The sequence below is a fragment of the Aulostomus chinensis genome, chromosome 1 (genome assembly GCF_037954235.1).
Source record: "Aulostomus chinensis isolate RoL2024-O1b breed Wild chromosome 1, RoL_Achi_v1.0, whole genome shotgun sequence".
Taxonomy (NCBI): domain Eukaryota; kingdom Metazoa; phylum Chordata; class Actinopteri; order Syngnathiformes; family Aulostomidae; genus Aulostomus; species Aulostomus chinensis.
In genome coordinates this window covers 33,193,637-33,481,994 of record NC_141320.1, presented here as the reverse complement: position 1 = coordinate 33,481,994, position 288,358 = coordinate 33,193,637, and the positions used below count along the sequence as shown (strand labels likewise).

At 40.4% G+C, this 288,358-nt stretch overlaps 1 protein-coding gene and 10 non-coding genes across 11 annotated transcripts; 5 read left to right on the top strand and 6 right to left on the bottom strand.

Annotated features, from left to right (window-relative positions):
• Window positions 1-19,062: 19,062 nt before the first annotated feature.
• trnal-cag (transfer RNA leucine (anticodon CAG)) lies at window positions 19,063-19,145 on the top strand. Its single transcript has one exon. It is a non-coding gene; the product is annotated as a tRNA-Leu (tRNA).
• A 6,463-nt stretch (window positions 19,146-25,608) lies between these two features.
• Window positions 25,609-25,680, top strand: trnaq-uug (transfer RNA glutamine (anticodon UUG)). Its single transcript has one exon. It is a non-coding gene; the product is annotated as a tRNA-Gln (tRNA).
• A 17,216-nt stretch (window positions 25,681-42,896) lies between these two features.
• On the bottom strand, window positions 42,897-42,979 carry trnal-caa (transfer RNA leucine (anticodon CAA)). Its single transcript has one exon. It is a non-coding gene; the product is annotated as a tRNA-Leu (tRNA).
• Window positions 42,980-47,336: 4,357 nt separating this feature from the next.
• trnaq-uug (transfer RNA glutamine (anticodon UUG)) lies at window positions 47,337-47,408 on the top strand. The gene has a single exon. It is a non-coding gene; the product is annotated as a tRNA-Gln (tRNA).
• Window positions 47,409-53,149: 5,741 nt separating this feature from the next.
• Window positions 53,150-53,222, top strand: trnar-acg (transfer RNA arginine (anticodon ACG)). Its single transcript has one exon. It is a non-coding gene; the product is annotated as a tRNA-Arg (tRNA).
• A 4,307-nt stretch (window positions 53,223-57,529) lies between these two features.
• On the bottom strand, window positions 57,530-252,539 carry LOC147271364 (protein CFDP2-like). Its single transcript, XM_086205859.1, has 3 exons — window positions 252,529-252,539; window positions 238,599-239,715; window positions 57,530-57,544 (listed from the first exon to the last, which is right to left on the bottom strand). Exons 2-3 carry the CDS (start codon window positions 239,649-239,651, stop codon window positions 57,530-57,532), a joined length of 1,068 nt encoding a protein of 355 aa, XP_086061985.1. The 5' UTR covers window positions 239,652-239,715; window positions 252,529-252,539.
• On the bottom strand, window positions 64,489-64,561 carry trnak-cuu (transfer RNA lysine (anticodon CUU)). The gene has a single exon. It is a non-coding gene; the product is annotated as a tRNA-Lys (tRNA).
• trnal-cag (transfer RNA leucine (anticodon CAG)) lies at window positions 65,089-65,171 on the bottom strand. Its single transcript has one exon. It is a non-coding gene; the product is annotated as a tRNA-Leu (tRNA).
• Window positions 252,540-272,349: 19,810 nt separating the features above from the next.
• On the bottom strand, window positions 272,350-272,421 carry trnaa-ugc (transfer RNA alanine (anticodon UGC)). The gene has a single exon. It is a non-coding gene; the product is annotated as a tRNA-Ala (tRNA).
• A 1,632-nt stretch (window positions 272,422-274,053) lies between these two features.
• Window positions 274,054-274,125, top strand: trnae-cuc (transfer RNA glutamic acid (anticodon CUC)). The gene has a single exon. It is a non-coding gene; the product is annotated as a tRNA-Glu (tRNA).
• A 3,454-nt stretch (window positions 274,126-277,579) lies between these two features.
• Window positions 277,580-277,652, bottom strand: trnak-cuu (transfer RNA lysine (anticodon CUU)). The gene has a single exon. It is a non-coding gene; the product is annotated as a tRNA-Lys (tRNA).
• Between the last annotated feature and the right edge of the window lie 10,706 nt (window positions 277,653-288,358).

Genomic DNA, 288,358 nt, shown 5'->3' with positions numbered 1-288,358 from the left:
TGTCCGCATCACTTTGAGGTTATTCGAAAGTTTCACTCCATTACTGTTAGCATCATCTTGAGTTCATTAGCAATTCTTCCGACATCACTGTCGGAATATTTTAAGGTTCGTAGCAACTCTTACTACATTACTGTCAGCATCACTTTGAGTTTATTAGCAGCAATCACTACATTACTGTTAGCATCATTTTGAGTTGTTGAGCAATTCTCACGACATAACTGTAGCATTGAACTGAGTTCATTAGCAACTCTTACTAAATGACTGTCAGCATAAATTTGAGGTTGTTGGAAACTCTTCCTACATTACTGTAAGCATCACTGAGTTTCTTAGCAACTATCACTACATGACTGTTGGCATCATCTTGAATTCATTAGCAATTCTTCCGACATCACTGTCGCATTATTTTGAGGTCCGTAGCAACTCTTAGTACATGACTGTCAGCATCACTTTGAGGTTATTCGAAACGTTCACTCCATTACTGTTAGCATCATTTTGAGTTCATTAGCAATTCTTACTAAATCACTGTCGCATCATTTTGAGATCATTAGCAATTCTTCTGACATCACTGTAACATTATTTTGAGGTTCGTAGGCACTCTTACTACATTATTGTTGCATTATTTTAAGGTTCGTAGCAACTTTTACTACATTATTGTCGCATTATTTTGAGGTTCGTAGCAACACTTACTACATGACTGTCAGCATCACTTTGAGGTTATTCGAAAGTTTCACTCCATTACTGTTAGCATCATCTTGAGTTCATTAGCAATTCTTCCGACATCACTGTCGCAATATTTTGAGGTTCGTAGCAACTTTTACTACATTACTGTCGCATTATTTTGAGATTCGTAGCAACTCTTAGTACATGACTGTCAGCATCACTTTGAGGTTGTTCGAAACACTTACTACATTACTGTAAGCATCACTGACTTGATTAGCAATTACCACTAAATTACTGTTAGCATCATTTTGAGTTCACATTATCAATTCTTCCGACATCACTGTCGCAATATTTTGAGGTTTGTAGCAACTTTTACTACATTACTCTCGCATTATTTTGAGGTTTGTAGCAACACTTAATACATGACTGTCAGCATCACTTTGAGGTTATTCGAAAGTTTCACTCCATTACTGTTAGCATCATTTTGAGTTCATTAGCAATTCTTATTACATCACTGTCGCATCATTTTGAGATCATTAGCAATTCTTCCGACATCACTGTCGCATTATTTTGAGGTTCGTAGCAACTCTTACTACATGACTGTCACCATCAATTTGAGGTAATTCGAAACACTTACTACATTACTGTAAGCATCACTGAGTTGATGAGCAACTATCACTACATTACTGTTAGCATCATTTTGAGTTCATTAGCAATTCTTCCGACATCACTGTCGCAATATTTTGAGGTTCGTAGCAACTTTTACTACATTACTGTCGCATTATTTTGAGGTCCGTAGCAACTCTTAGTACATGACTGTCAGCATCACTTTGAGGTTATTCGAAACGTTCACTCCATTACTGTTAGCATCATTTTGAGTTCATTAGCAATTCTTACTAAATCACTGTCGCATCATTTTGAGATCATTAGCAATTCTTCTGACATCACTGTAACATTATTTTGAGGTTCGTAGGGACTCTTACTACATTATTGTCGCATTATTTTAAGGTTCGTAGCAACTGTCACTACATTACTGTTAGCATCATTTTGAGTTCATGAGCAATTCTCACGACATCACTGTAGCATTGAATTGAGTTCATTAGCAACTCTTACTAAATGACTGTCAGCATCACTTTGAGGTTGTTCGAAACTCTTACTACATTACTGTAAGCATCACTGAGTTTCTTAGCAACTATCACTACATTACTGTTAGCATCATCTTGAGTTCATTAGCAATTCTTCCGACATCACTGTCGCAATATTTTGAGGTTCGTAGCAACTTTTACTACATTACTGTTGCATTATTTTGAGATTCGTAGCAACTCTTAGTACATGACTGTCAGCATCACTTTGAGGTTATTGGAAACGTCCTCCATTGCTGTTAGCATCATCTTGAGTTCATTAGCAATTCTTCCGACATCACTGTCGCAATATTTTGAGGTTCGTAGCAACTTTTACTACATTACTGTCGCATTATTTTGAGATTCGTAGCAACTCTTAGTACATGACTGTCAGCATCACTTTGAGGTTGTTCGAAACTCTTACTACAATACTGTAAGCATCACTGATTTGATTAGCAACTACCACTACATTACTGTTAGCATCATTTTTAGTTCATTAGCAATTCTTCCGACATCAGTGTCGCAATATTTTGAGGTTCGTAGCAACTTTTACTACATTACTGTCGCATTATTTTGAGGTTTGTAGCAACACTTAATACATGACTGTCAGCATCACTTTGAGGTTATTCGAAAGTTTCACTCCATTACTGTTAGCATCATTTTGAGTTCATTAGCAATTCTTACTAAATCACTGTCGCATCATTTTTAGATCTTTAGCAATTCTTCTGACATCACTGTCGCATTATTTTGAGGTTCGTAGCAACTCTTACTACATGACTGTCACCATCAATTTGAGGTAATTCGAAACACTTACTACATTACTGTAAGCATCACTGAGTTGATGAGCAACTATCACTGCATTACTGTTAGCATCATTTTGAGTTCATTAGCAATTCTTCCGACATCACTGTCGCAATATTTTGAGGTTCGTAGCAACTTTTACTACATTACTGTCGCATTATTTTGAGGTCCGTAGCAACTCTTAGTACATGACTGTCAGCATCACTTTGAGGTTATTCGAAACGTTCACTCCATTACTGTTAGCATCATTTTGAGTTCATTAGCAATTCTTACTAAATCACTGTCGCATCATTTTGAGATCATTAGCAATTCTTCTGACATCACTGTAACATTATTTTGAGGTTCGTAGGGACTCTTACTACATTATTGTTGCATTATTTTAAGGTTCGTAGCAACTGTCACTACATTACTGTTAGCATCATTTTGAGTTCATGAGCAATTCTCACGACATCACTGTAGCATTGAATTGAGTTCATTAGCAACTCTTACTAAATGACTGTCAGCATCACTTTGAGGTTGTTCGAAACTCTTACTACATTACTGTAAGCATCACTGAGTTTCTTAGCAACTATCACTACATTACTGTTAGCATCATCTTGAGTTCATTAGCAATTCTTCCGACATCACTGTCGCAATATTTTGAGGTTCGTAGCAACTTTTACTACATTACTGTCGCATTATTTTGAGATTCTTGGCAACTCTTAGTACATGACTGTCAGCATCACTTTGAGGTTGTTCGAAACTCTTACTACAATACTGTAAGCATCACTGACTTGATTAGCAACTACCACTAAATTACTGTTAGCATCATTTTTAGTTCATTAGCAATTCTTCCGACATCAGTGTCGCAATATTTTGAGGTTCGTAGCAACTTTTACTACATTACTGTCGCATTATTTTGAGGTTTGTAGCAACACTTAATACATGACTGTCAGCATCACTTTGAGGTTATTCGAAAGTTTCACTCCATTACTGTTAGCATCATTTTGAGTTCATTAGCAATTCTTACTAAATCACTGTCGCATCATTTTTAGATCTTTAGCAATTCTTCTGACATCACTGTCGCATTATTTTGAGGTTCGTAGCAACACTTACTACATGACTGTCAGCATCACTTTGAGGTTATTCGAAACACTTACTACATTACTGTAAGCATCACTGAGTTGATTAGCAACTATCACTACATTACTGTTAGCATCATTTTGAGTTCATTAGCAATTCTTCTGACATCACTGTCGCAATATTTTGAGGTTCGTAGGGACTCTTACTACATTATTGTTGCATTATTTTAAGGTTCGAAGCAACTGTCACTACATTACTGTTAGCATCATTTTGAGTTCATGAGCAATTCTCACGACATCACTGTAGCATTGAATTGAGTTCATTAGCAACTCTTACGAAATGACTGTCAGCATCACTTTGAGGTTGTTCGAAACTCTTACTACATTACTGTAAGCATCACTGAGTTTCTTAGCAACTATCACTACATTACTGTTAGCATCATCTTGAGTGCATTGGCAATTCTTCCGACATCACTGTTGCAATATTTTGAGGTTCGTAGCATCTTTTACTACATTACTGTCGCATTATATTGAAGTTCGTAGCAACACTTACTACATGACTGTCAGCATCACTTTGAGGTTATTCGAAAGTTTCACTCCATTACTGTCAGCATCACTTTGAGGTTATTGGAAACGTTCACTCCATTACTGTTTGCATCATCTTGAGTTCATTACCAATTCTTCTGACATCACTGTCGCATCATTTTGAGATCTTTAGCAATTCTTCCAACATCACTGTCGCATTATTTTAAGGTTCGCAGCAACTCTTACAACATGACTGTCAGCATCACTTTGAGGTTGTTCGAAACACTTACTACATTACTGTAAGCATCACTGACTTGATTAGCAACTACAACTACATAACTGTTAGCATCATTTTAAGTTCATTAGCAATTCTTCCGACATCACTGTCGCAATATTTTGAGGTTCCTAGCAACTTTTTCTACATTACTGTCGCATTATTTTGAGGTTCGTAGCAACACTTACTACATGACTGTCAGCATCACTTTGAGGTTATTCGAAAGTTTCACTCCATTACTGTTAGCATCATCTTGAGTTCATTAGCAATTCTTCCGACATCACTGTCGCAATATTTTGAGGTTCGTAGCAACTTTTACTACATTACTGTCGCATTATTTTGAGATTCGTAGCAACTCTTAGTACATGACTGTCAGCATCACTTTGAGGTTGTTCGAAACACTTACTACATTACTGTAAGCATCACTGACTTGATTAGCAATTACCACTAAATTACTGTTAGCATCATTTTGAGTTCACATTATCAATTCTTCCGACATCACTGTCGCAATATTTTGAGGTTCGTAGCAACTCTTACTACATTACTGTTGCATTATTTTGAGGTTCGTAGCAACTCTTAGTACATGACTTTCAGCATCACTTTGAGGTTATTCGAAACGTTCACTCCATTACTGTTAGCATCATTTTGAGTTCTTGAGCAATTCTCACGACATCACTGTAGCATTAAATTGAGTTCATTAGCAACTCTTACTAAATGACTGTCAGCATCACTTTGAGGTTGTTCGAAACTCTTACTACATTACTGTAAGCATCACTGAGTTTCTTAGCAACTATCACTACATTACTGTTAGCATCATCTTGAGTTCATTAGCAATTCTTCCGACATCACTGTCGCAATATTTTGAGGTTCGTAGCAACTCTTACTACATGACTGTCAGCATCACTTTGACGTTATTCGAAACACTTACGACATTACTGTAAGCATGACTGAGTTGATTAGCAACTATCACTACATTACTGTGAGCATCATTTTGAGTTCATTAGCAATTCTTACTAAATCACTGTCGCATCATTTTAAGATCTTTAGCAATTCTTCCGACATCACTGTCGCAATATTTTGAGGTTCGTAGCAACTTTTACTACATTACTGTCGCAATATTTTGAGGTTCGTAGCAACATTTACTACATTACTGTCGCATTATTTTGAGGTTCGTAGCAACTCTTAGTACATGACTGTCAGCATGAGTTTGAGGTTATTCGAAACGTTCACTCCATTACTGTTAGCATCATTTTGAGATCATTCCCAATTCTTCTGAACTCACTGTCGCATCATTTTGAGATCTTTAGCAATTCTTCCGACATCACTGTCGCATTATTTTGAGGTTCGTAGCAACTCTTAGTACAAGACTGTCAGCATCACTTTGAGGTTATTCGAAACGTTCACTCCATTACTGTTAGCATCATTTTGAGTTCATGAGAAATTCTTACGACATCACTGTCGCATCATTTTGAGTTCGTGAGAAATTCTTACGACATCACTGTCGCATTATTTTGAGGTCCGTAGCAACTCTTAGTACATGACTGTCAGCATCACTTTGAGGTTATTCGAAACGTTCACTCCATTACTGTTAGCATCATTTTGAGTTCATTAGCAATTCTTACTAAATCACTGTCGCATCATTTTGAGATCATTAGCAATTCTTCTGACATCACGGTAACATTATTTTGAGGTTCGTAGGCACTCTTACTACATTATTGTTGCATTATTTTAAGGTTCGTAGCAACTGTCACTACATTACTGTCAGCATCATTTTGAGTTCATGAGCAATTCTCACGACATCACTGTAGCATTGAATTGAGTTCATTAGCAACTCTTACTAAATGACTGTCAGCATCACTTGAGGTTATTCGAAAGTTTCACTCCATTACTGTTAGCATCATTTTGAGTTCATTAGCAATTCTTATTACATCACTGTCGCATCATTTTGAGATCATTAGCAATTCTTCCGACATCACTGTCGCATTATTTTGAGGTTCGTAGCAACTCTTACTACATGACTGTCACCATCAATTTGAGGTAATTCGAAACACTTACTACATTACTGTAAGCATCACTGAGTTGATGAGCAACTATCACTACATTACTGTTAGCATCATTTTGAGTTCATTAGCAATTCTTCCGACATCACTGTCGCAATATTTTGAGGTTCGTAGCAACTTTTACTACATTACTGTCGCATTATTTTGAGGTCCGTAGCAACTCTTAGTACATGACTGTCAGCATCACTTTGAGGTTATTCGAAACGTTCACTCCATTACTGTTAGCATCATTTTGAGTTCATTAGCAATTCTTACTAAATCACTGTCGCATCATTTTGAGATCATTAGCAATTCTTCTGACATCACTGTAACATTATTTTGAGGTTCGTAGGGACTCTTACTACATTATTGTCGCATTATTTTAAGGTTCGTAGCAACTGTCACTACATTACTGTTAGCATCATTTTGAGTTCATGAGCAATTCTCACGACATCACTGTAGCATTGAATTGAGTTCATTAGCAACTCTTACTAAATGACTGTCAGCATCACTTTGAGGTTGTTCGAAACTCTTACTACATTACTGTAAGCATCACTGAGTTTCTTAGCAACTATCACTACATTACTGTTAGCATCATCTTGAGTTCCTTAGCAATCCTTCCGACATCACTGTCGCAATATTTTGAGGTTCGTAGCAACTTTTACTACATTACTGTCGCATTATTTTGAGATTCGTAGCAACTCTTAGTACATGACTGTCAGCATCACTTTGAGGTTGTTCGAAACTCTTACTACAATACTGTAAGCATCACTGACTTGATTAGCAACTACCACTACATTACTGTTAGCATCATTTTTAGTTCATTAGCAATTCTTCCGACATCAGTGTCGCAATATTTTGAGGTTCGTAGCAACTTTTACTACATTACTGTCGCATTATTTTGAGGTTTGTAGCAACACTTAATACATGACTGTCAGCATCACTTTGAGGTTATTCGAAAGTTTCACTCCATTACTGTTAGCATCATTTTGAGTTCATTAGCAATTCTTACTAAATCACTGTCGCATCATTTTTAGATCTTTAGCAATTCTTCTGACATCACTGTCGCATTATTTTGAGGTTCGTAGCAACACTTACTACATGACTGTCAGCATCACTTTGAGGTTATTCGAAACACTTACTACATTACTGTAAGCATCACTGAGTTGATTAGCAACTATCACTACATTACTGTTAGCATCATTTTGAGTTCATTAGCAATTCTTCTGACATCACTGTCGCAATATTTTGAGGTTCGTAGGGACTCTTACTACATTATTGTTGCATTATTTTAAGGTTCGTAGCAACTGTCACTACATTACTGTCAGCATCATTTTGAGTTCATGAGCAATTCTCACGACATCACTGTAGCATTGAATTGAGTTCATTAGCAACTCTTACGAAATGACTGTCAGCATCACTTTGAGGTTGTTCGAAACTCGTACTACATTACTGTAAGCATCACTGAGTTTCTTAGCAACTATCACTACATTACTGTTAGCATCATCTTGAGTGCATTGGCAATTCTTCCGACATCACTGTTGCAATATTTTGAGGTTCGTAGCATCTTTTACTACATTACTGTCGCATTATATTGAAGTTCGTAGCAACACTTACTACATGACTGTCAGCATCACTTTGAGGTTATTCGAAAGTTTCACTCCATTACTGTCAGCATCACTTTGAGGTTATTGGAAACGTTCACTCCATTACTGTTTGCATCATCTTGAGTTCATTACCAATTCTTCTGACATCACTGTCGCATCATTTTGAGATCTTTAGCAATTCTTCCAACATCACTGTCGCATTATTTTAAGGTTCGCAGCAACTCTTACGACATGACTGTCAGCATCACTTTGAGGTTGTTCGAAACACTTACTACATTACTGTAAGCATCACTGAGTTGATTAGCAACTACAACTACATAACTGTTAGCATCATTTTAAGTTCATTAGCAATTCTTCCGACATCACTGTCGCAATATTTTGAGGTTCCTAGCAACTTTTTCTACATTACTGTCGCATTATTTTGAGGTTCGTAGCAACACTTACTACATGACTGTCAGCATCACTTTGAGGTTATTCGAAAGTTTCACTCCATTACTGTTAGCATCATCTTGAGTTCATTAGCAATTCTTCCGACATCACTGTCGCAATATTTTGAGGTTCGTAGCAACTTTTACTACATTACTGTCGCATTATTTTGAGATTCGTAGCAACTCTTAGTACATGACTGTCAGCATCACTTTGAGGTTGTTCGAAACACTTACTACATTACTGTAAGCATCACTGACTTGATTAGCAATTACCACTAAATTACTGTTAGCATCATTTTGAGTTCACATTATCAATTCTTCCGACATCACTGTCGCAATATTTTGAGGTTCGTAGCAACTCTTACTACATTACTGTTGCATTATTTTGAGGTTCGTAGCAACTCTTAGTACATGACTTTCAGCATCACTTTGAGGTTATTCGAAACGTTCACTCCATTACTGTTAGCATCATTTTGAGTTGTTGAGCAATTCTCACGACATCACTGTAGCATTAAATTGAGTTCATTAGCAACTCTTACTAAATGACTGTCAGCATCACTTTGAGGTTGTTCGAAACTCTTACTACATTACTGTAAGCATCACTGAGTTTCTTAGCAACTATCACTACATTACTGTTAGCATCATCTTGAGTTCATTAGCAATTCTTCCGACATCACTGTCGCAATATTTTGAGGTTCGTAGCAACTCTTACTACATGACTGTCAGCATCACTTTGACGTTATTCGAAACACTTACGACATTACTGTAAGCATGACTGAGTTGATTAGCAACTATCACTACATTACTGTGAGCATCATTTTGAGTTCATTAGCAATTCTTACTAAATCACTGTCGCATCATTTTAAGATCTTTAGCAATTCTTCCGACATCACTGTCGCAATATTTTGAGGTTCGTAGCAACTTTTACTACATTACTGTCGCAATATTTTGAGGTTCGTAGCAACTTTTACTACATTACTGTCGCATTATTTTGAGGTTCGTAGCAACTCTTAGTACATGACTGTCAGCATGAGTTTGAGGTTATTCGAAACGTTCACTCCATTACTGTTAGCATCATTTTGAGATCATTCCCAATTCTTCTGAACTCACTGTCGCATCATTTTGAGATCTTTAGCAATTCTTCCGACATCACTGTCGCATTATTTTGAGGTTCGTAGCAACTCTTAGTACAAGACTGTCAGCATCACTTTGAGGTTATTCGAAACGTTCACTCCATTACTGTTAGCATCATTTTGAGTTCATGAGAAATTCTTACGACATCACTGTCGCATCATTTTGAGTTCATGAGAAATTCTTACGACATCACTGTCGCATTATTTTGAGGTTCGTAGCAACTCTTACTACAAGACTGTCCGCATCACTTTGAGGTTATTCGAAAGTTTCACTCCATTACTGTTAGCATCATCTTGAGTTCATTAGCAATTCTTCCGACATCACTGTCGGAATATTTTAAGGTTCGTAGCAACTCTTACTACATTACTGTCAGCATCACTTTGAGTTTATTAGCAGCAATCACTACATTACTGTTAGCATCATTTTGAGTTGTTGAGCAATTCTCACGACATAACTGTAGCATTGAACTGAGTTCATTAGCAACTCTTACTAAATGACTGTCAGCATAAATTTGAGGTTGTTGGAAACTCTTCCTACATTACTGTAAGCATCACTGAGTTTCTTAGCAACTATCACTACATGACTGTTAGCATCATCTTGAATTCATTAGCAATTCTTCCGACATCACTGTCGCATTATTTTGAGGTCCGTAGCAACTCTTAGTACATGACTGTCAGCATCACTTTGAGGTTATTCGAAACGTTCACTCCATTACTGTTAGCATCATTTTGAGTTCATTAGCAATTCTTACTAAATCACTGTCGCATCATTTTGAGATCATTAGCAATTCTTCTGACATCACTGTAACATTATTTTGAGGTTCGTAGGCACTCTTACTACATTATTGTTGCATTATTTTAAGGTTCGTAGCAACTGTCACTACATTACTGTCAGCATCATTTTGAGTTCATGAGCAATTCTCACGACATCACTGTAGCATTGAATTGAGTTCATTAGCAACTCTTACTAAATGACTGTCAGCATCACTTTGAGGTTGTTCGAAACTCTTACTACATTACTGTAAGCATCACTGAGTTTCTTAGCAACTATCACTACATTAGTGTTAGCATCATCTTGAGTTCATTAGCAATTCTTCCGACATCACTGTTGCAATATTTTGAGATCATTAGCAATTCTTCCGACATCACTGTCGCATTATTTTGAGGTTCGTAGCAACTCTTACTACATGACTGTCAGCATCACTTTGACGTTATTCGAAACACTTACGACATTACTGTAAGCATGACTGAGTTGATTGGCAACTATCACTACATTACTGTGAGCATCATTTTGAGTTCATTAGCAATTCTTACTAAATCACTGTCGCATCATTTTAAGATCTTTAGCAATTCTTCCGACATCACTGTCGCAATATTTTGAGGTTCGTAGCAACTTTTACTACATTACTGTCGCAATATTTTGAGGTTCGTAGCAACTTTTACTACATTACTGTCGCATTATTTTGAGGTTCGTAGCAACTCTTAGTACATGACTGTCAGCATGAGTTTGAGGTTATTCGAAACGTTCACTCCATTACTGTTAGCATCATTTTGAGATCATTCCCAATTCTTCTGAACTCACTGTCGCATCATTTTGAGATCTTTAGCAATTCTTCCGACATCACTGTCGCATTATTTTGAGGTTCGTAGCAACTCTTAGTACAAGACTGTCAGCATCACTTTGAGGTTATTCGAAACGTTCACTCCATTACTGTTAGCATCATTTTGAGTTCATGAGAAATTCTTACGACATCACTGTCGCATCATTTTGAGTTCATGAGAAATTCTTACGACATCACTGTCGCATTATTTTGAGGTTCGTAGCAACTCTTACTACAAGACTGTCCGCATCACTTTGAGGTTATTCGAAAGTTTCACTCCATTACTGTTAGCATCATCTTGAGTTCATTAGCAATTCTTCCGACATCACTGTCGGAATATTTTAAGGTTCGTAGCAACTCTTACTACATTACTGTCAGCATCACTTTGAGTTTATTAGCAGCAATCACTACATTACTGTTAGCATCATTTTGAGTTGTTGAGCAATTCTCACGACATAACTGTAGCATTGAACTGAGTTCATTAGCAACTCTTACTAAATGACTGTCAGCATAAATTTGAGGTTGTTGGAAACTCTTCCTACATCACTGTAAGCATCACTGAGTTTCTTAGCAACTATCACGACATGACTGTTAGCATCATCTTGAATTCATTAGCAATTCTTCCGACATCACTGTCGCATTATTTTGAGGTCCGTAGCAACTCTTAGTACATGACTGTCAGCATCACTTTGAGGTTATTCGAAACGTTCACTCCATTACTGTTAGCATCATTTTGAGTTCATTAGCAATTCTTACTAAATCACTGTCGCATCATTTTGAGATCATTAGCAATTCTTCTGACATCACTGTAACATTATTTTGAGGTTCGTAGGCACTCTTACTACATTATTGTTGCATTATTTTAAGGTTCGTAGCAACTGTCACTACATTACTGTCAGCATCATTTTGAGTTCATGAGCAATTCTCACGACATCACTGTAGCATTGAATTGAGTTTATTAGCAACTCTTACTAAATGACTGTCAGCATCACTTTGAGGTTGTTCGAAACTCTTACTACATTACTGTAAGCATCACTGAGTTTCTTAGCAACTATCACTACATTACTGTTAGCATCATCTTGAGTTCATTAGCAATTCTTCCGACATCACTGTTGCAATATTTTGAGGTTCGTAGCAACTTTTACTACATTACTGTCGCATTATTTTGAGATTCGTAGCAACTCTTAGTACATGACTGTCAGCATCACTTTGAGGTTGTTCGAAACTCTTACTACAATACTGTAAGCATCACTGACTTGATGAGCAACTACCACTACATTACTGTTAGCATCATTTTTAGTTCATTAGCAATTCTTCCGACATCAGTGTCGCAATATTTTGAGGTTCGTAGCAACTTTTACTACATTACTGTCGCATTATTTTGAGGTTTGTAGCAACACTTAATACATGACTGTCAGCATCACTTTGAGGTTATTCGAAAGTTTCACTCCATTACTGTTAGCATCACTTTGAGGTTATTGGAAACGTTCACTCCATTACTGTTTGCATCATTTTGAGATCATTACCAATTCTTCTGACATCACTGTCGCATCATTTTGAGATCTTTAGCAATTCTTCCAACATCACTGTCGCATTATTTTAAGGTTCGCAGCAACTCTTACGACATGACTGTCAGCATCACTTTGAGGTTGTTCGAAACACTTACTACATTACTGTAAGCATCACTGACTTGATTAGCAACTACAACTACATAACTGTTAGCATCATTTTAAGTTCATTAGCAATTCTTCCGACATCACTGTCGCAATATTTTGAGGTTCCTAGCAACTTTTTCTACATTACTGTCGCATTATTTTGAGGTTCGTAGCAACACTTACTACATGACTGTCAGCATCACTTTGAGGTTATTCGAAAGTTTCACTCCATTACTGTTAGCATCATCTTGAGTTCATTAGCAATTCTTCCGACATCACTGTCGCAATATTTTGAGGTTCGTAGCAACTTTTACTACATTACTGTCGCATTATTTTGAGATTCGTAGCAACTCTTAGTACATGACTGTCAGCATCACTTTGAGGTTGTTCGAAACACTTACTACATTACTGTAAGCATCACTGACTTGATTAGCAATTACCACTAAATTACTGTTAGCATCATTTTGAGTTCACATTATCAATTCTTCCGACATCACTGTCGCAATATTTTGAGGTTCGTAGCAACTCTTACTACATTACTGTTGCATTATTTTGAGGTTCGTAGCAACTCTTAGTACATGACTTTCAGCATCACTTTGAGGTTATTCGAAACGTTCACTCCATTACTGTTAGCATCATTTTGAGTTGTTGAGCAATTCTCACGACATCACTGTAGCATTAAATTGAGTTCATTAGCAACTCTTACTAAATGACTGTCAGCATCACTTTGAGGTTGTTCGAAACTCTTACTACATTACTGTAAGCTTCACTGAGTTTCTTAGCAACTATCACTACATTACTGTTAGCATCATCTTGAGTTCATTAGCAATTCTTCCGACATCACTGTCGCAATATTTTGAGGTTCGTAGCAACTCTTACTACATGACTGTCAGCATCACTTTGACGTTATTCGAAACACTTACGACATTACTGTAAGCATGACTGAGTTGATTAGCAACTATCACTACATTACTGTGAGCATCATTTTGAGTTCATTAGCAATTCTTACTAAATCACTGTCGCATCATTTTAAGATCTTTAGCAATTCTTCCGACATCACTGTCGCAATATTTTGAGGTTCGTAGCAACTCTTACTACATTACTGTCGCATTGTTTTGAGGTTCGTAGCAACACTTATTACATGACTGTCAGCATCACTTTGAGGTTATTCGAAAGTTTCACTCCATTACAGTTACCATCATTTTGAGTTCATTAGCAATTCTTACTAAATCACTGTCGCATCATTTTGAGATCTTTAGCAATTCTTCCGACATCACTGTCGCATTATTTTGAGGTTCGTAGCAACTCTTACTACATGATTGTCAGCATCACTTTGAGGTTATTCGAAACGTTCAATCCATTACTGTTAGCATCATTTTGACTTCATTAGCAATTCTTACTAAATCACTTACGCATCATTTTGAGATCTTTAGAAATTCTTCTAACATCACTGTCGCATTATTTGAGGTTCGTAGCAACTCTTACTACATTACTGTCGCATTATTTAAAGGTTCGTAGCAACTCTTACTACATTACTGTTAGCATCACTTTGAGTTCATTCGCAACTATCACTACATTACTTTTAGCATCATTTTGAGTTTATTCGCAATTCTTACGACATCACTGTTGCATTAAATTGAGGTTAGTAGCAACTCTTACTTCATGACTGTCAGCATCACTTTGAGGTTGTTCGAAACTCTTACTACATTACTGTAAGCATCACTGAGTTTATGAGCAACTATCACTACATTACTGTTAGCATCATTTTGATTTCATTAGCAATTCTTCCGACATCACTGTCGCATCATTTTGAGATCATTAGCAATTCTTCTGACATCACTGTCGCATTATTTTGACGTTCTAGCAACTCTTACTACATTACTGTTGCATTATTTAAATGTTCGTAGCAACTCTTACTACATTACTGTAAGCATCACTGAGTTTATTAGCAACCATCACTACATTACTGTTAGCATCATTTTGAGTTCATTAGCAATTCTTAGGACATCACTTTCCCATCAGTTTGAGATCATTAGCAATTCTTCTGACATCACTGTCGCATTATTTTGAGGTTCGTAGCAACTCTTACTACATGATTGTCAGCATCACTTTGAGGTTATTCGAAACGTTCACTCCATTACTGTTAGCATCATTTTGAGTTCATTAGCAATTCTTACTAAATCACTGTCGCATCATTTTGAGATCATTAGCAATTCTTCCGACATCACTGTCGCAATATTTTGAGGTTCGTAGCAACTTTTATTACATAACTGTCGCATTATTTTGAGGTTCGTAGCAACTCTTAGTACATGACTGTCAGCATCACTTTGAGGTTGTTCGAAACACTTACTACATTACTGTAAGCATCACTGAGTTTATTAGCAACTATCACTACATTACTGTTAGCATCATTTTGAGGTTAGAAGCAACTGTTACTACATGACTGTCAGCATCACTTTGAGGTTGTTCGAAACACTTACTACATGACTGCAAGCATCACTGAGTTAATTAGCAACTATCACTACATTACTGTTAGCATCATTTTGAGTTCATTAGCAATTCTTCTGACATCACTGTCGCAATGTTTTGAGGTTCGTAGCAACTTTTACTACATTACCGTCGCATTATTTTGAAGTTCATAGCAACACTTACTACATCACTGTCAGCATCACTTTGAGGTTATTCGAAACTTTCACTCCATTTCTGTTCGCATCATTTTGAGTTCATTAGTAATTCTTACTAAATCACTGTCGCATCATTTTGAGATCTTTAGCAATTCTTCTGACATCACTGTTGCATTATTTTGAGGTTCGTAGCAACTCTTACTACATGACTGTCAGCATCACTTTGAGGTTGTTCGAATCTTTCACGACATTACTGTTAGCATCATTTTGAGTTCATTAGCAATTCTTCCGACATCACTTTAGTATTGTTTTGTGGCAAGTAGCAACTCTTACTACATGACTGTCAGCATCACTTTGAGGTTGTTCGAAACATTTACTACATTTCTTTAAACATCACTGAGTTTATTAGCAACTATCACTCCATCACTGTCGCATTATTTTGAGGTTCGTAGCAACTCTTAGTACATGACTGTCAACATCACTTTGAGTTTATTCGCAACTATCACTACATTACTGTTAGCATCATTTTGAGTTTATTAGCAATTCTTACTACATCACTGTCGCATCATTTTGAGATCATGAGCAATTCTTCCGACATCACTGTAGCATTATTTTGAGGTTTTGAGGTACCTTTGTTTGTAACCGATCTGCTGACCAGCGAGACGCCACCACGCACGGCTGTCGGCTCCGTAAAGGAGGGAGAGGAATTTGAAAGGACGGAGAAGGGTCGGACCAGGTCTTCTTCTAGGTGACCACTCACTATCGTCTGCCACACTGCCCCTCATGGTGGGGAGTGTAGCGCCATCCTGCCACAGTACATTTGTTTCATTCTTTTGCTCTTGCACTTTCATTAAAATGGACTTGACTTGAGAATGTTTTGTTTCAAAATATAGAAGAATTCCCAGATTTATAGGTAGCATGAGTATGAAATTGCACTTGCACCCGGTGGGAAAATGTCCTCTGCATTTGACTCTAACTATGTAGGAGCAGTGTTAGCAGTGTCAGCCTGGGGGCTTGGTCAAGATCAATGACAGGAGTAGCAGACAGGTAATATCCATAGCATGCTTGTTGTTTTAGAGGAGTAAGGGTACACTGTTGGTCTCTCACCTGATGCGCTGTCATCAGCACAAATGATCTGTTCCTAAACATCAAAATCTACCATCCCCCCTGATTGTTTTTTACAACTGGAGTACTGGTTAACACTTTAGAAAGCCTTCATTCAGAGCTGTGAAGAACCTTGAACCTGATATCCCAGACATCAAAGTGGGCCACTAACTGGCCAGATGAAGCTATGCTAGGCTGCTGTATTCTGAAGAGGTAAAGTAGCAGCTTCTGAGAGGGATGCTAACCTGGATGTGTTCATCTCCTACTTTAATATCAGCGGCCCAACTTGGAGCTCTGACAGCCTCCAGCTTGTTGTTCCTGTTTCTGCTTCAGTCAACAGGGAACTCCAACCTGCAGTCGAATCTTCAACAACAATGGAATAGAAAAGTGAGGAAGAAAAACTAGAATAAACTTACAAAGCTGAGAAATGTTCATGAAGAAGAAAGGCACACGTTATGATTGAGGCCAGAAACTAAAACTCCACACCAAATGTACTTTGACTTGTAGGATAATGAACTTGAATGTGTTGAAACAGCAGATCAATGAATCCACTACCACACAACAAGATGATGACCCCCTACCACAAGATGGCGTCACAGATCCTGACGCTCTGAGCAGGAAACACCGAGCAAAACATTACAACAAAGCTCCTGTTGTTCCCTACAGGAAAAACTGTGGCTCTGATGAGAAGAAGGATCCCAGCCTCCTCTGAGGATCCATGGCCGCACCATTGGGTAGAAGGACGATGGGGTCGGCACCAGGAGGAACCCTGGTGTCTCCGATGCAGGGAAGATGGAGCAGTGAAGAGGCCACATTGTTGCGTCCTAAAGAGGACATTTGGTGGAGCCTGAGACAGCAAACATCACGCCCCCTTCATCAGAAGAACCACAGCACCAGAAGAAAGAATCCTGGCAGTGACGACAGGGAGGATCAGGGTGACCTCCTCACCTCCACCTTTGAACCTTCAAATGAACTTTAAAAAGCTTTAGAGTGGAGAAGGATTTTAAAACCTTTTATTGTTTTTTCCTTTCATTCTCATTTGTGCGATTGTCTGATTTATTAGAAATAAACACTGTCTGCTGGGTTTCCATGGACTGTGATTCTCTTTTTGCATGCAAGTTGAAAGTTCTGCCAATAAAAACCACGAGTATTTGAAGACCAAAGGAAGAACCCCCAAAGTCAGGACCCTGAGATCAAAGTGAGCGCTCTGATCTCAGAGGTCTGGGATATTTCCCATCCCATGGCCCTTCAAATAAGAGCCCTGTGTCTCTGTCTCAAAGTTTTCAACCATATTTGTTTGTTAAATTAAAACCAGACGACCACTGTGGTCCTTTTTACATGGTAAGTAAAGCACAGATGCCCTGGTGGACCTGTTGGCACCCTGGACTTTGAATCCAGTGACCTGAGTCCAAGTCTCAGTTCCAGCAGGTTTCCTGCAGCCTTCAGTAGAGCTGCCATGTTTCTCTGTAGAGAACTAAGTGATGCTCTCAGCAGGTTGAGGGCACCACCAACAAGTGAGGGATGAACCTCTGACTTCCTTCTTGTCAAACAGGAAACTCCTAATACGTCATTTGAGTAAAGTACCTCATATTCCTGACATCCAAGTAGTAGTGAAGTGGAGGAAGAAGGGAGGAGATCTCCAACAGGATCCTTCTTCCCTCTGTCCTCCTTGATCTCATGGATCACCACAGTCAAGTGGAGACCCAAGCTCCCGGATGGATCTGGCACTCAGGAACTGCTGAGTTTTCCAGTGGACTTTGTTCCATCCATGGTTCAGGAACAGGACTCCTCCTGGTTAACCTGGTATCTTTCCACCCAACTGTGGGTTCTTGGAGAATTTTTCATGTCATGTCAAGAAATCAGGCTGGTGGGTTTTTCAATGAGAGAAATTCTGGTAACTTAATTAAGTGGCATGTTTGTTGAAGCAGTAATTAACTGATAAATTAAGGAAGGCCTGGCCAGTCTTTGCTCCCAGGTCATACGATGGAGTTAGAAAGTCCTGAATCAATCTGGAGTTCCATGATTTCCTTGTGGTTCATGATCCTTTTGCCAATGTAGTCTGGAACAAGAGCAAGATGAACCTCCAAATATCAACAGGTTGATTGCAGGTGATGTCAAGTTGTATTTAGAGGAACCTCCTCCTTGTGTTTGGTTCCAGGGTGGAAGGGTGAGAACTCTGGATCCAGTGATCCCATTTCAAGTCTCAGAAGGACCTTCCTGTCTGGAATGTGTCCCATGTACCAAACTGATCAAGAGATGTTACGTGGTTCAAATGTTCTGGTTCATTTCTTACTGCCATGAACACAGACTGTGTGTTTAATGTTAACAATAAATGTAACGACTAAGGAGCCAGTAGCTCCTGTGGAAAAAATTCTACTTTGTCAGTGAATGAATTCATTTGATATTGAAGTCTGCAACTTTCAGTGTCAGTCAGGATGGCCGAGCGGTCTAAGGCGCTGCGTTCAGGTCGCAGTCTCTCCTGGAGGCGTGGGTTCGAATCCCACTTCTGACAAAGGACATTTTCTCCACATTCCTATGCATCCACAATGGTACATTCCAAACCCAGTTGAAGCTGCTCTCCACTGATGGGAGTGAGTGGTTGAACTGGCAGCAAAGGAGCTTCCCTGTGACGGTCCAACATCGCCTGGTTTCCTCCAACATGGAGCAGCCACCAAACTCTTAACTTCAATGTTGGATCAAAGTCTGCTGAAGAAATGTGTTTTCTCTCAATTCACATTTTGTCCAGTAACTTCATAATCAGAGTCGCCATCTCATCACATGACTAAAGTCTGGGTTCTGGATTGGTGGTAAAATATCCTTCCATGCCCCTCACTAGTTTGCACACAGAAAAGCATATTTTACTGGTTTCAGATCTCTTAGCTTGTTCTCTCTCTTAAACCAGCTGAGGCAGCTTTCATTGTGTGATTTATTTTAAAATATAAATATGGAACAGAACCATTGGAATCAGATGTCAGGACATTTGAAGGAATGTCAATCTCCTGTTGAAATGTTGCAGTGTGCAGCTGAGGCTCTCTGGCAGTGGCACCAGGAGCCCCAATGGCAGAACCTGGACCCTCCTGGAGGAGAACCACAGGTGAGGGCCTTCTTGGCTCCAGATTGATGGAAATCAAGTGTCTGAGGCTGTTAGCAGCCATGAAGTTGATCTGGTTGGCACTGGTATTTGTTCTTGCTGCAGCTCAGGAGTGATTCAGGAGAAGAGTTTCAGAACAGCCCAGGTTGGGGACTGGAATTCTAAAATTTCCCCTGGAACCAAACAACCTTGGAGGGTAAAAGCTCCAATCATAGCCACTCAGATGCAGCAGCAGAAGAAGCTGTCATCCACCCTGACAGTCAGAGCATCAAGTCAAGAAAACATCACCATCTTGTAGTTCCAAACCTCCACCTGTCAGATTCAGCTACTTCTTATTGTGGGACTTTAAACTTGAACACAATGGAATTTGGACAAGGAGTTTTCCTTCCAGTCCAAACATCATCGTCCAGCCTCCAACCAGAGGTCCATCAGTTATCATGGAGCCACAGGTGGAGTCTGGATTCTTTTCTATAATGTGATGGCAATGACAGTCCTGCCAAGTGACATCACTGACATGACTGGATGACTTCAGTCATGTGACTGGATGACTTCAGTCATGTGACTGGATGGCAGTGCAGATTCCAATGTAGAGGTTGGGGAAATAGTCTCTGAGAATCCAGCTTGAACCCATGCCCTCCTTGTTCTTCAAAAACCCAAACAGCGACCATCAGTCTCCCACCAATCCTGTACTTGGTTCAATGTTGCTGTTCCATTTTGCAGCATTCATCCCCTCATTCTGGAGGCTTTAACATGAAAATGAAAATGCTGACAGACACAAATGCAAATCAGGGTATTTGACCAGAGGTGACATATCTTTTAATGCCTTTCTTGTTATATTTGATATATATGTTCTGTATGGTTATATTTGTTATGGTTGTTATGGAGTTGATGGTTATTATCTCTGTTTCTTGTGTCTTTGTCTTTGTCGTCCTCCCCTTCGTCCGTCCTGGATTTTTGACCTTGGTTTCAGGAAGCGTGTGACCTCAAGTCCTTTTTCTGTGTTGCTGAACGTAGAGCCTTGCTTCATTGTGCTCGCTAAAGTGTGATCCTCCCTGCTAATTCCTTATTTCCTTGACTAATTACCCACCAAAAATTAATACCTAACTGCTTTATTTGGCTGAAGTTTAAAAGACCATCATTCTGGTAGCAACAGTCTTTCTGCCTGATAAATTCTCCACTCCAAGCTAACGATGGCTTCTCCCTCTTGTCCTCCTCTCTCCTGCTCAGAGTGCCACATGTTTTCTTCCTCCTCTGCCTCCTTTAGTGATACTGATAAGTGTGTTAAATGTAGTTTTCTTGTTGTGTTGGAGGTGAGGCTTAGCGATGTTGAATTGGACCTGCAGCAGCTCTGCACCAAAAGCTGCGAGAGCTAGCCAGCCCTCACTAGCTGGTGTAGACCAACTTAGCTTAGCTCCTAGCTTAGGCCTAACTAGCGCTTCCCCAGCAGCTCCCAAGCATCTGGGAGAGTGCCAAGAAAAGTTGGGCCTAAGCTAGGATGTGCTTGCTCATGAAGAATTGTTGGGTGTAAATTCATTTAAGGAGTGTTGAACTGGACCTGTTCTACTTGTAAAGTGTAACTTTTGTTATTTGGTGCTTTATAGGGTGATGACTTGACTTCATTGCAGCTTTGACCTGAGCAGGTGTTCATCCTCATCTCAGTAACAGGGGACACTTTATCACAGCAGTGGACAAACATCAGCATTCATCACCCAGCAGCTCCTCTGATCAACAGAACAAGTTAAAGTATTCTGGAGAATGAGGGCATGGATCCCTCTACCTCTCACATGCTAAGCTAGCACTCTACCATTTGAGCTAATTCCTCTGTTAAGGAGCACAGCAGATGATGGAGGTTGACCTTTAGGCTGCTGAGAATTCAACAACTGAAACATTTTAGGAATTCCCTCATCTTGTTGGAAATAATTTGATAGAAGAAAACCTTGAAACATGATGTTGTTATTATTTATGTCTTTAATGCACCCAAACCTTTATTTTTCTGGGGTTTTGAGAGGTTCTGGGTCATGAATCAAAATTTAAAATGGACAAAAATGTCCTGCAGGGTCACTGGGGCCGCACGTTTCATGTTCTCAACAGATTAGAACTGTAGAGTGTGTGTGGTGTGTTTGTCAGGAGCTGTCAAGACCAAAGTTGTTGACACACAAAAGAAAGAAACATGTCAAAGTTTGTTCATTCTTGTGAGTTCAACTGAAAATTAGTTGCAGAGTGACGACAAAAATGGAGAAATCCTCACTATCCTATCCTCTTCACTACTCCATCAAAACCACTGACACACACACACACACACAAATAGTTTGTGTTTGTGAGAAGATAAAAAACCTACTATGCTTCAATAAATATAAATTGTTGAGTATCAATCCTCTACTCATGTGTGTGAGTGTAGTTGTTGTGGCCGAGTGGTGAAGGCGATGGACTAGAAATCCATTGGGGTCTCCCTGCTCAGGTTCCAGTCCTGCCAACAACGTTAAACTGCTGTTCCAGAGGAGACAACACCTGCTCCTACTGTAGGTCCATGTGTCAAAGGTTTTCTTTCAAGGGCTGCAGCAGCTGATGATGAGGGAGAGAGAGAGGATTGGTCGCATGTTGTCTTGTCTCCACCATTCTGGTGTTGACCAGATACTCCAGTGGTGGTGAAGCTGATGGGAAGGTTCCATGTTCTACCAGTCTCATCTAGAACTGAGGTGGAGCTTAGGGTTAAGTAGGAATTGGTTTGGTTTAGTCCCTGGGAATGTCAGTTGGTGTGTGTGTGTGTGTGTGTGTGTGTGTGTGTGTGTTACATGCATTTCTTGTCTTATCTGTTTTTCTATTGGAGACCATTTCTCTATAGAACGTGATCAGGACTCCTCATCCTCACAGGGACCAAAGACAAAGTAATTTGTCTTTTAGAGTTTAGGTCTGAGTAGAGTTTAGGTTCAGATTAGGGATTAGACATCCTTTGGTGAGGATTAGGATTAAGGTGAAACTGTACATGAAATGGAAATTAATGTCCGAACTAGGATAGCTGTGCAAACCTGTGTGTGTGCGTGTGTGTGTGTGTGTGCGTGTGTGTGTGTGTGTGTGTGTGTGTGAGTCTGTGTGTGTGTGTGTGTGTGTGTGTGTGTGTGTGTACATGCAGACTTTCCCTTGTGACAGCTGATTTGGTTTGGAATCCATCTTAGTCAGGAAATTTGGAGAAAATTCTATCATTTAATTGCAATTATTTTGATTTACAACACTGCAAAAATAAGTAAAATCATCTCCCCTCCAAAAACCCTCCTCTTCAACTTTGTACTCAAGTTGTCTCCTCATCAGGCACCACAGGATCCAGCAGGTTCAGTTAAAACGGTCATTAGAGATTGAAAAAATGTCCATCAAACACAAAATAAGGCTTCAAATAGGTTTACAATTTTATTTGATGTTGACACATTTTGTCCATTTGACATCAGGACTGCTCCCAGATCAGCTCCATGACCTCATCCCTGCACCAGATCAGCTCCATGACCTCATCCCTGCACCAGAGTACCGCCCAAGTTCATCAAGGACAGCAAACATGAGCAGATCTAGATTCACCTCCATCTTTAGAGGCTGTTGAATTTCCTCCTGAGGACCGTCAGGCTGTTTCCTTACTTTGCTGTGACCCAACAGCAGACAGCAACAAGGACTGCTGCAGTGCACTTGGTAAAATCACCATCTGGAGTCTGGACCAAGATGCTGATGTGATCCTTTGATGAGTTTAGAATCAGTCAGAGATCAAAGACTGAAGCAGGAGATCAATGTACAGAATTCAGAGATCAAAGACTGAAGCAGGAGATCAATGTACAGAATTCAGAGATCAAAGACTGAAGCAGGAGATCAATGCACAGAATTCAGAGATCAAAGACTGAAGCAGGAGATCAATGCACAGAATTCAGAGATCAAAGACTGAAGCAGGAGATCAATGCACAGAATTCAGAGATCAAAGACTCCTGGAGCTTTGCCTTCTCTTGTCTTTGGGCCTGGATGTTCCTGAATGTTTTACTCCACCAGTAACTTGTTCATCCTCCTTTTTCTGCCTCGTGTCTCTGAATCAGCTCATCGTTTGTTGTGTCCACGTCTCCGTGTCACCACCTCAAGTCAGTTATCAACCTGTGGGAACAATAAATGCTGCCTACTTCAGAACTTTGCAGCTCAGTTGAATGTGTGGCTCCTACATTTTCTACTTGCACTCCAAAAAATTAATTCCCAAAAGGAACATTATTATTATCATGTTTTATGTAACATGAATGACACATCAATATCCAAATATATACATGACATCAATTATCTCTTGATAGGGATAAACATCAATAACAAGTGAGAGAAGTCATGTGGTTCTCCGACCTCTCTAAGCTGCATAGCAGTGCTGGAGGAGTGCTGACATCATCATTCTGGTTCCTTGCTGGATGGAGGCCTAAACTCTGCAGTGAAACCTACTGCCTTGAACTCCCTCTTCATTCTGGCTCAGGCTTTTCCTGCCAACAAGGCAGCGTCAACAGAAGCAGTCAGCTGATGTCCACAGCTCAACATGAAAAGGACACTTTTCTTTGAAGACAAAACTTTCAAGGAGTTTTTGCTGCCAATACAGGACAACACCCACTCACAAACCAGTGTTGGGCAAGTTACTGAACAGCTGTAATGTGTTATTTATTACTTGTTACTGTCATTTTAAAATAATTGGTTACATTAGGATTGTGTCTGCCAGGGCCATCTTTCTGTGTGGAGTCTCCATGTTCTCCCCATGCCTGCGTGGGTTCTCTCTGGTACTCCAGCTTCCTCCCACCGTCCAAAGACATGCAATTTGGGGACGAGGCTGATTGGACACTCTAAATTGACCGTAGGTGTGAATGGTTGTTCGTCTCTGTATATTGGCCCTGCGATGGACTTGCGACCTGTCCAGGGTGTACCCCACCTCTCTCCCGTAGACGCTGGGATAGGCTCCACCCCCCCTGCGACCCTTACCAGTAAGGAATAAGCGGAAGACGACGATGGATGGATGGATAATGAACTTGAATGTGTTGAAACAGCAGATCAATGAATCCACTACCACACAATAAGATGATGACCCCCTACCACAAGATGGCGTCACAGATCCTGACGCTCTGAGCAGGAAACACCGAGCAAAACATTACAACAAAGCTCCTGTTGTTCCCTCCAGGAAAAACTGTGGCTCTGATGAGAAGAAGGATCCCAGCGTATTCTGAGGATCCATGGCCGCACCATTGGGTAGAAGGACGATGGGGTCGGCACCAGGAGGAACCCTGGTGTCTCCGATGCAGGGAAGATGGAGCAGTGAAGAGGCCACATTGTGGCGTCCTAAAGAGGACATTTGGTGGAGCCTGAGACGGCAAACATCACGCCCCCTTCATCAGAAGAACCACAGCACCAGAAGAAAGAATCCTGGCAGTGACGACAGGGAGGATCAGGGTGACCTCCTCACCACCACCTTTGAACCTTCAAATGAACTTTAAAAAGCTTTAGAGTGGAGAAGGTTTTTAAAACATTTTATTGTTTTTTCCTTTCATTCTCATTTGTGCGATTGTCTGATTCATTAGAAATAAACACTGTCTGCTGGGTTAAAATTGACTGTGATTCTCTTTTTGCATGCAAGTTGAAAGTTCTGCCAATAAAAACCACAAGTATTTGAAGACCAAAGGAAGGACCCCCAAAGTCAGGACCCTGAGATCAAAGTGAGCGCTCTGATCTCAGAGGTCTGGGATATTTCCCATCCCATGGTCCTTCAAATAAGAGCTCTGTGTCACTGTCTCAAAGTTTTCAACCGTATTTGTTTGTGAAAATTAAAACCAGATGACCACTGTAGTCCCTCCTACATGATTAGTGCCATATTTCGTCTCAATCACATCTTCTTTGGACAGGTTCCATGGTGTAACGGTTAGCACTCTGGACTTTGAATCCAGCAATCCGAGTTCAAATCTCGGTGGAGCCTCCAGCACGTCTCTGACAGGCTTTGAAAGTGGAGTTGTGTTTGTCCGTGGCCAACTCCTGCTCCTTGGCTGCGGTGGACGGGAGGAGGCTCAGGTCCTAACAATGCTGCCTCCAGCTTTAATTAAGACCTCAGTTTTGTCCTGGTTGAGCTGGAGAAAGTTCTCTGTCACCATGACAGGTAAATGGACATCAACTGGTCCTGAGTCATCAGGAGACACGGCCATGTGAAAAGAAGAGAATGGCTGCTAGCTTGACGAAGAACTGCACAAACCAGGTTCAAGCTGGACTTTGGACCCTGGTATCTGCAACGACTCCATCAACTCCTAATCTAGCAGCTCTGCTGGGTCCAACTATTTTACAGAACATTTGACAGACCTGTGGAGCAGTGAGGACACACATGAGTTGATCACATGATCCACTGAAGCACCATTTTACCTGCCACTGAGGTCACCAGCATGAACTGGAGTTGGGAATCTTGAATTGAACCTGGTATCACAGCGACACCTACTGCTGCAAAATGGAACAGCAACATTGAACCCAGTACAAGATTGGAGGGAGACTGATGGTCGCTGTTTGGGTTTTTGAAAAACAAGGGGGGCGTTGGTTCAAGCTGGATTCTCAGAGACTATTTCCCCAACCTCTACATTGGAATCTACACTGTCATCCAGTCATGTGACTGAAGTCATCCAGTCACGTGACTGAAGTCATCCAGTCATGACTGAAGTCATCCAGTCATGTGACTGAAGTCATCAATTCATGTCAGTGATGTCACTCTGCAGGACTGTCATTGCCGTCTCATTCTAGAAAAGAACCCAGACTCCACCTGTGGCTCCATGATAACTGATGGACCTCTGGTTGGAGGCTGGACGATGATGTTTGGACTGGAAGGAAAACTCCTTGTCCAAATTCCATTGTGTTCAAATTTAAAGTCCCACAATAAGAAGTAGCTGAATCTGACAGGTGGAGGTTTGGAACTACAAGATGGTGATGTTTCCTTGACTTGATGCTCTGACTGTCAGGGTGGATGACAGCTTCTTCTGCTGCTGCATCTGAGTGGCTATGATTGGAGCTTTTACCCTCCAAGGTTGTTTGGTTCCAGGTGAAACTTGTGAAACACACACAGTGACCCCGCATGTCGTTTTTGTCCAACTTAAATTTTCATTCATTACCCAGAACCTCTCAAAAGCCCTGAAGAAAAATTGAATATTTGGTGTTTGAAAGCCATAAATCACATCCATATCATCTCGTCCATCTCAGTCTGACCTCATCTTTGTTTGTTGTTTTTAAAGAGGGACAAATTGGTACTTGGTTAAAAAAGCACTCTGGGAAAATGATCCTGCTTTCAGGGAGGTCTTTGGTGAGTTTGCTAACAATGCAGAGAACCATGACGGAACCAAGCACAAGGCTGCTGCCCTCCGCATCACAGCTACACTTTGGAGTCTGTTTGAACTGAATGTGAAGGGTCTGACATCATCACACCAGTACGACAACAAGTGACCGTGAACCAAAGAAAACCTTCACTGATGAGTCCATGGATCTAATTGATCTGTGCCATTTCCTGATCTTCAGGTTCGTTCTTTGATTTCTTTCTTTGATCTCTAAATTCTGTGCTTTGGTTTCCTTGGTCAGTCCTTGAATTCTGGTTCATAATAAAAAAGAACTCCCAGCATATTTCTGCAGACCATAGATAGGGATTTTACCAACTGCACCATAGCAACCCTCTTGCTGTCTGCTGCTGTGCCATTGAAAAGTAAGACAGCCTGGCAGTCAACAAACTGGGCTCAACAGAAAAATGTCAACTAAAGATGGATTAAAGACCAGGAGGAAATGTAACCAACCTACAAAGATGGAGGAGAATTGAGACCCACATGTTTGCCATCCTTGATGAACTGTCCACTGGTGCAGGGGATGAGGTCATGGCGATGATCTGGGAGCCAGTCCTGGATGTTAAATGCCCTGATGATGGACAGTGCAGTGGCAAAATGTCCGGTCCACTGACTGAACTCTGCCACAAATGAGGAACAACAGTCAGCAAGGAGTAGAAACGAAGAGGAGAAATGGAGAGAACAGAAAGAATGAGAGATCATGGAGGAAAGAGGCTGATATTTGCAAGTGTTCTGACTACAACACAGCAATCTAGAGAAACCATGACCTGGATTACTGAGGACCTCCACTGGCAGTTCATTTCTGTTGATCATAGGGCCATGCTGGGTGAAGCAGGACTGAATCCTGGGACTGAGGTTGTGGAGCAATGGTCACCTTTCCTGCTGAAACTGTCAATTCTTCTGCTTGGTTCTCTCCACAAAACCAGTCCCTTAACGGAGCTCAAACCCCAGTTACAGCTGTGAGAGCCCAGAATCGGACACACTGGACCATCAGGAACAGCTTTGTGCTTTCAAACAACAGAGACGACACTCAAGGACTCAGGGAATGCAGGAATCTCTGGCCTCAGCTGACATGTTGAATTTCAGCAACACTTCATGATGCTGAGTTTAGCAAACCAATGAGAAGATGAAGGAGGCCGTCAACTCCTTCAAGCTCAACATCTCCACTGCTTTACCTCAGGAGGTCAGAGGTCAAAGCAGAACCTGCACCCCCCACCTCTGATGTTTACTCCACACAGAGATGAGGGGTCGGTTCAGAAGAGTGAGCTGGAGTCTGGGCAAGTCTTTTCATTCAGTCCCTGGTTTAAACAATTGTCTCCACCAACTTCAGTATGGGTCTGGACCTGCACAGGTTCCAATTCCTGTCTTGGTCCCAAGGGTTTGTTGAACCAGAGAAGCTCCAACTGGTGACGCTCATCCAACCATGCATGAAGGTCAACCTGCATTATCTGCTGTGCTCATTAGCAGGGACTTAGCTCCAATGGTAGAGTGCTAGCTTAGCATGTGAGAGGGAGAGGGATCCATACCCTCGTTCTCCAGAATACTTTAACTTGTTCTGTTTATCAGAGGAGCTGCTGGGCGATGAATGCTGATGTTTGTCCACTGCTGTGACAAAGTGTCCCCTGTTACTGAGATGAGGATGAACACCTGCTCAGGTCAAAGCTGCAATCAAACCAGGGACTTTGAACCACACAGGTAGTGAAGGAGTTTGTCACCAGGCTTTAAACTTCCCACCATCTCCTGAATGTGGAGCAACTTGTCCTGCCAAAACTGTCCCCTCTTCCATCCTTAATAACACCTGTCCTGACAGCCGCTCAGGCTGCAGCAGTGAAAGCGCTGAATGCAGCCAGGATACACAATGACTCAACACAGGAATCTGTTGACTCAGCTGGAGAAGCAGAGGGTCCACCAAGACCAGCAGACACCTTCATTCTTGATTCTTGATTTCAAGGGCAGCCCCTTGAGATGCACCATCTCATTTTGGAGGGGGTCCTGACAAATAATGACCAACAATACAACAATAATAAAAGTAGATTCTATTTTCAACACAAGGACACACACATCATACACCCAGGTACAGGCCAACAATGTTCCCCAAAGCCCCCCCCCCCCCCCCCATCCAGTATTATACAAAGTATGATCAGAGATCCCACTACAGAATAAGAGTGGGCCTGTGTTCACATACTCATACATTTAAACACCCATCTAAATAAATACTGCTTCCATGCACCATTAAAGTACACAATGCATATTCATACACAAATATCCACATATTTACAGTACAGAGAACAAACAAGAACAAGTAGAGAGTGAATCCTGGAGAGAAAAGGGGAAGTGCATCAGAAACGAGAGCAGATGTTTGAAAATGCTTGATGATTTGAAGATGAGAAAGGAAGAGAGAGACCCAAGTGAGGAGGAAAGGTTGTTCCAATCTGATGGAGCTTTAAATACAACCGGTCAAAGCAGGAGGCCGTCCCCACTGATCCTGGATCTGCTCGACCTTCCTGCCTGTTAAAAGGAAGGTTTTCATCACCACTGTTGCAGGATGTCCTGCTGGTGGAGAACTGTTGGGTGGAGGTTCATTGAAGCAGTTTGGTGCTGGACCTGCTCTACTAGTAAAGAGTCATGAGAGAACTTTGTTGTGATTTGGTTCTAACAAATAAAAATGACTTGACTTGATTTGGTGCCTCATGAGGAGAAAATTTGGGCACAAAAGTTGGACAAGAGTGTTTGTGGAGGTTGTGGATCAAAGTTCTATTGATATACAACACAGAAAATCAAACAATGTGAAGCAGGCTAATGAACAATAAATCAAATATAAAAATGCTTTATTTGAAGATCTAGAATATCTTGTGAATATCTGGAGCTTCATTCCAGCAGCAGACCTCCTCAGGTGATGACTTCATATTTGACATGTTTACCATTCAATGAGACTCATTGTCAGTCCATTGAAATCTACTGGTGTTCCTGGTGAGTTGATTTAACAACATGAGCTGACAGAATCTACGTTCAGGTAGGAACCACCACATCCAGGGGTCTGGACCTTTGAGCAGGCAGAGCCATCAAAGTAGCAGACTAAGCTAGCAGACATGAGCATTGAGAAGAAACTGATACCTGAGTCTACTTTTGGGTCTGGACCTTTGAGCAGGCAGAGCCATCAAAGTAGCAGACTAAGTTTATGTAAATTAGAGGCACACACACATGTTAATGGTGAGGTTTATTGAATCAGCAAACAAGTGAAACATTTTCTATGCCATGTGTTCTGGGGAGGGACCTGGGAAGCACAGGGGGGCCGGCCATCCTGCCTGTGGAAAATGAAGACCCCAGTGTCAGTCAGTGGTAATCAGTGTGCAAGGCCTGGTATTTAGTGTTGATCTAGTTTGTCTCATGTAAATGTGGCAGTTTCAGTCGTCACGTCAGTCCTCACCTCTTCCTGGTGGTTTCCTTAAAGGGGGTGGAGCCAAAAGGGGAGAGTGGCCCAAGGAAGCTCCTTAAGAGCTGTAGGTGCAAACCTTTGCTCCCAGATGGGGGAGGGGGTACAATCACAGGCGAGGTTCATTGAATGATTATGCATGTGGATGTATGATTGAGTTGGTGTAGTAGTCTGGAATCATGTATATATTTAGTCAGATTCAGTTGTTGAGATGGTGCTGGTTTGATGTAAATATTGATTGTAGAGCATGGTTGTGGTCTCACCTCCACTCTGTGGGCCATCCATCATCATCTTCTGCTTATTCCTTACTAGTAAGGGTCGCGGGGGGGCTGGAGCCTATCCCAGCATCTACGGGCGAGAGGCGGGGTTCACCCTGGACAGGTCGCCAGTCCATCGCAGGGCCAACACATAGAGACGAACAAACATTCACACTCACAGTCACACCTACAGTAAATTTAGAGTATCAATCAGCCTAGTCCCCTAATGTCCATGTCTTTGGACAGTGGGAGGAAGCCGGAGTACCTGGAGAGAACCCACGCAGGCCCGGGGAGAACATGGAGACTCCACACAGAAAGATCCCACGCCCGAGCCGGGACTCGAACCCGGGACCTTCTTGCTATGAGGACACAGTGCTGACCACTGCACCACCGTGCAGCCCCGCTATGGGCTGGTCTGTCTAATTTCCTGCAGCCAGGAGGGAATTAAAGGCAGTCAGGGGTTTTTAATTTAAGTTGATGGTGTCTCATGCAATCTCTTTCAATACTCCAGTGGTGGTTTAAGTGAAGAAAAACATGGGTTAGTCAGTAGGACTCTGTGTGTTTGTGTGTGTGAGAAGTGGACTGTTGTTAACTCTCACAATGGTTGGTGATTGTGGAGGAAGAAAAAATCCTTATGAACCTCTTTTTAACAGACACACATTTCTAAAGACACTGGTTCATTTTATTTTTCTTCTTCTAGCAGAGGATGGTTTTGATCCATCGACCTCTGGGTTATGGGCCCAGCACGCTTCCTCTGCGCCACTCTGCTCTACCATCAACTGAACAGTCCTTGTTGTAGAAGAGCATTCTCTGTGTTTGTCTCTGCCCTGCTCTCCTGCTCTCTTTCCCCTCATTTAGTCCTTGACATGATACATGCTCTACAGCTCTGCGGGTGGAATGAAGACCTGCGTCTGCTCTGCTCGTGCCGTCCTTCGTCTCAACCTAAATTGTTTGACCCACCTTTATAATGATCGGACTCGCTCCCGCTGAGCGCGCCAGGCGCTGCAGACAACACAACCAAACTGGCCCCGATCAGGATTTGACAGGCCGAACTCGCGCCGAAATCTTTACAAAAAATCCATTTTTGTCACCCACGTGAAGATGGGTGGGAACATGCCCTAAAAACACCAAGAATAATATCCACCACCTTCTGAACGGGGCCTGGCCCGTCTCCTGCATCAGGGGCCGCCGCAGTCGCGCATCAGCTGTTCAACAGCTGTTCGCCGCAACACTCAATGAGACAAAGACATAGAAGCTCAAGCTGCTGTTGAGGAGGCCCTGATCCTAGAGTGGTCAGTACTCTGTGTTGTGACCGCAGCAACCCGGTTCGAATCCGGGTCACGGCAGCATGAGATAAATTTCTTTGTGTGTATTGATGGACACAAGCCAAGCAGAAATTTCCCACGATGCAATAGGGCAGTGTTTGGTCAGTGTTGAGCAGGCGTCAGTCTGACAATGATGTCATATTATTGTGTCATCACCTGACCAGACCCAAAAGTAGGCTCAGGTATCAGTTTCTTCTCAATGCTAATGTCTGCTAGCTTAGTCTGCTACTTTGATGGCTCTGCCTGCTCAAAGGTCCAGACCCCTGGATGTGGTGGTTCCTACCTGAACGTAGATTCTGTCAGCTCATGTTGTTAAATCAACTCACCAGGAACACCAGTAGATTTCAATGGACTGACAATGAGTCTCATTGAATGGTAAACATGTCAAATATGAAGTCATCACCTGAGGAGGTCTGCTGCTGGAATGAAGCTCCAGATATTCACAAGATATTCTAGATCTTCAAATAAAGCATTTTTATATTTGATTTATTGTTCATTAGCCTGCTTCACATTGTTTGATTTTATGTGTTGTATATAAATAGAACTTTGATCCACAACCTCCACAAACACTCCAACTTTTGTGCCCAAATTTTCTCATCCTGAGGCACCAAATCAAGTCAAGTCATTTTATTTGTTAGAACCAAATCACAACAAAAGTTCTCTCATGACTCTTTACTAGTAGAGCAGGTCCAGCACCAAACTGCTTCAATGAACCTCCACCCAACAGTTCTCCACCAGCAGGACATCCTGCAACAGTGGTGATGAAAACCTTCCTTTTAACAGGCAGGAAGGTCGAGCAGATCCAGGATCAGTGGGGACGGCCTCCTGCTTTGACCGGTTGTATTTAAAGCTCCATCAGATTGGAACAACCTTTCCTCCTCACTTGGGTCTCTCTCTTCCTTTCTCATCTTCAAATCATCAAGCATTTTCAAACATCTGCTCTTGTTTCTGATGCACTTCCCCTTTTCTCTCCAGGATTCACTCTCTACTTGTTCTTGTTTGTTCTCTGTACTGTAAATATGTGGATATTTGTGTATGAATATGCATTGTGTACTTTAATGGTGCATGGAAGCAGTATTTATTTAGATGGGTGTTTAAATGTATGCGTATGTGAACACAGGCCCACTCCTTTTCTGTAGTGGGATCTCTGATCATACTTTGTATAATACTGGATGGGGGGGGGGGGGGGCTTTGGGGAACATTGTTGGCCTGTACCTGGGTGTATGATGTGTGTGTCCTTGTGTTGAAAATAGAATCTACTTTTATTATTGTTGTATTGTTGGTCATTATTTGTCAGGACCCCCTCCAAAATGAGATGGTGCATCTCAAGGGGCTGCCCTTGAAATCAAGAATCAAGAATGAAGGTGTCTGCTGGTCTTGGTGGACCCTCTGCTTCTCCAGCTGAGTCAACAGATTCCTGTGTTGCTTGAGTCATTGTGTATCCTGGCTGCATTCAGCGCTTTCACCGCTGCAGCCCAGCGTGATTGCCAGTCAGGACAGGTGTTATTAACAATGGAAGAGGGGACAGTTTTGGCAGGACAAGTTGCTCCACATTCAGGAGATGGTGGGAAGTTTCAAAGCTGCCATAAATCTTGATAACAAACTCCTTCACTGTGTGTGGTTCAGAGTCCCTGGTTTGATTGCAGCTTTGACCTGAGCAGGTGTTCATCCACATCTCAGTAACAGGGGACACTTTGTCACACCAGTGGACAAACATCAGCATTCATCACCCAGCAGCTCCTCTGATCAACAGAACAAGTTAAAGTATTCTGGAGAATGAGGGCATTGATCCCTCTACCTCTCACATGCTAAGCGAGCGCTCTACCATTTGAGCTAATTCCCCTGTTCAGGAGCACAGCAGATAATGGAGGTTGACCTTCATGCATGGTTGAATGAGCGTCACCAGTTGAAGCTTCTCTGGTTGACCAATGTAATGGAGACCAAGGGTTCCATGACATAAATGATTAATTGAAGGTAGCATTTGTCTTGGTATTAACAGTTTATGTAAATTAGAGGCACACACACATGTTAATGGTCAGGTTTATTGAATCAGCAAACATGTGAAACATTTTCTATGCCATGTGTTCCAGGGAGGGACCTGGGAAGCACAGGGGGACCGGCCATCCTGCCTGTGGAAAATGAAGACCCCAGTGTCAGTCAGTGGTAATCAGTGTGCAAGGCCTGGTATTTAGTGTTGATCTAGTTTGTCTCATGTAAATGTGGCAGTTTCAGTCGTCACGTCAGTCCTCACCTCTTCCTGGTGGTTTCCTTAAAGGGGGTGGAGCCAAAAGGGGAGAGTGGCCCAAGGAAGCTCCTTAAGAGCTGTAGGTGCAAACCTTCGCTCCCAGATTGGGGGGGGGGGGGTAGTGATTGTAGAGCCTGGTTGTGGTTCATTTTATTTGTTCTTTTAGCAGAGCATGGTTTCAATCCATTGACCTCTGGGTTCTGGGCCCAGCTCTCTTCTGCTGAGCCACTCTGCTGGAGCAGGAAAAGAAGAAGGGATCTGAATTTCAAATGTTTCACATTGATAGGCTCCAGCCCACCCCCCACCCCACCCCCCTCACCCCTCCCACCCCTCCCACACACACAACCCTAAACAGGATAAGTGGAAGAAAATGGATGGATGGATGTTTCCCAGTTTGGTCATGACATTCCCTTTTTTTAACCTGTCCTGTTCAGGAAATGGAAATGGAAATTTAGCTGCTATGTTGAATCAGAAAAACCTTTTGAAGTCTACTTTTGCTTCAGTCAGAAAGTGGACTGTTGTTAACTCTCACAATGGTTGGTGATTGTGGAGGAAGACAAAATCCTTATGAACCTCTTTTTAACAGACACACATTTCTAAAGATGTAGGTTCATTTTATTTTTCTTCTTCTAGCAGAGGATGGTTTGATCCATCAACCTCTGGGTTATGGGCCCAGCACGCTTCCTCTGCTCCACTCTGCTCTACCATTGACTGAACAGTCCTTGTTTTAGGACAGCATTCTCTGTCTTTGTCTCTGCCCTGCTCTTCTGTTCTCTTTCCCCCCAACCAGTCAAAGCAGACGTCCGTCCCCACTGATCCTGGATCTGCTCGACGTTCCTGCCTGTTAAAAGGAAGGTTTTCATCACCACTGTTGCAGGATGTGCTGCTGGTGGAGAATTGTTGGGTGTAGGTTCATTGAAGCAGTTTGGTGCTGGACCTGCTCTGCTTGGAAAGAGTCATGAGAGAACTTTGTTGAGACTTGACTTGACACACACACACACACACACACACACAATCCTAAACAGGATAAGTGGAAGAAAATGGATGGATGGGTGTTTCCCAATGTGGCTCTGCAGCAGGAGGTCTTGTAGAAACAGGGACTGACCTGACACCAGCTCCCTCTGGAACAATGGTTCATTCATTCATCGGTGCCAGGAGGCCTAAAAACACAAAACACCAATTCAATCCAGGACCTTGGAGCCTAAACTGAAGCTCCATCACACGGTGGCTCTGCTGGGGCTCCCACAGGTGAGTGAGGCTGAGCTCCAGTCTGCTCTGAGGAGGCAGCAGACATCTGCACCACTCAGAGGTTTGGTTGGTGTCTTTGACAAAATCCCAACAAACTCAAATCCTGTTGAAGCAGGAAGTTCTAGTTGAACTCTCATCCACGTCACATGACCAAGAAAACCTCCTCTTTCATTCAGACCAGAACAGACAAACATAGAAACATTGACACGACAGGTGGGCACCGTCAACTTAAAGCACTTTAAAATGGCAAAATATGAGGCCATGCATGCATTTATTATGCAAAATATTTGATACTTTATTGATAATAAGGATTTCAAGAAACATTCTGAAACCAGGCCGACCTGTGCCGTGTGCTAGCCTATGGAAACAAACAGACCCAGAATCAGATATAGAGGTTCAGGTTCTGGATGGTTCTGGTTGGTTCCTGCAGTAATTGAAGCAGTTAAAGGCATATATATCCAAGTGTGTGTGTGTGTGTGTGTGTGTGTGTGTGTGTGTGTGTGTGTGTGTGTGTGTGTGTGTCAAAAACTGACCCACTTCTTTTGCCAACATGAGCCCACAGTGGTGGTGTCTCTAAAGAGGTGGAGCTCTGTCCTTCACCTGCTAGGTTCCAGCAGGCAGCTCAGGTCTAGTTTTCTTCACTGAGCCTCCATGATGAGTTTCCTCTGAGAAGTTCTTGTCCAAGGTCCCAGCTGGTAAAACCATTTTCACCAGTGATACTGGGACCCTGCAGTCCAGTGGTCTTATCAGGACCACACTGGACCTGCCGTCTTTGTTTGTTGTGTTGTTGTGCAATGTGAGAGAACGTGACAGACCATTTTATACCAAAGAAAGGCTGTGTGTGTGTGTGTGTGTGTGTGTGTGTGTGTGTAACCATGTTAAACTCTTTAAATAAATGTTTCAACCTGCTATTATTTGGATGCTGTATGATTCCTGCAACCCCAGACTAACTCAGGTGTTCGTACTGCAACCTAAAGTATGGTGATGAGGAGAATGATGAACAATCCACAAGGTGATCAGAAAATAAGAAATGGATTCAGGAACAACAAACCCATCTCTGAACATGTGATTGAAACATGTGAGTGGGACTGTCAGAACCTGGCTTTACCTCAAAGTGTCTCATCCAGAGATCTGTGACAGGCGTCTGCTGTGGAGGGTCAGTCTGTCCGTCCACATTCAGATCATCGATGCAGCCACTCTGCTAGGATCAAACTACTCAGGATGAAACAGACCAATGTTGACATCAAGTAGCAACTCAGCAGCTGATCAACAGAGTCCTCAGCACCAGTAGAGCCTGGTCCTGGTCCCTGGGGGGCTCCAACCACCAGCCTCTCTGTTAACAGCCGAGCGCCACAGAGACTCTGAGTCTCCTGCTGTTCATGAAGAGTTTTCAGGCTAAATTCAGTGTGTGAGGTCCACACTGCACATTTGAGGGACCATCAAGGACAGAGGAGAGTCTGACTGTCATGGTGAAAGCCTTCAGCACTAGAACTGAAACAGCCCCCACCATCTTAACCCCCCCAGTCCAAACATCATCGTCCAGCCTCCAACCAGAGGTCCCTCAGTTATCATGGAGCCACAGGTGGAGTCTGGATTCTTTTCTAGAATGAGACGGCAATGACAGTCCTGCAGAGTGACATCACTGACATGAATGGATGACTTCAGTCACGTGACTGGATGACTTCAGTCACCTGACTTCAGTGCCAAACAGTGCACACTGGTGCCTACCAGTCAAAACCACCTCAGACTGTATCATTCTATATGCTTGGCTGTAGTGTGTGTGTGTGTGTGTGTGTGTGTGTGTGTGTGTGTGTGTTTTTAAAAAGGCAAAAAAGTATTTTTTTCAGCAATAGAACTTTAATACAAACACAAAATGAAAAGCAGAACAAGCCAGAACCCAAAATATGGATTTACAGAGGAAGCGTGCTGGGCCCAGAACCCAGAGGTGGATGGATCAAAACCATCCTCTGCTAAAAGAAGGGAACAAAATAAACCTGGTTGTTTTGAAATGTGAATCTGTTGAAGAGGGTGGAAATGGTGAGGGAGTCAGTTGTTCCTTTTGTTTTATGACAGAGACCTCATTGTTAACTAAATCATTTTAATTCTTTACTTGAAGATTCACGCTTTTTCGCTCAAAATGTTTGACAACTTCCTCCATGCTGGTGCCCCATCACACACAACAGGTGCACTTGTCCACTTTTCACCTCTGACCCTCAAACATTCACAGTCTTCCAGTGAACGTCCAATTGTCCTCTGAAATAAGAGATGAATCTTTCCCTGCTGAGACTCCTGATCTCTGACTGTCACTAGCATGTGCTAGCAGAATACAGCACTCCTTCTTCATGATCTGTCTTTGTCTCTGACCAGCTCTCCTGCTCTCTTTCCTCCTACCAGTCAAAGCAGACATCTTCACCTACTGATCTTGGATCTGCTGCCCGTTCCTGCCTGGTAAAAGAAGGAACCAGCACCTGGTTCTCCAGGCTGAATTAACTCCAGGACGTTGCCCCAGCTGGCACCAGGCGCTGACCCAGGTCCTGCATGGGAGATACTGTCAGTTCTGTTCTGCCGTGCTCTCAACCACAGGCTGGTGTTGAGGCCTGCAGCAACCAGGGCCCCAGTCACCAAGAGTATAAAGGCTGGTCATTGTGGCAGTGGGAGGAGTCAAAATGAAGACAGACCAATGTGAGCAGGACGTTCCTGGAGAAGTCAGAAGAACTTGACCATGTTTCCTACAGTACCCAGGAGGCCTGGTAGTTGTTGAAGGAAGCTCCAAAAGCAAAGAGCAGACAGCAGGACATCAAAAGAAAAGATCCAGACACTAAAACTACAAGTAGAAACAAGAAGAAATACTAAAAGCTTTGGAAAGATACTACAAGGTTGGATATACATTATTATATACACTACTATTCTCACTGACTCCTAAAGAGGGACAGGAAACATTAGAATGTGGATCAGATCAGCTGATTTCAGTGTTGAGTCCATCCCTCCATCCACTTTCTGTTCTTATCCTTTAAGGGTCATGGAGGGGGGGGGGGGCGATCCCAGGTGACGTTGTTCAAGAGGCAGGGTTCACCCTGGACAGGTCACCAGTCCATCAGGAGAAATGAGGTGGACGGTATCATGCAACCTGAACTTAAACATTAGTCAGATCAAATTCAGATTAAAGCAAGAGTCTCCAGATCAAAGTCAGAATTCCTGATGATGTCATCAGGGCTTTGACAGTAGCTAGAATTCTGTCTTTGATCTCAGGAGGACATGAAAGAAACACAATTTAGAAAAGTATATGAGACCACGGCAGCATGATGGTGCAGTGGTGAGCACTGTGGCCTCACAGCAAGAAGGTTCTGGATTTGAGTCCAGGCTCGGGTGCAGAATCTGCATGTTCTCCCCGTGCATGCGTGGGTTCTCTCTGGGTACTCCGGCTTCTTCCCACCGTCCAAAGACATGTAATTTGGGATGAGGCTGATTGGACACTCTAAATTGACTGTAGATGTGAGTGTGAATGGTTTTGGCGACCTGTCCAGGGTGAACCCCGCCTCTGGCCTGTAGATGCTGGGATAGGCTCCACCCCCTCAACCATCAATGTAGGTCTTTTGTTAATTGCATGCCACATGAAATTATTATTGGTCACTTTCCTAGCAACAGTCTCACAGTGGCAAGACAAGAACACTTCTACTTTTGATGATGACAGTTTGTTCAACACTAAACTTCATCCAGTACCATGTTGTCAAACACTGGAACCTCCACAGCACCTGAACAGGGACTTGAACCCTGGACCCTCAGATTAAAAGTCTGATGCTCTACCCTCTGAGCTCCTCAGGCTCTTTCTACAGCATTGAGACAGGAACAGAAACACCCGTGAAGGTCAAACTGATGCTTTCTTGACTTGTTCAGTCCTCCATGTTAAAGTCCTCCATGCTTTTGATTGGCTCTGATTCTCTGTGGCAAAATCCAACAAGAGGCTCCAAAAATGTCCTGAATGTCACAAGAATGCACAGGACAAGATGTTAGTTTCCTTCATGTCTGCAGTTCCTCCACTGGAAAGTAAAGTCAATGCTGCTCTTCTGCTGAAACCTGGGATCGGACCAGGGACCTTTAGATCTTCAGTCTAACACTCTCCCAACTGAGCTGGTTCAGTTCTGAGCGAGGGCCCTGCTTCTCTCATTTATAATCTCTTCCACCCTCACTAGAATTTAGAGAGGATTGGAGCTTCTGAAGTCCTGACACAAATCAAACCAGGGACTTTGAACTACACAGTGAAGGAGTTGGTCATCAAGGTCGATGGCAGCTTCTTAAGTTCTAGCTTTGATCAAATATAAGAAATGTAAATGAATTCAACATTGATTGCATTTCCCTCCTTTCTTTGGTGCAAGGAACCGAGGACCAGAGCTCTAAGTTTTCCAGTTCCTACATCAGTGAATGGACTTTCTGTGCTGCAAGGAGCCAAAGCTACTAAGGAGGATTACAGTTTGTCCTTGCAGGAGTCAGTGACTTAATAGAGTCTAACTAAGGGTTGAACCTGAATGAGACAGTCACCCTTCAACATGGGGCCATGGCAGAGTGAACCAAGAACACTACAATGGGGGTGAGAGTGGAGCCATGATGGACTCACAGTTCATCACCTCCACCATCATGTGGACCACCTGATCACCTCTCCCTCAACCTCTAAATAACTCATTCCCTGACCGGGAATCAAACCCGGGCCGCGGCGGTGAGAGCGCCGAATCCTAGCCACTTGACCATCAGGGACCACACTGAGCTCTCCAACAACAGAGACTATAGACAATGACTCAAGAACACAGGACTCTGTGGTCTCAGCTTGAGATACAGAGGGTCCACCAAGACCACCAGACACCTCAGCCCCCTAAAGACAGTCCACCCCCAGGATCAGCTTCTATCACTCAGTGGTCCAGAACCATTATGGAGCCTGATCAGGAATGTGAGCAAAGCTCTTGGAACAGGCCTGCTGCCACCACAACTAAGATCCTGCAGGTCACTAGAAACTCCAGTTTCCAGCTGACAAGTGGACTTTCCTCTGATCTGTGGTGGTGCTGAGTTTAGCAAACACCTCCAACAAGAAGATGAAGGAGGCCATCAACTCCTCCAAGCTCAACATCTATACTGGCTTTACTGGGAGATCAGGAGGTCAAAGCAGATCTCCACCCTCCACCTCAGATGGCTTCTACTCACAGAGATGAGGGACCAGTTCAAACCAGCTCCCTGGAGCTCCCTTAAGCCATTGTCCCCCTCAGCTAACATCTGGATCTGGACCTGCACCGGTGCTGACTTGTGTCTTGAGTCCCCAGAGTTTGTTGAACCAGAGAAGCTTCAACTGGTGACGGTCGTACAACCAAGCGTGAAGGTGAGCCTGCATTGTCTGATCTGGAGCTAACAGGAATTAGCAAGTTAGCAACTGTTCTAGAGTTGCTGCTGAGTTGAATTTGAATTTATTTGTTGAAAGGTTCCAGTTTCTATGAGGTCAGGGAAGATTGGTGTGGATCTAAAGGTCCCTGGTTGGATTCCCACCTCTCACAGAGGACCTGATGCTTCACGTGAGCTGTGGGATTGGTCTTCACTGCTGAGACAGAAAGAATCCTCCCACATTGGCTTCTTTTAACTGTCAACATTGGTTTGGCTCATTGGAACATTTTCAAACCCTCGTTGCTCAGATTTTACATTAATTTGATCATGACTTTAGACAAATGTTCTGTTTATTAATTAAATAATCACTTGAGTTATGAATTTAGTGAGTCAACCAGACTTGGTCAATGATAAAAGTTAGTCTGGTTATTATTCAGTTTCCAGTCAGTAGGGACACACACACACACACACACACACACACACACACACACACACACACACACACACACACACACACACACACGCACAGCCTGTCTTCAGTATAAAATGGTCTGTCACGTTCTCTCACGTTGGAAGATTTCTCTGACTCCATTGTGAATACAGAGATTCTTCATCTGCCACCTGAGTCTTGATCCACTGATTCCTCTGATCCACCTCTTTCTGCTCCAACAAGGCTGACATGGATCAGGTGGGTCCATGTCATCCAATCAGGAGGTTTCTCCTCTCAGTTAATTTTCTTCATCCCAGTTTAGATTGATTCTCCTCAGCCTGATGAAGGAGCATCTGATCAGGTGTTTGGCTGCTTGTTGGTTGTAATTCCATAGATTTTAATCTCAGATGTTATAGAATTAAGAATGCAATGGCAGTCCTGCCAAGTGACATCACTGACATGACAGGATGACCCAGTCATGTGACTGAAGGAGCTGAGAGCTAAACATCATTGTTGATGGTGTCTTCCACTGTAGTCAGCAGCCACAACTCCTCTATCAACACCTGTCAGAGACCTGCTGGAGGCTCCACTGAGGATCACTGGATTCAGAGTCTAGAGTGCTCACCATTCCACCATGGAACCATCAAAGATGAAACAAGTGAGACAAACTATGGCACTAAGCATGTACGAGGGACTACAGTGGTTTTCTGGATCTAATTTCCACAAACAAATGATGATTTGGGGAAAGGTCTGACAAAGTCTGAAAAACCTACCCTGATTTTTTCACAAACAAATGATAATTTTTAGACAGTGAGACAGTGCTCTTATTTTGGAGGGCCATCAGGATGTGAAATATCCCAGACCTCTGAGATCAGAGTGTTCACTTTGATCTCAGGGTCCTGAATTTGGAGGTTCTTCCTTTGGTCTCCAAGTTCTAACTCCCATCTTACTGAATCATTTTATTAATGAACTCCTCAGACCCTGATGATGTCAGGAAGAAATCCAGACATTCAGTTCTCATCTCAGCTGTTCTGACTGAGACGTCAAGCAGTCAGGAAAAAAGTGTTACGACCCAAAGTGGGACCTTTACAGGAACTAACAAAGTGTCTTTTTTCCTAAACTACTTGAGGAACTGGTTAAACCAGTAAAATATGCATTTCTGTGTGCAGACCAGTGAGGAGCCTGGGTGAGTGGAAGGATGTTTACCACCAACACAGAACCCAGACTTTAGTCATGTGATGAGATGGAGACTCTGATGATGAAGTTAATGGACAAAATGTGAATTGAAGGATGAACACAAATGGGTTTTTGAACCAAACACATTCCTTCAGTAGACTTTGATCCAACATTGAAGTTAGAGTTTGGTGGCTGCTCCATGTTGGAGGAAACCAGGCGATGTTGGACCGTCACAGGGAAGCTCCTTTGCCTCCTCTGCTGCCAGTTCAACCACTCACTCCCCTCAGTGGAGAGCAGCTTCAACTGGGTTTGAAATTTACCACTGTGGATGCATAGGAATGTGGAGAAAATGTCCTTTGTCAGAAGTGGGATTTGAACCCACGCCTCCAGGAGAGACTGCGACTTGAACGCAGCGCCTTAGACCGCTCAGCCATCCTGACAGACACTGAAATTTGCAGACTTCAATATCAAATGAATTCATTCACTGACAAAGTAGAATTTTTGTTAACATTAAACACACAGTCTGTGTTCATGGCAGGAAGAAATGAATGTGTGTGTGTGTGTGTGTGTGTGTGTGTGTGTGTGTGTGTGTGTGTGTGTGTGTCAAGTCACAACAAAAGTTCTCTCCTGACTCTTTACTAGTAGAGCAGGTCCAGCACCAAACTCCTTCAATAAAACTCCACCCAACAATTCTCCATCAGCGGCACATCCTGCAACAGTGGTGATGAAAACCTTCCTTTTAACAGGCAGGAACGTCGAGCAGATCCAGGATCAGTGGGGACGGCCTTCTGCTTTGACTGGTTGTGGGGAAAGAGAGCAGGAAAGCAGGGCAGAGACAAAGACAGAGAATGCTGTCCTAAAACAAGGCCTGTTCAGTCAATGGTAGAGCAGAGTGGTGCAGAGGAAGCGTGCTGGGCCCAGAACCCAGAGGTCGATGGATCGAAACCATCCTCTGCTAAAAGAAGAAAAATAAAATAAACCAGTGTCTGTAGAAATGTGTGTCTGTTAAAAAGAGGTTCATAAGCATTTTGTCTTCCTCCAGAATCACCAACCATTGTGAGAGTTAACAACAGTCCACTTTCTGACTGAAGCAAAAGTAGACTTCAAAAGGTTTTTCTGATTCAACATAGCAGCTAAATTTCCATTTCCATTTCCTGAACAGGACAGGTTAAAAAAAGGGAATGTCATGACTTCCTCTGTATGTTAGAATATGAACGACTAAAAATGTTCATGCCCAGTTTTAAGTTAGAATTGAATTGAAAATACAAAAATCTCAGTGTTGTAAACTGTTTCAAACAAATTCTACTGTTGAACAGTTCAAGTGTTTCTAATTCAGATTCAGATTCAGATTCAGATGTCTTTATTTATCCCCGAGGGGCAATTAAAGTACGGTACAACTGAGCAGCATGACATTAAAAAACAATAGAAAAAAAGAGGGACATGACAGTGGGAATAAATAAGAGAATAAAAATAAGATTAAAGATAAAATACAATAAATATACTACATACAGTATGTACACAATGTAAAATGAAGAGTAAGGTGACTGGAGTGAGTGAATAAAGTGCAGACAATGTAAACAGTATAAACAGTGTAACAGTGAATGAAGCTGAATGTGCTCTCTTATACTTTCCTCTATTGGGTTTCTTTCATGTCCTCCTGAGATCAAAGACAGAATTCTAGGTATTCTAGGAGTTGCAACCTGGAAGGTTCACTCTCCTTCAGTGAGGCTGAATCCCTGTGGTCAGTGAGGATAAGGGACCCCACAGGTATCACTAAAGTGCTTTAGACTGCAAAGCACTCAGCTAATCAAGCTGGGATCAACTGCTGTGGTGATCAAGGTATCATCATATATAACAAACAAAGAAAACAAAGTTGAGGAAAAGCACACAAAGAAAAAACTATGAACATAAACAGAGCATCTTCTACACCAGATGTCACACGGCTCAGTAGACCTCTGGTCTGACCCGCAGCAGGTCCAGTCTCCAGGGTGCCCCCATCATTCTGCTCTTCAGTCACAGGACATGCAGCAGAATCCCATCGCTCCTCTGCAGAAGAACATATGAGAGCGTCTGCTTGCTCTTCTCTGGCAGGACATAGGGGAGAGTCTGCTTGCTCTTCTCTGGCTGGACGTAGGGGAGAGTCTGCTTGCTCTTCTCTGGCAGGACGTAGGGGAGAGTCTGCTTGCTCTTCTCTGGCTGGACATAGGGGAGAGTCTGTTTGCTCTTCTCTGGCTGGACATAGGGGAGAGTCTGTTTGCTCTTCTCTTGCTGGACGTAGGGGAGAGTCTGTTTGCTCTTCTCTGGCTGGACGTAGGGGAGAGTCTGCTTGCTCTTCTCTGGCTGGACGTAGGGGAGAGTCTGCTTGCTCTTCAGAAGTTTGCTGGACCTTCGCTTGAAGGCCTTGATTTTCCTCTTTCAAACAGCTTTTTAAATCATGAAGATTTCCCAGGATTTCCCCCTGAGCACTGCTCCTTTTCTTCTTTTGTGTTCTCACTGCACATAGAAGACTCTGAACTTCACCGTTCAGACTGTCACTCTTTGTGGGGTCCTGGTCCTTCCTTGATTCAAGGTGGGCCAACTCAGCAGTGAAGGTCTCTGTCTCCTGAGATGCAGTAGAAACTCGTCTCCTCAAACATCCATTTTCTGCCTCTCTCTCCTCACTCTCACCCACTCACTCAGCTGTTCAAGAGTCGTCTTCTTCTCAGTGAGTTCTTCTCTCATTTTGTTCTTCTCTGCCTGGATGGAGTTGAGCTCACACTTGAGGTCACATTTCTCCTTGTAAACCATCTTCACCTCAAGCTGAAGATTGTGGACTTGTGTGTTCAGGTCTCTGATCTGAGTCTGGTTCTCCTCCCTCACAGATTCAAGGTTGCCCACCATGGCAGACATGTTCTCTACCAGCTGATATGCAATAATCTTCTCTTGTCCAAGACTAGAAACCTGTCCCCACAAATTCTGGTTTTCTGTCCATCTCTTGTCACACAGAGACTGAAGCTGATCAAGAGCACTTTTCTTCTCAGTCAGGTCTTCCTCAAGACATTTCATCTCCACCTGTTCTCTCTCCCTCAGAGACTGAACGTGGGTCAGCTCTTTTCTGAGCTCATTGTTCTCCCCATCAACCTTCCTCCCCTCACACTGAAGACTGTGGACTGTTGCGTTCAGATCTTCTATCTGAGTCTGGTTCTTGTCCTGGACTGTTTGGAGGTTGGCCACCACAGCAGTGAGGTTCTGGAGCTCCTGGATTGCTCTTTTATTCTCACGTTCAAGAGTAGAAACTTGTTCCCTCAAATTCTGGTTTTCTGCCTGTGTGTTGTCACACAGAGACTGAAGCTGCTCAAGGGCAGCTTTCTTCTCAGTCAGGTCCTCCTGCTCTGTCAGCCTTAGAGATGGAGGAGCAGGATCACATTGACCAGGATCATTCAGTGGATAAATACAGCTCCTACTGAGATCCACCAGATCTCTGAATGCTCCAACGATACAATCCCATGGAGTCATTGCCTTCTGTCCTGGGTTGATCTGAAGATCTTGAGCCAGACTAAATCTCCTGGAACTGTCAAGTGTTTAAAGACCAAAACTGCCCCAGAAATGTGGAGTCTGGATTCTTTTCTAGAATGAGACGGCAATGACAGTCCTGCAGAGTGACATCACTGACATGACTGATGACTTCAGTCACATGACTGATGACTTCAGTAACGTGACTGGATGACTTCAGTCACATGACTGGATGACAGTGTAGATTCCAATGTAGAGGTTGGGGAAATAGTCTCTGAGAATCCAGCTTGAACCCATGCCCTCCTTGTTCTTCAAAAACCCAAACAGCGACCATCAGTCTCCCTCCAATCCTGTACTTGGTTCAATGTTGCTGTTCCATTTTGCAGCAGCAGGTGTCGCTGTGATACCAGGTTCAGTTCAAGATTCCCATCTCCAGCTCATGTTGGTGACCTCAGTGGCAGGTAAAATGGCGCTTCAGTGGATCATGTGATCAACTCATGTGTGTCCTCAGTGCTCCACAGGTCTGTCAAATGTTCTGTAAAATAGTTGGACCCAGCAGAGCTGCTAGATCAGGAGTTGATGGAGTCGTTGCAGATACCAGGGTCCAAAGTCCAGCTTGAACCTGGTTTGTGCTGTTCTTTGTCAAGCTAGCAGCCATTCTTGTCACTGCCAAGCTAAAGTGACTTCTGTCAACAAAGGTCAACATACAAAAGGATATTTCTACTGGCAGTTCAAGATTTTGATCAAACTCCTTTTTCAGAGCTGGAACCTTCCTCTTGTGTCAGCTTTCTGTTCCCATCTCTATGGTAACGGTCAGTTTTGACCCACGTCTTCAATCAGCTGTCAAATAAACTAAAAACAATTTTCTCACAGCAAGAAGGTTCCAGGTTTGAGCCCAGGCTCTGGCACAGGATCTTTCTGTGTGGAGTTTGCATGTTCTCCCCGTGCCTGTGTGGGTTCTCCCCAGGTACTCTGGCCTCTTCCCACCATCCAAAGACATGCAATTGGGGACTAGGCTAATTGGATGCTCTAAATTGACCGTAGGTATGAATGTGAGTGTGAATGGTTGTTTGTCTCAAGGTGTTGGCCCTGAGATGAACTGGTGACCTTTCCGGGGTGTACCTCTCGCCAGTTGACACTGGGCTGGGCTCCAGCCCCACTGCAACCATTAACAGGAATGAGCGGAAGACAATGGATAAATGCATGGATGGGTGTTTGTGAAAATTAAAACCAGACAACCACTGTACTCCCGCCTACATGATAAGCGCCATAATTTTTCTCACTCATGTCTTTTTTTTTTGGACTGGTTCCATGGTGTAATGGTTAGCACTCTGGACTTTGAATCCAGTGATCCGAGTTCAAATCTTGGTGGAGCCTCCAGCAGGTCTCTGACGGACTCTGAAAGAGGAATTGCTTTTTTCTATGGCCAACTCCTGCTCCTTGGCTGTGGCTGGTTGGGAGGAGGCTCAGGCCCTAACAACGCTGCCACCACCTTCAATTAAGACCTCAGTTTTGTCCTGTTTGAGCTGGAGAAAGTTCTCTGTCACCATGACAGATAAATGGACATCAACTGGTCCTGAGTCATCAGGAGACAGCGATGTGAAAAGAAAAGAATTGCTGCTAGCTTGACAAAGAACTGCACAAACTTGGTCCAAGCTGGACTTTGGACCCTGGTATCTGCAACAACTCCCATCAACTCCTAATCTAGCATCTCTGCTGAGGGTCCAACTATTTCACAGAACATTTGAGCATCACAACACTTAGCAGGACCGTCAAGTTGGATTCTCAGAGACTATTTCCCCAATCACTACATTGGCATCTACACTGCCCAGATAGCAGGAGTCTTTGGGCCAGATCCGTTTGAAAGCTTCCTGATCCGCCTGTGGTGCACACATGACAGTTGTGGCCCACAAATGAAATACAGGTTTTAACGAAAGCTCTAAAATCCAAGGTGAAATGAAAATGTGTGGAACTAACCGGATTCGGTCCGAACATCCGAAGGTGCCAAATACTGAAGTAAAATCAGAACTGGACCAATCCTGGGTCTGGTGTGGTGCTGATCTGCAATTGGGATGCGGGCCGTTTTTGGGCCATCGTGCGTCTAGACACTGTTTGTGTTCAAATTTAAAGTCCCACAATAAGAAGTAGCTGAATCTGACAGGTGAAGGTTTGGAACTACAAGATGGTGATGTTTCCTTGACTTGATGCTCTGACTGTCAGGGTAGATGACAGCTTCTTCTGCTGCTGCATCTGAGTGGCTATGATTGGAGGTTTTACCCTCCAAGGTTGTTTGGTTCCAGGTGAAACTTTAAAATTCCAGTCCCCAACCTTGGCTGTTCTGAAACTCTTCTCCTGAATCACTCCTGAGCTGCAGCAAGAACAAATACCAGTGCCAACCAGATCAACTTCATGGCTGCTAACAGCCTCAGACACTTGATTTCCATCAATCTGGAGCCAAGAAGGCCCTCACCTGTGGTTCTCCTCCAGGAGGGTCCAGGTTCTGCCATTGGGGCTCCTGGTGCCACTGCCAGAGAGCCTCAGCTGCACACTGCAACATTTCAACAGGAGATTGACATTCCTTCAAATGTCCTGACATCTGATTACAATGGTTCTGTTCCATATTTATATTTTAAAATAAATCACATGATGAAAGCTGCCACAGCTGCTTTAAGAGAGAGAACACGCTAAGAGATTAAGATTAATGCCCAACATGGGGCTTCAACCCACCACCCTGAGATTAAGAGTCTCCTGCTCTACTGACTGAGGTCGTCAGGCCAGGGCGTCCATGTTCTACAGCATGAAGTCATCAGAGGGAGAGACGTTTGCTGCTCACAAGCTCTTCATCAGACTGAGGAAGAAAAGAACAGCGCCATCTTAAAAACAAGAGATCATTCTAGTCAGACACATTGACTCTGATGCTGCTGAGCCTGAAGGGAGGATGAAGAAAGGAGTGTCTGAGAGAGCTTCACCAGACAAACTGTCCAGTTTACCAATGTTGTGCGCTGATGAGCGCATTGGTCAAAATTAATGATAATCGATAATTATGGATATAATTATTGATAATTAAATAAGTTACTAATTATATTTAATATTCATTATTCGGGGCATATAAAATGGATGTCTTTTGTTGGGGTGCACATGTCCAGGTTTGGAATGAGACAGAGCGTTGGGTCGTCATCATGGTATGCGAGTGTGGGTGGTGTCTTAAGTTGTACACGAGTGTTGCCTCTCCAAAATCCAACATTTAGGACCGTTTTCAGCCTATAAATGTTTTGTTGCTCTGTGATGGGTACACTGAGCATGAATCCTATTTCTAGATTCTGGGGATCTACAAAAATAGGGATTGCGCTGCCAAGACTATACGCCAGGTGGAGTTGGGAGGATTGCACCACAGTCGTCGTAGCGGACTGGAGAATCTCTTCTACCAGTTCTGAGGAGACCAGATACGAGGGGATCATGCCACCGCTCAGGCTATTAACCGAGGAGCTAACTTCTCTGAGAAGATCCTGCATTAAGTCTCTGACTATTCGCACAGAGGTGATGTCCTCCTTGACGACCTGCAATAACGTCGATAAGGCACGCAACATGTTATTTAGGAGTATCGAGTGCAAATTCACGGTGACTATAGTACCCTGCAGGGTTTTGCCAATTCCCTGAAGTTGTTGTTGTTGCTGGGGAAGCCTCTGTTGAATCTCTGGCATCTCTCCATCAAGTTCATCCATGTGTTTCTGTAATGAGCGAATGCTAACGGTATTGGCTGCGGATAACCCGACAGAAAACAGCGATCTGATAGCTGATGAGGCAGTGAGCAGCCCACCCAGAAATTGTTTTGGTCGTTTCTGGCCACCCAGGTCTCTCTGTAACCAGAAACTTTTGCAACTGCTCGAGCTTGTAAATAGTGGTGTGCCTAGTAAATTCGATTGCGTCTTGGGTCTGTGTACGGCTCAGTCTTCCTTCGGTTAGCCGTGGAGGGAGGTGGTTGTGCTTACGGTACACGCCCCAAGGGTCTAAGTGAACGTAGATTCTCTGGGTGTACGGGTTACAGTGGGTGATAAGGAGTCCCGGTGTCTCCTGTAGGACGATGACGGAGGGAAGTCCAGTTTGGATTACCTCGTCGTTTCTGATAACTTGGACGTAGAGGAGGATGCCGGAGATCCAGCGGAGGTTCCTGGGGTCAGACCAGAGTCCACGAACCATTGCAGATAATCAGTATAGAAATGAAAATTTATCTGCTATGTTGAATCACAAAAAAATCTTATGAAGTCAACTTTTGCTTCCATCAGTTCACTTTCAATTCCACCCCTTTGTATCAGAAAAAAACCTCATTATATTTAATAATCAGGCTATTTTTTGTTCTTTTCATTTAGCAGAGGATGGTTTTGATCCATAAACCTCTGGGTTATGGGCCCAGCACGCTTCCTCTGCTCTACCATTTGTTGAACAGGCCTTGATTTAGGAGAGCAGGATTGTGACAAGAACAGGATTTTGAGTTTCAAATGTTTCCCAATGTGGCTCTGCAGCAGGAGGTCTTGTAGAAACAGGGACTGACCTGACACCAGCTCCCTCTGGAACAATGGTTCATTCATTCATCGGTGCCAGGAGGCCTAAAAACACACAAAACACCAATTCAATCCAGGACCTTGGATCCTAAAATGAAACTCCATCCCACGGTGGCTCTGCTGGGGCTCCCACAGGTGAGTGAGGCTGAGCTCCAGTCTGCTCTGAGGAGGCAGCAGACATCTGCACCACTCAGAGGTTTGGTTGGTGTCTTTGACAAAATCCCAACAAACTCAAATCCTGTTGAATCAGGAAGTTCTAGTTGAACGCTCATCCACGTCACATGACCAAGAAAACCTCCTCTTTCATTCAGACCAGAACAGACAAACATAGAAACATTGTTTCAGCTTCTGATCAAACAATAACATGTTCTTGTTTGTTTGCCATGTTCTATTAATCAGACTGATGATCTCTGGATGTTCTAGGAGGTGGGTATGTTTCTGATGAAGCCTGTTTGGTCTGGGGGGGTTAAGATGGTGGGGCTGTTTCAGTTCTAGTGCTGAAGGCTTTCACCATGACAGTCAGACTCTCCTCTGTCCTTCATGGTCCCTCAAATGTGCAGTGTGGACCTCACACACTGAATTTAGCCTGAAAACTCTTCATGAAAAGCAGGAGACTCAGAGTTTCTGTGGCGCAATCGGTCAGCGCGCTCGGCTGTTAACAGAGAGGCTGGTGGTTCGAGCCCACCCAGGGACGATGAACAGGCTCTACTGGTGCTTAGGAGTCGCTGTGTTAATGATCTGAATTTGGACGGACAGATTGACCCTCCACAGCAGACACATGTGACAGATCTCTGGATGAGACACTTCAGTGTTAAATTTAGTCGTCGTGTGTCATGCAGTGTTGAGGAGACCTGCTGGCTGTGGGTAAAGTGGGGGCTCAGAGTTTGTGGAGTCGGCTCTGGAATGAATGGGGTCACTGTTTGGTTCTCAGATGCTCCAGCTCAGGTTAGCGAGGTGGTGGAGAAACCAGTGAGAGCTCTGCCAGCTGGAGCCTCTTGGGTCCCAGGAGGCTTCACTCCTGGAGGTGGAAATGATGAGGAGTTTTAAAATCTGCTCCTCTTTCACGCTGACTTGTTTTCTTGGGTTCCCTCTTTCATTCATGTGTGATTTTAGTCTCAGCTCTCTAAACCTGAACGGAGCCAGAACCCATTTTAAAAGAGCTGCTCTTTTAAACTCCTGGAGATCAAGAGGATCCCTGCCATGTTTGTCCAGGAGACCCACAACACAACAGTCAGTGAATGGGGATGCAGGCAGACTTTTAATGGGGGTCATTTGAAGTCCCAAGTCCAGTTGGAGCAGAGGGTGGAGTTTGATTCTCCAGGAGGTTTTTGTTGTTGTTTTTTTTACCAGTTTCTTTTGGTTTGGAAGGAAATCATTCCAGGTGTTTGAAAGACGGTGACAGCAGCTTTGGAAAATGTTCAACTGGTGTTTTTAAATGTCTTTGCACCAACAAATGGTGGACAGGACAGCTTTTGAGACATTTTAATGCCACCGTTCAACAGTGAATCTGCTGGTTTCCTGTTTTTAGGAGCTGATGGGAGCTGCACCGAGAAGCTCTTTGAGACAGGAACCGGGTTTGAGTGATCACTCTTCAGTCTCCTGTTCTGTTTTATTAAAATATTCATTTAAAAGCTCCTGAGAGAGAGAGGGGGGGGGGGACAGAGAGGGGGGGGGAGAGGGGGGGAGACAGAGAGAGAGAGGGAGGAGACAGAGAGGATCAAACTGATCTCAAACTTGACTTCAAAATTCTCTGATTATAATCATTTGTACTCCTTGATAGATTCATCACTACAGTGTCATTGAGGGTCCATTACTATTGCAGTATATTAAAGAATATAAGAACGAGGTTACCATTCATGGAAATATAATATTTAATGTATTGCAGTATATTTTCAAAGATATAACACTTTAATTTTTTTAATAAGAGAGACTTTAATGTGAGACTTTAATGTCTGTCTTTGATCTCTAACTCTGACTCTGATGTCATTGGTGGTGACTGAATTCTACCACCTGACAGACTGGGAAGGCTCCTATTGGTGATGTCATCATAAATATATGAAGGTCTTGTTTCAATGGTATAACATTAAAGCTCATCTTAGTAAAACAATCAAGTTACCTGAACTATGTTCTTTAAAAAAAAAGACTGTCACTGACTTAAATGAATCAAATCTACTTCAAAGTTCCTTCTGTGGTCATAAGTCAGCCATTTTAAGTGTACTTGTAGTTCCAGAACATTCCAAGAGGAGATGATATGAATCATTTTGTTAGATGAACTCTGTTCCTCTGCTTTGATGTTGGTGGACTGAGGGGAGTTTGCCTGAACCTGCTTGGACCTGCTGGCTCCTGCTCAGTCCCTCACTCAGCCTCACTCAGCCTCAGCAGCACCGCTCCACTGAGGCCTGATTCAGGTTCCTAGCAACCAAATAGGAGGAGAGCTGAACCTTCTTGCTGGGAGGCCACAGTGCTGACCACTGCACCATTGTGTCCCCTGAAAATGCCACCACCTTGTTGGGATTTTCTGTAACAGCAAGTACACATGAACATAGCAGCTTCTTCACAGGGCTGGTGGCGCAATGGATAACGCGTCTGACTACGGATCAGAAGATTCTAGGTTCAACTCCTGGCCAGCTCGCTTTAAACTTTATACTGAGAAGATGAAGTGAGAACCAGTGATCAAAGTCACTGAAGTCCTCCCAGGTTTCCTCCTTGTCTGCTGGAAACATGAACACATGAATGATCCTGCTGCCTCTCATGTTAAGCTGCACTTGACAGTGACAGCAGGAGAACAAAAATCCCAGTGTGTCATCAACATTTCCTGTCAATCAATGATAGAAGCTGTTGAATTTCTGGATCAGAACAAGGAGAAAGGAGCCCCAATGAAAGAGTGATGGTTCTTGATTCTGATTTTGTTCTTCACTCCTACACCAGAGAGTGAAAGTGTGGGCTGGCTGGGAGCAACTGCCTGCTTCAGAGTGGGAGGAGCCTCAGGACTTTCCAGTGAGAGCTGCAAACTTCCACCAGCGCCCAGTGCCAGCAAGTCTTCATGATGGAGCTGAGAAGAACACAACAACACCAGAGCACTGGAGAGGAGCACAACACTTCTTTGCTTCCTGGCCACTCTCATGTCTGTCTGTCCATCTGGAGCTGGGGGGAGGAGCTTCACATGTTTGTTTGTTTTTTTAAAAAGGGAATGACATCACTTCCTCTTTATGTTAGAATATGAACTACTAAAAATGTTCATCCACAGTTTTAAGTTAGAATTAAACTGAAAATACAAAACTCTCCCCTCTTCAATCCTGTCACTCAGTGTTGTAAACTGTTTCAAACAAATTCTACTGTTCAACAGTTCAAGTGTTTCTAATGAAGCTGAATGTGCTCTCTTCTACTTTCCTCAATTGGGTTTCTTTCATGTCCTCCTGAGATCAAAGAAAGAATTCTAGCTACTGTCAAAGCCCTGATGACATCATCAGGAATTCTGACTTTGATCTGGAGACTCTTGCTTTAATCTGAATTTGACCTGACTAATGTTTTAGTTTAGGTTGCATGATACCGACCACCTCATTTCTCCTGATGGACTGGTGACCTGTCCAGGGTGAACCCTGCCTCTTGAACAATGTCACCTGGGATCGCCCCCCCCCCCCCCCCTCCGTGACCCTTAAAGGATAAGAACAGAAAGTGGATGGAGGGATGGACTCAACACTGAAATCAGCTGATCTGATCCACATTCTAATGTTTCCTGTCCCTCTTTAGGAGTCAATGAGAATAGTAGTGTATATAATAATGTATATCCAACCTTGTAGTATCTTTCCAAAGCTTTTAGTATTTCTTCTTGTTTCTACTTGTAGTTTTAGTGTCTGGATCTTTTCTTTTGATATCCTGCTGTCTGCTCTTTGCTTTTGGAGCTTCCTTCAACAACTACCAGGCCTCCTGGGTACTGTAGGAAACATGGTCAAGTTCTTCTGACTTCTCCAGGAACGTCCTGCTCACATTGGTCTGTCTTCATTTTGACTCCTCCCACTGCTACAATGACCAGCCTTTATACTCTTGGTGACTGGGGCCCTGGTTGCTGCAGGCCTCAACACCAGCCTGTGGTTGAGAGCAGGGCAGAACAGAACTGACAGTATCTCCCATGCAGGACCTGGGTCAGCGCCTGGTGCCAGCTTGGGCACCGCTTTAACCTGGACCCCTAGAAGATCTTCTCCAGGAACTCGCCTTTTTCAATCGAAACAGCGTGAAACTTCAAGTAAAGAATTAAAATTATTTAATTCACAATGAAGCCTCTGTCATAAAACAAAATGAACAACTGACTACCTCCCCATGACTTCACACTGATACACAGGAGGTAACCTGGTAGTCAGAGCAGCGATGCTCAGGTCTGTGGACTCAGAGGAGGGTTCTTCTTTTGGTCACAGGTTTGAAGTGGAAGAGAGAGGAGAGACTGTGAGAGACCTGCCACACCTCTCCAGTGACCTGAGACATGATGGCAGTGGTGGGATTTGAACCCACGCCTCTTCAGAGACTGGAACCTTAATCCAGCACCTTAGACCGCTCGGCTACACTACCTCACTGCGCTGTTCTGTGAGTTGGTCTGCTAAAGGCATGTTGAACAGGAAGTAACATAATGATATCAAACTTATTCTGAAGGGGGACCCCTTTCCTCCCACGGTCACAGGAAGTGACGACAGCGCCGCTAGAGGCAGGAAAGAAATGGTAAAAGGACTCAGTTTGTACAGAGCCTTTCTACCTCAGCAGCACTCAAGGAGCTGAACAATGTCCTCTCATTCACACACACTCACACACTGATGCTGAAGGCTGCCATGCAAGGAGCCAACCTACTCATCAGAAGTATTTAGGGGTTCAGTGTCTTACTCAAGGACACTTTGACATGGTCACTGGAGAAAGTGAGGATCAAACCAGCCACCCTTTGGTTGCCAGACGGCCACGCTACTCCTGAGTCATGTGACCTGGATAAGATGGTGAACTACAGCTGATCGCCATTCTAGCAAACCCTCTTTTGTTTGGTTTGGTTGTTGTTTAGTGACTGTGGATGAATACACAGAAGAAGTTGAGCATAAATTTGTGTTCCCTGTTCACTTGAATATATGCAGGAGTGTGAGGTGGAAATAACACTTGGAGGAGAATGAGAGTTCAGTCTCAGCGCTATGACCTGTGCTGACACTAAAACATGTCAGCCCACAGAACAAAGATGGCAGTCCTCTGGGAAAGCAGGTACACCACACATACATGAAGAAACCCTACAGGAAACAAATATGTTGCCAGAGACTTTTACTCTGTTTTTGTTGTTTACCCAAGAACAGGATTGGAGGGAGACAGATGGTCGCTGTTTGGGTTTTTGGAAAACAAGGAGGCTGTGGGTTCAAGCTGGATTCTCAGAGACTATTTCCCCAACCTCTACATTGGCATCTACACTGTCATCCAGTCACGTGACTGAAGTCATCCAGTCACGTGACTGAAGTCATCCAGTCACGTGACTGAAGTCATCCAGTCACGTGACTGAAGTCATCCAGTCACGTGACTGAAGTCATCCAGTCACGTGACTGAAGTCATCCAGTCACGTGACTGAAGTCATCCAGTCACGTGACTGAAGCCATCCATTCATGTCAGTGATGTCACTTGGCAGGACTCTCATTGCCGTCTCATTCTAGAAAAGAATCCAGACTCCACCTGTGGCTCCATGATAACTGATGGACCTCTGGTTGGAGGCTGGACGATGATGTTTGGACTGGAAGGAAAACTCCTTGTCCAAATTCCATTGTGTTCAAGTTTAAAGTCCCACAATAAGAAGTAGCTGAATCTGACAGGTGGAGGTTTGGAACTACAAGATGGTGATGTTTTCTTGACTTGATGCTCTGACTGTCAGGGTGGATGACAGCTTCTTCTGCTGCTGCATCTGAGTGGCTATGATTGGAGGTTTTACCTCCCAAGGTTGTCTGGTTCCAGGGGAAATTCTAAAATTCCAGTCCCCAACCTTGGCTGTTCTGAAACTCTTCTCCTGAATCACTCCTGAGCTGCAGCAAGAACAAATACCAGTGCCAACCAGATCAACTTCATGGCTGCTAACAGAACTTAGACACTTGATTTCCATCAATCTGGTCCCGGCTCGGGCGCAGTACCTTTCTGTGTGAGTCTCCATGTTCTCCCTGTTCCTGTGTGGGTTCTCTCTGGTACTCCAGCTTCCTCCCACCGTCCGAAGACATGCAATTTGGGGACGAGGCTGATTGATACTCTAAATTGACCGTAGGTATGAATGTGAGTGTGAATGGTTGTTCGTCTCTGTGTGTTGGCCCTGCGATGGACTGGCGACCTGTCCAGGTTGAACCCCACCTCTCGCCCGTAGATGCTGGGATAGGCTCCAGCCCCCCCGCGACCCTTACTAGTAAGGAATAAGTGGAAGACGATGACAACGATCACACAATGAAAGCTGCCACAGCTGGTTTAAGAGAGAGAACAAGCTAAGAGATCTGAAACCAGTAAAATATGCTTTTCTGTGTGCAAACTAGTGAGGGGCATGGAAGGATATTTTACCACCAATACAGAACCCAGACTTTAGTCATGTGATGAGATGGTGACTCTGATTATGAAGTTCATGGACAAAATGTGACTTGAAAGAAAATACATTAAAAAATACTAACTAAACTAAATAAATAAATAAAGAAGCAGCACAAACAACGTTTTCTTCTGCACAAATTTACTGGTATTAGACTGTATTTTTGGTCAATGAGTAGATGAAAGAGTGTCAGATATATATTATATACATGTGATACATGCACGTGGCTTTGGACAAAAGCTCAGTGAAACTGTAGGATTGTAGAATTATTTAAACGTTCCAAGTGGACTATTTCAGGTTTCTAGAAGACACTTCAGCTCTCATCCAAGAGGTGTCTTCAGTTTTCTTCACTGATGGGAGAATTTGTGGCTCTAAGGGGGCGGGACCTTCTCCAGAGGTGATTGACACATGCGAGCTCTGGGTGTCAGAGTTGTTTTGGTCAGGATGTGAAAGGGAAGTTGACTCAACTGGTATCTGTGTCAGTTAAAAGCCTCACAGTCATTCCGTAATCTAGGAGCAGAAACCAAAGTCTCCTACGACGAGGATGGGATTGGAACCCACGCCTGCAGAGCTCAATGGATCAGCAGTCCATCACCTTAACCACTCGGCCACCTCGTCTCCTGACCACCATGATGTGCTGCTTTCTCTGAGCCTTTTAAACAGCTGAACTCTTTGGAGCCCATTTGTCAGAAATGGACCCAGCAGGAGCCACTGAACACAACTCTGACATCATCAGGCTTCTTCCCAGCAGCTTGGTGCTCCAGAAGGAAGAATCCAGACCATCGCTACATCATCAGAGTGAACACCAGCTGATGTTGACCAGTTTAACAAGCCTTTGACTGCTAAATGACATCCAAGCTCAGATTCTCTTGTCCTGGTAGAACAAGTCAATGTTGAAGAAGACGAGAGCACCAGTCTCTTTCATCAAGGAAACAAGCCTCCTATCACTGTCCTATGCAGATTTTCTTTAAAAAAAGTGAGACAACCTCAAGATTTTCTGTTTCCTCTTGTTGGATTTTGCCACAGAGAATCAGAGACAATCAAAACTTGTTGGACTTTAACGTTGGAGGACTGAACAAGTCATGACATCATCAGTTTTACCTTCACAGGTGCTTCATTTACTTTACTTTCAATTTTACAGAGGTAGAAGCTGAAATCAAAGCTGTCTGTCCAAAGAAGTGAAAGCTTCCCAGGTTGTGATGTTCTGGTCTACAGACTCTGTCTTGTATGGAGCTTCAGTCTTTAATGAAAAGACTCCTCCATTAATAACATCGCTGTGCCTCTGCAGTGAATCAGTCACTCCATCCATTTTCTGTACCACTGATTTGTTAAAGGTTATGGGGGGGGGGGTGACATTTGGTGAGAGCAGGGTTCACTCTGAACAGGTCACCAGTCCTCAGGTCCACTGAACAGGTCCCCCATGTGGGATGATGGCGTTGAAGGCAGAGGAGAAGTCCAGGAAGAGAAGGTGGACATAGGAGTTCCTGCTCTCCAGATGGGTGAGGGCTGTGTGGACCACTGGTGAAATGGCGTCATCAGTGGAGCGGTGTTGCCTGTAGGCGTACTGGTGGGGGTCCACAGAGACGTCGATGGAGGTCTCTATGTGGGCCTTGACCAGCCTCTCAAAGTACTTCATGACTACTGGGGTGAGTGCAATGGGTCGGTAGTCATTTAGGCCTGTCACTCTGGAGCACTTGGGGACAGGGACAATAGTGGCAGTCTTTAGGCAGGTGGGGACAGATGGCAGCGCCAGTGAGGTGTTGAAGATGTCCACCAGCACCTCGGACAGCTGTTGTGCACAGTCCTTCAGTCCTCACCCTGGGATGTTGTCTGGCAAGGCAAGGCAAGGCAATTTTCTTTGTAGAGCCCGTTTTCACCAACAGTTTGTCTCAAAGGGCTTCACATGGCATCATAACAACATCCTCTGCCCTTAGACCCTCACATCGACTGAGGAAAAACTCCATAGAAACCCTTTTAACAGGGAAAAATCTGAGAAACCTCAGGGTGAGCAACAGAGGAGGATCCCTCACCCAGGACGGACAGACGTGCAGGAGATGTTGTTACAGACAAGAAAACAGTTTACAATACAAAATGTGAGAAACATGGAAATGTTAATGACAGTTGAAGAAGGAAGCTTCTGGTAGGGGAGGCAGGGAGAGTAAGCCAGCTTGATGGGGGACTGGATGGTAGACTGGATGGTAGACTGGTTCATGGAAGGGGAGGCAGGGAGAGCAAGCCAGCTTGATGGGGGACTGGATGGCAGACTGGTTCATGGAAGGGGAGCGATGGCCAGTGTGACAGTAGGGAATAAGAGGGGGGGGGGCGATGCAGGCGGCGGTTGGGGCTCTGGTGGATCTGTGGAAACACAGAGAGACTGCGAGACACCAAGGCCAAACTACAAAGTGCAACAAGTCGTGGTAGTGACAGTTCCAAAAATGTGCAGGGAGGAGAGGAGGAGAGAGGGGGAGAGGAGAGGAGAGGAGAGGAGGGGAGGGGAGAGGAGAGGAGAGGAGGGCTCCATGTAACCTGATGTGTCCCCCAGCAGTCTAAGCCTGTAGCAGCATAGCTATCAATGGTTCATAGCTACCTGAACCAGTCCTAACTGAAGGCTCTGTCATAGAGGAAGGTCTTAAGCCTGGACTTAAACGTAGTTAAAGTGTCTGCCTCTCTGACCCATGGAGAGATGCTGGTTCCACAGTAGAGGAGCCCGGTAACTAAAGGCTCTACCTCCCAGTCTGTTTTTATTGATACTGGGAATCACTAAAAGACCTGCATTCTGGGAGCGGAGTGCTCTGGTGGGACAGTAGGGACTAATGAGCTCTTTCAAATAGGATGGAGCTTTATCATTGAGAGCCTTAGAAGTTAGCAGAAGGACTTTGAAGTGGATTCTAGATCCTACTGGAAGCCAGTGGAGAGAAGCTAAAGTGGAGAGATGTGTTCTCTCTTCTTAACTCCAGTCAAAACCCTCGCTGCAGCGTTCTGGACCAGCTGGAGACTGTTTAGAGAGTATTTAGGACATCCTGACAAGAGAGAGTTGCAGTAGTCTGGGCCTGCAGCTTTGCGAGGGTTGATTCCCTGAAAGGTCTTCTTCATGTCTGCTGTGGTCACACTGAGGGGCGTGTCGTCAGGTGGTGGTGTGAGTCTGGTGCTGGGGGGGGGGGGGTGTCAGGGTCCTCGAAGCGGAGAAGAAACTCATTGAAGGAGTGAGGCGCTGGACCTGCTCTACTTGTGAAGTGTCATGAGATAACATTTGTTGTGATTTGGCGCTTTACAAATAAAACTTACGACTTAAATGGAAACTGTCTGGGGGGGGGGGTGTAGCCTCCATCAGGGATGTGTTTGATGTCTGAATTCTGTCTTTGATGTCTGAATTCTGTTCATTGATCTCCTGCTTCAGTCTTTGATCTCTGACTGATCCTAAACTCATCAAAGGATCACATCACCTTCACAATCTGTAAAGAACCTGGGTGTCATTTTGGACTCTGAGCTGAATTTCATTCCACATGTCAAGAACATAACTAAGAGAGGTTTTTATCATCTTAAGAACAGAGCCAGAGTCGCCCGTTCCTCTCAGGCCAACACGGAGGTGCTGATGCATGCTTTTATTTCCAGTCGTTCAGATTCTTGTGGTACCCTGCTGCTCTCTGGTCTCCCCAAAACAACCATCTACAATCTACAATGACTCCAGAATTCTGCAGCACGTGTGCTGACGAGGACCAGAGGGCGGGAGCTCATTACACCGGTTTTAAAGTCGCTGCATCGGCTCCCCGTGTGCTTCAGGATCAATTTTTAGGTTCTTTTAGTAGTTTTTAAGTGTCTTAATGGTCTTGGCCCACCTTATTTATCTGAACTGCTTTTATCATATCAACCTTCGCGGACCCTGAGGTCCTCTGGCACCGGCCTTTTTGTCGTTCCAAGAGTCAGAACTAAAACCCACGGGGAGGCTGCATCCAGCCATTATGGCCCAAAGTTCTGGAACAGCCTGCCAGAGAACATGAGGACCGCGAGACTGTTGATGTTTTTAAAAGGAGGCTCAAGACTCCCCTTTTTAGCTTAGCTTTTAACTGACTTAGTCTCTCTTGTCCTTTCATTTTATCACGATATCTTATTGTTACTTTAGTCTTTTAATTATGTTATTCTACTTTTTTATTAGCTCTTAAAACTTTTAGATTTTATTTATATTTTATGTCATTCTGATATTTTAATATCATTGTAATTTCTGTTCTTTCCTATTCTACCTTCTTTTAGTCTTTTAGTTTTTAGTCTTTTAGTTTTTAGCTCCAGTGTGTCCTGGTGGGGGCCCTCCACACTGGGAGGTGTGTCTGGTCAGGGGCACAGGGGCATCGTCCTTGGGATTGTCCAGGCCCGGAGAGCTGGGGGGCTCTGCATTATATGTGGAGTGTACCTGGTCTGTCCTGGTCGGGGGGTCTCGGTGGCGGCGCTCCCTGTGGTTGTGGGCTGTGGCACCTCCTGGTGAGGATGGCCCCCCATAGGTGGTCTTTCCTCACTAGGATTTTCAGTGCCCTGCCATGTTCCTACTGACAGTCAGTGTGTGGTTGTGTGTATGCGTGTGTGTGTGTGGGGAGGGGGGGGTGGTGGTGTGTGCATGTATGTGGTCATGTGGGTTGGGAAGGCCGGGTTCTTAACATGTATTTAATGTATTGTTTTATATTTTATTAAACGTTTTCTCTTAGTTCTGTGAAGCACTTTGTGTTGCAGTCTCTGGATGAAAAGTGCTGTACAAATATAAATAAACTAAACTAAACTATTATTGCTGCTGTTGTTGGTTGTGTGTCTGTCTTCCATCCCCCTGTCCCTCTGTCTTTCTCTCTGCTTGTCTTTCACCCTCATCTTGTTCCCATCTTTTTGTCATTCTCTCCCTCCTTTCTCTCTGTCTTTTGTCTTTCCTTCTCTATATTTGTCTTCTGCTGTTTGTCCTGTCCTGCTCTCTTTCAACAACCAACCAGTCAAAGCAGACGTCCGGTTAAAAAAATATGATAAAAGAACTCTTGGTTTGATTTGGCTTGAGACATGAAGAAGATAGGATTGTTTTCCTTTCATTTTAGAAGCTTTTCCAGATTCATGAAAAGATCATCAATCAGTGCAGTATTTCAGACAGACTTCTGGTCCGTGAGGACGAGGAATCCAGCACAGATCCACAGAACTCCAACTGCCATCTTTGATGGTTCCTTTACAGTCTGTAGGGTGGAGAGATCCTCCTGAGTCTGGCTTGGAATGTTTGTCTGTGGATGTGTTGGCCCTGTGATGGACTGGTGACCTGTCCAGGGTGAACACGGCCTGTCGCCCAAAAGCTGCTGGGATAGGCTCCACCCCCTCATGACCCTGAACAGGATAAGCAGAAGACAATGGACAGAAGTCCTGACACATTGAACAGTTCTCCAGGACCATTTTTGATGAAGGTCTGGATCACACCAGCCTTTTTTGTTTGTCTTCTTCCAGTGTCCTCAACATTGTGTGAGCCAATAATTCCACATCTGTACCAGACACACCTCTGGTTGGTGGGTTGATGGATCTTTCTGTTCTGACAGTGTCTTTTATCTTGCTTTTATCTTTTCTTTGTATCTGCATTCTGTGGTGCACGGTGGCTCTGGAAGAGCGCTCGATCTAACTATTGTCACTGTACCCCCCCCCCACAACGAAAATAAAAGATTCTGATTCCGATTCTGACACACACACACACACACACACACACACACACACACACACACACACGCGTGTATCAACATGATGTTCCGAATGTTTCACTGTCTGTGGTTGTCCAGCTCTCCTTGTCTCTTCACTGTCATTGTCAGAACTCGGAGCAGTCTTCCTCTCCAGGTGATGTCTCTGAGTGATGATGATTGCCGTCTGTTCAACCAGCTTCATTTGTTGATATCTGAGAAGGACTGAAGACAGCAAAGTGTGCTGATTGGCCAACAACCCCTCACAGGTCAAAGGTCACTGCTCTGAGGCGGACCAGTTTACTGTAACAGTGGTGGCACCATCCACTGCTGGCGCTCTCTTCAGTGCTTCTTGTTTCTGCCCTTTGTGTGTGAGCTCCTAGAGCAGCTGGTCCGGCTCCCCCCCCCTTTTCTTTTCTATTCCACAAATTTATTTTTTTGATTTTCTGTTTTTGTAATTCATCATCGATCTCGGCTCACGGTCGCTACACTCTTGACCTCCTGTGAGCCTTGAAGAGAGAGAAGCCACCTTTGTGTCGGAGAAGAGCAGCTTAGTCCAGGCAGCCAGCAGCCTGAGACCAGAGGGTAGCCCATCAACGCGCTTCCCTTCTTCATCGAGCGAATCTCAGCGGGAGCCACGGTCGACGAGGTGGAGGCTTTGGAGGCCGTCCTCCCACCAGTTCGTTGGAGAGGCGTCGTACATCGATGGGAGAATCCAGCTGAGAACGTAAGCCGGTTACGTTGGTTTTCACCGATTCAGGCCTGGACTCCTGTCTCGCTGCCAAACTCCGCCTGACTCCGTAGAGCTGGTCAGCCTCCACTCAGTCCTCTTCATTTGGTTGGAGGTCACCATCGTTCATCCTACACACCTTTCCACCTGCCTCTTAGCCGTCTACTTGAAGCTCAGATAAATCCAGGCTAATTCATACCTGCTACTCAATATGGGCCTTAATTACTCTGCTGGAATTATCTCTCTGTCTTAAGGGTTTTCTTAATTGTATTAAATCCTCTTTAATTTCCAAGAAGTCTTCCAACTCATTCATTCATGCAAGCCACTGATCCACAAGACCTCATTGATGAGCTTCAACCTGAGACTGAGTGTTTCTCGTTGGACGAGACACCCATTAAATGAGACTCATTGTCAGTCCATTGAAATCTACTGGTGTTCCTGGTGAGTTGATTTAACAACATGAGCTGACAGAATCTACATTCAGGTAGGAACCACCACATCCAGGGGTCTGGACCTTTGAGCAGGCAGAGCCATCAAAGTAGCAGGCTAAGCTAGCAGACATTAGCATTGAGAAGAAACTGATACCTGAGCCTACTTTTGGGTCTGGTCAGGTGATGACACAATAATATGACATCATTGTCAGACTGATGCCTGCTCAACACTGACCAAACGCCGCCCTATTGCATTGTGGGAAATTTCTGCTTGGCTCGCGTCCATCAAAACACACAAAGAAATTTCTCCAGAATCAGGATTGACAGTGGATACAATTGAGTCCACACTGGTTTTACATTCTGAGTCGGGTGCAGGTGTGGAACTTCAGACACAGTCTGTGTTTGTGTTGTTCATTCAGTGATTTTTCTTTCAATTCCCAATCACTGCTGCAGAAAGTGAGAGGACAAGCAGGGATGTTCAAGATGAACGCCCAACGTGGGGCTTGAACCCACGACCCTGAGATTAAGAGTCTCATGCTCTACCGACTGAGCTAGTCAGGCTACACCTGAGTAGCTTCAATAGCCTGAAGTGATCAGAGTGAGAGACGCTACAAGCTCTTCATCAGACTCACAGTCACATGAGCCATCACATGATTGATGAATGACCACAAACACCTTCATCTTTGACAAAGAAGTAAAATAAAAGATGAACCACAGATGAGACACCAGTGGTAAAAACACTAAAGTGCTGTCAAGGAGAAACAGGATACGAGCAAACACACACACAAGTTACAGAGAGAGAACTCTCCCAGAGGGAACCACTCAAAGGAGAACCTAGAGATCATCAGGCTGGATGACCTCATCAACATGAGACAGGTGGATCAGTAGACTTTGATCCAACATTTGAAGATCAGTTTTGGTGGCTGCTCCATGTTGGAGGAAACCAGGCGATGTTGGGACGTCACAGGGAAGCTCCTTTGCCTCCTCTGCTGCCAGTTCAACCACTCACTCCCATCAGTGGAGAGCAGCTTCAACTGGGTTTGGAATGTACCATTGTGGATGCATAGGAATGTGGAGAAAATGTCCTTTGTCAGAAGTGGGATTTGAACCCACGCCTCCAGGAGAGACTGCGACCTGAACGCAGCGCCTTAGACCGCTCGGCCATCCTGACAGAAACTTGGATGCAGACTGAATTAATTCATTGACAAAGTAGAATTTTTTCCACAGGAGCTACTGGCTCCTTAGTTGGTTTATTTATTGTTAACATTAAACACACAGTCTGAGTTCATGGCAGTAAGAAATGATTTTCATTTTTCTAAAGGACAAGAAATGAACCAGAACATTAGAACCACATTGCATCTCTTGATCAGTTTGTTACATGGGACACATTCCAGACAGGAAGGTCCTTCTGAGACTTGAACTGGGATCACTGGATCCAGAGTTCTCACCCTTCCACCATGGAACCAAACACAAGGAGGAGGTTCCTCTAAATACCACTTGACATCACCTGCAATCAACCTGTTGATATTTGGAGGTTCATCTTGCTCTTGTTCCAGACTACATTGGCAAAAGGATCATGAACCACAAGGAAATCATGGAACTCCAGATTGATTCAGGACTTTCTAACTCCATCGTATGACCTGGGAGCAAAGACTGGCCAGGCCTTCCTTAATTTATCAGTTAATTACTGCTTCAACAAACATGCCACTTAATTAAGTTACCAGAATTTCTCTCATTGAAAAACCCACCAGCCTGATTTCTTGACACGACATGAAAAATTCTCCAAGAACCCACAGTTGGGTGGAAAGATACCAGGTTAACCAGGAGGAGTCCTGTTCCTGAACCATGGATGGAACAAAGTCCACTGGAAAACTCAGCAGTTCCTGAGTGCCAGATCCATCCAGGAGCTTGGGTCTCCCCTTGACTGTGGTGATCCATGAGATCAAGGAGGACAGAGGAAAGAAGGATCCTGTTGGAGATCTCCTCCCTTCTTCCTCCACTTCACTACTACTTGGATGTCAGGAATATGAGGTACTTTACTCAAATGAGGTATTAGGAGTTTCCTGTTTGACAAGAAGGAAGTCAGAGGTTCATCCCTCACTTGTTGGTGGTGCCCTCAACCTGCTGAGAGCATCACTTAGTTCTCTACAGAGAAACATGGCAGCTCTGCTGAAGGCTGCAGGAAACCTGCTGGAACTGAGACTTGGACTCAGGTCACTGGATTCAAAGTCCAGGGTGCCAACAGGTCCACCAGGGCATCTGTGCTTTACTTACCGTGTAAAAAGGACCACAGTGGTCGTCTGGTTTTAATTTAACAAACAAATACGGTTGAAAACTTTGAGACAGAGACACAGGGCTCTTATTTGAAGGGCCATGGGATGGGAAATATCCCAGACCTCTGAGATCAGAGCGCTCACTTTGATCTCAGGGTCCTGACTTTGGGGGTTCTTCCTTTGGTCTTCAAATACTTGTGGTTTTTATTGGCAGAACTTTCAACTTGCATGCAAAAAGAGAATCACAGTCAATGTAAACCCAGCAGACAGTGTTTATTTCTAATAAATCAGACAATCACACAAATGAGAATGAAAGGAAAAAAAAATAAAATGTTTAAAATCTTTCTCCACTCTAAAGCTTTTTAAAGTTCATTTGAAGGTTCAAAGGTGGAGGTGAGGAGGTCACCCTGATCTTCCCTGTCGTCACTGCCGGGATTCTTTCTTCTGGTGCTGTGGTTCTTCTGATGAAGGGGGCGTGATGTTTGCTGTCTCAGGCTCCACCAAATATCCTCTTTAGGACGCCACAATGTGGCCTCTTCACTGCTCCATCTTCCCTGCATCGGAGACACCAGGGTTCCTCCTGGTGCCGACCCCATCGTCCTGCTACCCAATGGTGCGGCCATGGATCCTCAGAAGAGGCTGGGATCCTTCTTCTCATCAGAACCACAGTTTTTCCTGGAGGGAACAACAGGAGCTTTGTTGTAATGTTTTGCTCTGTGTTTCCTGCTCAGAGCGTCAGGATCTGTGACGCCATCTTGTGGTAGGGGGTCATCATCTTGTTGTGTGGTAGTGGATTCATTGATCTGCTGTTTCAACACATTCAAGTTCATTATCCTACAAGTCAAAGTACATTTGGTGTGGAGTTTTAGTTTCTGGCCTCAATCATAACGTGTGCCTTTCTTCTTCATGAACATTTCTCAGCTTTGTAAGTTTATTCTAGTTTTTCTTCCTCACTTTTCTATTCCATTGTTGTTGAAGATTCTACTGCAGGTTGGAGTTCCCTGTTGACTGAAGCAGAAACAGGAACAACAAGCTTGAGGCTGTCAGAGCTCCAAGTTGGGGGCTGATATTAAAGTAGGAGATGAACACATCCAGGTTAGCATCCCTCTCAGAAGCTGCTACTTTAGCTCTTCAGGATACAGCAGCCTAGCATAGCTTCATCTGGCCAGTTAGTGGCCCACTTTGATGTCTGGGATATCAGGTTCAAGGTTCTTCACAGCTCTGAATGAAGGCTTTCTAAAGTGTTAACCAGTACTCCAGTTGTAAAAAACAATCAGGGGGATGGTAGATTTTGATGTTTAGGAACAGATCATTTGTGCTGATGACAGCGCATCAGGTGAGAGATCAACAGTGTACCCTTACTCCTCTAAAACAACAAGCATGCTATGGATATTACCTGTCTGCTACTCCTGTCATTGATCTTGACCAAGCCCCCAGGCTGACACTGCTAACACTGCTCCTACATAGTTAGAGTCAAATGCAGAGGACATTTTCCCACCGGGTGCAAGTGCAACTTCATACTCATGCTACCTATACATCTGGGAATTCTTCTATATTTTGAAACAAAACGTTCTCAAGTCAAGTCCATTTTAATGAAAGTGCAAGAGCAAAAGAATGAAACAAATGTACTGTGGCAGGATGGCGCTACACTCCCCACCATGAGGGACAGTGTGGCAGACGATAGTGAGTGGTCACCTAGAAATAGACCTGGTCCGACCCTTCTCCGTCCTTTCCACTTCCTCTCCCTCCTTTACGGAGCCGACAGCCGTGCGTGGTGGCGTCTCGCTGGTCAGCAGATCGGTTACAAACAAAGGTACCTCAAAACCTCAAAATAATGCTACAGTGATGTCGGAAGAATTGCTAATGAACTCAAAATGATGCTAACAGTAATGGAGGAAGAGTTGCTAATAACCTCAAAATAATGCTACAATGATGTTGTAAAAATTACTAATGATCTCAAAATGATGCGACAGTGATGTCGTAAGAATTGCTAATGAACTCAAAATTATGCTAACAGTAATGTAGTGATAGTTGCTAATAAACTCAGTGATGCTAACAGTAATGTAGTAAGAGTTGCTACAAACCACAAAATGATGCGACAGTGATGTCAGAAGAATTGCTAATGAACTCAAAATGATGCTAACAGTAATGGAGTGAAAGTTTCGAATAACCTCAAAGTAATGCTGAAAGTGATGTAGTAAGAGTTGCTTCGAACCTCAAAATAATGCGACAGTGATGTTGGAAACATTGCCAGTGATCTCAAAATGATGCGACAGTGATGGAGTGATAGTTGCTATAAACTCAGTGATGCTTTCAATAATGAAGTGAAAGTTTAGAACAACCTCAAAGTGATGCTGACAGTCATGTACTAAGAGTTGCTACTAACCTCAAAACAATGCAACAGTAATGTAGTAAGAGTTGCTACGAACCTCCAAATAATGCGAAAGTGATGTCGGAAGAATTGCTAATGATCTCAAAATGATGTGACAGTGATGTCGTAAGAATTACTAATGAACACAAAATAATGCTAAAAGTAATGTAGTGATAGTTGCTAATAAACTCAGTGAGGCTTACAGTAATGTAGTAAGTGTTTCGAACAATTTTAAATGATGCTGAAAGTCATGTAGTAAGAGTTGCTACTACCCTCAAAATAATGCTACAGTGATGTCGGAAGAATCGCTAAAGATCTCAAAATGATGCGAGAGTGATGTCGTAAGAATTGCTAATGAACTCAAAATGATACTAACAGTAATGTAGTGATAGTTGCGAATGATCTCAAAGTGATGCTGACAGTAATGTATTAAGTGTTTCGAACAACCTCAAAGTGATGCTAACAGTCGTGTAGTAAGAGTTGCTACTTACCAAAAAATAATACTACAGTGATGTCGGAAGACTTGCTAATGAACTCAAAATGATGCTAACAGTAATGTAGTGAAAGTTTCGAATAACCTCAAAGTGATGCTGACAGTCATGTAGTAAGTGTTGCTACAAACCTCAAAATAATGCGAAAGTAATGCAGTAAAAGTTGCTACGAACCTCAAAATATTGCGACAGTGATGTCGGAGGAATTGCTAATGAACTCAAAATGATGCTAACAGTAATGTAGTGATAGTTGCTAATAAACTCAAAGTGATGCTGACAGTCATGTAGTAAGAGTTGCTACTTACCTGAAAATAATGCAACAATAATGTCGTAAGAGTTCCTGCGAACCTCAAAATATTGCGACAGTGATGTCGGAAGAATTGGTCATGAACTCAAGATGATGCTAACAGTAATGGAGTGAAACTTTCGAATAACCTCAAAATGATGCTAACAGTAATGTAGTGATAGTTGCTAATAAACTCAAAATGATGCGACAGTGATGTCGGAAGAATTGCGAATGAACTGAAAATGATGCTTACAGCAATGTAGTGATAGTTGCTAATAAACTCAGTCATGCTTACAGTAATGTAGTAAGAGTTTCGAACAACCTCAAAGTGATGCTGACAGTCATGAAGTAAGAGTTGCTAATGAACTCAATTTAATGCTACAGTGATGTCGTAAGAATTGCGAATAAACTCAAAATGATGCTAACAGTAATGTAGTGATAGTTGCGAATGAACTCAAAGTGATGCTAACAGTAATGTAGTAAGAGTTGCTACGAACCTTTAAATAATGCAACAGTAATGTAGTAAGAGTTGCTACGAACCTCAAAATAATGCGACAGTGATGTCGGAAGAATTGCTCATGATATCAAAATGATGCGACAGTGATGTAGTAAGAATTGCTAATGAAGTCAAAATGACGCTAACAGTGATGTACTTAAAGTTGCTAATCAACTCAGTGATGCCTACAGTAATGCAGTACGTGTTTCGAACAACCTCAAAGTGATGCTGACAGTCATGTAGTAAGAGTTGCTAAGAACCTCAAATAATGCGACAGTGATGTCAGAAAAATTTCTAAAGATCTCAAAATGATGCGACAGTGATGTAGTAAGAATTGCTAATGAACTCAAAATGATGCTAACAGTAATGGAGTGAACGCTTCGAATAACCTCAAAGTGATGCTGACAATCATGTAGTAAAAGTTGCTACGAACCTCAAAATAATGCTACAGTGATGTCGGAAGAATTGCTAATGAACTCAAAATGATGCTAACAGTAATGGAGTGAAAGTTTCGAATAACTTCAAAGTAATGCTGAAAGTGATGTAGTAAGAGTTGCTTCGAACCTCAAAATAATGCGACAGTGATGTTGGAAACATTGCCAATGATCTCAAAATGATGCGACAGTGATGGAGTGATAGTTGCTATAAACTCAGTGATGCTTTCAGTAATGAAGTGAAAGTTTAGAACAACCTCAAAGTGATGCTGACAGTCATGTACTAAGAGTTGCTACTAACCTCAAAACAATGCAACAGTAATGTAGTAAGAGTTGCTACGAACCTCCAAATAATGCGAAAGTGATGTCGGAAGAATTGCTAATGATCTCAAAATGATGTGACAGTGATGTCGTAAGAATTACTAATGAACACAAAATAATGCTAAAAGTAATGTAGTGATAGTTGCTAATAAACTCAGTGAGGCTTACAGTAATGTAGTAAGTGTTTCGAACAATTTTAAATGATGCTGAAAGTCATGTAGTAAGAGTTGCTACTACCCTCAAAATAATGCTACAGTGATGTCGGAAGAATCGCTAAAGATCTCAAAATGATGCGAGAGTGATGTCGTAAGAATTGCTAATGAACTCAAAATGATACTAACAGTAATGTAGTGATAGTTGCTAATGATCTCAAAGTGATGCTGACAGTAATGTATTAAGTGTTTCGAACAACCTCAAAGTGATGCTAACAGTCGTGTAGTAAGAGTTAATACTTACCACAAAATAATACTACAGTGATGTCGGAAGACTTGCTAATGAACTCAAAATGATGCTAACAGTAATGTAGTGAAAGTTTCGAATAACCTCAAAGTGATGCTGACAGTCATGTAGTAAGAGTTGCTACTAACCTCAAAATAATGCGACAGTGATGTTGGAAGCATTGCTAATGAACTCAAAATGATACTAAGAGTAATGTAGTGATAGTTGCTAATGATCTCAAAGTGATGCTAACAGTAATGTCGTGAAAGTTTCGAATAACCTCAAAGTGATGCTGACAGTAATGTCGTAAGAGTTTCGAACAACCTCAAAGTGATGCTGACAGTCATGTAGTAAGAGTTGCTTCGAACCTCAAAATAATGCGACAGTGATTTCAGAAGAATTGCTAATGATCTCAAACTGATGCGACAGTGATGGAGTAAGAATTGCTAATGAACTCAAAATAATGCTAACAGTAATGTAGTAATAGTTGCTAATAAACTCAGTGATGCTTACAGTAATGTAGTCAGAGTTTCGAACAACCTCAAAGTGATGCTGAAAGTCATGTAGCAAGAGTTGCTACGAACCTCAATTTAATGCTACAGTGATGTCGTAAGAATTGCTAATAAACTCAAAATGATGCTAGCAGTAATGTAGTGATACTTGCTAATAAACTCAAAGTGATGCTGACAGTCATGTAGTAAGAGTTGCTACAAACATTTAAATAATGCAACAGTAATGTAGTAAGAGTTGCTCCGAACGTCAAAATAATGCGACAGTGATGTCAGAAGAATTGCTAATGATCTCAAAATGATGCGACAGTGATGTCGGAAGAATTGCTAATGAACTGAAAATGATGCTAACAGTAATGTAGTGATAGTTGCTAATAAACTCAAAATGATGCGACAGTGATGTCGGAAGAATTGCTAATGAACTCAAAATGATGCTAACAGTAATGGAGTGAACGTTTCGAATAACCTCAAAGTGATGCTTACAGTCATGTAGTAAGTGTTGCTACGAACCTCAAAATAATGCCACAGTAATGTAGTCAAAGTTGCTATGAACCTCAAAATATTGCGACAGTGATGTCGGAAGAATTGCCAATGAACTCAAATTGATGCTAACAGTAATGTAGTGATAGTTGCTAATAAACTCAGTGATGCTTACAGTAATGTAGTAAGAGTTTCGAACAACCTCAAAGTGATGCTGACAGTCATGAAGTAAGAGTTGCTACGAACCTCAATTTAATGCTACAGTGATGTCGTAAGAATTGCGAATAAACTCAAAATGATGCTAACAGTAATGTAGTGATAGTTAAGAATGAACTCAAAGTGATGGTAACAGTAATGTAGTAAGAGTTGCTACGAACCTTAAAATAATGCAACAGTAATGTAGTAAGAGTTTCTACGAACCTCAAAATAATGCGACAGTGATGTCGGAACAATTGCTAATGATCTCAAAATGATAGGACAGTGATGTAGTAAGAATTGCTAATGAAGTCAAAATGACGCAAACTGTGATGTACTTAAAGTTGCTAATCAACTCAGTGATGCTTAAAGTAATGCAGTACGTGTTTCGAACAACCTCAAAGTGATGCTGACAATCATGTAGTAAGTGTTGCTACGAACCTCAAAATATTGCGACAGTGATGTCGGAAGAATTGCTAATGAACTCAAAATGATGCTAACAGTAATGTAGTCATAGTTGCTAATTAACTCAGTTATGCTTACGGTAATGTAGTAAGAGTTTCAAACAACCTCAAAGTGATGCTGACAGTCATGTGGTAAGAGTTGCAACTAACCTCATAATGATGCTAACAGTAATGTGGTGATAGTTGCTAATGAACTCAAAGTGATGCTGACAGTAATGTAGTAAGTGTTTCGAACAACTTCAAAGTGATCCTGACAGTCATGTAGTAAGAGTTGCTACTTACCTCAATTTAATGCTACAGTGATGTCGTAAGAATTGCTAATAAACTCAAAATGATGCGAACAGTGATGTAGTGATAGTTGCAAATAAACTCAAAGTGATGCTGACAGTAATGTAGTAAGAGTTGCTACGAACCTTTAAATAATGCAACAGTAATGTAGTAAGAGTTTCGAACAACCTCAAAGTGATGCTTACAGTCATGTACTAAGAGTTGCTACAAATCTCAAAATAATGCGACAGTAATGGAGTAAAAGATGCTACGAACCTCAAAATATTGCGACAGTGATGTCGGAAGAATTGCTAATGAACTCAAGATGATGCTAACAGTAATTTAGCGATAGTTGCTAAGAAACTCAGTGATGCTTACAGTAATGTAGAAAGAGTTTCGAACAACCTCAAAGTGATGCTGACAGTCATTTAGTAAGAGTTGCTAATGAACTCAATTTAATGCTACAGTGATGTCGTGAGAATTGCTCAACAACTCAAAATGATGCCAACAGTAATGTAGTGATAGTTGCTAAAAAACTCAAAGTGATGCTGACAGTAATGTAGTAAGAGTTGCTACGAACCTCAAAATAATGTGACAGTGATGTCAGAAGAATTGCTAATGATCTCAAAATGATGCGACAGTGATGTAGTAAGAATTGCTAATGAACTCAAAATGATGCTAACAACAATGGAGTGAAACTTTCGAATAACCTCAACGTGATGCTGACAGTCATGTAGTAAGTGTTGCTACAAACCTCAAAATAATGCGAAAGTAATGCAGTAAAAGCTGCTACGAACCTCAAAATATTGCGACAGTGATGTCGGAGGAATTGCGAATGAACTCAAAATGATGCTAACACTAATGTAGTGATAGTTGCTAATAAACTCAAAGTGATGCTGACAGTAATGTAGTAAGAGTTGCTACTTACCTTAAAATAATGCAACAATAATGTCGAAAGAGTTCCTGCGAACCTCAAAATATTGCGACAGTGATGTCGGAAGAATTGGTCATGAACTCAAGATGATGCTAACAGTTATGGAGTGAAACTTTCGAATAACCTCAAAATGATGCTAACAGTAATGTAGTGATAGTTGCTAATAAACTCAAAGTGATGCTGACAGTCATGTAGTAAGTGTTGCTACGAACCTCAATTTAATGCTACAGTGATGTCGTAAGAATTGCGAATAAACTCAAAATGATGCTAACAGTAATGTAGTGATAGTTGAGAATGAACTAAAAGTGATGGTAACAGTAATGTAGTAAGAGTTGCTACGAACCTTAAAATAATGCAACAGTAATGTAGTAAGAGTTTCTACGAACCTCAAAATAATGCGACAGTGATGTCGGAACAATTCCTAATGATCTCAAAATGATGCGACAGTGATGTATTAATAATTGCTAATGAAGTCAAAATGACGCAAACTGTGATGTACTTAAAGTTGCTAATCAACTTAGTGATGCTTAAAGTAATGCAGTACGTGTTTCGAACAACCTCAAAGTGATGCTGACAATCATGTAGTAAGTGTTGCTACGAACCTCAAAATATTGCGACAGTGATGTCGGAAGAATATCTAATGAACTCAAAATGATGCTAACAGTAATGTAGTCATAGTTGCTAATTAACTCAGTGATGCTTACGGTAATGTAGTAAGGGTTTCAAACAACCTCAAAGTGATGCTGACAGTCATGTAGTAAGAGTTGCAACTAACCTCAATTTAATGCTCCAGTGATGTCGTAAGAATTGCTAATAAACTCAAAATGATGCGAACAGTGATGTAGTGATAGTTGCAAATAAACTCAAAGTGATGCTGACAGTAATGTAGTAAGAGTTGCTACGAACCTTTAAATAATGCAACAGTAATGTAGTAAGAGTTTCGAACAACCTCAAAGTGATGCTGACAGTCATGTAGCAAGTGTTGCTATGAACCTCAAAATAATGCGAAAGTAATGTAGTAAAAGTTGCTACGAACCTCAAAATATTGCGACAGTGATGTCGGAAGAATTGCTAATGAACTCAAGATGATGCTAACAGTAATGTAGTGATAGTTGCTAAGAAACTCAGTGATGCTTACAGTAATGTAGTAAGAGTTTCAAACAACCTCAAAGTGATGCTGACAGTAAAGTAGTAAGAATTGCTACGAACCTCAAAATAATGTGACAGTGATGTCAGAAGAATTGCAAATGATCTCAAAATGATTCGAAAGTGATTTAGTAAGAATTGCTAATGAACTCAAAATGATGCTAACAGTAATGGAGTGAACGTTTCGAATAACCTCAAAGTGATGCTTATAGTCATGTACTAAGAGTTGCTACAAATCTAAAAATAATGCGACAGTAATGGAGTAAAAGATGCTACGAACCTCAAAATATTGCGACAGTGATGTCGGAAGAATTGCTAATGAACTCAAGATGATGCTAACAGTAATGTAGTGATAGTTGCTAAGAAACTCAGTGATGCTTACAGTAATGGAGAAAGAGTTTCGAACAACCTCAAAGTGATGCTGATAGTCATTTAGTAAGAGTTGCTAATGAACTCAATTTAATGCTACAGTGATGTCGTGAGAATTGCTCAACAACTCAAAATGATGCCAACAGTAATGTAGTGATAGTTGCTAAAAAACTCAAAGTGATGCTGACAGTAATGTAGTAAGAGTTGCTACGAACCTCAAAATAATGTGACAGTGATGTCAGAAGAATTGCTAATGATCTCAAAATGATGCGACAGTGATGTAGTAAGAATTGCTAATGAACTCAAAATGATGCTAACAACAATGGAGTGAAACTTTCGAATAACCTCAAAGTGATGCTGACAGTCATGTAGTAAGTGTTGCTACAAACCTCAAAATAATGCGAAAGTAATGCAGTAAAAGTTGCTACGAACCTCAAAATATTGCGACAGTGATGTCGGAGGAATTGCTAATGAACTCAAAATGATGCTAACAGTAATGTAGTGATAGTTGCTAATAAACTCAAAGTGATGCTGACAGTCATGTAGTAAGAGTTGCTACTTACCTGAAAATAATGCAACAATAATGTCGTAAGAGTTCCTGCGAACCTCAAAATATTGCGACAGTGATGTCGGAAGAATTGGTCATGAACTCAAGATGATGCTAACAGTAATGGAGTGAAACTTTCGAATAACCTCAAAATGATGCTAACAGTAATGTAGTGATAGTTGCTAATAAACTCAAAATGATGCGACAGTGATGTCGGAAGAATTGCGAATGAACTGAAAATGATGCTTACAGCAATGTAGTGATAGTTGCTAATAAACTCAGTCATGCTTACAGTAATGTAGTAAGAGTTTCGAACAACCTCAAAGTGATGCTGACAGTCATGAAGTAAGAGTTGCTAATGAACTCAATTTAATGCTACAGTGATGTCGTAAGAATTGCGAATAAACTCAAAATGATGCTAACAGTAATGTAGTGATAGTTGCGAATGAACTCAAAGTGATGCTAACAGTAATGTAGTAAGAGTTGCTACGAACCTTTAAATAATGCAACAGTAATGTAGTAAGAGTTGCTACGAACCTCAAAATAATGCGACAGTGATGTCGGAAGAATTGCTCATGATATCAAAATGATGCGACAGTGATGTAGTAAGAATTGCTAATGAAGTCAAAATGACGCTAACAGTGATGTACTTAAAGTTGCTAATCAACTCAGTGATGCCTACAGTAATGCAGTACGTGTTTCGAACAACCTCAAAGTGATGCTGACAGTCATGTAGTAAGAGTTGCTAAGAACCTCAAATAATGCGACAGTGATGTCAGAAAAATTTCTAAAGATCTCAAAATGATGCGACAGTGATGTAGTAAGAATTGCTAATGAACTCAAAATGATGCTAACAGTAATGGAGTGAACGCTTCGAATAACCTCAAAGTGATGCTGACAATCATGTAGTAAAAGTTGCTACGAACCTCAAAATAATGCTACAGTGATGTCGGAAGAATTGCTAATGAACTCAAAATGATGCTAACAGTAATGGAGTGAAAGTTTCGAATAACCTCAAAGTAATGCTGAAAGTGATGTAGTAAGAGTTGCTTCGAACCTCAAAATAATGCGACAGTGATGTTGGAAACATTGCCAATGATCTCAAAATGATGCGACAGTGATGGAGTGATAGTTGCTATAAACTCAGTGATGCTTTCAGTAATGAAGTGAAAGTTTAGAACAACCTCAAAGTGATGCTGACAGTCATGTACTAAGAGTTGCTACTAACCTCAAAACAATGCAACAGTAATGTAGTAAGAGTTGCTACGAACCTCCAAATAATGCGAAAGTGATGTCGGAAGAATTGCTAATGATCTCAAAATGATGTGACAGTGATGTCGTAAGAATTACTAATGAACACAAAATAATGCTAAAAGTAATGTAGTGATAGTTGCTAATAAACTCAGTGAGGCTTACAGTAATGTAGTAAGTGTTTCGAACAATTTTAAATGATGCTGAAAGTCATGTAGTAAGAGTTGCTACTACCCTCAAAATAATGCTACAGTGATGTCGGAAGAATCGCTAAAGATCTCAAAATGATGCGAGAGTGATGTCGTAAGAATTGCTAATGACCTCAAAATGATACTAACAGTAATGTAGTGATAGTTGCTAATGATCTCAAAGTGATGCTGACAGTAATGTATTAAGTGTTTCGAACAACCTCAAAGTGATGCTAACAGTCGTGTAGTAAGAGTTAATACTTACCACAAAATAATACTACAGTGATGTCGGAAGACTTGCTAATGAACTCAAAATGATGCTAACAGTAATGTAGTGAAAGTTTCGAATAACCTCAAAGTGATGCTGACAGTCATGTAGTAAGAGTTGCAACTAACCTCAATTTAATGCTCCAGTGATGTTGGAAGCATTGCTAATGAACTCAAAATGATACTAAGAGTAATGTAGTGATAGTTGCTAATGATCTCAAAGTGATGCTAACAGTAATGTCGTGAAAGTTTCGAATAACCTCAAAGTGATGCTGACAGTAATGTCGTAAGAGTTTCGAACAACCTCAAAGTGATGCTGACAGTCATGTAGTAAGAGTTGCTTCGAACCTCAAAATAATGCGACAGTGATTTCAGAAGAATTGCTAATGATCTCAAACTGATGCGACAGTGATGGAGTAAGAATTGCTAATGAACTCAAAATAATGCTAACAGTAATGTAGTAATAGTTGCTAATAAACTCAGTGATGCTTACAGTAATGTAGTCAGAGTTTCGAACAACCTCAAAGTGATGCTGAAAGTCATGTAGCAAGAGTTGCTACGAACCTCAATTTAATGCTACAGTGATGTCGTAAGAATTGCTAATAAACTCAAAATGATGCTAGCAGTAATGTAGTGATACTTGCTAATAAACTCAAAGTGATGCTGACAGTCATGTAGTAAGAGTTGCTACAAACATTTAAATAATGCAACAGTAATGTAGTAAGAGTTGCTCCGAACGTCAAAATAATGCGACAGTGATGTCAGAAGAATTGCTAATGATCTCAAAATGATGCGACAGTGATGTCGGAAGAATTGCTAATGAACTGAAAATGATGCTAACAGTAATGTAGTGATAGTTGCTAATAAACTCAAAATGATGCGACAGTGATGTCGGAAGAATTGCTAATGAACTCAAAATGATGCTAACAGTAATGGAGTGAACGTTTCGAATAACCTCAAAGTGATGCTTACAGTCATGTAGTAAGTGTTGCTACGAACCTCAAAATAATGCCACAGTAATGTAGTCAAAGTTGCTATGAACCTCAAAATATTGCGACAGTGATGTCGGAAGAATTGCCAATGAACTCAAATTGATGCTAACAGTAATGTAGTGATAGTTGCTAATAAACTCAGTGATGCTTACAGTAATGTAGTAAGAGTTTCGAACAACCTCAAAGTGATGCTGACAGTCATGAAGTAAGAGTTGCTACGAACCTCAATTTAATGCTACAGTGATGTCGTAAGAATTGCGAATAAACTCAAAATGATGCTAACAGTAATGTAGTGATAGTTAAGAATGAACTCAAAGTGATGGTAACAGTAATGTAGTAAGAGTTGCTACGAACCTTAAAATAATGCAACAGTAATGTAGTAAGAGTTTCTACGAACCTCAAAATAATGCGACAGTGATGTCGGAACAATTGCTAATGATCTCAAAATGATAGGACAGTGATGTAGTAAGAATTGCTAATGAAGTCAAAATGACGCAAACTGTGATGTACTTAAAGTTGCTAATCAACTCAGTGATGCTTAAAGTAATGCAGTACGTGTTTCGAACAACCTCAAAGTGATGCTGACAATCATGTAGTAAGTGTTGCTACGAACCTCAAAATATTGCGACAGTGATGTCGGAAGAATTGCTAATGAACTCAAAATGATGCTAACAGTAATGTAGTCATAGTTGCTAATTAACTCAGTTATGCTTACGGTAATGTAGTAAGAGTTTCAAACAACCTCAAAGTGATGCTGACAGTCATGTGGTAAGAGTTGCAACTAACCTCATAATGATGCTAACAGTAATGTGGTGATAGTTGCTAATGAACTCAAAGTGATGCTGACAGTAATGTAGTAAGTGTTTCGAACAACTTCAAAGTGATCCTGACAGTCATGTAGTAAGAGTTGCTACTTACCTCAATTTAATGCTACAGTGATGTCGTAAGAATTGCTAATAAACTCAAAATGATGCGAACAGTGATGTAGTGATAGTTGCAAATAAACTCAAAGTGATGCTGACAGTAATGTAGTAAGAGTTGCTACGAACCTTTAAATAATGCAACAGTAATGTAGTAAGAGTTTCGAACAACCTCAAAGTGATGCTTACAGTCATGTACTAAGAGTTGCTACAAATCTCAAAATAATGCGACAGTAATGGAGTAAAAGATGCTACGAACCTCAAAATATTGCGACAGTGATGTCGGAAGAATTGCTAATGAACTCAAGATGATGCTAACAGTAATTTAGCGATAGTTGCTAAGAAACTCAGTGATGCTTACAGTAATGTAGAAAGAGTTTCGAACAACCTCAAAGTGATGCTGACAGTCATTTAGTAAGAGTTGCTAATGAACTCAATTTAATGCTACAGTGATGTCGTGAGAATTGCTCAACAACTCAAAATGATGCCAACAGTAATGTAGTGATAGTTGCTAAAAAACTCAAAGTGATGCTGACAGTAATGTAGTAAGAGTTGCTACGAACCTCAAAATAATGTGACAGTGATGTCAGAAGAATTGCTAATGATCTCAAAATGATGCGACAGTGATGTAGTAAGAATTGCTAATGAACTCAAAATGATGCTAACAACAATGGAGTGAAACTTTCGAATAACCTCAACGTGATGCTGACAGTCACGTAGTAAGTGTTGCTACAAACCTCAAAATAATGCGAAAGTAATGCAGTAAAAGCTGCTACGAACCTCAAAATATTGCGACAGTGATGTCGGAGGAATTGCGAATGAACTCAAAATGATGCTAACACTAATGTAGTGATAGTTGCTAATAAACTCAAAGTGATGCTGACAGTAATGTAGTAAGAGTTGCTACTTACCTTAAAATAATGCAACAATAATGTCGTAAGAGTTCCTGCGAACCTCAAAATATTGCGACAGTGATGTCGGAAGAATTGGTCATGAACTCAAGATGATGCTAACAGTTATGGAGTGAAACTTTCGAATAACCTCAAAATGATGCTAACAGTAATGTAGTGATAGTTGCTAATAAACTCAAAGTGATGCTGACAGTCATGTAGTAAGTGTTGCTACGAACCTCAATTTAATGCTACAGTGATGTCGTAAGAATTGCGAATAAACTCAAAATGATGCTAACAGTAATGTAGTGATAGTTGAGAATGAACTAAAAGTGATGGTAACAGTAATGTAGTAAGAGTTGCTACGAACCTTAAAATAATGCAACAGTAATGTAGTAAGAGTTTCTACGAACCTCAAAATAATGCGACAGTGATGTCGGAACAATTCCTAATGATCTCAAAATGATGCGACAGTGATGTATTAATAATTGCTAATGAAGTCAAAATGACGCAAACTGTGATGTACTTAAAGTTGCTAATCAACTTAGTGATGCTTAAAGTAATGCAGTACGTGTTTCGAACAACCTCAAAGTGATGCTGACAATCATGTAGTAAGTGTTGCTACGAACCTCAAAATATTGCGACAGTGATGTCGGAAGAATATCTAATGAACTCAAAATGATGCTAACAGTAATGTAGTCATAGTTGCTAATTAACTCAGTGATGCTTACGGTAATGTAGTAAGGGTTTCAAACAACCTCAAAGTGATGCTGACAGTCATGTAGTAAGAGTTGCAACTAACCTCAATTTAATGCTCCAGTGATGTCGTAAGAATTGCTAATAAACTCAAAATGATGCGAACAGTGATGTAGTGATAGTTGCAAATAAACTCAAAGTGATGCTGACAGTAATGTAGTAAGAGTTGCTACGAACCTTTAAATAATGCAACAGTAATGTAGTAAGAGTTTCGAACAACCTCAAAGTGATGCTGACAGTCATGTAGCAAGTGTTGCTACGAACCTCAAAATAATGCGAAAGTAATGTAGTAAAAGTTGCTACGAACCTCAAAATATTGCGACAGTGATGTCGGAAGAATTGCTAATGAACTCAAGATGATGCTAACAGTAATGTAGTGATAGTTGCTAAGAAACTCAGTGATGCTTACAGTAATGTAGTAAGAGTTTCAAACAACCTCAAAGTGATGCTGACAGTAAAGTAGTAAGAATTGCTACGAACCTCAAAATAATGTGACAGTGATGTCAGAAGAATTGCAAATGATCTCAAAATGATTCGAAAGTGATTTAGTAAGAATTGCTAATGAACTCAAAATGATGCTAACAGTAATGGAGTGAACGTTTCGAATAACCTCAAAGTGATGCTTATAGTCATGTACTAAGAGTTGCTACAAATCTAAAAATAATGCGACAGTAATGGAGTAAAAGATGCTACGAACCTCAAAATATTGCGACAGTGATGTCGGAAGAATTGCTAATGAACTCAAGATGATGCTAACAGTAATGTAGTGATAGTTGCTAAGAAACTCAGTGATGCTTACAGTAATGGAGAAAGAGTTTCGAACAACCTCAAAGTGATGCTGATAGTCATTTAGTAAGAGTTGCTAATGAACTCAATTTAATGCTACAGTGATGTCGTGAGAATTGCTCAACAACTCAAAATGATGCCAACAGTAATGTAGTGATAGTTGCTAAAAAACTCAAAGTGATGCTGACAGTAATGTAGTAAGAGTTGCTACGAACCTCAAAATAATGTGACAGTGATGTCAGAAGAATTGCTAATGATCTCAAAATGATGCGACAGTGATGTAGTAAGAATTGCTAATGAACTCAAAATGATGCTAACAACAATGGAGTGAAACTTTCGAATAACCTCAAAGTGATGCTGACAGTCATGTAGTAAGTGTTGCTACAAACCTCAAAATAATGCGAAAGTAATGCAGTAAAAGTTGCTACGAACCTCAAAATATTGCGACAGTGATGTCGGAGGAATTGCTAATGAACTCAAAATGATGCTAACAGTAATGTAGTGATAGTTGCTAATAAACTCAAAGTGATGCTGACAGTCATGTAGTAAGAGTTGCTACTTACCTGAAAATAATGCAACAATAATGTCGTAAGAGTTCCTGCGAACCTCAAAATATTGCGACAGTGATGTCGGAAGAATTGGTCATGAACTCAAGATGATGCTAACAGTAATGGAGTGAAACTTTCGAATAACCTCAAAATGATGCTAACAGTAATGTAGTGATAGTTGCTAATAAACTCAAAATGATGCGACAGTGATGTCGGAAGAATTGCGAATGAACTGAAAATGATGCTTACAGCAATGTAGTGATAGTTGCTAATAAACTCAGTCATGCTTACAGTAATGTAGTAAGAGTTTCGAACAACCTCAAAGTGATGCTGACAGTCATGAAGTAAGAGTTGCTAATGAACTCAATTTAATGCTACAGTGATGTCGTAAGAATTGCGAATAAACTCAAAATGATGCTAACAGTAATGTAGTGATAGTTGCGAATGAACTCAAAGTGATGCTAACAGTAATGTAGTAAGAGTTGCTACGAACCTTTAAATAATGCAACAGTAATGTAGTAAGAGTTGCTACGAACCTCAAAATAATGCGACAGTGATGTCGGAAGAATTGCTCATGATATCAAAATGATGCGACAGTGATGTAGTAAGAATTGCTAATGAAGTCAAAATGACGCTAACAGTGATGTACTTAAAGTTGCTAATCAACTCAGTGATGCCTACAGTAATGCAGTACGTGTTTCGAACAACCTCAAAGTGATGCTGACAGTCATGTAGTAAGAGTTGCTAAGAACCTCAAATAATGCGACAGTGATGTCAGAAAAATTTCTAAAGATCTCAAAATGATGCGACAGTGATGTAGTAAGAATTGCTAATGAACTCAAAATGATGCTAACAGTAATGGAGTGAACGCTTCGAATAACCTCAAAGTGATGCTGACAATCATGTAGTAAAAGTTGCTACGAACCTCAAAATAATGCTACAGTGATGTCGGAAGAATTGCTAATGAACTCAAAATGATGCTAACAGTAATGGAGTGAAAGTTTCGAATAACCTCAAAGTAATGCTGAAAGTGATGTAGTAAGAGTTGCTTCGAACCTCAAAATAATGCGACAGTGATGTTGGAAACATTGCCAATGATCTCAAAATGATGCGACAGTGATGGAGTGATAGTTGCTATAAACTCAGTGATGCTTTCAGTAATGAAGTGAAAGTTTAGAACAACCTCAAAGTGATGCTGACAGTCATGTACTAAGAGTTGCTACTAACCTCAAAACAATGCAACAGTAATGTAGTAAGAGTTGCTACGAACCTCCAAATAATGCGAAAGTGATGTCGGAAGAATTGCTAATGATCTCAAAATGATGTGACAGTGATGTCGTAAGAATTACTAATGAACACAAAATAATGCTAAAAGTAATGTAGTGATAGTTGCTAATAAACTCAGTGAGGCTTACAGTAATGTAGTAAGTGTTTCGAACAATTTTAAATGATGCTGAAAGTCATGTAGTAAGAGTTGCTACTACCCTCAAAATAATGCTACAGTGATGTCGGAAGAATCGCTAAAGATCTCAAAATGATGCGAGAGTGATGTCGTAAGAATTGCTAATGACCTCAAAATGATACTAACAGTAATGTAGTGATAGTTGCTAATGATCTCAAAGTGATGCTGACAGTAATGTATTAAGTGTTTCGAACAACCTCAAAGTGATGCTAACAGTCGTGTAGTAAGAGTTAATACTTACCACAAAATAATACTACAGTGATGTCGGAAGACTTGCTAATGAACTCAAAATGATGCTAACAGTAATGTAGTGAAAGTTTCGAATAACCTCAAAGTGATGCTGACAGTCATGTAGTAAGAGTTGCAACTAACCTCAATTTAATGCTCCAGTGATGTTGGAAGCATTGCTAATGAACTCAAAATGATACTAAGAGTAATGTAGTGATAGTTGCTAATGATCTCAAAGTGATGCTAACAGTAATGTCGTGAAAGTTTCGAATAACCTCAAAGTGATGCTGACAGTAATGTCGTAAGAGTTTCGAACAACCTCAAAGTGATGCTGACAGTCATGTAGTAAGAGTTGCTTCGAACCTCAAAATAATGCGACAGTGATTTCAGAAGAATTGCTAATGATCTCAAACTGATGCGACAGTGATGGAGTAAGAATTGCTAATGAACTCAAAATAATGCTAACAGTAATGTAGTAATAGTTGCTAATAAACTCAGTGATGCTTACAGTAATGTAGTCAGAGTTTCGAACAACCTCAAAGTGATGCTGAAAGTCATGTAGCAAGAGTTGCTACGAACCTCAATTTAATGCTACAGTGATGTCGTAAGAATTGCTAATAAACTCAAAATGATGCTAGCAGTAATGTAGTGATACTTGCTAATAAACTCAAAGTGATGCTGACAGTCATGTAGTAAGAGTTGCTACAAACATTTAAATAATGCAACAGTAATGTAGTAAGAGTTGCTCCGAACGTCAAAATAATGCGACAGTGATGTCAGAAGAATTGCTAATGATCTCAAAATGATGCGACAGTGATGTCGGAAGAATTGCTAATGAACTGAAAATGATGCTAACAGTAATGTAGTGATAGTTGCTAATAAACTCAAAATGATGCGACAGTGATGTCGGAAGAATTGCTAATGAACTCAAAATGATGCTAACAGTAATGGAGTGAACGTTTCGAATAACCTCAAAGTGATGCTTACAGTCATGTAGTAAGTGTTGCTACGAACCTCAAAATAATGCAACAGTAATGTAGTCAAAGTTGCTATGAACCTCAAAATATTGCGACAGTGATGTCGGAAGAATTGCCAATAAACTCAAATTGATGCTAACAGTAATGTAGTGATAGTTGCTAATAAACTCAGTGATGCTTACAGTAATGTAGTAAGAGTTTCGAACAACCTCAAAGTGATGCTGACAGTCATGAAGTAAGAGTTGCTACGAACCTCAATTTAATGCTACAGTGATGTCGTAAGAATTGCGAATAAACTCAAAATGATGCTAACAGTAATGTAGTGATAGTTAAGAATGAACTCAAAGTGATGGTAACAGTAATGTAGTAAGAGTTGCTACGAACCTTAAAATAATGCAACAGTAATGTAGTAAGAGTTTCTACGAACCTCAAAAAAATGCGACAGTGATGTCGGAACAATTGCTAATGATCTCAAAATGATAGGACAGTGATGTAGTAAGAATTGCTAATGAAGTCAAAATGACGCAAACTGTGATGTACTTAAAGTTGCTAATCAACTCAGTGATGCTTAAAGTAATGCAGTACGTGTTTCGAACAACCTCAAAGTGATGCTGACAATCATGTAGTAAGTGTTGCTACGAACCTCAAAATATTGCGACAGTGATGTCGGAAGAATTGCTAATGAACTCAAAATGATGCTAACAGTAATGTAGTCATAGTTGCTAATTAACTCAGTGATGCTTACGGTAATGTAGTAAGAGTTTCAAACAACCTCAAAGTGATGCTGACAGTCATGTGGTAAGAGTTGCAACTAACCTCATAATGATGCTAACAGTAATGTGGTGATAGTTGCTAATGAACTCAAAGTGATGCTGACAGTAATGTAGTAAGTGTTTCGAACAACTTCAAAGTGATCCTGACAGTCATGTAGTAAGAGTTGCTACTTACCTCAATTTAATGCTACAGTGATGTCGTAAGAATTGCTAATAAACTCAAAATGATGCGAACAGTGATGTAGTGATAGTTGCAAATAAACTCAAAGTGATGCTGACAGTAATGTAGTAAGAGTTGCTACGAACCTTTAAATAATGCAACAGTAATGTAGTAAGAGTTTCGAACAACCTCAAAGTGATGCTTACAGTCATGTACTAAGAGTTGCTACAAATCTCAAAATAATGCGACAGTAATGGAGTAAAAGATGCTACGAACCTCAAAATATTGCGACAGTGATGTCGGAAGAATTGCTAATGAACTCAAGATGATGCTAACAGTAATTTAGCGATAGTTGCTAAGAAACTCAGTGATGCTTACAGTAATGTAGAAAGAGTTTCGAACAACCTCAAAGTGATGCTGACAGTCATTTAGTAAGAGTTGCTAATGAACTCAATTTAATGCTACAGTGATGTCGTGAGAATTGCTCAACAACTCAAAATGATGCCAACAGTAATGTAGTGATAGTTGCTAAAAAACTCAAAGTGATGCTGACAGTAATGTAGTAAGAGTTGCTACGAACCTCAAAATAATGTGACAGTGATGTCAGAAGAATTGCTAATGATCTCAAAATGATGCGACAGTGATGTAGTAAGAATTGCTAATGAACTCAAAATGATGCTAACAACAATGGAGTGAAACTTTCGAATAACCTCAACGTGATGCTGACAGTCATGTAGTAAGTGTTGCTACAAACCTCAAAATAATGCGAAAGTAATGCAGTAAAAGCTGCTACGAACCTCAAAATATTGCGACAGTGATGTCGGAGGAATTGCGAATGAACTCAAAATGATGCTAACACTAATGTAGTGATAGTTGCAAATAAACTCAAAGTGATGCTGACAGTAATGTAGTAAGAGTTGCTACTTACCTTAAAATAATGCAACAATAATGTCGTAAGAGTTCCTGCGAACCTCAAAATATTGCGACAGTGATGTCGGAAGAATTGGTCATGAACTCAAGATGATGCTAACAGTTATGGAGTGAAACTTTCGAATAACCTCAAAATGATGCTAACAGTAATGTAGTGATAGTTGCTAATAAACTCAAAGTGATGCTGACAGTCATGTAGTAAGTGTTGCTACGAACCTCAATTTAATGCTACAGTGATGTCGTAAGAATTGCGAATAAACTCAAAATGATGCTAACAGTAATGTAGTGATAGTTGAGAATGAACTCAAAGTGATGGTAACAGTAATGTAGTAAGAGTTGCTACGAACCTTAAAATAATGCAACAGTAATGTAGTAAGAGTTTCTACGAACCTCAAAATAATGCGACAGTGATGTCGGAACAATTCCTAATGATCTCAAAATGATGCGACAGTGATGTATTAATAATTGCTAATGAAGTCAAAATGACGCAAACTGTGATGTACTTAAAGTTGCTAATCAACTTAGTGATGCTTAAAGTAATGCAGTACGTGTTTCGAACAACCTCAAAGTGATGCTGACAATCATGTAGTAAGTGTTGCTACGAACCTCAAAATATTGCGACAGTGATGTCGGAAGAATATCTAATGAACTCAAAATGATGCTAACAGTAATGTAGTCATAGTTGCTAATTAACTCAGTGATGCTTACGGTAATGTAGTAAGGGTTTCAAACAACCTCAAAGTGATGCTGACAGTCATGTAGTAAGAGTTGCAACTAACCTCAATTTAATGCTCCAGTGATGTCGTAAGAATTGCTAATAAACTCAAAATGATGCGAACAGTGATGTAGTGATAGTTGCAAATAAACTCAAAGTGATGCTGACAGTAATGTAGTAAGAGTTGCTACGAACCTTTAAATAATGCAACAGTAATGTAGTAAGAGTTTCGAACAACCTCAAAGTGATGCTGACAGTCATGTAGCAAGTGTTGCTACGAACCTCAAAATAATGCGAAAGTAATGTAGTAAAAGTTGCTACGAACCTCAAAATATTGCGACAGTGATGTCGGAAGAATTGCTAATGAACTCAAGATGATGCTAACAGTAATGTAGTGATAGTTGCTAAGAAACTCAGTGATGCTTACAGTAATGTAGTAAGAGTTTCAAACAACCTCAAAGTGATGCTGACAGTAAAGTAGTAAGAATTGCTACGAACCTCAAAATAATGTGACAGTGATGTCAGAAGAATTGCAAATGATCTCAAAATGATTCGAAAGTGATTTAGTAAGAATTGCTAATGAACTCAAAATGATGCTAACAGTAATGGAGTGAACGTTTCGAATAACCTCAAAGTGATGCTTATAGTCATGTACTAAGAGTTGCTACAAATCTCAAAATAATGCGACAGTAATGGAGTAAAAGATGCTACGAACCTCAAAATATTGCGACAGTGATGTCGGAAGAATTGCTAATGAACTCAAGATGATGCTAACAGTAATGTAGTGATAGTTGCTAAGAAACTCAGTGATGCTTACAGTAATGGAGAAAGAGTTTCGAACAACCTCAAAGTGATGCTGATAGTCATTTAGTAAGAGTTGCTAATGAACTCAATTTAATGCTACAGTGATGTCGTGAGAATTGCTCAACAACTCAAAATGATGCCAACAGTAATGTAGTGATAGTTGCTAAAAAACTCAAAGTGATGCTGACAGTAATGTAGTAAGAGTTGCTACGAACCTCAAAATAATGTGACAGTGATGTCAGAAGAATTGCTAATGATCTCAAAATGATGCGACAGTGATGTAGTAAGAATTGCTAATGAACTCAAAATGATGCTAACAACAATGGAGTGAAACTTTCGAATAACCTCAAAGTGATGCTGACAGTCATGTAGTAAGTGTTGCTACAAACCTCAAAATAATGCGAAAGTAATGCAGTAAAAGCTGCTACGAACCTCAAAATATTGCGACAGTGATGTCGGAGGAATTGCGAATGAACTCAAAATGATGCTAACAGTAATGTAGTGATAGTTGCTAATAAACTCAAAGTGATGCTGACAGTAATGTAGTAAGAGTTGCTACTTACCTTAAAATAATGCAACAATAATGTCGTAAGAGTTCCTGCGAACCTCAAAATATTGCGACAGTGATGTCGGAAGAATTGGTCATGAACTCAAGATGATGCTAACAGTAATGGAGTGAAACTTTCGAATAACCTCAAAATGATGCTAACAGTAATGTAGTGATAGTTGCTAATAAACTCAAAGTGATGCTGACAGTCATGTAGTAAGTGTTGCTACGAACCTCAAAATAATGCGACAGTAATGTAGTAAAAGTTGCTACGAACCTCAAAATATTGCGAAAGTGATGTCGGAAGAATTGCTAATGAACTCAAGATGATGCGACAGAGATGTAGTAAGAAGTGCTAATGAACTCAAAATGATGCTAACAGTTATGTAGTAAGAGTTGCTACGAACCTCAAAATAATGGGACAGTAATGTAGTAAAAGTTGCTACGAACCTCAAAATAATGTGACAGTGATGTCAGAAGAATTGCTATTGATCTCAAAATGATGCGACAGTGATGTAGTAAGAATTGCTAATAAACTCAAAATGATGCTAACAGTAATGTAGTGATAGTTGCTAAAAAACTCAAAGTGATGCTGACAGTAATGTAGTAGGAGTTGCTATGAACCTCAAAATAATGTGACAGTGATGTCAGAAGAATTGCTAATGATCTCAAAATGATGCGACAGTGATGTAGTAAGAATTGCTAATGAACTCAAAATGATGCTAACAGTAATGGAGTGAAAGTTTCGAATAACCTCAAAGTGATGCTGACAGTAATGTAGTAAGAGTTGCTACGAACCTCAAAATAATGCGATAGTAATGTAGTAAAAGTTGCTACGAACCTAAAAATATTGCGACAGTGATGTCGGAAGAATTGCTAATGAAATCAAAATGATGCTAACAGTAATGGAGTGATAGTTGCTAATCAAGTCAGTGATGCTTACAGTAATGTAGTAAGTGTTTCGAATAACCTCAAAGTGATGCTCACAGTCATGTGGTAAGAGTTGCTACGAACCTCAATATCATGCGACAGTAATATAGTAAAAGTTGCTTCGAACCTCAAAATATTTCAACAGTGATGTCGGAAGAATTGCTATTGAACTCAAGATGATGCTAACATTAATGTAGCAATAGTTGCTAATAAACTCAAAGTGATGATGACAGTAATGTAGTAAGAGTTGCTAGGAACTTTAAAATAATGCAACAATAATGTAGTAAGAGTTGCTACGAACCTCAAAATGATGTGACAGTGATGTCAAAAGAATTGCTAATGATCTCAAAATGATGCGACAGTGATGTTGTAAGAATTGCTTATGAATTCAAAATGATGCTAGGAGTAATGGAGTGAAACTTTCAAAATAACCTCAAAGTGATGCTGACAGTCATGTAGTAAGTGTTGCTACGAACCTCAAAATAATGCGACAGTAATGTAGTAAAAGTTGCTACGAACCTCAAAATATTGCGACAGTGATGTCGGAAGAATTGCTAATGAACTCAAAATGATGCTAAATGTAATGTAGTGATAGTTGCTAATCAACTCAGTGATGCTTACAGTGTTGTAGTAAGTGTTTCGAACAACCTCAAAGTGATGCTGAAAGTCATGTCGTAAGAGTTGCTACGAACCTCAAAATAATGCGACAGTGATGTCAGAAGAATTGCTAAAGATGTAAAAATGATGCGACAGTGATGTCAGAAGTATTGGTAATGATCTCAAAATGATGCTAACAGTAATGGAGTGAACGTTTCGAATAACCTCAAAGTGATGCTGACAGTCATATACTAAGAGTTGCTACGAACCTCAAAATAATGCGACAGTCATGTAGTAAAATTTGCTACGAACCTCAAAATATTTCAACAGTGATGTCGGAAGAATTGATAATGAACTTCAAATGATGCTAACAGTAATGGAGTGAAACTTTCGAATAACCTCAAAGTGATGCTGACAGTCATGTAGTAAGTGTTGCTACGAACCTCAAAATATTGCGACAGTGATGTCGGAAGAATTGCTAATGAACTCAAGATGATGCTAACAGTAATGTAGTGATAGTTGCTAAGAAACTCAAAGTGATGCTGACAGTAATGTAGTAAGAGTTGCTACGAACCTCAAAATAATGTGACAGTGATGTCAGAAGAATTGCTAATGATCTCAAAATGATGCGACAGTGATGTAGTAAGAATTGCTAATGAACTCAAAATGATGCTAACAACAATGGAGTGAAACTTTCGAATAACCTCAACGTGATGCTGACAGTCATGTAGTAAGTGTTGCTACAAACCTCAAAATAATGCGAAAGTAATGCAGTAAAAGCTGCTACGAACCTCAAAATATTGCGACAGTGATGTCGGAGGAATTGCGAATGAACTCAAAATGATGCTAACACTAATGTAGTGATAGTTGCTAATAAACTCAAAGTGATGCTGACAGTAATGTAGTAAGAGTTGCTACTTACCTTAAAATAATGCAACAATAATGTCGTAAGAGTTCCTGCGAACCTCAAAATATTGCGACAGTGATGTCGGAAGAATTGGTCATGAACTCAAGATGATGCTAACAGTTATGGAGTGAAACTTTCGAATAACCTCAAAATGATGCTAACAGTAATGTAGTGATAGTTGCTAATAAACTCAAAGTGATGCTGACAGTCATGTAGTAAGTGTTGCTACGAACCTCAATTTAATGCTACAGTGATGTCGTAAGAATTGCGAATAAACTCAAAATGATGCGAACAGTAATGTAGTGATAGTTGAGAATGAACTCAAAGTGATGGTAACAGTAATGTAGTAAGAGTTGCTACGAACCTTAAAATAATGCAACAGTAATGTAGTAAGAGTTTCTACGAACCTCAAAATAATGCGACAGTGATGTCGGAACAATTCCTAATGATCTCAAAATGATGCGACAGTGATGTATTAATAATTGCTAATGAAGTCAAAATGACGCAAACTGTGATGTACTTAAAGTTGCTAATCAACTTAGTGATGCTTAAAGTAATGCAGTACGTGTTTCGAACAACCTCAAAGTGATGCTGACAATCATGTAGTAAGTGTTGCTACGAACCTCAAAATATTGCGACAGTGATGTCGGAAGAATATCTAATGAACTCAAAATGATGCTAACAGTAATGTAGTCATAGTTGCTAATTAACTCAGTGATGCTTACGGTAATGTAGTAAGAGTTTCAAACAACCTCAAAGTGATGCTGACAGTCATGTAGTAAGAGTTGCAACTAACCTCAATTTAATGCTCCAGTGATGTCGTAAGAATTGCTAATAAACTCAAAATGATGCGAACAGTGATGTAGTGATAGTTGCAAATAAACTCAAAGTGATGCTGACAGTAATGTAGTAAGAGTTGCTACGAACCTTTAAATAATGCAACAGTAATGTAGTAAGAGTTTCGAACAACCTCAAAGTGATGCTGACAGTCATGTAGCAAGTGTTGCTACGAACCTCAAAATAATGCGAAAGTAATGTAGTAAAAGTTGCTACGAACCTCAAAATATTGCGACAGTGATGTCGGAAGAATTGCTAATGAACTCAAGATGATGCTAACAGTAATGTAGTGATAGTTGCTAAGAAACTCAGTGATGCTTACAGTAATGTAGTAAGAGTTTCAAACAACCTCAAAGTGATGCTGACAGTAAAGTAGTAAGAATTGCTACGAACCTCAAAATAATGTGACAGTGATGTCAGAAGAATTGCAAATGATCTCAAAATGATTCGAAAGTGATTTAGTAAGAATTGCTAATGAACTCAAAATGATGCTAACAGTAATGGAGTGAACGTTTCGAATAACCTCAAAGTGATGCTTATAGTCATGTACTAAGAGTTGCTACAAATCTCAAAATAATGCGACAGTAATGGAGTAAAAGATGCTACGAACCTCAAAATATTGCGACAGTGATGTCGGAAGAATTGCTAATGAACTCAAGATGATGCTAACAGTAATGTAGTGATAGTTGCTAAGAAACTCAGTGATGCTTACAGTAATGGAGAAAGAGTTTCGAACAACCTCAAAGTGATGCTGATAGTCATTTAGTAAGAGTTGCTAATGAACTCAATTTAATGCTACAGTGATGTCGTGAGAATTGCTCAACAACTCAAAATGATGCCAACAGTAATGTAGTGATAGTTGCTAAAAAACTCAAAGTGATGCTGACAGTAATGTAGTAAGAGTTGCTACGAACCTCAAAATAATGTGACAGTGATGTCAGAAGAATTGCTAATGATCTCAAAATGATGCGACAGTGATGTAGTAAGAATTGCTAATGAACTCAAAATGATGCTAACAACAATGGAGTGAAACTTTCGAATAACCTCAAAGTGATGCTGACAGTCATGTAGTAAGTGTTGATACAAACCTCAAAATAATGCGAAAGTAATGCAGTAAAAGCTGCTACGAACCTCAAAATATTGCGACAGTGATGTCGGAGGAATTGCGAATGAACTCAAAATGATGCTAACAGTAATGTAGTGATAGTTGCTAATAAACTCAAAGTGATGCTGACAGTAATGTAGTAAGAGTTGCTACTTACCTTAAAATAATGCAACAATAATGTCGTAAGAGTTCCTGCGAACCTCAAAATATTGCGACAGTGATGTCGGAAGAATTGGTCATGAACTCAAGATGATGCTTACAGTAATGGAGTGAAACTTTCGAATAACCTCAAAATGATGCTAACAGTAATGTAGTGATAGTTGCTAATAAACTCAAAGTGATGCTGACAGTCATGTAGTAAGTGTTGCTACGAACCTCAAAATAATGCGACAGTAATGTAGTAAAAGTTGCTACGAACCTCAAAATATTGCGAAAGTGATGTCGGAAGAATTGCTAATGAACTCAAGATGATGCGACAGAGATGTAGTAAGAAGTGCTAATGAACTCAAAATGATGCTAACAGTTATGTAGTAAGAGTTGCTACGAACCTCAAAATAATGGGACAGTAATGTAGTAAAAGTTGCTACGAACCTCAAAATAATGTGACAGTGATGTCAGAAGAATTGCTATTGATCTCAAAATGATGCGACAGTGATGTAGTAAGAATTGCTAATAAACTCAAAATGATGCTAACAGTAATGTAGTGATAGTTGCTAAAAAACTCAAAGTGATGCTGACAGTAATGTAGTAGGAGTTGCTATGAACCTCAAAATAATGTGACAGTGATGTCAGAAGAATTGCTAATGATCTCAAAATGATGCGACAGTGATGTAGTAAGAATTGCTAATGAACTCAAAATGATGCTAACAGTAATGGAGTGAAAGTTTCGAATAACCTCAAAGTGATGCTGACAGTAATGTAGTAAGAGTTGCTACGAACCTCAAAATAATGCGATAGTAATGTAGTAAAAGTTGCTACGAACCTAAAAATATTGCGACAGTGATGTCGGAAGAATTGCTAATGAAATCAAAATGATGCTAACAGTAATGGAGTGATAGTTGCTAATCAAGTCAGTGATGCTTACAGTAATGTAGTAAGTGTTTCGAATAACCTCAAAGTGATGCTCACAGTCATGTGGTAAGAGTTGCTACGAACCTCAATATCATGCGACAGTAATATAGTAAAAGTTGCTTCGAACCTCAAAATATTTCAACAGTGATGTCGGAAGAATTGCTATTGAACTCAAGATGATGCTAACATTAATGTAGCGATAGTTGCTAATAAACTCAAAGTGATGATGACAGTAATGTAGTAAGAGTTGCTAGGAACTTTAAAATAATGCAACAATAATGTAGTAAGAGTTGCTACGAACCTCAAAATGATGTGACAGTGATGTCAAAAGAATTGCTAATGATCTCAAAATGATGCGACAGTGATGTAGTAAGAATTGCTTATGAATTCAAAATGATGCTAGGAGTAATGGAGTGAAACTTTCAAAATAACCTCAAAGTGATGCTGACAGTCATGTAGTAAGTGTTGCTACGAACCTCAAAATAATGCGACAGTAATGTAGTAAAAGTTGCTACGAACCTCAAAATATTGCGACAGTGATGTCGGAAGAATTGCTAATGAACTCAAAATGATGCTAAATGTAATGTAGTGATAGTTGCTAATCAACTCAGTGATGCTTACAGTGTTGTAGTAAGTGTTTCGAACAACCTCAAAGTGATGCTGAAAGTCATGTCGTAAGAGTTGCTACGAACCTCAAAATAATGCGACAGTGATGTCAGAAGAATTGCTAAAGATGTAAAAATGATGCGACAGTGATGTCAGAAGTATTGGTAATGATCTCAAAATGATGCTAACAGTAATGGAGTGAACGTTTCGAATAACCTCAAAGTGATGCTGACAGTCATATACTAAGAGTTGCTACGAACCTCAAAATAATGCGACAGTAATGTAGTAAAATTTGCTACGAACCTCAAAATATTTCAACAGTGATGTCGGAAGAATTGGTAATGATCTCAAAATGATGGGACAGTGATTTAGTAAGAATTGCTCATGAACTAGAAAAGATGCTAACAGTAATGGAGTGAAACTTTCGAATAACCTCAAAGTGATGCTGACAGTCATGTATAGGTGTTGCTATAAACCTCAAAATAATACGAAAGTAATGTAGTAAAAGTGGCTACGAACCTCAAAATATTGCGACAGTGATGTCGGAAGAATTGCTAATGAACTCAAGATGATGCTAACAGTCATGTAGTGACAGTTGCTAAGAAACTCAGTGATGCTTAAGGTAATGTAGTAAGAGTTTCGAACAACCTCAAAGTGATGCTGACAGTCATTTAGTAAGAGTTGCTAATGAACTCAATTCAATGCTACAGTGATGTCGTGAGACTTGCTCATAAACTCAAAATGATGCTAACAGTAATGTAGTGATAGTTGCTAATAAACTCAAAGTGATGCTGACAGTAATGTAGTAAGAGTTGCTATGAACCTTAAAATAATGCAACAATAATGTCGTAAAAGTTGCTACGAACCTCAAAATATTGCGACAGTGATGTCGGAAGAATTGCTAATGAACTCAAAATGATGCTAACAGTAATGTAGTGATAGTTGCTAATCAACTCAGTAATGCTTACAGTAATGTAGTAAGTGTTTCGAATAACCTCAAAGTGATGCTGACAGTCATGTACTAAGAGTTGCTACGAACCTCAAAATAATGCGACAGTAATGTAGTAAAAGTTGCTACGAACCTCAAAATATTGCGACAGTGATGTCAGAAGAATTGCTCATGAACTTAAAATGATGCTAACAGTAATGTAGTGGTAGTTGCTAATCAAGTCAGTGATGCTTACAGTAATGTAGTAAGTGTTTCGAACAACCTCAAAGTGATGCTGACAGTCATATAGTAAGAGTTGCTACGAACCTCAAAATAATGCGACAGTGATGTCGGAAGAATTGCTTAAGATCTCAAAATGATGCGACAGTGATGTAATAAGAATTGCTAATGAACTCAAAAAGATGCTAACAGTAATGGAGTGAAACTTTCGAATAACCTCAAAGTGATGCTGACAGTCATGTAGTAAGTGTTGCTACAAACCTCAAAATAATGCGAAAGTAATGTAGTAAAAGTTGCTACGAACCTCAAAATATTGCGACAGTGATGTCGGAAGAATTGCTAATGAACTCAAGATGATGCTAACAGTAATGTAGTGATAGTTGCTAAGAAACTCAGTGATGCTTACAGTAATGTAGTAAGAGTTTCGAACAACCTCAAAGTGATGCTGACAGTCATTTAGTAAGAGTTGCTAATGAACTCAATTCAATGCTACAGTGATGTCGTGAGAATTGCTCATGAACTTAAAATGATGCTAACAGTAATGTAGTGATAGTTGCTAATAAACTCAAAGTGATGCTGACAGTAATGTAGTAAGAGTTGCTACGAACCTCAAAATAATGCGACAGTGATGTCAGAAGAATTGCTAAAGATCTCAAAATGATGCGACAGTGATTTAGTAAGAATTGCTCATGAACTCAAAATGATGCTGACAGTAATGGAGTGAACGTTTCGAATAACCTCAAAGTGATGCTGACAGTCATGTCCTAAGAGTTGCTACGGACCTCAAAATAATGCGACAGTGATGTCGGAAGAATTGCTAATGATCTCAAAATGATGCAACAGTGATGTAATAAGAATTGCTAATGAACTCAAAAAGATGCTAAAAGTAATGGAGTGAAAGTTTCGAATAACCGCAAAGTGATGCTGACAGTCATGTAGTAAGTGTTGCTACGAACCTTAAAATAATGCAACAATAATGTAGTAAGAGTTGCTACAAACCTCAAAATAATGCGAAAGTAATGTAGTAAAAGTTGCTATGAACCTCAAAATATTGCGACAGTGATGTCGGAAGGACTGCTTAAGATCTCAAAATGATGCGACAGTGATGTCGGCAGAAATGCTAATGAACTTAAAATGATGCTAACAGTAATGTAGTGGTAGTTGCTAATCAAGTCAGTGATGCTAACAGTGATGTAGTAAGTGTTTCGAATAACCTCAAAGTGATGGCGACAGTCATGTAGGAAGAGTTGCTACGAACCTCAAAATAATGCGACAGTGATGTCGGCAGAAATGCTAATGAACTTAAAATGATGCTAACAGTAATGTAGTGGTAGTTGCTAATCAAGTCAGTGATGCTTACAGTAATGTAGTAAGTGTTTCAAATAACCTCAAAGTGATGGTGACAGTCATTAGGAAGAGTTGCTTCGAACCTCAAAATAATGCGACAGTGATGTCGGAAGAATTGCTAATGATCTCAAAATGATGCGACAGTGATGTAATAAGAATTGCTAATGAACTCAAAAAGATGCTAAAAGTAATGGAGTGAAAGTTTCGAATAACCGCAAAGTGATGCTGACAGTCATGTAGTAAGTGTTGCTACGAACCTTAAAATAATGCAACAATAATGTAGTAAGAGTTGCTACAAACCTCAAAATAATGCGAAAGTAATGTAGTAAAAGTTGCTATGAACCTCAAAATATTGCGACAGTGATGTCGGAAGGACTGCTTAAGATCTCAAAATGATGCGACAGTGATGTCGGCAGAAATGCTAATGAACTTAAAATGATGCTAACAGTAATGTAGTGGTAGTTGCTAATCAAGTCAGTGATGCTAACAGTGATGTAGTAAGTGTTTCGAATAACCTCAAAGTGATGGCGACAGTCATGTAGGAAGAGTTGCTACGAACCTCAAAATAATGCGACAGTGATGTCGGCAGAAATGCTAATGAACTTAAAATGATGCTAACAGTAATGTAGTGGTAGTTGCTAATCAAGTCAGTGATGCTTACAGTAATGTAGTAAGTGTTTCAAATAACCTCAAAGTGATGGTGACAGTCATTAGGAAGAGTTGCTTCGAACCTCAAAATAATGCGACAGTGATGTCGGAAGAATTGCTAATGATCTCAAAATGATGCGACAGTGATGTAATAAGAATTGCTAATGAACTCAAAAAGATGCTAAAAGTAATGGAGTGAAAGTTTCGAATAACCGCAAAGTGATGCTGACAGTCATGTAGTAAGTGTTGCTACGAACCTTAAAATAATGCAACAATAATGTAGTAAGAGTTGCTACAAACCTCAAAATAATGCGAAAGTAATGTAGTAAAAGTTGCTATGAACCTCAAAATATTGCGACAGTGATGTCGGAAGGACTGCTTAAGATCTCAAAATGATGCGACAGTGATGTCGGCAGAAATGCTAATGAACTTAAAATGATGCTAACAGTAATGTAGTGGTAGTTGCTAATCAAGTCAGTGATGCTAACAGTGATGTAGTAAGTGTTTCGAATAACCTCAAAGTGATGGCGACAGTCATGTAGGAAGAGTTGCTACGAACCTCAAAATAATGCGACAGTGATGTCGGCAGAAATGCTAATGAACTTAAAATGATGCTAACAGTAATGTAGTGGTAGTTGCTAATCAAGTCAGTGATGCTTACAGTAATGTAGTAAGTGTTTCAAATAACCTCAAAGTGATGGTGACAGTCATTAGGAAGAGTTGCTTCGAACCTCAAAATAATGCGACAGTGATGTCGGAAGAATTGCTAATGATCTCAAAATGATGCGACAGTGATGTAATAAGAATTGCTAATGAACTCAAAAAGATGCTAACAGTAATGGAGTGAAAGTTTCGAATAACCTCAAAGTGATGCTGACAGTCATGTAGTAAGTGTTGCTACGAACCTTAAAATAATGCAACAATAATGTAGTAAGAGTTGCTAAAAACCTCAAAATAATGCGAAAGTAATGTACTAAAAGTTGCTACGAACCTAAAAATATTGCGACAGTGATGTCGGAAGAATTGCTCATGAACTTAAAATGATGCTAACAGTAATGTAGTGGTAGTTGCTAATCAAGTCAGTGATGCTTACAGTAATGTAGTAAGTGTTTCGAATAACCTCAAAGTGATGCTGACAGTCATGTAGGAAGAGTTGCTACAAACCTCAAAATAATGCGACAGTAATGAAGTAAAAGTTTCTACGAACCTCAAAATAATGCGACAGTAATGTCAGAAGAATTGCTAATGATCTCAAAATGATGCGACAGTGATGTCGGAAGAATTGCTAATGATCTCAAAATGATGCAACAGTGATGTAATAAGAATTGCTAATGAACTCAAAAAGATGCTAACAGTAATGGAGTGAAAGTTTCGAATAACCTCAAAGTGATGCTGACAGTCATGTAGTAAGTGTTGCTACGAACCTTAAAATAATGCAACAGTTATGTCGTAAGAGTTGCTACAAACCTCAAAAAAATGCGAAAGTAATGTAGTAAAAGTTGCTACGAACCTCAAAATATTGCGACAGTGATGTCTGAAGAATTGCTAATGAACTCAAGATGATGCTAACAGTAATGTAGTGGTAGTTGCTAATCAAGTCAGTGATGCTTACAGTAATGTAGTAAGTGTTTCGAACAACCTATAAGTGATGCTGAAAGTCATGTAGTAAGTGTTGCTACGAACCTCAAAATAATGCGACAGTGATGTCGGAAGAATTGCTAATGAACTCAAGATGATGGTAACAGTAATGTAGTTAGAGTTTCGAACACCCTCAAAGTGATGTTGACAGTCATTTAGTAAGAGTTGCTCATGAACTCAATTCAATGCTTCAGTGATGTCGTGAGAATTGCTCATAAACTCAAAATGATGCTAACAGTAATGTAGTGATAGTTGCTAAAAATCTCAAAGTGATGCTGACAGTAATGTAGTAAGAGTTGCTACGAACCTCAAAATAATGTGACAGTGATGTCAGAAGAATTGCTAATGATCTAAAAATGATGCGACAGTGATGGAGTTAACGTTTCGAATAACCTCAAAGTGATGCTGACAGTCATGTACTAAGAGTTGCTACGAACCTCAAAAAAATGCGACAGTAATGTCAGAAGAATTGCTAATGATCTCAAAATGATGCGACAGTGATGTAGTAAGAATTGCTAATGAACTCAAAATGATGCTAACAGTAATGGAGTGAAACTTTTGAATAACCTCAAAGTGATGCTTACAGTCATGTAGTAAGTGTTGCTACGAAACTCAAAATAATTCGACAGTGATGTCGGAAGAATTCCTCATGAACTTAAAATGATGCGACAGTAATGTAGTGGTAGTTGCTAATCAAGTCAGTGATGCTTACAGTAATGTAGTAAGTGTTTCGAATAACCTCAAAAGTGATGGTGACAGTCATATAGTAAGAGCTGCTACGAACCTCAAAATAATGCGACAGTGATGTCGGAAGAATTGCTTAAGATCTCAAAATGATGCGACAGTGATGTCGGCAGAAATGCTAATGAACTTAAAATGATGCTAACAGTAATGTAGTGGTAGTTGCTAATCAAGTCAGTGATGCTTACAGTAATGTAGTAAGTGTTTCGAATAACCTCAAAGTGATGGTGACAGTCATGTAGAAAGAGTTGCTACGAACCTCAAAATAATGCGACAGTAATGTAGTAAGAGTTGCTACGAACCTCAAAATAATGTGACAGTGATGTCAGAAGAATTGCTAATGATCTCAAAATGATGCGACAGTGATTTAGTAAGAATTGCTAATGAACTCAAAATGATGCTAACAGTAATGGAGTGAACGTTTCGAATAACCTCAAAGTGATGCTGAAAGTCTTGTACTAAGAGTTGCTACGGACCTCAAAATAATGCGACAGTGATGTCGGAAGAATTGCTAATGATCTCAAAATGATGCGACAGTGATGTAATAAGAATTGCTAATGAACTCAAAAAGATGATAACAGTAATGGAGTGAAAGTTTCGAATAACCTCAAAGTGATGCTGACAGTCATGTAGTAAGTGTTGCTACGAACCTCAAAATAATGCAACAATAATGTAGTAAGAGTTGCTACAAACCTCAAAATAATGCGACAGTGATGTCGGCAGAAATGCTAATGAACTTAAAATGATGCTAACAGTAATGTAGCGATAGTTGCTAATCAACTCAGTGATACTTACAGTAATGTAGGAAGTATTTCAAACAACCTCAAAGTGATGCTGACAGTCATGTAGGAAGAGTTGGTACGAACCTCAAAATAACGCGACAGTGATGTCAGAAGAATTGCTAAAGATCTCAAAATGATGCGACAGTGATGTAGGCAGAAATGCTAATGAACTTAAAATGATGCTAACAGTAATGTAGTGGTAGTTGCTAATCAAGTCAGTGATGCTTACAGTCATGTAGTACGTGTTTCGAATAGCCTCAAAGTAAAGGTCAAAGTCATGTAGGAAGAGTTGCGACGAACCTCAAAATAATGCGACAGTAATGTAGTAAGAGTTGCTACGAACCTCAAAATAATGTGACAGTGATGTCGGAAGAATTGCTAATGAACTCAAGATGATGCTAACAGTAATGTAGTAAGAGTTTCGAACACCCTCAAAGTGATGCTGACAGTCATTTAGTAAGAGTTGCTAATGAACTCAATTCAATGCTACAGTGATGTCGTGAGAATTGCTCATAAACTCAAAATGATGCGAACAGTAATGTAGTGACAGTTGCTAAAAAACTCAAAGTGATGCTGACAGTAATGTAGTAAGAGTTGCTACGAAACTCAAAATAATGTGACAGTGATGTCAGAAGAATTGCGAATGATCTCAAAATGATGCGACAGTGATGGAGTGAACGTTTCGAATAACCTCAAAGTGATGCTGACAGTCATGTACTAAGAGTTGCTACGAACCTCAAAATAATGCGACAGTAATGTCAGAAGAATTGCTAATGATCTCAAAATGATGCGACAGTGATGTCGGAAGAATTGCTAATGATCTCAAAATGATGCAACAGTGATGTAATAAGAATTGCTAATGAACTCAAAAAGATGCTAACAGTAATGGAGTGAAAGTTTGGAATAACCTCAAAGTGATGCTGACAGTCATGTAGTAAGTGTTGCTCCGAACCTTAAAATAATGCAACAGTTATGTCGTAAGAGTTGCTACAAACCTCAAAAAAATGCGAAAGTAATGTAGTAAAAGTTGCTACGAACCTCAAAATATTGCGACAGTGATGTTGGAAGAATTGCTAATGAACTCAAGATGATGCTAACAGTAATGTAGTGGTAGTTGCTAATCAAGTCAGTGATGCTTACAGTAATGTAGTAAGTGTTTTGAACAACCTATAAGTGATGCTGAAAGTCATGTAGTAAGAGTTGCTACGAACCTCAAAATAATGCGACAGTGATGTCGGAAGAATTGCTAATGAACTCAAGATGATGCTAACAGGAATGTAGTAAGAGTTTCGAACACCCTCAAAGTGATGCTGACAGTCATTTAGTAAGAGTTGCTAATGAACTCAATTCAATGCTTCAGTGATGTCGTGAGAATTGTTCATGAACTCAAAATGATCCTAACAGTGATGTAGTGATAGTTGCTAAAAAACTCAGTGATGCTGACAGTAATGTAGTAAGAGTTGCTACGAACCTCAAAATAATGTGACAGTGATGTCAGAAGAATTGCTAATGATCTCAAAATGATGCGACAGTGATTTAGTAAGAATTGCTAATGAACTCAAAATGATGCTAACAGTAATGGAGTGAACGTTTCGAATAACCTCAAAGTGATGCTGACAGTCATGTACTAAGAGTTGCTACAAACCTCAAAATAATGCGACAGTAATGTAGTAAAAGTTGCTACGAACCTCAAAATATTGCGACACTGATGTCGGAAGAATTGCTCATGAACTCAAGATGATGCTTACAGTAATGTAGTGGTAGTTGCTAATCAAGTCAGTGATGCTTACAGTAATGTAGTAAGTGTTTCGAACAACCTCAAAGTGATGCTGACAGTCATGAAGTAAGCCTTGCTACGAACCTCAAAATAATGCGACAGTGATGTCGGAAGAATTGCTAATGAACTCAAGATGATGCTAACAGTAATGTAGTAAGAGTTTCGAACACCCTCAAAGTGATGCTGACAGTCATTTAGTGAGAGTTGCTAATGAACTCAATTCAATGCTACAGTGATATCGTGAGAATTGCTCATAAACTCAAAATGATGCGAACAGTAATGTAGTGATAGTTGCTAAAAAACTCAAAGTGATGCTGACAGTAATGTAGTAAGAGTTGCTACGAACCTCAAAATAATGTGATAGTGATGTCAGAAGAATTGCTAATGATCTCAAAATGATGCGACAGTGATTTAGTAAGAATTGCTAATGAACTCAAAATGATGCTAACAGTAATGGAGTGAACGTTTCGAATAACCTCAAAGTGATGCTGACAGTCATGTACTAAGAGTTGCTACGAACCTCAAAATAATGCGACAGTAATGTAGTAAAAGTTGCTACGAACCTCAAAATATTGCGACAGTGATGTCGGAAGAATTGCTAATGAACTCAAAATGATGCTAACAGTCATGTAGTGATAGTTGATAATCAACTCAGTGATGCTTACAGTAATGTAGTAAGTGGTTCGAATAACCTCAAAGTGATGCTGACAGTCATGTACTAAGAGTTGCTACGAACCTCAAAATAATGCGACAGTAATGTAGTAAAAGTTGCTACGAACCTCAAAATATTGCGACAGTGATGTCGGAAGAATTCCTCATGAACTTAAAATGATGCGACAGTAATGTAGTGGTAGTTGCTAATCAAGTCAGTGATGCTTACAGTAATGTAGTAAGTGTTTCGAACAACCTCAAAGTGATGCTGACAGTCATGTAGGAAGAGTTGCTACGAACCTCAAAATAATGCGACAGTGATGTCGGCAGAAATGCTAATGAACTTAAAATGATGCTAACAGTAATGTAGTGGTAGTTGCTAATCAAGTCAGTGATGCTTACAGTAATGTAGTAAGTGTTTCAAATAACCTCAAAGTGATGGTGACAGTCATTAGGAAGAGTTGCTACGAACCTCAAAATAATGCGACAGTGATGTCGGAAGAATTGCTAATGATCTCAAAATGATGCGACAGTGATGTAATAAGAATTGCTAATGAACTCAAAAAGATGCTAACAGTAATGGAGTGAAAGTTTCGAATAACCTCAAAGTGATGCTGACAGTCATGTAGTAAGTGTTGCTACGAACCTTAAAATAATGCAACAATAATGTAGTAAGAGTTGCTAAAAACCTCAAAATAATGCGAAAGTAATGTACTAAAAGTTGCTACGAACCTAAAAATATTGCGACAGTGATGTCGGAAGAATTGCTCATGAACTCAAGATGATGCTTACAGTAATGTAGTGGTAGTTGCTAATGAAGTCAGTGATGCTTACAGTAATGTAGTAAGTGTTTCGAACAACCTCAAAGTGATGCTGACAGTCATGTAGTAAGACTTGCTACGAACCTCAAAATAATGCGACAGTGATGTCGGAAGAATTGCTAATGAACTCAAGATGATGCTAACAGTAATGTAGTAAGAGTTTCGAACACCCTCTAAGTGATGCTGACAGTCATTTAGTAAGAGTTGCTAATGAACTCAATTCAATGCTACAGTGATATCGTGAGAATTGCTCATAAACTCAAAATTATGCTAACAGTAATGTAGTGATAGTTGCTAAAAAACTCAAAGTGATGCTGACAGTAATGTAGTAAGAGTTGCTACGTACCTCAAAATAATGTGACAGTGATGTCAGAAGAATTGCTAATGATCTCAAAATGATGCGACAGTGATTTAGTAAGAATTGCTCATGAACTCAAAATGATGCTAACAGTAATGGAGTGAACGTTTCGAATAACCTAAAAGTGATGCTGACAGTCATGTACTAAGAGTTGCTACGAACCTCAAAATAATGCGACAGTAATGTCAGAAGAATTGCTAATGAACTCAAAATGATGCTAACAGTAATGGAGTGAAACTTTTGAATAACCTCAAAGTGATGCTGACAGTCATGTACTAAGAGTCGCTACGAACCTCAAAATAATGCGACAGTAATGTAGTAAAAGTTGCTACGAACCTCAAAATATTGCGACAGTGATGTCGGAAGAATTGCTCATGAACTTAAAATGATGCTAACAGTAATGTAGTGGTAGTTGCTAATCAAGTCAGTGATGCTTACAGTAATGTAGTAAGTGTTTCGAATAACCTCAAAGTGATGCTGACAGTCATGTAGGAAGAGTTGCTACAAACCTCAAAATAATGCGACAGTAATGTAGTAAAAGTTTCTACGAACCTCAAAATAATGCGACAGTAATGTCAGAAGAATTGCTAATGATCTCAAAATGATGCGACAGTGATGTCGGAAGAATTGCTAATGATCTCAAAATGATGCAACAGTGATGTAATAAGAATTGCTAATGAACTCAAAAAGATGCTAACAGTAATGGAGTGAAAGTTTCGAATAACCTCAAAGTGATGTTGACAGTCATGTAGTAAGTGTTGCTACGAACCTTAAAATAATGCAACAGTTATGTCGTAAGAGTTGCTAAAAACCTCAAAAAAATGCGAAAGTAATGTAGTAAAAGTTGCTACGAACCTCAAAATATTGCGACAGTGATGTCGGAAGAATTGCTAATGAACTCAAGATGATGGTAACAGTAATGTAGTTAGAGTTTCGAACACCCTCAAAGTGATGTTGACAGTCATTTAGTAAGAGTTGCTCATGAACTCAATTCAATGCTTCAGTGATGTCGTGAGAATTGCTCATAAACTCAAAATGATGCTAACAGTAATGTAGTGATAGTTGCTAAAAAACTCAAAGTGATGCTGACAGTAATGTAGTAAGAGTTGCTACGAACCTCAAAATAATGTGACAGTGATGTCAGAAGAATTGCTAATGATCTCAAAATGATGCGACAGTGATGGAGTTAACGTTTCGAATAACCTCAAAGTGATGCTGACAGTCATGTACTAAGAGTTGCTGCGAACCTCAAAAAAATGCGACAGTAATGTCAGAAGAATTGCTAATGATCTCAAAATGATGCGACAGTGATGTAGTAAGAATTGCTAATGAACTCAAAATGATGCTAAGAGTAATGGAGTGAAACTTTTGAATAACCTCAAAGTGATGCTTACAGTCATGTAGTAAGTGTTGCTACGAACCTCAAAATAATTCGACAGTGATGTCGGAAGAATTCCTCATGAACTTAAAATGATGCGACAGTAATGTAGTGGTAGTTGCTAATCAAGTCAGTGATGCTTACAGTAATGTAGTAAGTGTTTCGAATAACCTCAAAAGTGATGGTGACAGTCATATAGTAAGAGCTGCTACGAACCTCAAAATAATGCGACAGTGATGTCGGAAGAATTGCTTAAGATCTCAAAATGATGCGACAGTGATGTCGGCAGAAATGCTAATGAACTTAAAATGATGCTAACAGTAATGTAGTGGTAGTTGCTAATCAAGTCAGTGATGCTTACAGTAATGTAGTAAGTGTTTCGAATAACCTCAAAGTGATGGTGACAGTCATGTAGAAAGAGTTGCTACGAACCTCAAAATAATGCGACAGTAATGTAGTAAGAGTTGCTACGAACCTCAAAATAATGCGACAGTGATGTCAGAAGAATTGCTAAAGATCTCAAAATGATGCGACAGTGATTTAGTAAGAATTGCTCATGAACTCAAAATGATGCTAACAGTAATGGAGTGAACGTTTCGAATAACCTCAAAGTGATGCTGACAGTCTTGTACTAAGAGTTGCTACGGACCTCAAAATAATGCGACAGTGATGTCGGAAGAATTGCTAATGATCTCAAAATGATGCGACAGTGATGTAATAAGAATTGCTAATGAACTCAAAAAGATGCTAACAGTAATGGAGTGAAAGTTTCGAATAACCTCAAAGTGATGCTGACAGTCATGTAGTAAGTGTTGCTACGAACCTCAAAATAATGCGACAGTGATGTCGGAAGAATTGCTCATAAACTCAAAATGATGCTAACAGTAATGTAGTGATAGTTGCTAAAAAACTCAAAGTGATGCTGATCAAAATAATGTGACAGTGATGTCAGAAGAATTGCTAATGATCTCAAAATGATGCGACAGTGATTTAGTAAGAATTGCTAATGAACTCAAAATGATGCTAACAGTAATGGAGTGAACGTTTCGAATAACCTCAAAGTGATGCTGAAAGTCTTGTACTAAGAGTTGCTACGGACCTCAAAATAATGCGACAGCGATGTCGGAAGAATTGCTAATGATCTCAAAATGATGCGACAGTGATGTAATAAGAGTTGCTAATGAACTCAAAATGATGCTAACAGTAATGGAGTGAAAGTTTCGAATAACCTCAAAGTGATGCTGACAGTCATGTACTAGGAGGTGCTACGAACCACAAAATAATGCGACAGTAATGTAGTAAAAGTTGCTACGAACCTCAAAATATTGCGACAGTGATGTCGGAAGAATTGCTAATGAACTCAAGATGATGCTAACAGTAATGGAGTGAAACTTTCGAATAACCTCAAAGTGATGCTGACAGTCATGGAGTAAGAGTTGCTACAAACCTCAATATAATGCAACAGTAATGTAGTAAAAGATGCTACGAACCTCAAAATATTGCGACAGTGATGTCGGAAGAATTGCTAATGAACTTAAAATGATGCTAACAGTAATGTAGTGATAGTTGCTAATCAACTCAGTGATACTTACAGTAATGTAGGAAGTATTTCAAACAACCTCAAAGTGATGCTGACAGTCATGTAGGAAGAGTTGGTACGAACCTCAAAATAACGCGACAGTGATGTCAGAAGAATTGCTAAAGATCTCAAAATGATGCGACAGTGATGTAGGCAGAAATGCTAATGAACTTAAAATGATGCTAACAGTAATGTAGTGGTAGTTGCTAATCAAGTCAGTGATGCTTACAGTCATGTAGTACGTGTTTCGAATAGCCTCAAAGTAAAGGTGAAAGTCATGTAGGAAGAGTTGCGACGAACCTCAAAATAATGCGACAGTAATGTAGTAAGAGTTGCTACGAACCTCAAAATAATGTGACAGTGATGTAGTGATGTCGGAAGAATTGCTAATGAACTCAAGATGATGCTGACAGTAATGTAGTAAGAGTTTCGAACACCCTCAAAGTGATGCTGACAGTCATTTAGTAAGAGTTGCTAATGAACTCAATTCAATGCTACAGTGATGTCGTGAGAATTGCTCATAAACTCAAAATGATGCGAACAGTAATGTAGTGACAGTTGCTAAAAAACTCAAAGTGATGCTGACAGTAATGTAGTAAGAGTTACTACGAACCTCAAAATAATGTGACAGTGATGTCAGAAGAATTGCTAATGATCTCAAAATGATGCGACAGTGATGGAGTGAACGTTTCGAATAACCTCAAAGTGATGCTGACAGTCATGTACTAAGAGTTGCTACGAACCTCAAAATAATGCGACAGTAATGTCAGAAGAATTGCTAATGATCTCAAAATGATGCGACAGTGATGTCGGAAGAATTGCTAATGATCTCAAAATGATGCAACAGTGATGTAATAAGAATTGCTAATGAACTCAAAAAGATGCTAACAGTAATGGAGTGAAAGTTTGGAATAACCTCAAAGTGATGCTGACAGTCATGTAGTAAGTGTTGCTCCGAACCTTAAAATAATGCAACAGTTATGTCGTAAGAGTTGCTACAAACCTCAAAAAAATGCGAAAGTAATGTAGTAAAAGTTGCTACGAACCTCAAAATATTGCGACAGTGATGTTGGAAGAATTGCTAATGAACTCAAGATGATGCTAACAGTAATGTAGTGGTAGTTGCTAATCAAGTCAGTGATGCTTACAGTAATGTAGTAAGTGTTTTGAACAACCTATAAGTGATGCTGAAAGTCATGTAGTAAGAGTTGCTACGAACCTCAAAATAATGCGACAGTGATGTCGGAAGAATTGCTAATGAACTCAAGATGATGCTAACAGGAATGTAGTAAGAGTTTCGAACACCCTCAAAGTGATGCTGACAGTCATTTAGTAAGAGTTGCTAATGAACTCAATTCAATGCTTCAGTGATGTCGTGAGAATTGTTCATGAACTCAAAATGATGCTAACAGTGATGTAGTGATAGTTGCTAAAAAACTCAGTGATGCTGACAGTAATGTAGTAAGAGTTGCTACGAACCTCAAAATAATGTGACAGTGATGTCAGAAGAATTGCTAATGATCTCAAAATGATGCGACAGTGATTTAGTAAGAATTGCTAATGAACTCAAAATGATGCTAACAGTAATGGAGTGAACGTTTCAAATAACCTCAAAGTGATGCTGACAGTCATGTACTAAGAGTTGCTACAAACCTCAAAATAATGCGACAGTAATGTAGTAAAAGTTGCTACGAACCTCAAAATATTGCGACACTGATGTCGGAAGAATTGCTCATGAACTCAAGATGATGCTTACAGTAATGTAGTGGTAGTTGCTAATCAAGTCAGTGATGCTTACAGTAATGTAGTAAGTGTTTCGAACAACCTCAAAGTGATGCCTACAGTCATGAAGTAAGCCTTGCTACGAACCTCAAAATAATGCGACAGTGATGTCGGAAGAATTGCTAATGAACTCAAGATGATGCTAACAGTAATGTAGTAAGAGTTTCGAACACCCTCAAAGTGATGCTGACAGTCATTTAGTGAGAGTTGCTAATGAACTCAATTCAATGCTACAGTGATATCGTGAGAATTGCTCATAAACTCAAAATGATGCGAACAGTAATGTAGTGATAGTTGCTAAAAAACTCAAAGTGATGCTGACAGTAATGTAGTAAGAGTTGCTACGAACCTCAAAATAATGTGATAGTGATGTCAGAAGAATTGCTAATGATCTCAAAATGATGCGACAGTGATTTAGTAAGAATTGCTAATGAACTCAAAATGATGCTAACAGTAATGGAGTGAACGTTTCGAATAACCTCAAAGTGATGCTGACAGTCATGTACTAAGAGTTGCTACGAACCTCAAAATAATGCGACAGTAATGTAGTAAAAGTTGCTACGAACCTCAAAATATTGCGACAGTGATGTCGGAAGAATTGCTAATGAACTCAAAATGATGCTAACAGTCATGTAGTGATAGTTGCTAATCAACTCAGTGATGCTTACAGTAATGTAGTAAGTGGTTCGAATAACCTCAAAGTGATGCTGACAGTCATGTACTAAGAGTTGCTACGAACCTCAAAATAATGCGACAGTAATGTAGTAAAAGTTGCTACGATCCTCAAAATATTGCGACAGTGATGTCGGAAGAATTCCTCATGAACTTAAAATGATGCGACAGTAATGTAGTGGTAGTTGCTAATCAAGTCAGTGATGCTTACAGTAATGTAGTAAGTGTTTCGAACAACCTCAAAGTGATGCTGACAGTCATATAGTAAGAGTTGCTACGAACCTCAAAATAATGCGACAGTGATGTCGGAAGAATTGCTAATGAACTCAAGATGATGCTAACAGTAATGTAGTAAGAGTTTCGAACACCCTCAAAGTGATGCTGACAGTCATTTAGTGAGAGTTGCTAATGAACTCAATTCAATGCTACAGTGATATCGTGAGAATTGCTCATAAACTCAAAATGATGCGAACAGTAATGTAGTGATAGTTGCTAAAAAACTCAAAGTGATGCTGACAGTAATGTAGTAAGAGTTGCTACGAACCTCAAAATAATGTGACAGTGATGTCAGAAGAATTGCTAATGATCTCAAAATGATGCGACAGTGATTTAGTAAGAATTGCTAATGAACTCAAAATGATGCTAACAGTAATGGAGTGAACGTTTCGAATAACCTCAAAGTGATGCTGACAGTCGTGTACTAAGAGTTGCTACAAACCTCAAAATAATGCGACAGTAATGTAGTAAAAGTTGCTACGAACCTCAAAATATTGCGACACTGATGTCGGAAGAATTGCTCATGAACACAAGATGATGCTTACAGTAATGTAGTGGTAGTTGCTAATCAAGTCAGTGATGCTTACAGTAATGTAGTAAGTGTTTCGAAAAACCTCAAAATGATGCTGACAGTCATGAAGTAAGACTTGCTACGAACCTCAAAATAATGCGACAGTGATGTCGGAAGAATTGCTAATGAACTCAAGATGATGCTAAAAGTAATGTAGTAAGAGTTTCGAACACCCTCAAAGTGATGCTGACAGTCATTTAGTCAGAGTTGCTAATGAACTCAATTCAATGCTACAGTGATATCGTGAGAATTGCTCATAAACTCAAAATGATGCTAACAGTAATGTAGTGATAGTTGCTAAAAAACTCAAAGTGATGCTGACAGTGATGTAGTAAGAGTTGCAAGGAACCTCAAAATAATGTGACAGTGATGTCAGAAGAATTGCTAATGATCTCAAAATGATGCGACAGTGATGGAGTGAACGTTTCGAATAACCTCAAAGTGATGCTGACAGTCATGTACTAAGAGTTGCTACGAACCTCAAAATAATGCGACAGTAATGTCAGAAGAATTGCTAATAATCTCAAAATGATGCGACAGTGATGTAGTAAGAATTGCTAATGAACTCAAAATGATGCTAACAGTAATGGAGTGAAACTTTTGAATAACCTCAAAGTGATGCTTACAGTCATGTAGTAAGTGTTGCTACGAACCTCAAAATAATGCGACAGTAATGTAGTAAAAGTTGCTACGAACCTCAAAATATTGCGACAGTGATGTCGGAAGAATTGCTAATGAACTCAAAATGATGCTAACAGTCATGTAGTGATAGTTGCTAATCAACTCAGTGATGCTTACAGTAATGTAGTAAGTGTTTAGAATAACCTCAAAGTGATGCTGACAGTCATGTACTAAGAGTTGCTACGAACCTCAAAATAATGCGACAGTAATGTAGTAAAATTTGCCACGAACCTCAAAATATTGCGACAGTGATGTCGGAAGAATTGCTAATGAACTCAAAATGATGCTAACAGTCATGTAGTGATAGTTGCTAATCAACTCAGTGATGCTTACAGTAATGTAGTAAGTGTTTCGAATAACCTCAAAGTGATGGTGACAGTCATGTAGGAAGAGTTGCTACAAACCTCAAAATAATGCGACAGTAATGTAGTAAGAGTTGCTACGAACCTCAAAATAATGCGACAGTGATGTCAGAAGAATTGCTAAAGATCTCAAAATGATGCGACAGTGATTTAGTAAGAATTGCTCATGAACTCAAAATGATGCTAACAGTAATGGAGTGAACGTTTCGAATAACCTCAAAGTGATGCTGACATTAATGTAGTAAGAGTTGCTACGAACCTCAAAATAATGTGACAGTGATGTCAGAAGAATTGCTAATGATCTCAAAATGATGCGACAGTGATGGAGTGAACGTTTCGAATAACCTCAAAGTGATGCTGACAGTCATGTACTAAGAGTTGCTACGAACCTCAAAATAATGCGACAGTAATGTCAGAAGAATTGCTAATGATCTCAAAATGATGCGACAGTGATGTCGGAAGAATTGCTAATGATCTCAAAATGATGCAACAGTGATGTAATAAGAATTGCTAATGAACTCAAAAAGATGCTAACAGTAATGGAGTGAAAGTTTGGAATAACCTCAAAGTGATGCTGACAGTCATGTAGTAAGTGTTGCTCCGAACCTTAAAATAATGCAACAGTTATGTCGTAAGAGTTGCTACAAACCTCAAAAAAATGCGAAAGTAATGTAGTAAAAGTTGCTACGAACCTCAAAATATTGCGACAGTGATGTTGGAAGAATTGCTAATGAACTCAAGATGATGCTAACAGTAATGTAGTGGTAGTTGCTAATCAAGTCAGTGATGCTTACAGTAATGTAGTAAGTGTTTTGAACAACCTATAAGTGATGCTGAAAGTCATGTAGTAAGAGTTGCTACGAACCTCAAAATAATGCGACAGTGATGTCGGAAGAATTGCTAATGAACTCAAGATGATGCTAACAGGAATGTAGTAAGAGTTTCGAACACCCTCAAAGTGATGCTGACAGTCATTTAGTAAGAGTTGCTCATGAACTCAATTCAATGCTTCAGTGATGTCGTGAGAATTGTTCATGAACTCAAAATGATGCTAACAGTGATGTAGTGATAGTTGCTAAAAAACTCAGTGATGCTGACAGTAATGTAGCAAGAGTTGCTACGAACCTCAAAATAATGTGACAGTGATGTCAGAAGAATTGCTAATGATCTCAAAATGATGCGACAGTGATTTAGTAAGAATTGCTAATGAACTCAAAATGATGCTAACAGTAATGGAGTGAACGTTTCAAATAACCTCAAAGTGATGCTGACAGTCATGTACTAAGAGTTGCTACAAACCTCAAAATAATGCGACAGTAATGTAGTAAAAGTTGCTACGAACCTCAAAATATTGCGACACTGATGTCGGAAGAATTGCTCATGAACTCAAGATGATGCTTACAGTAATGTAGTGGTAGTTGCTAATCAAGTCAGTGATGCTTACAGTAATGTAGTAAGTGTTTCGAACAACCTCAAAGTGATGCCTACAGTCATGAAGTAAGCCTTGCTACGAACCTCAAAATAATGCGACAGTGATGTCGGAAGAATTGCTAATGAACTCAAGATGATGCTAACAGTAATGTAGTAAGAGTTTCGAACACCCTCAAAGTGATGCTGACAGTCATTTAGTGAGAGTTGCTAATGAACTCAATTCAATGCTACAGTGATATCGTGAGAATTGCTCATAAACTCAAAATGATGCGAACAGTAATGTAGTGATAGTTGCTAAAAAACTCAAAGTGATGCTGACAGTAATGTAGTAAGAGTTGCTACGAACCTCAAAATAATGTGATAGTGATGTCAGAAGAATTGCTAATGATCTCAAAATGATGCGACAGTGATTTAGTAAGAATTGCTAATGAACTCAAAATGATGCTAACAGTAATGGAGTGAACGTTTCGAATAACCTCAAAGTGATGCTGACAGTCGTGTACTAAGAGTTGCTACAAACCTCAAAATAATGCGACAGTAATGTAGTAAAAGTTGCTACGAACCTCAAAATATTGCGACAGTGATGTCGGAAGAATTGCTAATGAACTCAAAATGATGCTAACAGTCATGTAGTGATAGTTGCTAATCAACTCAGTGATGCTTACAGTAATGTAGTAAGTGGTTCGAATAACCTCAAAGTGATGCTGACAGTCATGTACTAAGAGTTGCTACGAACCTCAAAATAATGCGACAGTAATGTAGTAAAAGTTGCTACGAACCTCAAAATATTGCGACAGTGATGTCGGAAGAATTCCTCATGAACTTAAAATGATGCGACAGTAATGTAGTGGTAGTTGCTAATCAAGTCAGTGATGCTTACAGTAATGTAGTAAGTGTTTCGAACAACCTCAAAGTGATGCTGACAGTCATATAGTAAGAGTTGCTACGAACCTCAAAATAATGCGACAGTGATGTCGGAAGAATTGCTAATGAACTCAAGATGATGCTAACAGTAATGTAGTAAGAGTTTCGAACACCCTCAAAGTGATGCTGACAGTCATTTAGTGAGAGTTGCTAATGAACTCAATTCAATGCTACAGTGATATCGTGAGAATTGCTCATAAACTCAAAATGATGCGAACAGTAATGTAGTGATAGTTGCTAAAAAACTCAAAGTGATGCTGACAGTAATGTAGTAAGAGTTGCTACGAACCTCAAAATAATGTGACAGTGATGTCAGAAGAATTGCTAATGATCTCAAAATGATGCGACAGTGATTTAGTAAGAATTGCTAATGAACTCAAAATGATGCTAACAGTAATGGAGTGAACGTTTCGAATAACCTCAAAGTGATGCTGACAGTCGTGTACTAAGAGTTGCTACAAACCTCAAAATAATGCGACAGTAATGTAGTAAAAGTTGCTACGAACCTCAAAATATTGCGACACTGATGTCGGAAGAATTGCTCATGAACACAAGATGATGCTTACAGTAATGTAGTGGTAGTTGCTAATCAAGTCAGTGATGCTTACAGTAATGTAGTAAGTGTTTCGAAAAACCTCAAAATGATGCTGACAGTCATGAAGTAAGACTTGCTACGAACCTCAAAATAATGCGACAGTGATGTCGGAAGAATTGCTAATGAACTCAAGATGATGCTAAAAGTAATGTAGTAAGAGTTTCGAACACCCTCAAAGTGATGCTGACAGTCATTTAGTCAGAGTTGCTAATGAACTCAATTCAATGCTACAGTGATATCGTGAGAATTGCTCATAAACTCAAAATGATGCTAACAGTAATGTAGTGATAGTTGCTAAAAAACTCAAAGTGATGCTGACAGTGATGTAGTAAGAGTTGCAAGGAACCTCAAAATAATGTGACAGTGATGTCAGAAGAATTGCTAATGATCTCAAAATGATGCGACAGTGATGGAGTGAACGTTTCGAATAACCTCAAAGTGATGCTGACAGTCATGTACTAAGAGTTGCTACGAACCTCAAAATAATGCGACAGTAATGTCAGAAGAATTGCTAATAATCTCAAAATGATGCGACAGTGATGTAGTAAGAATTGCTAATGAACTCAAAATGATGCTAACAGTAATGGAGTGAAACTTTTGAATAACCTCAAAGTGATGCTTACAGTCATGTAGTAAGTGTTGCTACGAACCTCAAAATAATGCGACAGTAATGTAGTAAAAGTTGCTACGAACCTCAAAATATTGCGACAGTGATGTCGGAAGAATTGCTAATGAACTCAAAATGATGCTAACAGTCATGTAGTGATAGTTGCTAATCAACTCAGTGATGCTTACAGTAATGTAGTAAGTGTTTAGAATAACCTCAAAGTGATGCTGACAGTCATGTACTAAGAGTTGCTACGAACCTCAAAATAATGCGACAGTAATGTAGTAAAATTTGCCACGAACCTCAAAATATTGCGACAGTGATGTCGGAAGAATTGCTAATGAACTCAAAATGATGCTAACAGTCATGTAGTGATAGTTGCTAATCAACTCAGTGATGCTTACAGTAATGTAGTAAGTGTTTCGAATAACCTCAAAGTGATGGTGACAGTCATGTAGGAAGAGTTGCTACAAACCTCAAAATAATGCGACAGTAATGTAGTAAGAGTTGCTACGAACCTCAAAATAATGCGACAGTGATGTCAGAAGAATTGCTAAAGATCTCAAAATGATGCGACAGTGATTTAGTAAGAATTGCTCATGAACTCAAAATGATGCTAACAGTAATGGAGTGAACGTTTCGAATAACCTCAAAGTGATGCTGACATTAATGTAGTAAGAGTTGCTACGAACCTCAAAATAATGTGACAGTGATGTCAGAAGAATTGCTAATGATCTCAAAATGATGCGACAGTGATGGAGTGAACGTTTCGAATAACCTCAAAGTGATGCTGACAGTCATGTACTAAGAGTTGCTACGAACCTCAAAATAATGCGACAGTAATGTCAGAAGAATTGCTAATGATCTCAAAATGATGCGACAGTGATGTCGGAAGAATTGCTAATGATCTCAAAATGATGCAACAGTGATGTAATAAGAATTGCTAATGAACTCAAAAAGATGCTAACAGTAATGGAGTGAAAGTTTGGAATAACCTCAAAGTGATGCTGACAGTCATGTAGTAAGTGTTGCTCCGAACCTTAAAATAATGCAACAGTTATGTCGTAAGAGTTGCTACAAACCTCAAAAAAATGCGAAAGTAATGTAGTAAAAGTTGCTACGAACCTCAAAATATTGCGACAGTGATGTTGGAAGAATTGCTAATGAACTCAAGATGATGCTAACAGTAATGTAGTGGTAGTTGCTAATCAAGTCAGTGATGCTTACAGTAATGTAGTAAGTGTTTTGAACAACCTATAAGTGATGCTGAAAGTCATGTAGTAAGAGTTGCTACGAACCTCAAAATAATGCGACAGTGATGTCGGAAGAATTGCTAATGAACTCAAGATGATGCTAACAGGAATGTAGTAAGAGTTTCGAACACCCTCAAAGTGATGCTGACAGTCATTTAGTAAGAGTTGCTCATGAACTCAATTCAATGCTTCAGTGATGTCGTGAGAATTGTTCATGAACTCAAAATGATGCTAACAGTGATGTAGTGATAGTTGCTAAAAAACTCAGTGATGCTGACAGTAATGTAGCAAGAGTTGCTACGAACCTCAAAATAATGTGACAGTGATGTCAGAAGAATTGCTAATGATCTCAAAATGATGCGACAGTGATTTAGTAAGAATTGCTAATGAACTCAAAATGATGCTAACAGTAATGGAGTGAACGTTTCAAATAACCTCAAAGTGATGCTGACAGTCATGTACTAAGAGTTGCTACAAACCTCAAAATAATGCGACAGTAATGTAGTAAAAGTTGCTACGAACCTCAAAATATTGCGACACTGATGTCGGAAGAATTGCTCATGAACTCAAGATGATGCTTACAGTAATGTAGTGGTAGTTGCTAATCAAGTCAGTGATGCTTACAGTAATGTAGTAAGTGTTTCGAACAACCTCAAAGTGATGCCTACAGTCATGAAGTAAGCCTTGCTACGAACCTCAAAATAATGCGACAGTGATGTCGGAAGAATTGCTAATGAACTCAAGATGATGCTAACAGTAATGTAGTAAGAGTTTCGAACACCCTCAAAGTGATGCTGACAGTCATTTAGTGAGAGTTGCTAATGAACTCAATTCAATGCTACAGTGATATCGTGAGAATTGCTCATAAACTCAAAATGATGCGAACAGTAATGTAGTGATAGTTGCTAAAAAACTCAAAGTGATGCTGACAGTAATGTAGTAAGAGTTGCTACGAACCTCAAAATAATGTGATAGTGATGTCAGAAGAATTGCTAATGATCTCAAAATGATGCGACAGTGATTTAGTAAGAATTGCTAATGAACTCAAAATGATGCTAACAGTAATGGAGTGAACGTTTCGAATAACCTCAAAGTGATGCTGACAGTCGTGTACTAAGAGTTGCTACAAACCTCAAAATAATGCGACAGTAATGTAGTAAAAGTTGCTACGAACCTCAAAATATTGCGACACTGATGTCGGAAGAATTGCTCATGAACTCAAAATGATGCTAACAGTCATGTAGTGATAGTTGCTAATCAACTCAGTGATGCTTACAGTAATGTAGTAAGTGGTTCGAATAACCTCAAAGTGATGCTGACAGTCATGTACTAAGAGTTGCTACGAACCTCAAAATAATGCGACAGTAATGTAGTAAAAGTTGCTACGAACCTCAAAATATTGCGACAGTGATGTCGGAAGAATTCCTCATGAACTTAAAATGATGCGACAGTAATGTAGTGGTAGTTGCTAATCAAGTCAGTGATGCTTACAGTAATGTAGTAAGTGTTTCGAACAACCTCAAAGTGATGCTGACAGTCATATAGTAAGAGTTGCTACGAACCTCAAAATAATGCGACAGTGATGTCGGAAGAATTGCTAATGAACTCAAGATGATGCTTACAGTAATGTAGTGGTAGTTGCTAATCAAGTCAGTGATGCTTACAGTAATGTAGTAAGTGTTTCGAACAACCTCAAAGTGATGCTGACAGTCATGAAGAAAGACTTGCTACGAACCTCAAAATAATGCGACAGTGATGTCGGAAGAATTGCTAATGAACTCAAGATGATGCTAACAGTAATGTAGTAAGAGTTTCGAACACCCTCAAAGTGATGCTGACAGTCATTTAGTGAGAGTTGCTAATGAACTCAATTCAATGCTACAGTGATATCGTGAGAATTGCTCATAAACTCAAAATGATGCGAACAGTAATGTAGTGATAGTTGCTAAAAAACTCAAAGTGATGCTGACAGTAATGTAGTAAGAGTTGCTACGAACCTCAAAATAATGTGACAGTGATGTCAGAAGAATTGCTAATGATCTCAAAATGATGCGTCAGTGATTTAGTAAGAATTGCTAATGAACTCAAAATGATGCTAACAGTAATGGAGTGAACGTTTCGAATAACCTCAAAGTGATGCTGACAGTCGTGTACTAAGAGTTGCTACAAACCTCAAAATAATGCGACAGTAATGTAGTAAAAGTTGCTACGAACCTCAAAATATTGCGACACTGATGTCGGAAGAATTGCTCATGAACACAAGATGATGCTTACAGTAATGTAGTGGTAGTTGCTAATCAAGTCAGTGATGCTTACAGTAATGTAGTAAGTGTTTCGAACAACCTCAAAATGATGCTGACAGTCATGAAGTAAGACTTGCTACGAACCTCAAAATAATGCGACAGTGATGTCGGAAGAATTGCTAATGAACTCAAGATGATGCTAAAAGTAATGTAGTAAGAGTTTCGAACACCCTCAAAGTGATGCTGACAGTCATTTAGTCAGAGTTGCTAATGAACTCAATTCAATGCTACAGTGATATCGTGAGAATTGCTCATAAACTCAAAATGATGCTAACAGTAATGTAGTGATAGTTGCTAAAAAACTCAAAGTGATGCTGACAGTGATGTAGTAAGAGTTGCAAGGAACCTCAAAATAATGTGACAGTGATGTCAGAAGAATTGCTAATGATCTCAAAATGATGCGACAGTGATGGAGTGAACGTTTCGAATAACCTCAAAGTGATGCTGACAGTCATGTACTAAGAGTTGCTACGAACCTCAAAATAATGCGACAGTAATGTCAGAAGAATTGCTAATAATTTCAAAATGATGCGACAGTGATGTAGTAAGAATTGCTAATGAACTCAAAATGATGCTAACAGTAATGGAGTGAAACTTTTGAATAACCTCAAATGATGCTTACAGTCATGTAGTAAGTGTTGCTACGAACCTCAAAATAATGCGACAGTAATGTAGTAAAAGTTGCTACGAACCTCAAAATATTGCGACAGTGATGTCGGAAGAATTGCTAATGAACTCAAAATGATGCTAACAGTCATGTAGTGATAGTTGCTAATCAACTCAGTGATGCTTACAGTAATGTAGTAAGTGTTTAGAATAACCTCAAAGTGATGCTGACAGTCATGTACTAAGAGTTGCTACGAACCTCAAAATAATGCGACAGTAATGTAGTAAAATTTGCCACGAACCTCAAAATATTGCGACAGTGATGTCGGAAGAATTGCTAATGAACTCAAAATGATGCTAACAGTCATGTAGTGATAGTTGCTAATCAACTCAGTGATGCTTACAGTAATGTAGTAAGTGTTTCGAATAACCTCAAAGTGATGGTGACAGTCATGTAGGAAGAGTTGCTACAAACCTCAAAATAATGCGACAGTAATGTAGTAAGAGTTGCTACGAACCTCAAAATAATGCGACAGTGATGTCAGAAGAATTGCTAAAGATCTCAAAATGATGCGACAGTGATTTAGTAAGAATTGCTCATGAACTCAAAATGATGCTAACAGTAATGGAGTGAACGTTTCGAATAACCTCAAAGTGATGCTGACATTAATGTAGTAAGAGTTGCTACGAACCTCAAAATAATGTGACAGTGATGTCAGAAGAATTGCTAATGATCTCAAAATGATGCGACAGTGATTTAGTAAGAATTGCTAATGAACTCAAAATGATGCTAACAGTAATGGAGTGAACGTTTCGAATAACCTCAAAGTGATGCTGACATTAATGTAGTAAGAGTTGCTACGAACCTGAAAATAATGTGACAGTGATGTCAGAAGAATTGCTAATGATCTCAAAATGATGCGACAGTGATGGAGTGAACGTTTCGAATAACCTCAAAGTGATGCTGACAGTCATGTACTAAGAGTTGCTACGAACCTCAAAATAATGCGACAGTAATGTCAGAAGAATTGCTAATGATCTCAAAATGATGCGACAGTGATGTCGGAAGAATTGCTAATGATCTCAAAATGATGCAACAGTGATGTAATAAGAATTGCTAATGAACTCAAAAAGATGCTAACAGTAATGGAGTGAAAGTTTGGAATAACCTCAAAGTGATGCTGACAGTCATGTAGTAAGTGTTGCTCCGAACCTTAAAATAATGCAACAGTTATGTCGTAAGAGTTGCTACAAACCTCAAAAAAATGCGAAAGTAATGTAGTAAAAGTTGCTACGAACCTCAAAATATTGCGACAGTGATGTTGGAAGAATTGCTAATGAACTCAAGATGATGCTAACAGTAATGTAGTGGTAGTTGCTAATCAAGTCAGTGATGCTTACAGTAATGTAGTAAGTGTTTTGAACAACCTATAAGTGATGCTGAAAGTCATGTAGTAAGAGTTGCTACGAACCTCAAAATAATGCGACAGTGATGTCGGAAGAATTGCTAATGAACTCAAGATGATGCTAACAGGAATGTAGTAAGAGTTTCGAACACCCTCAAAGTGATGCTGACAGTCATTTAGTAAGAGTTGCTCATGAACTCAATTCAATGCTTCAGTGATGTCGTGAGAATTGTTCATGAACTCAAAATGATGCTAACAGTGATGTAGTGATAGTTGCTAAAAAACTCAGTGATGCTGACAGTAATGTAGCAAGAGTTGCTACGAACCTCAAAATAATGTGACAGTGATGTCAGAAGAATTGCTAATGATCTCAAAATGATGCGACAGTGATTTAGTAAGAATTGCTAATGAACTCAAAATGATGCTAACAGTAATGGAGTGAACGTTTCAAATAACCTCAAAGTGATGCTGACAGTCATGTACTAAGAGTTGCTACAAACCTCAAAATAATGCGACAGTAATGTAGTAAAAGTTGCTACGAACCTCAAAATATTGCGACACTGATGTCGGAAGAATTGCTCATGAACTCAAGATGATGCTTACAGTAATGTAGTGGTAGTTGCTAATCAAGTCAGTGATGCTTACAGTAATGTAGTAAGTGTTTCGAACAACCTCAAAGTGATGCCTACAGTCATGAAGTAAGCCTTGCTACGAACCTCAAAATAATGCGACAGTGATGTCGGAAGAATTGCTAATGAACTCAAGATGATGCTAACAGTAATGTAGTAAGAGTTTCGAACACCCTCAAAGTGATGCTGACAGTCATTTAGTGAGAGTTGCTAATGAACTCAATTCAATGCTACAGTGATATCGTGAGAACTGCTCATAAACTCAAAATGATGCGAACAGTAATGTAGTGATAGTTGCTAAAAAACTCAAAGTGATGCTGACAGTAATGTAGTAAGAGTTGCTACGAACCTCAAAATAATGTGATAGTGATGTCAGAAGAATTGCTAATGATCTCAAAATGATGCGACAGTGATTTAGTAAGAATTGCTAATGAACTCAAAATGATGCTAACAGTAATGGAGTGAACGTTTCGAATAACCTCAAAGTGATGCTGACAGTCGTGTACTAAGAGTTGCTACAAACCTCAAAATAATGCGACAGTAATGTAGTAAAAGTTGCTACGAACCTCAAAATATTGCGACACTGATGTCGGAAGAATTGCTCATGAACTCAAAATGATGCTAACAGTCATGTAGTGATAGTTGCTAATCAACTCAGTGATGCTTACAGTAATGTAGTAAGTGGTTCGAATAACCTCAAAGTGATGCTGACAGTCATGTACTAAGAGTTGCTACGAACCTCAAAATAATGCGACAGTAATGTAGTAAAAGTTGCTACGAACCTCAAAATATTGCGACAGTGATGTCGGAAGAATTCCTCATGAACTTAAAATGATGGGACAGTAATGTAGTGGTAGTTGCTAATCAAGTCAGTGATGCTTACAGTAATGTAGTAAGTGTTTCGAACAACCTCAAAGTGATGCTGACAGTCATATAGTAAGAGTTGCTACGAACCTCAAAATAATGCGACAGTGATGTCGGAAGAATTGCTAATGAACTCAAGATGATGCTTACAGTAATGTAGTGGTAGTTGCTAATCAAGTCAGTGATGCTTACAGTAATGTAGTAAGTGTTTCGAACAACCTCAAAGTGATGCTGACAGTCATGAAGAAAGACTTGCTACGAACCTCAAAATAATGCGACAGTGATGTCGGAAGAATTGCTAATGAACTCAAGATGATGCTAACAGTAATGTAGTAAGAGTTTCGAACACCCTCAAAGTGATGCTGACAGTCATTTAGTGAGAGTTGCTAATGAACTCAATTCAATGCTACAGTGATATCGTGAGAATTGCTCATAAACTCAAAATGATGCGAACAGTAATGTAGTGATAGTTGCTAAAAAACTCAAAGTGATGCTGACAGTAATGTAGTAAGAGTTGCTACGAACCTCAAAATAATGTGACAGTGATGTCAGAAGAATTGCTAATGATCTCAAAATGATGCGACAGTGATTTAGTAAGAATTGCTAATGAACTCAAAATGATGCTAACAGTAATGGAGTGAACGTTTCGAATAACCTCAAAGTGATGCTGACAGTCGTGTACTAAGAGTTGCTACAAACCTCAAAATAATGCGACAGTAATGTAGTAAAAGTTGCTACGAACCTCAAAATATTGCGACACTGATGTCGGAAGAATTGCTCATGAACACAAGATGATGCTTACAGTAATGTAGTGGTAGTTGCTAATCAAGTCAGTGATGCTTACAGTAATGTAGTAAGTGTTTCGAACAACCTCAAAGTGATGCTGACAGTCATGAAGTAAGACTTGCTACGAACCTCAAAATAATGCGACAGTGATGTCGGAAGAATTGCTAATGAACTCAAGATGATGCTAAAAGTAATGTAGTAAGAGTTTCGAACACCCTCAAAGTGATGCTGACAGTCATTTAGTCAGAGTTGCTAATGAACTCAATTCAATGCTACAGTGATATCGTGAGAATTGCTCATAAACTCAAAATGATGCTAACAGTAATGTAGTGATAGTTGCTAAAAAACTCAAAGTGATGCTGACAGTGATGTAGTAAGAGTTGCAAGGAACCTCAAAATAATGTGACAGTGATGTCAGAAGAATTGCTAATGATCTCAAAATGATGCGACAGTGATGGAGTGAACGTTTCGAATAACCTCAAAGTGATGCTGACAGTCATGTACTAAGAGTTGCTACGAACCTCAAAATAATGCGACAGTAATGTCAGAAGAATTGCTAATAATCTCAAAATGATGCGACAGTGATGTAGTAAGAATTGCTAATGAACTCAAAATGATGCTAACAGTAATGGAGTGAAACTTTTGAATAACCTCAAAGTGATGCTTACAGTCATGTAGTAAGTGTTGCTACGAACCTCAAAATAATGCGACAGTAATGTAGTAAAAGTTGCTACGAACCTCAAAATATTGCGACAGTGATGTCGGAAGAATTGCTAATGAACTCAAAATGATGCTAACAGTCATGTAGTGATAGTTGCTAATCAACTCAGTGATGCTTACAGTAATGTAGTAAGTGTTTAGAATAACCTCAAAGTGATGCTGACAGTCATGTACTAAGAGTTGCTACGAACCTCAAAATAATGCGACAGTAATGTAGTAAAATTTGCCACGAACCTCAAAATATTGCGACAGTGATGTCGGAAGAATTGCTAATGAACTCAAAATGATGCTAACAGTCATGTAGTGATAGTTGCTAATCAACTCAGTGATGCTTACAGTAATGTAGTAAGTGTTTCGAATAACCTCAAAGTGATGGTGACAGTCATGTAGGAAGAGTTGCTACAAACCTCAAAATAATGCGACAGTAATGTAGTAAGTGTTGCTACGAACCTCAAAATAATGCGACAGTGATGTCAGAAGAATTGCTAAAGATCTCAAAATGATGCGACAGTGATTTAGTAAGAATTGCTCATGAACTCAAAATGATGCTAACAGTAATGGAGTGAACGTTTCGAATAACCTCAAAGTGATGCTGACATTAATGTAGTAAGAGTTGCTACGAACCTCAAAATAATGTGACAGTGATGTCAGAAGAATTGCTAATGATCTCAAAATGATGCGACAGTGATTTAGTAAGAATTGCTAATGAACTCAAAATGATGCTAACAGTAATGGAGTGAACGTTTCGAATAACCTCAAAGTGATGCTGACAGTCATGTACTAAGAGTTGCTACGAACCTTAAAATAATGTGACAGTGATGTCAGAAGAATTGCTAATGATCTCAAAATGATGCGACAGTGATGTAGTAAGAATTGCTAATGAACTCAAAATGATGCTAACATTAATGGAGTGAAACTTTCGAATAACCTCAAAGTGATGCTGACAGTAATGTAGTAAGAGTTGCTACGAACCTCAAAATAATCCGACAGTAATGTCAGAAGAATTGCTAATGATCTCAAAATGATGCGACAGTGATGTAGTAAGAATTGCTAATGAACTCAAAATGATGCTAACAGTAATGGAGTGAAACTTTCGAATAACCTCAAAGTGATGCTGACAGTCATGTAGTAAGTGTTGCTACGAACCTCAAAATAATGCGACAGTAATGTGGTAAAAGTTGCTACGAACCTCAAAATATTGCGACAGTGATGTCGGAAGAATTGCTAATGAACTCAAAATGATGCTAACAGTCATGTAGTGATAGTTGCTAATCAACTCAGTGATGCTTACAGTAATGTAGTAAGTGTTTCGAATAACCTCAAAGTGATGCTGACAGTCATGTACGAAGAGTTGCTACGAACCTCAAAATAATGCGACAGTAATGTAGTAAAAGTTGCTACGAACCTCAAAATATTGCGACACTGATGTCGGAAGAATTCCTCATGAACTCAAAATGATGCTAACAGTAATGTAGTGGTAGTTGCTAATCAAGTCAGTGATGCTTACAGTAATGTAGTAAGTGTTTCGAATAACCTCAAAAGTGATGGTGACAGTCATATAGTAAGAGTTGCTACGAACCTCAAAATAATGCGACAGTGATGTCGGAAGAATTGCTTAAGATCTCAAAATGATGCGACAGTGATGTCGGCAGAAATGCTAATGAACTTAAAATGATGCTAACAGTAATGTAGTGGTAGTTGCTAATCAAGTCAGTGATGCTTACTGTAATGTAGTAAGTGTTTCGAATAACCTCAAAGTGATGCTGATAGTCATGTACTAAGAGTTGCTACGAACCTCAAAATAATGCGACAGTAATGTAGTAAAAGTTGCTACGAACCTCAAAATATTGCGACAGTGATGTCGGAAGAATTGCTAATGTACTCAAAATGATGCTAACAGTAATGTAGTGATAGTTGCTAATCAACTCAGTGATGCCTACAGCAATGTAGTAAGTGTTTCGAATAACCTCAAAGTGATGCTGACAGTCATGTACTAAGAGTTGCTACGAACCTCAAAATAATGCGACAGTAATGTAGTAAGAGTTGCTACGAACCTCAAAATAATGCAACAGTGATGTCAGAAGAATTGCTAATGATCTCAAAATGATGCGACAGTGATTTAGTAAGAATTGCTAATGAACTCAAAATGATGCTAACAGTAATGGAGTGAACATTTCAAATAACCTCAAAGTCATGCTGACAGTCATGTACTAAGAGGTGCTACGAACCTCAAAATAATGCGACAGTAATGTAGTTAAAGTTGCTACGAACCTCAAAATATTGCGACAGTGATGTCCGAAGAATTGCTAATGAACTCAAGATGATGCTAACAGTAATGGAGTGAAACTTTCGAATAACCTCAAAGTGATGCTGACAGTCATGTAGTAAGAGTTGCTACAAACCTCAATATACTGCAACAGTAATGTAGTAAAAGATGCTACGAACCTCAAAATATTGCGACAGTGATGTCGGAAGAATTGCTAATGAACTTAAAATGATGCTAACAGTAATGTAGTGATAGTTGCTAATCAACTCAGTGATACTTACAGTAATGTAGTAAGTATTTCGAACAACCTCAAAGTGATGCTGACAGTCATGTAGGAAGAGTTGGTACGAACCTCAAAATAATGCGACAGTGATGTCAGAAAAATTGCTAAAGATCTCAAAATGATGCGACAGTGATGTAGGCAGAAATGCGAATGAACTTAAAATGATGCTAACAGTCATGTAGTGGTAGTTGCTAATCAAGTCAGTGATGCTTACAGTCATGTAGTACGTGTTTCGAATAACCTCAAAGTGATGGTGAAAGTCATGTAGGAAGAGTTGCGACGAACCTCAAAATAATGCGACAGTAATGTAGTAAGAGTTGCTACGAACCTCAAAATAATGTGACAGTGATGTCGGAAGAATTGCTAATGAACTCAAGATGATGCTAACAGTAATGTAGTAAGAGTTTCGAACACCCTCAAAGTGATGCTGACAGTCATTAAGTAAGAGTTGCTAATGAACTCAATTCAATGCTACAGTGATGTCGTGAGAATTGCTCATAAACTCAAAATGATGCTAACAGAAATGTAGTGATATTTGCTAAAAAACTCAAAGTGATGCTGACAGTCATGTAGTAAAAGTTGCTATGAACCTCAAAATAATGCAACAGTGATGTCAGAAGAATTGCTAATGATCTCAAAATGATGCGACAGTGATTTAGTAAGAATTGCTAATGAACTCAAAATGATGCTAACAGTAATGGAGTGAACATTTCAAATAACCTCAAAGTCATGCTGACAGTCATGTACTAAGAGGTGCTACGAACCTCAAAATAATGCGACAGTAATGTAGTTAAAGTTGCTACGAACCTCAAAATATTGCGACAGTGATGGAGTGAACGTTTCGAATAACCTCAAAGTGATGCTGACAGTCATGTACTAAGAGTTGCTACGAACCTCAAAATAATGCGACAGTAATGTCAGAAGAATTGCTAATGATCTCAAAATGATGCAACAGTGATGTAATAAGAATTGCTCATGAACTCAAAAAGATGCTAACAGTAATGGAGTGAAAGTTTCTAATAACCTCAAAGTGATGCTGACAGTCATGTAGGAAGTGTTGATCCGAACCTTAAAATAATGCAACAGTTATGTCGTAAGAGTTGCTACAAACCTCAAAAAAATGAGAAAGTAATGTAGTAAAATTTGCTACGAACCTCAAAATATTGCGACAGTGATGTCGGAAGAATTGCTAATGAACTCAAGATGATGCTAACAGTAATGTAGTGGTAGTTGCTAATCAAGTCAGTGATGCTTACAGTAATGTAGTAAGTGTTTTGAACAACCTATAAGTAATGCTGAAAGTCATGTAGTAAGAGTTGCTACGAACCTCAAAATAATGCGACAGTGATGTCGGAAGAATTGCTAATGAACTCAAGATGATGCTAACAGGAATGTAGTAAGAGTTTCGAACGCCCTCAAAGTGATGCTGACAGTCATTTAGTAAGAGTTGCTCATGAACTCAATTCAATGCTTCAGTGATGTCGTGAGAATTGCTCATAAACTCAAAATGATGCTAACAGTAATGTAGTGATAGTTGCAAAAAAACTCAAAGTGATGCTGACAGTAATGTAGTAAGAGTTGCTACGAACCTCAAAATAATGTGACAGTGATGTCAGAAGAATTGCTAATGATCTCAAAATGATGCGACAGTGATGTAGTAAGAATTGCGAATGAACTCAAAATGATGCTAACAGTAATGGAGTGAAACTTTTGAATAACCTCAAAGTGATGCTGACAGTCATGTACGAAGAGTTGCTACGAACCTCAAAATAATGCGACAGTAATGTAGTAAAAGTTGCTACGAACCTCAAAATATTGCGACAGTGATGTCGGAAGAATTCCTCATGAACTCAAAATGATGCTAACAGTAATGTAGTGGTAGTTGCTAATCAAGTCAGTGATGCTTACAGTAATGTAGTAAGTGTTTCGAATAACCTCAAAAGTGATGGTGACAGTCATATAGTAAGAGTTGCTACGAACCTCAAAATAATGCGACAGTGATGTCGGAAGAATTGCTTAAGATCTCAAAATGATGCGACAGTGATGTCGGCAGAAATGCTAATGAACTTAAAATGATGCTAACAGTAATGTAGTGGTAGTTGCTAATCAAGTCAGTGATGCTTACAGTAATGTAGTAAGTGTTTCGAATAACCTCAAAGTGATGGTGACAGTCATGTAGGAAGAGTTGCTACGAACCTCAAAATAATGCGACAGTAATGTAATAAGAGTTGCTACGAACCTCAAAATAATGCGACAGTGATGTCAGAAGAATTGCTAAAGATCTAAAAATGATGCGACAGTGATTTAGTAAGAATTGCTCATGAACTCAAAATGATGCTAACAGTAATGGAGTGAACGTTTCGAATAACCTCAAAGTGATGCTGACATTAATGTAGTAAGAGTTGCTACGAACCTCAAAATAATGTGACAGTGATGTCAGAAGAATTGCTAATGATCTCAAAATGATGCGACAGTGATGTAGTAAGAATTGCGAATGAACTCAAAATGATGCTAACAGTAATGGAGTGAAACTTTTGAATAACCTCAAAGTGATGCTTACAGTCATGTAGTAAGTGTTGCTACGAACCTCAAAATAATGCGACAGTAATGTAGTAAAATTTGCCAAGAACCTCAAAATATTGCGACAGTGATGTCGGAAGAATTGCTAATGAACTCAAAATGATGCTAACAGTCATGTAGTGATAGTTGCTAATCAAGTCAGTGATGCTTACAGTAATGTAGTAAGTGTTTCGAATAACCTCAAAGTGATGCTGATAGTCATGTACTAAGAGTTGCTACAAACCTCAAAATAATGCGACAGTAATGTAGTAAAAGTTGCTACGAACCTCAAAATATTGCGACAGTGATGTCGGAAGAATTGCTAATGTACTCAAAATGATGCTAAAAGTAATGTAGTGATAGTTGCTAATCAACTCAGTGATGCCTACAGCAATGTAGTAAGTGTTTCGAATAACCTCAAAGTGATGCTGACAGTCATGTACTAAGAGTTGCTACGAACCTCAAAATAATGCGACAGTGATGTCAGAAGAATTGCTAATGATCTCAAAATGATGCGACAGTGATTTAGTAAGAATTGCTAATGAACTCAAAATGATGCTAACAGTAATGGAGTGAACATTTCAAATAACCTCAAAGTCATGCTGACAGTCATGTACTAAGAGGTGCTACGAACCTCAAAATAATGCGACAGTAATGTAGTTAAAGTTGCTACGAACCTCAAAATATTGCGACAGTGATGTCCGAAGAATTGCTAATGAACTCAAGATGATGCTAACAGTAATGGAGTGAAACTTTCGAATAACCTCAAAGTGATGCTGACAGTCATGTAGTAAGAGTTGCTACAAACCTCAATATAATGCAACAGTAATGTAGTAAAAGATGCTACGAACCTCAAAATATTGCGACAGTGATGTCGGAAGAATTGCTAATGAACTTAAAATGATGCTAACAGTAATGTAGTGATAGTTGCTAATCAACTCAGTGATACTTACAGTAATGTAGTAAGTATTTCGAACAACCTCAAAGTGATGCTGACAGTCATGTAGGAAGAGTTGGTGCGAACCTCAAAATAATGCGACAGTGATGTCAGAAAAATTGCTAAAGATCTCAAAATGATGCGACAGTGATGTAGGCAGAAATGCGAATGAATTTAAAATGATGCTAACAGTCATGTAGTGGTAGTTGCTAATCAAGTCAGTGATGCTTACAGTCATGTAGTACGTGTTTCGAATAACCTCAAAGTGATGGTGAAAGTCATGTAGGAAGAGTTGCGACGAACCTCAAAATAATGCGACAGTAATGTAGTAAGAGTTGCTACGAACCTCAAAATAATGTGACAGTGATGTCGGAAGAATTGCTAATGAACTCAAGATGATGCTAACAGTAATGTAGTAAGAGTTTCGAACACCCTCAAAGTGATGCTGACAGTCATTAAGTAAGAGTTGCTAATGAACTCAATTCAATGCTACAGTGATGTCGTGAGAATTGCTCATAAACTCAAAATGATGCTAACAGAAATGTAGTGATATTTGCTAAAAAACTCAAAGTGATGCTGACAGTCATGTAGTAAAAGTTGCTATGAACCTCAAAATAATGTGACAGTGATGTCAGAAGAATTGCTAATGATCTCAAAATGATGCGACAGTGATGGAGTGAACGTTTCGAATAACCTCAAAGTGATGCTGACAGTCATGTACTAAGAGTTGCTACGAACCTCAAAATAATGCGACAGTAATGTCAGAAGAATTGCTAATGATCTCAAAATGATGCGACAGTGATGTCGGAAGAATTGCTAATGATCTCAAAATGATGCAACAGTGATGTAATAAGAATTGCTCATGAACTCAAAAAGATGCTAACAGTAATGGAGTGAAAGTTTCTAATAACCTCAAAGTGATGCTGACAGTCATGTAGGAAGTGTTGCTCCGAACCTTAAAATAATGCAACAGTTATGTCGTAAGAGTTGCTACAAACCTCAAAAAAATGCGAAAGTAATGTAGTAAAAGTTGCTACGAACCTCAAAATATTGCGACAGTGATGTCGGAAGAATTGCTAATGAACTCAAGATGATGCTAACAGTAATGTAGTGGTAGTTGCTAATCAAGTCAGTGATGCTTACAGTAATGTAGTAAGTGTTTTGAACAACCTATAAGTGATGCTGAAAGTCATGTAGTAAGAGTTGCTATGAACCTCAAAATAATGCGACAGTGATGTCGGAAGAATTGCTTAAGATCTCAAAATGATGCGACAGTGATGTCGGCAGAAATGCTAATGAACTTAAAATGATGCTAACAGTAATGTAGTGGTAGTTGCTAATCAAGTCAGTGATGCTTACAGTAATGTAGTAAGTGTTTCGAATAACCTCAAAGTGATAGTGACAGTCATGTAGGAAGAGTTGCTACGAACCTCAAAATAATGCGAAAGTAATGTGGTAAGTGTTGCTACGAACCTCAAAATAATGCAACAGTGATGTCAGAAGAATTGCTAATGATCTCAAAATGATGCGACAGTGATTTAGTAAGAATTGCTAATGAACTCAAAATGATGCTAACAGTAATGGAGTGAACATTTCAAATAACCTCAAAGTCATGCTGACAGTCATGTACTAAGAGGTGCGACGAACCCCAAAATAATGCGACAGTAATGTAGTAAAAGTTGCTACGAACCTCAAAATATTGCGACAGTGATGTCCGAAGAATTGCTAATGAACTCAAGATGATGCTAACAGTAATGGAGTGAAACTTTCGAATAACCTCAAAGTGATGCTGACAGTCATGTAGTAAGAGTTGCTACGAACCTCAATATAATGCAACAGTAATGTAGTAAAAGATGCTACGAACCTCAAAATATTGCGACAGTGATGTCGGAAGAATTGCTAATGAACTTAAAATGATGCTAACAGTAATGTAGTGATAGTTTCGAATCAACTCAGTGATACTTACAGTAATGTAGTAAGTATTTCGAACAACCTCAAAGTGATGCTGACAGTCATGTAGGAAGAGTTGGTACGAACCTCAAAATAATGCGACAGTGATGTCGGAAGAATTGCTAATGATCTCAAAATGATGCGACAGTGATTTAGTAAGAATTGCTAATGAACTCAAAATGATGCTAACAGTAATGGAGTGAACGTTTCGAATAACCTCAAAGTGATGCTGACAGTCATGTAGTAAGTGTTGCTACAAACCTCAAAATAATGCAACAATAATGTAGTAAGAGTTGCTACAAACCTCAAAATAATGCGAAAGTAATGTAGTAAAAGTTGCTACGAACCTCAAAATATTGCGACAGTGATGTCGGAAGAATTGCTAATGAACTCAAAATGATGCTAACAGTAATGTAGTGATAGTTGCTAATCAAGTCAGTGATGCTTACAGTAATGTAGTAAGAGTTTCGAATAACCTCAAAGTGATGTTGACAGTCATGTAGTAAGAGTTGCTAATGAACTCAATATAATGCGACAGTGATGTCGGAAGAATTGCTAATGAACTCAAGATGATGCTAACAGTAATGTAGTAAGAGTTTCGAACACCCTCAAAGTGATGCTGACAGTCATTTAGTAAGAGTTGCTAATGAACTCAATTCAATGCTACAGTGATGTCGTGAGAATTGCTCATGAACTCAAAATGATGCTAACAGTAATGTAGTGATAGTTGCTAAAAAACTCAAAGTGATGCTGACATTAATGTAGTAAGAGTTGCTACGAACCTCAAAATAATGTGACAGTGATGTCAGAAGAATTGCTAATGATCTCAAAATGATGCGACAGTGATTTAGTAAGAATTGCTAATGAACTCAAAATGATGCTAACAGTAATGGAGTGAACGTTTCGAATAACCTCAAAGTGATGCTGACAGTCATGTACTAAGAGTTGCTACGAACCTCAAAATAATGCGACAGTAATGTCAGAAGAATTGCTAATGATCTCAAAATGATGCGACAGTGATGTAGTAAGAATTGCTAATGAACTCAAAATGATGCTAACAGTAATGGAGTGAAACTTTCGAATAACCTCAAAGTGATGCTTACAGTCATGTAGTAAGTGTTACTACGAACCTCAAAATAATGCGACAGTAATGTGGTAAAAGTTGCTACGAACCTCAAAATATTGCGACAGTGATGTCGGAAGAATTGCAAATGAACTCAAAATGATGATAACAGTAATGTAGTGATAGTTGCTCATCAACTCAGTGATGCTTACAGTAATGTAGTAAGTGTTTCAAACAACCTCAAAGTGATGCTGACAGTCATGTGTTTTGAGTGGCGAGTAACCTAAAAATGATGCTGATTGTAATGTAGTAAGAGTTGCAAATAACCTCAAAACAATGCTACAGTGATGTAGTAAGAATTGCTTATGATCTCAAAATGATGCGACATTGATGTCGTAAGAATTGCTATTGAACTCAAAATGATGATAACAGTAACGTCGTGATAGTTGCTAATAAACTCAGTGATGCTTACAGTAATGTAGTAAGTGTTTCGAACAACCTCAAAGTGATGCTGACAGTCATGTAGTCAGTGTTTTGAACAACCTCAAAGTGATGCTGACAGTCATGTAGTAAGAGTTGCTACGAACCTTAAAATAATACAACAGTAATGTAGTAAGAGTTTCTATGAACCTAAAAAATAATGCGACAGTGATGTCAGAAGAATTGCTAATGATCTCAAAATGATGCGACAGTGATGTAGTAAGAATTGCTAATGAACTCAAAATGATGCAAACAGTAATGGAGTGAAAGTTTCGAATAACCTCAAAGTGATGCTGACAGTCATGTAGTAAGTGTTGCTACGAACCCCAAAATAATGCGACAGTTATTTCGAAATAATTGCTAATAAACTCTAAATGATGCTGACGGTAATGGAGGAAGAGTTGAAACTAACCTCAAAATGATGCTACAGTTATGTCGTAAGAATTTTTGAACTATTAAGTTCAAAATGATGCTAACAGTAATGTAGTGAAAGTTGCGAGTAACCTAAAAATGATGCTGACAGTAATGTAGTAACAGCTGCTACGAACCTCAAAACAATGCGACAGTGATGTCGGAAGAATTGCTAATGAACTCAAAATGATGCTAACAGTAATGTAGTGAAAGTTTCGAACAACCTCAAAGTGATGCTGACAGTAATGTAGTAAGAGTTGCAACGTACCTCAAAATGATGCGACAGTGATTGAGTAAGAATTGCTAATGTAGTGAAAGTTTCGAACAACTTTAAAGTGATGCTGACAGTCATGTGGTTAGAGTTGCGAGTAACCTAAAAATGATGCTGACAGTAATGTAGTCAGAGTTGCTAATGACCTCAAAATAATGCTACACTGATGTCGTAAGAATTGCTAATGATATCAAAATGATGCGACAGTGATGGAGTAAGAATTGCTAATGAACTCAAAATGATGCTAACAGTAATGTAGTGAAAGTTTCGATTAACCTCAAAGTAATGCTGACAGTCATGTGGTTAAAGTTTCGAGTAACCTAAAAATGATGCTGACAATAATGTAGTAAGAGTTGCTAATAACCTCAAAATAATGCTACAGTGATTTCGCAAGAATTGCTAATGATCTCAAAATGATGCGACAGTGATGGAGTAAGAATTGCAAATAAACTCAAAATGATGCGAACAGTAATGGAGTGAAAGTTTCGAATAACCTAAAAGTGATGCTGACAGTCATGTGGTTTGAGTTGCGAGTAACCTAAAAATGATGCTGACAGTGATGTCGTAAGAATTGCCAATGATCTCAAAATGATGCGTTAATAATGTAACCCTAACCCTAACCTCAAAATAATGCAACAGCAATGTAGTAAGAGTTGCTACGAACCTCAAAACAATGCGACAGTGATGTCAGAAGAATTGCTAATGATCCAAAAAAATGTGACAGTGATGTCAGAAGAATTGCTAATGATCTCAAAATGATGCGACAATGATGTCGTAAGAATTGCTAATGATCTCAAAATGATGCGACAGTAATGTAGTGAAAGTTGCCAATAAACTCAAAGTGATGCTGACAGTCATGTAGGAAGAGTTGCTAATAACCTCAAAATAATGCTACAGTGATGTCGTAAGAATTGCTAATGATCTCAAAATGATGCTTTCAGTAATGTAGTGAAAGTTTCGAATAACCTCAAAGTGATGCTGACAGTCATGTAGTAAGAGTTGCTACGAACCTCAAAATAATGCAACAGTGATGTCGGAAGAATTGCTAATAACCTCAAAATGATGCGACAGCGATTTACTGAGAATTGCTAATGAACTCAAAATGATGTTGACGGTAATCTAGTAAGAGCTGCTAATAACCTCAAAATGATGCTGACAGGAATGTAGTAAGTCTGGTAATAACCTTAAAGTAATGCTAGTGATGTAGTAAGAGTTACTATGAACCTCAAAATAATGTGACAGTGATGTAGTATGAATGGATAATGATCTGAAATGATGGGACAGTGATGTAGTAAGAGCTGCGAATGAACTCAAAATAATGCGACAGTGATGTACTAAGAATTGCTAATAACCTCAAAATAATGCTAGTGATGTCTTAAGAATTGCTAATGAACTCATTAATGAACTCAAAATGATGCCAACAGTAACGGAGTGAAAGTTTCGAATAACCTCAAAGTGATGCTGGCAGTCATGTAGGAAGAGTTGCTCTGAACCTCAAAATAATGCTATAGTGATGTCAGAAGAATTGGTAATGATCTAAAATGATATGACAGTGATGTAATAATAATTGCTAATGAACTCAAAATGATGCTAACAGTAATGGAGTGAAAGTTGCGAGTAACCTAAAAATGATGCTGAGAGTCATGTAGTAAGAGTTGCTAATAACCTCAAAATAATGCTACAGTGATGTTGGAAGAATTGCTATTGATCTCAAAATGATGCTAACAGTAATCTAGTAAGAGCTGCTAAAAACCTCAAAATAATGCTACAGTTATGTAGGAAGAATTGTTAATGAATTCAAAAATGATGCTGACAGTGATGTAGTAAGAATTGCTAATGATCCCAAAATGATGCTAACAGTAATGTAGTAAGAGTTGAAACTAGAACAACAAACTGTCCTCTGATGGTTGGACAGGTTGGTTTGGTCCGTCCTCTCACTCATCATTAAAAGCCCTTATTACTCATCATTCATCCAATCTGACACTCACGTCTGCAGTGGGGAATCCCCAGCAACCCGCGGCCCACATGGAGCAGTCTCGGCCAATCACGTGGGGCCTGCAGCGGCACCGACCACCAAATGACTCGCAGGTGTCACTCTCAGCTCCAACCTCATGGCAGGCACAAGGCAGGGCGCCGTTGTTGAAGAGAGCCCAAGAGACACAGCTGAGCTGAGACAGAATGGAGACCAAGGACAGGAGGGACGACAGAGAAAAAGGAAACGTTAGCGAGACATTTTAGGAAAATTAGTTTAGTGGGGAAACGGTTCTTAGCCAAACTTGCTAAATGGAAGGACAACAAAAAACAAAGATCTTAAAAAGAAAATTTGCACAAAGTGAAACCCTGCAAGAGAAAGTAAATCAAGAACTAAATATTCTTGAGGCTCAGGTCTTTAGTTCCAATGCTTGTAAATGACATCTGAATGCATTCACAACCCAAATCTGAGCAGACAGAAGCGTCCCAATCAGGCCCAGTTTAGTTCCTCTTGAACATTCAGGGATACAGAACAGGGACCAACTCAGGCTGAGAGACACCGACTTGACATGAAAGCTGTTGAGGCCACAGTTGCTGATGAAGTGGTCAGATTTCTCCAGTGGTTCTTGGTTCAGGGAGCTGGAGCTGGAGCTGCTCTCAGGCACCACCAGGACGTGATCCTGGAGAGACAGAAGGAAGAAGTCCAGGCCTGACAGAGGAGAAGGAGGCACAGAGTAGAAACAGCAGATACGTGTGGGGAAAGGGAGAGGGTATCAGTCCAGCAGAGGAGCAGGAAACCTACCACCACAGGGCTCTGCCTGCAGGAACCTGCAGGTGAGGAGGACCTGGTGGTCCGGCACATCCAGAATGATCTGGTTTTCAGACACCGGCACGTTTCGGCAGCCGTAAGCGTGGGGACAGTAGGAGGCGTTGGCGTGGCCTGAAAGACACAAACAACCATCTCCATTTGAATGTTTCTCAAACAGCCGGAGCAGGAAAGCTAAGATGAATCAAAGATCCTCCACCCTGCCAGATCCGACCCTGGTAATGTAGACCTGCACAGGGTGGGTGGGGTGGAGCGGCTGGTGGTGGTGGAGGATGAAGACGTATCTGCCCAAAGCCTGGACACGGTGGAGTCCACCGCAGCGTTCTGAGTAGAAGGATGAGAGCGATGTTCAATGGTACATGTTTTCTTTCCTGAACCGCCGATGTTTCCAATCACGAATCTCAGTCATGAGATTTGAACATCATGGAGGAGTTCAAAAGTGTCAAACTGGGCCGGTCTCCATTTTATGAGTCCAGAGACCGAGGATAAAACTACAAGTCCCTGGTTCAGATTTGACTCGTCTGAATCCAAACACAGCAGCGTTCTTCCACCAGGCCAGATGAGTTGATCATGATAACAAGATATCTTCATGCTACTACAACACACAAACTCATCACCAGAAAAGACTTCATGGTGGAACAACAAATCTCCTCCCAATGGGAAAAACATTGAGTTGAACAATCAACTTTTCCATGATGACATGGAGAGCTTGGCAGCAGCAGCAGGCTTCCATTGGGGGCTGATATGCCAGCTCCACTTAGCCTTCTTTGGAAAGGTTTCACCTGGAGTGATGCTGTTATTGAGACCTTTTATCTGGAACAACACCACCTGCATGGAGACTGAGGACTTCAACAGATGCAGATGTTGACCCAGAATAAATCTCAATATTCCAGATGTGTTAAATCAATCCAGCAGCAGTGGTGGGAGCGTCGTAAACTCACTCACTCAGCAGCCGTCAGCCTCCGTACCTGCACGGAGTCCAGCCTGATGTGGTCTCTGTTGTCTGCTCCCAGAGGTGGTCTGTCACCTTTGAACCAGGGGGCCAGGATGGGCTCCTGGTTCAGGGAGTTTGGAAACGTGAGGGGACACAGGAGGAGCTACAGGGGGAGGGGAGGTGGATCAGAACCGTTCTAACAAGAGCGCTGAAGGGACACAGGAGGAGCTACAGGGGGAGGGAAGGTGGATCAGAACCGTTCTCACAAGAGCGCTGAGGGGACACAGGAGGAGCTACAGGGGGAGGGAAGGTGGATCAGAACCGTTCTAACAAGAGCGCTGAGGGGACACAGGAGGAGCTACAGGGGGAGGGAAGGTGGATCAGAACCCTTCTAACAAGAGCGCTGAGGGGACACAGGAGGAGCTACAGGGGGAGGGAAGGTGGATCAGAACCGTTCTAACAAGAGCGCTGAGGGGACACAGGAGGAGCTACAGGGGGAGGGAAGGTGGATCAGAACCCTTCTAACAAGAGCGCTGAGGGGACACAGGAGGAGCTACAGGGGGAGGGAAGGTGGATCAGAACCGTTCTAACAAGAGCGCTGAGGGGACACAGGAGGAGCTACAGGGGGAGGGAAGGTGGATCAGAACCATTCTAACAAGAGCCTGAGGGGACACAGGAGGAGCTACAGGGGGAGGGAAGGTGGATCAGAACCGTTCTCACAAGAGCGCTGAGGGGACACAGGAGGAGCTACAAGGGGAGGGGAGGTGGATCAGAACCGTTCTAACAAGAGCGCTGAGGGGACACAGGAGGAGCTACAGGGGGAGGGAAGGTGGATCAGAACCGTTCTAACAAGAGCACTGAGGGGACACAGGAGGAGCTACAGGGGGAGGGAAGGTGGATCAGAACCGTTCTAACAAGAGCGCTGAGGGGACACAGGAGGAGCTACAGGGGGAGGGAAGGTGGATCAGAACCCTTCTAACAAGAGCACTGAGGGGACACAGGAGGAGCTACAGGGGGAGGGAAGGTGGATCAGAACCGTTCTAACAAGAGCGCTGAGGGGACACAGGAGGAGCTACAGGGGGAGGGAAGGTGGATCAGAACCGTTCTAACAAGAGCGCTGTTCCACTAATGTTCCTCACCCAGAATCCTCCTGTCAGGGGGGAACCGTCCATGGGTGCTGATGCAGCAGACTGAAGGTTCAACGTAGTCCATGCTGAACTGGTCTTTAGGCACCAGGTGGACTTTGTGCTAAAAACAGCAGAAAAAAAAGACAAAAAGGGGAGAATTTCAACAAAAGTATGCAAATGAGCTGAAGATCAAAATACAAAAAGTAAATCACGTTTTTTTTTCAAAAAATTGCCAGCTATTTAGCTAAGAGAAGGACAAATGTCAATCAAGATGTCAGAATGGAACGATCCCACTGGCTTCTGGTCAAGGGAACCATGGAGATGCTAACTTCCTGTTGGACTATCAGGGTGTCTCATCCCTGACATGCTAACTTCCTGTTGGACGATCAGGGTGTCTCATCCCTGACATGCTAACTTCCTGTTGGACGATAAGCGCGTCTCATCCCTGACATGCTAACTTCCTGTTGGACGATAAGCGTGTCTCATCCCTGACATGCTAACTTCCTGTTGGACTATGAGGGTGTCTCATCCCTGACATGCTAACTTCCTTTTGGACTATCAGGGTGTCTCATCCCTGACATGCTAACTTCCTGTTGGACTATAAAGCCTGATTTAAGCCTGATTTATGCTTCTGTGTCGAGTAGTATTCGTACCTACGCCGTCGACGCAGACCAGACGCTGTAGCCTGAGACGCGCCTCCAAAAAATCCTGTTTACGCATCGCGTCGACGCGTGGTGACGTCAACGTCGAGGACTGTGATTGGTCCGCTCAGAACGTTATTTCCGGTTCAGTCGCAGCACAACCCCGCCATTTTCAAAGTTTCTGTGGTGAAGGCTCCAACAAAAAATAGACCAAGCTGAAGAAAGGATTATCGAGGAGGTGCTCAAGTACGACCACCTCTACAACGCCTCTTCGCGGCACTACAAAGACTGACAAATGGCCAACAATTTTTGTCTGTGACCGGAAGAAAACCGAGGAATCCGACAAGAGCCCCGTAAACAATACAAAGACAAAGCCACACCCCCTAGCGGTTCGGCGGTGTATTGCAGAGCAACGCGTTCCCTCGACGCAGAATAAACCAGGCTTTTTAGTCGCACATGTTTTACGCCCCCGTGCCAGATAAGGACCCCCATCGGGCTGTGCCACCCTGGAGGGAGCGCGTCTCACAGTCAGTCAGCGGAACCATGCGGATCCGGGCCGGAGCTGTGGGAAGGAGCGCCAATTGTATCGGGTTGTTGTTTTCTGGACTGCAGCAGAACAGGAGCAGCCGGGACTGGAATGTAGAAGTAGGTTATCTTGAAGTTGACTCAGTTATGGTGAACGATATTGTGGTTCAACACTTTAATGAGCTTTAAGGCAAACATATTTCATGAGGAAACAACGCCGGAATTGGACGGATTTCAGCGGCGCACAACAACGTATCCGATACACCTCATTGGAAACCTGGTGGTCTAAGACTAAGAAACACCAGTCACCATGCAGAAAGGAACTTTTAGCTGAGTACTCATGTTCTTTTCTGCAGGTTGAATGTGGCATTTGTTGGACAGAAGCATCTCATCTCAACAAAAGCACCTCTTCAGTGCTGAGGCATGATGGGGCCAGGCATGAGAATGAAGTCCCAGATCCACCAGGATGAACTCAGGTATACAGCCACTCTCCAACTGACTCACAGTTGCTTCATTGATCATTAATTCCTCTTCATTTCTTCTCTCCTTCATCTTTAACCATCCAGCTTCCAGGAAGCAGATGCTGGATGAGGCTCTGCTGAATTTCATCCTGAAGGACTGCCAGCCCCTCAGCACTGTTGAGAGGGAAGGGTTCAGGGAACTGGTTCAGGTCCTTGAGCCTCATATGTTTGCCAACCAGAAAGGTTTGTGTGGAAATGATCTAAAGCAGTAGTTGATATCTCCAGTTTATTTCATCTTGAATTTCAATGTATTGATTTACTCTGGGTGTCATTTTCAGACCATCAAACAAACGGTGGCCAAAAAGTACCATGAGGAACGGGAAGGAGTGAAAAAGGAAGTCCAGCTGCCATGTGGACATCTGTGGACATGGAGGCTCCCTTTGCTCTGACCTGTCACTACATTAGTGACAATGATTGTGTTGGGAGTGCAAGACTTTCCACAAAGTCACCCTGCATCATTTTGAGGTTCGTAGCAACTCTCACTACATCACTGTAGCATCATTTTGAGGTTAGTAGCAACTCTCACCACATCACTGTAGCATCATTTTGAGATTCGTAGCAACTCCCATGACATCACTGTAGCATCATTTTGAGGTTTGTAGCAACTCTCACTACATTACTGGAAGCTTCAGTTTGAGCATCGTACCAACTCTGCCTACATCACTGTAGCATCATTTCTTCGGTTAGAAGCAACTCTCATGACATCACTTTAGCATGATTTTGAAATTACTGTCAACTCTCACCACAACACTGTCAGCATAATTTCTTAGGTTAGTAGCAACTGTCATAACATCACTGTAGCATCATTTTGAGGACCGTAGCAACCCTCATTACATCACTGTAGCATCATATTGAGGATCGTAGCAACTCTCAATACATCATTGTCGCATCATTTTGAGGATAGTCGCAACTCTCACGACATTACTGTAGCATCATTTTGAGATTCGTAGCAACTCTCATTCCATCACTGTAGCATCATTTTGAGGATAGTCGCAACTCTCACCACATCACTGTAGCATCATTTCTTAGGTAAGAAGCAACTCTCATTACATCACTTTAGCTTGATTTTGAGATTAGTATCAACTCTCACTACATCACTGCCACCTCATTTTGAGGATCGGAGCAGCTCTCACGTCATTACTGTAGCATCATTTTGAGATTCGTAGCAACTCTCACTACATCACTGCAGCATCATTTCTTCGGTTAGTAGCAACTCTCATTACATCACTGTTGCATAATTTTGAGGTTCGTAGCAACTCTCACCACATCACTGTAGCATCATTTCTTCGTTTAGTAGCAACTCTCACGACATTACTGTAGCATCATTTTGAGATTCGTAGCAACTCTCATTACATCACTGTAGCATCATTTTGAGGTTCGTAGCAACTCTCACCACATCACTGTAGCATCATTTTGAGGTTTGTAGCAACTCTTACAACATTACTGGAAGCATCAGTTTGAGCATCGTAGCAACTCTGCCTACATCACTGTAGCATCATTTCTTAGGTAAATAGCAACCCTCATTACATCACTGTAGCATCATTTTGCGGTTCGTAGCAAACCTCACTACATCACTGTAGCATCATTTCTTTGGGAAGTAGCAACTCTCATTACACCGCTTTAGCATTATTTTGAAATTACTATCAACTCTCACTGCATCACTGTAGCATCACTTCTTAGATTTGTAGCAACTCTCATTACATCACTTTAGCATCATTTTGAGATTAGTATGAACTCTCACTACATCACTGTCAGCATCATTTTGAGATTAGTTTCAACTCTCACTACATCATTGCCAACTCATTTTGAGGATCGTAGCAACTCTCACCACATCACTGTCGCATCATTTTGAGGATCGTAGCAACTCTCACTACTTCACTGTCGCATCATTTTGAGGATAGTCGCAACTCTCGCGACATTACTGCAGCATCATTTTGAGATTCGTAGGAACTCTCATTACATCACTGTAGCATTATTTTGAGGTTCGTAGCAACTCTCACCACATCACTGTAGCATCATTTCTTAGGTAAGTAGCAACTCTCATTACATCACTGTAGCATCATTTTGAGGTCCGTAGCAACTCTCACCACATCACTGTCGCATCATTTCTCAGGTAAGTAGCAACTCTCATTACATCACTTTAGCATGATTTTGAAATTACTATCAACTCTCAGCACATGTCTGTAGCATAATTTCATAGGTTTGTAGCAACTCTCATTACATCACTCAAGCATCATTTGGTCATTTGTAGCAACTCTCATTACATCACTGTAGCATCATTTCTTAGGTTTGTAGCCACTCTCATTACATCACTTAAGCATCATTTGGACATTTGTGGCAACTCTCATTACATCACTGTAGCATCATTTTGCGGTTCGTAGCAACTCTCACTACACCACTTTAGCATTATTTTGAAATTAGTATCAACTCTCACCACATCACTGTAGCATCACTTCTTAGGTTTGTCGCAACTCTCATTACATCACTTAACATCATTTTGAGGATCGTAGCAACTCTCACTACATCACTGTCGCATCATTTTGAGGATAGAGGCAACTCTCACGACATTACTGTAGCATTATTTTGAGGTTTTAAGCAACTCTCACAACATTACTGTAAGCATAATTTTGAGCATCGTAGCAACTCTCACTACATCACTGTACCATCATTTTGAGCATCGTAGCAACTCTCACTACATCACTGTACCATCATTTTGAGATTAGTCGAAACTCTCACTACATCACTGTAGCATCATTTCTTAGGTTAGTAGCAACTCTCACCACATCACTGTAGCATCATTTCTTAGGTAAATAGCAACCCTCATTACATCACTGTAGCATCATTTTGCGGTTCGTAGCAACTCTCACTACATCACTGTAGCATCATTTCTTAGGGAAGAATCAACTCTCATTACACCGCTATAGCTTTATTTTGAAATTACTATCAACTCTCACTGCATCACTGTAGCATCATTTCTTAGGTTAGTCGCAACTCCCATGACATCACTGTAGCATCATTTCTTCGGTTAGAAGCAACTCTCATGACATCACTGTCGCATCATTTCTTAGGGAAGAATCAACTCTCATTACACCGCTATAGCTTTATTTTGAAATTACTATCAACTCTCACTGCATCACTGTAGCATCATTTTGAGATTAGTATCAACTCTCACTACATCACTGTCAGCATCATTTTGAGATTAGTATCAACTCTCACTACATCATTGCCACCTCATTTTGAGGATCGCAGCAACTCTCACCACATCACTGTCGCATCATTTTGAGTATCCTAGCAACTCTCACTACTTCACTGTCGCATCATTTTGAGGATAGTCGCAACTCTCGCGACATTACTGCAGCATCATTTTGAGATTTGTAGGAACTCTCATTACATCACTGTAGCATCATTTTGAGGTTCGTAGCAACTCTCACCACATCACTGTAACATCATTTCTTAGGTAAGTCGCAACTCTCATTACATCACTGTAGCATCATTTTGAGGTTCGTAGCAACTCTCACCACATCACTGTCGCATCATTTCTCAGGTAAGTAGCAACTCTCATGACATCACTTTAGCATGATTTTGAAATTACTATCAACTCTCAGCACATGTCTGTAGCATAATTTCATAGGTTTGTAGCAACTCTCATTACATCACTCTAGCATCATTTGGTCATTTGTAGCAACTCTCATTACATCACTGTAGCATCATTTCTTAGGTTTGTAGCCACTCTCATTACATCACTTAAGCATCATTTGGACATTTGTAGCAACTCTCACTACATAACTGTTGCATCATTTCTTAGGTTAGTAGCAACTCTCACTACATCACTGTCGCATCATTTCTTAGGTTCGTAGCAACTCTCACCACATCACTGTAGCATCATTTTGAGGATCGTAGCAAATCTCACCACATCACTGCAGCATCATTTTGAGGATCGTAGCAACTCTCAATACATCATTGTCGCATCATTTTGAGGATAGTCGCAACTCTCACGACATTACTGTAGCATCATTTCTTAGGTTTGTAGCAAATCTCGTTACATCACTCTAGCATCATTTCTGAGGTTAGGAGCAACTCCCATGACATCACTGTAGCATCATTTTGAGGTTTGTAGCAACTCTCACTACATTACTGGAAGCATCAGTTTGAGCATCGTACCAACTCTGCCTACATCACTGTAGCATCATTTCTTCGGTTAGAAGCAACTCTCATGACATCACTTTAGCATGATTTTGAAATTACTATCAACTCTCACCACAACACTGTCAGTATAATTTCTTAGGTTAGTAGCAACTGTCATAACATCACTGTAGCATCATTTTTAGGATCGTAGCAACTCTCACCACATCACTGTAGCATCATTTTGAGGATAGTCGCAACTCTCGTGAAATTACTGTAGCATCATTTCTTAGGTAAGTAGCAACTCTCATTACATCACTGTAGCATCATTTTGAGGTTCGTAGCAACTCTCACCACATCACTGTAGCATCATTTCTTAGGTAAGTAGCAACTCTCATTACATCACTGTAGCATCATTTTGCGGTTCGTAGCAACTCTCACTACACCACCCTAGCATTATTTGTAAATTACTATCAACTCTCACCACATCACTGTAGCATCACTTCTTAGGTTTGTAGCAACTCTCATTACATCACTTAAGCATCATTTTGAGGATCGTAGCAACTCTCACTACATCACTGTCGCATCATTTTGAGGATAGTCGCAACTCTCACGACATTACTGTTGCATCATTTTGAGATTCGTAGCAACTCTCATTACATCACTGTAGCATCATTTTGAGGTTCGTAGCAACTCTCACCACATCACTGTCGCATCATTTCTTAGGTTTGTAGCAACTCTCATTACATCACTCTAGCATCATTTGGACATTTGTAGCAACTCTCATTACATCACTGTCGCATCATTTTGAGGATAATCGCAACTCTCACAACATTACTGGAGCATCATTTTGAGATTCCTAGCAACAGTCATTACATCACTGTAGCATCATTTTGAGGTTCGTAGCAACTCTCACCACATCACTGTAGCATCATTTCTTAGGTAAGCAGCAACTCTCATTACATCACTGTTGCATCATTTTGCAGTTCGTAGCAACTCTCACTACACCACTTTAGCATTATTTTGAAATTAGTATCAACTCTCACCACATCACTGTAGCATCACTTCTTTGGTTTGTCGCAACTCTCATTACATCACTTAACATCAGTTTAAGGATCGTAGCAACTCTCACCACATCACTGTAGCATCATTTCTTTGGTTAGTAGCAATTCTTATGACATCACTGTAGCATCGTTTCTTAGGTCAGTAGCAACTCTCACTACATCACTTTCAGCATCATTTTGAGGTTCGTAGCAACTCTCACGACGTTACTGTAAGCATCATTTTGAGCATCGTAGCAACTCTCACTACATCACTGTAACCATCATTTTGAGATTAGTCGCAACTCTCACTACATCACTGTCGCATCATTTCTTAGGTTAGTAGCAACTCTCACCACATCACTGTAGCATCATTTCTTAGGTAAATAGCAACCCTCATTACATCACTGTAGCATCATTTTGCGGTTCGTAGCAACTCTCACTACATCACTGTAGCATCATTTCTTAGGGAAGTATCAACTCTCATTACACCGCTTTAGCTTTATTTTGAAATTACTATCAACTCTCACTGCATCACTGTAGCATCATTTCTTAGGTTAGTAGCAACTCCCATGACATCACTGTAGCATCATTTTGAGGTTTGTAGCAGCTCTCACTACATTACTGTAGCATCATTTTGATATTCGTAGCAACTCTCATTACATCACTGTTGCATCATTTTGAGGATCGTAGCAACTCTCATGACATCACTTTAGCATGATTTTGAAATTACTATCAACTCTCACCACAACACTGTCAGTATAATTTCTTAGGTTAGTAGCAACTGTCATAACATCACTGTAGCATCATTTTGAGGATCGTAGCAACTCTCACCACATCACTGTAGCATCATTTTGAGATTCGTAGCAACTCTCATTACATCACTGTTGCATCATTTTGAGGTTCGTAGCAACTCTCACCACATCACTGTAGCATCATTTCTTCGGTTAGTAGCAACTCTCATTACACCGCTTTAGCATCATTTTGAAATTACTATCAACTCTCACCACATCACTGTAGCATCACTTCTTAGGTTTGTAGCTACTCTCATTACATCACTTTTGCATCATTTTGAGATTAGTATCAATTGTCACTACATCACTGCCACCTCATTTTGAGGATCGTAGCAGCTCTCATCACATCACTGTTGCATCATTTTGAGAATCGTAGCAACTCTCACTACATTACTGTCGTATCATTTTGAGGACAGTCGCAACTCTCGCGACATCACTGTAGCATCATTTCTTAGGTAAGAGGCAACTCTCATTACATAACTGTAGCATCATTTTGAGGTTCGTAGCAACTCTCACCACATCACTGTACCATCATTTCTAAGGTTAGTAGCAACTCTCATTACATCACTTTAGCATGATTTTGAAATTACTATCAACTCTCACCACATCACTGTAGCATCATTTCTTAGGTTTGTCGCAACTCTCATTACATCACTCTAGCATCATTTGGACATTTGTAGCAACTCTCATTACATCACTGTAGCATCATTTCTTAGGTTTGTAGCAACTCTCATTACATCACTCTAGCATCATTTGGACATTTGTAGCAACTCTCATTACATCACTGTAGCATCATTTTGAGGTTCGTAGCAACTCTCACCACATCACTGTAACATCATTTCTTAGATAAGTAGCAACTCTCATTACATCACTGTAGCATCATTTTGCGGTTCGTAGCAACTCTCACTACACCACTTTAGCATTATTTTGAAATTAGTATCAACTCTCACCACATCACTGTAGAATCACTTCTTAGGTTATTCGCAACTCTCATTACGTCACTTTAGCATCATTTTGAGGATCGTAGCAACTCTCACGACATCACTTTAGCGTGATTTTGAAATTACTATCAACTCTCACCACATCACTGTAGCATCATTTTGAGGATCGTAGTAACTCTCACTACATCACTATTGCATCATTTTGACATTTGTAGCAACTCTCATTATATCACTGTAGCATCATTTCTTAGGTTAGTAGCAACTCCCATGACATCACTGTAGCATCAGTTTGAGGTTCGTAGCAAATTTCACCACATCAATGTAGCATCATTTTTTTGGTTAGAAGCAACTCTCATGACATCACTTTAGCATGATTTTGAAATGACTATCAACTGTCACCACAACATTGTCAGCATAATTTCTTAGGTTAGTAGCAACTGTCATAACATCACTGTAGCATCATTTTGAGGATCGTAGCAACTCTCACTACATCATTGTCGCATCATTTTGAGGATAGTCGCAACTCTCACGACATTACTGGAGCATCATTTTGAGATTCCTAGCAACTCTCATTACATCACTGTAGCATAATTTTTAGGTTTGTAGCAACTCTCACCACATCACTGTAGCATCATTTCTTAGGCATGTAGCAACTCTCACGACATCACTGTAGCATCACTTCTTAGGTTTGTCGCAACCCTCATTACATCACTTTAGCATCATTTTGAGGATCGTAGCAACTCTCACCACATCACTGTAGCATCATTTATTAGGTAAGTAGCAACTCTCACCACATCACTTTAGCATCATTTCTTAGGTATGTAGCAACTCTCATTACATCACTTTAGCGTGATTTTGAAATTACTATCAACTCTCACCACATCACTGTCGCATTAAATTGAGGTTAGTAGCAATTCTTACTACGTGACTGTCAGCATCACTTTGAGGTTATTCGAAACACTGACAACATTACTGGAAGCATCACTGAGTTTATTACCAACTTTCACTACATTACTTTAGCATCATTTTGCGTTCATTAGCAATTCTTACGACATCACTGTCCCATCAGTTTGAGATCATTTCCAATTCTTCTGACATCACTGTCGCATTATTTTGATGTTCGTAGCAACTTTTAAATAAATTGCCTTGCCTTTTACTACATTACCGTTGCATTATTTAAAGTTTCGTAGCAACTCTTACTACATTACTGTCAGCATCACTTTGAGTTTATTAGCAATTCATAGACATCACTGTACCATTAAATTGAGGTAAGTAGCGACACTTACTACATGACTGTCAGCATCACTTTGAGGTTATTCGAAACGTTCACTCCATTACTGTTAGCATCATTTTGAGTTCATTAGCAATTCTTACTAAATCACTGTCGCATCATTTTGAGGTTCGTAGCAACTCTTACTACATTACTGTAAGCATCACTGAGTTTATTTGCAACTATCACTACATTACTGTTAGCATCATTTTGAGTTCATTAGCAATTCTTCTGACATCACTGTCGCGATATTTTTAGGTTCGTAGCAACTTTTACTACATTACTGTCGCATTATTTTGAGGTTCGTAGCAACTCTTAGTCCATGACTGTCAGCATCACTTTGAGATTATTCGAGACTTTCACTCCATTACTGTTAGCATGATTTTGAGTTCATTAGCAATTCTTACTAAATCACTGTCGCATCATTTTGAGATCATTAGCAATTCTTCTGACATCACTGTCGCATTACTTTGATATTCGTAGCAACTCTAACTACATTACTGTCAGCATCACTTTGAGGTTATTCGAAACTTTCACTCCATTACTGTTAGCATCATTTTGAGTTCATTAGCAATTATTCCTACATCACTGTTGCAACATTTTGAGATCATTAGCAGTTCTTCCGACATCACTGTCGCATTATTTTGAGGTTCGTTGCAACTCTTACTACATGACTGTCAGCATCACTTTGAGGTTGTTCGAAACACTTACTACATTACTGTAAGCATCACTGAGTTAATTAGCAACTTTCACGACATTACTGTTAGCATCATTTTGAGTTCATGAGCAATTCTTCCGACATCACTGTCGCAATATTTTGAGATTCGTAGCAACTTTTACTACATCACTTTCGCATTTTTTTTGAGGTTCGTAGCAACTCTTACTATATGACTGACAGGATCACTTTGAGGTTATTCGAAATGTTCACTCCATTACTGTTAGCTTCATTTTGAGTTCATTAGCAATTCTTACTAAATCACTGTCGCATCATTTTGAGAACATTAGCAATTCTTCCGACATCACTGTCGCATTATTTTGAGGTTCGTAGAAACTCTTACTACATGACTGTCAACATCACTTTGAGGTTATTCGAAACACTTACTACATTACTGTAAGCATCACTGAGTTAATTAGCAACTATCACTCCATTACTGTTAGCATCATTTTGAGTTCATTAGCAATTCTTACTACATCACTGTCGCATCATTTTGAGATCATTAACAATTCTTTTGACATCACTGTCGCATTACTTAGAGGTTCGAAGCAACTCTTACTACTTTACTTCAGCATTATTTTTAGGTTCGTAGCAACCCTTACTACATGACTGTCATAATCACTTTGAGGTTTTTCGAAACACTTACGACATTACTGTCAGAATCACTTTGAGGTTGTTTTAAACACTTACTACATTACTGTAAGCATCACTGAGTTGATTAGCAATTATCACTACATTAGTGTTAGCATCATTTTGAGTTCATTAGCAATTCTTCCGACATGACTGTCGCAATATTTTGAGGTTCGTAGCCACTTTTACTACATTACTGTCGCATTATTTTGAGGTTCTTAGCAAGTCTTACTACATTACTGTTACATCATTTTGAGATCATTTGCAATCTTCTCACATCACTGTCACATTATTTTGAGGTTCGTAGCAACTCTTACTGCATTATTGTTGCATTATTTTAAGGTTCGTAGCAACTCTTACTACATTAATGTTAGCATCATTTTGAGTTTATTAGCAATTCTTACGACATCACTGTAGCATTAAATTGAGTTCATTAGCAACTCTGACTACATGACTGTCAGCATCACTGAGTTTCTTAGCAACTTTCACTACATTACTGTTAGCATCATCTTGAGTTCATTAGCGATTCTTCCGACATCACTGTCGCAATATTTTGAGGTTCGTAGCAACTTTTACTTCTTTACTGTCGCATTTTTTTGAGGTTCCTAGCAACTCTTACTACATGACTGTCAGCATCACTTTGAGGTTATTCGAAACGTTCACTCCATTACTGTTAGCATCATTTTGAGATCATGACCAATTTTTCTGACATCACTGTCGCATCATTTTGAGATCTTTAGCAATTCTTCTGACATCACTGTCGCATTATTTTGAGGTTCGTAGCAACTCTTGCTCCATGACTTTCAGCATCACTTTGAGGTTATTTTGAAAGTTTCACTCCATTACTGTTAGCATCATTTTGAGTTCATTAGCAATTCTTACTACATCACTGTCGCATCAGTTTGAGATCATTAGCAATTCTTCCGACATTACTTTCGCAATATTTTAAGGTTCGTAGCAACTCTTACTACATTACTGTCAGCATCACTTTGAGTTCATTAGCAACTATCACTACATTACTGTTAGCATCATTTTGCGTTGTTGAGCAATTCTCACGACATCACTGTAGCATTAAATTGAGTTCATTAGCAACTCTTACTAAATGACTGTCAGCATCACTTTGAGGTTGTTCGAAACTCTTACTACATTACTGTAAGCATCACTGAGTTTCTTAGCAACTGTCACTACATGACTGCTAGCATCATTTTAGGTTCATTAGGAATTCTTCCGACATCACTGTCGCAATATTTTGAGGTTCATAGCAACACTTACTACATGACTGTCAGCATCACTTTGAGGTTATTCGAAACTTTCACTCCATTACTGTTAGCATCATTTTGAGTTCATTAGCAATTCTTACTACATCACTGTCGCATCAGTTTGAGATCATGAACAATTCTTTTGACATCACTGTCGCATTACTTTGAGGTTCGAAGCAACTCTTACTACATTACTGTAAGCATCACTGACTTGATTAGCAACTATCACTACATTACTGTCGCATCATTTTGAGATCGTTAGCAATTCTTCTGACATCACTGTCGCAATATTGTGAGGTTTATAGCAACTTTTACTACATTACTGTCACATTATTTTGAGGTTCTTAGCAACTCTTACTACATGACTGTCAGCATCACTGAGTTGATTAGCAACTATCACTACATTACTGTCGCATCATTTTGAGATCATTAGCAATTCTTCCGACATCACTGTCGCAATATTTTGAGGTTCGTAGCAACTTTTACTGCTTTATTGTCGCATTATTTTGAGGTTTTATAGCAACTCTTACTACATGACTGTCAGCATCACTTTGAGGTTATTCGAAACTTTCACTCCATTACTGTTAGCATCATTTTGAGTTCATTAGCAACTCTTACTACATGACTGTCAGCATCACTTTGAGGTTGTTCGAAACTCTTACTACATTACTGTAAGCATCACTGAGTTTATTAGCAACTATCACTACATTACTGTTAGCATCATCTTGAGTTCATAAGCAATTCTTACGACATCACTGTCGCATCATTTTGAGATCATTAGCAATTCTTCCGACATCACTGTCGCATTATTTTGAGGTTCGTAGCAACTCTTACTACATTATTGTTTCATTATTTTAAGGTTCGAAGCAACTCTTACTACATTACTGTCAGCATCACTTTGAGTTTATTAGCAACTATCACTACATTACTGTTAGCATCATTTTGAGTTGTGGAGCAATTCTCAAGACATCACTGTAGCATTAAATTGAGTTCATTAGCAACTCTTACTAAATGACTGTCAGCATCACTTTGAGGTTGTTCGAAACTCTTACTACATTACTTTAAGCATCACTGAGTTTCTTAGCAGCTATCACTACATTACTGTTAGCATCATCTTGAGTTCATTAGCAATTCTTCCGACATCACTGTCGCAATATTTTGAGGTTCGTAGCAACACTTACTACATGACTGTAAGCATCACTTTGAGGTTATTCGAAAGTTTCACTCCATTACTGTTAGCATCATTTTGAGTTCATTAGCAATTCTTACGACATAACTGTCGCATCATTTTGAGATCATTACCAATTCTTCTGACATCACTGTCGCATCATTTTTACATCTTTAGCCATTCTTCTGACATCACTGTCGCATTATTTTTAGGTTCGTAGCAACTCTTACTAAATGACTGTCAGCATCACTTTGAGGTTATTCGAAACTTTCACTCCATTACTGTAAGCATCATCTTGAGTTCATTTGCAATTCTTCCGTCATCACTGTCGCATCATTTTGAGTTCATTAGCAATTCTTACTACATTACTTTTAGCATCATTTTGAGATCATTAGAATTCTTACTACATCACTGTCGCATCATTTTGAGATCATTACCAATTCTTCTGACTTCACTGTCACATTATTTTGAGGTTCGTAGCAACTCTTACTACATTATTGTTTGATTATTTTAAGGTTCATAGCAACTCTTACGACATGACTGTCAGCATCACTTTGAGGTTATTCGAAACACTTTCTACATTACTGTAAGCATCACTGAGTTGATTCGCAACTATCACTACATTACTGTTAGCATCATTTTGAGTTCATTAGCAATTCTTCTGACATCACTGTCGCAATATTTTGAGGTTCGTAGAAACTTTTATTACATTACTGTCGCATTATTTTTAGGTTCGTAGCAACTCTTAGTACATGACTTTCCGCATCACTTTGAGGTTATTCGAAACGTTCACTCCATTACTGTTAGAATCATTTGAGATCTTTTGCAATTCTTCTGACATCACTGTCACATTATTTTGAGGTTCGTAGCAACTCTTACTACATTATTGTTGCATTATTTTAAGGTTCGTCGCAACTCTTACTACATTACTGTCAGCATCACTTTGAGTTTATTAGCAACTATCACTACATTACTGTCGCATCATCTTGAGTTGTTGAGCAATTCTCACGACATCACTGTAGCATTAAATTGAGTTCATTAGCAACTCTTACTAAATGACTGTCAGCATCACTTTGAGGTTGTTCGAAACTCTTTCTACATTACTGTAAGCATCACTGAGTTGATTAGCAACTATCACTACATTACTGTTAGCATCATCTTGAGTTCATTAGCAATTCTTCCGACATCACTGTCGCAATATTTTGAGGTTCGTGGCAACTTTTACTACATTACTGTTGCATTATTTTGAGATTCGTAGCAACTCTTAGTACATGACTGTCAGCATCACTTTGAGGTTGTTCGAAACACTTACTACATTACTGTAAGCATCACTGACTGGATTAGCAACTATCACTACATTACTGTTAGCATCATTTTAAGTTCATTAGCAATTCTTCCGACATCACTGTCGCAATTTTTTGAGGTTCGTAGCAACTTTTACTACATTACTGTCGCATTATTTTGAGGTTCGTAGCAACTCTTAGTACATGACTGTCAGCATCACTTTGAGGTTGTTCGAAACACTTACTACATGACTGTCAGCATCACTTTGAGGTTATTCGAAACTTTCACTCCATTACTGTTAGCATCATTTTGAGTTCATTAGCAATTCTTACGACATCACTATCGCATCATTTTGAGTTCATTAGCAATTCTTCTGACATCACTGTCACATTATTTTGAGGTTCGTAGCAACTTTTACTACATTACTGTCGCATTATTTTGAGGTTCGTAGCAACTTTTACTACATTACTGTCACATTATTTTGAGGTTCGTAGCAACTCTTAGTACATGACTGTCAGCATCACTTTGAGGTTATTCGAAACACTTTCTACATTACTGTAAGCATCACTGAGTTGATTCGCAACTATCACTACATTACTGTTAGCATCATTTTGAGTTCATTAGCAATTCTTCTGACATCACTGTCGCAATATTTTGAGGTTCGTAGAAACTTTTATTACATTACTGTCGCATTATTTTTAGGTTCGTAGCAACTCTTAGTACATGACTTTCCGCATCACTTTGAGGTTATTCGAAACGTTCACTCCATTACTGTTAGAATCATTTGAGATCATTAGCAATTGTTCTGACATCACTGTCGCATCATTTTGAGATCTTTTGCAATTCTTCTGACATCACTGTCACATTATTTTGAGGTTCGTAGCAACTCTTACTACATTATTGTTGCATTATTTTAAGGTTCGTCGCAACTCTTACTACATTACTGTCAGCATCACTTTGAGTTTATTAGCAACTATCACTACATTACTGTCGCATCATCTTGAGTTGTTGAGCAATTCTCACGACATCACTGTAGCATTAAATTGAGTTCATTAGCAACTCTTACTAAATGACTGTCAGCATCACTTTGAGGTTGTTCGAAACTCTTTCTACATTACTGTAAGCATCACTGAGTTGATTAGCAACTATCACTACATTACTGTTAGCATCATCTTGAGTTCATTAGCAATTCTTCCGACATCACTGTCGCAATATTTTGAGGTTCGTAGCAACTTTTACTACATTACTGTCGCATTATTTTGAGGTTCGTAGCAACACTTACTACATGACTGTCAGCATCACTTTGAGGTCATTCGAAAGTTTCACTCCATTACTGTTAGCATCATCTTGAGTTCATTAGCAATTCTTCTGACATCACTGTCGCAATATTTTGAGGTTCGTGGCAACTTTTACTACATTACTGTTGCATTATTTTGAGATTCGTAGCAACTCTGAGTACATGACTGTCAGCATCACTTTGAGGTTGTTCGAAACACTTACTACATGAATGTAAGCATCACTGACTGGATTAGCAACTATCACTATATTACTGTTAGCATCATTTTGAGTTGTTGAGCAATTCTTCCGACATCACTGTCGCAATATTTTGAGGTTCGTAGCAACTTTTACTACATTACTGTCGCATTATTTTGAGGTTCGTAGCAACTCTTAGTACATGACTGTCAGCATGACTTTGAGGTTATTCTAAACGTTCACTCCATTACTGTTAGCATCATTTTGAGTTCATTAGCAATTCTTACTAAATCACTGTCACATCATTTTGAGATCACTAGCAATTCTTCTGACATAACAGTCACATTATTTTGAGGTTCGTAGGAACTCTTACTACATTATTGTTGCATTATTTTAAGGTTCGTAGCAACTCTTACTACATTACTGTCAGCATCACTTTGAGTTTATTAGCAACTATCACTACATTACTATTAGCATCATTTTGAGTTTATGAACAATTCTCACGACATCACTGTAGCATTGAATCGAGTTCATTAGCCACTCTTAGTACATGACTGTCAGCATCACTTTGAGGTCATTCAAAAGTTTCACTCCATTACTGTTAGCATCATCTTGAGTTCATTAGCAATTCTTCCAACATCACTGTCGCAATATTTTGAGGTTCGTGGCAACTTTTACTACATTACTGTTGCATTATTTTGATATTCGTAGCAACTCTTAGTACATGACTGTCAGCATCACTTTGAGGTTGTTTGAAACACTTACTACATTACTGTAAGCATCACTGACTGGATTAGCAACTATCACTACATTACTGTGAGCATCATTTTAAGTTCATTAGCAATTCTTCCGACATCACTGTCGCAATTTTTTGAGGTTCGTAGCAACTTTTACGACATTACTGTCGCATTATTTTGAGGTTCGTAGCAACTCTTAGTACATGACTGTCAGCATCACTTTGAGGTCATTCGAAAGTTTCACTCCATTACTGTTAGCATCATCTTGAGTTCATTAGCAATTCTTCCAACATCACTGTCGCAATATTTTGAGGTTCGTGTCAACTTTTACTACATTACTGTTGCATTATTTTGAGATTCGTAGCAACTCTTAGTACATGACTGTCAGCATCACTTTGAGGTTGTTCGAAACACTTACTACATTACTGTAAGCATCACTGACTGGATTAGCAACTATCACTACATTACTGTTAGCATCATTTTAAGTTCATTAGCAATTCTTCCGACATCACTGTCGCAATTTTTTGAGGTTCGTAGCAACTTTTACTACATTACTGTCGCATTATTTTGAGGTTCGTAGCAACTCTTAGTACATGACTGTCAGCATCACTTTGAGGTTATTCGAAACTTTCACTCCATTACTGTTAGCATCATTTTGAGTTCATTAGCAATTCTTACGACATCACTATCGTATCATTTTGAGTTCATTAGCAATTCTTCTGACATCACTGTCACATTATTTTGAGGTTCATAGCAACTTTTACTACATTACTGTCGCATTATTTTGAGGTTCGTAGCAACTCTTACTACATGACTGTCAGCATCACTTTGAGGTTGTTCGAAAATCTTACTACATTAGTGTAAGCATCACTGAGTTTCTTAGCAACTATCACTACATCACTGTTAGCATCATTTTGAGTTGTTGAGCAATTCTTCCGACATCACTGTCGCAATATTTTGAGGTTCGTAGCAATTCTTCCGACATCACTGTCGCATTATTTTGAGGGTCGGAGCAACTCTTACTACATGACTGTCAGCATCACTTTGAGGTTATTTGAAACTTTCACTCCATTACTGTTCGCATCATTTTGAGTTTAATAGCAATTCTTCCGACATCACTGTCGCATTATTTTGAGGTTCGTAGCAACTTTCTCTGCATTACTGTTGCATTATTTTAAGGTTCGTAGCAACTCTTCCTACATGACTGTCAGCATCACTTTGAGGTTATTTGTAACTTTCACTCCATTACTGTTAGCATCATTTTGAGTTCATTAGCAATTCTTACTACATCACTGTCGCATCATTTTGAGATCATTAGCAATTCTTCCGACATCACTGTCGCATTATTTTGAGGTTCGTAGCAACTCTTACTACATTACTGTAAGCATCACTGAGTTTATTAGCAACTACCACTACGTTACTGTTAGCATCATTTTGAGGTTATTAGCAACTCTTACTACATTACTGTCAGCATCACTTTGAGGTTATTGAAACTTTCACTACATTACTGTTAGCATCATTTTGAGTTCATTAGCAATTCTTCCGACATCATTGTCGCATTATTTTAAGGTTCGTAGCAACTCTTACTTCATGACTTTCAGCATCATTTTTAGATTATTTGAAACTTTCACTCCATTACATTTAGCATCATTTTGAATTCATTAGCAATTCTTACGACATCACTGTCGCATCATTTTGAGATCTCTAGCAATTCTTACGACATCACTGTCGCATCATTTTGAGATCATTAGCAATTCTTACGACATCACTTTTGCAATATTTTGAGGTTCGTAGCAACACTTACTACATGACCTTCAGCATCACTTTGAGGTTATTGAAACTTTCACTACATTACTGTTAGCATCATTTTGAGTTCATTAGCAATTCTTCCGACATCACTGTCGCAATATTTTGAGGTACGTAGCAACTTTTACTACATTACTGTCGCATTATTTTGAGGGTCGTAGCAACACTTACTACATGACTGTAAGCATCACTTTGAGGTTATTCGAATTGTTCACTCCATTACTGTTAGCATCATTTTGAGTTCATTAGCAATTCTTACTACATAACTGTCGCATCATTTTGAGATCATTAGCAATTCTTCCGACATCACTGTCGCAATATTTTGAGGTTCGTAGCAACTCTTACTACATTATTGTTGCATTATTTTAAGGTTCGTAGCAACTCTTTCTACATTACTGTCAGCATCACTTTGTTTATTAGCAACTATCACTCCATTACTGTTAGCATCATTTTGAGATCATTAGCAATTCTTTGACATCATTGTCGCATTATTTTGAGGTTCGCAGCAACTCTTACTACATGACTGTCAGCATCACTTTTAAAGTTGTTCGAAACACTTACCAAATTACTGTAAGCATCACTGACTTTATTAGCAACTATCACTACGTTACTGTTAGCATCATTTTGAGTTCATTAGCAATTCTTACTACATGACTGTCAGCATCACTTTGAGGTTATTGAAACTTTCACTTCATTACTTTTAGCATCATTTTGAGTTCATTAGCAATTCTTCCGACATCACTGTCGCATTATTTTGAGGTTCGTAGCAACTCTTACTACACTACTGTTGCATTATTTTGAGGTTGTTCGAAAAACTTACTACATTACTGTAAGCATCACTGAGTTTATTAGCAATTCTTCCGACATCACTGTCGCAATATTTTGAGGTACGTAGCAACTTTTACTACATTACTGTCACATTATTTTGAGGGTCGTAGCAACACTTACTACATGACTGTAAGCATCACTTTGAGGTTATTCGAATTGTTCACTCCATTACTGTTAGCATCATTTTGAGTTCATTAGCAATTCTTACTACATAACTGTCGCATCATTTTGAGATCATTAGCAATTCTTCCGACATCACTGTCGCAATATTTTGAGGTTCGTAGCAACTCTTACTACATTATTGTTGCATTATTTTAAGGTTCGTAGCAACTCTTTCTACATTACTGTCAGCATCACTTTGTTTATTAGCAACTATCACTCCATTACTTTTAGCATCATTTTGAGATCATTAGCAATTCTTTGACATCATTGTCGCATTATTTTGAGGTTCGCAGCAACTCTTACTACATGACTGTCAGCATCACTTTTAAAGTTGTTCGAAACACTTACCAAATTACTGTAAGCATCACTGACTTTATTAGCAACTATCACTACTTTACTGTTAGCATCATTTTAGTTTAATAGCAACTCTTACTACATTACTGTAGCATCATTTTGAGGTTCGTGGCAACTCTCACTACATCCTGTCGCATCATTTTGAGGATTTTAGCAACTCTCACCACATCACTTCAGCATCATTTTTAGATTTTTAGCAACTCCTACTACATTACTGTAGCATCATTTTGAGGTTCGTAGCAACTCTCACGACATCACTGGAGCATCATTTGGAGGATAGTAGCAACTCTCACCACATTACTGTAGCATCATTTGGAGGTTTTTAGCAACTTAATACATTACTGTAGCATCATTTTGAGGTTTCTAGCAACTCTAAATACATCACAAGAGCATCATTTTGAGGTTAGTAGCAACTCTCACTACATCACTATAGCATCATTTTGAGGTTTTTTGCAACCAAATACTTTACTGTAGCATCATTTTCAGGATCGTAGCAACTCTCACTACATCACTGTAGCATCATTTTGAGGTTTTTAGCAACCTAATACATTACTGTAGCATCATTTTGAGGATCGTAGCAACTCTCACTACATCACTGTAGCATCATTTTGAGGTTCGTAGCAACTCTCACCACATTACTGTCGCATCATTTTGAGGATAGTAACAACTCTCACTACATTTCTGTAGCATCATTTTGAGTATCGTAGCAACTCTCACTACATCACTGTAGAATCATTTTGAGGATCTTAAAAACTCTCACTACATTACTGTCAGCATCATTTTGAGGTTTTAAGCAACTCTTACTGCATCACTGGAGCATCATTTTGAGGTCCATAGCAACTCTCACTACATCACTGTAGCATCATTTGGAGGATAGTAGCAACTCTCACCACATCACTGTCGCATCATTTTGAGTTTTTTGAGAAACTCTCACCACATCACTGTTGCATCATTTTGAGTTTTTTGAGAAACTCTCACCACATCACTGTTGCATCATTTTGAGATTTTAAGCAACTCTCACAACATCACTGTAGCATCATTTTGAGGTTCGTAGCAACTCTCACTACATCACTGTAGCATCATTTTGAGGTTCTTAACAACTCTCACTACATTACTGTCAGCATCATTTTGAGGTTTTAAGCAAGTCTGACTGCATTACTGGAGCATCATTTTGAGGTCCGTAGCAACTCTCACTACATGACTGTAGCATCATTTGGAGATTTTAAGCAACTCTCACAACATCACTGTAGCATCATTTGGAGGATAGTAGCAACTCTCACCACATCACATTCGCATCATTTTGAAATTTGAAGCAACTCTCACTACATCACTTTAGCATCATTTCTTAGATGAGTAGCAACTCTCACTATATCACTGGAGCATCATTTTGAAGTTTTTACCAACACTTACTACATCACTGTAGCATCATTTTGAGGTTCGTAGCAACTCTCACTAAATGACTGTAGCATCATTTTGAGGTTCGTAGCAACTCTCACTACATTACTGACAGCATCATTTTGACTTTTTTTTTTTTAACTCTCAACACATCACTTTAGCATCATTTTTAGATTTTTAGCAACTCTTCCTACATGACTGTAGCATCATTTTTAGGATCATAGCCACTCTCACTACATTACTGTAGCATCATTTTGAGATTTTTAGCAACACTTACAACATTACTGTAGCATTATTGAGGTTCGTAGCAAGTCTCACTACATTACTTACAGCATCATTTTTAGATTTTTAGCAACTCCTACTACATTACTGTAGCATCATTTTGAGGTTCGTAGCAACTCTCACTATATCACTTTAGCATCATTTTGAGATTTTTACCAACTCTTACTACATTACTGACACTGTCATTTTGAGGTTTTTAGCAACTCTCACCACATCACTGTCGCATCATTTTGAGATTTTAAGCAACTCTCACTACATCACTGTAGCATCATTTGGAGGATAGTAGCAACTCTCACCACATCACTGTCGCATCATTTTAAGATTTTAAGAAACTCTCACCACATCACTGTAGCATCATTTTGAGATTTGAAGCAACTCTCACGACATCACTTTAGCATCATTTCTTAGATTAGTAGCAACTCTCACTACATCACTGCAGCATCATTTTGAGGTTTTTCGCAACTTAATACATGACTGTAGCATCATTTTGAGTTTCGTAGCAACTCTCACTACATCACTGTAGCATCATTTTGAGGTTTTTAGCAACTTAATACATTACTGGAGCATAATTTTTAGGATCGTAGCAACTCTCACTACATCACTGTAGAATCATTTTGAGGATCTTAACAACTCTCACTACATTACTGTCAGCATCATTTTGAGGTTTTAAGCAACTCTTACTGCATCACTGGAGCATCATTTTGAGGTCCATAGCAACTCTCACTACATCACTGTAGCATCATTTGGAGGATAGTAGCAACTCTCACCACATCACTGTCGCATCATTTTGAGTTTTTTGAGAAACTCTCACCACATCACTGTTGCATCATTTTGAGTTTTTTGAGAAACTCTCACCACATCACTGTTGCATCATTTTGAGATTTTAAGCAACTCTCACAACATCACTGTAGCATCATTTTGAGGTTCGTAGCAACTCTCACTACATCACTGTAGCATCATTTTGAGGTTCTTAACAACTCTCACTACATTACTGTCAGCATCATTTTGAGGTTTTAAGCAAGTCTGACTGCATTACTGGAGCATCATTTTGAGGTCCGTAGCAACTCTCACCACATCACTGTAGCATCATTTGGAGATTTTAAGCAACTCTCACAACATCACTGTAGCATCATTTGGAGGATAGTAGCAACTCTCACCACATCACTGTCGCATCATTTTGAAATTTGAAGCAACTCTCACTACATCACTTTAGCATCATTTCTTAGATGAGTAGCAACTCTCACTATATCACTGGAGCATCATTTTGAGGTTTTTACCAACACTTACTACATCACTGTAGCATCATTTTGAGGTTCGTAGCAACTCTCACTACATGACTGTAGCATCATTTTGAGGTTCGTAGCAACTCTCACTACATTACTGACAGCATCATTTTGACTTTTTTTTTTTTAACTCTCAACACATCACTTTAGCATCATTTTTAGCAACTCTTACTACATGACTGTAGCATCATTTTTAGGATCATTGCAACTCTCACTACATTACTGTAGCATTATTTTGAGGTTCGTGGCAACTCTCACTACATCACTGTAGCATCATTTTGAGATTTTTAGCAACACTTACAACATTACTGTAGCATTATTGAGGTTCGTAGCAAGTCTAACTACATCACTGTAGCATCATTTTGAGGTTCGTGGCAACTCTCACTACATCACTGTAGCATCATTTTGAGATTTTTACCAACTCTTACTACATTACTGACACTATCATTTTGAGGTTTTTAGCAACTCTCACCACATCACTGTCGCATCATTTTGAGATTTTAAGAAACTCTCACCACATCACTGTAGCATCATTTTGAGATTTGAAGCAACTCTCACTACATCACTTTAGCATCATTTCTTAGATGAGTAGCAACTCTCACTACATCACTGCAGCATCATTTTGAGGTTTTTCGCAACTTAATACATGACTGTAGCATCATTTTGCGTTTCGTAGCAACTCTCACTACATCACTGTAGCATCATTTTGAGGTTTTTAGCAACTTAATACATTACTGGAGCATAATTTTTAGGATCGTAGCAACTCTCACTACATCACTGTAGCATCATTTTGAGGTTTTTAGCAACTTAATACATTACTGGAGCATCATTTTTAGGATCGTAGCAACTCTTACTACATTACTGTAGCATAATTTTGAGGTTCGCAGCAACTCTCACCACATTACTGTAGCATCATTTTGAGGATCGTAGCAACTCTCACTACATTACTGTAGCATCATTTGGAGATTTTTAGCAACACTTACAACATTACTGTAGCATGATTGAGGTTCGTAGCAAGTCTCAGTACATTACTTACAGCATCATTTTTAGATTTTTAGCAACTCTCACTACATGAATGTCAGCATCATTTTAAGGTTTTAAGCAACTCTTACTGCATCACTGGAGCTTCATTTTGAGGTTCGTAGCAACTCTCACAATATCACTGGAGCATCATTTTGAGATTTTTAGCAACTCTTACAACATCACTTTAGCATCATTTGGAGGATAGTAGCAACTCTCACTACATCACTGGAGCATCATTTTGAGGTTTTTACCAACACTAAATACATCACTTTAGCATTATTTTGAGATTTTTAGCAACTCTTACTACATTACTGTAGCATCATTTTGAGGTTCATAGCAACTCTCACTATATAACTGTAGCATCATTTTTAGGTTCATAGCAACTCTCACTACATTACTGTAGCATCATTTTGAGGTTCATAGCAACTCTCACTACATTACTGTAGCATCATTTTGAGGTTCGTAGCAACTCTCACTGCATAACTGTAGCATCATTTTGAGGTTCGTAGCAACTCTCACTACATCACTGTAGCATCATTTTGAGGTTTTTAGCAACTTAATACATTACTGGAGCATCATTTTTAGGATCGTAGCAACTCTCACCACATTACTGTAGCATCATTTTAAGATTTTAAGAAACTCTCACCACATCACTGTAGCATCATTTTGAGATTTTAAGCAACTCTCACCACATCACTTTAGCATCATTTTGAGGTTTTTAGCAACTTAATACATTACTGTAGCATCATTTTGAGGTTCGTAGCAACTCTTACAATATTACTGTAACATCATTTTTTAGGTTTCTAGCAACTCTAAATCCATCACAAGAGCATCATTTTGAGGTTAGTAGCAACTCTCACTTCATAACTGTCAGCATCATTTTAACTTTTTAAGCAACTCTCACTACATGACTGTGGAATCATTTTGAGGTTTAAAGCAACTCTTACCACATCACTCTAGCATCATTTATAGGTTCGTAGCAACTCTCACTTCATTACTGGAGCATCATTTTTAGGTTCGTAGCAACTCTCAATTCATCACTTTTGCATCATTTTGAGATTTTTAGCAACTCTTCCTCCATCACTGTAGCATCATTTTTAGGATAGTAGCAAATCTCACTTCATGACTGTCAGCATCATTTTGAGGTTCGTAGCAACTATTACCACATCACTGTCACATCATTTTGAGATTTTAAGCAACTCTCACTACATCACTGTAGCATCATTTGGAGGATAGTAGCAACTCTCACTACATCACTTTAGCATCATTTTTAAAGGTTTTAAGCAACTCTTACTGCATCACTGGAGCTTCATTTTGAGGTTCGTAGCAACTCTCACGATATCACTGGAGAATCATTTTGAGATTTTTAGCAACTCTTACTACATCACTTTAGCATCATTTGGAGGATAGTAGCAACTCTCACTACATTACTGCAGCATCATTTTGAGGTTCGTAGCAACTCTCACTACATCACTGTAGCATCATTTTGAGGTTTTTAGCAACTCTCACTACATCACTGTAACATCATTTTGAGGTTTTTAGCAACTTAATACATGACTGGAGCATCATTTTTAGGATCGTAGCAACTCTCACTACATTACTGTAGCATCATTTTGAGGTTCCTAGCAACTCACGCCACATTACTGTCACATCATTTTGAGCTTCGTCGCAACTCTCACGACATTACTGTAGTATCATTTTGAGGTTCCTAGCAACTCTCACAACATCACTGGGGCATCATTTTGAGGTTCATAGCAACTCTCACTACATTACTGGAGCATCATTTTGAGGTTTTGAACAACTCTCACTACATTACTGTAGCATCATTTTAAGATTTTAAGAAACTCTCACCACATCACTGTAGCATCATTTTGAGATTTTAAGCAACTCTCACCACATCACTTTAGCATCATTTTGAGGTTTTTAGCAACTTAATACATTACTGTAGCATCATTTTGAGGTTCCTAGCAACTCACGCCACATTACTGTCACATCATTTTGAGCTTCGTAGCAACTCTCACGACATTACTGTAGCATCATTTTGAGGTTCCTAGCAACTCTCACAACATCACTGGGGCATCATTTTGTGGTTCATAGCAACTCTCACTACATTACTGGAGCATCATTTTGAGGTTTTGAGCAACTCTCACTACATAACTGTAGCATCATTTTAAGATTTTAAGAAACTCTCACCACATCACTGTAGCATCATTTTGAGATTTTAAGCAACTCTCACCATATCACTTTAGCATCATTTTGAGGTTTTTAGCAACTTAATACATTACTGTAGCATCATTCTGAGGTTCGTAGCAACTCTCACTACATGACTGACAGCATCATTTTGAGATTTTTAGCAACTCTCATCACATCACTTTAGCATCATTTTGAGATTTTTAGCAACTCTCACCACATCACTGAAGCATCATTTTGAGATTTTTAGCAACTCTCACTACATCACTGGAGCATCATTTTGAGGTTTTTAGCAACTCTCCCTACATCACTGTAGCATCATTTCTTAGATTAGTAGCAACTCTCACTACATCACTGGAGCATCATTTTTAGGTTCGTTGCAACTCTCTCTACATTACTGACAGCATCATTGTGAGGATTTTAGCAACTCTCGCCACATCACTTTACCATCATTTTGAGATTTTTAGCAACTCTTCTGACATCACTGTAGCAGCATTTTGAGGTTTTTAGCAACTTTCACTACTTCACTGTAGCATCATTTGGAGGATAGTAGCATCTCTCACCACATCACTGTCGCATCTTTTTAAGATTTTAAGAAACTCTCACCACATCACTGTAGCATCATTTTGAGGTTTTTAGCAACTTAATACATTACTGTAGCATCATTTTGAGGTTTTTAGCAAGTCTCACCACATCACTATAGCATCATTTTGAGATTTTTAGCAACTCTTACTACATCACTTTAGCATCATTTCTGAGATTAGTAGAAACTCTCACCACATCACTTTAGCATCATTTTGAGATTTTTAGCAACTCTTACTACATTACTGTAGCATCATTTTGAGGTTCATAGCAATTCTCACTACATAACTGTAGCATCATTTTGAGGATCGTAGCAACTCTCACTACATTACTGTAGCATCATTTTGAGGTTCTTAGTCACTCTCACCACATTTCTGTCACATCATTTTGAGGTTCGTGGCAACTCTCACTACATCAATGTAGCATCATTTTGAAGATTTCTGCAACTCTCACCACATCACTTTAGCATCATTTTGAGATTTTTAGCAACACTTACAACATTACTGTAGCATTATTGAGGTTCGTAGCAAGTCTCACTACATTACTTACAGCATCATTTTTAGATTTTTAGCAACTCCTACTTCATTACTGTAGCATCATTTTGAGGTTCGTAGCAACTCTCACTACATCACTGGAGCATCATTTTGAGGTTTTTTGCAACTCTTACTACATCACTGTAGCATCATTTTGAGGTTTTTACCAACTTAATACATTACTGGAGCATCATTTTTAGGATCGTAGCAACTCTTACTACATTACTGTAGCATAATTTTGAGGTTCTTAGCAACTCTCACTACATTACTGTAGCATCATTTGGAGATTTTTAGCAACACTTACAACATTACTGTAGCATTATTGAGGTTCGTAGCAAGTCTCATTACATTACTTGCAGCATCATTTTTAGATTTTTAGCAACTCTCACTACATGAATGTCAGCATCATTTTAAGGTTTTAAGCAACTCTTACTGCATCACTGGAGCTTCATTTTGAGGTTCGTAGCAACTCTCACGATATCACTGGCGCATTTTGAGATTTTTAGCAACTCTTACTACATCACTTTAGCATCATTTGGAGGATAGTAGCAACTCTCACTACATCACTGGAGCATCATTTTGAGGTTTTTACCAACACTAAATACATCACTTTAGCATCATTTTGAGATTTTTAGCAACTCTTACTACATTACTGTAGCATCATTTTGAGGTTCATAGCAACTCTCACTACATAACTGTAGCATCATTTTTAGGTTCATAGCAACTCTCACTACATTACTGTAGCATCATTTTGAGGTTCGTAGCAACTCTCACTACATAACTGTAGCATCATTTTGAGGTTCGTAGCAACTCTCACTACATCACTGTAGCATCATTTTGAGGTTTTTAGCAACTTAATACATTACTGGAGCATCATTTTTAGGATCGTAGCAACTCTCACTACATTACTGTAGCATCATTTTGAGGTTCCTAGCAACTCACGCCACATTACTGTCGCATCATTTTGAGGTTCCTAGCAACTCTCACGACATTACTGTAGCATCATTTTGAGGTTCCTAGCAACTCTCACAACATCACTGGGGCATCATTTTGAGGTTCATAGCAACTCTCACTACATTACTGGAGCATCATTTTGAGGTTTTGAGCAACTCTCACTACATTACTGCAGCATCATTTTAAGATTTTAAGAAACTCTCACCACATCACTGTAGCATCATTTTGAGATTTTAAGCAACTCTCACCACATCACTTTAGCATCATTTTGAGGTTTTTAGCAACTTAATACATTACTGTAGCATCATTTTGAGGTTCGTAGCAACTCTTACAATATTACTGTAACATCATTTTTTAGGTTTCTAGCAACTCTAAATCCATCACAAGAGCATCATTTTGAGGTTAGTAGCAACTCTCACTTCATAACTGTCAGCATCATTTTAACGTTTTAAGCAACTCTCACTACATGACTGTGGAATCATTTTGAGGTTTAAAGCAACTCTTACCACATCACTCTAGCATCATTTATAGGTTCGTAGCAACTCTCACTTCATTACTGGAGCATCATTTTGAGATTTTTAGCAACTCTTCCTCCATCACTGTCGCATCATTTTTAGGATAGTAGCAAATCTCACTTCATGACTGTCAGCATCATTTTGAGGTTCGTAGCAACTCTCACCACATCACTGTCACATCATTTTGAGATTTGAAGCAACTCTCACTACATCACTGTAGCATCATTTGGAGGATAGTAGCAACTCTCACTACATCACTGTAGCATCATTTTTAAAGGTTTTAAGCAACTCTTACTGCATCATTGGAGCTTCATTTTGAGGTTCGAAGCAACTCTCACGATATCACTGGAGAATCATTTTGAGATTTTTAGCAACTCTTACTACATCACTTTAGCATCATTTGGAGGATAGTAGCAACTCTCACTACATTACTGCAGCATCATTTTGAGGTTGTAGCAACTCTCACTACATTACTGACAGCATCATTTTTAATTTTTTTGCAACTTTCACCACATCACTTGAGCATCATTTTGAGATTTTTAGCAACTCTTACTACATTACTGTAGCATCATTTTGAGGTTCGTAGCAACTCTCACTACATAACTGTAGCATCATTTTGAGGTTCGTAGCAACTCTCACTACATCACTGTAGCATCATTTTGAGGTTTTTAGCAACTTAATACATTACTGGAGCATCATTTTTAGGATCACAGAAACTCTCACCACATTACTGTAGCATCATTTTGAGGTTTGTGGCAACACTTACAACATTACTGTAGCATTATTGAGGTTCGTAGCAAGTCTCACTACATTACTTACAGCATCATTTTTAGATTTTTAGCAACTCTCATCACATTACTTTAGCATCATTTTGAGGTTCGTAGCAACTCTCACTACATCACTGTAGCATCATTTTGAGGTTCGTAGCAACTCTCACTACATGACTGGAGCATCATTTTGAGGTTTTTAGCAACTCTCCCTACATCACTGTAGCATCATTTCTTAGATTAGTCGCAACTCTCACTACATCACTGGAGCATCATTTTTAGTTTCGTTGCAACTCTCACTACATTACTGACAGCATCATTGTGAGGATTTTAGCAACTCTCGCCACATCACTTTACCATCATTTTGAGATTTTTAGCAATTCTTCTGACATCACTGTAGCAGCATTTTGAGGTTTTTAGCAACTTTCACTACTTCACTGTAGCATCATTTGGAGGATAGTAGCAACTCTCACCACATCACTGTCGCATCTTTTTAAGATTTTAAGAAACTCTCACCACATCACTGTAGCATCATTTTGAGGTTTTTAGCAACTTAATACATTACTGTAGCATCATTTTGAGGTTTTTAGCAAGTCTCACCGCATCACTATAGCATCATTTTGAGATTTTTAGCAACTCTTACTACATCACTTTAGCATCATTTCTTAGATTAGTAGAAACTCTCACCACATCACTTTAACATCATTTTGAGATTTTTGGCAACTCTTACTACATAACTGTAGCATCATTTTGAGGTTCATAGCAACTCTCACTACATAACTGTAGCATCATTTTGAGGATCGTAGCAACTCTCACTACATTACTGTAGCATCATTTTGAGGTTCTTAGTCACTCTCACCACATTTCTGTCACATCATTTTGAGGTTCGTGGCAACTCTCACTACATCAATGTAGCATCATTTTGAAGATTTTAGCAACTCTCACCACATCACTTTAGCATCATTTTGAGATTTTTAGCAACACTTACAACATTACTGTAGCATTATTGAGGTTCGTAGCAAGTCTCACTACATTACTTACAGCATCATTTTGAGATTTTTAGCAACTTTTACTACATTACTGTAGCATCATTTTGAGGATAGTAGCAAATCTCACTTCATGACTGTCAGCATCATTTTTAGGTTCGTAGCAACTCTCAATTCATCACTTTCGCATCATTTTGAGGTTTTTAGCAACTCTCACCACATCACTTGAAGCATCATTTTGAGATTTTTAGCAACTCTTCCTACATCACTGTCGCATCATTTTGAGGATAGTAGCAAATCTCACTTCATGACTGTCAGCATCATTTTTAGGTTCGTAGCAACTCTCACTACATCACTGTAGCATCATTTTGAGGTTCATAGTAACTCTCACCACATTAGTGTAGCATAATTTTTAGGATTTTATCAACTCTCACCACATCACTTTAGCATCATTTTGACATTTTTAGCAACTCCGACTCTATTACTGTAGCATCATTTTGAGGTTCGTAGAAACTCTCACTACAATACTTTAGCATCATTTCTTAGGTTTGTAGCAATTCTTATTACATCACTGGAGCATCATTTCTTAGATTAGTAGCAACTCTCATTACATCACTGCAGCATCATTTTGTGATTCGTAGCAACTCTCACTACATTACTGTCAGCATCATTTTGATGTTTTTAGCAACTCTTCCTACATCACTGTAGCATCATTTTGAGGTTCTTCACAACTCTCACTACATTACTGTCAGCATCATTTTGAGGTTTTTAGCAACTCTCACTACATCACTGTCGCATCATTTTGAGTTTTTTCAGAAACTCTCACCACATCACTGTCGCATCATTTTGAGATTTTAAGCAACTCTCACTACATCACTGGAGCATCATTTTGAGGTTCGTAGCAACTCTCACTACATCACTGTCAGCATCATTTTTAGCATAGTAGCAACTCTCACTACATCACTGTAGCATAATATCTTAGGTTTTTAGCAACTGTCATTACATCACTTTAGCATCATTTTGAAATATGTAGCAACTCTCATGACATCACTGTAGCATCATTTTGAGATTAGTAGCAACTCTCACAACATCACTGTAGCATCATTTAGAGGTTTCTAGCAACTCTCACTACATCACTGTAGCATCATTTTGAGGTTTTAAGCAGCTCACTACATCACTGGAGCATCATTTTTAGGTTTTTAGCAACCCTCATTACATCACTTTACCATCATTTTTAGTTTAATAGCAACTGTCACGACATCACTATAAGCATCATTTTGAGGTTAGTCGCAACTCTCGCTACATTACTGTCAGCATCATTTTTAGATTTTTAGCAACTCTCACTCCCTCACTGTATCATCATTTTGAGGTTTTAAGCAACTCACTACATCACTGGAGCATCATTTTGAGGTTTTTAGCAACTCACCACATCACTGGAGCATCATTTTGAGGTTTTTAGCAACTCTCACGACATCACTATAAGCATCATTTTGAGGTTAGTCGCAACTCTCACTACATCACTGTCAGCATCATTTCTTAGGTTTTTAGCAACTGTCATTGCATCACTCTAAGCATCATTTTGAGGTTAGTAGCAACTGTAATTACATCATAGTCAGCATCATTTTGAGGTTCGTAGCAACTCTCACCACATTACTGTTGTATCATTTCTTAGGTTAGTAGCAACTCTCACTACATCACTGTCGCTTCATTTCTTAGGTTATTCGAAACTGTCATTGCATCACTGTAGCATCATTTTGAGGTTAGTAGCAACTGTAATTACATCATAGTCAGCATCATTTTGAGGTTCGTAGCAACTCTCACCACATTACTGTTGTATCATTTCTTAGGTTAGTAGCAACTCTCACTACATCACTGTCGCTTCATTTCTTAGGTTATTCGAAACTGTCATTGCATCACTGTAGCATCATTTTGAGGTACGTAGCAACTCTCACTACATCACTGTCGCATCATTTTGAGATTAGTAGCAACTCTCACCACATCACTTTAGCATCATTTTGAGATTAGTAGCAACTCTCACCACATCACTGTAGCATAATTTCTTAGGTTTTTAGCAACTCTAACCACATCACTGTCGCCTTATTTTGAGATTTTTAGCAACTATCACTACATCAATGTAGCATCATTTTGAGATTAGTCGCAACTCTCATTACATCACTTTAGCATCATTTTGAGGTTAGTCGCAACTCTCACTACATCACTGACAGCATCATTTTTAGGATCGTAGCAACTCTCACCACATCACTGTAGCATCATTTCTTAGTTGAGAGAAACTCTCATGACATCACTTTAGCATCATTTTGATCTTAGTCGCAAGTCTTACTGTATTATTGACAGCATCATTTTGAGTTTTGTAGCAACTCTCACTACATCACTGGAGCATCATTTTATCCTTTAGATTGGGGACCAATAATTTTAATGTCCATTTTGGGGACATGTACTGTACACACACACACAGATTTATGAAAGTCACTTTCAGGTGCCTGAAATTCCTTTGGGGACTAAAGTCTAGAAAAGTAATTTGAACATTTGTGTGTACTTTGTTTATTGATGATAAGATTTACACCGACCAAGTCAGCCATATTGGCACCACAATCCAATTGGCATGTCAGTAAACATCACCCAATAAACCCAGGTCTTCTGTCTAAATGTATGTCACTGAAACATACTGTATTGTATTGCCTCACACTTACAGCATACAAGGATGCATGGCGTGGGTGGAACTGCCTGAATCTCTTCTGCAATGGAAGTTTGGTCAACCGTGTGGAACATTCCTGCACGATCCCCTTTGAGTGTGAAAGTAGCATCAACACAGCACCACGTGGTCCACCAGCAGCTTGGATTTCTGCTCCTTGTCTTATAGTTCCACTTGACTTCTCCAAGGGAAGAGACTGCAAATAGTCAAGAACTCTGGGAAATTTGGTGGCTGTGGCCTCCTCAAATTCCACATTGATGTGGACACCAGTTCAAAGTTTGAAGTGCAGTTATCAACTCTGCACTGAAGTTGTTTCGTTAAAGGATAAATGATTTCCATTGTCCAATGATTTTTTTACATTCCAATCCTCTAAAGTGATGGACTGATACTGTAAATATGTAGAAATTCTCTATTGTTCCAAGTACAGATTCTGTGTTTATACATTGTTGTAGTTTTTATACTTGGAGAAACCAGAATCTAACAGGAAATCACTGTAGAAAGTTGGCTCAGTTTCATAAAGTAACAACTAAATAGCTTCAATTGACAGCGATTGACCTTAAACTTGGCTATTTTGATGGACTATGCTTGCTTTTCCACTGTCAAATGAACTTTTTAATGGGAAATTCCTGCTCATAGACTGGTTTGTTTCATAAATGAACCAGTAAGTGCCCTGAACTTAGAGAAGAACCTGAAAGGTCCTTGTTCTTCATGTGTTTTTCCATGATGGGCCTGTTTTCCTGCAGTTGAATGCACATTTATCAACACTAAATGGACTGTAATTTAATGAGTCCGGCCTGTGAAACCTGCTGTGTATTTTTACAGTTTATTCCATGTAATTTTGTGGAACAGTTCATTACTGTAATTTGACGGTATTCGTCTGGAAACTCTGCTGACTGACTTTTTACTGTTTTTTTTCTAGTTTTTTTTCTTGACAGTGTACACAGAGGTCTGGTGGTTGAGCCGGGGCATTTTTACAAGCTGCTACCCGCATTCAAAAGACAAAACGGTCCCAGAGCTGATTGACCCAGAATGGAAATGGGACCTCGCATTTTGTGTTTGTGCCCCACAACATTGTCTGGCAGACAGTTGACCTGTCAATCACACACAGAGTCCCGCCCCCACACAGCTGAGAAACGCAGCTCTCAGCAGCTGCCTCAGTCACACAGAAGATAGACGCGTTTCCTGGTTGGCGAGTGCAGACACAACTTCTGTGAGTGCAGGATTCACTTCTCTCATTGCTGTTTTTTCACTGTTGAGGTTTTATTCCTCCACCAACCTGCTTCTGTCTGGAAAGAAACAAATAACTGGAGTGCTGCACATCAACAGACTTGGAGTTTGGACACGGACGAATGAAGTTTGGCTTTTTGTTTCTTCCATCAGATCAGAGCTGATAGGAAAAACAATCAGGTGGTTTTATTAAACCAGCAGTGAGCTGGACTTCAGCCCAGGTCCTCAGTCCCACTGTCAGTTCACTTCAACATGAACCAATAAAATCCAACCCTCACCTGGCCTGGAAATAAATAGCAATTACATAACAATAACTCCTTTATTTCTCTCCTGTTCAGGTCCAGTTGGACTCACTCATCTCTATGTGGTAGGATTTCACTTCATGAGTTCAGAAGCATCTTCACATGAGACGCTGGTTCCTCACATTGATTGATCGTTGAATTCTGTGTTTGATCTCTGAATTCTGTGTTTGATGTCTGAATTCTGTGTTTGATGTCTGAATTCTATGTGTGATGTCGGAATTCTGTGTTTGATCTCTGGGTTCTGAGCATTGATCTCCTGCTTCAGTCTTTGATCTTTGACTGATTCTAAACTCATCAAAGGATCACATCAGCATCTTGGTCCAGACTCCAGATGGTGGTTTTACCAAGTGCACCATAGTCATTGTTGCTGTCTGCTGTTGGGTCACAGCAAAGTAAGGAAACAGCCTGACGGTCCTCAGGAGGAAATTCAACAGCCTCCAAAGATGGAGGTGAATCTAGACCCTCTCATGTTGGCCATCCTTGATGAACTTGGGCGGTGCTCTGGTGCAGGGATGAGGTCATGGAGCTGATCTGGGAGCAGTCCTGATGTTAAATGATGGGATGAAGGACAGTGTGGAGGCAAAATGGACAAAATGTGTCAACATCAAATAAAGTTGTAAACCTGTTTGAAGTCTTATTTTGTGTCTGATGGCCATTTTTAAAATCACTAATGATTTTTTGACTGAACGTCCTGGATCCTGTGGTGCCTGATGAGGAGACAACTTGAGTACAGAGTTGGAGAAGAGGGTTTTTGGAGGGGAGATGATTTTTGCAGTGCTACAAGTCAATAAAATGTCATCATGTTTCAAAATGTCCTCACTAAGATGGTTATTAATTCCTCATTCTCAGCTGCTACAGCCTTTAAAGAAACCCTTTGACTGGTGGATCTAACAAAGATCAGATGTTGTCTCCTCTAGAACATCAACAGCTTAACGTTGTGGGCAGGACTCCTACCTGAGCAGGGAGACCCCAATGGATTTCTAGTCCTGATAGGGAGAGGGAGCCTCCTGGGTCGCGGAGAGGGGAACCTGATAGGGAGTGGGATGACCCGCCCATTGTGGGTGATTGACAGGGCAGGTTTGATCTATGTTTTCATTTTCAAAAGTAATTTTGAACATTTGTGGACAGTTCGCCCACCTTGAACATGTAGAAGATGTCTTCTGATAGTGAATCGACTGTTGTCACATTTAAGGATCACTTTAGCTGACAAGGTGAAGGCTACAAAGGACCAGCTGGAGATGCCAGGGATTGAACCCAGGGCCTCATACATGCTCAGCATGCGCTCTACCACTGATCTACATCCCCTCTGTCAGAGTCACTGTTTAACTGGTGAATGAATTTCCAGTTGATTTTAGGAAACCTAGAAGTTCCTCAGGTGCCATCAATCTTAAGTCACTCCTTCACTTTGTGTGTGGCTCAAAGTCAGTGGTTTCATCAGAGCTCAACAACAGAACAAGCTGAAGTCTTCTGGAGAACGAGGGCACCGATCCCACCACCTCTCACATGCTAAGCTAGCGCTCTACCATTGAGCTCCTTCCTCTGCTCAGCAACATAACAGATAATGCAGGTTGACCTTCAGGCTGCTGGGAGGTCAACACCTGAAATATTTCCAGGATTCTGTCGTGTTGGTAGAAACAGTTTGAGGGAAGGAAACCCTCAAACATGATGATGTCATTATTGAAGGCTTTACTGCTCCAAACCTTTGCTTGTTCTTCTGTGGTTGTGAGAGGTTCTGAGTGATGAATGGAAACTGAAGGTTTAGGCATCAGTTCAAAGTAGCAGGAGCTTAAGGGGACATTTCAGATTTGTTGAAGTTGAGTCCGACTGCCTTCTTGTTCATGATGATGGTGATGTCAGAGTTCTTGCTCAGAACGATCCATGCTGTTCCTCCTATTAGTTCTGGAAAGTTGGAGCAAAACGTCATGCAGGGTCACAAGGTCACGTGTTTTGTGTTATCAGCAGATTTAATCTATAGAGTGAGTGACGTGTGGTGTGTTTGTCAGGAGCTTAAAGACCAAAGTTGTTGATGCACAAGAGAAGTAAACACGTCAAAGCTGCTTCATTTTAATGAGTGAAACTGAAAATTGAGAAGAGTGACAACAAAAATGGAGTCAAGAAGTCGTCTTCAAAACACACACACACACACACACACACACACACACACACACACACACACACACACACACACACACACACACACACACTCACATAGTCATATACACTCTTCTCTTTATGTTGCCCCCTGCTGGACAACAGGTTTAAGGTTCATGTGGAAAAAAAGCAGACAATAAATACGACTATTATTGAAATGTCGGCGACTTCATTCGATCTGAAAGTTCATTGTTGACCAAACAGACACTGATACAACAGGCTTAAAGTCTACCTCCATCGGCTAAAGATGCCCCTGGATCATAAAGCACAGCTCGACTGCTGGCTAACATGCAGGCGTGGGCCTATCACTGAAATCAGCAGTCATGAAAAACTGTGCTAGGCCTCCAGACCCAAGCTTGAAGAGGTTTGACAACTGGACCCAGGAGAATTTTAACTGAAAACCCCTGCTCTGGAGGATCTGAGGGATGCATGACTGCCCTCTGTTGACCCGTTTAATACAGGAATATCTGAGAAGTACTGAGGACGGCAAAGGGTGCTGATTGGCCAGCAGCCCCACACAGGTCAAAGGTCACCCCCACGGCGGACCAGTTTATTATAATAGTCACGACACCATCCGTTACAGTTGGGTTGGGTTCAGGCTCTTCAGCGCTTCTTATTTTTCCGTGAGCTCCTCCAGCTGCTGGTCCGTCTCTCCCCTTTTCTTTCTCTTCTGCTTACTTTTTTGTTTCTTTGTTCTTAACTTTAAACAGAACTTCTCCTCTCCCCCTTTTCACGGTCACAATACTGTTGACCTCCCGTGAGCCTTGAATCTCCATCCTGACCAGTGGAGAGAAACCACCTTGTGCCTGAGAAGAGCATCGCGGATCCCAGTGGGAGCCACGGTCGTTGAGATGGAGGCTTGGTAGGCCGTCCCCCCACCAGGTCGTTGGAGAGGTTCCGTACATTGATGAGAACAATCCAGCTGAGAACGTGAGCAGGTCCTGTTGGTTGTCGTGCTGTCACAGTAACAAAGACCAGTGCTGCATCTGTTCAGGCCTCAACTCCTGTCTCACTGCCAGCTCCACCTGACTCCTCAGACTCTGCTCAACCTCCATTCAGGAGTTTTCTTTGTTTGGAGGTCACTGACCCTTCATCCTGAACACCTTCTCACCTGCTACCTTTGCCGTCCACTTGAGTCTCAGATAAATCTTATGATTCATGTCTGATCCTCCATGTGCCTTCATTGCTTTACTGGTATTATTCCTCTGGCTTACGTGCTTCCTTGTTTGTATTCAATCCTCTTAAAATTCCAGGAAGTGTTTCAACTGGTTTTTATATTTGTATGTAAGCCTCTGACCCTCAAAGAACTCACTGACAAGCTGGAACCTGAGACTGAGCGTTTCTCATTGGACTCTAAATCACAACCAGCGGTGCCCTGAGTAACAACTGTGTTAGCATCCTAAAGCTACATCATCACCACCAGCTGATCAAGTCACTACTCTGTACACAAGTCACTGTAACCTAGCAAAGTTGAACCTAGAGGAAAAGTACAGTTGAAGCCAGATGCAAACAGATGTTGATGTTTACTCTGTAGTCCTGGCAGCAAGTGTCCTTGGAGACGTCACTCCAGACACTCGCAGAGCTGACAGAGATGGTTTGACACAACTCATGATGTTACTGCACTGCAACAGTAACGGACCATCGATGGCATCGCTGTGATGGAGGAGGACAAAGAATTCTGTCATCAAGTTTTGTTCATGTTTTGTAAATGTTCTTCTTGATCTCAGAATTTAGTCTTTGATGTCACAGTGCCAGAACGGACCAAACCTGCCTGTGTCAGAGGAAGCAGAATGACATCAGCATCAGGACATTCAGAGCCTTCAGAAACGTGGTGATGGTTTCACCAAAGAGGGACCAGTTCAGTAAATGTGGTCAGGCTTCTGAGAGTCTGGGTTCAAGATGGAGTTCGGGGTTTTAGCGACTCAGAAAAACTGTTTGTGGCTCAGAAAGCAGAGGAGGGCTGATGAAGAGACCTCAGCCTGACTTCACAATGAGTGTCATCAAGGAGGAGGAGGTAGTAGACATCACATGGGGGGGGGGGGGTAGAGCAGCAAGAAGAGAGAGGAGGAGGAACAACTTGATTGAATAAAACAAAGACAAACAATCAAAGAGAGTCAGAGCAGAGGGAGCGGCCCTGAGGAACAGTTAATGGTGGAGTTTGATGATCCATCATTCATCTCCTTTAAATGCTGTCAGGGAGGGAGAGCGGTCTGCTGCTGGTGGTGGTGTTCATTCCTCAGAGGGAGCCTCAATGGTTGATGTTCTACTGCCCTCTGGTGGTGAGGCAGTGGGGATGCAGGTGATCTGCTGGTCTGGTTGAACGTGAGTGGACAGAAACCTTGTTGAGGTGACTGGGAGTTCCTGACTGTGGTGAGCTGCCTTGCTTCTCCTCAGGTCTTCATGGTGGCTTTCTGCTGGACTGTTGTTGAAGGGAACATGGCATCCTATCATTTTCAGCTCTGACATCTGGACAGTGGACAGATGTGACATCATCATGGTCTCACTGCCTGCTTTGTTCATGGATCAATGGAACGTTGTGTTGGAACCTTTATTGTAGAACTGCTATGAGCTGAGAGCTCAGTGTTGTTGGAACAACGCAGCTCCACATGGGACTGATGTGATGAAGAGGTTTTTATTGAGCTGAAGCTGGAGAGCAACAATCAAAATGGAGCAGCAAACATAATGTCTGGTCTCTCTCTCTTCTCTTCCCCACCTCTCTGTCTCCTCTCCTCCCTCACCTCCATCTCTCTCCAGCCCTTTTTAGACAGAAAATGTGCCAAATTTGCCGTCTTGTCTGTGTGAAATGGAGGCGTAATATTCCTCTTTTTGAAAAGACACCCTTGTGTGGGCATCAACACTTGATGTGATGTGCAGCTCACACAACCTCAGTCATTGACAACGCAATGACTGAGGTTGGCAGAGCGGGGCAACAACAGACTCTTGAACTGAAACCCAAGATGGAAACCATCTCGGAGCAGTTGGCCGCTCTGCAAAGAGGAGAGTGATGTTGAAGACCAGAAATTTAACTTTACATTTTGGATTGGACTGAAAGAGAAGACAGATTGGAATGTGTGCTCCTCCGCCCAAACCCACAGCTTCCTTATCGGCTGCCCCATTGTTTATCCTCCAGGAGAACTCCTTCTGCCTTGGTGACGTAAATGGCGCGTACTATCCTCCCCTCCCCTTCCCCCGTGTGTTCCTGACCCCTGCCTCTGCCCTCTCCACCTCCCTTGGGGTGGCAGCGCAGACCTTGTAGTCTGGCTGCAGGCCTCACTCTCACTTGCCTCCATTGGGACAACGGACTGTTCAAGTTTAGCGTACATACACAACAAATGTATATGTGCTGCTGTTAATTCTGAAGTGTACCATTATTACGATTGACCTGTAATAATTGTGACTGTTGTGATCGCTGTATCAGGCATTTGAGTGTGGAAGTGGAATTTCCCCTTGGGGATTAATTTTGTATCAATCTATCTATCTGTCTATCTTTATTCAATCTGATTCCTCTGTCTGTAGTAACAGGATATGAACCACAGTCCTTGAAGGGAGCTGTCATTAAACCACTGCTTCAGAAGCCTCCTCTAGACCCTGAGGTTCTAGCCAACTATGGACTGATAGCTAACCTCCCCTCCTCTCTAAAATCCTGGAGAAAGCAGCTGCTAATCAGATGAGTGACTTCCTCCATAACAAGAGTTGATTTGAGGGTTTCAGTCTGGTTTTAGAGCCCAGCCCAGCACAGAGACAGCACTGTAGAAATGACTAACACCTTTAATTCATCAGATGATGGCTTTGAGTCTGTACTGGTCCTGTTAGACCTCAGTGCTGCCTGTGACACAGCTGACCATCAAATCCTGCTACACAGACTTGAACTGTCAGTTGGCATTCAGGGAACATTAAAGTGGTTTCAATCGTATTCATCAGGTTGATTTCAGTTTGTAGACGTTAATGATAAATCTTCTATACAAACCAAAGTTAAACACGGTGTTCCTCAAGGTTCAGTGCTGGGGCCAATACTCTTCACTTTATGTATGCTTCCTTTAGGTCATATTACTGGGAAACACTCCATACATTTCCATTGTTACACAGATGATACTCAATTATATTTATCAATAAAGCTGGATGAATGCCAACAGTTGTCTAAAACTCCATGTATGAGTTCCTTCTAGGCTGGACTTTAGTAGTTCTTTATTATCAGGCTGCACCAACAAGTGATTAAAGACTTGACGGCTGCACATGTATTGACAGGAACCAGGAAGAGAAACCATCGTAACAATAACATACACTCATGTAAGATAGTCTGAAGACACTCAAAGATAATTCAGTGTTTGATCAGTGATCAATACGTCAATACAAAGATCAGTACGTGGTACCAGGTGGATCTTTCCATGGTGACCTCAGAGAAAATAAGCTCAGCCCCCTCACCGTCATATCCAATGATGGCTCCATTATGTCAGGTTAACTGAGTTCATTTCCTGCTGCATTATCTCAAAAACGCTTTCTTAAACCAGAACCTCCAAGTTGGGTCTGAACTACCATGATAAATTGCATTATCTACTCAGTTTGAGTCACACCAACACAGAATGGACAAAGGACATTTTTCTGTTGTGTTGTTTCATGTTTTCCTGATCTGGGAAGCTTTTGCAAGACAAATGTCTCTCAAGTGTGTGTTCTCCTCATGTGTCTTTTCAGACATCCTTTTTCTGAAAATCTTTTGCAACAAAATGCACAGGGGAATGGTTTCTCCCCAGTGTGCGTTTTTATGTGCTTTCCCAGATTTCCCTTTTGTGAGAATCTTTTGCCACAAAGTGCACAGGGAAATGGTTTCTCCCCAGTGTGCACGTTCAGGTGCCTTTTCAGATGTCCCTGTTCTGAGAATGTTTTGCCACACACTGAGCAGCCGAATGGTTTCTCTCCAGTATGTCTTCTCATATGTCTATTCAGACAACCCCTTTCTGAAAATCTTGTGCCGCAAACTGAGCATGGGAATGGTTTCTCTCCAGTATGGGCTCTCCTAATGTGTCTTTTCAGACAACCCCTTTCTGAAAATCTTGTGCCGCAAACTGAGCATGGGAATGGTTTCTCTCCAGTATGTGTTCTCTTCATGTGTCTTTTTAGACATCCATTTTCTGAAAACCCTGTGCCACAAACTGAGCAGGGGTATGGTTTTTCTCCAGTGTGTGTTCTCATGTGTACATCCAAACTCCTTCTGTAACTAAAACCTTTACTGCATGTTGAGCACCTAAAGGGACGCTCATCCTCACTGACTTCTGTCTCAGATTCAGAAGGACCAGAGGTCACGTTCCTGATGATTTCTGATTCTCTTCCAGTCTTTAATTTTTGCTCTTTTGAGCTGCAATGAGTCACTTCCTGTCCTGGGCTCAGTTTCTGAAGCAAATTCCTCCTTGAGCCAAAGGGTTCCTTGTGCTCAGAGGTGGCCGTGTTATCAGGTCTGACCCAATCATCCTCACTGACTTCAGTCTCAGCTTCAGAAGAGTCTGACATCTGGTCATCAGTCTGGGGTTGTACAAGTGGATCTGGATCTACCTTGCTGGCTGGTTCTGGTTCTGGTCCTCCACACTCTTCTCCATCAGCTTCTGTTTTCAGAGGATGAACTGGGCTGCTGCTCAGAGACTCTTCTTTCAAGTTCTCCTCAGTTAGACTCTGAAGAAGCTGTGGGAACTGAGGTTTCTCTTCGTTCTCTTCACTCTTCACAGGAACCAGAGTGAAGGGGAACGTGGTGATATCAGCCTCCTCCTGCCCTTGAAGCTGCCCTCCCTCCTCACTGGTCCAGAGCTCCTCCCTCTCCTCTTTAATGTGCGGGGGCTCTGGGTCCTGCAGCTCAGGGGGAACCTCTTCTTTAATCACCAGCAGCTGCTCCACATCTGCAGGACACAAACAGCAACATCAGAAATCTCTTCATTTGACTCTGAAACAGCGGAGCAACAGACAGAAACAGAAATCAACTCAATGAACAGAGACGTCCTGCTACTGACGACCAGTCAGCAAACTGGGAACAGAAACGCTGGCTTCAGATGCTTGGATCAACGTTGTGTCACCCAGGTCAAAGGTCATAGGTCCCCTCTGCTGAATGGTTTTGTCCATTCATGATCACATCTGCTAGTCAGAATGTTCATTTCTAGAATGAGACCCTGTAGGAGAATGAGAGTTCAGTCCCTAGAACCAGAGGGAACCTGTACCAATGCTAAACATGTCAGCCCACCTACACTCACAGCCAGGGAGGTGCTGGACCACTGTGACCTGTACCGATGCTAAAAATGTCGATCCAACCAAACACAGCAATATGCAGTCAGCCAAGGTCGAAGATTAGTTTATTAATAATAATCAGGAAATGTGTCTTTCCTTTCCAGTAATTGAGGAAAACTCTGGCTGGGACAAAATTTGTAACGTGTAACCGATGAGATGTTTCTCCGTGTTTCTTAGTTTTATTTTTTTCTTCCATATGAATACAAAAAGCAGTAGAACTACGGCGGCAAGGACGCAGCCTGGAAACCAAACAGCGCCATCTACTTGTTGGTCAGGAGGCAGCCAAGATGGCGCCCAGCGTGTCCCGAGCCAGGTGAGGTTTTAAGGCTCCACCAACACCGAAAAGCCGTCAACTACGAAACACTTCTACGTTGTTCCACTCCTGCTCAGACGGTCTGAACACAATGACCCGGATTACGGACACAACCAGACCGGAGACACTTGCTGGCAGGACTGCGGTCTCTCAGTTCTCCTGGTCAGTGTGGGGGGACTCACCTGCTCTGTCCAGCCTGACTCGGGGCTTCAGCACGGCATCGAGCAGCAACCTCTGCCGGCGGTTCTCCCGCTCGTACTCCGCCACGGTTTCCTTCAGCAGAGCCACGATCTGCTCCGCGGCCGCCGCCAGCCGCTCGGTGAGCAGCGCTCTCAGCACCGGGACTCCAGCCGCTGAGTCTCCTTCTCCCAGCTGCAGCAGGAAGTCTTCAGCGGCGGCGAGGATCCGCTCCTGGACCGACACCCGCAGCAACTGCGCGGCGCACATGTTGAGGTTCTACCGGCGCCACTCAGCCTCCAGGAGACAAAGACCGAGGCCGGGGGTTCACGGACTTCTCCTTCTTTCCTTGTTGTTCGAAAACGTCCCGCTTCTTTTCTTCTTCGTCTTCTTCAAAACGAGCAGAGTCCAAGCTCTGTTCTCTGTGCCACTCCAGACTCGCTAACCTGGTAGCAGCGGTAGTGATGAGTGGAGTGATCCAGGATTTCGGTTTGAAAAACGGGTATTGATGACGTATTTAGTGACGTCCAAAGCCTCGCCGACCGGCAGTGACCACGTGACGGATTCAAACCCTGGTTCTCCGGTTTGGCGTGAGATTCTAAACCACTAAAGCCTGATTTATGCTTCTGCGTCGCGTCGAAGCAAACCCCAACAAAATCCTGACTCCGTGTCGCGTCGACGCGTGGTGAAGTCATCGTCGAGGACTGTGATTGGTTTGCTCAGAACGTCATTTCCGGTTCAGTTGCAGCACAAAAACACCGCCATTTTCAAAGTTTCTGTGGTGAAAGCTCCAAGAAAAAATGGACCAAGCCGAAGAAATGATTATTGGCGGCACTACAAAGACTGACAAATGGCCAACAATTGTTGTCTGTGACCGGAAGAAAACCAAGGAATCCGACAAGAGCCCCGTAAACAATACAAAGACAAAGCCACACCCCCTAGCGGCTTGGCGGTGAGTTGCAGAGCAACCCGTTCCCTCGACGCAGAATAAACCAGGCTTTCCAGTCGCACCTGTTTTACGCCCCCGTGCCAGATAAGGACCCCATCGGGCTGTGCCACTCTGGAGGGAGCGCGTCTCACAGTCAGTCAGCGGAACCATGCGGATCCGGGCCGGAGCTGTGGGAAGGAGCGCCAATTGTATCGGGTTGTTGTTTTCTGGACTGCAGCAGAACAGGAGCAGCCGGGACTGGAATGTAGAAGTAGGTTATCTTGAAGTTGACTCAGTTATGGTGAACGATATTGTGGTTCAACACTTTAATGAGCTTTAAGGCAAACACATTTCATGAGGAAACAACGCCGGAATTGGACGGATTTCAGCGGCACACAACAACGTATCCGATACACCTCATTGGAAACCTGGTGGTCTAAGACTAAGAAACACCAGTCACCATGAAGAAAGGAACTTTTAGCTGAGTACTCATGTTCTTTTCTGCAGGTTGAATGTGGCATTTGTTGGACAGAAGCATCTCATCTCAACAAAAGCACCTCTTCAGTGCTGAGGCATGATGGGGCCAGGCATGAGAATGAAGTCCCAGATCCACCAGGATGAACTCAGGTATACAGCCACTCTCCAACTGACTCACAGTTGCTTCATGGAGAATTAATTCCTATTCATTTCTTCTCTCCTTCATCTTTAACCATCCAGCTTCCAGGAAGCAGATGCTGGATGAGGCTCTGCTGAATTTCATCCTGAAGGACTGCCAGCCCCTCAGCACTGTTGAGAGGGAAGGGTTCAGGGAACTGGTTCAGGTCCTTGAGCCTCATATGTTTGCCAACCAGAAAGGTTTGTGTGGAAATGATCTAAAGCAGTCGTTGATATCTCCAGTTTATTTCATCTTGAATTTCAATGTATTGATTTACTCTGGGTGTCATTTTCAGACCATCAAACAAACGGTGGCCAAAAAGTACCAGGAGGAACGGGAAGGAGTGAAAAAGGAAGTCCAGCTGCCATGTGGACATCTGTGGACATGGAGGCTCCCTTGGCTCTGACCTGTCACTGCATTCGTGAGAATGAATGTGTTGGGAGTGCAAGACTTTCCACAAAGTCACCCTGCATCATTTTGAGGTTCGTAGCAACTCTCACTACATCACTGTAGCATCATTTTGAGGTTCGTAGCAACTCTCATTACATCACTTTAGCATCATTTTGAGGATCGTAGCAACTCTCAAGACATTACTTTAGCGTGATATTGAAATTACTATCAACTCTCACTACATCACTGTCGCATCATTTTGAGGATAGTCGCAACTCTCACGACATCACTGTAGCATCATTTTAAGATTCGTGGCAACTCTCACCACATCACTGCAGCATCATTTCTTAGGTGTGTAGCAACTCTCACTACATCACTGTCGCATCATTTTGAGGATAGTCGCAACTCTCACCACATCACTGTGGCATTAAATTGAGGTTAGTAGCAACTCTTACTACATGACTGTCAGCATCACTTTGAGGTTATTCGAAACTTTCACTCCTTTGTTGTTAGCATCATTTTGAGTTCATTAGCAATTCTTACTACATCAGTGTAGCATCATTTTGAGATCATTAGCAATTCGTCCGACATCACTTTCGCATTATTTTGATGTTCGTAGCAACTCTTACTACATTATTTTCGCATTATTTTGATGTTCGTAGCAACTCTTACTACATTATTGTTGCATTATTTTGAGGTTCGTAGCAACTCTTAGTACATGACTTTCAGCATCACTTTGAGGTTATTCGAAACATTCACTCCATTACTGTTAGCATCATTTTGAGTTCATTAGCAATTCTTACTAAATCACTGTCGCATCATTTTAAGTTCATTAGCAATTCTTCCGACATCACTGTCTCAATATTTTGAGGTTCGTAGCAACTTTTACTACATTACTGTCGCATTATTTTGAGGTTCATTGCAACTCTGACTACATTATTGTTGCATTATTTAAAGGTTCGTAGCAAGTCTTACTTCATTACTGTCAGTATCACTTTGAGTTTATTAGCAACTATCACTACATTACTGTTAGCATCATTTTGAGTTTTTTAGCAATTCTTACGACATCACTGTCGCATTATTTTGAGGTTAGTAGCAACTCTTACTACATGATTGTCAGCATCACTTTGAGGTTGTTCAAAACACTTACTACATTACTGTAAGCATCACTGAGTTTATTAGTAACTATCATTACGTTACTGTTAGCATCGTTTTGAGGTCAATAGCAATTCTTACGACATCACTGTCAGGATCATTTTTAATTTACTCGCAACTCAAACCACATGACTGTCAGCATCACTTTGAGGTTTTTCGAAACTTTCACTCCATTACTGTTAGCATCATTTTGAGTTCATTACCAATTCTTACTACATCACTGTCACATCATTTTGAGATCATTAGCAATTCTTCTGACATAACTGTCGCATTATTTTGAGGTTCGTAGCAACTCTTACTACATGACTTTCAGCATCACTTTGAGGTTATTCGAAACGTTCACTCCATTACTGTTAGCATCACTGAGTTGAATAGCAACTATCAGTACATTACTGTTAGCATCATTTTGAGTTCATTAGCAATTCTTACTACATAACTGTCGCATCATTTTGAGATCATTAGCAATTCTTCTGACAACACTGTCACATTATTTTGATGTTCGTAGCAACTCTTTCTACATGACTGTCAGCATCACTTTGAGGTTGTTCGAAACACTTACTACATTACTGTAAGCATCACTGAGTTTATTAGAAACTATCACTACATTACTGTTAGCATCATTTAGAGTTCATTAGCAATTCTTACGACATCACTGTCGCATTATTTTGAGATCATTAGCAGTTCTTCTGACATCACTGTCGCATTATTTTGAGGTTCGTATCAACTCTTAGTACATTACTGTTGCATTATTTTAAGGTTCGTAGCAACCATTACTCCAAGACTGTCAGCATCAATTTGAGGTTGTTCGAAACTTTCACTCCATTACTGTTAGCATCATTTTGAGATCATTAGCAATTCTTGCTACATCAATGTCGCATTATTTTGAGGTTCGTAGCAACTCTTACTACATGACTGTCAGCATCACTTTGAGTTTAGTAGCAACTATCACTACATTACTGTTAGCATCATTTTGACATCTTTAGCAATTATTCTGACATCACTGTAGCATTATTTTGAGGTTCGTAGAAACTCTTACTATATGACCGTCAGCATCACTTTGAGTTTATTCGAAACTTTCACTCCATTACTGTTAGCATCATTTTGAGTTCATTTGCAATTCTTACAACATCACTGTCCCATCAGTTTGAGATAATTAACAATTCTTTTGACATCACTGTCGCATTATTTTGAGGTTCGAAGCAACTCTTACTACTTTACTGTTGCGTTATTTGAAGGTTCGTAGCAACCCTTACTACATGACTGTCATAATCACTTTGAGGTTGTTCGAAACACTTACTACATTACTGTCAGCATCATTTTGACTTTATTAGCAACTATCACTACATGACTGTTAGCATCGTTTTGAGTTCAATAGCAATTCTTCCGACATGACTGTCGCATTATTTTGAGGTTCGTAACAACTCTTCGTACATTACTGTGAGCATCACTTTGAATTTATTAGCAACTTTCACTCCATTACTGTTAGCATCATTTTGAGTTCATTAGCAATTCTTACTAAATCACTGTCGCATCATTTTGAGATCTTTAGCAATTCTTCTGACATCACTGTCATATCATCTTGAGTTCATTAGCAACTATCACTACATTACGGTTAGCATCATTTTGAGGTTAGTAGCAACTCTTACTACATGACTTTCAGCATCACTTTGAGGTTGTTCCAAACACTTACTACATTACTGTAAGCATCACTGAGTTTATTGGCAACTATCATTACGTTACTGTTAGCATCATTTTGAGTTCATTAGCAATTCTTACGACATCACTGTCGCATCATTTTGAGATCATTAGCAATACTTCCGACATCACTGTCGCATTATTTTGAGGTTCGTAGCAACTCTGACTACATGACTGTCAGCATCACTTTGAGGTTGTTCGAAACACTTACTACATTACTGTAAGCATCACTGAGGTTATTAGCAATTATCACTCCATTTCTGTTAGCATCATTTTGAGTTCATTAGCAATTCTTCCGACATCACTGTCGCATTAGTTTAAGGTTCGTTGCAACTCTTACAACATTACCAGTGCATTATTTAAAGGTTCGTAGCAACTCTTACTACATTACTGTTAGCATCATTTTGAGTTAATTAGCAATTCTTAAGACATCACTGTAGCATTAAATTGAGGTTAGTAGCAACTCTTACTACATGAATGTCAGCATCACTTTGAGGTTCTTCGAAACTCTAACTACATTACTGTAAGCATCACTTTGAGGTTGTTCAAAACTCTTACTACATTACTGTAAGCATCACTGAGTTTATTAGCAACTATCACTACATTACTGTTAGCATCATTTTGAGTTCATTAGCAATTCTTATGACATCACTGTCGCATCAGGTTTAGATCATGACCAATTCTTCTGACATCACTGTCGCATTATTTTGAGGTTCGAAGCAACTCTGACTACTTTACTGTTGCATTATTTTAAGGTTCGTAGCAACACTTACTACATGACTGTCAGCATCACTTTGAGGTTGTTCGAAACTTTCACTCCATTACTGTTAGCATCACTTTGAGTTCATAAGCAACTATCACTACGTTACTTTTCTCATCGTTTTGAGTTCAATAGCAACTCTTACTACATGACTGTCAGCATCACTTTGAGGTTGTTCGAAACACTTACTACATTACTGTTAGCATCACTGAGTTGATTAGCAACTATCACTACATTACTGTTAGCATCATTTTCAGTTCATGAGCAATTCTTCCGACATCACTGTCGCAATATTTTGAGGTTTGTCGCAACTCTTACTACATGGCTGTCAGCATCACTTTGAGGTTTTTCGATACTTTCACTCCATTACTGTGAGCATCATTTTGAGTTCATTAGCAATTCTTGCTACATCACTGTCGCATCATTTTGAGATCATTTGCAGTTCTTCTGACATCACTTTCACATTATTTTGAGGTTCGAAGCAACTCTTACTACATTACTGTCAGCATCACTTTGAAGTTGTTCGAAACACTTACTACATTACTGTAAGCATCACTGAGTTGATTAGCAACTATCACTACATCACTTTTAGCATCATTTTGAGTGTATTAGCAACTATCACTAAATTACTGTTAGCGTCATTTTGAGTTGATTAGCAATTCATAGACATCACTGTCGCATTACTTTGAGGATCGAAGCAACTCTTACTACATTACTGTCAGCATCACTTTGATTTCATTAGCAACTATCACTACATTACTTTTAGCATCATTTTGAGGTTCGTAGCAACTCTTACTACATGACTGTCAGCATGACGTTGAGGTTCTTTGAAACACTTACTACATTACTGTAAGCATCACTTAGTTTATTAGCAACTATCACTACATTACTGTTAGCATCATTTTGAGGTTAGAAGCAACTGTTACTACATGACTGACAGCATCACTTTTAGGTTGTTCGAAACGTTTACTACATTACTGTAAGCATCACTGACTTGATTAGCAACTATCACTACATTACTGTGGCATCATTTTGAGATCATTAGCAATTCTTCTGACATCACTGTCGCAATATTTTGAGGTTCATAGCAACTCTTACTACATTATTGTTGCATTATTTTAAGGTTCGTAGCAACTATCACTACATTACTGTTAGCATCATTTCTAGTTCATGAGCAATTCTCACGAATTCACTGTAGCATTAAATTGAGTTCATTAGCAACTCTTACTAAATGACTGTCAGCATCACTTTGAGGTTGTTCGAAACTCTTACGACATTACTGTAAGCATCACTGAGTTGATTAGCAACTATCACTACATTACTGTTAGCATCATTTTGAGTTAATGAGCAATTCTCACGACATCACTGTAGCATTGAATTGAGTTCATTAGCAACTCTTACAAAATGACTTTCAGCATCACTTTGAGGTTGTTCGAAACTCTTACTACATTACTTTAAACATCACTGAGTTTCTTAGCAACTATCGCTACATTACTGTTAGCATCATCTTGAGTTCATTAGCAATTCTTCTGACATCACTGTCGCATCATTTTGAGATCTTTAGCAATTCTTCTGACATCACTGTCGCAGTATTTTGAGGTTCGTAGCAACTCTTACTACATGACTGTCAGCATCACTTTGAGGTTCTTCGAAACACTTACTACATTACTGAAAGCATTACTTACTTGATTAGCAACTATCACTACATTACCTTTAGCATCATTTTGAATTGTTGAGCAATTCTTCCGACATCACTGTCGCAATATTTTGAGGTTCGTAGCAACTTTTACTACATTACTCTCTCATTATTTTGAGGTTCGTAGCAACTCTTGGTACATGACTGTCAGCATCACTTTGAGGTTATTCGATACTTTCACTCCATTACTTTGAGCATCATTTTGAGTTCATTAGCAATTCTTACTACATCACTGTCGCATCATTTTGAGATCATTTGCAATTCTTCTGACATCACTTTCACATTATTTTGAGGTTCGAAGCAACTCTTACTACATTACTGTCAGCATCACTGAGTTGATTAGCAACTATCACTACATTACTTTTAGCATCATTTTGAGTGTATTAGCAACTATCACTACATTACTGTTAGCGTCATTTTGAGTTTATTAGCAATTCATAGACATCACTGTAGCATTAAATTGAGGTTAGTAGCAACTCTTACTACATGACTGTCAGCATCACTTTGAGGTTGTTTGTAACACTTACTACATTACTGTAAGCATCACTGAGTTTATTAGCAACTATCACTACATTACTGTTAGCATCATTTTGAGGTTAGAAGCAACTGTTACTACATGACTGACAGCATCACTTTTTGGTTTTTTCGAAACACTTACTACATTACTGTAAGCATCACTGAGTTAATTAGCAACTATCACTACATTACTGTTAGCATCATTTTGAGTTCTTTAGCAATTCTTCCGACATCACTGTCGCAATATTTTGAGGTTCGTAGCAACACTTACTACATGACTGTCAGCATCACTTTGAGGTTATTCTAAACTTTCACTCCATTACTGTTAGCATCATTTTGAGTTCATAAGCAATTCTTACAACATCACTGTCGCATCATTTTGAGATCATTAGCAATTCTTCTGACATCACTGTCGCAATATTTTGAGGTTCGTAGCAACTCTTACTACATTATTGTTGCATTATATTAAGGTTTGTAGCAAATCTTACTACATTACTGTCAGCATCACTTTGAGGTTGTTCGAAACTCTTACTACATTACTGTAAGCATCACTGAGTTTCTTAGCAATTATCACTACATTACTGTTAGCATCATCTTGAGTTCATTAGCAATTCTTCCGACATCACTGTCGCAATATTTTGAGGTTCGTAGCAACTTTTACTACATTACTTTCGCATTATTTTGAGTTTGTAGCAACACTTACTACATGACTGTAAGCATCACTTTGAGGTTATTCGAAAGTTTCACTCCATTACTGTTAGCATCATTTTGAGTTCATTAGCAATTCTTACTACATCACTGTCGCATCATTTTGAGATCATTAGCAATTCTTCCGACATCACTGTCGCAATATTTTGAGGTTCGTAGCAACTTTTACTACATTACTGTCGCATTATTTTGAGGTTCGTAGCAACACTTACTACATGACTGTCAGCATCACTTTGAGGTTATTCGAAAGTTTCACTCCATTACTGTTAGCATCATCTTGAGTTCATGAGCAATTCTTCCGACATCACTGTCGCAATATTTTGAGGTTCGTAGCAACTTTTACTACATTACTGTCGCATTATTTTGAGGTTCGTAGCAACACTTACTACATGACTGTAAGCATCACTTTGAGGTTATTCGAAAGTTTCACTCCATTACTGTTAGCATCATTTTGAGTTCATTAGCAATTCTTACTACATCACTGTCGCATCATTTTGAGATCATTAGCAATTCTTCTGACATCACTGTCGCATTATTTTGATGTTCGTAGCAACTCTTAGTACAAGACTGTCAGCATCACTTTGAGGTTATTCGAAACGTTCACTCCATTACTGTTAGCATCATTTTGAATTCATGAGCAATTCTTTCTGAATCACTGTCGCATCATTTTGAGATCTTTAGCAATTCTTCTGACATCACTGTCGCAATATTTTCAGGTTCGTAGCGACTTTTACTACATTACTTTCGCATTATATTGAGGTTCGTAGCAACTCTTACTACATTACTGTCAGCATCACTTTGAGGTTATTCGAAACTCTTCCTACATTACTGTAAGCATCACTGACTTGATTAGCAACTATCACTACATTACTTTTAGCATCATTTTGAGTTCATTTGCATTTCTTCCGACATCACTGTCGCAATATTTTGAGGTTCGTAGCAACTTTTACTACATTACTGTCGCATTATTTTGAGGTTCGTAGCAACACTTACTACATGACTGTAAGCATCACTTTGAGGTTATTTGAAAGTTTCACTCCATTACTGTTAGCATCATTTTGAGTTCATTAGCAATTCTTACTACATCACTGTCACATCATTTTGAGATCATTAGCAATTCTTCCGACATCACTGTCGCCATATTTTGAGGTTCGTACCAACTTTTACTACATTACTGTCGCATTATTTTGAGGTTCGTAGCAACTCTTAGTACATGACTGTCAGCATCACTTTGAGTTTATTCGCAACTATCACTACATTACTGTTAGCATCATATTGAGTTCATGAGCCATTCTCACGACATCACTGTAGCATTGAATTGAGTTCATTAGCAACTCCTACTACATGACTGTCAGCATCACTTTGAGGTTCTTCGAAACTTTCACTCCATTACTTTTAGCATCATTATGAGTTCATTAGCAATTCTTACTACATCACTGTCGCATCATTTTGGGATCATTAGCAATTCTTCGGACATCACTGTCACATTATTTTGAGGTTCATAGCAACTCTAACTACATGACTGTCGCATTATTTTGAGGTTCGTAGCAACACTTACTACATGACTGTCAGCATCACTTTGAGGTTATTCGAAACTTTCACTCCATTACTGTTAGCATCATTTTTTGTTCATTAGCAATTCTTACTACATCACTGTCGCATCATTTTGAGATCATTAGCAATTCTTCCGACATCACTGTCGCATTATTTTGAGGTTCGTAGCAACTGTTACTACATGACTTTCAGCATCACTTTGAGGTTATTCGAAACACTTACTACATTACTGCAAGCATCACTGAGTTGATTAGCAACTATCACTCTATTACTGTTAGCATCATTTTAAGTTCATTAGCAATTCTTCCGACATCACTGTCGCAATATTTTGAGGTTTGTAGCAACTTTTACGACATTACTGTCGCGTTATTTTGAGGTTCGTAGCAACTCTTACGACATGACTGTCAGCATCACTTTGAGTTTATTGGCAAATATCACTACATTACTGTTAGCATCATTTTGAGTGAATGAGCAATCTCACGACATCACTGTAGCATTGAATTGAGTTCATTAGCAACTCTTACTAAATGACTGTCAGCATCACTTTGAGGTTGTTCGAAACACTTCCTACATCACTGTTAGCATCACTGAGTTGATTAGCTACTATCACTACATTACTGTTAGCATCATTTTGAGGTTAGAAGCAACTTTTACTACATGACTGACAGCATCACTTTTAGGTTATTCGAAACACTTACTACATTACTGTCAGCATCACTTTGAGTTTATTAGCAACTATCACTCCATTACTGTTAGCATCATTTTGAGATCATTACCAATTCTTCTGACATCACTGTCGCATCATTTTGACATCTTTAGCAATTCTTCTGACATCACTGTCGCATTATTTTGAGGTTCGTAGCAACTCTTACTACATGACTGTCAGCATCGCTTTGAGGTTGTGCGAAACTCTTACTACATTACTGTAAGCATCACTGAGTTTCTTAGCAACTATCACTCCATTACTGTTAGCATCATCTTGAGTTCATTAGCAATTTTTCCGACATCACTGTCGCAATACTTTGAGGTTCGTAGCAACTTTTACTACATTACTGTCGCATTATTTTGAGATTCGTAGCAACACTTACTACATGACTGTAAGCATCACTTTGAGGTTATTCGAAAGTTTGACTCCATTACTGTAGCATAATTTTGAGTTCATTAGCAATTCTTACTACATCACTGTCGCATCAGTTTGTGATTATTAGCAATTCCTCCGACATCACATTTGCAATATTTTGAGGTTCGTAGCAACTCTTACTACATTACTGTCGGCATCACTTTGAGTTTATTAGCAACTATCACTACATTACTGTCAGCATCATTTTGAGTTGTTGAGCAATTCTCACGACATCACTGGAGCATTAAATTGAGTTCATTAGCAACTCTTACTAAATGACCGTCAGTATCACTTTGAGGTTGTTCGAAACTCTGACTACATTACTGTCAGCATCACTGAGTTTCTTCGCAACTATCACTACATTACTGTTAGCATCATTTTGAGTTCGTGAGCAATTCTTTCTGAATCACTGTCGCATCATTTTAAGATCTTTAGCAATTTTTCTGATATCATTGTCGCAATATTTTCAGGTTCGTAGCGACTTTTACTACATTACTGTCAGCATCACTTTGAGGTTATTCGAAACTCTTACTACATTACTGTAAGCATCACTGACTTGATTAGCAACTATCACTACATTACTGTTAGCATCATTTTTAGTTCATTAGCAATTCTTCCGACATCACTGTCGCAATATTTTGAGGTTCGTAGCAACTCTTACTACATTATTGTTGCATTATTCTAAGGTTCGAAGCAACTCTTACTACATTACTGTCAGCATCACTTTGAGTTTATTCGCAACTATCACTACATTACTGTTAGCATCATTTTGAGTTGTTGAGCAATTCTCACGACATCACTGTAGCATTAAATTGAGTTCATTAGCAACTCTTACTAAATGACCGTCAGCATCACTTTGAGATTATTCGAAACTCTTACTACATTACATTAAGCATCACTGAGTTTCTTAGCAACTATCACTACATTACTGTTAGCATCATCTTGAGTTCATTAGCAATTCGTCCGACATCACTGTCGCAATATTTTGAGGTTCGTAGCAACTTTTACTACATTACTGTCGCATTATTTTGAGGTTCGTAGCAACTGTTACTACATTACTGTCGCATTATTTTGAGGTTCGTAGCAACTCTTACTACATGACTGTCAGCATCACTTTGAGGTTATTTGAAAGTTTCACTCCATTTCTGTTAGCATCATCTTGAGTTCATTAGCAATTCTTCCGACATCACTGTCGCAATATTTTGAGGTTCGTAGCAACTCTTACTACATGACTGTCAGCATCACTTTGAGGTTATTCGAAAGTTTCACTCCATTACTGTTAGCATCATTTTGAGTTTATGAGCAATTCTCACGACATCACTGTTCGCATCATTTTAAGTTCATTAGCAATTATTACTACATTAATGTTAGCATCATTTTGAGTTGTTGAGCAATTCTCACGACATCACTGTAGCATTGAATTGAGTTCATTAGCAACTCTTACTAAATGACTGTCAGCATCACTTTGAGGTTATTCGAAACACTTACTACATTACTGTAAGCATCACTGAGTTGATTAGCAACTATCACTACATTACTGTTCGCATCATTTTGAGTTCATTAGCAATTCTTCCGACATCACTGTCGCAATATTTTGAGGTTCGTAGCAACTTTTACTACATTACTGTCGCATTACTTTGAGATTCGTAGCAACAATTACTACATGACTGTAAGCATCACTTTGAGGTTATTCGAAAGTTTCACTCCATTACTGTTAGCATCATTTTGAGTTCATTAGCAATTTTTACTACATCACTGTCGCATCATTTTGAGATCATTAGCAATTCTTCCGACATCACATTTGCAATATTTTGAGGTTCGTAGCAACTCTTACTACATTACTGTTGCATTATTTTAAGGTTCGTAGCAACTCTTACTACATTACTGTCGGCATCACTTTGAGTTTATTAGCAACTATCACTACATTACTGTCAGCATCATTTTGAGTTGTTGAGCAATTCTCACGACATCACTGGAGCATTAAATTGAGTTCATTAGCAACTCTTACTAAATGACCGTCAGTATCACTTTGAGGTTGTTCGAAACTCTGACTACATTACTGTCAGCATCACTGAGTTTCTTCGCAACTATCACTACATTACTGTTAGCATCATTTTGAGTTCGTGAGCAATTCTTTCTGAATCACTGTCGCATCATTTTAAGATCTTTAGCAATTTTTCTGATATCATTGTCGCAATATTTTCAGGTTCGTAGCGACTTTTACTACATTACTGTCGCATTATATTGAGGTTCGTAGCAACTCTTACTACATGACTGTCAGCATCACTTTGAGGTTATTCGAAACTCTTACTACATTACTGTAAGCATCACTGACTTGATTAGCAACTATCACTACATTACTGTTAGCATCATTTTTAGTTCATTAGCAATTCTTCCGACATCACTGTCGCAATATTTTGAGGTTCGTAGCAACTCTTACTACATTATTGTTGCATTATTCTAAGGTTCGAAGCAACTCTTACTACATTACTGTCAGCATCACTTTGAGTTTATTCGCAACTATCACTACATTACTGTTAGCATCATTTTGAGTTGTTGAGCAATTCTCACGACATCACTGTAGCATTAAATTGAGTTCATTAGCAACTCTTACTAAATGACCGTCAGCATCACTTTGAGATTATTCGAAACTCTTACTACATTACATTAAGCATCACTGAGTTTCTTAGCAACTATCACTACATTACTGTTAGCATCATCTTGAGTTCATTAGCAATTCGTCCGACATCACTGTCGCAATATTTTGAGGTTCGTAGCAACTTTTACTACATTACTGTCGCATTATTTTGAGGTTCGTAGCAACTGTTACTACATTACTGTCGCATTATTTTGAGGTTCGTAGCAACTCTTACTACATGACTGTCAGCATCACTTTGAGGTTATTTGAAAGTTTCACTCCATTTCTGTTAGCATCATCTTGAGTTCATTAGCAATTCTTCCGACATCACTGTCGCAATATTTTGAGGTTCGTAGCAACTCTTACTACATGACTGTCAGCATCACTTTGAGGTTATTCGAAAGTTTCACTCCATTACTGTTAGCATCATTTTGAGTTTATGAGCAATTCTCACGACATCACTGTTCGCATCATTTTAAGTTCATTAGCAATTATTACTACATTAATGTTAGCATCATTTTGAGTTGTTGAGCAATTCTCACGACATCACTGTAGCATTGAATTGAGTTCATTAGCAACTCTTACTAAATGACTGTCAGCATCACTTTGAGGTTATTCGAAACACTTACTACATTACTGTAAGCATCACTGAGTTGATTAGCAACTATCACTACATTACTGTTCGCATCATTTTGAGTTCATTAGCAATTCTTCCGACATCACTGTCGCAATATTTTGAGGTTCGTAGCAACTTTTACTACATTACTGTCGCATTACTTTGAGATTCGTAGCAACACTTACTACATGACTGTAAGCATCACTTTGAGGTTATTCGAAAGTTTCACTCCATTACTGTTAGCATCATTTTGAGTTCATTAGCAATTTTTACTACATCACTGTCGCATCATTTTGAGATCATTAGCAATTCTTCCGACATCACATTTGCAATATTTTGAGGTTCGTAGCAACTCTTACTACATTACTGTTGCATTATTTTAAGGTTCGTAGCAACTCTTACTCCATTACTGTCAGCATCACTTTGAGTTTATTAGCAACTATCACTACATTACTGTTAGCATCATTTTGAGTTGTTGAGCAATTCTCACGACATCACTGTAGCATTAAATTGAGTTCATTAGCAACTCTTACTAAATGACTGTCAGCATCACTTTGAGGTTGTTCGAAACTCTTACTACATTACTGTAAGCATCACTGAGTTTCTTAGCAACTATCACTACATTACTGTTAGCATCATCTTGAGTTCTTTCGCAATTCTTCCGACATCACTGTCGCAATATTTTGAGGTTCGTAGCAACTTTTACTACATTACTGTCGCATTATTTTGAGGTTCGTAGCAAGACTTACTACATGACTGTAAGCATCACTTTGAGGTTATTCGAAAGTTTCACTCCATTACTGTTAGCATCATTTTGAGTTCATTAGCAATTCTTACTACATCACTGTCGCATCATTTTGAGATCAGTAGCAATTCTTCCGACATCACTGTTGCAATATTTTGAGGTTCGTAGCAACTCTTACTACATGACTGTCAGCATCACTTTGAGGTTTTTCGAAAGTTTCACTCCATTACTGTTAGCATCATTTTGAGTTGTTGAGCAATTCTCACGACATCACTGTAGCATTAAATTGAGTTCATTAGCAACTCTTACTAAATGACTGTCAGCATCACTTTGAGGTTGTTCGAAACTCTTACTACATTACTCTAAGCATCACTGAGTTTCTTAGCAACTATCACTACATTACTGTTAGCATCATCTTGAGTTCATTAGTAATTCTTCCGACATCACTGTCGCAATATTTTGAGGTTCGTAGCGACTTTTACTTCATTACTGTCGCATTATATTGAGGTTCGTAGCAACTCTTACTACATGACGGTCATCATCACTTTGAGGTTATTCGAAACTCTTCCTACATTACTGTAAGCATCACTGAGTTGATTAGCAACTATCACTACATTACTGTGAGCATCATTTTGAGTTCATTAGCATTTCATCCGACATCACTGTTGCAATATTTTGAGGTTCGTAGCAACTCTTACTACATTATTGTTGCATTATTTTAAGGTTCGTAGCAACTCTTACTACATTACTGTGAGCATCACTTTGAGTTTATTAGCAACTATCACTACATTACTGTTAGCATCATTTTGAGTTGTTGAGAAATTCTCACGACATCACTGTCGCATTAAATTGAGTTAATTAGCAATTCTTACTAAATGACTGTCAGCATCACTTTGAGGTTGTTCGAAACACTTACTACATTACTGTAAGCATCACTGAGTTGATTAGCAACTCTCACTACATTACTGTTAGCATCATCTTGAGTTCATTAGCAATTCTTCCGACATCACTGTCGCAATATTTTGAGGTTCGTAGCAACTCTTAGAACATGAGTTTCAGCATCACTTTTGGGTTATTCGAAACGTTCACTCCATGACTGTTAGCATCATTTTGAGTTCATTAGCAATTCTTACTAAATCACTGTCGCATCATTTTGAGATCATTAGCAATTCTTCTGACATCACTGTCACATTATTTTGAGGTTCGTAGCAACTCTTACTACATTACTGTCGGCATCACTTTGAGTTTATTAGCAACTATCACTACATTACTGTAAGCATCATTTTGAGTTGTTGAGCAATTCTCACGACATCACTGTAGCATTAAATTGAGTTCATTAGCAACTCTTACTAAATGACTGTCAGTATCACTTTGAGGTTGTTCGAAACTCTTACTACATTACTGTAAGCATCACTGAGTTTCTAAGCAACTATCACTACATTACTGTTAGCATCAGCTTGAGTTCATTCGCAATTCTTCCGACATCACTGTCGCAATATTTTGAGGTTCGTAGCAACTCTTACTACATTACTGTTGCATTATTTTAAGGTTCGTAGCAACTCTTACTACATTACTGTCAGCATCACTTTGAGTTTATTTGCAACTATCACTACATTACTGTTAGCATCATTTTGAGTTGTTGAGCAATTCTCACGACATCACTGTAGCATTAAATTGAGTTCATTAGCAACTCTTACTAAATGACTGTCAGCATCACTTTGAGGTTGTTCGAAACTCTTACTACATTACTGTAAGCATCACTGACTTGATTGCAACTATCACTACATTACTGTTCGCATCATTTTAAGTTCATTAGCAACTATCACTACATTATTGTTAGCATCATCTTGAGTTCATTAGCAATTCTTCCGACATCACTGTCGCAATATTTTGAGGTTCGGAGCAATTTTTACTACATTACTGTCGCATTATATTGAGGTTCGTAGCAACTCTTACTACATGACTGTCAGCATCACTTTGAGGTTATTCGAAACACTTACTACATTACTGTAAACATCACTGAGTTGATGAGCAACTATCACTACATTACTGTTAGCATCATTTTGAGTTCATTAGCAATTCTTCCGACATCACTGTCGCAATATTTTGAGGTTCGTAACAACTTTTACTACATTACTGTCGCATTACTTTGAGGTTCGTAGCAACTCTTAGTACATGACTGTCAGCATCACTTTGAGGTTATTCGAAACGTTCACTCCATTACTGTTAGCATCATTTTGAGTTCATTTGCAATTCTTACTAAATCACTGTCGCATCATTTTGAGATCATTAGCAATTCTTCTGACATTACTGTCGCATTATTTTGAGGTTCGTAGCAACTCTTAGTACATGACTTTCAGCATCACTTTGAGGTTATTTGAAACGTTCACTCCATGACTGTTAGCATCATCTTGAGTTCATTAGCAATTCTTACTACATTACTGTTGCATTATTTTAAGGTTCGTAGCAACTCTTACTACATTACTGTCAGCATCACTTTGAGGTTGTTCGAAACACTTACTACATTACTGTAAGCATCACTGAGTTGATTAGCAAGTATCACTACATTACTGTTAGCATCATTTTGAGTTCATTAGCAATTCTTCCGACATCACTGTCGCAATATTTTCAGGTTCGTAGCAACGTTTACTACATTACTGTCGCATTCTTTTGAGGTTCTTTGCAACACTTACTACATGACTGTCAGCATCACTTTGAGGTTATTCGAAAGTTTCACTCCATTACTGTTAGCATCATTTTGAGTGCATTAGCAATTCTTACTACATCACTGTCACATCATTTTGAGATCATTAGCAATTCTTCCGACATTACTGTCGCAATATTTTGAGGTTCGTAGCAACTCTTACTACATTACTGTAAGCATCACTGACTTGATTAGCAACTACCACTACATTACTGTTAGCATCATCTTGAGTTCATTAGCAATTCTTCCGACATCACTGTCGCAATATTTTGAGGTTCGTAGCAACTTTTACTACATTACTTTCGCATTATTTTGAGGTTCGTAGCAACTCTTACTACATGACTGTCAGCATCACTTTGAGGTTATTCAAAACACTTACGACATTACTGTAAGCATCACTGAGTTGATTAGCAACTATCACTACATTACTGTTAGCATCATTTTAAGTTCATTAGCAATTCTTTTGACATCACTGTCGCAATATTTTGAGGTTCGTAGCAACTTTTACTATATTACTGTCGGATTATTTTGAGGTTCGTAGCAACTCTTACTACATGACTGTAAGCATCACTTTGAGGTTATTTGAAAGTTTCACTGCATTACTGTTAGCATCATTTTGAGTTAATTAGCAATTCTTACTAAATCACTGTCGCAACATTTTGAGATCATTAGCAATTCTTCCGACATCACTGTCGCATTATTTTGAGGTTCGTAGCAACTCTTCCTACATGACTGTCACCATCACTTTGAGGTTATTCGAAACTCTTACTACATTACTGTTAGCATCACTGAGTTGATTAGCAACTATCACTACATTACTGTTAGCATCATTTTGAGTTCATTAGCAATTCTTCCGACATCACTGTCGCAATATTTTGAGGTTCGTAGCAACTTTTACTACATTACTGTCGCATTATTTTGAGGTTCGTAGCAACACTTCCTACATGACTGTAAGCATCACTTTGAGGTTATTCGAAACGTTCACTCCATTACTGTTAGCATCACTGAGTTGATTAGCAACTATCACTACATTACTGTTAGCATCATTTTAAGTTCATTAGCATTTCTTCCTACATCACTGTCGCAATATTTTGAGGTTCGTAGCAGCTCTTGCTACATTACTATTGCATTATTTTAAGGTTCGTAGCAACTCCTACTACATTACTGTCAGCATCACTTTGAGTTTATTAGCAACTATCACTACATTATTGTGAGCATCATTTTGAGTTGTTGAGCAATTCTTCCGACATCACTGTCGCAATATTTTGAGGTTCGTAGCAACTTTTACTACACTACTGTCGCATTATTTTGAAGTTCGTAGCAACACTTACTACATGACTGTCAGTATCACTTTGAGGTTATTCGAAAGTTTCACTCCATTACTGTTAGCATCATCTTGAGTTCATTAGCAATTCTTCCGACATCACTGTCGCATCATTTTGAGATCATCAGCAATTCTTCCGACATCACTGTCGCATTATTTTGAGGTTCGTAGCAACTCTTCCTACATGACTGTCACCATCACTTTGAGGTTATTCGAAACACTTACTACATTACTGTAAGCATCACTGAGTTGATTAGCAACTATCACGACATTACTGTTAGCATCATTTTAAGTTCATTAGCAATTCTTCCGACATCACTGTCGCAATATTTTGAGGTTCGTAGCAACTCTTACTACATGACTGTCAGCATCACTTTGAGGTTATTCGAAACACTTACTACATTACTGTAAGCATCACTGACTTGATTAGCATCTATCACTACATTACTGTTAGCATCATTTTAAGTTCATGAGCAATTCTTACTACATCACTGTCGCATCATTTTAAGATCTTTAGCAATTCTTCTGACATAACTGTCGCATTATTTTGAGGTTCGTAGCAACTCTTACTACATTACTGTAAGCATCACTGACTTGATTAGCAACTACCACTACATTACTGTTAGCATCATCTTGAGTTCATTAGCAATTCTTCCGACATCACTGTCGCAATATTTTGAGGTTCGTAGCAACTTTAACTACATTACTTTCGCATTATTTTGAGGTTCGTACCAACTCTTACTACATGACTGTCAGCATCACTTTGAGGTTATTCAAAACACTTACTACATTACTGTAAGCATGACTGAGTTTCTTAGCAACTATCACTACATTACTGTTAGCATCATTTTGAGTTCATTAGCAATTCTTCCGACATCACTGTCGCAATATTTTGAGGTTCGTAGCAACTTTTACGACATTACTGTCGCATTATTTTGAGGTTCGTAGCAACACTTACTACATGACTGTAAGCATCACTTTGAGGTTATTTGAAAGTTTCACTGCATTACTGTTAGCATCATTTTGAGTTCATTAGCAATTCTTACTACATCACTGTCGCAACATTTTGAGATCATTAGCAATTCTTCTGACATAACTGTCACATTATTTTGAGGTTCGTAGCAACTCTTAGTACATGACTGTCAGCATCACTTTGAGGTTATTCGAAACACTTACTACATTACTGTAAGCATCACTGAGTTGATTAGCAACTATCACTACATTACTGTTAGCATCATTTTGAGTTCATTAGCAATTCTTCCGACATCACTGTCGCAGTATTTTGAGGTTCGTAGCAACTTTTACTACATTACTGTCGCATTATTTTGAGGTTCGTAGCAACACTTCCTACATGACTGTAAGCATCACTTTGAGGTTATTCGAAACGTTCACTCCATTACTGTTAGCATCATTTTGAGTTCACTAGCAATTCTTACTAAATCACTGTCGCATCATTTTGAGATCATTAGCAAATCTTCTGACATCACTGTCACATTATTTTGAGGTTCTTAGCAACTCTTCCTAATGACTGTCACCATCACTTTGAGGTTATTCAAAACACTTACTACATTACTGTAAGCATCACTGAGTTGATTAGCAACTATCACTACATTACTGTTAGCATCATTTTAAGTTCATTAGCAATTCTTCCTACATCACTGTCGCAATATTTTGAGGTTCGTAGCAACTCTTGCTACATTACTATTGCATTATTTTAAGGTTCGTAGCAACTCCTACGACATTACTGTCAGCATCACTTTGAGTTTATTAGAAACTATCACTACATTATTTTTAGCATCATTTTGAGTTGTTGAGCAATTCTTCCGACATCACTGTCGCAATATTTTGAGGTTCGTAGCAACTTTTACTACACTACTGTCGCATTATTTTGAGGTTCGTAGCAACACTTACTACATGACTGTCAGTATCACTTTGAGGTTATTCGAAAGTTTCACTCCATTACTGTTAGCATCATCTTGAGTTCATTAGCAGTTCTTCCGACATCACTGTCGCATCATTTTGAGATCATCAGCAATTCTTCCGACATCACTGTCGCATTATTTTGAGGTTCGTAGCAACTCTTCCTACATGACTGTCACCATCACTTTGAGGTTATTCGAAACACTTACTACATTACTGTAAGCATCACTGAGTTGATTAGCAACTATCACGACATTACTGTTAGCATCATTTTAAGTTTATTAGCAATTCTTCCGACATCACTGTCGCAATATTTTGAGGTTCGTACCAACTTTTACTATATTACTGTTGCATTATTTTGAGGTTCGTAGCAACTCTTACTTCATGACTGTCAGCATCACTTAGAGGTTATTCGAAACACTTACTACATTACTGTAAGCATCACTGACTTGATTAGCAACTATCACTGCATGACTGTTAGCATCATTTTAAGTTCATGAGCAATTCTTACTACATCACTGTCGCATCATTTTAAGATCTTTAGCAATTCTTCTGACATAACTGTCGCATTATTTTGAGGTTCGTAGCAACTCTTACTACATTACTGTAAGCATCACTGACTTGATTAGCAACTACCACTACATTACTGTTAGCATCATCTTGAGTTCATTAGCAATTCTTCCGACATCACTGTCGCAATATTTTGAGGTTCGTAGCAACTTTTACTACATTACTTTCGCATTATTTTGAGGTTCGTAGCAACTCTTACTACATGACTGTCAGCATCACTTTGAGGTTTTTCAAAACTCTTACTACATTACTGTAAGCATGACTGAGTTTCTTAGCAACTATCACTACATTACTGTTAGCATCATTTTGAGTTCATTAGCAATTCTTCCGACATCACTGTCGCAATATTTTGAGGTTCGTAGCAACTTTTACGACATTACTGTCGCATTATTTTGAGGTTCGTAGCAACACTTACTACATGACTGTAAGCATCACTTTGAGGTTATTTGAAAGTTTCACTGCATTACTGTTAGCATCATTTTGAGTTCATTAGCAATTCTTACTACATCACTGTCGCAACATTTTGAGATCATTAGCAATTCTTCTGACATAACTGTCACATTATTTTGAGGTTCGTAGCAACTCTTACTACATTATTGTTGCATTATTTTAAGGTTCGTAGCAACGTTTACTACATTACTGTCGCATTATTTTGAGGTTATTCAAAACGTTCACTCCATTACTGTTAGCATCATTTTGAGTTCATTAGCAATTCTTACTAAATCACTGTAGCATTGAATTGAGTTCATTAGCAACTCTTACTAAATGACTGTCAGCATCACTTTGAGGTTGTTCGAAACTCTTGCTACATTACTGTAAGCATCACTGAGTTTATTAGCAACTATCACTCCATTACTTTTAGCATCATCTTGAGTTCATTCGCAATTCTTCCAACATCACTGTCGCAATATTTTGAGGTTCTTACCAACTTTTACTACATTACTGTCGCATTATTTTGAGGTTCGTAGCAACTCTTGCTACATGACTGTCAGCATCACTTTAAGGTTTTTCGAAACGTTCACTCCATTACTGTGAGCATCATTTTGAGTTCATTAGCAATTCTTACTAAATCACTGTCGCATCATTTTGAGATCATTAGCAATTCTTCTGACATCACTGTCACATTATTTTGAGGTTCGTAGCAACACTTACTACATTATTGTTGCATTATTTTAAGTTTCTTAGCAACTCTTACTACATTACTGTCAGCATCACTGAGTTTCTTAGCAACTATCACTACATGACTTTTAGCATCATCTTGAGTTCATTCGCAATTCTTCCGACATCACTGTCGCAATATTTTGAGGTTCGTAGCAACTTTTACTACATTACTGTCGCATTATTTTGAGGTTATTCGAAAGTTTCACTCCATTACTGTTAGCATCATCTTGAGTTCATTAACAATTCTTCCGACATCACTGTCGCAATATTTTGAGGTTCTTAGCAACTCTTACTACATTACTGTCGCATTATTTTGAGATTCGTAGCAACTCTTAGTACATGACTGTCAGCATCACTTTGAGGTTCTTCGAAACTCTTACTACATTACTGTAAGCATCACTGAGTTTCTTAGCAACTATCACTACATTACTTTTAGCATCATTTTGAGTTTATTAGCAATACTTCCGACATCACTGTCCCATTATTTTAAGGTTCGTAGCAACTCTTACTACATGACTGTCAGCATCACTTTGAGGTTGTTCGAAACTCTTACTACATTACTGTAAGCATCACTGACTTGATTAGCAACTACCACTACATTACTGTTAGCATCATCTTTAGTTCATTAGCAATTCTTCTGACATCACTGTCGCATTATATTGAGGTTCGTAGCAACTCTAACTACATTACTGTTGCTTTATTTAAAGGTTCGTAGCAACTCTTAATACATTACTGTCAGCATTACTTTGAGTTTATTAGCAACTATCACTACATTACTGTTCGCATCATTTTGAGTTGTTGAGCAATTCTCACGACATCACTGTAGCATTAAATTGAGTTCATTCGCAACTCTTACTAAATGACTGTCAGCATCACTTTGACGTTGTTCGAAACTCTTACTACATTACTGTAAGCATCACTGAGTTTCTTAGCAACTATCACGACATTACTGTTAGCATCAGTTTGAGTTCATTAGCAATTCTTCCGACATCACTGTCGCAATATTTTTAGGTTCGTAGCAACTCTTACTACATTATTGTTGCATTATTTTAAGGTTCTTAGCAACTTTTACTACATTACTGTCGCATTATTTTGAGGTTCGTAGCAACTTTTACTACATTACTGTCGCATTATTTTGAGGTTCGTAGGAACTCTTAGTACATGACTGTCAGCATCACTTTGAGGTTATTCAAAACGTTCACTCCATTACTGTTAGCATCATTTTGAGTTCATTAGCAATTCTTACGAAATCACTGTCGCATCATTTTGAGATCATTAGCAATTCTTCTGACATCACTGTCACATTATTTTGAGGTTCGTAGCAACTCTTACTACATTATTATTGCATTATTTTAAGGTTCGTAGCAACTCTTACTACATGACTGTCAGCATCACTTTGATTTTTATAGCAACTATCACTACATTACTGTTAGCATCATTTTGAGTTCATCAGCAATTCTCACGACATCACTGTAGCATTGAATTGAGTTCATCAGCAACTCTTACTACATTACTGTAAGCATCACTGAGTTGATTAGCAAGTATCACTACATGACTGTTAGCATCATTTTAAGTTCATTAGCAATTCTTCCTACATCACTGTCGCAATATTTTGAGGTTCGTAGCAACGTTTACTACATTACTGTCGCATTATTTTGAGATTCGTAGCAACTCTTAGTACATGACTGTCAGCATGACTTTGAGGTTATTCGAAACGTTCACTCCATTACTGTTTGCATCATTTTGAGATCATTACCAATTCTTCTGAACTCACTGTCGCATCATTTTGAGATCTTTAGCAATTCTTCCGACATCACTGTCGCATTATTTTGAGGTTCGTAGCAACTCTTAGTACAAGACTGTCAGCATCACTTTGAGGTTATTCGAAACGTTCACTCCATTACTTTTGGCATCATTTTGAGATCATTAGCAATTCTTATGACATCACTGTGGCATCATTTTGAGTTCATTAGCAATTCTTCCGACATCACTGTCGCATTATTTTGAGGTTCGGAGCAACTCTAACTACATTACTGTTGCTTTATTTAAAGGTTCGTAGCAACTCTTACTACATTACTGTCAGCATTACTTTGAGTTTAATAGCAACTATCACTACATTACTGTTAGCATCATTTTGAGTTTATGAGCAATTCTCACGACATCACTGGAGCATTGAATTGAGTTCATTACCAAATCTGACTAAATGACTGTCAGCATGACTTTGAGGTTTTTCGAAACTCTTACTACATTACTGTAAGCATCACTGAGTTTCTTAGCAACTATCACTACATGACTGTCAGCATCACTTTGAGGTTATTCGAAACACTAACTACATTACTGTCAGCATCACTGAGTTGATTAGCAAGTATCACTACATTACTGTTAGCATCATTTTGAGTTCATTAGCAATTCTTACTACATCACTGTCGCATCATTTTGAGATCATTAGCAATTCTTCTGACATCACTGTCACATTATTTTGAGGTTCGTAGCAACTCTGACTACATTACTGTTGCTTTATTTAAAGATTCGTAGCATCTCTTACTACATTACTGTCAGCATTACTTTGAGTTTATTAGCAACTATCACTACATTACTGTTAGCATCATTTTGAGTTTATGAGCAATTCTCACGACATCACTGGAGCATTGAATTGAGTTCATTACCAAATCTGACTAAATGACTGTCAGCATCACTTTGAGGTTGTTCGAAACTCTTACTACATTACTGTAAGCATCACTGAGTTTCTTAGCAACTATCACTACATTACTGTTAGCATCATTTTGAGTTTATTAGCAATACTTCCGACATCACTGTCCCATTATTTTACGGTTCGTAGCAACTCTTACTGCATGACTGTCAGCATCACTTTGAGGTTGTTCGAAACTCTTACTACATTACTGTAAGCATCACTGACTTGATTAGCAACTACCACTACATTACTGTTAGCATCATCTTGAATTCATTAGCAATTCTTCTGAAATCACTGTCGCATTATATTGAGGTTCGTAGCAACTCTAACTACATTACTGTTTCTTTATTTAAAGGTTCGTAGCAACTCTTAATACATTACTGTCAGCATTACTTTGAGTTTATTAGCAACTATCACTACATTACTGTTAGCATCATTTTGAGTTTATGAGCAATTCTCACGACATCACTGTAGCATTGAATTGAGTTCATTAGCAACTCTGACGAAATGACTGTCAGCATCACTTTGAGGTTGTTCGAAACACTTACTACATTACTGTAAGCATGACTGACTTGATTTGCAACTATCACTTCGTTACTGTTAGCATCATTTTGAGTTCATTAGCAATTCTTCCGACATCACTGTCGCAATATTTTGAGGTTCGTAGCAACTTTTACTACATTACTGTCGCATTATTTTGAGGTTTGTAGCAACACTTTCTACATGACTGTAAGCATCACTTTGAGGTTATTCGAAACGTTTACTCCATTACTGTTAGCATCATTTTGAGTTCATTAGCAATTCTTACTAAATCACTGTCGCATCATTTTGAGATCATTTGCAATTCTTCTGACATCACTGTCACATTATTTTGAGGTTCGTAGCAACTCATACGACATTATTTTTGCATTATTTTAAGGTTCGTAGCAACTCTTACTACATTACTGTCAGCATAACTTTGAGTTTATTAGCAACTATCACTACATTACTGTTAGCATCATTTTGAGTTTAGGAGCAATTCTCACGACATCACTGTAGCATTGAATTGAGTTCATTAGCAACTCTTACTAAATGACTGTCAGCATCACTTTGAGGTTGTTCGAAACTCTTACTACATTACTGTTAGCATCACTGAGTTTCTTTGCAACTATCACTACATTACTGTTTGCATCATCTTGAGTTCATTAGCATTTCTTCTGACATCACTGTCGTATTTATTTTTAGGTTCGTAGCAACTTTAACTACATTACTGTCGCATTATTTTGAGGTTCGGAGCAACTCTTAGTACATGACTGTCAGCATCACTTTGAGGTCATTCGAAACGTTCACTCCATTACTGTTAGCATCATTTTGAGTTCATTAGCAATTCTTACTAAATCACTGTCGCAACATTTTGAGATCATTAGCAATTCTTCTTACATCAGTGTCACATTATTTTGAGGTTCATAGCAACTCTTAATACATTATTGTTGCATTATTTAAAGTTTCCTGGCAACTCTTACTACATTACTGTCATCATCACTTTGAGTTTATTAGCAACTGTCACTACATTATTGTTGCATCCTTTTGAGTTTATCAGCAATTCTCACGACATCACTGTAGCATTGAATTGAGTTCATTAGCAACTCTTACTAAATGACTGTCAGCATCACTTTGAGGTTGTTCGAAACTCTTCCTACATTACTGTAAGCATCACTGAGTTTCTTAGCAACTATCACTACATTACTGTTAGCATCATTTTAAGTTCATTCGCAATTCTTACGACATCACTGTCGCAATATTTTGAGTTTCGTAGCAACTTTTACCACATGACTGTCAGCATCACTTTGAGGTTATTCGAAACACTTACGACATTACTGTAAGCATGACTGAGTTGATTAGCAACTATCACTACATTACTGTTAGCATCATTTTGAGTTCATTAGCAATTCTTCCGACATCACTGTCGCATTATTTTGAGGTTCGTAGCAACACTTACTACATGACTGTAAGCATCACTTTGAGGTTATTTGAAAGTTTCACTGCATTACTGTTAGCATCATTTTGAGTTCATGAGCAATTCTTACTACATCACTGTCGCAACATTTTGAGATCATTAGCAATTCTTCTGACATCACTGTCACATTATTTTGAGGTTCGTAGCAACTCTTAGTACATGACTGTCAGCATCACTTTGAGGATATTCGAAACACTTACTACATTACTGTTAGCATCATTTTGAGTTCATTAGCAATTCTTACTAAATCACTGTCGCATCATTTTGAGATCATTAGCAATTCTTCTGACATCACTGTCACATTATTTTGAGGTTCGTAGCAAGTCTGACTACATTATTGTTGCATTATTTTAAAGTTCGTAGCAACTCTTACTACATTACTGTCAGCATCACTTTGAGGTTATTTGAAAGTTTCACTGCATTACTTTTAGCATCATTTTGAGTTCATTAGCAATTCTTCCGACATTACTGTCGCATTATTTTGAGGTTCGTAGCAACACTTACTACATTACTGTAAGCATCACTGAGTTGATTCGCAACTATCACTACATTACTGGTAGCATCATTTTGAGTTCATTAGCAATTCTTTCGACATCACTGTCGCAATATTTTGAGTTTCGTAGCAACTTTTACTACATCACTGTCGCAATATTTTTAGGTTCGTAGCAACTTTTACTACATTACTGTCGCATTATTTTGAGGTTCGTAGCAACACTTACTACATGACTGTAAGCATCACTTTGAGGTTATTCGAAAGTTTCAATCCATTACTGTTAGCATCATTTTTAGTTCATTACCAATTCTTACTACACCACTGTTGCATCATTTTGAGATCATTAGCAATTCTTCTGACATCACTGTCACATTATTTTGAGGTTCGTAGCAACTCTTACTACATGACTGTAAGCATCACTTTGAGGTTATTCGAAAGTTTCACTCCATTACTGTTAGCATCATTTTTAGTTCATTAGCAATTCTTCCTAAATCACTGTCGCATCATTTTGAGATCATTAGCAATTCTTCTGACATCACTGTCGCATTATTTTGAGGTTGGTAGCTACTCTTACTACATTACTGTTAGCATCATTTTGAGTTTAGGAGCAATTCTCACGACATCACTGTAGCATTGAATTGAGTTCATTAGCAACTCTTACTAAATGACTGTCAGCATCACTTTGAGGTTGTTCGAAACACTTACTACATTACTGTAAGCATCACTGAGTTTCTTCGCAACTATCACTACATGACTGTTAGCATCATCTTGAGTTCATTAGCAATTCCTCCGACATCACTGTCGTATTTATTTTGAGGTTCGTAGCAACTTTAACTACATTACTGTCGCATTATTTTGAGGTTCATAGGAACTCTTAGTACATGACTGTCAGCATCACTTTGAGGTTATTCGAAACGTTCACTCCATTACTGTTAGCATCATTTTGAGTTCATTCGCAATTCTTACGACATCACTGTCGCATTATTTTGAGGTTCGTAGCAACACTTACTACATTACTGTAAGCATCACTGAGTTGATTCGCAACTATCACTACATTACTGTTAGCATCATTTTGAGTTCATTAGCAATTCTTTCGACATCACTGTCGCAATATTTTGAGTTTCGTAGCAACTTTTACTACATCACTGTCGCAATATTTTTAGGTTCGTAGCAACTTTTACTACATTACTGTCGCATTATTTTGAGGTTCGTAGCAACACTTACTACATGACTGTAAGCATCACTTTGAGGTTATTCGAAAGTTTCACTCCATTACTGTTAGCATCATTTTTAGTTCATTACCAATTCTTACTACACCACTGTTGCATCATTTTGAGATCATTAGCAATTCTTCTGACATCACTGTCACATTATTTTGAGGTTCGTAGCAACTCTTAGTACATGACTGTCAGCATCACTTTGAGGTTATTCGAAACGTTCACTCCATTACTGTTAGCATCATTTTGAGTTCATTAGCAATTCTTACTAAATCACTGTCGCATCATTTTGAGATCATTAGCAATTCTTCTGACATCACTGTCGCATTATTTTGAGGTTGGTAGCTACTCTTACTACATTACTGTCAGCATCACTTTGAGTTTATTCGCAACTATCACTACATTACTGTTAGCATCATTTTGAGTTTAGGAGCAATTCTCACGACATCACTGTAGCATTGAATTGAGTTCATTAGCAACTCTTACTAAATGACTGTCAGCATCACTTTGAGGTTGTTCGAAACACTTACTACATTACTGTAAGCATCACTGAGTTTCTTCGCAACTATCACTACATGACTGTTAGCATCATCTTGAGTTCATTAGCAATTCTTCTGACATCACTGTCACATTATTTTGAGGTTCGTAGCAAGTCTTACTACATGACTGTCAGCATCACTTTGAGGTTATTCGAAACACTTACTACATTACTGTAAGCACCACTGAGTTTCTTAGCAACTATCACTACATTACTGTTAGCATCATCTTGAGTTCATTAGCAATTCTTCCGACATCACTGTCGCAATATTTTGAGGTTCGTAGCAACTTTTACTACATCACTGTCGCATTATTTTGAGGTTCGTAGCAACTCTTAGTACATGACTGTCAGCATCACTTTGAGGTTATTCGAAACGTTCACTCCATTACTGTTAGCATCATTTAGAGTTCATTAGCAATTCTTACTAAATCACTGTCGCATCATTTTGAGATCATTAGCAATTCTTCTGACATCACTGTCACATTATTTTGAGGTTCGTAGCAACTCTTACTACATTATTGTTGCATTATTTTAAGGTTGGTAGCTACTCTTACTACATTACTGTCAGCATCACTTTGAGTTTATTCGCAACTATCACTACATTACTGTTAGCATCATTTTGAGTTTAGGAGCAATTCTCACGACATCACTGTAGCATTGAATTGAGTTCATTAGCAACTCTTACTAAATGACTGTCAGCATCACTTTGAGGTTGTTCGAAACACTTACTACATTACTGTAAGCATCACTGAGTTTCTTCGCAACTATCACTACATGACTGTTAGCATCATCTTGAGTTCATTAGCAATTCTTCTGACATCACTGTCGCAATATTTTGAGGTTCGTAGCAACTTTTACTACATTACTGTCAGCATCACTTTGAAGTTATTCGAAACACTTACGACATTACTGTAAGCATGACTAAGTTGATTAGCAACTATCACTACATTACTGTTAGCATCATTTTGAGTTCATTAGCAATTCTTCCGACATCACTGTCACAATATTCTGAGGTTCGTAGCAACTTTTACTATATTACTGTCGCATTATTTTGAGGTTCGTAGCAACACTTACTACATGACTGTAAGCATCACTTTGAGGTTATTTGAAAGTTTCACTGCATTACTTTTAGCATCATTTTGAGTTCATTAGCAATTCTTCCGACATCACTGTCGCATTATTTTGAGGTTCGTAGCAACACTTACTACATTACTGTAAGCATCACTGAGTTGATTCGCAACTATCACTACATTACTGTTAGCATCATTTTGAGTTCATTAGCAATTCTTTCGACATCACTGTCGCAATATTTTGAGTTTCGTAGCAACTTTTACTACATCACTGTCGCAATATTTTTAGGTTCGTAGCAACTTTTACTACATTACTGTCGCATTATTTTGAGGTTCGTAGCAACACTTACTACATGACTGTAAGCATCACTTTGAGGTTATTCGAAAGTTTCACTCCATTACTGTTAGCATCATTTTTAGTTCATTACCAATTCTTACTACACCACTGTTGCATCATTTTGAGATCATTAGCAATTCTTCTGACATCACTGTCACATTATTTTGAGGTTCGTAGCAACTCTTAGTACATGACTGTCAGCATCACTTTGAGGTTATTCGAAACGTTCACTCCATTACTGTTAGCATCATTTTGAGTTCATTAGCAATTCTTACTAAATCACTGTCGCATCATTTTGAGATCATTAGCAATTCTTCTGACATCACTGTCGCATTATTTTGAGGTTGGTAGCTACTCTTACTACATTACTGTCAGCATCACTTTGAGTTTATTCGCAACTATCACTACATTACTGTTAGCATCATTTTGAGTTTAGGAGCAATTCTCACGACATCACTGTAGCATTGAATTGAGTTCATTTAGCAACTCTTACTAAATGACTGTCAGCATCACTTTGAGGTTGTTCGAAACACTTACTACATTACTGTAAGCATCACTGAGTTTCTTCGCAACTATCACTACATGACTGTTAGCATCATCTTGAGTTCATTCGCAATTCTTCCGACATCACTGTCGTATTTATTTTTAGGTTCGTTGCAACTTTAACTACATTACTGTCGCATTATTTTAAGGTTCGTAGGAACTCTTAGTACATGACTGTCAGCATCACTTTGAGGTTATTCGAAACGTTCACTCCATTACTGTTAGCATCATTTTGAGTTCATTCGCAATTCTCTCTAAATCACTGTCGCATCATTTTGAGATCATTAGCAATTCTTCTGACATCACTGTCACATTATTTTGAGGTTCGTAGCAAGTCTTACTACATGACTGTCAGCATCACTTTGAGGTTATTCGAAACACTTACTACATTACTGTAAGCATCACTGAGTTGATTAGCAACTATCACTACATTACTGTTTGCATCCTTTTGAGTTTATCAGCAATTCTCACGACATCACTGTAGCATTGAATTGAGTTCATTAGCAACTCTTACTAAATGACTGTCAGCATCACTTTGAGGTTATTCGAAACTCTTACTACATTACTGTAAGCACCACTGAGTTTCTTAGCAACTATCACTACATTACTGTTAGCATCATCTTGAGTTCATTAGCAATTCTTCCGACATCACTGTCGCAATATTTTGAGGTTCGTAGCAACTTTTACTACATCACTGTCGCATTATTTTGAGGTTCGTAGCAACTCTTAGTACATGACTGTCAGCATCACTTTGAGGTTATTCGAAAAGTTCACTCCATTACTGTTAGCATCATTTAGAGTTTATTAGCAATTCTTACTAAATCACTGTCGCATCATTTTGAGATCATTAGCAATTCTTCTGACATCACTGTCACATTATTTTGAGGTTCGTAGCAACTCTTACTACATTATTGTTGCATTATTTTAAGGTTTGTAGCAACTCTTACTACATTATTGTTGCATTATTTTAAGGTTCGTAGCAACTCTTACTACATTACTGTAAGCATCACTGAGTTTCTTAGCAATTATCACTACATTACTGTTAGCATCATCTTGAGTTCATTAGCAATTCTTCCGACATCACTGTCGCAATATTTTGAGGTTCGTAGCAACACTTACTACATGACTGTCAGCATCACTTTTAGGTTCTTCGAAAGTTTCACTCCATTACTGTTAGCATCATTTTGAGTTCATTAGCAATTCTTACTACATCACTGTCGCATCATTTTGAGATCATTAGCAATTCTTCCGACATCACTGTCGCAATATTTTGAGGTTCGTAGCAACTCTTACTACATTACTGTCAGCATCACTTTGAGTTTATTAGCAACTATCACTACATTACTGTTAGCATCATTTTGAGTTGTTGAGCAATTCTCACGACATCACTGTAGCATTAAATTAAGTTCATTAGCAACTCTTACTAAATGACTGTCAGCATCACTTTGAGGTTGTTCGAAACTCTTACTACATTACTGTAAGCATCACTGAGTTTCTTAGCAACTATCACTACATTACTGTTAGCATCATCTTGAGTTCATTAGCAATTCCTCCGACATCACTGTCGCAATATTTTGAGGTTCGTAGCAACTTTTACTACATCACTGTCGCATCATTTTGAGATCTTTAGCAATTCTTCCGACATCACTGTCGTGTTATTTTGTGGTAAGTCGCAACTCTTACTACACGACTGTCAGCATCACTTTGAGGTTGTTCGAAACATTTACTACATTTCTGTAAACATCGCTGAGTTCATAGCCACTTTCACTTCATTACTGTTAGCATCATTTTGAGTTCATTCGCAATTCTTACGACATCACTGTCGCATCATTTTGAGATCATTAGCAATTCTTACTACATCACTGTCGCATCATTTTGAGGTGAGTTTCAACTCTTCCTACATTACTGTTAGCATCATTTTGAGTTTATTAGCAACTCTTACTACATTTCTGTCAGCATCACTTTGAGATCATGAGCAACTATCACTACATTACTGTTAGCATCATTTTGAGTTTATTAGCAATTCTTACTCCATCACTGTCGCAACATTTTGAGATCATTAGCAATTCTTCCAACATCACTGTCGCATTATTTTGAGGTTAGTAGCAACTCTCACTACATGACTGTCAGCATCAATTTGAGGTTATTCAAAACTTTCACTTCATTACTGAAAGCATCACTGATTTTATTAGCAACTATCACTACATTACTGTTAGCATCATTTTGAGTTCATTAGCAATTCTTATGACATCACTGTAGCATTATTTTGAGGTTATTAGTAACTCTTACTACATTACTCTCAGCATCACTGAGTTTATTAGCAACTCTCACTACATTACTGTTAGCATCATTTTGAGTTTATGAGCAATTCTCACGACATCACTGTCACAATATTTTGAGGTTCGTAGCAACTTTTACTGCATGACTTTCAGCATCATTTGAAATTGTTCGAAACACTTACGACATTACTGTAAGCATCACTGAGTTTATTAGCAACTATCACTACATTACTGTTAGCATCATTTTGAGTTCATTAGCAATTCTGACTCCATCACTGTCACATCATTTTGAGATCATTAGCAATTCTTCCGACATCACTGTCGCATTTTTTGGAGGTTCGTAGCAACTCTTACTACATTACAATTGCATTGTTTTGAGGTTAGTAGCAACACTTACTACATGACTGTCAGCATCACTTTGAGGTTGTTCGAAACTTTCACTTCATTACTGAAAGAATCACTGAGTTTATAGCAACTATCACTACATTACTGTTAGCATCATTTTGAGATCATTAGCAATTCTTCTGACATCACTGTCGCATTATTTTGAGGTTGGTAGCTACTCTTACTACATTAGTGTCAGCATCACTTTGAGTTTATTTGCAACTATCACTACATTACTGTTAGCATCATTTTGAGTTCATTAGCAATTCTTACTACATCACTGTTGCATCATTTTGAGATCATGAGCAATTCTTCCGACATCACTGTAGCATTATTTTGAGGTTTTGATGTACCTTTGTTTGTAACCTCGTCCCCACTGATCCTGGATCTGCTCGACGTTCCTGCCTTTTAAAAGGAAGGTTTTTATCACCACTGTTGCAGGATGTGCTGCTGATGGAGAATTGTTGGGTGGAGGTTCATTGAAGGAGTTTGGTGCTGGACCTGCTCTACTAGTAAAGAGTCAGGAGAGAACTTTGTTGTGATTTGGTGCAATACAAATAAAATTAACTTGACCAGTTTCATTTGTGGTCTTTTGTTAATTGCATGCCACATGAAATTATTGTTGGTCACTTTTCTAGCGACTGTCTCACAGCATCAAGACAAGAACACTTCTACTTTTGATGATGACAGTTTGTTCAACACTGAACTTCATCCAGTACCATGTTGTCAAACAGTGGAACCTCCACAGCACCTGAACAGGGACTTGAACCCTGGACCCTCAGATTAAAAGTCTGATGCTCTACCGTCTGAGCTCCTCAGGCTCTTTCTACAGCATTGAGACAGGAACAGAAACACCTGTGAAGGTCAAACTGATGCTTTCTTGACTTGTTCAGTCCTCCATGTTAAAGTCCACCATGCTTTTGATTGGCTCTGATTCTCTGTGGCAAAATCCAACAAGAGGCTCCAAAAATGTCCTGAATGTCACAAGAATGCACAGGACAAGATGTTAGTTTCCTTCATGTCTGCAGTTCCTCCACTGGAAAGTAAAGTCAATGCTGCTCCTCTGCTGAAACCTGGGATCGGACCAGGGACCTTTAGATCTTCAGTCTAACGCTCTCCCAACTGAGCTGGTTCAGTTCTGAGGGAGGGCCCTGCTTCTCTCATTTATAATCTCTTCCACTCTCACTGGACCTTAGAGAGGATTGGAGCTTCTGAAGTCATGACACATTGAACAGTTCTCCAGGACCAAACTGAACGAACTGAAGAAGCTTCTTGGAACTCTAAACTTCTTAACTCTCTTTCTCCAAGAACTGTGCCTGGACGAAGGCCGTTTCCAGCTGTCCTTCAAGCTGACGAGGGCCAAGTTTGATGACCTGTTTGTGAGGATATCAAGGATGGACACCAACTACAGGCCCCAGGTCCATTGACATGACTTCCCTGACACCAGGGGAATGTCAATGCTGACAGGCTCTCTGGACTCATTGTCATGAGAATTTGTCACATCAGTTGAATATCTTCACATACGTGAATTCATTGAAGGAGTGTGGTTCTAGACCTGCTCTACCTGTCAAGTGTCTTGAGAGAACTTTTGTTGTGATGTGGCACAATATAAATAACATTGACTCGACAATAAATCGACTCTTTCCCCCCAACCGTTTAAAGCAAACAGCCGTTCCCACTGATCCTGGATCTGCGCAACGTTCCTGCTTTTCAAAAGGAAAATTGTCATCATTGCTTTTGCAGGATGTGCTGGCTGATGGAGAATTGTTGGCTATAAACTCATTGAACTCACTCCAAGTCATTAGTTTTGAGCAAACTCATGACTCCTGATGTTTAACTCAATTGTTTGTTAAACACAGAGATCCAGGTGTAGTCCCTCTATGTTCATCCACTAAACTAGAATAGAGTTCTCCTCTTTCCATGGTGGAACAAAGAAGGGGGAGGGTCAATAAGAATATGATCTTTGGACGTTACAGCATCTAAAGACTCAAATCCATATTTAAGGATACATATTTGAGAGGGAGGAAACAGTGATGGGAGGCTGGAGGCTTGAAGGGCTTGATTTTTAGCGGCCAGTGAAGCCACCTTTTGCTGGCTGAGTCCCAGAGACTCATGGAGGCTCTTCGTGGAGGATTTCCACGAGAGAGTCCAGCATCGAAACTTGTTAGTTTCCTGTCAACTGAGTCCAGGATGTCCCCGAGGTCCTTATTGGGTGATGAGGGTGCGCTGGACGGTCGGCTTCTTTTGGGAAGTGGGGTCGCCACGTTACCGGTCCTCCCCACGACGGGTCGGTGGCAGCACTCGTCTACGTTCTCCTGCAGACTTTCTGCGGTTCCTTCTTCCAGATTTTATTGATGAGGATTGTTGTGGATGAGAGAATTGAAAATTCTTACTGCAGTTTGAAGTTTTGATGATTCAAACTGTGTAGATTGGCGTTAAGAAGTTAGCTAGTTAGGATAAATTCAGGTGTGAGCCACCACACTGAATCAGGCACAGGTAGGACGTTCACCCTGACATAGAACATCAACAGCTTAACGTTGCTGCAGGACTCCAACCTGAGCAGTGAGACCCCAATGGATTTCTAGTCCATCGCCTTCACCACTCGGCCACAACGACCACATTCACACACACATTTGAAGAGGATGGATATCCACAAAATGATCTTAATTTCTGTCACAAGCCCATTTGTGTGAGGTCCTATTTTCTCTTTTTCAGCATCCCTTTGTTTCCAGGTCTCTAATAAGTGCAGAATTACAAAGACAAGCAAGCTGGATCCATCCTGGGCAGGTGATAGGAGCCATTGACCACTGGCCAGAGACCCTGGCACAGACGTTGGGGGTGGTGAGAGAGAGCATTTCTACAATTATATTCTACATTTATAGAATTCTACAATCCTACAATTTCATTGAGCAGACGCTTTTGTCCACAGCCACGTACGTACATCACATGTATAGAATATATATGTTTCTCTTTCATCTACTGATTAACCACAAAATGCAGTCAAATGCCAGTAAATTCTGAGTATTTATTCATTATTCATGATTATTTATTTTTGAATCCATTTTCACTGTCACTCTTCTGTTCATTTTCAGTTTGATTCATAAAAATGAACAAACTTTGACGTGTTTTCTTCTCTTGTGTGTCAACAACTTTGGATTGGGAATCTCCTGACAAACAGACCACATGACCAGGAGGAAGTGTTGTTGGTGAGTTTGGCCCCTGAGCTCAAGACAGTTGGGACCAATAAAGGACAGCTTCAAATGCAGCTGTGAAGCCTCATTGTCAGCTGGGAGGAACGACAGGTGTCTCCCTCTAGTGGCTCCTCACAGCAACACCAGCCTCATTTCAAACACATGCATCCACCACCTCACTACCAAAGGCCAGTTGGGCCTGGACAGACAGGAGAGTTTCAAGTGTTGGACAAAGGTCTTTAAGATGTTCTTATTAATTCTATAACATCTGAGATTAAAATCTATGGAATTACAACCAACAAGCAGCCAAACACCTGATCAGATGCTCCTTCATGAGGCTGAGAAGAATCAATCTAAACTGGGATGAAGAAAATTAACTGAGAGGAGAAACCTCCTGATTGGATGACATGGACCCACCTGATCCATGTCAGCCTTGTTGGAGCAGAAAGAGGTGGATCAGAGGAATCAGTGGATCAAGACTCAGGTGGCAGATGAAGAATCTCTTTATTCACAATGGAGTCAGAGAAATCTTCCAACGTGAGAGAACGTGACAGACCATTTTATACTGAAGACAGGCTGTGTGTGTGTGTGTGTGTGCGTGTGTGTGTGTGTGTGTGTGTGTGTGTGTGTGTGTGTGTGTGTGTGTTTATGTGCAGACTTTTCCCTGGAACAACGTTTTTTATTTGAAGCAAGAAAGCAAGAGCCTCCAGATCAAAGTCAGAATTGATGATGATGTCATCAGGGCTTTGATAGTGTATTTATTTGTACCTAGAATTCTGTCTTTGATCTCAGGAGGATATGAAAGGAACTCAACTTTAAAAAGTATATGAGAGCATTCAGCTTGGTTAGAAAACATTTTGACTGTTGAACAGCAGAGTTTGTTAGAAACCGTTTACAACACTCAGAATTAAATTGAAGATACAAAAACCTTCCACACTTAAATCCTGTCTCTAACTTCAAACTGGGGATGAACATTTTTATAATCAATCTGTCTCTATGTGTTGGCCCTGCCATGGACTGGTGACCTGTCCAGGATAAACCCCGCCCCTCACCTGAGGGCTGCTGGGATAGGCTCCACCCCCACGAACCATTGCAGATCATCAATAACCAAAGCTACGAAGGAGGATTACAGAGTTTGGGAGTCAGTGACTTAATAGAGTCTAACAAAGGGTTGAACCTGAATGAGACAGTCACCCTTCAACATGGGGCCATGGCAGAGTGAACCAAGAACACTACAATGGGGGTGAGAGTGGAGCCATGATGGATTCACAGTTCATCACCTCCACCATCATGTGGACCACCTGATCACCTCTCCCTCAACCTCTAAATAACTCATTCCCTGACCGGGAATCAAACCCCGGCCGCGGCGGTGAGAGCGCCGAATCCTAGCCACTAGACCATCAGGGACCACACTGAGCTCTCCAACAACAGAGACTATAGACAATGACTCAAGAACACAGGACTCTGTGGTCTCAGCTTGAGATGCAGAGGGTCCACCAAGACCACCAGACACCTCAGCCCCCTAAAGACAGTCCACCCCCAGGATCCTGCCCCCTCTGCTCCAACTCAGCCCTCCATTCATAACGTGACTTTCGCTACATCCAAATTGCCAAGCGGAAACCTACGTCCTCCTGCTACGACCTACAGCTACGTCCTCCTGCTACAACCTGAACATGGCGGCACCACTCAGACACCCTAGAAGATTGGTGGGGAAGCACGACCTCTGCTGGCAGAGCACAGACACCGCAATTAGGTAGACAGCACCAACGAAAGCCCCACCTGCTGGCCTGACTGTGGTACTGCACTCCACTCTGAACAAACCCTTCACTCATTCTCTATCATTAAGCACGTTAACGCACCTGTACAGGTGTGTTCACATTATATACATATTATATATTTATGCTTGGCCGTTTTTGATGAACTTGGGCGGTACTCTGGTGCAGGGATGAGGTCATGGAGCTGATCTGGGAGCAGTCCTGATGTTAAATGCTGTGATGAAGGACAGCGTGGAGGAAAAATGAGTCAATTTTAAATTGTCAACAGTTTAACGTTGTTGGCAGGACTCCAACCTGAGCAGGGAGACCCCAATGGATTTCTAGTCCATCGCCTTCACCACTCGGCCACAACGACCACATTCACACACATTTGTAGGAGACTGAAATTAGACAATGAAAGTTCATGTCAGCACAGTCAAATATTTTTTTGTCCTCTCTCAAAGACAAACTATTTGTGTGTGTGTGTGTGTGTGTGTCAGTGTTGTGACTGAGCAGTGAAGAAGACGACCTTCTGACTCCATTTTCTTTGTTGCTCTTCTATCAGTTCCTCAGTTTCTCTCATCAAGTGAAGCAGCTTTGACAGGTTTACTTCTCTGTGTGTTCACAACTTTGGTCTTTAAACTCCTGACAAACTCACCACGTCACACATTTGGTGAATTAAAGCAACAAATAATGACATCATGATGATTCAGGTTCGGGGGGCACGGCCTGGAGGCAGAGTGGCCGTCTAGCAGAGTTGCTGGTTCAGTTCTCACTTCAGCTGGTGACCATGTTGAAGTGTCCTTGAGCAAGACACTGAGCCCCTCATTGCTCCTGATGACCAGCATCCAAGACCAACAAGCTTCTGATTGGCTCTGATTCTCTGAGCCAAAGTCCAACACAGGAAACAGAAACTCTTGAGGTTGTCTCACATTTTTTAAAGAAACTCAGCACAGGACAGTGATAGGAGGCTTGTTTCCTTGATGTGGGCTTCACCTCCACTGCTGTCCACATTTAAATGCTGGCTGATGCTGGTCCCCTGTTGAAACCTGGACCAGACCAGGGACCTTCAGACCTTCAGTCTAACGCTGTTCCAGCATTGGATGAAAGAGACTGGTGCTCTCATCTTCTTCAACACTGACTTGTTCTACCAGGACAAGAGAATCTGAGCTTGGATGTCATTTAGCAGTCAAAGGCTTGTTAAACTGGTCAACATCAGCTGGTGTTCACTCTGATGATGTAGCGATGGTCTGGATTCTTCCTTCTGGAGCACCAAGCTGCTGGGAAGAAGCCTGATGATGTCAGAGTTGTGTTCAGTGGCTCCTGCTGGGTCCATTTCTGACAAATGGGCTCCAAAGAGTTCACTGTTTCAAAGGCTCAGAGAACGCAGCACATCATGGTGGTCAGGAGACGCGGTGGCCGAGTGGTTAAGGTGATGGACTGCTGATCCATTGAGCTCTGCAGGCGTGGGTTCCAATCCCATCCTCGTCGTAGGAGACTTTGGTTTCTGCTCCTAGATTCTGGAACGACTCTGAAGTGTGAGGCTTTTCAAGAGGAGATCCTGCAGCACCAGAGAGCTGCAGTTCCAGGGCCCCACAGCACCACCTACTGAATTGGATGATAAAATGCAGTCCTGGACTTTAGTTTTTTGGTGACAGCGGCACCTATCGAATTAGATGATAGCAAAATACTACTTTCTAACTACAGTATTAAAGGTTTATTCCACCAAAATACTACTTCCTGTCCTTTAGTTTCTAACTACTGTATAAAAGGTTTATTCCAATCCCACCAAAATACTTTCTAATTTATAGTTTTAAAGGTTCATTCCACCAAAATACCTTCTAATTTATAGTTTTAAAGGTTCGTTCCACCAAAATACTTTCTAATTTATAGTTTTAAAGGTTCGTTCCACCAAAATACTTTCTAATTTATAGTTTTAAAGGTTCGTTCCACCAAATACTTTCTAATTTATAGTTTTAAAGGTTCGTTCCACCAAAATACTTTCTAATTTATAGTTTTAAAGGTTCATTCCACCAAAATACTTTCTAATTTATAGTTTTTAAGGTTCATTCCAACAAAATACTTTCTAATTTATAGTTTTAAAGGTTCATTCCACCAAAATACTGCTTTCTGTCCAACTTCTCAGTTTTAAAGGTTCCTTCAGTTGAGGGCTCCTGGTCCTGTGTGAGGGGTTGAGGGTCGATATGGGATGATGAGGAAGATTTCATGTCACGATGGTCCTGCTAAAGTAACTGTGAGTCATGACATCAAACAATGTCATCAAAATATGCTTGAACTCTTAAAATGGCAATAAAATCTACTGGAATCATTTTACCACAAACACTTTTATTGTGTTTTTTGTGAGCATCATTTTTCAAACATTATAACATAAACTTTAAAAAGGGTCCATTCACTAACACTCTTACTTGAAGGTAGTCACTGATATCAGTAAACAGCTGATAAAGATTTGTGTTCATGTTTTAATTCTCTACTCTGACCTGTGCTGAGACACTGGACCAGAGAGGAAGACCTGCTCAGCCTCCTGCATGGACCAGTTCTGCAGCTCAGTGATGACGACGAGGGATTCAGCATTGAGTTCATTTTAAACTTTTTGGAGAAAACAACTGTAAATTAACCAGCAGTTACTGGTGATGCTTCACAGTTTCCAAGCTCAAACGGCCTCCTGCTTGTTGGACTCACAATTTCCAAAAAATGTAGACATCAAAAGTCAAATCATGTTTTTGTTTGGTTTTGTGTTGTTTTGTTTTTTACTGGAGGAAAACTTCAAATTGTGATGATGTGTCTGACTTAGAAACTGAACCCCCAAAAATCAAAAAGTCTCCTTCTTCTGTGCCGTGATCTCTGAGCTGATCATGATTGATCTCATCAATAATCCTTGGCAGCTGACCAGTCTCACACACACAGCCCCCCCCACACACACACACACACTGAGACATGCAGCAGCTCACAGTAACTGCCTCAGTCACACAGCAGATAGACTCCTTTCTATAACAAGATAAGCAGTAGAAAATGGATGGAAGTGATGATGAACTGATGAACAGGTGATTTGTCCAAAAGTCAACATCAGATTCATTTGCAATCGTGGAAGCAGTTTCATCTTGAGGTTCCAGGTAAGAACAGCCAGCTGTGGGCTGACACACATCTCTTCAGGAGCACTTCTATGCTCCAAACTTGCCAGGTTGAATTGTGTCTGTATTCTGAGGGCAGCAGGAGGACGGAGGAGTTAGGACACACACTTTTGGAACTGAGAGCAGCTGTGTGTGGGATTTCCCCAGCAAAGATGAAAACCAGCTCCTTCATGCTGGCTATGAAGGCTCACAGTCACACTGACCCTGCTCCAAATACTTTGATATGCAACAGACTGGTTTCTCTTCTGGTAGTTTGTTATCAACTGTTGTCACATTTATGGATCAATTTAGCTGATAAGATGAAGGCTCCAAAGGACCAGCTGGAGATGCAGAGGATTGAACCTGGGGCCTCATACATGCAAAGCATGCGCTCTACCACTGAGCTACATCCCCTCTGTCAGAGTCACTGTTTAACTGATGCAGCAACACAAACACAGACACAACATTTTTTAAATTATTATTCTTCATTTTAGGGAAAAAAGGAAGTCAGCCTGTGATCTCAAAGGCTCTGTGATCTCAGGAGTTTCACTGTGACTTCAGCCCTCACAACCTTAGACCACAGAGGCAAGTCAGGCTCCAGGAAGCTGAGGCTGCTCCGTTCTCAGTCCAGTCCAGAGGGAAGGTTTCCCTCTCAGAAGCTTTCCAATCCAGTCCAGATCCTCTCTGACTAGCAGGAGTCTTTGACCAGGAAATGAGAATTATATTGAACGTCTGCTCATCCTCAGAATGAAGTAAAAGTATTTGTGTTCCTAAAATAATCTCCAGATGCTAAGATCAATTATTAACATTGATTGACAGCTCTAAACTGACCCACCATCACTATACAGTTGCAACTGAAATATTGAGAAATATTTCAAGGAAGCAGCAGGCCCTCATCCGCCCCGGTCCACCTGACTGTGTCCCCTGAGACAGATGACAGCTCACTTCTGGCAGAGGCAGTTGGGTTGAGGACCGTTGCTGATGTCATCAACCGATGTCTCCATCACCAAAGGTGACAGACAGGATGGTCATGGACATAAAACAGAGGCCAAAGAATGAGAAAGAATGGTTGTCCTGACTGAAGTTTAGCTTGAGCTTTTTAATTTGTTACTAAAGAAAGTATTGGTACAAGTAAAGGCAGGCGAACTTTCCACAAATATTCAGAATTAACTTTGACAACCAAAACATGAACCAAGACGACAAAATAGTGAACATGAAAAAGGAACCAGTCCCACCTTCTTGTGTGTTCCTGCTGAAGTAAATGTTTATGAAGATTTGTTGTGTTCTTTTTCCAAAGGTCCAGCCAGCATTGCAGGTCTCAGGAGAAGGAGCCACTTCAGCAGGATCTGTGGGACAAATCCCCCCACGGTGAGACCTGTCCAGCTCCCTGCAGCTCTGCAAGTGTTACCAACTCTTCATTCCAGCTGTTTGGTTGAATCCCATTTTTTCACCTTTGAACCTTTTGAACACTGATGAGGAGGTGAGGCTGGAGGCAAAACCACAACCTCACGTCATCTCACAGGATGAACCAAAATGCCAGACACTTCCTGTCACTGCTCCAGCACCACCTGTCTCCCCTCCATGTCTTTACCATCTGTGCAGCTTCCTGCTGTCCCTGGACCCTCACAGGTGATCGCTCCACCTGGAGCCTCACAGATGGGTTCAAACCTCCCAATACCTGCAGCCCAGCCTCGACCCACTCAGACACAGTCACCCGTTCAAGCTGGGCCTGGTACCACACTCCAGTACAGACAGAGAGAAAGAAGACACACGGGATCCTTTGAAGAAAATGCAGTAAAGACAGGAAGCCCCCATTACATTGTCAGTGTTTCAGTGACTGGCATTGTGAAGAGACTGAGACAAAGTCAGTTATGAATGGAGGGCTGAGTTGGAGCAGAGGGGGGCAGGATCCTGGGGGTGGACTGTCTTTAGGAGGCTGAGGTGTCTGGTGGTCTTGGTGGACCCTCTGCATCTCAAGCTGAGACCACAGAGTCCTGTGTTCTTGAGTCATTGTCTATAGTCTCTGTTGTTGGAGAGCTCAGTGTGGTCCCTGATGGTCTAGTGGCTAGGATTCGGCGCTCTCACCGCCGCGGCCGGGGTTTGATTCCCGGTCAGGGAATGAGTTATTTAGAGGTTGAGGGAGAGGTGATCAGGTGGTCCACATGATGGTGGAGGTGATGAACTGTGAGTCCATCATGGCTCCACTCTCACCCCCATTGTAGTGTTCTTGGTTCACTCTGCCATGGCCCCATGTTGAAGGGTGACTGTCTCATTCAGGTTCAACCCTTTGTTTGACTCTATTAAGTCACCGACTCCTGCAAGGACAAACTGTAATCCTCCTTAGTAGCTTTGGTTCCTTGCAGCACAGAAAGTCTGTTCACTGATGTAGGAACTGGAAAACTTAGAGCTCCGTTCCTTCGTTCCTTCCTACACTGAGCAGAACAAACACAGAACAGAGAGCAGTTCCTCCTACAGTTCTCAGAAAGTCTGAGGGCACCAAAGAAAGGAGGGAAATGCAATCAATGTTGAATTATTTTACATTTCTTATATTTGATCAAAGATAGAACTTAATAAGCGTCCATCAACCTGCAGGACAAACTCCTTCACTGTGTGGGAGGTTCAGAGTCCCTGGTTTGATTGCAGCTTTGACCTGAGCAGGTGTTCATCCTCATCTCAGTAACAGGGGACACTTTATCACAGCAGTGGACAAACATCAGCATTCATCACCCAGCAGCTCCTCTGATCAACAGACCAAGCTGAAGTATTCTGAGAAGGAGGGCATGGATCCCTCTACCTCTCACATGCTAAGCTAGCACTCTACCATTGGAGCTAAGTCCCCTTTTGAGCTTCCATTTGAGTTTTCTGTTCCCATCTCTATGGTAACGGTCAGTTTTGACCCACATCTTCAATCAGCTGTAAAATTCACTAAAAACAATTTTCTATCATCCAAGTTGTTTCCATCTCTTGGTTTCCTTGTTAGGCTTCCTTATCCATGGAAATATTGATTTGAATATTTTGTTGTGGGCCTCTGGACCTTTTTTTAGTCAGTAAACCCTCGATTTCAATTAAAAAAATGATCAAATGAACCTTTGGGTTTGGCATAAAAGTATTTTTTTCAGCAACAGAACTTTAATATAAACACTAAATGAAAAGCAGAACAGGCCAGAACACAAACTCTGCTCTGCCGTCCTTCCTGGTTACTGGGCATGGACTGCTGGAAGGGGCATTTTCCTCAGAAAGGGACAAGACGTTCATCCACTCTCACCTCTGGCCCTGGGTTGAATGTTGGTGCAAGGAGCTGCACCCATCTTTCCCAGACATCCCCAATGGGGGCAAGCTTGTCAGTTCTTGCTCCGGTGTCTCTGTCGTCAAATCTGAGGACTCTTGATGTTCGTTGAAAGTTCTGAAGTGGCCTTGTGGCCCGGAACATATTTCTGCCTGTCGATGCGTCCCAGAGACGATCAGTGGCCTCACTGCAGGATCTGAACACTCCAGGAAGAAGAAGAACACCAACAGAAGCATCCAGGTGTCCCTCATCAATGTCTTTCCACTTGTCACCATGGACTTTTTTTCCTTTGAGGTTTGTCACAGCAATGCTGACTCTTTTTAGTGACAGTGGCATGAACAGAACCATCAACCATAAACAGCTCCAAACATGTCTTGATGTCAGTGCCTCTCGTCACAGCAAACCTTGTGATTCCAGGGCTCATTTTGATGACATCAGCAGCAGCTTCCCTGCCATGTACATCAGAAGATACTGAGCTCCAGCCAATGTTCCCTCTAGTTTTTCATGTGTCTGGTTATCCTCACAAGCTCCCTGAGCTCACTGAGAACCACTGTGAGCACCGTCTGAGGTAGGACCTGCATGGAGGGCAGAGAGAGAGAAGAATCAGGGACAAGGATCTGTCGGTTTGCTGCTTTATGAAAATATTGTAAATGATTATTATTCTTCATAATATTGTTTTAGTAACCTGCTTAGGAGTTGTGAATGATGCAGAGTCCATGGGAAACAGCTAATGCTGTGGTACCCCCCCCCCAAGTTACTGTACAAACCTCAGAAACCTTTTGCCATAATAAGACAAGATGTTGTTATAGAGATGTAAAGATAAACCTATAGAGATGTACATGTATATAGATGTAGTCAAGTCAAGTCAGTTTTATTTGTATTGAACCAAATCACAACAAAGTTCTCTCATGACTCTTTACTAGTAGAGCAGGTCCAGCACCAAACTCCTTCAATGAACCTCCACCCAACAGTTCTCCACCAGCAGCACATCCTTCAACAGTGGTGACAAAAACCTTCCTTTTAACAGGCAGGAACATCGAGCAGATCCAGGATCAGTGGGGACGGCCTTCTGCTTTGACCGGTTGGGGGGAAAGAGAGCAGGAGAGCGGGGCAGAGACAAAGACAGAGAATGGAGGAAGACAGATATACAGAAGGAAAGAGAGGGACAGAGATAAAGAGAGAGAGAAGGGAAGAGACTGATGGACAGACGATGAGCAGGTGGAGCTACGGGTGGCAGCTTGAGCCTCTTCAGGTCTGCAGCCTCCTCCAGCAGCACCGACATCTGGGATGAAGGGAGAGGGAGTTAGTGACACATCTGAGTATGATTTATAAATGACAAATAAAGGAGTACAGAGAGGAGTAGAGAGAAGCCCAGTGCACCATGGGAGATCCCCCAGCAGCCTAAGCCTATAGCAGCATATCTAAGGGCCACCCTAAGCAGCCCAACTATAAGCCTGATCAAAAAGGTTGCTCTTAAAGGTCGAGAGGGTGTCTGCATCCTGGACTGAAACTGGGAGACGGTTCCACTGGAGGGGAGCCTGATAGCTGAAGGCTCTGGCTCCCAGTCTACTTTTAGAACTCTAGGAACCACCAGTAACCCTGCATCCTGGGAGCGAAGGGTTCTAGCTGGATAATAGGGGACTCGGAGCTCTGTCAGGTAGGAAGGAGCCTGACTGTTGAAGACTTTGATGGTAGAAGGAGAATTTAGAATTCTATTCTGAATGTGATAGGGAGCCATGCAGAGAAGCCAGTACAGGAGTACTGTCTACTAGTTCTAGTCAACACGCGGGCCGCAGCGTTCTGGACCAGCTGGAGAGTTTTCAGGACCTACTTCTTCTTTTGGTCACAGGTTTGAAGATACCTGTGGAAGTGAAAGGAAAGGCTGTGAGAGCCACACCTCTCCAGTGACCTGGGACATGATGGCAGTGGTGGGATTTGAACCCATGCCTCCTTAGAGACTGGAGCCTTAATCCAGCGCCTTAGACCGCTCGGCCACACTACCTCACTGTGCTGCTCTCTGAGTTGGTCTGCTAAAGGCATGTTGAAGAGGAAGTAACAATGATATCAAACTTATTCTGAAGGGGGACCCCTTTCCTCCACGGTCACAGGAAGTGACAACAGCGCTGCTAGAAGCAGGAAAGAAATGGTAAAAGGACTCAGTTTGTACAGAGCCTTTCTACCTCAGCAGCCCTCAAGGAGCTGAACAATGTCCTCTCATTCACACACACTCACACACTGATGCTGAAGGCTGCCATGCAAGGAGCCAACCTACTCATCAGAAGTATTTAGGGGTTCAGTATCTTACTCAAGGACACTTTGACATGGTCACTGGAGAAAGTGAGGATCAAACCAGCCACCCTTTGGTTGCCAGACGGCCACGCTACTCCTGAGTCATGTGACCTGGATAAGATGGTGAACTACAGCTGATCGCCATGCTAGCAAACCCTCTTTTGTTTGGTTTGGTTGTTGTTTAGTGACTGTGGATGAATACACAGGAGAAGTTGAGCATAAATTTGTGTTCCCTGTTCACTTGAATATCTGCAGGAGTGTGAGGTGGAAATAATACTTGGAGGAGAATGAGAGTTCAGTCTCAGCGCAAAGACCTGTGCTGACACTAAAACATGTCAGCCCACAGAACAAAGATGGCAGTCCTCTGGGAAAGCAGGTACACCACACATACATGAAGAAACCCTACAGGAAACAAATATGTTGCCAGAGACTTTTACTCTGTTTTTGTTGTTTACCCAAGTACAGGATTGGAGGGAGAAGAAAAGAATCCAGACTCCACCTGTGGCTCCATGATAACTGATGGACCTCTGGTTGGAGGCTGGACGATGATGTTTGGACTGGAAGGAAAACTCCTTGTCCAAATTCCATTGTGTTCAAGTTTAAAGTCCCACAATCAGAAGTAGCTGAATCTGACAGGTGGAGGTTTGGAACTACAAGATGGTGATGTTTCCTTGACTTGATGCTCTGACTGTCAGGGTGGATGACAGCTTCTTCTGCTGCTGCATCTGAGTGGCTATGATTGGAGGTTTTACCTCCCAAGGTTGTCTGGTTCCAGGGGAAATTCTAAAATTCCAGTCCCCAACCTGGGCTGTTCTGAAACTCTTCTCCTGAATCACTCCTGAGCTGCAGCAAGAACAAATACCAGTGCCAACCAGATCAACTTCATGGCTGCTAACAGCCTCAGACACTTGATTTCCATCAATCTGGAGCCAAGAAGGCCCTCACCTGTGGTTCTCCTCCAGGAGGGTCCAGGTTCTGCCATTGTGGCTCCTGGTGCCACTGCCAGAGAGCCTCAGCTGCACACTGCAACATTTCAACAGGAGATTGACATTCCTTCAAATGTCCTGACATCTGATTCCAATGGTTCTGTTCCATATTTATATTTTAAATCAATCACACAATGAAAGCTGCCTCAGCTGGTTTAAGTGAGAGAACAAGCTAAGAGATCTGAAACCAGTAAAATATGCTTTTCTGTGTGCAAACTAGTGAGGGGCATGGAAGGATATTTTACCACCAATACAGAACCCAGACTTTAGTCATGTGATGAGATGGAGACTCTGATGATGAAGTTAATGGACAAAATGTGAATTGAAGGATGAACACAAATGGGTTTTTGAACCAAACACATTTCTTCAGCAGACTTTAATCCAACATTGAAGTTAGAGTTTGGTGGCTGCTCCATGTTGGAGGAAACCAGGCAATGTTGGACCATCACAGGGAAGCTCCTTTGCCTCCTCTGCTGCCAGTTCAACCACTCACTCCCATCAGTGGAGAGCAGCTTCAACTGGGTTTGGAATGTACCACTGTGGATGCATGGGAATGTGGAGAAAATGTCCTTTGTCAGAAGTGGGATTCGAACCCACGCCTCCAGGAGAGACTGCGACCTGAACGCTGCGCCTTAGACCGCTCGGCCATCCTGACAGACACTGACAGTTGCAGACTGAATTAATTCACTGACAAAGTAGAATTTTTTTCCACAGGAGCTACTGGCTCCTTAGTTGTTGCATTTATTGTTAACATTAAACACACAGTCTGTGTTCATGGCAGTAAGAAATGAACCAGAACATTAGAGCCACATTGCATCTCTTGATCAGTTTGTTATATGGGACACATTCCAGACAGGAAGGTCCCACCAAGACTTGAACTGGGATCACTGGATCCAGAGTCCAGAGGGCTCACCATTCCACCATGGAACCAAATACAAGGAGGAGGTTCCTCTAAATACCACTTGACATCACCTGCAATCAACCTGTTGCTATTTGGAGGTTCATCTTGCTCTTGTTCCAGACTACATTGGCAAAAGGATCATGAACCACAAGGAAATCATGGAACTCCAGATTGATTCAGGACTTTCTAACTCCATCGTATGACCTGGGAGCAAAGACTGGCCAGGCCTTCTTTAATTTATCAGTTAATTACTGCTTCAACAAACATGCCACTTAATTAAGTTACCAGAATTTCTCTCATTGAAAAACCCACCAGCCTGATTTCTTGACACGACATGAAAAATTCTCCAAGAACCCACAGTTGGGTGGAAAGATACCAGGTTAACCAGGAGGAGTCCTGTTCCTGAACCATGGATGGAACAAAGTCCACTGGAAAACTCAGCAGTTCCTGAGTGCCAGATCCATCCGGGAGCTTGGGTCTCCCCTTGACTGTGGTGATCCATGAGATCAAGGAGGACAGAGGAAAGGACAGAGGAAAGAAGGATCCTGTTCTTCACTACTACTTGGATGTCAGGAATATGAGGTACTTTACTCAAATGAGGTATTAGGAGTTTCCTGTTTGCCAAGAAGGAAGTCAGAGGTTCATACCTCACTTGTTGGTGGTGCCCTCAACCTGCTGAGAGCATCACTTAGTTCTCTACAGAGAAACATGGCAGCTCTGCTGAAGGCTGCAGGAAAACTGCTTGAACTGAGACTTGGACTCAGGTCACTGGATTCAAAGTCCAGGGTGCCAACAGGTCCACCAGGGCATCTGTGCTTTACTTACCGTGTAAAAAGGACCACAGTGGTCGTCTGGTTTTAATTTAACAAACAAATACGGTTGAAAACTTTGAGACAGAGGCACAGGGCTCTTATTTGAAGGACCATGGGATGGGAAATATCCCAGACCTCTGAGATCAGAGCGTTCACTTTGATCTCAGGGTCGTGACTTTGGGGGTTCTTCCTTTGGTCTTCAAATACTTGTGTTTTTATTGGCAGAACTTTCAACTTGCATGCAAAAAGAGAATCACAGTCAATGGAAACCCAGCAGACAGTGTTTATTTCTAATAAATCAGACAATCGCACAAATGAGAATGAAAGGAAAAAACAATAAAATGTTTTAAAATCCTTCTCCACTCTAAAGCTTTTTGAAGTTCATTTGAAGGTTCAAAGGTGGAGGTGAGGAGGTCACCCTGATCCTCCCTGTCGTCACTGCCGGGATTCTTTCTTCTGGTGCTGTGGTTCTTCTGATGAAGGGGGCGTGATGTTTGCTGTCTCAGGCTCCACCAAATGTCCTCTTTAGGACGCCACAATGTGGCCTCTTCACTGCTCCATCTTCCCTGCATCGGAGACACCAGGGTTCCTCCTGGTGCCGACCCCATCGTCCTTCTACCCAATGGTGCGGCCATGGATCCTCAGAGGACGCTGGGATCCTTCTTCTCATCAGAGCCACAGTTTTTCCTGGAGGGAACAACAGGAGCTTTGTTGTAATGTTTTGCTCGGTGTTTCCTGCTCAGAGCGTCAGGATCTGTGACGCCATCTTGTGGTAGGGGGTCATCATCTTGTTGTGTGGTAGTGGATTCATTGATCTGCTGTTTCAACACATTCAAGTTCATTATCCTACAAGTCAAAGTACATTTGGTGTGGAGTTTTAGTTTCTGGCCTCAATCATAACGTGTGCCTTTCTTCTTCATGAACATTTCTCAGCTTTGTAAGTTTACCTCAAAACCTCAAAATAGTGCTACAGTGATGTCGGAAGAATTGCTAATGAACTCAAAATAATGCTAACAGTGATGTAGTGATAGTTGCTTCAAACCTCAAAATAATGCGACAGTGATGTTGGAAACATTGCCAATGATCTCAAAATGATGCGACAGTGATGGAGTAAGAATTGCTAATGATCTCAAAGTGATGCTAACAGTAATGTAGTAAGAGTTGCTACGAACCTTTAAATAATGCAACAGTAATGTAGTAAGAGTTGCTACGAACCTCAAAATAATGCGACAGTGATGTCGGAAGAATTGCTAATGATCTCAAAATGATGCGACAGTGATGTAGTCAGAATTGCTAATGAAGTCAAAATGACGCTAACAGTGATGTACTTAAAGTTGCTAATCAACTCAGTGATGCTTAAAGTAATGTAGTAAGTGTTTCGAACAACCTCAAAGTGATGCTGACAGTCATGTAGTAAGAGTTGCTACGAACCTCAAATAATGCGACAGTGATGTCAGAAGAATTTCTAAAGATCTCAAAATGATGCGTAAGTGATTTAGTAAGAATTGCTAATGAACTCAAAATGATGCTAACAGTAATGTAGTGATAGTTGGTAATAAACTCAGTGATGCTTACAGTAATGTAGTAAGAGTTGCTACGAACCTTTAAATAATGCAACAATAATGTAGTAAGAGTTGCTACGAACCTCAAAATAATGTGACAGTGATGTCAGAAGAATTGCTAATGATCTCAAAATGATGCGACAGTGATGTAGTAAGAATTGCTAATGAACTCAAAATGATGCTAACAGTAATGGAGTGAAAGTTTCGAATAACCTCAAAGTGATGCTGACAGTCATGTAGTAAGTTTTGCTACGAACCTCAAAATATTGCGACAGTGATGTCGGAAGAATTGCTAATGATCTCAAAATGATGCTAACAGTAATGTAGTGATAGTTGCTAATAAACTCAGTGATGCTTACAGTAATGTAGTCAGTGTTTCGAACAACCTCAAAGTGATGCTGACACCCATGTAGTAAGTGTTTGGAACAACCTCAAAGTGATGCTGACAGTCATATCGTAAGAGTTTCGAACAACTTCAAAGTGATCCTGACAGTCATGTAGTAAGAGTTTCTTTCGTCGTCTTTTGTCGTCCTCCGCTTCATCCGGTGGGTCCGGGTCGCGAGGGCAGCAGTCTCAGCAAGGAAGTCAGACTGCCCTCTCCCCAGCCACTTCAACCAGCTCTTCCGGGAGGATCCCGAGGCGTTACCAGGCCAGCCGAGAGATATCATCCCTCCACCGTGTCCTGGGTCGGCCTCCTCCCAGTTGGACATGCCTGGAAAACCTCCAGAGGGAGGCGCCCAGGAGGTATCCTCACCAGATGCCCGAACCACCTCAACTCGCTCCTCTCGACATGGAGGAGCAGCGGTTCTACTCTGAGTCCCTCCCGAATGACTGAGCTTCTCACCCTATCTCTAAGGGAGAGCCCAGCCACCCTGCGGAGGAAACTCATTTCGGCCGCTTGTATTCGCGATCTTGTTCTTTCGGTCATTACCCAAAGCTCATGACCATAGGTGAGGATTGGAACGTAGATTGACCGGTAAATCGAGAGCCTGGCCTTTTGGCTAAGCTCCCTCTTCACCACAACAGACTGGTTTAGCAACCGCAAGACTGCGGATGCCGCCCCAATCCGCCTGTCAATCTCCTGCTCCATCTTACCCTCACTCGTGAAGAAGACCCCGAGATACTTAAACTCCTCCACCTGAGGTAAGACCTCCCCCCCGACCCGGAGTGGGCAAACCACCCTTTTCTGGCTGAGGACCATGGCCTCAGACTTGGAGGTGCTGATTCTCATCCCAGCTGCTTCACATTCGGCTGCAAACTGTCCCAGCAAGAGCTGGAGGTCGTGGCCCGATGGCGATAAGCGGACTACGTCATCCGCAAACAGCAAAGACGACATCCTCCCGCCACCAAACTCAACCCCCTCCACCACCCGGCTGCGCCTAGAAATTCTGTCCATAAAAGTTATGAACAGAACCGGTGACAAAGGGCAGCGTTGGCGGAGTCCAACCCTCACCGGGAACAAGTCCGACTTACTACCGGCCACACGGACCAGACTCTCACTCCTCCGGTAGAATGGCCGAATGGCCCTTTGTAAAGGGCCATCCACCCCGTACTCCCGGAGTACCCCCCACAGTATGCTCCTGGGAACACGGTCATAAGCCTTCTCCAAGTCCACAAAGCACATGTGGACTGGTTGGGCAAACTCCCATGCCCCCTCCAGCACCCTTGCGAGGGTGAAGAGCTGATCCATGGTTCCACGGCCAGGACGAAAACCACACTGCTCCTCCTCAATCTGAGGTTCGACTATCGCCCTGACCCTCCTCTCCAGTACCCTGGCGTAGACCTTACCAGGGAGGCTGAGAAGTGTGATCCCCCGATAGTTGGAACACCCCTCTGGTCCCCTGTCTTAAAGACGGGGACCACCACCCCGGTCTGCCACTCCAAAGGCACTTCCCCCGATGTCCACGCAATGTTGCAGAGACCTGTCAGCCAAGACAGCCCCACTACATCCAGAGCCTTGAGATACCCGGGGCGGATCTCATCCACCCCCGGGGCTCTGCCACCGCGGAGTTGTTTAACTGCCTCGGCGACTTCTGCCCCTGAGATTGGACGACCCCCCCCCCAAGCACTCCCCAGACTCTGTCTCCTCCACGGAGTACGTGCTGGTGGGATTGAGGAGTTCCTCAAAGTATTCCTTCCACCGCCCAATTATCTCCCCAGTTGACGTCAGCAGCCTCCCACCCCCACTGTAAACAGTGTGGGCAAGTTGCCGCCTTCCCCCCCTGAGGCGACGGACGGTTTGCCAGAACCTTTTTGGAGCCGACCGATAGTCGTTCTCCATGGCCTCACCGAACTCTTCCCATGCCCGAGTTTTTGCTTTGGCGACCGCCACAGCTGCACACCGTTTGGCCTGCCGGTAGCGGTCAGCTGCCTCTGGAGACCCACAGGCCAGCCATGCCCTGTAAGCCTCCTTCTTCAGCCTGACGGCTCCCCTCACCTCTGGTGTCCACCAGCGTGTTCGAGGATTACCCCCGCGGCCGGCCCCAGCAGCCTTGCGGCCACAGCTCACAGCAGCCGCCTCGACAATGGCAGAGCGGAACATGGCCCATTCGGACTCAATGTCCCCCACTACCCCCATGATGTGATCAAAGCTCTGCCGGAGGTGGGAGTTAAAGATTGTTCTGACTGGTTCTTCTGCCAGGCGTTCCCAACAAACCCTCACTACTCGTTTGGGCCTGCCAGGTCTGCGCGGCATCTTCCCCTGCCATCTGATCCAACTCACCACCAGGTGGTGATCAGTTGACAGCTCAGCTCCTCTCTTCACCCGAGTGTCCAGAACATGCGGTCGCAGGTCAAATGATACGACTATAAAATCGATCATAGACCTGCGACCTAGGGTGTCCTGGTGCCATGTGCACCGGTGGGCATCCTTATGCTCGAACATGGTGTTCGTTATGGCCAAACTGCGACTTGCACAGAAGTTCAATAACTGAACACCACTCGGGTTCAGGTCGAGCCTGCCGTTCCTCCCAATCACACCTCTCCAGGTCATGCTGTCGTTGCCCACGTGAGCGTTGAAGTCTCCCAGTAGGACAATGGAGTCCCCAGCCGGGGCACCATCCAGTACCCTTCCCAAGGACTCCAAAAAGGGTGGGTACTCTGAACTAGTTTTCGGCGCATATGCGCAGACCACAGTCAGGACCCGTTCCCCGACCCGAAGGCGCAGGGAAGCAACCCTTTCGTCCACGGGGGTAAACCCCAACGTACAGGCAGAGAGTCGAGGGGCAACCAAAAAGCCCACCCCCGCCCTCCGCCTCTCACCCGGAGCAACTCCAGCAAAAGAGAAAGTCCAACCCCTCTCAAGGACTCGGGTTCCGGACCCAGAGCTATGTGTGGAGGTGAGGCCGACTATATCTAGCCGGTAACACTCAACCTCTTCCACCAGCTCCAGCTCCTTCCCCACCAGAGAGGTAACGTTCCATGTCCCAAAAGCCAGCTTCCATGTCTGTGGTTCAGACAGCCGAGACACCCGCCTGAAACTGCCACCCAAACCACATTGCACCGGACCCCTCCGGTTCCCCCGATGAGTGGTGAGTCCAAGGGAGGACGTGCCTGTGTCTCCTCTTCGGGCAGGGCCTGGCCGGGCCCCACGGACCAAGGCCCGGACACCAGGCGCTCGCCTTCGAGCCCCCACCCTGGGCCTGGCTCCAGGGCGGGGCCCCAGTGCCCCTCCGGGCAGGGTACATGTAGCACTTGCTGGATTTTCCATGAAGGGTCTGTTGAACCGTTCTTTGTCTGGCCCTTCGCCTAGGACCAGTCTGCCTAGGTTGACCCTACCAGGGGAAAAATGCCCCCGACAGCATAACTCCTAGGGTCACTAGGGCACTCAAAATCCTCCACCACGGTAAGGTGACGGTTCCAGGAGGAGTAAGAGTTGCTACTAAACTCAATTTAATGCTACAGTGATGTCGTAAGAATTGCTAATAATGTCAAAATGATGCTAACAGTAATGGAGTGATAATTGCTAATAAACTCAAAGTGATGCTGACAGTAATGTAGTAAGAGTTGCTACGAACCTTTAAATAATGCAACAGTAATGTAGTAAGAGTTGCTACGAACCTCAAAATATTGCGAAAGTGATGTTGGAAGAATTGCAAATGAACTCAAAATGATGCGAACAGTAATGGAGTGAAAGTTTCGAATAACCTCAAGGTGATGCTGACAGTCATGTATTAAGTGTTGCTACGAACCTCAAAATAATGCGACAGTAATGTGGTAAAAGTTGCTACGAACCTCAAAATATTGCGAAAGTGATGTCGGAAGAATTGCTAATGAACTCAAAGTGATGCTGACAGTAATGTAGTAAGTGTTTCGAACAACCTCAAAGTGATGCTGACAGTCATGTAGTACGAGTTGCTACGAACCTTAAAATAATGCAACAGTAATGTAGTAAGAGTTGCTACGAACCTCAAAATATTGCGAAAGTGATGTTGGAAGAATTGCTAATGAACTCAAAATGATGCGAACAGTAATGGAGTGAAAGTTTCGAATAACCTCAAGGTGATGCTGACAGTCATGTATTAAGTGTTGCTACGAACCTCAAAATGATGCGACAGTGATGTCAGAAGAATTGGTAATGATCTCAAACTGATGGGACAGTGATGTCGTAAGAATTGCTAATGAACTCAACATGATGCTAAAAGTAATGTAGTAAGTGTTTCGAAAAACCTCAAAGTGATGCTGACAGTCATGTACTAAGAGTTGCTACGAACCTCAAAATAATGCGACAGTGATGTCAGAAGAATTGCTAAAGATCTCAAAATGATGCGACAGTGATTCAGTAAGAATTGCTAATGAACTCAAAATGATGCTAAAAGTAATGTAGTGATAGTTGCTAATAAACTCAGTGATGCTTAGAGTAATGTAGTAAGTGTTTCGAACAACCTCAAAGTGATGCTGACAGTCATGTACTAAGTGTTGCTACGAACCTCAAAATAATGCGACAGTGATGTCAGAAGAATTGCTCAAGATCTCAAAATGATGCGACAGTGATGTCAGAAGAATTGGTAATGATCTCAAAATGATGCTAACAGTAATGGAGTGAACGTTTCGAATAACCTCAAAGTGATGCTGACAGTAATGTAGTAAGAGTTGCTACGAACCTTAAAATAATGCAACAATGATGTAGTAAGAGTTGCCACGAAACTCAATATGATGCGACAGTAATGTATTAAAGTTGCTACGAACCTCAAAATATTGCGACAGTGATGTCGGAAGAATTGCTAATGAACTTAAAATGATGCTAACAGTAATGTAGTAAGTGTTTCAAATAACCTCAAAGTGATGGTGACAGTCATGTAGTAAGAGTTGCTACGAACCTCAAAATAATGCGACAGTGATGTCAGAAGAACTGCTAAAGATCTCAAAATGATGCGACAGTGATTTTGAAAGAAGTGCTAATGAACTCAAAATGATGCTAACAGTAATGGAGTGAACGTTTCAAATAACCTCAAAGTGATGCTGACAGTCATGTACTAAGAGTTGCTACGAACCTCAAAATAATTCGACAGTGATGTCGGAAGAATTTCTAATGATCTGAAAATGATGCAACAGTGATGTAGTAAGAATTGCTAATGAACTCAAAATGATGCTAACAGTAATGGAGTGAAACTTTCGAATAACCTCAAAGTGATGCTGACAGTCATGTAGTAAGTGTTGCTACAAACCTCAAAATAATGCGAAAGTAATGTTGTAAAAGTTGCTACGAACCTCAAAATATTGCGACAGTGATGTCGGAAGAATTGCGAATGAACTCAAGATGATGCTAACAGTAATGTAGTGATAGTTCCTAAGAAACTCAGTGATGCGTACAGTAATGTAGAAGGGGTTTTGAACAACCTCAAAGTGATGCTGACAGTCATTTAGTAAGAGTTGCTAATGAACTCAATTCGATGCTACAGTGATGTCATGAGAATTGCTCATAAACTCAAAATGATGCTAACAGTAATGTAGTGAAAGTTGCTAATAAACTCAAAGTGATGCTGAAAGTAATGTAGTAAGAGTTGCTACGAACCTTAAAATAATGCAACAATAATGTAGTAAGAGTTGCTACGAACCTCAAAATAATGTGACAGTGATGTCAGAAGAATTGCTAATGATCTGAAAATGATGCGACAGTGATGTAGTAAGAAATGCTAATGAACTCAAAATGATGCTAACAGTAATGGAGTGAAAGTTTCGAATAACCTCAAAGTGATGCTAACAGTCATGTAGTAAGAGTTGCTGCGAACCTAAAAATATTGCGACAGTGATGTCGGAAGATTGCTAATGAACTCAAAATGATGCTAACAGTAATGTAGTGATAGTTGCTAATCAAGTCAGTGATGCTTACAGTAATGTAGTAAGTGTTTCGAACAACCTCAAAGTGATGCTGACAGTCATGTAGTAAGAGTTGCTACGAACCTCAAAATAATGCGACAGTGATGTCAGAAGAATTGCTAAAGATCTCAAAATGATGCGACAGTGATGTCAGAAGAATTGGTAATGATCTCAAACTGATGGGACAGTGATGTCGTAAGAATTGCGAATGAACTCAACATGATGCTAACAGTAATGTAGTGATAGTTGCAAAGAAACTCAGTGATGCTTACAGTAATGTAGTAAGAGTTTCGAACAACCTCAAAGTGATGCTGACAGTCATGTAGTAAGAGTTGCTACGAACCTTAAAATAATGCAACAATAATGTAGTAAGAGTTGCTACGAACCTCAAAATAATGTGACAGTGATGTCAGAAGAATTGCTAATGAACTCAAAATGATGCTAACAGTAATGGAGTGATAGTTGCTAATCAACTCAGTGATGCTTACAGTAATGTAGTAAGAGTTGCTACGAACCTTAAAATAATGCAACAATAATGTAGTAAGAGTTGCTACGGACCTCAAAATAATGTGACAGTGATGTCAGAAGAATTGCTAATGATCTCAAAATGATGCGACAGTGATTTAGTAAGAATTGCTAATGAACTCAAAATGATGCTAACAGTAATGGAGTGATAGTTGCTAATCAACTCAGTGATGATTACAGTAATGTAGTAAGTGTTTCGAACAACCTCAAAGTGATGCTGAAAGTCATGTAGTAAGAGTTGCTACGGACCTCAATATAATGCGACAGTAATGTAGTAAAAGTCGCTACGAACCTCAAAATATTTCGACAGTGATGTCGGAAGAATTGCTTAAGATCTCAAAATGATGCGACAGTGATTTAGTAAGAATTGCTCATGAACTCAAAATGATGCTAACAGTAATGTAGTGAACGTTTCGAATAACCTCAAAGTGATGCTGACAGTCATGTAGTAAAAGTTGCTACGAACCTCAAAATATTGCGACAGTGATGTCGGAAGAATTGCTAATGAACTTAAAATGATACTAACAGTAATGTAGTTGTAGTTGCTAATCAAGTCAGTGATGCTTACAGTAATGTAGTAAGTGTTTCGAACAACCTCAAATTGATGCTGACATTCATGTAGTAAGAGTTGCTATGAACCTCAAAATAATGGGACAGTGATGTTGGAAGAATTGCTAAAAGATCTCAAAATGATGCGACAGTGATGTCAGAGGTATTGGTAATGATCTCAAAATGATGCTAACAGTAATGGAGTGAACGTTTCCAATAACCTTTAAAGTGATGCTGACAGTCATGTACTAAGAGTTGCTACGAATCTAAAAATATTGCGACAGTGATGTCGGAAGAATTGCTAATGAACTCAAGATGATGCTAACAGTCATGGAGTGAACGTTTCGAATAACCTCAAAGTGATGCTGACAGTCATGTAGTAAAAGTTGCTACGAACCTCAAAATATTGCGACAGTGATGTCGGAAGAATTGCTAATGAACTCAACATGATGCTAACAGTAATGTAGTGATAGTTGCTCATCAACTCAGTGATGCTTACAGTAATGTAGTAAGAGTTTCGAACAACCTCAAAGTGATGCTGACAGTCATGTAGTAAGAGTTGCTACGAACCTTAAAATAATGCAACAATAATGTAGTAAGAGTTGCTACGAACCTCAAAATAATGTGACAGTGATGTCAGAAGAATTGCTAATGAACTCAAAATGATGCGACAGTGATTTAGTAAGATTTGCTAATGAACTCAAAATGATGCTAACAGTAATGGAGTGATAGTTGCTAATCAACTCAGTGATGCTTACAGTAATGTAGTAAGAGTTGCTACGAACCTTAAAATAATGCAACAATAATGTAGTAAGAGTTGCTACGGACCTCAAAATAATGTGACAGTGATGTCAGAAGAATTGCTAATGATCTCAAAATGATGCGACAGTGATTTAGTAAGAATTGCTAATGAACTCAAAATGATGCTAACAGTAATGGAGTGATAGTTGCTAATCAACTCAGTGATGCTTACAGTAATGTAGGAAGTGTTTCGAATAACCTCAAAGTGATGCTGAAAGTCATGTAGTAAGAGTTGCTACGGACCTCAATATAATGCGACAGTAATGTAGTAAAAGTCGCTACGAACCTCAAAATATTTCGACAGTGATGTCGGAAGAATTGCTTAAGATCTCAAAATGATGCGACAATGATTTAGTAAGAATTGCTCATGAACTCAAAATGATGCTAACAGTAATGGAGTGAACGTTTCGAATAACCTCAAAGTGATGCTGACAGTCATGTAGTAAAAGTTGCTACGAACCTCAAAATATTGCGACAGTGATGTCGGAAGAATTGCTAATGAACTTAAAATGATACTAACAGTAATGTAGTTGTAGTTGCTAATCAAGTCAGTGATGCTTACAGTAATGTAGTAAGTGTTTCGAACAACCTCAAAGTGATGCTGACAGTCATGTAGTAAGAGTTGCTGCGAACCTTAAAATAATGCGACAGTGATGTTGGAAGAATTTCTAAAAGATCTCAAAATGATGCGACAGTGATGTCAGAAGAATTGGTAATGATCTCAAACTGATGGGACAGTGATGTCGTAAGAATTGCGAATGAACTCAACATGATGCTAACAGTAATGTAGTGATAGTTGCAAAGAAACTCAGTGATGCTTACAGTAATGTAGTAAGAGTTTCGAACAACCTCAAAGTGATGCTGACAGTCATGTAGTAAGAGTTGCTACGAACCTTAAAATAATGCAACAATAATGTAGTAAGAGTTGCTACGAACCTCAAAATAATGTGACAGTGATGTCAGAAGAATTGCTAATGAACTCAAAATGATGCGACAGTGATTTAGTAAGAATTGCAAATGAACTCAAAATGATGCTAACAGTAATGGAGTGATAGTTGCTAATCAACTCAGTGATGCTTACAGTAATGTAGTAAGAGTTGCTACGAACCTTAAAATAATGCAACAATAATGTAGTAAGAGTTGCTACGGACCTCAAAATAATGTGACAGTGATGTCAGAAGAATTGCTAATGATCTCAAAATGATGCGACAGTGATTTAGTAAGAATTGCTAATGAACTCAAAATGATGCTAACAGTAATGGAGTGATAGTTGCTAATCAACTCAGTGATGATTACAGTAATGTAGTAAGTGTTTCGAACAACCTCAAAGTGATGCTGAAAGTCATGTAGTAAGAGTTGCTACGGACCTCAATATAATGCGACAGTAATGTAGTAAAAGTCGCTACGAACCTCAAAATATTTCGACAGTGATGTCGGAAGAATTGCTTAAGATCTCAAAATGATGCGACAGTGATTTAGTAAGAATTGCTCATGAACTCAAAATGATGCTAACAGTAATGTAGTGAACGTTTCGAATAACCTCAAAGTGATGCTGACAGTCATGTAGTAAAAGTTGCTACGAACCTCAAAATATTGCGACAGTGATGTCGGAAGAATTGCTAATGAACTTAAAATGATACTAACAGTAATGTAGTTGTAGTTGCTAATCAAGTCAGTGATGCTTACAGTAATGTAGTAAGTGTTTCGAACAACCTCAAATTGATGCTGACAGTCATGTAGTAAGAGTTGCTGCGAACCTTAAAATAATGCGACAGTGATGTTGGAAGAATTGCTAAAAGATCTCAAAATGATGCGACAGTGATGTCAGAGGTATTGGTAATGATCTCAAAATGATGCTAACAGTAATGGAGTGAACGTTTCCAATAACCTTTAAAGTGATGCTGACAGTCATGTACTAAGAGTTGCTACGAATCTAAAAATATTGCGACAGTGATGTCGGAAGAATTGCTAATGAACTCAAGATGATGCTAACAGTCATGGAGTGAACGTTTCGAATAACCTCAAAGTGATGCTGACAGTCATGTAGTAAAAGTTGCTACGAACCTCAAAATATTGCGACAGTGATGTTGGAAGAATTGCTAATGAACTCAAGATGATGCTAACAGTAATGTAGTGATAGTTGCTCATCAACTCAGTGATGCTTACAGTAATGTAGTAAGAGTTTCGAACAACCTCAAAGTGATGCTGACAGTCATGTAGTAAGAGTTGCTACGAACCTTAAAATAATGCAACAATAATGTAGTAAGAGTTGCTACGAACCTCAAAATAATGTGACAGTGATGTCAGAAGAATTGCTAATGAACTCAAAATGATGCGACAGTGATTTAGTAAGAATTGCTAATGAACTCAAAATGATGCTAACAGTAATGGAGTGATAGTTGCTAATCAACTCAGTGATGCTTACAGTAATGTAGTAAGAGTTGCTACGAAACTTAAAATAATGCAACAATAATGTAGTAAGAGTTGCTACGGACCTCAAAATAATGTGACAGTGATGTCAGAAGAATTGCTAATGATCTCAAAATGATGCGACAGTGATTTAGTAAGAATTGCTAATGAACTCAAAATGATGCTAACAGTAATGGAGTGATAGTTGCTAATCAACTCAGTGATGCTTACAGTAATGTAGGAAGTGTTTCGAATAACCTCAAAGTGATGCTGAAAGTCATGTAGTAAGAGTTGCTACGGACCTCAATATAATGCGACAGTAATGTAGTAAAAGTCGCTACGAACCTCAAAATATTTCGACAGTGATGTCGGAAGAATTGCTTAAGATCTCAAAATGATGCGACAGTGATTTAGTAAGAATTGCTCATGAACTCAAAATGATGCTAACAGTAATGGAGTGAACGTTTCGAATAACCTCAAAGTGATGCTGACAGTCATGTAGTAAAAGTTGCTACGAACCTCAAAATATTGCGACAGTGATGTCGGAAGAATTGCTAATGAACTTAAAATGATACTAACAGTAATGTAGTTGTAGTTGCTAATCAAGTCAGTGATGCTTACAGTAATGTAGTAAGTGTTTCGAACAACCTCAAAGTGATGCTGACAGTCATGTAGTAAGAGTTGCTGCGAACCTTAAAATAATGCGACAGTGATGTTGGAAGAATTGCTAAAAGATCTCAAAATGATGCGACAGTGATGTCAGAGGTATTGGTAATGATCTCAAAATGATGCTAACAGTAATGGAGTGAACGTTTCCAATAACCTCAAAGTGATGCTGACAGTCATGTACTAAGAGTTGCTACGAATCTAAAAATATTGCGACAGTGATGTCGGAAGAATTGCTAATGAACTCAAGATGATGCTAACAGTCATGGAGTGAACGTTTCGAATAACCTCAAAGTGATGCTGACAGTCATGTAGTAAAAGTTGCTACGAACCTCAAAATATTGCGACAGTGATGTCGGAAGAATTGCTAATGAACTCAAGATGATGCTAACAGTAATGTAGTGATAGTTGCTAAGAAACTCAGTGATGCTTACAGTAATGTAGTCAGAGTTTCGAACAACCTCAAAGTGATGCTGACAGTCATTTAGTAAGAGTTGCTAATGAACTCAATTCAATGCTACAGTGATGTCGTGAGAATTGCTCATAAACTCAAAATGATGCTAACAGTAATGTAGTGATAGTTGCTAATAAACTCAAAGTGATGCTGACAGTAATGTAGTAAGAGTTGCTACGAACCTCAAAATAATGCGACAGTAATGTAGTAAAAGTTGCTACGAACCTCAAAATATTGCGACAGTGATGTCGGAAGAATTGCGAATGAACTCAAAATGATGCTAACAGTAATGTAGTGACAGTTGCTAATAAACTCAAAGTGATGCTTACAGTCATGTAGTAAGTGTTGCTACGAACCTCAAAATAATGCGACAGTAATGTAGTAAAAGTTGCTACGAACCTCAAAATATTGCGACAGTGATGTCGGAAGAATTGCTAATGAACTCAAAATGATGCTAACAGTAATGTAGTGATAGTTGCTAATCAAGTCAGTGATGCTGACAGTCATGGAGTAAGTGTTGCTACGAACCTCAAAATAATGCGACAGTGATGTCAGAAGAATTGCTAAAGATCTCAAAATGATGCGACTGTGATTTAGAAAGAATTGCTAATGAACTCAAAATGATGCTAACAGTAATGGAGTGAACGTTTCAAATAACCTCAAAGTGATGCTGACAGTCATGTAGTAAGTGTTGCTACAAACCTCAAAATAATGCGAAAGTAATGTTGTAAAAGTTGCTACGAACCTCAAAATATTGCGACAGTGATGTCGGAAGAATTGCGAATGAACTCAAGATGATGCTAACAGTAATGTAGTGATAGTTCCTAAGAAACTCAGTGATGCGTACAGTAATGTAGAAGGGGTTTCGAACAACCTCAAAGTGATGCTGACAGTCATTTAGTAAGAGTTGCTAATGAACTCAATTCGATGCTACAGTGATGTCGTGAGAATTGCTCATAAACTCAAAATGATGCTAACAGTAATGTAGTGAAAGTTGCTAATAAACTCAAAGTGATGCTGAAAGTAATGTAGTAAGAGTTGCTACGAACCTTAAAATAATGCAACAATAATGTAGTAAGAGTTGCTACGAACCTCAAAATAATGTGACAGTGATGTCAGAAGAATTGCTAATGATCTGAAAATGATGCGACAGTGATGTAGTAAGAATTGCTAATGAACTCAAAATGATGCTCACAGTAATGGAGTGAAAGTTTCGAACAACCTCAAAGTGATGCTGACAGTCATGTAGTAAGAGTTGCTACGAACCTCAAAATAATGCGACAGTGATGTCAGAAGAATTGCTAAAGATCTCAAAATGATGCGACAGTGATGTCAGAAGAATTGGTAATGATCTCAAACTGATGGGACAGTGATGTCGTAAGAATTGCGAATGAACTCAACATGATGCTAACAGTAATGTAGTGATAGTTGCTAAGAAACTCAGTGATGCTTACAGTAATGTAGTAAGAGTTGCTACGAACCTTAAAATAATGCAACAATAATGTAGTAAGAGTTGCTACGAACCTCAAAATAATGTGACAGTGATGTCAGAAGAATTGCTAATGAACTCAAAATGATGCTAACAGTAATGTAGTGATAGTTGCTAATCAACTCAGTGATGCTTACAGTAATGTAGTAAGAGTTGCTACGAACCTTAAAATAATGCAACAATAATGTAGTAAGAGTTGCTACGGACCTCAAAATAATGTGACAGTGATGTCAGAAGAATTGCTAATGATCTCAAAATGATGCGACAGTGATTTAGTAAGATTTGCTAATGAACTCAAAATGATGCTAACAGTAATGGAGTGATAGTTGCTAATCAACTCAGTGATGCTTACAGTAATGTAGTAAGTGTTTCGAATAACCTCAAAGTGATGCTGAAAGTCATGTAGTAAGAGTTGCTACGGACCTCAATATAATGCGACAGTAATGTAGTAAAAGTCGCTACGAACCTCAAAATATTTCGACAGTGATGTCGGAAGAATTGCTTAAGATCTCAAAATGATGCGACAGTGATTTAGTAAGAATTGCTCATGAACTCAAAATGATGCTAACAGTAATGGAGTGAACGTTTCGAATAACCTCAAAGTGATGCTGACAGTCATGTAGTAAAAGTTGCTACGAACCTCAAAATATTGCGACAGTGATGTCGGAAGAATTGCTAATGAACTTAAAATGATACTAACAGTAATGTAGTTGTAGTTGCTAATCAAGTCAGTGATGCTTACAGTAATGTAGTAAGTGTTTCGAACAACCTCAAAGTGATGCTGACAGTCATGTAGTAAGAGTTGCTGCGAACCTTAAAATAATGCGACAGTGATGTTGGAAGAATTGCTAAAAGATCTCAAAATGATGCGACAGTGATGTCAGAGGTATTGGTAATGATCTCAAAATGATGCTAACAGTAATGGAGTGAACGTTTCCAATAACCTCAAAGTGATGCTGACAGTCATGTACTAAGAGTTGCTACGAATCTAAAAATATTGCGACAGTGATGTCGGAAGAATTGCTAATGAACTCAAGATGATGCTAACAGTCATGGAGTGAACGTTTCGAATAACCTCAAAGTGATGCTGACAGTCATGTAGTAAAAGTTGCTATGAACCTCAAAATATTGCGACAGTGATGTCGGAAGAATTGCTAATGAACTCAAGATGATGCTAACAGTAATGTAGTGATAGTTGCTAAGAAACTCAGTGATGCTTACAGTAATGTAGTCAGAGTTTGGAACAACCTCAAAGTGATGCTGACAGTCATTTAGTAAGAGTTGCTAATGAACTCAATTCAATGCTACAGTGATGTCGTGAGAATTGCTCATAAACTCAAAATGATGCTAACAGTAATGTAGTGATAGTTGCTAATAAACTCAAAGTGATGCTGACAGTAATGTAGTAAGAGTTGCTACGAACCTCAAAATAATGCGACAGTAATGTAGTAAAAGTTGCTACGAACCTCAAAATATTGCGACAGTGATGTCGGAAGAATTGCTAATGAACTCAAAATGATGCTAACAGTAATGTAGTGACAGTTGCTAATAAACTCAAAGTGATGCTTACAGTCATGTAGTAAGTGTTGCTACGAACCTCAAAATAATGCGACAGTAATGTAGTAAAAGTTGCTACGAACCTCAAAATATTGCGACAGTGATGTCGGAAGAATTGCTAATGAACTCAAAATGATGCTAACAGTAATGTAGTGATAGTTGCTAATCAAGTCAGTGATGCTGACAGTCATGGAGTAAGTGTTGCTACGAACCTCAATATAATGCGACAGTAATGTAGTAAAAGTCGCTACGAACCTCAAAATAATGCGACAGTGATGTCAGAAGAATTGCTAAAGATCTCAAAATGATGCGACTGTGATTTAGAAAGAATTGCTCATGAACTCAAAATGATGCTAACAGTAATGGAGTGAACGTTTCGAATAACCTCAAAGTGATGCTGACAGTCTTGTACTAAGAGTTGCTCCGAACCTCAAAATAATGTGACAGTGATGTCGGAATAATTGCTAATGATCTCAAAATGATGCGACAGTGAGGTAGCAAGAATTGCTAATGAACTCAAGATGATGCTAACAGTAATGGAGTGAAACTTTCGAATAACCTCAAAGTGATGCTGACAGTCATGTAGTAAGTGTTGCTACGAACCTCAAAATAATGCAACAATAATGTAGTAAGAGTTGCTACGAACCTCAAAATATTGCGACAGTGATGTCGGAAGAATTGCTAATTAACTCAAGATTATGCTAACAGTAATGTAGTGATAGTTGCTAAGAAACTCAGTGATGCTTTCAGTAATGTAGTAAGAGTTTCGAACAACCTCAAAGTGATGCTGACAGTCATTTAGTAAGAATTGCTAATGAACTCAAAATGATGCTAACAGTAATGTACTGATAGTTGCTATTCAACTCAGTGATGCTAACAGTAATGGAGTGAACGTTTCGAATAACCTCAAAGTGATGCTGAAAGTCATGTAGTAAGAGTTGCTACGAACCTCAAAATAATGCGACAGTGATGTCGGAAGAATTGCTAATGATCTCAAAATGATGTGACAGTGATGTAGTAAGAATTGCTAATGAACTCAAAATGATGCTAACAGTAATGGAGTGAAAGTTTTGAAAAACCTCAAAGTGATGCTGACAGTCATGTGGTTTGAGTTGCGAGTAAATTAAAAATGATCCTGACAGTGATGTCGTAAGAATTGCTATTGACCTCAAAACGATGCTAACAGTAACGTAATGATAGTTACTAAGAAACTCAGTGATGCTAACAGTAATGTAGTAAGAGTTTTGAACAGCCTCAAAGTGATGCTGACAGTCATGTAGTAAGAGTTCCTACTAACCTCAAAATAATGCGACAGTGATGTCGTAAGAATTGCGAAAAAACTCAAAATTATGCTAACAGTAATGTAGTGATAGTTGCTAATAAACTCAAAGTGATGCTGACAGTAATGTAGGAAGAGTTGCTACGAACCTTTAAATAATGCAACAATAATGTAGTAAGAGTTGCTACGAACCTAAAAATGATGCTACAGTGATGTAATGAGAGTTGCTAGGAATCTCAAAATGATGCTCCAGTAATGTCGTGAGAGTTGCGACTATCCTCAAAATTATGCTCCAGTGATGTAATGAGAGTTGCTACAAATGTCCAAATGATGCTAGAGTGATGTAATGAGAGTTGCTACAAACCTAAGAAATGATGCTACAGTGATGTAATGAGAGTTGCTACAAATGTCCAAATGATGCTAGAGTGATGTAATGAGAGTTGCTACAAACCTAAGAAATGATGCTACAGTGATGTGGTGAGAGTTGATAGTAATTTCAAAAATCACGCTGAAGTGATGTAATGAGAGTTGCTACTTACCTCAGAAATGATGCTACAGTGATGTGGTGAGAGTTGCTACGAATCTCAAAATGATGCTACAGTAATGTCGTGAGAGTTGCGACTATCCTCAAAATGATGCGACAATGATGTAGTGAGAGTTGCTACGATCCTCAAAATGATTCTACAGTGATGTTATGACAGTTGCTCCTAACCTAAGAAATGATGCTGACAGTGTTGTGGTGACAGTTGACAGTAATTTCAAAATCATGCTAAAGCGATGTCATGAGAGTTGCTTCTAACCAAACAAATGATGCTACAGTGATGTGGTGAGAGTTGCTACGAACCTCAAACTGATACTTCCAGTAATGTAGTGAGAGTTGCTACAAACCTCAAAATGATGCTGTAGTGATGTCATGGGAGTTGCTACTAACCTAAGAAATGATGCTACAGTTATATAATGAGAGTTGCTACAAATGTCAAAATGATGCAACAGTGATGTAGTGAGAGTTGATAGTAATTTCAAAATCACGCTAAAGTGATGTCGTGAGAGTTGCTACGATCCTCAAAATGATGCTCCAGCGATGTGGTGAGAGTTGGTAGTAATTTCAAAATCACGCTAAAGTGATGTCTTGAGAGTTGCTACGATCCTCAAAATGATGCTAAAGTGATGTAATGAGAGTTGCTACTTACCTAAGAAATGATAATACAGTGATGTGGTGAGAGTTGCTACGAACCTCAAAATGATGCTAAAGTGATGTAATGAGAGTTGCTCCGAATCTCAAAATGATTCTAGAGTGATGTATTGAGAGTTGCTACTTACCTAAGAAATGATGCTGCAGTGATGTGGTGAGAGTTGCCACGAATCTTAAAATGATGCTACAGTAATGTCGTGAGAGTTGCGACTATCCTCAAAATGATGCGACAGTGATGTAGTGAGAGTTGCTACGATCCTCAAAATGATGCTACAGTGATGTTATGACAGTTGCTACTAACCTAAGAAATTATACTGACAGTGTTGTGGTGAGAGTTGATAGTAATTTCAAAATCATGCTAAAGTGATGTCATGAGAGTTTCTTCTAACCGAAGAAATGATGCTACAGTGATGTAGGCAGAGTTGGTACGATGCTCAAACTGATGCTTCCAGTAATGTAGTGAGAGTTGCTACAAACCTCAAAATGATGCTACAGTGATGTGGTGAGAGTTGCTACTAACCTAAGAAATGATGCGACAGTGATGTAATGAGAGTTGCGACAAACCTAAGAAGTGATGCTACAGTGATGTAATGAGAGTTGATACTTACCTAAGAAATGATTCTACAGTGATGTGGTGAGAGTTGCTACGAACCTCAAAATGATGGTACAGTGATGTAATGACAGTTGCTAGGAATCTCAAAATGATGCTCCAGTAATGTCGTGAGAGTTGCGACTATCCTCAAAATGATGCAACAGTGATGTAATGAGAGTTGCTACAAATGTCCAAATGATGCTTAAGTGATGTAATGAGAGTGGCTACAAACCTAAGAAATGATGTTACAGTGATGTAATGAGAGTTGCTACAAATGACCAAATGATGCTAGAGTGATGTAATGAGATTTGCGACCAACCTAAGAAATTATGCTACAGACATGTGCTGAGAGTTGATAGTAATTTCAAAATCATGCTAAAGTGATGTAATGAGAGTTGCTACTTACCTGAGAAATGATGCGACAGTGATGTGGTGAGAGTTGCTACGAACCTCAAAATGATGCTACAGTGATGTAATGAGAGTTCCTACGAATCTCAAAATGATGCTACAGTGATGTGGTGAGAGTTGCGACTATCCTCAAAATGATGCAACAGTGATGTAGTGAGAGTTGCTGCGATCCTCAAAATGATGCGACAGTGATGTGGTGAGAGGTGCTACGATCCTCAAAATGAGGTGGCAATGATGTTGTGAGAGTTGACACAAATCTCAAAATGATGCTGACAGTGATGTAATGAGAGTTGCGACAAACCTAAGAAGTGATGCTACAGTGATGTGGTGAGAGTTGATACTAATTTCAAAATAATGCTAAAGCGGTGTAATGAGAGTTGATACTTACCTAAGAAATGATTCTACAGTGATGTGGTGAGAGTTGCTACGGTCCTCAAAATGAGGTGGCAATGATGTAGTGAGAGTTGACACAAATCTCAAAATGATGCTGGTAGTGATGTAGTGAGAGTTGATACTAATCTCAAAATGATGCTAAAGTGATGTAATGAGAGTTGCTACAAATCTAAGAAGAGATGCTACAGTGATGTGGTGAGAGTTGATAGTAATTTCAAAATAACGCTAAAGCGGTGTAATGAGAGTTGCTACTTCCCTAAGAAATGATGCTACAGTGATGTAATGAGAGTTGCTACTAATCTCAAAATGATGCTAGAGTGATGTAATGAGATTTGCTACAAACCTAAGAAATGATGCTACAGTGATGTGGTGAGAGTTGATAGTAATTTCAAAATCATGCTAAAGTGATGTAATGAGAGTTGCTACTTACCTAAGAAATGATGCTACAGTCATGTCATGGGAGTTGCTACTGACCTAAGAAATGATGCTACAGTGATGAATTGAGAGTTGCTTCAAATGTCAAAATGATGCGACTGATGTAGTGAGAGTTGCTACGATCCTCAAAATGATGCTACATTCATGTGGTGAGAGTTGATAGTAATTTCAAAATCATGCTAAAGTGATGTAATGAAAGTTGCTACATACCTAAGAAATGATGCTACAGTGATGTGGTGAGAGTTGCTACGAACCTCAAAATGATTCAACAGTGATGTAATGAGAGTTGCTACTAACCGAAGAAATGATGCTACAGTGATGTAGTGAGAGTTGCTACGAATCTCAAAATGATGCTACAGTAATGACGTGAGAGTTGCTACTATCCTAAAAATGATGCGACAGTGATGTGATAATTACGATGAAGCTCATAATGAAATTACAGTGATGTAGTGAGAGTTGCTACTAACCTCAAAATGATGTTGAAAGTGATGTAGTGAGAGTGGCTAAAAACCTCAAAAACGATGCTATAGTGATGTCTTAAGAATTGCTACTAACCAAAGAAATGATGCTCCAGTGATGTGGTGAGAGTTGTTAATTACCTGAAAATGATGCGACAGTGATGTAATGAGAGCTGCTACGATCCTCAAAATGAGGTGGCAGTGATGTAGTGAGAGTTGATAGTAATTTAAAAATCACGCTAAAGTGATGTAATGAGAGTTGCTACTTACCTAAGAAATGATGCTACAGTGATGTGGTGAGAGTTGCTACGAACCTCAAAATGATGCTGACAGTGATGTAATGAGAGTTGCTACGATCCTCAAAATGATGCTACAGTGATGTGGTGAGAGTTGCTACTATCCTCAAAATGAGGTGACAGTGATGTAGTGAGAGTTGCTACGAATCTCAAAATGATGCTACAGTAATGTCATGGGAGTTGCTACGATCCTCAAAATGATACTACAGTGATGTAATGAGAGTTGCTACGAATCTCAAAACGATGCTACAGTGATGTGGTGAGAGTTGCGACTATCCTCAAAATGATGCGACAGTGATATAGTGAGAGTTGCTACGATCCTCAAAATGATGCTACAGTGATGTTATGACAGTTGCTACTAACCTAAGAAATTATACTGACAGTGTTGTGGTGAGAGTTGATAGTAATTTCAAAATCATGCTAAAGTGATGTCATGAGAGTTTCTTCTAACCGAAGAAATGATGCTACAGTGATGTAGGCAGAGTTGGTACGATGCTCAAACTGATGCTTCCAGTAATGTAGTGAGAGTTGCTACAAACCTCAAAATGATGCTACAGTGATGTCATGGGAGATGCTACGAACCTAAGAAATGATGCAACAGTGATGTAGTGAGAGTTGCTACAAACCTCAAAATGATGCTACAGTGATGTGATGAGAGTTGCTACTAACCTAAGAAATGATGCGACAGTGATGTAATGAGAGTTGCAACAAACCTGAGAAATGATGCGACAGTGATGTGGTGAGAGTTGATACTAATTTCAAAATAATGCTACAGTGATGTAATGAGAGTTGCTACTTACCTAAGAAATGATGCTACAGTGATGTGGTGAGAGTTGCTACGAACCTCAAAATGATGCTACAGTGATATAATGAGAGTTCCTACGAATCTCAAAATGATGCTGCAGTAATGTCGCGAGAGTTGCGACTATCCTCAAAATGATGCGACAGTGATGTAGTGAGAGTTGCTACGATCCTCAAAATGATGCGACAGTGATGTGGTGAGAGTTGCTACGATCCTCAAAATGAGGTGGCAATGATGTAGTGAGAGTTGACACAAATCTCAAAATGATGCTGATAGTGATGTAATGAGAGTTGCTACTAACCGAAGAAATGATGCTACAGTGATGTAGTGAGAGTTGCTACGAATCTCAAAATGATGCTACAGTAATGACGTGAGAGTTGCTACTATCCTAAAAATGATGCGACAGTGATGTGATAATTACGATGAAGGTCATAATGAAATTACAGTGATGTAGTGAGAGTTGCTACTAACCTCAAAATGATGTTGAAAGTGATGTAGTGAGAGTGGCTAAAAACCTCAAAAACGATGCTATAGTGATGTCTTAAGAATTGCTACTAACCAAAGAAATGATGCTCCAGTGATGTGGTGAGAGTTGTTAATTACCTGAAAATGATGCGACAGTGATGTAATGAGAGTTGCTACTATCCTCAAAATGAGGTGGCAGTGATGTAGTGAGTGTTGCTACGAATCTCAAAATGATGCTACAGTAATGTCATGGGAGTTGCTACGATCCTCAAAATGATACTACAGTGATGTAATGAGAGTTGCTACGAATCTCAAAACGATGCTACAGTGATGTGGTGAGAGTTGCTACTATCCTCAAAATGATGCGACAGTGATGTAGTGAGAGTTGCTAAGATCCTCAAAATGATACTACAGTGATGGAATGAGAGTTGCTACGAATCTCAAAACGATGCTACAGTAATGTCGTGAGAGTTGCGACTATCCTCAAAATGATGCGACAGTGATGTAGTGAGAGTTGCTACGATCCTCAAAATGATGCTACAGTGATGTGGTGAGACTTGCTACGAATCTCAAAACGATGCTACAGTGATGTAATGAGAGTTGCAACTAACCTAAGAAATGATGCGACAGTGATGTGGTGAGAGTTGCTAGGAACCTCAAAATGATGCAGGGTGACTTTGTGGAAAGTCTTGCACTCCCAACACATTCATTCTCATGAATGCAGTGACAGGTCAGAGCCAAGGGAGCCTCCATGTCCACAGATGTCCACATGGCAGCTGGACTTCCTTTTTCACTCCTTCCCGTTCCTCCTGGTACTTTTTGGCCACCGTTTGTTTGATGGTCTGAAAATGACGCCCAGAGTAAATCAATACATTGAAATTAGAGATGAAATAAACTGGAGATATCAACGACTGCTTTAGATCATTTCCACACAAACCTTTCTGGTTGGCAAACATATGAGGCTCAAGGACCTGAACCAGTTCCCTGAACCCTTCCCTCTCAACAATGCTGAGGGGCTGGCAGTCCTTCAGGATCAAATTCAGCAGAGCCTCATCCAGCATCTGCTTCCTGGAAGCTGGATGGTTAAAGATGAAGGAGAGAAGAAATGAATAGGAATTAATTCTCAATGAAGCAACTGTGAGTCAGTTGGAGAGTGGCTGTATACCTGAGTTCATCCTGGTGGATCTGGGACTTCATTCTCATGCCTGGCCCCATCATGCCTCAGCACTGAAGAGGTGCTTTTGTTGAGATGAGACGCTTCTGTCCAACAAATGCCACATTCAACCTGCAGAAAAGAACATGAGTACTCAGCTAAAAGTTCCTTTCTTCATGGTGACTGGTGTTTCTTAGTCTTAGACCACCAGGTTTCCAATGAGGTGTATCGGATACGTTGTTGTGTGCCGCTGAAATCCGTCCAATTCCGGCGTTGTTTCCTCATGAAATATGTTTGCCTTAAAGCTCATTAAAGTGTTGAACCACAATATCGTTCACCATAACTGAGTCAACTTCAAGATAACCTACGTCTACATTCCAGTCCCGGCTGCTCCTGTTCTGCTGCAGTCCAGAAAACAACAACCCGATACAATTGGCGCTCCTTCCCACAGCTCAGGCCCGGATCCGCATGGTTCCGCTGACTGACTGTGAGACGCGCTCCCTCCAGAGTGGCACAGCCCGATGGGGGTCCTTATCTGGCACGGGGGCGTAAAACAGGTGCGACTGGAAAGCCTGGTTTATTCTGCGTCGAGGGAACGCGTTGCTCTGCAATACACCGCCGAACCGCTAGGGGGTGTGGCTTTGTCTTTGTATTGTTTACGGGGCTCTTGTCAGATTCCTTGGTTTTCTTCCGGTCACAGACAACAATTGTTGGCCATTTGTCAGTCTTTGTAGTGCCGCGAAGAGGAGTTGTAGAGGTGGTCGTACTTGAGCACCTCCTCGATAATCCTTTCTTCAGCTTGGTCCATTTTTTCTTGGAGCCTTCACCACAGAAACTTTGAAAATGGCGGTGTTGTGCTGCGACTGAACCGGAAATAACGTTCTGAGCGGACCAATCACAGTCCTCGACGTTGACGTCACCACGCGTCGACGCGATGCTTAAGCAGGATTTTTTGGAGGCGCGTTTCAGGCTACGGCGGAGGTACGAATACTACGAATGAATTGAAAGATGATTGATGAAAGTGATTGAAAGTCGAAAAGGAAGTTAGCATGTCAGGGATGAGACACCCTGATAGTCCAAAAGGAAGTTAGCATGTCAGGGATGAGACACGCTTATCGTCCAACAGGAAGTTAGCATGTAAGGGATGAGACACGCTTATCGTCCAACAGGAAGTTAGCATGTCAGGGATGAGACGCGCTTATCGTCCAACAGGAAGTTAGCATGTCAGGGATGAGACACCCTGATCGTCCAACAGGAAGTTAGCATGTCAGGGATGAGACACCCTGATAGTCCAACAGGAAGTTAGCATCTCCATGGTTCCCTTGACCAGAAGCCAGTGGGATCGTTCCATTCTGACATCTTGATTGACATTTGTCCTTCTCTTAGCTAAATAGCTGGCAATCATTTGAAAAAACCTTGATTTACTTTTTGTATTTTGATCTTCAGCTCATTTGCATACTTTTGTTGAAATTCTCCCCTTTTTGTCTTTTTTTTCTGCTGTTTTTAGCACAAAGTCCACCTGGTGCCTAAAGACCAGTTCAGCATGGACTACGTTGAACCTTCAGTCCGCTGCATCAGCACCCATGGACAGTTCCCCCCTGACAGGAGGATTCTGGTGAGGAACATTAGTGGGACAGCGCTCTTGTTAGAACGGTTCTGATCCACCTTCCCTCCCCCTGTAGCTCCTCCTGTGTCCCCTCAGCGCTCTTGTTAGAACGGTTCTGATCCACCTTCCCTCCCCCTGTAGCTCCTCCTGTGTCCCCTCGGCGCTCTTGTTAGAACGGTTCTGATCCACCTTCCCTCCCCCTGTAGCTCCTCCTGTGTCCCCTCAGCGCTCTTGTTAGAACGGTTCTGATCCACCTTCCCTCCCCCTGAAGCTCCTCCTGTGTCCCTTCAGCGCTCGTTAGAACGGTTCTGATCCACCTTCCCTCCCCCTGTAGCTCCTCCTGTGTCCCCTCAGCGCTCTTGTTAGAACGGTTCTGATCCACCTTCCCTCCCCCTGTAGCTCCTCCTGTGTCCCCTCAGCGCTCTTGTTAGAACGGTTCTGATCCACCTTCCCTCCCCCTGTAGCTCCTCCTGTGTCTCCTCAGGTTTCCAAACTCCCTCCCACTGGCTGGTGCTGAAGGAGGGCCAGAGCTCCTCCTACAGGAGCCCATCCTGGCCTCCCCCGCTGCAGCTCCTCCACTAACCTCCCACCAGAGAGATGAGCCCCCTGGTTCAGAGTGACAGACCACCTCTGGGAGCAGACAACAGAGACCACATCAGGCTGGACTCCGTGCAGGTACGGAGGCTGACGGCTGCTGAGTGAGTGAGTTTACGACGCTCCCGCCACTGCTGCTGGATTGATTTAACACATCTGGAATATTTAGATTTATTCTGGGTCAACATCTGCATCTGTTGAAGTCCTCAGTCTCCATGCAGGTGGTGTTGTTCCAGATAAAAGGTCTCAATAACAGCATCACTCCAGGTGAAACCATTCCAAAGAAGGCTAAGTGGAGCTGGCATATCAGCCCCCAATGGAAGCCTGCTGCTGCTGCCAAGCTCTCCATGTCATCATGGAAAAGTTGATTGTTCAACTCAGTGTTTTTCCCATTGGGAAGAGATTTGTTGTTCCACCATGAAGTCTTTTCTTGTGATGAGTTTGTGTGTTGTAGTAGCATGAAGATATCTTGTTATCATGATCAACTCATCTGGCCTGGTGGAAGAACACTGCTGTGTTTGGATTCAGACGAGTCAAATCTGAACCAGGGAATTGTAATGAACTCAAAATGATGCTAACGTTCACTCCATTACTCTTAGCATCATTTTGAGTTAATTAGCAATTCTTACTAAATCACTGTCGCATCATTTTGAGATCATTAGCAATTCTTCTGACATCACTGTCACACTATTTTGAGGTTCGTAAGAACTTTTACTACATTACTGTTGTATTATTTAAAGGTTCGTAGCAACTGTTACTACATGACTGACAGCATCACTTTTTGTTTTTTTCGAAACACTTCCTACATTACTGTCAGCATCACTGAGTTAATTAGCAACTATCACTACATTACTGTTAGCATCATTTTGAGTTCATTAGCTGCTGTGTTTGGATTCAGACGAGTCAAATCTGAACCAGGGAATTGTAATGAACTCAAAATGATGCTAACTTTCACTCCATTACAGTTAGCATCATTTTGAGTTAATTAGCAATTCTTACTAAATCACTGTCGCATCATTTTGAGATCATTAGCAATTCTTCTGACATCACTGTCACACTATTTTGAGGTTCGTAAGAACTTTTACTACATTACTGTTGTATTATTTAAAGGTTCGTAGCAACTGTTACTACATGACTGACAGCATCACTTTTTGTTTTTTTCGAAACACTTCCTACATTACTGTAAGCATAACTGAGTTAATTAGCAACTATCACTACATTACTGTTAGCATCATTTTGAGTTCATTAGCGATTCTTCCGACATCACTGTCGCATTATTTTGAGGTTCGAAGAAACTCCTACTACATGACTGTCAGCATCACTTTGAGGTCGTTCGAAACACTTACTACATTACTGTAAGCATCACTGAGTCGATTAGCAACTATCACTACACTACTGTTAGCATCATTTTGAGTTCATTAGAAATCTTCCGACATCACTGTCGCAATATTTTGAGGTTCGTAGCAACTTTTACTACATCATTGTCGCATTATTTTGAGGTTCGTAGCAACTCTGACTACATGACCGTCAGCATCACTTTGAGGTTATTCGAAACTTTCACTCCATTACTGTTAGCATCATTTTGAGTTCATTAGCAATTCTTACTGAATCACTGTCGCATTATTTTGAGATCTTTAGCAATTCTTCTTACATCACTGCCGCATTATTTTGAGGTTCGTAGCAACTCTTACTACATTACTGTCAGCATCACTTTGAGTTTATTAGCAACTATCACTACATTACTGTTAGCATCATTTTGAGTTTATTAGCAATTCATAGACATCATTGCAGCATTAAAAGAGGTTAGTAGCAACTCGTACTACATGACTGTCAGCATCACTTTGAGGTTGTTCGAAACACTTACTACATTATTGTAAGCATCATTGAGTTGAATAGCAACTATCACTACATTTGTTAGCATCATTTTGAGTTAATTAGCAATTCTTCCGACATCACTGTCGCAATATTTTGAGGTTCGTAGCCACTTTTACTACATTACTGTAGCATTATTTTGAGGTTCGTAGCAACTCTTACAACATGACTGTCAGCATCACTTTGAGGTAATTTGAAACTTTCACTCCAATACTGCTCGCATCATTTTGAGTTCATTAGCAATTCTTCCTACATCACTGTCGCATCATTTTGAGATCATTAGCAATTCTTTCGACATCACTGTCGCATTATTTTGAGGTTCGTAGCAACTCTTACTACATGACTTTCAGCATCACTTTGAGGTTGTTCGAAACACTTACTACATTACTGTAAGCATCACTGAGTTGATTCGCAACTCTCACTACATTACTGTTAGCATCATTTTGAGTTCATTAGAAATCTTCCGACATCACTGTCGCAATATTTTGAGGTTCGTATCAACTTTTACTACATCACTGTCGCATTATTTTGAGGTTCATAGCAACTCTTACTACATGACTGTCAGCATTACTTTAAGGTTATTCAAAACTTTCACTCCATTACTGTTAGCATCATTTTGAGTTCATTAGCAATTCTTACTACATGACTGTCGCATCATTTTGAGATCATTAGCGATTCTTCCGACATCCCTTTCGCATTAGTTTGAGGTTTGTAGCAACTCTTACTACATGAATTTCAGCATCAATTTGAGGTTGTTCGAAACACTTACTACATCACTGTCGCATCATTTTGAGATCATTAGCAATTCTTCTGACATCACTGTCACATTATTTTGAGGTTCGTAGCAACTCTTACTACATTATTTTTGCATTATTTAAAGGTTCGTAGCAACTCTTACTACAGTTCTGTCAGCATCACTTTGAGTTTATTAGCAACTATCACGACATTACTGTTAGCATCATTTTGAGTTTATTAGCAATTCTTCCGACATCACTGTCGCAATATTTTGAGGTTCGTCGCAACTCTTACTACATGACTGTCAGCATCACTTTGAGGTTGTTCGAAACTCTTACTACATGACTGTCAGCATCACTTTGAGGTTGTTTGAAACACTTACTACATTACTGTAAGCATCACTGAGTTTATTAGCAACTATCACTACATTACTGTTAGCATCAATTTGAGGTTAGAAGCAACTGTTGCGACATGACTGACAGCATCACTTTTAGGTTGTTCGAAACAGTTACTACATTACTGTAAGCATCACTGAGTTACTTAGCAACTATCACTACATTACTGTTAGCATCATTTTGAGTTCATTAGCAATTCTTCCGACGTCACTGTCGCAATATTTTGAGGTTCGTAGCAACTCTTACTACATGACTGTCAGCATCACTTTGAGGTTATTCGAAACTTTCACTCCTTTACTGTTAGCATCATTTTTTGTTCATTAGCAATTCTTACTACATAACTGTCGCATCATTTTGAGATAATTAGCAATTCTTCCGACATCACTGTCGCATTATTTTGAGGTTCGTAGCAACTGTTACTACATGACTGTCAGCATCACTTTGAGGTTATTCGAAACACTTACTACATTACTGTAAACATCACTGAGTTGATTAGCAACTGTCACTACATTACTGTTAGCATCATTTTAAGTTCATTAGCAATTCTTCCGACATCACTGTCGCAATATTTTGAGGTTCGTAGCAACTTTTACTACATGACTGTCGCATTATTTTGAGGTTCGTAGCAACTCTTAGTACATGACTGTCAGCATCATTTTGAGTTCATTAGCAATTCTTCCGACATCACTGTCGCAATATTTTGAGGTTCGTAGCAACTTTTACTACATTACTGTGGCATTATTTTGATGTTCGTCGCAACTCTTACTACATGACTGTCAGCATCACTTTGAGGTTATTCGAAACTTTCACTCCATTACTGTTAGCATCATTTTGAGTTCATTAGCAATTCTTACTACATCACTGTCGCATCATTTTGAGATCACTAGCAATTCTTCTGACATCACTGTCACATTATTTTGAGGTTCGTAGCAACTCTTACTACATTATTGTTGCATTATTTTAAGGTTTGTAGCAACTCTTACTACATTACTGTCAGCATCACTTTGAGTTTCTTAGCAACTTTCACTACATTACTGTTAGCATCATTTTGAGTTCATTAGCAGCTATCACTACATTACTGTTAGCATCATTTTGAGTTTATTAGCAACTATCACTACATTACTGTTAGCATCATTTTGAGTTCATGAGCAATTCTCACGACATCACTGTAGCTTTGAATTGAGTTCATTAGCAACTCTTACTAAATGACTGTCAGCATCACTTTGAGGTTGTTCGAAACTCTTACTACATTACTGTAAGCATCACTGAGTTTCTTAGCAACTATCACTACATTACTGTTAGCATCATCTTGTGTTAATCAGCAATTCTTCCGACATCACTGTAGCAATATTTTGAGGTTCGTAGCAACTTTTACTACATTACTGTCGCATTATTTTGAGGTTTGTAGCAACACTTACGACATGACTGTCAGCATCACTTTGAGGTTATTCGAAACGTTCACTCCATTACTGTTAGCATCATTTTGAGTTCATGAGCAATTCTTTCTAAATCACTGTCGCATCATTTTGAGATCTTTTGCAATTCTTCCGACATCACTGTCGCATTATTTTGAGGTTCATAGCAACTCTTTCTACATGACTGTCACCATCACTTTGAGGTTATTCGAAACACTTTCTACATTACTGTAAGCATCACTGAGTTGATTAGCAACTATCACTACATTACTGTTAGCATCATTTTAAGTTCATTAGCAATTCTTCCGACATCACTGTCGCAATATTTTGAGGTTCGTAGCAACTTTTACTACATTACTGTCGCATTATATTGAGGTTCGTAGCAACTCTTACTACATGACTGTCAGCATCACTTTGAGGTTATTCGAAACTTTCACTCCTTTACTGTTAGCATCATTTTTTGTTCATTAGCAATTCTTACTACATAACTGTCGCATCATTTTGAGACAATTAGCAATTCTTCCGACATCACTGTCGCATTATTTTGAGGTTCGTAGCAACTGTTACTACATGACTGTCAGCATCACTTTGAGGTTATTCGAAACACTTACTACATTACTGTAAGCATCACTGAGTTGATTAGCAACTGTCACTACATTACTGTTAGCATCATTTTAAGTTCATTAGCAATTCTTCCGACATCACTGTCGCAATATTTTGAGGTTCGTAGCAACTTTTACTACATGACTGTCGCATTATTTTGAGGTTCGTAGCAACTCTTAGTACATGACTGTCAGCATCATTTTGAGTTCATTAGCAATTCTTCCGACATCACTGTCGCAATATTTTGAGGTTCGTAGCAACTTTTACTACATTACTGTGGCATTATTTTGATGTTCGTCGCAACTCTTACTACATGACTGTCAGCATCACTTTGAGGTTATTCGAAACTTTCACTCCATTACTGTTAGCATCATTTTTAGTTCATTAGCAATTCTCACTACATCACTGTCGCATCATTTTGGGATCATTAGCAATTCTTCTGACATCACTGTCACATTATTTTGAGGTTCGTAGCAACTCTTACTACATTATTGTTGCATTATTTTAAGGTTTGTAGCAACTCTTACTACATTACTGTCAGCATCACTTTGAGTTTCTTAGCAACTTTCACTACATTACTGTTAGCATCATTTTGAGTTCATTAGCATCTATCACTACATTACTGTTAGCATCATTTTGAGTTCATGAGCAATTCTCACGACATCACTGTAGCTTTGAATTGAGTTCATTAGCAACTCTTACTAAATGACTGTCAGCATCACTTTGAGGTTGTTCGAAACTCTTACTACATTACTGTAAGCATCACTGAGTTTCTTAGCAACTATCACTACATTACTCATAGCATCATCTTGTGTTCATCAGCAATTCTTCCGACATCACTGTAGCAATATTTTGAGGTTCGTAGCAACTTTTACTACATTACTGTCGCATTATTTTGAGGTTTGTAGCAACACTTACGACATGACTGTCAGCATCACTTTGAGGTTATTCGAAACGTTCACTCCATTACTGTTAGCATCATTTTGAGTTCATGAGCAATTCTTTCTAAATCACTGTCGCATCATTTTGAGATCTTTAGCAATTCTTCCGACATCACTGTCGCATTATTTTGAGGTTCATAGCAACTCTTATTACATGACTGTCACCATCACTTTGAGGTTATTCGAAACACTTTCTACATTACTGTAAGCATCACTGAGTTGATTAGCAACTATCACTACATTACTGTTAGCATCATTTTAAGTTCATTAGCAATTCTTCCGACATCACTGTCGCAATATTTTGAGGTTCGTAGCAATTTTTACTACATTACTGTCGCATTATATTGAGGTTCGTAGCAACTCTTACTACATGACTGTCAGCATCACTTTGAGGTTATTCGAAACACTTCCTACATTACTGTAAGCATTACTGACTTGATTAGCAACTATCACTACATTACTGTTAGCATCATTTTGAGTTCATTAGCAATTCTTCCGACATCACTGTCGCATCATTTTGAGATCATTAGCAATTCTTCTGACATCACTGTCACATCATTTTGAGGTTCATAGCAACTCTTACTACATTATTGTTGCATTATTTTAAGGTTCGTAGCAACTCTTCCTACATTACTGTCAGCATCACTTTGAGATCAATAGCAATTCTTCCGACATCACTCTCGCATTATTTTGAGGTTCGTAGCAACTGTTACTACATGACTGTCAGCATCACTTTGAGGTTATTCGAAACACTTACTACATGACTGTAAACATCACTGAGTTGATTCGCAACTATCACTACATTACTGTGAGCATCATTTTAAGTTCATTAGCAATTCTTCCGACATCACTGTCGCAATATTTTGAGGTTCGTAGCAACTTTTACTACATTACTGTCGCATTATTTTGAGGTTCGTAGCAACTCTTAGTACATGACTGTCAACATCACTTCTAGGTTATTCGAAACGTTCACTCCATTACTGTTAGCATCATTTTGAGATCATTACCAATTCTTCTGACATCACTGTCGCATTATTTTGAGGTTCGTAGCAACTCCTACTACATGACTTTCAGCATCACTTTGAGGTTGTTCAAAACACTTACTACATTGCTGTTAGCATCACTGACTTAATTATCAACTATCACTACATTACTGTCGCATCATTTTGAGATCATTAGCAATTCTTCCGACATCACTGTCGCAATATTTTGAGGTTTATAGCAACTTTTACTACATTACTGTCACATTATTTTGAGGTTTGTAGCAACTCTTACTACATGACTGTCAGCATCACTTTGAGGTTATTCCAAACTTTCACTCCATTACTGTTAGCATCATTTTGAGATCATTGCCAATTCTTCTGACATCACTGTCGCATCATTTTTAGATCTTTAGCAATTCTTCTGACATCACTGTCGCATTATTTTGAGGTTCGTAGCAACTCTTACTACATGACTGTCACCATCACTTTGAGGTTGTTCGAAACACTTACTACATCACTGTCAGCATCAATGAGTTGATTAGCAACGATCACTATATTACTGTTAGCATCATTTTGAGTTCATTAGCAATTCTTCCGACTCACTGTCGCATTTTTTTGAGGTTCGTAGCAACTCTTACTACATGACTGTCAGCATCACTTTGAGGTTATTCGAAACGTTCACTCCATTACTGTTAGCATCATTTTGAGTTCATTAGCAATTCTTACTACATCACTGTCGCATTATTTCGAGATCATTAGCAATTCTTCCGACATCACTGTCGCATTATTTTGAGGTTCGTAGCAACTCTTACTACAATACTGTTGCATTATTTAAAGGTTCGTAGCAACTCTTACTACATTACTGTCAGCATCACTTTGAGGTTATTTGAAAGTTTCACTCCATTACTGTTAGCATCATTTTGAATTCATTAGCAATTCTTACTACATCACTGTCGCATCATTTTGAGATCATTGGCAATTCTTACGACATCACTGTCGCAATATTTTGAGGTTCGTAGCAACTCTCACTACATTATTATTGCATTATTTAAAGGTTCGTAGCAACTCTTACTACATTACTGTCAGCATCACTTTGAGTTTATTAGCAACTATCACTACATTACTGTTAGCATAATTTTGAGTTGTTGAGCAATTCTCACGACATTACTGTAGCATTAAATTGAGTTCATTAGCAACTCTTACTAAATGACTGTCAGCATCACTTTGAGGTTGTTCGAAACACTTACTACATTCCTCTAAGCATCACTGAGTTTATTAGCAACTATCACTAAATTACTGTTAGCATCATTTTGAGTTCAATAGCAATTCTTCTGACATCACTGTCGCATTATTTTGAGGTTCGTAGCAACTTTTACTACATTACTGTCGCATTATTTTGAGGTTCGTAGCAACTCTTAGTACATGACTGTCAACATCACTTCTAGGTTATTCGAAACGTTCACTCCATTACTGTTAGCATCATTTTGAGATCATTACCAATTCTTCTGACATCACTGTCGCATTATTTTGAGGTTCGTAGCAACTCCTACTACATGACTTTCAGCATCACTTTGAGGTTGTTCAAAACACTCACTACATTGCTGTTAGCATCACTGACTTAATTAGCAACTATCACTACATTACTGTCGCATCATTTTGAGATCATTAGCAATTCTTCCGACATCACTGTCGCAATATTTTGAGGTTTATAGCAACTTTTACTACATTACTGTCACATTATTTTGAGGTTCGTAGCAACTCTTACTACATGACTGTCAGCATCACTTTGAGGTTATTCCAAACTTTCACTCCATTACTGTTAGCATCATTTTGAGATCATTGCCAATTCTTCTGACATCACTGTCGCATCATTTTTAGATCTTTAGCAATTCTTCTGACATCACTGTCGCATTATTTTGAGGTTCGTAGCAACTCTTACTACATGACTGTCACCATCACTTTGAGGTTGTTCGAAACACTTACTACATCACTGTCAGCATCAATGAGTTGATTAGCAACGATCACTATATTACTGTTAGCATCATTTTGAGTTCATTAGCAATTCTTCCGACTCACTGTCGCATTTTTTTGAGGTTCGTAGCAACTCTTACTACATGACTGTCAGCATCACTTTGAGGTTATTCGAAACGTTCACTCCATTACTGTTAGCATCATTTTGAGTTCATTAGCAATTCTTACTACATCACTGTCGCATTATTTCGAGATCATTAGCAATTCTTCCGACATCACTGTCGCATTATTTTGAGGTTCGTAGCAACTCTTACTACAATACTGTTGCATTATTTAAAGGTTCGTAGCAACTCTTACTACATTACTGTCAGCATCACTTTGAGGTTATTTGAAAGTTTCACTCCATTACTGTTAGCATCATTTTGAATTCATTAGCAATTCTTACTACATCACTGTCGCATCATTTTGAGATCATTAGCAATTCTTACGACATCACTGTCGCAATATTTTGAGGTTCGTAGCAACTCTTACTACATTATTGTTGCATTATTTAAAGGTTCGTAGCAACTCTTACTACATTACTGTCAGCATCACTTTGAGTTTATTAGCAACTATCACTACATTACTGTTAGCATAATTTTGAGTTGTTGAGCAATTCTCACGACATCACTGTAGCATTAAATTGAGTTCATTAGCAACTCTTACTAAATGACTGTCAGCATCACTTTGAGGTTGTTCGAAACACTTACTACATTCCTCTAAGCATCACTGAGTTTATTAGCAACTATCACTAAATTACTGTGAGCATCATTTTGAGTTCAATTGCAATTCTTCTGACATCACTGTCGCATTATTTTGAGGTTCGTAGCAACTCTTAGTACATGACTGTCAGCATCACTTTGAGGTTATTCGAAACGTTCACTCCATTACTGTTACTATCATTTTGAGTTCATTAGCAATTCGGACTAAATCACTGTCGCAATATTTTGAGGTTCGTAGCGACTTTTACTGCATTACTTTCGCATTATATTGAGGTTCGTAGCAACTCTTACTAAATTACTGTCAGCATCACTTTGAGGTTATTCGAAACACTTACTACATTACTGTAAGCATCACTGACTTGATTAGCAACTATCACTACGTTACTGTTAGCATCATTTTGAGTTCATTAGCAATTCTTCCGACATCACTGTCGCATCATTTTGAGATCATTAGCAATTCTTCCGACATCACTGTCGCATTATTTTGAGGTTCGTAGCAACTCTTACTACATTACTGTCAGCATCACTTTGAGGTTATTCGAAACGTTCACTCCATTACTGTTAGCATCATTTTGAATTCATGAGCAATTCTTACTACATCACTGTCGCATCATTTTGAGATCATTAGCAATTCTTCCGACATCACTGTCGCATTATTTTGAGGTTCGTAGCAACTCTTACTACAAGACTGTCAGCATCACTTTGAGGTTATTCGAAACGTTAACTCCATTACTGTTAGCATCATTTTGAGTTCATGAGCAATTCTTACGAAATCACTTTCGCATCATTTTGAGATCTTTAGCAATTCTTCTGACATCACTGTCGCATAATTTTGAGGTTCGTAGCAACTTTTACTACATCACTGTCGCATTATTTTGAGGTTCGTAGCAACTCTTCCTACATGACTGTCACCATCACTTTTGAGGTTATTCGAAACACTTACTACATTACTGTAAGTATCACTGAGTTGATTCGCAACTATCACTACACTACTGTTAGCATCATTTTAAGTTCATTAGCAATTCTTCCGACATCACTGTCGCAAAATTTTGAGGTTCGTAGCAACTTTTACTACATTACTGTCGCATTATTTTGAGGTTCGTAGCAACTCTTACTACATGACTGTCAGCATCACTTAGAGGTTATTCGAAACACTTACTACATTACGGTAAGCATCACTGAGTTGATTAGCAACTATCACTACATTACTGTTAGCATCATTTTGAGTTCATTAGCAACTCTTACAATTTATAGTTTTAAAGGTTCGTTCCACCAAAATACTTTCTAATTTATAGTTTTAAAGGTTCGTTCCACCAAAATACGTTCTAATTTATAGTTTTAAAGGTTCGTTCCACCAAAATACTTTCTAATTTATAGTTTTAAAGGTTCGTTCCACCAAAATACGTTCTAATTTATAGTTTTAAAGGTTCATTCCACCAAAATACTTTCTAATTTATAGTTTTAAAGGTTCACTCCACCAAATACTTTCTAATTTATAGTTTTAAAGGTTCATTCCACCAAAATACTTACTAATTTATAGTTTTAAAGGTTCGTTCCACCAAAATACTTTCTAATTTATAGTTTTTAAGGTTCATTCCAACAAAATACTTTCTAATTTATAGTTTTAAAGGTTCGTTCCACCAAAATACTGCTTTCTGTCCAACTTCTCAGTTTTAAAGGTTCCTTCAGTTGAGGGCTCCTGGTTCTGTGTGAGGGGTTGAGGGTCAATATGGGATGATGAGGAAGATTTCATGTCACGATGGTCCTGCTAAAGTAACTGAGAGTCATGACATCAAACAATGTCATCAAATTACGCTTGAACTCTTAAAATGGCAATAAAATCTACTGGAATCATTTTAGCACAAACACTTTTATATTGATTTTGTGAGCATCATTTTTCAAACATTATAACATAAACTTTAAAAAGGGTCCATTCACGAACACTCTTACTTGAAGGTAGTCACTGATATCAGTAAACAGCTGATAAAGTTTTGTGTTCATGTTTTAATTCTCTACTCTGACCTGTGCTGAGACACTGGACCAGAGAGGAAGACCTGCTCAGCCTCCTGCATGGACCAATTCTGCAGCTCAGTGATGACGACGAGGGATTCAGCATTGAGTTCATTTTAAACTTTTTGGAGGAAACAAATGAAGGCTCACAGTCACACTGACGCAGCTACAAATACTTTGATATGCAACAGACTGGTTTCTCTTCTGGTAGTTTGTTATCAACTGTTGTCACATTTATGGATCAATTTAGCTGATAAGATGAAGGCTCCAAAGGACCAGCTGGAGGTGCCGGGGATTGAACACGGGGCCTCATACATGCAAAGCATGCGCTCTACCACTGAGCTACATCCCCTCTGTCAGAGTCACTGTTTAACTGATGCAGCAACACAAACACAGACACAACATTTTTTAAATTATTATTCTTCATTTTACGGAAAAAAGGAAGTCAGCCTGTGATCTCAAAGGCTCTGTGATCTAGGTAGTTTCACTGTGATGTCAGCCCACACAACCTTAGACCACAGAGGCAAGTCAGGCTCCAGGAAGCTGAGGCTGCTCCGTTCTCAGTCCAATCCAGAGTGAAGGTTTCCCTCTCTGAAGCTTTCCAATCCAGCCCAGATCCTCTCTGACCAGCAGGAGTCTTTGACTAATAAATAATCATTATATTGAATGTCTGCTCATCCTCAGAATGAAGTAAAAGTATTTGTGTTCCTAAAATAATCTCCAGATGCTAAGATCAATTATTAACATTGATTGACAGCTCTAAACTGAGCCACCATCACTATACAGTTGCAACTGAAATATTGAGAAATATTTCAAGGAAGCAGCAGGCCCTCATCCGCCCCGGTCCACTTGACTGTGTCCCCTGAGACAGATGACAGCTCGCTTCTGGCAGAGGCAGTTAGGTTGAGGACCGTTGCTGATGTCATCAACTGATGTCTCCATCACCAAAGGTGACAGACAGGATGGTCATGGACATAAAACAGAGGTCGAAGAATGAGAAAGAATGGTTGTCCTGACTGAAGTTTAGCTTGAGCTTTTTAATTTGTTACTAAAGGAAGTATTGGTACAAGTAAAGGCAGGCGAACTTTCCACAAATATTCAGAATTAACTTTGACAACCAAAACATGAACCAAGACGACAAAATAGTGAACATGAAAAAGGAACCAGTCCCACCTTCTTGTGTGTTCCTGCTGAAGTAAATGTTTATGAAGATTTGTTGTGTTCTTTTTCCAAAGGTCCAGCCAGCATTGCAGGTCTCAGGAGGAGGAGCCACTTCAGCAGGATCTGTGGGACAAATCCCCCCATGGTGAGACCTGTCCAGCTCCCTGCAGCTCTGCAAGTGTTACCAACTCTTCATTCCAGCTGTTTGGTTGAATCCCATTTTTTCACCTTTGAACCTTTTGAACACTGATGAGGAGGTGAGGCTGGAGGCAAAACCACAACCTCACGTCATCTCACAGGATGAACCAAAATGCCAGACACTTCCTGTTACTGCTCTAGCACCACCTGTCTCCCCTCCATGTCTTTACCATCTGTGCAGCTTCCTGCTGTCCCTGGACCCTCACAGGTGATCGCTCCACCTGGAGCCTCACAGATGGGTTCTAACCTCCCAATACCTGCAGCCCAGCCTCGACCCACTCAGACACAGTCACCCGTTCAAGCTGGGCCTGGTACCACACTCAAGTACAGACAGAGAGAAAGAAGACACACGGGATCCTTTGAAGAAAATGTAATAAAGACAGGAAGCCCCATCACATTGTCAGTGTTTCAGTGACTGGCATTGTGAAGAGACTGAGACAAAGTCAGTTATGAATGGAGGGCTGAGTTGGAGCAGAGGGGGACAGGATCCTTGGGGTGGACTGTCTTTAGGAGGGTGAGGTGTGTGGTGGTCTTGGTGGACCCTCTGCATCTCAAGCTGAGACCACAGAGTCCTGTGTTCTTGAGTCATTGTCGATAGTCTCTGTTGTTGGAGAGCTCAATGTGGTCCCTGATGGTCTAGTGGCTAGGATTCGGCGCTCTCACCGCCGCGGCCTGGGTTCGATTCCCAGTCAGGGAATGAGTTATTTAGAGGTTGAGGGAGAGGTGATCAGGTGGTCCACATGATGGTGGAGGTGATGAACTGTGAATCCATCATGCCTCCACTCTCACCCCCATTGTAGTGTTCTTGGTTCACTCTGCCATGGCCCCATGTTGAAGGGTGACTGTCTCATTCAGGTTCAACCCTTTGTTAGACTCTATTAAGTCACTGACTCCCAAACTCTGTAATCCTCCTTAGTAGCTTTGGTTCCTCGCAGCACAGAAAGTCTGTTCACTGATGTAGGAACTGGAAAACTTAGAGCTCCGGTCTTTCGTTCCTTCCTACACTGAGCAGAACAAACACAAAACAGAGAGCAGTTCCTCCTACAGTTCTCAGAAAGTCTGAGGGCACCAAAGAAAGGAGGGAAATGCAATCAATGTTGAATTATTTTACATTTCTTATATTTGATCAAAGATAGAACTTAATAAGCGTCCATCAACCTGCAGGACAAACTCCTTCACTGTGTGGGAGGTTCAGAGTCCCTGGTTTGATTGCAGCATTGACCTGAGCAGGTGTTCATTCTCATCTCAGTAACAGGGGACACTTTATCACAGCAGTGGACAAACATCAGCATTCATCACCCAGCAGCTCCTCTGATCAACAGAACAAGCTGAAGTATTCTGGAGAATGAGGGCATGGATCCCTCTACCTCCCACATGCTAAGCTAGCACTCTACCATTGGAGCTAAGTCCCCTTTTGAGCTTCCATTTGAGTTTTCTGTTCCCATCTCTATGGTAACGGTCAGTTTTGACCCACATCTTCAATCAGCTGTAAAATTCACTAAAAACAATTTTCTATCATCCAAGTTGTTTCCATCTCTTGGTTTCCTTGGTAGGCTTCCTTATCCATGGAAATATTGATTTGAATATTTTGTTGTGGGCCTCTGGACCTTTTTTTAGTCAGTAAACCCTCGATTTCAATTAAAAAAATGATCAAATGAACCTTTGGGTTTTGGCATAAAAGTCTTTTTTTCAGCAACAGAACTTTAATATAAACACTAAATGAAAAGCAGAACAAGCCAGAACACAAACTCTGCTCTGCCGTCCTTCCTGGTTACTGGGCATGGACTGCTGGAAGGGGCATTTTCCTCAGAAAGGGACAAGACGTTCATCCACTCTCACCTCTGGCCCTGGGATGAATGTTGGTGCAAGGAGCTGCACCCATCTTTCCCAGACATCCCCAATGGGGGCAAGCTTGTCAGTTCTTGCTCCGGTGTCTCTGTCGTCAAATCTGAGGACTCTTGATGTTCGTTGAAAGTTCTGAAGTGGCCTTGTGGCCCGGAAAATATTTCTGCCTGTCGATGCGTCCCAGAGACGATCAGTGGCCTCACTGCAGGATCTGAACACTCCAGGAAGAAGAAGAACACCAACAGAAGCATCCAGGTGTCCCTCATCAATGTCTTTCCACTTGTCACCATGGACTTTTTTTCCTTTGAGGTTTGTCACAGCAATGCTGACTCTTTTTAGTGACAGTGGAATGAACAGAACCATCAACCATAAACAGCTCCAAACATGTCTTGATGTCAGTGCCTCTCGTCACAGCAAACCTTGTGATTCCAGGGCTCATTTTGATGACATCAGCAGCAGCTTCCCTGCCATGTACATCAGGAGATACTGAGCTCCAGCCAATGTTCCCTGTAGTTTTTCATGTGTCTGGTTATCCTCACAAGCTCCCTGAGCTCACTGAGGACCACTGTGAGCACTGAAACTGGGAGACGGTTCCACAGGAGGGGAGCCTGATAGCTGAAGGCTCTGGCTCCATTCTACTTCTAGAACTCTAGGAACCAACAGTAACCCTGCATCCTGGGAGTGAAGGGTTCTAGCTGGATAATAGGGGACTAGGAGCTCTGTCAGGTAGGAAGGAGCCTGACTGTTGAGGACTTTGATGGTAGAAGGAGAATTTAGAATTCTATTCTGAATGTGACAGGGAGCCATGCAGAGAAGCCAGTACAGGAGAGACATGGTCTCTTCTACTAGTTCTAGTCAACACACGGGCAGCAGTGTTCTGGACCAGCTGGAGAGTTTTCAGGACCTACTTCTTCTTTTGGTCACAGGTTTGAAGATACCTGTGGAAGTGAAAGGAAAGGCTGCGAGAGACCTGCCATACCTCTCCTGTGACCTGGGACATGATGGCAGTGGTGGGATTTGAACCCAGATGATGGTGAACTACAGCTGATCGCCATGCTAGCAAACCTCTTTTGTTTGGTTTGGTTGTTGTTTAGTGACTGTGGATGAATACACAGGAGAAGTTGAGCATGAATTTGTGTTCCCTGTTCACTTGAATATATGCAGGAGTGTGAGGTGGAAATAATACTTGGAGGAGAATGAGAGTTAAGTCTCAGCGCTATGACCTGTGCTGACACTAAAACATGTCAGCCCACAGAACAAAGATGGCAGTCCTCTGGGAAAGCAGGTACACCACACATACATGAAGAAACCCTACAGGAAACAAATATGTTGCCAGAGACTTTTACTCTGTTTTTGTTGTTTACCAAAGTACAGGATTGGAAGGAGACTGATGGTCGCTGTTTGGGTCATGTGACTGAAGTCATCCAGTCACGTGACTGAAGTCATCCATTCATGTTCAAGCTCAGATAAATCCAGGCTAATTCATACCTGCTACTCAATATGGGCCTTAATTACTCTGCTGGAATTATCACTCTGTCTTAAGGGTTTTCTTCATTGTATTAAATCCACTTTAATTTCCAAGAAGTCTTCCAACTCATTCATTCATGCAAGCCACTGATCCACAAGACCTCATTGATGAGCTTCAACCTGAGACTGATTGTTTCTCGTTGGACGAGACACCCATTCAATGAGACTCATTGTCAGTCCATTGAAATCTACTGGTGTTCCTGGTGAGTTGATTTAACAACATGAGCTGACAGAATCTACGTTCAGGTAGGAACCACCACATCCAGGGGTCTGGACCTTTGAGCAGGCAGAGCCATCAAAGTAGCAGACTAAGCTAGCAGACATTAGCATTGAGAAGAAACTGATACCTGAGCCTACTTTTGGGTCTGGACCTTTGAGCAGGCAGAGCCATCAAAGTAGCAGACTAAGCTAGCAGACATTAGCATTGAGAAGAAACTGATACCTGAGCCTACTTTTGGGTCTGGTCAGGTGATGACACAATAATATGAGATCATTGTCAGACTGACGCCTGCTCAACACTGACCAAACACTACGGCATTGTGGGAAATTTCTGCTTGGCTCGCGCCCATCAATACATATGAAGAAATTTCTCCAGAATCAGAATTGACAGTGGATACAATTGAGTCCACACTGGTTTTTTCATTCTGAGTCGGGTGCAGGTGTGGACCTTCAGACACAGCCTGTGTTTGTGTTGTTCATTCAGCGATTTTTCTTTCAATTCCAATCAAAGCCCCACAGCTGCAGAAAGTGAGAGGACAAGCAGGGATGTTCAAGATGAACGCCCAACGTGGGGCTTGAACCCACGACCCTGAGATTAAGAGTCTCATGCTCTACCGACTGAGCTAGTCAGGCTACATCTGAGTAGCTTCAATAGCCTGAAGTGATCAGAGTGAGAGACGCTACAAGCTCTCCATCAGACTCACAGTCACATGAGCCATCACATGATTGATGAATGACCACAAACACCTTCATCTTTGACAAAGAAGTAAAATAAAAGGTGAACCACAGATGAGACACCAGTGGTAAAAACACTAAAGTGCTGTCAAGGAGAAACAGGATACGAGCAAACACACACACAAGTTACAGAGAGAGAACTCTCCCAGAGGGAACCACTCAAAGGAGAACCATGGAGATCATCAGGCTGGATGACCTCATCAACATGAGACAGGTGGATAGGAAACAAGCTCAGAGATGTCAGGAACATGAGATCCAAGTGGTGAGAGAGCAAGAACTGGTGAGGTTCCAGAACCAGGAGTGAGGTGAAGCCTGCATCACCTACTGGGAGCTTTTAGTCTAAGGTTCAACTTGGACTGGAATGATTTCTGGAGAGACAACGTGCAGGGAGGGAATTTGGAGATGAAGAACAAGTTCCTCTCAGGCTTTAATGGAGTTTTCAGGGGTCAAACAGACCCTCCTCTGATTGGTTGTCAGATGTGTTCTCATTGCACCACAGCCTCCAGGTTGAGGGTTCTGGTCTGAGTCAGACACATTGACTCTGATGCTGCTGAGCCTGAAGGGAGGATGAAGAAAGGAGTGTCTGAGAGAGCTTCACCAGACAAACTGTCCAGTTGAACAACAAACACTAGTCAGTAGGAATGTTGCTGCTGGGACCCTGATTCAAACCAGGGTTGCTGCAGCCACAACACAGAGGACTGACCACTAGAGGATCAGGGCCTCCTGGAGGCTGAGGTTGGAGCTGCTCTGTCTTTGTCTCACTGAGAGATCAGAGACAATTGGAGTCCACAAAGAAATCATTGAGAAATCAAGGAGAGATCAAAGAAAGAATTCTAAGATTAAAAATAGAACTCTGAGATCAAAGGTTGAAGTTCCCCAAGGTTCAGTTTTAGCTCAGACCCTCTTTAATATCTCTGTACTGCCACTTGTCGTCAGGAGACTCAGTATAAACCTCCACAGTCCTGCTGATGTCACTCAGCTGGACATCGCCGTGTCTCCCGGTGACTCAGGACCAGTTGATGTCCATTAACCTGTCATGGAGGCAGAGAACAAAACTGAGGTCTTAATTAAAGCTGGAGGCAGTGTTGTTAGGGCCTGAGCCTCCTTCTGTCCACTGCAGAAAAGTAGCAGGAGTCGTCCTGAATCCAAGGATGTATTTTATGAGAGCGGTGGGACTTGTAGTTTAGGAGGTAGAAGCCTCAGTGTGACACCAAGTGAGAATCAGAGCTGAGCCTCTTAAGAGCCCCTCCCCCGCTGCTCTCTGTCAGAGTGGAGAGGAGAGAGGATTTTTGGAGAGTTTGTTGTTTGAAAAAGGCTCATCAATCCCCAGATTGTGGTCAAAAGTTGAATGTAACATATTTTCGTCGGCATTTTTGTCAGGAATGTAGTGAAGTTATTTGTGAAGTGGAGAGAGTTACAGTGTAGACGAGAGAAGCGTCAGTTTAGGGCTATGTGTGTCTGAGGAGACAGCCTCCCATTGGTTTACATTGTAGGGTGAAAAGTGGGTCCTGGACTTTGTCATGACTCAAACAGTTTGTAGTTGGTTTCTGTTGGTTTGGTTTGCTTGACTGGTTGTTGTTTGTTGACCTTGCAAATCCATATTTAGGGTTCTGGCTTGTTCTGCTTTTCATTTTGTGTTTGTATTAAAGTTCTGTTGCTGAAAAAATAAATCCAGGGTTTAGTGACTAAAAAAAGGTCCAGAGGCCCACAACTAAATCTTCAAACCAATATTTCCATGGATAAGGAAGCCTAACAAGGTCACCAAGAGATGGAAACAACTTGGAGGATAGAAAACTGTTTTAGTTTATTTGACAGCTGATTGAAGACGTGGGTCAAAACTGACCGTTACCATGGAGATGGGAACAGAAAGCTGACACAAGAGGAAGGTTCCAGCTCTGAAAAAGGAGTTTGATCAAAATCTTGAACTGACAGTAGAAATATCCTTTTGTATGTTGACCTTTGTTGACAGAAGTCACTTTAGCTTGGCAGTGAAAAGAATGGCTGCTAGCTTGACAAAGAACTGCACAAACCAGGTTCAAGCTGGACTTTGGACCCTGGTATCTGCAACGACTCCATCAACTCCTAATCTAGCAGCTCTGCTGGGTCCAACTATTTTACAGAACATTTGACAGACCTGTGGAGCAGTGAGGACACACATGAGTGGACCTTTGCTATCTGGGTGTCCTCCAGTCACGTGACTGAAGTCATCCATTCATGTCAGTGATGTCACTTGGCAGGACTCTCATTGCCGTCTCATTCTAGAAAAGAATCCAGACTCCACCTGTGGCTCCATGATAACTGATGGACCTCTGGTTGGAGGCTGGACGATGATGTTTGGACTGGAAGGAAAACTCCTTGTCCAAATTCCATTGTGTTCAAGTTTAAAGTCCCACAATAAGAAGTAGCTGAATCTGACAGGTGGAGGTTTGGAACTACAAGATGGTGATGTTTTCTTGACTTGATGCTCTGACTGTCAGGGTGGATGTCAGCTTCTTCTGCTGCTGCATCTGAGTGGCTATGATTGGAGGTTTTACCTCCCCAGGTTGTTTGGTTCCAGGGGAAATTTTAAAATTCCAGTCCCCAACTTTGGCTGTTCTGAAACTCTTCTCCTGAATCACTCCTGAGCTGCAGCAAGAACAAATACCAGTGCCAACCAGATCAACTTCATGGCTGCTAACAGCCTCAGACACTTGATTTCCATCAATCTGGAGCCAAGAAGGCCCTCACCTGTGGTTCTCCTCCAGGAGGGTCCAGGTTCTGCCATTGTGGCTCCTGGTGCCACTGCCAGAGAGCCTCAGCTGCACACTGCAACATTTCAACAGGAGATTGACATTCCTTCAAATGTCCTGACATCTGATTCCAATGGTTCTGTTCCATATTTATATTTTAAAATCAATCACACAATGAAAGCTGCCTCAGCAGGTTTAAGAGAGAGAACAAGCTAAGAGATCTGAAACCAGTAAAATATGCTTTTCTGTGTGCAAACTAGTGAGGGGCATGGAAGGATATTTTACCACCAATACAGAACCCAGACTTTAGTCATGTGATGAGATGGAGACTCTGATTATGAAGTTCATGGACAAAATGTGACTTGAAAGAAAATACATTAAAAAATACTAACTAAACTAAATAAATGAATAAAGAAGCAGCACAAATAACGTTTTCTTCTGCACAAATTTACTGGTATTAGACTGCATTTTTGGTCAATGAGTAGATGAAAGAGTGTCACATATATATTATATACATGTGAGACATGAACGTGGCTTTGGACAAAAGCTCAATGAAACTGTAGGATTGTAGAATTATTTAAACGTTCCAAGTGGACTATTTCAGGTTTCTAGAAGACACTTCAGCTCTCATCCAAGAGGTGTCTGCAGTTTTCTTCACTGATGGGAGGATTTTTGCTCTGTGGGGGCGGGACCTTCTCCAGAGGTGATTGACACATGTGAGCTCTGGGTGTCAGAGTTGTTTTGGTCAGGTTGTGAAAGGGAAGTTGACTCAACTGGTGTCTGTCAGTTAAAAGCCTCACAGTCATTCCGTAATCTAGGAGCAGAAACCAAAGTCTCCTACGACGAGGATGGGATTCGAACCCACGCCTGCAGAGCTCAATGGATCAGCAGTCCATCACCTTAACCACTCGGCCACCTCGTCTCCTGACCACCATGAGGTGCTGCTTTCTCTGAGCCTTTGAAACAGCTGAACTCTTTGGAGCCCATTTGTCAGAAATGGACCCAGCAGGAGCCACTGAACACAACTCTGACATCATCAGGCTTCTTCCCAGCAGCTTGGTGCTCCAGAAGGAAGAATCCAGACCATCGCTACATCATCAGAGTGAACACCAGCTGATGTTGACCAGTTTAACAAGCCTTTGACTGCTAAATGACATCCAAGCTCAGATTCTCTTGTCCTGGTAGAACAAGTCAATGTTGAAGAAGATGAGAGCACCAGTCTCTTTCATCAAGGAAACAAGCCTCCTATCACTGTCCTATGCAGAGTTTCTTTAAAAAAAAAGTGAGACAACCTCAAGATTTTCTGTTTCCTCTTGTAGGATTTTGCCACAGAGAATCAGAGACAATCAAAAGCGTGTTGGACTTTAACGTTGCAGGACTGAACAAGTCATGACATCATCAGTTTTACCTTCACAGGTGCTCCATTTACTTTACTTTCAATTTTACAGAGGTAGAAGCTGAAATCAAAGCTGTCTGTCCAAAGAAGTGAAAGCTTCCCAGGTTGTGATGTTCTGGTCTACAGACTCTGTCTTGTATGGAGCTTCAGTCTTTAATGAAAAGACTCCTCCATTAATAACATCACTGTGCCTCTGCAGTGAATCAGTCACTCCATCCATTTTCTGTACCACTGATTTGTTAAAGGTTATGGGGGGGTGACATTTGGTGAGAGCAGGGTTCACCCTGAACAGGTCACCAGTCCTCAGGTCCACTGAACAGGTCCCCCATGTGGGATGATGGTGTTGAAGGCAGAGGAGAAGTCCAGGAAGAGAAGGTGGACATAGGAGTTCCTGCTCTCCAGATGGGTGAGGGCTGTGTGGACCACTGGTGAAATGGCGTCATCAGTGGAGCGGTGTTGCCTGGAGGCATACTGGTGGGGGTCCACAGAGACGTCGATGGAGGCCTCTATGTGGGCCTTGACCAGCCTCTCCAAGTACTTCATGACTACTAGGGTGAGTGCAATGGGTCGGTAGTCATTTAGGCCTGTCACTGTGGAGCACTTGGGGACAGGGACAATAGTGGCAGTCTTTAGGCAGGTGGGGACAGGTGACAGCGCCAGTGAGGTGTTGAAGGACCGCGAGACTGTTGATGTTTTTAAAAGGAGGCTCAAGACTCCCCTTTTTAGCTTAGCTTTTAACTGACTTAGTCTCTCTTATCCTTTCATTTTATCACGATATCTTATTGTTACTTTAGTCTTTTAATTATTTTATTCTACTTTTTTATTAGTTCTTAAAACTTTTAGATTTTATATATATTTTATGTCATTCTGATACTTTAATATCATTGTAATTTCTGTTCTTTCCTACTCTACCTTCTTTGAGTCTTTTAGTTTTTAGCTGCAGTGTTTCCTGGTGGGGGCCCTCCACACTGGGAGGTGTGTCTGGTCCGCCCACAGGGGCGTCGTCCTTGGGATCGTCCAGGCCCGGAGAGCTGGGGGGCTCTGCATTATATGTGGAGTGTACCCGGTCTGTCCGGGTCGGGGGGTCTGGGTGGCGGCGCTCCCTGTGGTTGTGGGCTGTGGCACCTCCTGGTGAGGATGGCCCCCATAGGTGGTCTTTCCTCACTAGGATTTTCAGTGCCCTGCCATGTTCCTACTGACAGTCAGTGTGTGTATGTGTGTATGCGTGTGTGTATTTGTGTGTGTGGGGGGGGTGGTGTGTGCATGTATGAGGTCATGTGGGTTGGGAAGGCCGGGTTCTTAACATGTATTTATTGTATTGTTTTATATTTTATTGAATGTTGCCTGTTTTCTCTCAGTTCTGTGAAGCACTTTGTGTTGCAGTCTCTGGATGAAAAGTGCTGTACAAATATAAATAAACTAAACTAAAGCAGACGGACGACTCGAGAATGAGAGAGGAAAGAGTAAACAAAGCAGACTCTTTTGAGGTCTTCTCCTTGGTCCCTTCATTTTTTGAGAAGACACTGGACTCAACTGCTGTCCATGATTCTGGATTGTGTTGATTGCGTTGTGAACGAGGATTTGGCCAGGTTTTGTAGGCGGGATCACTGGTGTGCAAACACACCTGACGCTGTGGAGAAAAGATGGCGAGCCACCCACAGGAGAGAGAGAGTCGGAGTGGAAAATGGCGCTGCAAACCTCACCCACCCAGGTGACACTGACCCTGACGGTGGGATTGTGGTAGGACAGAACTGACAGGTTTCACAGAGACACCTTGAATTGCTTTTGGACTGATAACGGACTGAACGAAAAGACTGGTGATGAACGGGAGAGACTCTGATTATTGATTTGTGAGATTGAGTTGTAAATTGAAATACTTTGGCCCTGAGTTTTATTTTTATGACTTTGTTTTGTTCACGTTTCCTGATTGTGTGCCAAATCGGTGTTACATGAGTGGGTTGTTGAAAGGGAGTTCAAGCTTGGATAGAGCCGGTGAAACAACCCAACAGGAAGAGGGAACGTAGAACTAAAACTCATAAATAGGCTGAACCAAGATCAAATGAGAACCTAGACTGAGGAAACTCAAATAGACACCGTGAAGTAAACAAACAATCATAGAAATCCAGCCACCAAATTTAACCTCAACTCAAATAAGTCGGGTTAACTTCAAATAAGACTCAAAAGAGGTCAATAACCTGATTCTCCTGAGGTCTGGTTTCTGTCTGTTGGTTGGAGGGAGACTCCTTTATTGAATGTGTGTGGATGTAAAGGGTTTGGTACCAATAGTTTTTGTTTTTCTGACATTTTCTGTCTATAAAGAAGTGGGCAGTTTTATTCACTGACTAGTCTGTGGTCTGTTATTCTTGCATTAGAATCAACCACTCACATGAGCCTAAAATCTCTGGTCCTCCGCCTGAAGTGAGACACATGGGAACTTTGACCCTCATCAACCATGCAGGGAGGAGTTCTCAGAGTCTGATTGTGCTGATGAATCATCAGAACTCTCCATCACGCCGTGACGAGGACATCTCAGTGTCAAATCTGTCATTTCCTGCTGCCAGTAGGTGGCGCTGTGGTCACTACTGACCTGTAGATGTGTTCAGACTGGGATGTTGATCAAACCTGGAAGTTTCAAACAGATCTGACGGGTGGAGAGGATTCAGAAGAGTTGAAGCTTCATTTTAGTTGGAGCCTGAAAATGAGGTGAGACTGAGGGCTCCCAGGAGTTGCAGGTAGGTGCTGCCCCCTAGTGACCCAGTGGAGAACAACATGTAACGACATGAACGTTCTCCATTTTTCCAGTTCTTGACTTCATTCATCCTCAAACTTCTTCAAGCTGGAAGAGAGTGAGATCATTTAAAGTAGAGAGTCAATAATCAGCATCTCATCACTCATTTGTTCTCTGGTGGTGACCTCACGACTCAGCAGTGTGACATCACACATTTCGCTGATGTCATCCTCAAGTGTGTCACTCAGTTCATGCAGCCTTCATTGTTTTATTTTATTATTTCCTTTCACTTTGATCTTCACAAAGACAAAGTGCGTCTGATGGAGGCACCGCTGACAGAGTGGAATGTTTCCATGTTGCCATGACAACGTGAGGCCCCTCACCTCCTCTGTTCCTTCTGCCGGTCGGCGTCAGAAGAGCAAGATGGCTGCTTCTCCATCAGGGTGGATGAGCAGCTCCTCCCATCTCAGGCAGACGCTCCCTGGCTGCATGTCAGCAGCTCCTCAAAGCTCCTTCTGGTTTCTTTGCTCTCCTGATGCTGCGCTGGTGGATTTGTCCACCTCTCATTCTCCAGGGTTCTCAGCCTCATGTTCTCTCCCTCCTGTTCCAGCTCCTCCAAGTTTCCAGTGGAAGTTTGGCTTTTGTTTGCTACTTTGTCTTTTCTCCTCTGTTGGTGCTTTGAGTTCCTTTGTTGTTCTTTGTCTTTTCATCATTCAAGCCTCCTTTTGTTGAACGCTCCTCTCCCCCGTCTGTATTTGGGTCCTGTTCTCCTCCACTTTGGCCAAGAAGGCGGCCCAACAAGAGTCACCAGTGATGTCACAGCTCCTGGATGCCCCGCCCCTTCATCTGGTGCAGGTTGTGTGATGTCACTGAATCCCACTCAGACCAAACCAGTCAGAGATCAGTGTGTTTGTGTCAGTGATGTCATCGCTGCTGACATCACAGCCCTCCATCCACACACGCCAGACTGAGGTGGAGGAGGTGATGTTGGGGTTTTCAAGGTCTTCGTCATGAGTGGGAGGGGCTGAGCTGGTGAATGATCAGCTGACCAGGTCTGGGCTCAGTTCAGATGTTGAGCCACTGCTGACTGCCGTTTGCCTGAGGAAGACCCAACGTTCCCCTCAAGAAATGGTTCATTCATCAGTAGACTGACAAAGATGCTCATTATTATTGCAGCAGATTAAACTAGAGAATAAAGAGGGTCTCACTTTGGAAAAAAATATTGCAGGATATTTTTGTTTTATCAGAGAGGCTTTAATGTCTGTCTTTGATGTCTAAACTCTGACTCTGATGTCATTGGTGGTGACTGAATTCTACCCCCTGACAGACTGAAGGCTCATATTGGTGATGCAGGTAGGTGCTGCCCCCTAGTGACCCAATGGAGAACGACATGTAATGACATGAAGATTCTACATTTTTCCACTTGTGAGATAAAAATACCTCACAGCAAGAAGGTTCAGGGTTCCAGTCCCGGCTGGAGCACAGGATCTGTCTGTGTGGAGTCTCCATGTTCTCCCTGTTCCTGTGTGGGTTCTCTCTGGTTCTCCAGCTTCCTCCCACAGTCCAAAGACATCAAGAGGGGACGAGGCTGATTGATACTCTAAATTGACTGTAGGTGTGACTGTGAGAGTGAATGGTTGTCTGTCTCTATGTGTTGGTCCTGTGATGGACTGGTGACCTGTCCAGGGTGAACCCTGCCTCTCACCTGTAGACGCTGGGATAGGCTCCACCCCCCATGACCCTTATCAGGAATAAGAGGAAGACAATGGATGGATGGATGTTGGAAACGACTGCAATACAGTATATAAATATTCTAGTTCCATACATGGGAACCTGGTTCTTCTGCTCTTTAACATCCTCCAATAGGAATGGACCGTCTATGACAAAGTATCAATAAATCTATCAAGGAGGAAGAAGAATTCTGATCAAAGAACTGAAGTCAATCCGGAGATCAGTTGATCTCTGGAAGGAGGAGGAGGAGGCATCTCGTGCTTTTATCTCTCTGTTCATGTTTCCTGCTGTGTGTGTGTGTGTGTGTGTGTGTGTGTGTGTGTGTGTGTCTGTGCGTGTGTGTGTGTGTGTGTGTGTGTGTGTGAGTGTGTCCCAGCTGCAGCAGTCAGTTCAGGTTCCTTCAGTGTGACTGAGGGAGGTTTCTGTCCGATGGTTTCTCCCAGTGTGAACACAGCCTGACTGCTGATGCTGTGCCGACTCTGACAGTGGTTCAGTTTTTCTCAGTGGCTTTGTTGCTGCTCTCAGATCAGAATGAAAGTTCTCTCAACTCTGAGTTCAGCCTCCACAACATCGAGTCACTTGTTTCTCCTTCCTTTGATCAAATAGCGAACGCTTTTGGACGAGGAGGGAGGAAACCACGGCGTTTCACTGCTTTACATTTAGAATCTCACGCCAAGCCGGAGAAGCAGGTCCTGAATCAGTCACGTGGTCACTGCCAGCTGGCGAGGCTTCGGACGTCACCACATACGTCATCAATACGCGCTTCACAAAACGAGACGAAGACGCGGGAAGCTTTGAACACAACGAGGAAAGAAGGAGAAGTCCGTGAACCCCCGGCCTCGGTCTTTGTCTCCTGAAGGCTGAGTGGCGCCGGTAGAACCTCAACATGTGCGCCGCGCAGCTGCTGCGGGTGTCGGTCCAGGAGCGGATCCTCGCCGCCGCTGAAGACTTCCTGCTGCAGCTGGGAGAAGGAGACTCAGCGGCTGGAGTCCCGGTGCTGAGAGCGCTGCTCACCGAGCGGCTGGCGGCGGCCGCGGAGCAGATCGTGGCTCTGCTGGAGGAAACCGTGGCGGAGTACGAGCGGGAGAACCGCCGGCAGAGGTTGCTGCTCGATGCCGTGCTGAAGCCCCGAGTCAGGCTGGACAGAGCAGGTGAGTCCCCGCAGGGACCTGCTGGGCCCAGAATTCAGTCCAGGAAGTGGAGCTGCAGAGGTCCTCAGAGAGCATTTTAGGGGATTTTAAGTGTAAAAAGCCATTTCCGGGTTGTTTGTGAACGTCTGAAAGGTAAAATGTAAAAATTCAAAGGTCAAAATCAAAGGGTAAACTAGTTTTTCTGTGGATTGTTGTCCAGCCTTCTTTTGTAGTTTTTACCCTGTCCTGTTCAGCAGCAGCATCCATGTTCCTGGTGCCTTGTTGGACTGAAGCAGTTCTACTCTGCTAAGGAGGAACCTGATAAACTCCTCCTATCACCTTCTGTGTTGAACTTTATTAGGAATGGTGTTGGTTCATTGATGAAGCTACCAGACTGAGGCTCAGGAGAGGACAGGAAGAGAGAGCAGGGACAGGACAGGGAGGACAAGGGGGGGGGACAACAATTGGAGAAAAACAAACAAACAAAAACAGTAGCAACAATAACAACAGAGATTTATCGAGAGTTCGATCTGAAATTCTACTGGTCACCAAGTGACGAAATATAAAAATAGACCAGAGAGAGAGAGAGAGAGTAGAGCCAGCAGGTATTTCTTCTCAGAGTATTACAGTTCTACAACACAGAACAACAGAAGTTATCAGTCGAGAAAAACTCTCACTGACCTGTCTTTGTAGCCAGAGAGGCGTGTATTTTGAGACCAGATGTGTGTGTGTGTGTGTGTGTGTGTGTGTGTGTGTGTGTGTGTGTGCTACAGTTTGTCTTGAATGCGGTGGGTAGCTGACTGTAGCTGATGTGGGGGACCAGAACATCACACCCCCAGTCCAGGATAGCAGGCAGGTCAGGACCAAACCACCAGGGCACCCAGAAACCC

What these genes read in the sequence shown, in the direction of transcription:
- LOC147271364 (XM_086205859.1), bottom strand. Translation starts at nt 239,651, where the DNA reads ATGGAAAATCCAGCAAGTGCTACATGTACCCTGCCCGGAGGGGCACTG.